Source organism: Eriocheir sinensis, chromosome 18, assembly GCF_024679095.1.
Source record: "Eriocheir sinensis breed Jianghai 21 chromosome 18, ASM2467909v1, whole genome shotgun sequence".
Classification (NCBI taxonomy): Eukaryota; Metazoa; Arthropoda; class Malacostraca; order Decapoda; family Varunidae; genus Eriocheir; species Eriocheir sinensis.
In genome coordinates, this window is record NC_066526.1 from 1 (window position 1) to 212500 (window position 212500).

General features: G+C 45.2%; 4 long non-coding RNA genes and 1 pseudogene across 12 annotated transcripts; 4 read left to right on the top strand and 1 right to left on the bottom strand.

Annotated features, from left to right (window-relative positions):
* Positions 1-1909: 1909 nt before the first annotated feature.
* LOC127000185 (uncharacterized) lies at positions 1910-11411 on the top strand. Of its 2 annotated transcripts, XR_007753807.1 has the most exons (4): positions 1910-4100; positions 4220-4919; positions 10894-10972; positions 11192-11411. It is a non-coding gene; the product is annotated as an uncharacterized LOC127000185 (long non-coding RNA). The 2 variants fall into 2 exon arrangements; XR_007753806.1 differs by lacking the exon at positions 1910-4100 and having other exon boundaries at positions 4109-4919.
* Positions 11412-12863: 1452 nt separating this feature from the next.
* Positions 12864-18519, top strand: LOC127000447 (uncharacterized). 2 transcript variants are annotated; one of them, XR_007754041.1, is made up of 5 exons: positions 12864-13979; positions 14190-14364; positions 16189-16374; positions 17002-17102; positions 18165-18519. It is a non-coding gene; the product is annotated as an uncharacterized LOC127000447 (long non-coding RNA). The 2 variants fall into 2 exon arrangements; XR_007754040.1 differs by having other exon boundaries at positions 16189-17102.
* On the top strand, positions 14475-16117 carry LOC127000448 (uncharacterized). Of its 5 annotated transcripts, none has more exons than XR_007754046.1 (3): positions 14475-14544; positions 14949-15544; positions 15964-16117. It is a non-coding gene; the product is annotated as an uncharacterized LOC127000448 (long non-coding RNA). The 5 variants fall into 5 exon arrangements; XR_007754043.1 differs by having other exon boundaries at positions 14949-15048; positions 15816-16117; XR_007754045.1 differs by lacking the exon at positions 14475-14544 and adding an exon at positions 14552-14723 and having other exon boundaries at positions 14949-15048; positions 15816-16117.
* Positions 18520-25744: 7225 nt separating the features above from the next.
* Positions 25745-52321, top strand: LOC127000188 (uncharacterized). 3 transcript variants are annotated; one of them, XR_007753809.1, is made up of 7 exons: positions 25745-25977; positions 26185-26462; positions 32558-32694; positions 40548-40637; positions 47365-47546; positions 51262-51506; positions 51689-52321. It is a non-coding gene; the product is annotated as an uncharacterized LOC127000188 (long non-coding RNA). The 3 variants fall into 3 exon arrangements; XR_007753808.1 differs by having other exon boundaries at positions 25747-26462; XR_007753810.1 differs by lacking the exon at positions 47365-47546 and having other exon boundaries at positions 25745-26462.
* Positions 47553-203886, bottom strand: LOC127000187 (MAM and LDL-receptor class A domain-containing protein 2-like; annotated as a pseudogene).
* Between the last annotated feature and the right edge of the window lie 8614 nt (positions 203887-212500).

The window sequence follows — 212500 nt, forward strand, 5'->3', positions numbered from 1 at the left end:
TGTTGGCTTAATGGTGATGGATGTGTTGGCTTAATGGTGATGGATGTGTTGGCTTAATGGTGATGGATGTGTTGGCTTAATGGTGATGGATGTGTTGGCTTAATGGTGATGGATGTGTTGGCTTAATGGTGATGGGTGTATTGACTTAATGGTGATGGATGTGTTGGCTTAATGGTGATGGCGGTGTTGTCTTAATGGTGATGGATGTGTTGGCTTAATGGTGATGGGGTGATGGTTGGCTTAATGGTGATGGATGTTGGTTGACTTAATGGTGATGGATGTGTTGGCTTAATGGTGATGGATGTGTTGGCTTAATGATGGGGGTATTGACTTAATGGTGATGGATGTGTTGGCTTAATGGTGATGGATGTGTTGACTTAATGGTGATGGATGTGTTGACTTAATGGTGATGGATGTGTGTTATGGGTGATGGATGTTGGCTTAATGGTGATGGATGTGTTGGCTTAATGGTGATGGATGTGTTGGCTTAATGTTGATTGAAGTGTTGGCAATGGTGGATGATGTTATTTAATGGTTATGGATGTGTTGGCTTAATGGTGATGGATGTGTTGGCTTAATGGTGATGGATGTGTTGGCTTAATGGTGATGGATGTGTTGGCTTAATGGTTAAGGATGTGATCTCTTAATCGTGATGGATGTGTTGGCTTAATGGTGATGTGTTGGCTTAATGGTGATGGATGTGTTGACAATGGTGATGGGTGATGGTGTTGGCTTAATGGTGATGGATATTGACTTAATGGTGATGGATGTGTTGGCTTAATGGTGATGGATGTGTTGGCTTAATGGTGATGGATGTGTTGGCTTAATGGTGATGGATGTGTTGGCTTAATGGTGATGGATGTGTTGGCTTAATGGTGATGGATGTGTTGGCTTAATGGTGATGGATGTGTTGGCTTAATGGTGATGGATGTGTTGGCAATGGTGATGGATGTGTTGGCTTAATGGTGATGGGGTGTTGACTTAATGGTGATGGATGTGTTGACTTAATGGTAATGGATGTGTTGGCTTAATGGTGATGGATGTGTTGGCTTAATGGTGATGGGGTATTGACTTAATGGTGATGGATGTGTTGGCTTAATGGTGATGGATGTGTTGGCTTAATGGTGATGGATGTGTTGGCTTAATGGTGATGGGGGTGTTGACTTAATGGTGATGGATGTGTTGACTTAATGGTGATGGATGTGTTGGCTTAATGGTGATGGATGTGTTGGCTTAATGGTGATGTATGTTGGCTTAATGGTGATGTATGTGTTGGCTTAATGGTGATGGATGTGTTGGCTTAATGGTGCTGGGGTATTGACTTAATTGTGATGGATGTGTTGGCTTAATGGTGATGGATGTGTTGGCTTAATGGTGATGGATGTGTTGGCTTAATGGTGATGGGGGTATTGACTTAATGGTGATGGATGTGTTGACTTAATGGTGATGGATGTGTTGGCTTAATGGTGATGGATGTGTTGGCTTAATGGTGATGGGGGTATTGACTTAATGGTGATGGATGTGTTGGCTTAATGGTGATGGGTGTGTTGGCTTAATGGTGATGGATGTGTTGGCTTAATGGTGATGGGGGTATTGACTTAATGGTGATGGGGGTATTGACTTAATGGTGATGGATGTGTTGGCTTAATGGTGATGGATGTGTTGGCTTAATGGTGATGGATGTAGGTAACAGGAGATGGAGACACGTTGGCTTAATGGTGATGGAGAGAAAAGAGATGATAGAGAGAGTCACTGGTGAGAATGTCGTGATGGATGTATGTAATGCAGTATGGTGGACCAGCCTTATGTCATGCAGTATGTATATGCATCGTGTGTCAAGTACAGTATGTATATGGACCAGCCTCGTGTGTCATGTATGTATATGGCATGTATATGGACCAGCCTCGTATGTCATGCAGTATGTATATGAACCAGCCTCGTGTGTCATGCAGTATGTATATGGACCAGCCTCGTGTGTCATGCAGTATGTATATGGACCAGCCTCGTGTGTCATGCAGTATGTATATGGACCAGCCTCGTGTGTCATGCAGTATGTATATGGACCAGCCTCGTGTGTCATGCAGTATGTATATGGACCAGCCTCGTGTGTCATGCAGTATGTATATGGACCAGCCTCGTGTGTCATGCAGTATGTATATGGACCAGCCTCGTGTGTCATGCAGTATGTTTTCTGTCAGATATGTTTTGTCTTCCCAGAGCTGCCGTGACGGAGGCCGGACTCGTGTGGGACCGCGGAGATGCCGGGTCAAGCAGGGGAGACATCACGGAGAGTCACACCAAGATAGATAGGTCAATTTAGGTCAACATATGTCCTCAGTGTGTTAGTGAGGATAGGCTATCACTGGTTAGCTGTCTAATCATTGGGAGTGACTAGTGTGCAGAGCTCGGCAACATTATGGAATACTAAATGATATCAAGTGATTGTTTTTAGTCTTAAGTTTACTCTCTCCTCCTCCTCCTCCTCCTCCTCCTCCTCTCTGTCTATCTTCATCCCTTCCTTCCTTTTAATAAGTCCAAGTTATCTTTTGCTTAATTAACGTTTATAATTCTTTATGGTGGTCAAATCTTGCATCTCATTTCCCTGTCATCCATTCTCTCTCCTCCTCCTCCTCCTCCTCCTCCTCCTCTCTCTCTTTCTTCAACCCTTCCTTCCTTTTAATGAATAAGTTATCTTTTGCTTAATTAACATTTATAATTCTTTATGGTGGTCAAATCTTGCATCTCATTTCCCTATCGCCCATTCTCTCTCCTCCTCCTCCTCCTCCTCCTCCTCCTGCTCATAATCCAATTCCTTCTATTCTCCTTTATTCCTTTTTCACTTTCCCTCCTTCCCTTTTCCATTCCCCCTCCCCGACTTTCCTCCATTCTTTCCTCCTCTATTCTTCCTTCATCTCCTTCTCCTTTTTCTCCTTTCACTCCTCCTCCTCCTCTGTCTATCTTCATCCCTTCCTTCCTTTTAATTAATGTCTAAGTTATCCTTTGAGTGACGTTCTTTCTGGCGGTCAAATCTTGCATCCAATTTCCTATCGTCCATTCTCTCTCTTCCTCCTTCTCCTCTGTCTATCTTCATCCCTTCCTTCCTTTTAATTAATGTCTAAGTTATCTTTTGCTCAAGGTTCCTTCCAGTGTGTTTGTGGTGCCCGGCTCTGCTTGCTAGTTTGTTTTGTCACTGTATAATTGTCAATCCTAGCTAGTTTTGTCACTGTATAATTGTCAATCCTAGCTAGTTTTGTCACTGTATAATTGTCAATCCTAGCTAGTTTTGTCACTGTATAATTGTCAATCCTAGTTTGTTTTGTCACTGTATAATGGTTGGTCCCAGCCAGGCGCCTCTTCCATGTAAAGATATCGGCAGCTTCAAGCCTTGCCGATATCTCAATCCGTACGTGAATGTAAATTAACCGAAATCCTTGTTACTAAGCCCTGCACGGTGCTCTCTCTCATAATGCTTCTTTAAATTTTCAGTCTCACTTAATTTCCGGGGTTAGTAATATATCTTGCCATAAGTTAACTCCCCGTGATGGCCAGTTTCATGTACTATATATAAGTAATTTGCCTTTTGCATGGCTATAATTCTGCATCCGTGTCTAAGGCCCAGTTTCACAGTTCCTCATGGCGGGTTAGTAAGCTCCGAAACCAATACCAGAGCCTTCGAAATTTCCTTGTACAGTGTCTGGAGTTTATATTCAAGTTCACAAATTTGACGAGACTATACAGGAAAGGTCTTGTGTGTTTATGCTACGAAGGAAAGGGAGGAGAAGGGAGATGAGATTAGGAGACGAGTGAGCCGAGATTCTGTTTATATTCAAGTCCACAAATTTGACGAGACTATACAGGAAAGGTCTTGTGTGTTTATGCTACGAAGGAAAGGGAGGAGAAGGGAGATGAGATTGGGAGACGAGTGAGCCGAGATCCTGTTTATATTCAAGTTCACAAATTTGACTAGACTATACAGGAAAGGTCTTGTTTTTTTATGATACGAAGGAAAGGGAGGAGAAGGGAGATGAGATTGGGAGACGAGTGAGCCGAGATCCTGTTTATATTCAAGTTCACAAATTTGACGAGACTATACAGGAAAGGTCTTATAGTGTCATGCTACGAAGGAAAGGGAGGAGAAGGGAGATGAGATTGGGAGACGAGTGAGCCGAGATCCTGTTTATATTCAAGTTCACAAATTTGACAAGACTATACAGGAAAGGTCTTATATTGTCATGATACGAAGGAAAGGGAGGAGAAGGGAGATGAGATTGGGAGACGAGTGAGCCGAGATCCTGTTTATATTCAAGTTCACAAATTTGACAAGACTATACAGGAAAAGCTCTCTGTTTATGATATGAAGGAAAGGGAAGAGAAGGGAGATGAGTAAGCTGAGATCCTGTTTATATTCAAGTCCACAAATTTGACGACACAATACAGGAAAAGCTCTGTGTATTTAGTGTGTCATCGAAGACCGCGCCATTTTGAACAGTATGGGATTCTATAGCTTGGTTCGGGAGTGTTACAAAGACCATGATGGACTGTGGAAGCGGCCCTTAATGTTCCCTTTTCTAATATGCTTCTCTGTTTTTCCAGGATGCCGCGGACGGACCATGCAGAGGACTCATCGCGCCGACACCAACGGTTTGGTTAAGTGGGTTCTTTTGTGTGTGCGTCTGTGTGTGAATGGCAGGCCTGTCGTATGATTGTGTGTGTGTGTGCGCTGGCGGTATGCCTTCGCACTATTATTTTGTTAGGATGTATTTTTTTGTGTGTGAACTTTTTGCACGTAATCTTTTTTTATACCCATAGCTAGCGTTTGTTTGTGTGGCAGTGTTCCGGGAGATGGACGCCGGGGGACATGGGCTTGGGGAGGCGCACATGACCTCCTCTGTCCGTGACCTCTTCAGCTGGGGAGACCGGTAAGCATTTTGATATAGTTGTGTGGATAATGGATATTGTTTTTTACAGCTAAAGAAACCACTCTAGGGCAATGAGAAAATAGGTTTAGAAAAAGCCCGTTAACCCCTTCCCGGCAGCAGGGCTGACATGATTTTCCACCAAGTTTAGTAGAAAACACTCACTTGTCAATCCTGTGTTGTGAGAATTAGTGTTGGAACACTCTCATACACGGGAGATTTTAGTGCGGCTGGTGGTCGCAGTGAGCGTTTAGCAACACCAGCGTTTAGCAGCACCAGACTGGTTATATGTATATTGATACATTCAAATGAAGGTTTAGAGTGTAACCACTGATGGTACATGAGTCAGGATCATCAAAATCATCCAAAAAAATCAGCATCTATATCCTCAGCTGCCAAAGGAGTCATTTCCTCCGGCTCAAGAGGTCTCTTACTCCTTGACATGATAGACTATAATAATAAAAGAAACTAGGAAAAATGCAAAAATTCCCAGTGTCAGCTGATGTGCGTTGCATATGTAGTGCGGCGACGGCCTGATGAACGAGCCTCCCATAACCCACTTAGCCAGGGGGGCACCTCTTTGGCCGACTCGGTAAGGAGTGGCTCTCCCGTCACGCTGGTCGCGGGTTCAATCCCAGGCAGCCGGCGAATACCCTGATCTTGATTAATTTCTCGTGTTATTTCGATACACGCAGAGGACGTGTTGAGAAATAGGAAGGATTTAGAAAAGAAGCTCGTCGGGGCATTACACATATCCAACAAGGCACAAGGGTGACTGTCCTTGAGAGGCAATGTTGGCAAGTGTCCATGGGTTTGAGATGCCTAATAATAATTTATTTTGTTCATTTTGTCAGTAGTAAGGAATCTTCTATTTTTTGGGGGGGTCGGCCCAGCCCGTTCTGGCGCAGGCGAGTGTTTATAGTGGCGCCATGATACTATCTAATGAGGGCAAATGAGAGCAAACGTCTATACACAGACGCGCTGACAAAAAGTCCCAATTTCCAAACGTCTCTATATAGATCCTCCGCCGGGAAGGGCTTAACCCGTGGGCGTCGGCAATGGGAAAGCCGGGAAATGGCCGGGAAATGGCAAAATTACACTGCATTTTGAGACTAAGAAAAGAGCATGGAACGTACATCAGAGCACCTGGTCCTCTCATAACTATAAAGCCATTAAGAATATTTCTTTTACTCAAACTCCATTCTGTTTGTGTGGTGTTTGTCACAAAATAAACAGTCTTGTGACGCGTGGCATCTAGCCAAGAGTCGCTTGTTGTCTACTTTAAAGAATTTGACGAGTGATTACTGTATGGATAGCTAATTCAGTCTGCCATGACCTTACAGCACCACCCATGACAAAAAAGCCCACCTCAAGATCACTCACCCACCACAATGACCCAGGGCATGCATGGTGGGTTCCTCTATGCCACAACCGCCTACAATTAGCTTGAATCAGGGGTTTTATGGCGAGCCCTTTTTAGGGTCCACCATACCACAGCCATGACTCGTGAAAGCCCAGAAAAGGGTCTGCCGATGTTCTCAGGTTAATCGCTACTCCTTCAGAGACAAAAATTATGAGCGGCCGAAAGGGAGGTCAGTTTCGGGAGGAGAGGTGTCTCGATACGTCATTCCTCGTGAGAGAATTCAAGTCGAAGGCAGGAGGAGATATAGACACAGGAAGGCTGGTCCAGAGTTTACCAGTGTAAGGGATGAAAGAATGAAGATGTTGGTTAACTCTTGCATAATGGGTTTGGACAGTATAGGGATGAAAGAGTGGAGATGCTGGTTGACTCTTGCATAATGGGTTTGGACAGTACAGGGATGAAAGAATGAAGATGTTGGTTAACTCTTGCATAATGGGTTTGGACAGTATAGGGATGAAAGAGTGAAGATGCTGGTTGACTCTTGCATAATGGGTTTGGACAGTATAGGGATGAAAGAGTGGAGATGCTGGTTGACTCTTGCATAATGGGTTTGGACAGCACAGGGATGAAAGAATGAAGATGCTGGTTAACTCTTGCATAATGGGTTTGGACAGTATAGGGATGAAAGAGTGGAGATGCTGGTTGACTCTTGCATAATGGGTTTGGACAGCACAGGGATGAAAGAATGAAGATGCTGGTTAACTCTTGCATAATGGGTTTGGACAGTATAGGGATGAAAGAGTGGAGATGCTGGTTAACTCTTGCATAATGGGTTTGGACAGTATAGGGATGAAAGAGTGGAGATGCTGGTTGACTCTTGCATAATGGGTTTGGACAGTACAGGGATGAAAGAATGAAGATGTTGGTTAACTCTTGCATAATGGGTTTGGACAGTATAGGGATGAAAGAGTGGAGATGCTGGTTGACTCTTGCATAATGGGTTTGGACAGTACAGGGATGAAAGAATGAAGATGTTGGTTAACTCTTGCATAATGGGTTTGGACAGTATAGGGATGAAAGAGTGAAGATGCTGGTTGACTCTTGCATAATGGGTTTGGACAGTATTGGGATGAAAGAGTGGAGATGCTGGTTGACTCTTGCATAATGGGTTTGGACAGCACAGGGATGAAAGAATGAAGATGCTGGTTAACTCTTGCATAATGGGTTTGGACAGTATAGGGATGAAAGAGTGGAGATGCTGGTTAACTCTTGCATAATGGGTTTGGACAGTATAGGGATGAAAGAGTGGAGATGCTGGTTGACTCTTGCATAATGGGTTTGGACAGCACAGGGATGAAAGAATGAAGATGCTGGTTAACTCTTGCATAATGGGTTTGGACAGTATAGGGATGAAAGAGTGGAGATGCTGGTTGACTCTTGCATAATGGGTTTGGACAGTACAGGGATGAAAGAATGAAGATGTTGGTTAACTCTTGCATAATGGGTTTGGACAGTATAGGGATGAAAGAGTGAAGATGCTGGTTGACTCTTGCATAATGGGTTTGGACAGTATAGGGATGAAAGAGTGGAGATGCTGGTTGACTCTTGCATAATGGGTTTGGACAGCACAGGGATGAAAGAATGAAGATGCTGGTTAACTCTTGCATAATGGGTTTGGACAGTATAGGGATGAAAGAGTGGAGATGCTGGTTGACTCTTGCATAATGGGTTTGGACAGCACAGGGATGAAAGAATGAAGATGCTGGTTAACTCTTGCATAATGGGTTTGGACAGTATAGGGATGAAAGAGTGGAGATGCTGGTTAACTCTTGCATAATGGGTTTGGACAGTATAGGGATGAAAGAGTGAAGATACTGGTTGACTCTTGCATAATGGGTTTGGACAGTATAGGGATGAAAGAGTGGAGATGCTGGTTGACTCTTGCATAATGGGTTTGGACAGCATAAGGATGAAAGAATGAAGATGCTGGTTAACTCTTGCATAATGGGTTTGGACAGTATAGGGATGAAAGAGTGGAGATGCTGGTTGACTCTTGCATAATGGGTTTTGATAGCACAGGGATGAAAGAATGAAGATGCTGGTTAACTCTTGCATAATGGGTTTGGACAGTATAGGGATGAAAGAGTGGAGATGCTGGTTAACTCTTGCATAATGGGTTTGGACAGTATAGGGATGAAAGAGTGGAGATGCTGGTTGACTCTTGCATAATGGGTTTGGACAGCACAGGGATGAAAGAATGAAGATGCTGGTTAACCCTTGCATAATGGGTTTGGACAGTATAGGGATGAAAGAGTGGAGATGCTGGTTGACTCTTGCATAATGGGTTTGGACAGCACAGGGATGAAAGAATGAAGATGCTGGTTAACTCTTGCATAATGGGTTTGGACAGCATAGGGATGAAAGAGTGGAGATGCTGGTTAACTATTGCATAATGGGTTTGGACAGTATTGGGATGAAAGAGTGGAGATGCTGGTTAACTCTTGCATAAGGGGTTGGACAGTATAGGAATGAAAGAATGAAGATGCTGGTTAACTCTTGCATAAGGGGTTGGACAGTATTGGGTATATGTAAGAGTAGTATTTGTATATGTGTGAAAAATTGTTTAAATGGATATATAATGTTAGGAATTGCAAAAATGATTATATATGCATAATAGAGGAGATCGGTGATGATTTGACCATTTTTAGTTTAAGAAAAATTCAATTAAGTACGGAAGAGATAGAGATGGAATTTATACATTCTTAAACATACTTAAAACTACTTATCCTCCCTAATTTCTATCTTTCCCGTACTTAATTAAATTTTGGCATTACAATTTTGTTGACCTTAACCCAGTGGTGGTGGTAGCAGCATGGGTCATGTTTCTTAATGGTCCCTCCAAGCGAGAAAAATGAGAAAAAATCACCCTCACACAAACCATTTCATAATATATATATCAAAGCATTTGTGATCAGTTTATATATCATCTATTTTGGGGAGTTTAAATCATGGCACAAATTTGGCCTGTCGCTGCTACACGGTAAAGCCACAAATTTGGCCCGTCGCTGCTACACGGTAAAGCCACAAATTTGGCCCGTCGTTGCTACACGGTAAAGCCACAAATTATAGCCGGGAGCATTCTGGACCATCTAGAAAAGCATAATTTAATTCATGATTCACAGCATAGGTTCACAAAGGATAGGTCTTGCCTTACTAACCTGTTGTAATTCTACACTAAAGTAATCGAGGCAGTTGACCGAGATGATGTATCTAGATTTCAGTAAAGCGTTCGACAAAGTCCCTCATCACCGGCTATTACTAAAATTACAGGCTCACGGCGTAGCTGGTAAAGTTTTTAACTGGATCAGGGCGTGGCTCAGTGGTAGGAAGCAGAGAGTGCAATGGTAAAAAATCTGAATGGGGCAGTGTTACGAGTGGAGTCCCACAAGGGTCGGTGCTGGGTCCTCTGCTTTTTATTATTTACATCAATGACTTGGACACAGGAATTAGTAGTGATGTCAGCAAGTTCACAGATGATACCAAGATCAGTAGTGTAATCCAATCAGACAGGGACGCTACTGTTCTCCAGGATGAGTTTGACAGACTATATGATTGGGCGGGGAAGTGGCAGATGGAATTCAATGTTGGGAAGTGTAGCATTCTGAGTGTAGGTAGGAATCATCCCTCACACAATTACTCCTTAAATGGCACTCCTCTAAGCAGGTCTGGGCTTGAGAGAGACTTAGGAGTCCTAGTGAGCGCTGACCTCCGTCCTAGGGCTCAATGCATTCAGGCCAAAAATTGGGCCAACAGAGTACTTGGTTTCATCTCAAGAAGCGTAAGCAATAGGAGCGCTGAAGTCATCCTCAAACTTTACTTAGCACTAGTTAGACCTCATCTCGATTATACGGTTCAGTTCTGGTCCCCCTACTATAGAATGGATATCAAGGTGTTAGAATCTGTACAGAGGAGGATGACAAAGATGATTCAGGGGGTGAGAAACTTGCCTTATGAAGACAGGCTGAAGCAGTTAAATCTACACTCGCTAGAAAGGCGAAGGTTGCGAGGAGACTTGATCGAAGTCTATAAATGGATGAAGGGCTTTAATAAAGGGGATGTCAATAAGATTTTGATAGTAAAAGAGCCAGGTAGGACGCGTGGCAATGGTTTTAAGTTAGACAAATTCAGATTCAACAAAGACATAGGCAAGAATTGGTTTACTAACAGAGTGGTGGATGAGTGGAACAGGCTTGGGGGCCATGTTGTGGGTGCCAATACCATAGATACATTCAAGAAGAGGTTAGATAAAGCCATGGCCTTGTATAGCCTAACCAGCCTCTTGCAGACTCCTTATGTTCTTAACTCTTGCATAAGGAGTTTGGACAAACCATTTCATAATAGATATCAAAGCATTTGTGATCAGATTATGCATCATCTATTTTGGGGGGTTTAAATATCATGGCACAAACTTGGCCCATCGCTGCTACACGGTAAAGCCACAAACTTGGCCCGTCACTGCTGCTGGGTTAATGGAGCAGCCACCTGTGTCTGAGCCAAGATGTCTGGATGTCTCTGCCTGCCTCTCCGCATGTCTGAGTCTCCCTGTACTTCCAGTGTGTTGCCCCGCCTGGAGAGACACGTTGATGGAGGTGGCCGTGTGTGTCACCCTTTGCCTGTATCCTCTGGCGTCCAGGTAAACAATGATAATGATTATGATAATACCAATAATAGTAATGAATATAATAATACCAATAATAGTAATGAATATAACAATACCAATAATAGTAATGAAATGATAGTCGGTCAAATAACGAGATCATTAAATACTGTTGCTCTTGTATAAATTTCATAGTGTGTCTAATTCTCCGTCACTGTCTCCTGGGTTGTGTCTAAGTCGGTCTTGTTCTTTCAGAGGCGCGTAAGTGGAGAGCATCGGCGCAGCGCGGGAGCAGCACGTCAGGGTGTAGGGTGTTTGTTTAGCTGGTGTAGGGTGTTAGGGTGTTAGGTGTAACAACGGTTGGCTCTTTCACAGAACGGGTGTGATTCCGTTCTGCGTTTGAGTCTTCCACCTTCAGACGGTCTCCCTCCGAGATGTCTGAAGTTTTTTTGTCGGTTTTCTCCGTAGGAGGAAGCCGACTCTAATACTCTCTCTGGCCTCTCTTCCGGGGGTCAGAGCGGTCGGGCTCTGCTTGGCCAGGCGTTGCCTTTCGCGTTGTCTCCGCCGACGTTTTGCCAGACTCTTCCGTACGGTTGAGCCTGGCTTTTTTATTAGGTGGATCAGGCTGCCTTCTTCCAAGGAGTCTGATGGGAGTGGAGTCTTTTTTTTGGTGTATGTCTGTGGGTACTTAGTGGGTAAGGGAGGGTGGGGTAGAATGGTTGGTGGGCTGGAAGTGGGTTGGGGGATGAGCCTCCTGGGATTTGGGTTGTGTCGAGCCTTACCGCCTGGTGTGTTGGGTAACCTTCACGCCAGAGGGGGTAAGACCATATCCATTTCCTGGTGCAGGGCGATTCCCCTTTCCCATGCTAACTGGCCCTCCTCCGTCTGCCTCCCCAAACCCCCGCTAAGTGCTTGTGTGTGTTATTTTATTTAGGATGTCTTTTTTTTTCTATGCCTTTTTCCCGTGTGTTTATACCCAATAGCTAGCGTGTGTGTGTGTGGCAGTCCGGAGGCGCGTGCAGCGAGGACATCACATCACGTCACTACGGTATATCCACGGTATTTGGTTTAGTGTGTGCTGTGTGTGTTTGTGTGTGTGATGGCAGGCCTGCCGTGTGTTTGACCTTTTGCTGTGTGTTGCTGTGTGACTGCTAGGATTTCATTTCTATGCATGTTTTTTTCCCCATAACCCCCTTCCTCCCTAGCTCTTTAGCTGTTGTTCCTGGCGAGGCGCTGGGTGGATGCTGCCGGGCGACCAACGGCGGTGGTGGTGTGCAACGCGGGAGCTGCTGAGGTTTGGGGTAGCACTACGGTGCAGGTTATGTAGGGTGTGTGAGTTTTTTTTTTGTGTGAGTGTCTTTTTTTTGTGTGGGGTGTTGGCGGGGGACTTAGCTAATCACTGTGTCAGGAAGGCATGGGCGTGGCCGTCTGTCCATCAGGCCGACGGGCGGGTGTGCCACCTGGCAGTCAGGCTAGCAGGTGACAGGCAAGCTATCTGGTGGTCAGGCTGTCAGTCGGGCCATCAGATAGGTAGGCAGGCCACCTTGCGGTCAGGTTGTCGGGCGGGCACCCCACCCTCGGTCAGGTAGGCAGGCAGCAGCGTCTACGCTGAACCGTACGGCCACACGTACGAACGCACGGAACCCGTACGCTACGTTCCGCCGCACTGACGCTCGTCGTACCTCTGCTCGCACGCTTGCGGGCGGGTAGGGGGCGGGGGGCGGATGGGCGGACGGGCGGGCGTACGTGGGAACGGGCGGGCGGACGGGTGGTCGGCGGTAGGGAGTCGGAGCAACGCTTGAAAGACGCGCAGATAGATGTCAGATTCTCCGTAGGGAGGTCTGGCAAGGTGATAGTTTAGGCGGCGGAGTTGTACGCGGGCCAGTCTGTGTTACAGCTTTGCCGTCAGGGTAGCTCCTTGAGCTGCCCAAACTGAGGACCAGTTTTCCTCACAGGAGGAGGCTGGTGGGGCCTAGGGTGTTAGGGGTACAACGGTTGGCTCTTTCACAGAACGGGTGTTTTCCGTTCTGCGTTTGAGTCTGCCGTCTTTGGGCGTCTCCCTCTGAGATGTCGGTTAGGATTTCTTTTTTTTATATGTCCGTGTGTGTAACTGTTGCCTTTTAGCCTGTTGTGTTCCTGAGCAGCAAGAAGAGGCGGCTGTGGTGACCCGCCCGATGCGGAAGGCTTCTGGGCCCTGTCGGCGGGGGCGCACCTCTCTGGCTGACTGGTTGACCAGGCTTTGACCAGGTGGCCGGGGAGGCGCATCCTCGCTGGGCGGTGTCTGGGGGCCCTCCGTCTTGGGGAGGTCGCTGCAGCAGGAGGAGGTAACTACTGCTGGTTTTGTAAGGCATTGTGGTTGAGAGCACCTTGCAGCTGTAACGCGAATTTCGTTCCGTAATAAACAATGTACCGCCATGCTGCCTGTCCTTCCTCCCTCCCAGCACTGTGTACGTCTGTGTGTGTGTGTGGCTTAATTCTCCCTCACTGCACTGTGCGTACGTCTGTGTGTGTGTGTTGCTTAATTCTCCCTCACTGCACTGTGCGTACGTCTGTGTGTGTGTGTGTGTGTTGCTTAATTCTCCCTCCCAGCACTGTGTACGTCTGTGTGTGTGTGTGTGTGTGTGTTGCTTAATTCTCCCTCACTGCACTGTGCGTACGTCTGTGTGTGTGTGTTGCTCTGTCTCTCTCTCTCAATCTCTCTCTCTGTCTCTGTCTCTCTCTGTCTGTCTCTCTATCTCTCAATCTCTCTCTGTGTCTTTCTCTCTCTCTCTCTAGTTAGTAAAGAACAGGCAACGTTTGCCATGGAAGACTCTACAGTATAAGACTCTACAGTATACATAAGACTACAGTGTACATCCCAACCCTCTACGGCCGTTGCTGCTCCACCCGGGCATTACCACATCCACCCGGGTCTACAAGAAACCTCCACGGCCGAGCCTCAACCACAGAACACACCGCTACGGTTGATGAGGTTCCACGCCCCGGACTACCGCCATGTTAGCCTCCATAATAGTCCTCGGCGCACTTGTTCTGAGACGTCCTGGTGAGTGAGTGTCCTAATTGCCTTTACTGATAATGTCACAGGTATCCAATGGTTCAGGTGTGATGTCAGATATTTTTGTTATTGTGTCGTAAATATCCAGTGATTATTTCCAAGTCGCTGAATGTTCATCGCACACAGTTTGTCTTTGAGTAAAAACACTAATTAATTAATATCCATGATCGGTTAGGTTACAAACTCCCTCGATTTCAGACTGAAGAGCTACACAACACCGGTCATCCGCTGAGTGGTTGATTTCCTGGTCTACCGGCCCCAGGAGGAGTGGTCGATTGCCTGGTCTACCGTGGATGTGAGTGGTTGATTCCCTGGTCTACCCCTGGATGACGTGGCTGTTCTTATGCAGGGGAGGACTCACACAAGCGATAAGGTAAGATTTTAATGGCTGGATTTACAAGAAGTTTTAATGGCTGGGCTTACAAGATGTTTTAATAGCTGGGTTTACAAGAAGTTTTAATAGCTGGGCTTACAAGAGGTTTTAATAGCTGGGTTTACAAGAGGTTTTAATAGCTGGGTTTACAAGAGGTTTTAATGGCTGGGTTTACAAGAGGTTTTAATAGCTGGGTTCAAGAGAGGTTTTAATGTCTGGGTTCAAGAGAGGTTTTAATAGCTGCATGGGTTTACAAGAGGTTTTAATGTCTGGGTTTACAAGAGGTTTTAATAGCTGGGTTTACAAGAGGTTTTAATGGCTGGGTTTACAAGAGGTTTTAATAGCTGGGTTTACAAGAGGTTTTAATGGGTGGATTTACAAGAGGTTTTAATAGCTGGGTTTACAAGAGGTTTTAATAACTGGGTTTACAAGAGGTTTTAATAGCTGGGTTCAAGAGAGGTTTTAATGGCTGGGTTCAAGAGAGGTTTTAATGGCTGGGTTCAAGAGAGGTTTTAATGGCTGGGTTCAAGAGAGGTTTTAATGGCTGGGTTTACAAGAGGTTTTAATGGCTGGGTTCAAGAGAGGTTTTAATGGCTGGGTTTACAAGAGGTTTTAATGGCTGGGTTTACAAGAGGTTTTAATGGCTGGGTTTACAAGAGGTTTTAATGGCTGGGTTTACAAGAGGTTTTAATGGCTGGGTTCAAGAGAGGTTTTAATGGCTGGGTTTACAAGAGGTTTTAATGGCTGGGTTCAAGAGAGGTTTTAATGGCTGGGTTTACAAGAGGTTTTAATGGCTGGGTTCAAGAGGTTTTAATGGCTGGGTTCAAGAGAGGTTTTAATGGCTGGGTTCAAGAGAGGTTTTAATGGCTGGGTTCAAGAGAGGTTTTAATGGCTGGGTTCAAGAGAGGTTTTAATGGCTGGGTTCAAGAGAGGTTTTAATGGCTGGGTTCAAGAGAGGTTTTAATGGCTGGGTTCAAGAGAGGTTTTAATGGCTGGGTTCAAGAGAGGTTTTAATGGCTGGGTTCAAGAGAGGTTTTAATGGCTGGGTTTACAAGAGGTTTTAATGGCTGGGTTCAAGAGAGGTTTTAATGGCTGGGTTTACAAGAGGTTTTAATGGCTGGGTTCAAGAGAGGTTTTAATGGCTGGGTTCAAGAGAGGTTTTAATGGCTGGGTTCAAGAGGTTTTTATGGCTGGGTTCAAGAGGTTTTAATGGCTGGGTTCAAGAGGTTTTAATGGCTGGGTTCAAGAGAGGTGTTAATGGCTGGGTTTAAAATTTGGTTTAATGGCTGGGTTCAAGAGAGGTTTTAATAGCTGGGTTCAAGAGAGGTTTTAATGGCTGGGTTCAAGAGAGGTTTTGATGGCTGGGTTCAAGAGAGGTTTTAATGGCTGGGTTTACAAGAGGTTTTAATGGCTGGGTTCAAGAGAGGTTTTAATGGCTGGGTTCAAGAGAGGTTTTAATGGCTGGGTTTACAAGAGGTTTTAATGGCTGGGTTTACAAGAGGTTTTAATGGCTGGGTTTACAAGAGGTTTTAATGTCTGGGTTTACAAGAGGTTTTAATGTCTGGGTTTACAAGAGGTTTTAATGTCTGGGTTTACAAGAGGTTTTAATAGCTGGGTTCAAGAGAGGTTTTAATAGCTGGGTTCAAGAGAGGTTTTAATAGCTGGGTTTACAAGAGGTTTTAATAGCTGGGTTTACAAGAGGTTTTAATAGCTGGGTTTACAAGAGGTTTTAATGGCTGGGTTTACAAGAGGTTTTAATGGCTGGGTTTACAGGAATTTTTAATGGTACATATCTACTGAATGTTACTTCCCCCCCTCCCCCAGCACCTGTCAGACCTGGAGACTCCCCCCTGAGCCTGACGGTGGAGCTGTGGGCCCTGCACCAGACCCCCACACCCCCCCCCAAACCACCCACAGCAGGGGCAGGGCGTTGAGACTACCCCCACAGGCTAAGACAGGGAGGGACTTGAAGATCCAGGTTTTTGTCATCTGCACAGAAATTGACACATGGTATTTGGGAGCAGCGAGTAGCAGGCTTTTTTAATATAGTTTCCTTTTTTGTGTGTGCCCTTGAGCTGTCTCCTTTGTTGTAGAAAAAAATACTTGACAAGGCTTTCATAGGTGTTTGGGGCATTTCCAGGGGTAGTTTAATGACCCTGGTGGTAGTCTGACCCTTCCTCTGTGCAATGAACTTGAAAAAACGCTCATAAAAATGCAGATATTAACCCAGTAGCAGCGGGGATCATGTTTCTTAATGGTCCCTCCAAGTGAGAAAAATGAGAAAAAAATCACCCCTCACACAAACCATTTCATATATATCAAAGCATTTGCGATCAGATTATGTATCATCTATTTTTGGGGTTTATATCATGGCACAAATTAATTTAGCCTTTCGCTGCTACACGGCAAAGCCACAAATTTGGCCCGTCGCTGCTACACGGTAAAGCCACAAATTTGGCCCGTCGCTGCTACACGGTAAAGCCACAAATTTAGCCTGTCGCTGCTACACGGTAAAGCCACAAATTTGGCCCGTCGCTGCTACTGGGTTAACCTCATTATCGTGTTAAAATCCCTGTATCTCTCTGTTATCTTCCTCTCCCTCTATATTATTTGTCAATCTCTCTGTCTCTCTCACAGATGTCTAAGGTTCCGCCCATGCAGCTGAAGGGTGCCAGTGCCTACACATGCGTCGACCACAGGTGTGCGCTGGACATTGCCTACAATTCATGGTGCAAATGGTATGTTGGAGGAATTCTTTGATGTATTTGAGGGACTGGGATGCCTGCTGGATGGTACAGGTAAATTACTTGGATCACAACTGAGAGAGCCCAGGTTCGATTCCCGGGCAGAGTGGAAAAATTTGGGCGGCTTTTCCGATACCCTACACCCCTGTCCACCCAGCAGTGAATGGGTACCAGGTATTAATTGGGGGTTGTGTCCCATCTCCTGGGGTCTGTTCCCTTCTCCTATAATCCTTTCCTCCTCTGTCTCTCTCTGGCATATGACCACAGATGTTGCACCCACTAAACAAAATTTTCCTTCCTTCCCCTTCTGTCTCTCTCCGGCATATGACCACAGATGTTGCACCCACTAAACAAAACTTTCCTTCCTTCCCTCCCCTTCTGTCTCTCTCCGGCATATGACCACAGATGTTGCACCCACTAAACAAAACTTTCCTTCCTTCCCCTTCTGTCTCTCTCCGGCATATGACCACAGATGTTGCACCCACTAAACACAACTTTCCAACTTTCCAACAGTTGAATTACAGTTTGGTCCAAGTGCTGTCCCTGTGGCTCACCCTCCTAGAGAAATACCTGTTGCTCTGAGGGATAAACTTAAGAAGGAATTAGACCATATGGAAAGACTAGGTGTCATTGTTGAAGTAAATAAGCCCACAGATTGGCTCAATAGTATGGTTATTACATGTGGCATCCTTGTGTGTTACAGCTAATATATATACTGTGTCATCTGCATATAGAAGTAGTGGATAGGAAACACTAATTGACATACCATTTACATAACATAAGTATAAAATAGCTCCCAGGATTTATATATATTTATTTACTTTCTTTTAATCAAGGTTTTAGTAAGAAGAGGAACCCTGTACCCTGCCTTCCACTACACACACACACACACACACACACACACACACAAACACACACACACAAAAAAAATATATATAAAAAAATAGCCCAGTGATTTTTCCATTTCTTTACTTGCCTCCTAAAACATAACCCACCCTCGTTTGACCCCACCATGACCTCCCGCGACCTAACCTAACCTGACCTGACCTTTCCCAGGGAGCGTCAGCGGAGATCGAGCTGGCGGAAGGTTGGCGGTCGGGTCAAGCTCGCAACGGACAAGGAGTTCTATGAGATGTGCTCGGCGGATGTTGTTGACCTCAGCCACATCAATGTCACTAAGGTGGTGGAGGTGGGGAACGGCATCTACATTGACGACGGACTCAAGGAGATCGCTGAGACTACTACTACTACTATTACTATTACTATCCTCTATACTGATATGTGTACTATTAAATCCTCTATACTGCTACTATGTGTACTATTGAATCCCTTATATAGTACTTCCATGACAGCTGATACTACTACTACTACTACTACTACTATGACCACTCAATCCCTGGTAAGTACAATGTCATTATCATCATCATTATTTAGGTTAAGGTCCATTTAATTCAATCTTCCTGAGCGGTTGGACGCTTTATGGCTCTCCTCCATTCTACTCTGTCTTCCGCCCAATGCTCATCCAATCCCATCACTTCCAAGTCTTCCTGTACACACCTTCTCCATGTTTTCCTAGGTCTACTAACTGGTCTCCTTCCTTCTACCTCCATTCTACTCTGTCTTCTGCCCAATGCTCATCCAATCCCATCACTTCCAAGTCTTCCTGTAAACACCTTCTCCATGTTTTCCTAGGTCTACTAACTGGTCTCCTTCCTTCTGCCTCCATTCTGCTATGTCTTCTGCCCAATGCTCATCCAATCCCATCACTTCCAAGTCTTCCTGTAAACACCTTCTCCATGTTTTCCTAGGTCTACTAACTGGTCTCCTTCCTTCTGCCTCCATTCTGCTATGTCTTCTGCCCAATGCTCATCCAATCCCATCACTTCCAAGTCTTCCTGTACACACCTTCTCCATGTTTTCCTAGGTCTACCAACTGGTCTCCTTCCTTCTGCCTCCATTCTACTCTGTCTTCTGCCCAATGCTCATCCAATCCCATCACTTCCAAGTCTTCCTGTACATACCTTCTCCACGTTTTCCTAGGTCTACCAACTGGTCTCCTTCCTTCTACCTCCAATCTCTCCAACACTCCCAGCACTGTGTCCTCCCCTGCTCTCTTTACATGTCCAAACCATCAGAGTCTTTCCCTTCTGAGCACTGTTTCCAGGTCCTCTACTAAAACTCCCAGCACTGTGTCCTCCCCTGCTCTCTTTACATGTCCAAACCATCAGAGTCTTTCCCTTCTGAGCACTGTTTCCAGGTCCTCTACTAAAACTCCCAGCACTGTGTCCTCCCCTGCTCTCTTTACATGTCCAAACCATCGGAGTCTTTCCCTTCTGAGCACTGTTTCCAGGTCCTCTACTAAAACTCCCAGCACTGTGTCCTCCCCTGCTCTCTTTACATGTCCAAACCATCGGAGTCTTTCCCTTCTGAGCACTGTTTCCAGGTCCTCTACTAAAACTCCCAGCACTGTGTCCTCCCCTGCTCTCTTTACATGTCTCTGCCAAATATTTCCCTCTCCCTGCCTCTGTCCCTGCCAAATCACTCTCTCCATGCCTGTGTCCCTGCCATATCTCTCCCTCCCTGCCAAATCTAGCCTCTCCTCCTTACCTAACCTACCTTACCCTATCCTAAGCTACCCTAACCTACCCCTCTCTCCACCAGGTTGACAAGCCCGTCCATGGTGAAGAACCCTTGTCCTACCTGCGCTGAGATGACCCGTGTGGGCAACGCTAACATGGATGGAGCAGTGGGGGAGGCGGTGGCTGAGTGGATAGCATGATGGTGCCACATTCGGGACAACGCGAGTTCAATCCCCGCCCGGTGCCACCAAGCTGGGATTTTTCAGCCGCCGCCGAGTGGCTTAAAACTACCCACATGCTGTCCAGAAGACCACCTATCAACCCGGACTCTAGATTCTAGGATTAAAGATGAGCTCCGGGAGGGCAGCATGAGCCAATGCAAGATGGTGTATGTATATACTTATGAATGTATACACTTAGAATATCTCTTTGATAAGGCTTTCGTCGGAGTTGTGGATATTTCCAGGGGTAGTTCTATGACCCTGGTGGTAGTGTGACCCCTCCTCTGTACCATGAACCTGAAGAAACACCTATTTGACAAGGCTTTCATAGGAGTTGAGGGCATTTCCAGTAGTTCTATGACCCTGGTGGTAGTGTGACCCCTCCTCTGTACCATGAACCTGTAGAAACTCCTATTTGACAAGGCTTTCATAGGAGTTGAGGGCATTTCCAGGAGTAGTTCTATGACCCTGGTGGTAGTGTGACCCCTCCTCTGTACCATGAACCTGAAGGAACACCTATTTGACAAGGCTTTCATAGGAGTTGAGGGCCTTTCCAGTAGTAGTTCTATGACCCTGGTGGTAGTGTGACCCCTCCTCTGTACCATGAACCTGAAGAAACACCTATTTGACAAGGCTTTCATAGGAGTTGAGGGCATTTCCAGGAGTAGTTCTATGACCCTGGTGATAGTGTGACCCCTCCTCTGTACCATGAACCTGAAGGAACACCTATTTGACAAGGCTTTCATAGGAGTTGAGGGCATTTCCAGGAGTAGTTCTATGACCCTGGTGGTAGTGTGACCCCTCCTCTGTACCATGAACCTGAAGGAACACCTATTTGACAAGGCTTTCATAGGAGTTTAGGGCATTTCCAGGAGTAGTTCTATGACCCTGGTGGTAGTGTGACCCCTCCTCTGTACCATGAACCTGAAGAAACACCTATTTGACAAGGCTTTCATAGGAGTTTAGGGCATTTCCAGTAGTAGTTCTATGACCCTGGTGGTAGTGTGACCCCTCCTCTGTACCATGAACCTGAAGAAACCCCTATTTGACAAGGCTTTCATAGGAGTTGAGGGCATTTCCAGGAGTAGTTCTATGACCCTGGTGGTAGTGTGACCCCTCCTCTGTACCATGAACCTGAAGGAACACCTAGTTGACAAAACTTTCATTGGAGTTTAGGGCATTTCCAGGAGTAGTTCTATGACCCTGGTGGTAGTGTGACCCCTCCTCTGTACCATGAACCTGAAGGAACACCTATTTGACAAGGCTTTCATAGGAGTTATGGGCATTTCCAGGAGTAGTTCTATGACCCTGGTGGTAGTGTGACCCCTCCTCTGTACCATGAACCTGAAGAAACACCTATTTGACAAGGCTTTCATAGGAGTTTAGGGCATTTCCAGGAGTAGTTCTATGACCCTGGTGGTAGTGTGACCCCTCCTCTGTACCATGAACCTGAAGGAACACTTATTTGACAAGGCTTTCATAGGAGTTATGGGCATTTCCAGGAGTAGTTCTATGACCCTGGTGGTAGTGTGACCCCTCCTCTGTACCATGAACCTGAAGGAACACCTATTTGACAAGGCTTTCATTGGAGTTTAGGGCATTTCCAGGAGTAGTTCTATGACCCTGGTGGTAGTGTGACCCCTCCTCTGTACCATGAACCTGTAGAAACACCTATTTGACAAGGCTTTCATAGGAGTTTAGGGCATTTCCAGGAGTAGTTCTATGACCCTGGTGGTAGTGTGACCCCTCCTCTGTACCATGAACCTGAAGGAACACCTATTTGACAAGGCTTTCATAGGAGTTAGGGCATTTCCAGGAGTAGTTCTATGACCCTGGTGGTAGTGTGACCCCTCCTCTGTACCATGAACCTATAGAAACACCTATTTGACAAGGCTTTCATAGGAGTTGAGGGCATTTCCAGGAGTAGTTCTATGACCCTGGTGGTAGTGTGACCCCTCCTCTGTACCATGAACCTGAAGGAACACCTATTTGACAAGGCTTTCATAGGAGTTTAGGGCATTTCCAGTAGTAGTTCTATGACCCTGGTGGTAGTGTGACCCCTCCTCTGTACCATGAACCTGAAGGAACACCTATTTGACAAGGCTTTCATAGGAGTTTAGGGCATTTCCAGGAGTAGTTCTATGACCCTGGTGGTAGTGACCCCTCCTCTGTACCATGAACCTGAAGAAACACCTATTTGACAAGGCTTTCATAGGAGTTGAGGGCATTTCCAGGAGTAGTTCTATGACCCTGGTGGTAGTGTGACCCCTCCTCTGTACCATGAACCTGTAGAAACACCTATTTGACAAGGCTTTCATAGGAGTTTAGGGCATTTCCAGGAGTAGTTCTATGACCCTGGTGGTAGTGTGACCCCTCCTCTGTACCATGAACCTGAAGGAACACTCATTTGACAAGGCTTTCATAGGAGTTGAGGGCATTTCCAGGAGTAGTTCTATGACCCTGGTGGTAGAGTGACCCCTCCTCTGTACCATGAACCTGAAGGAACACCTATTTGACAAGGCTTTCATAGGAGTTGAGGGCATTTCCAGGAGTAGTTCTATGACCCTGGTGGTAGAGTGACCCTTCCTCTGTACCATGAACCTGTAGAAACACTCATTAGAACCCGATTGACCCCGTCTTTGACCTTTATAAATAGGTTATGTGAGCAGCGAAAATGTCTTGCAATACCACCCTAAGAGAACACTCATTCGAACCCGATTTATAACTTTTTTGGCCGGTACATAAAATCCCTGCTCAGCGTCGCCATACAGCAGGAGGCGTAACATACGTGTGGGTTTTCAAGCAAAATCTGGTAACCTATCTACATTATTGGGGCTATTTCCTTGCAAATGGGGACTTTCCTGAGAGAGTACATCACGGCAAAGCCATTTCTGGTCTCGAAATTGCGATACAGCACCTACCGGTCGAGATAGCCTTGTCTCGTTCTGTCTCTCTCTTATCTCTGTGTGTTATGTAAAGGCTGGCCTCTAACAATACATGCAAAAACATATGTAACTGTACCTAATGGGCTATTAAGAAATGTTTCAAATGTTTTAAATGTTTCAAATGTTCTGTCTTTACCTCACAGTTAATTCATTCTTCCTCATATATATATCTTGATTGGCCTCTCATCTTTTTAATTAATCCTCGATCGCTCTCTCTAAATCATCCCAGCCAGCTGTTCCTCATAGGGCACTCACACAATTGTATACAATTTTCCTTACATACCAAGATACACTTTTAATCGTCAGCCAACTCTAATATAAATTCTTTCTCCCACTCCTCTTTATAATAGTTCTGTCTCTCTTATCTCTCTGTGTTCTGTCTTTACCTCACAGATCATCATTTCTCTCTATCTCATAATTGTTGCCTTAATTATGTCTAGTTCTGTCTCTTATCTCTGTGTGTTCTGTCTTTACCTCACAGATCATCATTTCTCTCTATCTCATAATTGTTGCCTTAATTATGTCTGGTTCTGTCTCTCTTATCTCTGTGTGTTCTGTCTTTACCTCACAGTTCATCATTTCTCTCTATCTCATAACTCTTGCCTTATGTCTAGTTCTGTCTTTCTTTGTGTGTTCTGTCTTTACCTCACAGTTCATCATTTCTCTCTATCTCATAACTCTTGCCTTATGTCTAGTTCTGTCTCTCTCTTATCTCTGTGTTCTGTCTTTACCTCACAGATCATCATTTCTCTCTATCTCATAACTCTTGCCTTAATTATGTCTAGTTCTGTCTCTCTCTTATCTCTGTGTGTTCTGTCTTTACCTCACAGTTCATCATTTCTCTGTATCTCATAATTCTTGCCTTAATTATGTCTAGTTCTGTCTCTCTCTTATCTCTGTGTGTTCTGTCTTTACCTCACAGTTCATCATTTCTCTCTATCTCATAATTCTTTCCTTAATTATGTCTAGTTCTGTCTCATCTCTGTGTGTTCTGTCTTTACCTCACAGTTCATCATTTCTCTCTATCTCATAATTCTTTCCTTAATTATGTCTAGTTCTGTCTCTCTGTTATCTCTGTGTGTTCTGTCTTTACCTCCAGTTCATCATTTCTCTATATCTCATAATTGTTGCCTTAATTATGTATGTTTAAATAGTATCAGGAAGTATTTGGTTACCTAACAAAAGCAACGGTTCAGTGAGAAGAATTTACCTCAGCACTGCACCACATTAACCTGTCCACTGTGGTTGGCATGTAATTGGCCTTCACTGGTAGCCTGGTAACGTAACACTCCCATGCCTTTCTCTGCCTCTGTGATAAATAGTGGGGTGTTTATCGTGTGGTATTTGTAAGGGAGTGTTGGGGATGGAAAGGGAATGGGAGCCAGTAAGAGAGAAAGGGAGATTGGAAAGGGGAAAAAATGCAAAGAGAAACGAATAGAGAATCTTGAAGCTCTGCACCTCATTAAATGTCAGGTAATGGACTGATGCAGGTCTTGAAAGGTAAGGTTTGTATTACTACTGAAGTCCTGCACCACATTTAATAGCCAGGTAATGGACTGATGCAGGTCTTGAAAGGTAAGGTTTGTATTACTACTGAAGTCCTGCACCACATTTAATAGCCAGGTAATGGACTGATGCAGGTCTTGAAAGGTAAGGTTTGTATTACTACTTAAGTCCTGCACCACATTTAATAGCCAGGTAATGGACTGATGCAGGTCTTGAAAGGTAAGGTTTGTATTACTACTGAAGTCCTGCACCACATTTAATAGCCAGGTAATGGACTGATGCAGGTCTTGAAAGGTAAGGTTTGTATTACTACTGAAATGCTGCACCACATTTAATAGCCAGGTAATGGACTGTTGCAGGTCTTAATTTAGCTGGTTTGTGAATCTTCAAACATTATCTGGTGTATTAACTTTACCATGAGCAAGTGTTAACTCTTCATCTAAATAAGCGTGATTCTGAAGGCCATTGACGCGCGGCCTAAATTGGTTAATCATTTCCTTGATTTTGAGAAACTTTAAAACATTAGCCACACAAGACTGCATACAAAGAGATGAAGGAAACTTTGAATACTTCAAAAGTAACTTAAAACAAACTGCGTTTGAGTCCTTCTATGGAAGAACACGACCGTCCACAACCTTACTAAGGACGAAAATTGCTCTGAAAACCCTCAGCAATAAGTCTTCCCTCATCGTGACAACGCCAGATAAAGGTTATGGCGTAGCTTTACTCTACAGAGATTATTATATTACTAAAATGGGTAACATCGGATCGCAATAAATTCACGCATGTTGCTAATGATCTATTTCATGAACTTAAAATTGGAAGACAAATCACAGTCTTGCGAAATCTACTAAAAGAAGATATTATCAATAAAGATACTCTAGACTACGGCCCAACGGTTCCAAACCAGCATAATGTATGGGATACCAAAAGTCCACGAGGATGGTTGCCCTCAGACCAGTTTTATCTGCCATAGGAACATTTAATTATAATATTGCGAAGTATCTTGTTCCAATCCTATACCTCCGATTACAACTAAAACTACTCCTGCAAAGACACTTTTTCATTTGTTAAAGAGCTGACATCGTTAAAGGGTACCCAAAGTTTGCTGCCAGGTGGTAATGTAGGTAATTGCATGTGTACCTACTCAGGAATATTATCAATATTTACATTCTAATTCCTTTTTCTGTTAACTAACCTCCACATGTGTTTTTATTTTTGTACAATGGAGATTTTTATTTTTTGTAATGCCTAGTCAGGGGTTTGTTTGCAAGACAGCCATTCCCCTTTGTTATATTTTACAACAATAAATATTTCATTTCAATTCAAACAGTGTCAGGAGGCGCCGTTGCAAGGAAAGCCATCATCATCATCAGTACCCAAACGTAAACACACCCTAACCTAACCTAACCTAAGAAGCGATACAAAGCGGCACAGGTCAAAAGAAGAAGAAGAAGAAGAAGAAGACCCAGCCAGCCTGGCGGACACGTGCTGGACCCATCAGCGTGGACAACCTGGCACACCCCCGGCCAATACGCAGACCACACTGACCCACCTCCGACAGTCCTCCAACAGACACTGGACCACCAGACTAACGGCTGACCTCAGAAAGCTCACGGTACAGATACTCCCCCGCCCAGCACCACTCCCCCAGCCGTCCCCTGGACACACCCGCCTGAGGACTGGCCACACCCGCCTCACCTGCACAGATTGAACATAGTCCATACTACCCATGGTGCCCCCCACACACCAGAACATCTCCTCCACTGCCCAAGATTCCACTCACCAACCTCAAGGCATCCCTAACCAGCCTCCGCATTTACAGGCCAACCCTAGAGGACCTGCTGGGCAGCGACACCCTCAGCCCCAACACAGCCTTCCAAGTGTACGCAAACCTTCCTGCAGAAGTCGGGGCAGCAACTCGACAGGATCTAACCCCACTCTGGTGACAGAACGACAAACCAACTACCACTGAAGGGGCTGTGGAGGCTGTGGCCCCACAGCCCCATAAAACACCCAAGAAGAAGAAGAAGGTGATGCCCCAGAGGATATGGACCCCGCCAGCCACCCAGTGCCCCCTCCCTCCCTCCTCCTACTGGTGATGTAAGTACCCTGCTGCACACCACAGGCCCCCCCACACCCCATCCCTGAAGTAGATCCTGCCCTCACCTTCAGCCCAAACCCCGGTCACGGTGTGTGTCGTGCCTTGCATGGGCAATTATGTGTGTTCAATATACCACAAAGTAAAATTATTTGTTGATCATTTAAACGAGAGAGTAAGATTAGTAGTTTATTCAGCAAGTCTTGTAAGGCAGCGGCACACAGGACTATCATCTGCCAAATAATATAGGTAGCATGACTGTAAGAATGTTACTTGAGGTAAATATATTTGTTAAGAGAACTAAGGGTCAAGGGACAGGGTCCAGCCGTATGAGACTAAATTGTGTCACTCGTAACACTTAGAGCTTATTTAGTCTGATTAAAAACACCACAAACACACTATCACTTTAAACCAACAGTAATTGTCAAGATTGACTCTGCGTCTCCAAAATGCGATATTACACCCCCATATTATAGTTAAGGGACGAAATACATGTCCCTCAACCATAACATGAAGTACTTAGAAGTAAGGAAAGAGGCCCAGTCCCCTTCCCCTAACCATCTTGAGGGACCCGTGGGCGTTTTTTGGTGGGGGAGCAGATTTAAGCTCCTCCAACCGAACTTTATATAACCTAACCTCTAACCTCCTAACCAGGGGGGGGTTGCAGCACCCCCCGGATCCCCCTCCACATGTATGATGTGCCGGTAAAACTAGAGAAGTACAACAGTACCTTGGAAAGGTTATTATTCTCGGGGGGGGGGGGGGAGGCGCTTAGTGAATCTCCATATTTACCAAACTAACATGCAAACACAAGAATAAGTAGCACCAACACACCAAGAAAAACTGTCAAGTATTTCCACTAACACGGGGTAACACGTAACCTGCTCACTCGGTTTTAATTAACACCACTCATCAACTTAATTAAGCCTTGAACGCAATTAGTGAGTGTCTGCGCTCCACCGTGGTCACCCCTGAGAATGACATACACACGCACCACTCTTTTCTCCTCCTGCACACTTTTTTTACGTTGTGGCCTATTGCGCCGGTAGGCTTCTTTTCTGGTGGATCCTGATGGTCGGTCCAAGGCTTCTTTCCGGTGGGTCCTGATGGTCAGCCCAGCCCGTTCTGGCGCAGGCGAGTGGTGGGGCGAGTGGCGCCATCCCCGAGCTCATCTTTGATCTAGAATCTAGAGTCTGGGTTGATAGGTGGTCTTCTGGACAGCATGTGGGTAGTTTTAAGCCACTCGGCGGCAGCTGAAAAATCCCAACTTGTTGACACCGGTTGGGGATTGAACTTGCGTCCTCCTGAACACAGGGCCGTCTCGCTATCCGTTCAGCCACCGCCTCCCATTGGGGAGCTTGGGACCTGCCACCACTCAGACTTGCTTCAACACCACTGTATGGGGTGATACCTCATATAATAAGAATATAATATATTGTGTAATATATAATAATAATAATATATATACCTCCCAGGCATTGAATGTCATTCAAATAACTGATTCAAGATTCACTAATGGAGGCAATATTGTCATGAACTTTGAAAATGAGAACACAAGGGCTGAGGCTGCTAAAACACTGGAGTCTGTTGAGTAAATTAATACCAAGAGTGTTGGAAAGATGAAACCAAAGATCATGATATGCATAAAGAGGAGACCAAGGAATAGATAAAGGAGACCATCTTGGACCACAATGAGTTCTTACACACAACTGAGGGTGTTGAGGATAAGATTGAGCTGATCTTTAGTAAGTCTGCGGCTGGCGGCACGATGCACTACATATTGAGGTGTGACCCAACCGTGAGAGAGCTGATTCAAAAGTATTACGACAAGATGAAATTACAATGGGGAATATACACAGTGAGAGACAGATACCATGCAATTATATGCTATCATTGTCGGAGATACAGCCATCTTGAGGCCAACAGTACTGCCGAGACCAATGGGGATGCCCCAAATTGTTTCAGATGCGCTGGCAATCATAAATCGCAGGATTGCACCATGGCTGAGAAGAAATGCATAAGCTGTGTGAGGTACAAGAAGCCAACCACCCAGCGAATGACCAGTGTTGTGTAGTTCTCCAGACTGAAACCGAGAGAATTCCTAACATGACCGATCCTGGCTATTAATTACGGTTTACGGTCATTTCGCCCACATGTCAGTTCGCCCACAAGTCAGTTTGCCCACAAGTTGAGTCAGTTCGCCCACAAGTCAGTTTGCCCACAAGTTGAGTCAGTTCGCCCACAAGTCAGTTCGCCCACAAGTTGAGTCAGTTCGCCCACACCGAGGAGTCAGTTCGCCCACACTCAGGAGTCAGTTCGCCCACACTCAGGAGTCAGTTCGCCCACACTCAGGAGTCAGTTCATACAAAATACTATCTTATATTTAAAGGTATCTGAATTCTAAAAGTAAAATAAATGCTGCGAGTAGACATTCATATAAAATTTATGTAGAAATGACATCATCTAAAAACAAATCATGTATTAAAAACACGTTGTATTCTAAAAGTAAAATAAAATATATTTAGTACTCATAGTAAGGTAGGAAACATTACGCTTTTGGCCCATTCAAATAAGAGCATGACTTCAGAAGCTTAAACGCTGATCTTTCGCCCATCACGTATTCGTCCCAAAGAGTGAATAATTTTTTCTGAAGGTCCTTATAATGTTTTCGTTGAATCCTGCTGAGCTTTCTTTCGGACACCAATCTTATATGTATAGATGTTAATAGCGCTTCTTTATGCAGCAGGTTTACCAATACATAAAACTGTAAACTACTTCTACCTGCTGCACGTTTATTTAGCCTATTATGCCACCCTTCAATGTCATTATTGGTACGCACAGATTTCTGGAATACACTCCAAGTGGAAGGTGGCCACAGAGAGCCGTCGATCCAGGTTCTTTCAATGTAGTTTAATACTTGGCGTACTTGAGTACCCGTTGCTTTGGATGAAAGTCGTTGAAACATCGCAGGAATTTCGGTCTCCGGCAGAAATGGAAGAGCCATCAGCTTTCGTAAGAACTTGTAAGTTGCTTCATCGTGAGTATAGTCACTTGAAGCCCAACCTCTTATATCTTGTGGAGAAAATACAGAAGAAATACTTAAAACAACGCCACTTGACATTTGGCTGCTTTCTCTCTCTCTCTCTCTCTCTCTCTCTCTCTCTCTCTCTCTCTCTCTCTCTCTCTCTCTCTCTCTCTCTCTCTCTGTGTGTGTGTGTGTTGGAACAATCCACAAGTTTACTCACCTTTCTCCATATAGCTTGTGTCCAGTGGAAGACGCATCCCTTGATAGTTACAAACGGTAGCACCTCAGGCAGCACTTTCCAAAGTGCTTTTTCGAAGTGAATAGTTATATGCTTGACTGAAATTTCCTCTTGAATACAGTTTAAAAGTGCATTACAAACTTCACGATAATCGCTTTTTTTTCTTCCTGACATTAAAACAAACAACAGGGGAACTTGTTTCGCACATTGATCTGTTCTTACGAATGCATTTACTGCAAGTAATTGAGAAAAGGGGTGTCTACAGAGCTTGAATGTCCCATCAATATACCATGATTTGGCTTTGCTTAGAAGTTCCATTTGCTGATCTGTTGCAAACATCAAGTGGCGCCGTCCACGGATCCTCACATCCGCTCTCAAGAATTTGCTTGGGATATGGTTCTCGTCAAGTTCGAATGCTAGGTCCTTGGGTTCAGCAGGTCTTAATTTTTCCCTCTGCCTGTTCGCTGTCCTAGCCAAGTTTTCAGGCTTTGGAAGACTCGGGCAAGGTTTATTTCGTAGTTCTTGCAAGAGAACCTGAATGGAATGAAATGTTGGCTTTAATCGCAATTCCTAATAGTATAAAATTTTGGCATGTTCAACATTTTCCTACTTATTCTTAACTCCTCTCGATCACCCTCAAACAAACATAGACACACAGACTGACATACAGAGTCCAGTGGCTGCCCGTGCATAGGCTCTGTGGAAATGCAGCACCCGCTACTAACTAACGTAATGTCAGTAGCCATCCCTTATTTTAGTTGTGCACACAGGAGGCTGGCTGCGCGGCTGCCGTTTCCTCAGTGGCGCAGTCACGCAGTGCTGACCTTGGCGCGCTGGTGGAAGGAAATTTCTGGGAGCAGCACCTCCACTAATTTTAAGTACGAGCAGCCACTGATACAGACAAACACACACACACACACACACACCTCATCAACTATGGCAGATGCTAATTTGAAGATATCTTGTACTGCCATTTTCTTCACCTGAGATGTGATGTTTGTTGTTGAAGATGAATCGGCAGACGGAGGATGATTGTGTGTATTTCTTTTCACAAAGGTCTTATTTCTTTGTGTGACCGTTGCTTTGCAGGGATTGTCCTTGGGCCGGACGGTACATTGCCAATATGTTACATTTGGCCTTCCTAGTTTGATGTTATAAGTGTATCCAAGATCATCAATAAGCTTGTTTTGACCTCTTTTGGTGCCACCCTCAAATAGCTGAAACGAGGGCAACACAGGAGGGTTAACTTGTGCCTCACTTTGCAGGGGTGGGTCATCAAGTGATGTTTCAAGTTCCAGTGAAGAAATACCTTGTTCTTCATTCAAATTGTCTTGCAGATGTACACCAAATTAAGATTCTACTTCAGTTGAAATGTCTTGAGATGTAGCTTCTTCCTTAGTGCACAAAGTACAAGTCCAGTCAATTGTATTGTCAGACCTCACGGCTGCCCAATAATCTCCTCTTGATACACCGGTATCACATTTTCTGTGTTGCCACCTGCAGCAGAACTCGCACTGTAGCCCTTCCTGTCTTGGCCGTACAGGAAAACCACACGAAATACAGAGTTCTGGACAGACTGCCATCATGTCAGGAACTGAGTGCATACGATGGCTTTCTGTAATGACGAGACCTACTTTCACGGTTCATTTTTATAATTCGATTAAACTATTTAACTGGTTAACCATTTAACTATAAGAAGCACTCATTCAATCCGTTCTCTCTCTCTCTCTCTCTCTCTCTCTCTCTCTCTCTCTCTCTCTCTCTCTCTCTCTCTCTCTCTCTCTCTCTCTCTCTCTCTCTCTCTCATCTATTGTGGGAAAACTGACTCTAGCGAGTGTAGGCGAACTGACTCCTCAGTGTGGGCGAACTGACTCCTCAGTGTGGGCGAACTGACTCCTCAGTGTGGGCGAACTGACTCCTCAGTGTGGGCGAACTGACTCCTCAGTGTGGGCGAACTGACTTTGGGCGAAATGACTTTTTGATGTGGGCGAACTGGTCGTGTGGGCGAAATGACCGGATACCTTAATTACTAGTGTTTATACTCAAAGATAAATTGTGTGTGATGGATGTTCATTGTGTAGGAAATAATCATTGGATATTTAATTGTGATACTATTTGAAAATATTAGACATAAACACTGAACTAATGGTTATATGTGATATTATTTGTGAAAGCAATTAAGACACTCACTCACTCACTACAATGTTTGAGAATAAGTGCATCGAAGACTATTATTGAGGCTAATGTTGTAATTGTTGACGGCCCTCGTGGAGCGCTGCACCAATGGCGGAGCAGCAGGGCCTCAAACCTCATCAACGGCAAGTGGTAAATGATGTAAGAGTGAGTTTGCTCCCTCGGTCTAGGGCAAGGGAGGACAGGCTATTTTGGCTCCAAAAGTACTCACAGGTTAGGCTTGCTTGAGACCTGAGATTTTCTTGGTAAGCCTCTAAGATCAAAATAAAGTTGCAGGTATTTTAATTCCATTATAAACATTTGCCGTTCTCCCACAATAATTAAAAGGAAGCAGATTAACAACTTTCGGCAACGCTACACTGTTTTGACCCCTGACACCTGAAATTTTGTTGACGCTGCCAGATTGTAGGGTAGACAGGGGAGCACAACGGCCCTCTTTGTTTCAACACCCATCTCCTTCCCCCCCACACACACACACACACACACACACTCTCTCTCTCTCTCTCTCTCTCTCTCTTCTTTCCTTCCTTCCTTCCTTCCTTCCCTTTCATACTAAACCTCATTCTTCTTCTTTTTCTTCTTCTTGTTATTACTATTTCTATTAATTACTATTCTTATTATTACCATTATTATTATTTCAGGGGAGAAGACAGGAGGATGAGGAGGAGAGAAGAAGAAGAAGGAGGAGGAGGAGGAGGAGGAGTGCCTGATCCAGCAAGGTGATTCACTGTCCCCTGTCACTGTCCGTCCACCCTCAGGGAAGCCCTTTGAGATCCAGGTAGGCCTGTTTGTGTGTGTGTGTGTGTGTGTGTGTGTGTGAGAGAGAGAGAGAGAGAGATAATGCTAATGATTTAGTGGCTACAATTCTCAATATGTCCACACATAACTATATAGATGAGTGAATGCTCTGTTACAGCCTTAATTTATAAACATGTCGTGCCTTTTTTTTCTACAGTGATGATGGCCTTATTATTATTATTATTATTATTATTAGATTTATATATAATGCTCCTAAATAAATGAATTCATTAAGCATAAATGATAATATTAAGATATCTTAGACAATAACATTTCAGTACATAAGTTATGCAAGATATACAATACATAACAAACAATTTCACAAACAAGTATACATTCAATACATTACAATTATGTAAGTTTTTTTTTTCAACCCATCTTGAACTAGCCATGTAACAAAACCTAAAAATGGACATGTAGAATTGTTGGTATGTACGCCTTAATGCTCACTACACTGCAAAATATATATATATATATATATATATATATATATATATATATATATATATATATATATATATATATATATATTTATATATATATATATATATATATATATATATATATATACACCATTTAACGTTTAGGTAACATTTCACGCTTGATCCTTGACTTGAACATTGTAGTGGCAGTCAGGTGTTGTCCGATGACTCTGGTGGGCGAGGGAAGTCCTGCACCGGGGAAGTCTTAGCCCTGTATCCTTGTTCCTATGTTGTGTGTGAGTTACGTGTGTGGTTACGGGGCAATTAGTGCATTGTAGACAAAAGTACCTGTACTGTGATATCAAGTAATTTTAACAAATGGTTATTCTGAAAAGAAGGACGTGTGTGTGCTCCTCATAACGGTTACAATAAAACATTGCTCTTGCTATTTTTTTCTGGGTGACAAAAAGTTGATGTAGGTGTGTGGGGCTCCACCCCCCAAACAGCCGCACAATACCTTAATGACGCTGTTGCCGCTGACGTCATATAATTTTTTTTTGACATAGGCAACGAGCCATGGCCCGGAGGGCTAGAAGTTCTGTGGAAATTGAACGGTACGCGTAACTGTGTATATGTCGATGCTAAGTGACTAACTGGCACCTGTTTTGTCCCTTAGACGACTCCGTGCTAAGAATAGCCTACAGTTCCTGCATCATGACGTCTGCAGAGTGATCATGTTCCCTCAGCCGATCTGTTTCATCGGTCTTCCTTTAGTCGTGGTGTGCGTGTAGTCTTGACGTCTCCACTGATGTGCCTGGTGGTCTGGATCAGTGTTTCTCAAGCTGTGTGGACCCTTACATCCACTTATATTTTCAGGGGTACAGGATTGGGCAGGATACAGTCACTATATATACACTTGCCTGTAAGAAAGGTTAATAAAAGGTTTTCTCTTCACAGGAAGAGGTGTTAATCATCAGATTGTTTTCACTGTACAAACGTGATACAAAAAAAAATCTGTGTATATTTACTAACTTGAAATTAAAGTAAACTTCACTTCTAAGAAAACAGAGAAGTTAGGCTTTCAAAATGATAAACTCTTATTTAGCAACTGAAAAATTAAGTTACACATAACATGGTCATATAAAACATTATAATATATTACACAGATCATCGCCACACTCTGAGAGACGCAACTAGCCAGGGAAAAACGAGAAAAAAAACTGGACCAAGACACAGTGTGTAGTCATGAACTATAAAAAAAAGAGCCATGACAGGACTAGGCTATCTGTAATGTGTTGAATTCCCCGTTGTTCTGCGGACCCTTGATAGGTTTCTGCGGCCCCCTGCTAGGTGAACCAATATCTTGTTCACAGGAGTGGGAAGCGGAAGTTGGAATTTTTGGGGAATCATGGAATTCCAGCCAAACGGTCAGTCCAAATCATAATCTGGTTTCACCGTTGAGTTACATGGATGATGTTCTACAACTTTTATTCAATGAGATTCTTTCCAGAATGAAAACTACAAAAATTATTTATTGAGTTTCAGCACAACTTTGTCTCTCTGTAGGCAGCAAATTTCCAGGTCAAAGATTATAAACTATATTTTTCAGACTCCATCGTGATAAAATGAGCAACTTTTCTTCAATATTTTTTTTATATATGTTGCACCAGTAAAAACTTGGAATATTTTGGGAATCCTGGAATTCCAGCCAAATGCAACATCTAGAAAGAAACAGATTTGACAGCAGCACAGCCAGAAAGTTTTCTATAAAACATCTTTAACCCCTTCAATACGATGACGCCTACGTAGGCGTAATGAGGCCCCAGTAGCATATACGATGACGCCTATGTAGGCGTCATATTTTTATTCTGTTTCTTCTTCTATTGAGTTGTTCCGTACTTTGTGTTGGTTACTAAGTAAAGACGCCGTATGCTGTCCTTGAAATCCTATTGCTCCTCCCACCATCCTTGTTCCCACCAATCACAAAAAATGAGCTACAGTATGCACCGCCTTCTTCCCGCCTTGTGTCTAAAATTAGGAAGTCTCATTGTCTCTCTCTCTCTCTCTCTCTCTCTCTCTCTCTCTCTCTCTCTCTCTCTCTCTCTCTCTCTCTCTCTCTCTCTCTCTCTCTCTCTCTCTCTCTCTCTCTCTCTCTCTCTCAGACACCGAGGCGCCGACCAACGTTGCCAGATTGTCGTACTCGGCCTCATGTCTGCCAATTTCCGACCCAAAAATCTGCCTCCTCGACCCCAATAATTACCTTCACATACACTTATCATTAGAATGGTTAATTATTGGTGTGTTTTGGCAATAGTTATGGCTCAGAAACCGGTAAATACGAGGCTACAAGTATGATAATCTGGCAACGGTGGCGCCGACATCATCACGTCTCTCTCTCTCTCTCTCTCTCTCTCTCTCTCTGATAATTTCTCGACATTCTTCCTCCTCTACACAATCATCTGCTTTCTCTATTTCTTTCCCCCATGCCCCTTTCTCCCCTTTCTTTATTTCGCTTTTTTTATTTTTTATTTCGCGTTGACGCAATTTATATTATGCATAGCAGGTATATGTTGACTCGTCGTGTATGCTGCTTTGCAAATACAGGATACATGTAATGAGGGCTTTCAGCAGCATAATATACGGAGGCGACAAGCAGATACATGCCGGCTCAGGTTTCCCGCGCACGGCCGAGCACGCCGTATATCAGCCAGGCGGGGTTTTTGAACATCCGGCGCGAAGGGGTTAATGACTATTTCTCAGTTAGTGTCACACCCTCCACCTTGACACGGTTAACTCTCACACACGGGTAACTGTACTATTATTCACGGCTCCACAAACTATCCATCCTAGCCTTGTTTTCGTGGCAGCTGGCTTTTCATCCTCACTGGTATTTAGTTTGTCACTGATTACAGTCTCAAAGGTTCTCATGAAGGCTTTGTACTTGGTGGAATGAACTTGTCGCCTCTGCTTTAGGAATTGTGCTTTTAAGATTAAAGGCTGTCATAGTAACTTGGGATCTACTACTTCACATGTGTGTGTGGCGAGGAATTACTACGACCTGCCTGACTAACTGGCTCCAAGTGACAGTGACCTGGGGTGTTGTCAACCTCAGCGGGTCGTGTCTCCCGAGTAGTAATTAGTGGTGCCAGACCTGGACGGAAAACATCAGCATTCACATTGAGCTCCCGCGACTTAACCTCCTATTGTCCTTAAAAACTGTGCCTCCGTGCTGTCACCCTGCCTGGTCAAACTCTTTCGCCTCTGCCTGTCAACATCTACCTTTCCTTCTTGCTGGAAGTATGCCTTCATACACCCTGTGCCTAAGAAGGGTGACCGCTCCAATCCCTCAAACTACCGTCCTATTGCTTTACTTTCTTGTCTATCTAAATCTTTTGAATCAATCCTTAACCGTAAGATTCAAAAGCACCTCTCCACTTCTGACCTTCTATCTGATCGCCAGTATGGGTTCCGCAAGGGGCGTTCTACTGGTGATCTCCTAGCCTTCTTAACTGACTCTTGGTCATCCTCTCTTAGCCGTTTCGGTGAAACTTTTGCTATTGCGCTGGATATATCAAAAGCTTTTGATAGGGTCTGGCACAAATCTTTGCTTTCCAAACTACCCTCCTACGGTTTCTATCCTTCTCTCTGTACCTTTATCTCCAGTTTCCTTTCTGACCGTTCTATTTCTGCCGTGGTAGACGGTCACTGTTCTTCCCCTAAATCTATTAACAGTGGTGTCCCACAGGGTTCTGTCCTATCTCCCACTCTTTTTCTGTTGTTCATTGATGATCTTCTTTCCAAAACGAACTGTCCTATCCATTCCTACGCCGATGATTTCACTCTGCATTACTCAACTTCTTTTAACGACTCAAGGCTGGAGGCTGCAGAACGCTTAGCCTCAGACCTTACTATTATTTCCGACTGGGGCAAGAAGAACCTGGTGTCCTTCAACGCCTCAAAAACACAGTTTCTCCACCTATCCACTCGACACAATCTTCCAAACAACTATCCCCTATTCTTTGACAACACCCAGCTTTCACCTTCCTCAACACTAAACATCCTCGGTCTATCCTTAACTCAAAATCTCAACTGGAAACTTCATATCTCATCTCTTACTAAATCAGCTTCCTCGAGGCTGGGCGTTCTGTACCGCCTCCGCCAGTTCTTCTCCCCTGCACAGTTGCTGTCCATATACAGGGGCCTTGTCTGCCCTCGTATGGAGTATGCATCTCATGTGTGGGGGGGCTCCTCTCACACAGCTCTTCTGGACAGAGTGGAGGCTAAGGCTCTTCGTCTCATCAGCTCTCCTCCTCATACTGATAGTCTTCTACCTCTTAAATTCCGCCGCAATGTTGCCTCTCTTTCTATCTTCTATCGATATTTCCACGCTGACTGCTCTTCTGAACTTGCTAACTGCATGCCTCCCCCTCCCGCCCCGCTGCACTCGACTTTCTACTCATGCTCATCCCTATACTGTCCAAACCCCTTATGCAAGAGTTAACCAGCATCTTCACTCTTTCATCCCTCACGCTGGTAAACTCTGGAACAATCTTCCTTCATCTGTATTTCCTCCTGCCTACGACTTGAACTCTTTCAAGAGGAGGGTATCAGGACACCTCTCCTCCCGAAACTGACCTATCTTTCGGCCACCTCTTTGGATTCTTTTAGGAGCAGCGAGTAGCGGGCTTTTTTATTAATGTTTACTTTTTTGTGCCCTTGAACTGTCTCCTTTGCTGTAAAAAAAAAAAAAAAAAAAAACCGCCTCGGGTCAGCGTAGTTAGGCAGAGGGGATGCCGAAGTGAGCACATGTTTCTCTCCTTCCTCTTGGCACTGCCGTTGTCACTGTTCTCTCCTTCCTTCCCCCCTTCCTTCGTAAAGAGCTCAATGCTACCAGCAGGTCGGACTTACAACTATTCTCCCCATTACAATTAGATGACAGTATGGTTGTAACAATTAAATGACACAAACAATTATTACGTGACAAATGTTCGTCCGTGCATGACCCAGCTGCTGATGCCGCCGCCAACACAACCAGGTCGCTGCTGTCCACTCTGTCCACTTCACTATACAGTACCCTCTCGAGTTTTGCGATCCTTGAGTTTAGCACTTAGTCCTAAAGTCTCACCATCATGACTTTCGCGCATTACCGCCATGAGTTTCACGCTCCTTTGGTACGTATGGGTCACGTCTACCTACCGTCGGCGTCATGCGTGCTGCCTTAAAAGGCGGTGTCCAACCATTGGGGCTATGGGCGACCGCGGTTGCCTGTATGCCCAACCGGGAGAGAGTTGTTGGTTGTCCGTACGAATGGAAAACGGTTGTGAGTACGAGCGTGGGTACCTCACGGCTGCATGTAAACAAACAGACGACGGCAGTGGCTGAGGAGCAGTGGAAGATGGCCCACCAAGAGACTTGTAAAATGGACTGGCAGAGCTGCTTTGCTTACTACTTGATTAACAAGATAAGAGAACACCCCGTGCTGGGGAACCACACCCCAAAAAACTTTTTATCAAGTCTATGAAAATTGTAGATCTCTCAGTGATGTTTTCCTCTTCTTCTTTTGACCTGTAATGCATGGCAGCGACGGTGAAAAGTAACAGTGGAAAATAGCAAAAGGGCATAGAAAAGCAAAATCAGGGAAAGAAAAGAACAGAAAAACACCTAAGTTCAGGGTGAAGCGTATAAGTGCGCACTGTGAAGTAACTAAGGGCCGCTTTCACAGTCACTGTTTGTTTTGATCGTTACCAATGGCGGCGATCGACGCTATAGTTTTCCACGTGACATTGGCCTATGGGGTAGTGGTGGCTGCAGAGAAAGCGACAGGTGTTGAGAGTGTGTGGTAAGGTGCGGGGCTAGGCTAACCCCGCACCCGCCACGAGGTGCCGTTGTAGAGGCAATACCTCCGACACCATCACATCACACCACTACCCATCGGCCAGTTTCACGTGGAAATACTATAGCGGCCATTGGTAACGATCAATACAAACAAAATGACTGTGAAAGTGGCCCTAAGTGCATGTTGTGACGTATGAAAGTGTGGAGAAGGAGAACCTAAGAAACGACACAAAGCATTACAGGTCAAAAGAAGAAGAAGAAGGTCCACTACACTGGCCAAGAAATATCTTCCCACTGAAATTGGTCATTCTGCTGTCCACCACGCATGCGCACTGTGGGAATACACAGCATTAAAAGTGTTAATTTGCCTGGTTTTGTTCTAGTTTGTCCGCTTGTGGTCTTTGTGAGCGGTGAGGGAAATATGGAAGCAGTAAGCAAGTTGAACCTCTCTGCGAGCTATTTTGTGGCGGCAGTTTACGTTCACTAGGCTCTGACAAGTCAATCATGATGTTAGTGATTTGATGATATATAACAGAAAGAGTTAGCAGATTATACCATAACACACAGAAAACTACCAGAAGCTATAGGTTTGTCCAACTGTACCACGGGTGACTGCGAGCAACCATCCTTACATTAGCAGACGACACCACGTGGATCCCAAGCGTGTATTCAGAACTGCCAGCCAATTGTAAGGCAGCCGCCTTCAACTGCGGCTTAAAAACGACCTGTTCTCACTTCCCATTTTCTGCCTATTACCAAGGTATGTATTTTGAGATAACAAGTGAGTAAAGTCGAAAAAATTGTGATAACAAGGGAGTCAAGTTGAAAAAAAAAGTAAATTTTTTTCCACGGGTCGGAACCAATAAGCGCTTTTTCATGTATTTCAATACCTCAAGTTTCGTGATCCTCGAGTTTAGTGCCATACCTTTGGAATGAAGCAAGCGCGAAACTCAAGAGGGTACTGTACTCGCGTCCTCCTGAACGCGGCGCCGTCACGCTGTCGACTCAGCCACCGCCTCCCCGACCCAGAGCTAGGGTTGTGTGACTTTTGGAAGTAGCACAACATTCTCAAAGGCTTCAAGAATCTGGGCAGCTGTGAGGGAGGAGTGTGTGGATCTGGAGTAAGTGTGTTGAGACTTGGGGCAGGAAATTCCCCGCCTGTTGGTGATTTTTTAGTGAACCGTGTAAGACATATTATCTATCTGCTGACCTGCCTTAAAGCAAAACATTCACTTTGGAGCAAACAATGATAAATTATGCCACTATTAGATAAGGGTTAGAAAAATGAAGTGTTGATGAATCTGGTTTTGCAGCCTGGAATAGTGTGTCCATCCTTTGGCAGGGTAATGAAAAGAACTGGATCTCCTTCATAAAGGAGCTGTCCTGTTTTACATCTGCTTGTAGCACACAGCAGGCAATACTCAGCTGAATACTGCCACAGACTGTCTGGCTCCACACTACACTTACATGCAGGCAGGGAGAGAGAGAGAGAGAGAGAGAGAGAGAGAGAGAGAGAGAGAGAGAGAGCAACATTTTAATTGTATATCAGAGCACTAACTGTTCCTTTGATCTGCAGGATGTGTGAAGGAGAAGAGGATGATGACAGCTCTGAGTCAGCCATGACAGAGGAAGCCCCAGGACTGCTCTGGAGACTAAGGCAAGAAAGGTTATTTTTCTTTGACTTTTCTTTCTTTGTATCTTTATTGATGTGTTCATTTCATAGTGTAGTAGTTATGAAAGGCATGATGAAGTGTAATGCTAATGCTCACTCACCGTTTTGGGCCGCCTGAGAAAGCGTCACTTTTTTGGCAGGAATTTCCAACAGTTTTGCTTCCAATGCTCACAGCAAAGTTGCCCTCCACCACAAATTTAGCTGTCACTATCAAGCTTACTAATTGTGCTGGTTTTTGCATTATCCAATAATGTTAAATTCACAAAGTATAATGCCATAAATGCCAGGTCAGTTGAATTGATGGGAATCGTTCACGTGAATTTCCATTGTGGCTGAAAATGTCTGATGTCTGTACACAGCACTTGGCCTCTCCCAGGGTTCCTCACACTTAGCTTAATTATCCTTTTGTTTTGTTCTATGAATTTTTTTGTTGTTTGCTGTGGTGATTTTTTACCCCATCCTATTTCACCTCTTAAAGTACTTGAAGGAGTGCCTTTTGTCCCCCACAGAATAGTTCGCCAGACTTTATTTTCATGGTTTGGAGTTTTTGAATCTCATTTTTTGAAAAAGTTACTAAGTCGGTACCATACGGGACAGCTGGGATTGCCACATTTTTCCAAAAGGTTTTCCCAATGATCAATTTGTTGCTGCTTCTTGCAATCACGGATGCTGTTTGATTACTTAGGCGCTGTGCTTTTTGTATTAAATCTTTTTAGTATGTTTTAAAGCAGTTCCTTTTATTATCTATAGTAACTCCTAAGTATTTTATCTTACTTGCTACATTTATCCCTCCTATTTCCTCTGGTTCGTCTTTCACGTTAAATATCATTATGTTACTCTTCTCTATATTTACTTCTAAGCCAGTGTCTGCCACAATTGTTTTTAGTCTGTCAATGTTCTCCCTTGCATCTGCTAATGACTGTGCCAGACTAAGACCATCATCAGCATAGAAGAGTGTGTTAATGAATAGATTGTCATGTTTAAACCCTATATAGGTATCATTTAATTTTAGTATGATCATATATGTTACTACTTTAAACAGTGTAGTGGATCCCGTACATCCCTGTCTAATGCCACTTGTTATGTTTACTTCCCCATAGTCTTCATTGTTTAGTATTAGTTTTGTTTTAGCTTCTGAATAGATTTTTGCCACAGTCAATAATTTTTGGTGGATTTAAAAAAAACATCATTGCCTCAATCAGCTTTTCTCTTTTTATTGAATCAAAGGCTTTACTGAAATCGATGGCAGTGACTATAAGCGGTAGTTTGTTTTTGTAACTTTGTGCGATGCAGTATTTCAATATCAATATGTTGTCTTCTATTCTGTTTCCTCTGGTAAATCCTGCTTGAGTGTCTTGTGTCAAGTTATTTATCTCTAGATGATCTTCAATTTTATGTCTTATTATGCCCATTAATAATTTGTATGAGACACTTGTTAAGGCTATTGGTCTTAATTTGTCTACTGTTGGTCTTGTTATTTTAGGGATTAGTTTAGTCATGGATATCTTCCAACTCTCCGGGATGTCTATTGTGCCTTCTATTAATTTATTGTAACATGTTGTTAGAATTGCTGTCAGGTCCTTATCCTTTGAGATAAGTTTATATACATCTGGCTTGATTTCATCGGGCCTGCAGCTTTCTTGGCTTTCATCTTTTTTAATGAATTTTCCACTTCTTCATACATTATTATTGGGGCTTTCATTTTAGTTATTGCTTCATGTATTCTATATTCCATATCCAAATGTTCTCTCAAAACTCTGTGTGTTGTGTATGTGTGTGTATCCGTACTAATATTTAGTTCAGGAGTGAGTGTATTAAACTGATCTTCATATATTTGTGAGTTTTCTGTGTTCCATACTACATTTATATTATTTGGGTGTTTACTGTATATATTTGGCCAGTAGTTTAATAGTTCTCTTTTTATCTCACATTTATCTAGTTTTGCGTTATGTTCATTGTACAGACTTGTGTCTTTTGTCATTTCCTCCTTTCCCTTCAGCTTGTCAATTTTGTGCCACAGTTTCTTATTACTTGTCATTTTTTATTTCATTAGTTTCTTTTATTTTGTTTTCTTGTTTGGCTTCCCTTACCAACATTTGAACTATTTTTCTTTGTTCATCATACTTTTTCTCTAGTTCAACTTTTTTTGTTGGCTCATTCCTTCTGTCTCTATTTATTTGTTTTCTTTTCTTTATCTCCTGTCTGATGTTTTCATTTATCCATACTGGTTCTATTATTTTCACACTGTTATCCCTCTTCAATTTAAGTGTTCTTTTCATTGTTGTATCTGAGGTTACTTTTATTTTCTTATCAAAGTCTGTTATGTCGTCCATGTTTAGGGAGCCGCTGTTTTTCAACTCTTGTATAAAGTTTCTTGTGGTTTCCTCATTAATTTTCAGATAAGTTGTTATATCCCAAAACCCTTTATTATGGGATATGTTGGTATTTCTTTTAAAGTTAAAAAAAGTTTTTAGTAGGTTGTGATCAGAAAGGTCAAATTCTTCTCTGTTTTCATCAATTTCCATGCCTACATAATGCTGTATCATTGTTTGGTTTACCATTGCAAAATCTATCACACTTCTTTGGTTTCTACTCTGCCATGTGTACAGTCCTCTACACTCTGGTGTGTCATTTAATAGTGTTCCATTCAGTAAGTCAAGAGTTTGTAATATCTTTTCTCCATTCCAGTCAATCTTCTGTTCCCCCAGAAAACCAACGTGTCCATTCCAGTCCCCTAAAATTATTATGCCCTCTTCCCTGTGTTTGTTTACTAAATTTTCCACTTCAGTTAGGATGTCAATATTTCTTGGTTTGTCATTTACTGATAAATACAATAATATTATATAAAAATGTGTACTATATATCTTGAGATTGATGCAGAGTAAATCTGTGTGTTTAGTGGCTATGACCTCAATATGTTGTTTATTCTCCTCCCTGCTTAGTATCATTAATCCTCCCCCCTTTCTGTCCTCCAAGTTTCTAAATTTTTCAACTTTAAAAAGTCCCGTTGTAGTATCAAACCTATTGAATTTGCACTGTGTTTCGGTAATACATATAAAATCTTCTGCGCTATCCACAAGTTTCTCTATTTCTATCAGTTTACTCGTAGTTAGTCCTTGAGTGTTAATTAGTTTTATATTTAGATTTATATCTAGTTTATCCTTATCCTATTCCCTGTTTCTAGTGTCGATGAATCTCAATAGTTTGCCATCTCTTACATACCATCCTTGTTCTCCATTACTTCTTTTAACTTTAAGTTGTTTTACTGCTTTTCTTGTGTCTGCTCTTTCCTGTTCTGTCATGTCTTTTGCAATTATCACTCTTTTAGCCCACATTTTTCTGGTATTCTTCAGATTTTTTACATTTTTGAGTATTTCCTGTCTGCTTTGTTCTTTGTCTAGTTTCAATAGAAGTGGCCTTACTCTACCATCTGCTTTTTTTCCCAAGTCTTATTGTCTCATTAATTTTTATATCTTTACAGTTAATTTCCTCAAGCAGATTTTTTGACATTTCTTCATCAAACTCCTTTCTCTCAGTTGTATTTTCAGTGCCAGTACATTCCTCTACATTGTATAGGATAATGTTATTTTTCTTCTTTGCTTTTTCCTCTCTCCTTAATCTCTATCTCCACTCTATTCTTAACCTCATCTATCAGCCTCTCATTTACTGCTTCCACAACTTTTGTGCTTACTTCTTCTATTATCTCCCCCTTCATTGCTTGAAACTTTTCCTTCCATTCCTGCAACTCATTTAATAATATTTGATTTTCCTGTTTGTATTGTATGTTTTCTTGCTCTAGTCTATTGATTTCCCTTAATTTCCCTTTAAGGTTGGTTTTACATGCTTTACAGAACCAGTCCTGATCATCTTTTGCTAGAAGTTTGTACATCTGCAGTGACACTCCCTCACAGCCTGCATGGTACCAACTATCACATGTCACAAAAAAGTCCATTATCACTTTCCCTTACTCGATAATTGCACTCCTTACAAGTACTACTTATCTCATCTTGATTTTTTTCCTCCTTTCTGCTGCGGCGGCCAGTGGTGTCCTGACAAGGTGGATTCCTTCTTTCCTCTGTATCTCCTCCATTGGATGCTCCTCTCGCTCCCAAGTTTTCTCCTCCTCTCCCCGCCATGATCACTATCTCCTCGATGTTTTAGGACGGTTATTTTATCGATGTTTGTAGGAAAATATTGGGCTTATTCACAGAGGCACATCGGTACGTGTTTCTTCCTCTTCCTCCTGCTCTTGCTGTACCACTCACCACTCACTGTTATTCTTTGGGTTTGGGTCACTGAGGGCCATGGGGGATATGTATTCACTGTTATTCTTTGGGTTTGGGTCACTGAGAGCCATGGGGGATATGTATTCACTGTTATTCTTTGGGTTTGGGTCACTGAGGACCATGGGGGATATGTATTCACTGTTATTCTTTGGGTTTGGGTCACTGAGGGCCATGGGGGATATGTATTCACTGTTATTCTTTGGGTTTGGGTCACTGAGGGCCATGGGGGATATGTATTCACTGTTATTCTTTGGGTTTGGGTCACTGAGGGCCATGGGGGATATGTATTCATTGTTATTCTTTGGGTTTGGGTCACTGAGAGCCATGGGGGATATGTATTCATTGTTATTCTTTGGGTTTGGGTTTCACATTAAACACCTTTTATTCACTATGATGGCTTCTTATCATAAGCATAGGCACTGAAATATATAGTAACATTGCTCAGTAGCGATGATGAATGAAGAATGCCTTCATAGGCAGGGTTGCCATAATTATCTGAACTATCAAAATTCCGGACGCCTCTACGAACACTCGACCACAGCCTAATATTTGGCAACGCTGCGATTAGCCTACCCGCCCGACCACCACCTCCATTTCAAAGCCATATATTCTTATTTCCCCACCTTCGTCAATTATTCTATGGCACTTATAAGCTGTGGACATGCTCCACTGATCACTTCCAAGCATTAGAAGTCTACATGAAGCTTTTGTCATCGTTATATTGACCAAGAAAGGCAATGATGTTTGCGATCGGCGGCAAAGAGTGAGGAGCTTGGAGTTACAAAACACGACTATTCTGAAGCTATTTATTCTTGTTTTTCCATCTCCCACTATCCCTCGGTAGTTATAGGCTGTGGGCATCTTCCCTTGATCACTATCATTCATTAAAAGTCCACAGAAAGCTTTTGTTATCGTTATGTTGACCACGAAAGGCAAAGAGTGAGTCAGGGCTGAATAATAGGTATGGTGCGCGGGCGATGACGTCATCATCATATGAGAGTATAAATTAAATCAATTACGCCATCCTAGTTTAGGATATCGACTAATTATGCATGTCCTATATATTGTGCATATGTTAGATTTATTGTTGTCAACAATGATCATGAAAAGATAATTTTACTTTCTGTTTGAGTAATATGTTGATATTTGAACTTCATTTGACTCTTTCCTTGCTGAACGAAAACACTTTGTGTCAAAATATTTCGACAACTCTTCGTAAGACATCACTGAATATTTATTTTCTATTTTTTTTCTAGCTTCTAAAATATATTTAGTTAAGTTATGATGAAGATACAGGAAAATAATGGTACTCTTGAAAATATATAACGATATTTGCGTGATCGAAAATAAACGTACACGGCGACATCACTTCATATCGCGACTGTACATGAGCGTATTCACCGCGAGAAGGGCCGTGTGTGCCGCGTCCATGCCCCAGACCAAGCCCGGTATTTTGAGCCCGATGGGACATAGGGCGCCCCAACGCAAGAAAATCGCCAGTATAATGCCCCTTGCGGAACCCATACTGGCAATCAGATAGAAGGTCAGAAGTGGAAAGGTGCTTTTGAATCTTCCAGTTAAGGATTGATTCAGAAGCTTTAGATAGACAGGAAAGTAAAGCTATAGGGCGGTAGCAGTAGTGTAGTAGGGGGGGGCGACAGTCCGCCCCGGGTGACAGCTTGAGGGGGGTGTCATGATACAGGCTCAAGTCTAATGGATAAATTCAGTGACGTAGCTAAGGGAAGGGGTGTTGGGGTCATATAAGAAGACGCCCCCCCTAGGCCCCCAACGAAGGGACCCGCCACCCCCCAAATGGTCCATTTGGGAGCCCCCATTTGTTGCCATACCTTATGGTATAAATCAACAAAGAATGACCTCACTTTGTTGTATAGAATGTCTCATTAGGAAAGAAGCAAATATGAATTTTCTGAGTGTGTGTGGTGTGGTGTGGTGTAGTGTAGTGTAGTTTGGTGTGGTTTGGTAGGGGGGGGGCGACAGTCCGCCCCGGGTGACAGCTTGAGGTGGGTGCCATGATACAGGCTCAAGTCTAATGGATAAATTCAGTGACATAGCTAAGGGAAGGGGTGTTGGGGTCATATAAGAAGACGCCCCCCCTAGGCCCCCAACGAAGGGACCCGCCACCCCCCAAATGGTCCATTTGGGAGCCCCCATTTGTTGCCATACCTTATGGTATAAATCAACAAAGAATGACCTCACTTTGTTGTATAGAATGTCTCATTAGGAAAGAAGCAAATATGAATTTTCTGAGTGTGTGTGGTGTGGTGTGGTGTAGTGTAGTGTAGTTTGGTGTGGTTTGGTAGTGTGTGTGTGCTACTATTACTACTGCTATTACCACAGACTAAAGCTTTAGCGTAACTCTTCCTTTCACAAATTTAAACCCAATATTCCCTTATTTCATGATTTCATTGAGACAGAAGGAAGCCACCCAGATTAACCTCTCCCTCTTGGCTCTGGTGGACCTCAAGGGCAGCCACGTCCCCTACAGTGACTCCAAGCTCACCAGGGCAAGACAGAGACAGAAGTTGATATTCTCAGACACTTCCGCCTCTCACGTCAGCTATTTCCAAAGGCCGAAAAGGATATCAATCACATTCTAGTGAGTGTTCTTGTAGGTTCATGGCACAAAAGAATCATCAGACTACCAGATGGGTTCTAAAACTACCCCTGCAAATGCCCAGAATTCCTATGAAAGCCTTAATTGTCAAGCGTGTGTTCTTGGGTGCCGAAATGTTTCAGAAAATAGCCCTGAGACGTCAGTGTTTTCAGCTGCCTGCACCTCTCACATCAACTATTTCCAGAGACCATGAAGGAAATTAATAATGTTCTCATGAGTTCTTTTTATATTTTTTTCACATTCATGGTACAGAAACTTTGTAAAATAAGCTACCACCAGGGTCAGGAAAATCTTGGGCCAGTGAGGGAGTGGGCTAGCTATTACTGTATGGTTATTACTTTATGACTTAGCATGTAAAGAAGAGTCAGCTAGGTCAGGTTGCATTTTTTTCGTAATTTTTATTTGCCTAAAAAAAAACTCAAGATTGGGTGCCCTTCCTGACCCCACACAGCAGCACGGTCCTAACTATCACATACATCACATGGAAGAATAACACTAATACTAAACCAAACTTAACTACTGGTGAACTAAGAGTAAGCCCTGAATATCTGTTGGAACATAATTGGCCTGTGGGGACTACAGGTCAAAGGCAGGATTAGAGATTGCCTCCGGGACAGAAGTGTCATCAAGGTGTGAGGTGCCATTGAGGGTGTCCAGTGGGATGTCATCGCTGCTTGGAATGATTGGCAGGTCTGGCCCCATGTAGTGCTGGTGATCAGTAGCATCCCAAGAGCTGCTCACTGGCGGCTCCACAACCACTCTGAGATAAAAGAATAGTCAGGATGAAACACCTGTCATAGCTTTATAAACTTAGATAGACAGATATGGTTTCCACTTAAATACAGTGGACCTTGGTTTTCGTGATCAATCCGTTCGAAAAAAGTCTGACGAAAACCGAATGTACAAAAACTGAAGCAATATTTCCTATAAGAAATAATGTAAATCCAATTAATCCGTTCCAGACGCCCCCCCTAAAATTAACAAAATAAATTTTATAGAGAATAAGTATAGTTTTACATACAGAAAACAATGAGAAAAAAATATAAATGACTAACGAAATGAATAAATGAACATTTAACATCACTTCTACCTTTATTTAAGACTCTTGTTGGCGTATGGAAGACGGCGATGAGGGGATTGAATTCTATTGTGTTTCTCGACTTTTTATCAAAGGGCTGGCACTCGGAACTTTCCTTGGCCCAATGGTTGCTTATTTAGCAGTCAGACTCAATAAACAAGCACAAAAAGCAATGAATGACACTCACTCAACGAGAAACAAAGACAGACTGACGGCCGCTGCCGTACCGTGAAACGCTCCTATATGGTAACACTGCGATCTAGAGCTTTCGGTTAACGTTATTAATTTAAGTACAAGCCACGTATTTTCGTCAGACTGTGTTATTTTCAGCGAAACAGCCTGATCATTCCATAATCTTTAACCCTTTGAGTACGGGTGGCGATATATTTCTCTAGATGCTGTGCACGGGGAAAATTTAGACATTTTAAAGAGGTGGAAATGGTGTCTTTCTTCTTTGCATTAATTGTATATTCATCTAGTATATATGGTGGTGTAATAAAACTTCTCTCCTAATAATAATAAAGTTGTGACAGCCGAAAATATTGCGCATGCTCGCCACGCTGTGCAAAGTTTCTGTTTGTTTCCTTGACAATTAGATCCAGTAAATCCATATATGCAAGAAAAGAGTCACATTCTTGTTGCACTTCTGGGAAATTATCTGTGATTCCCACCTGAACACCGTCAAACTGAGGCACACTTGGTATAAAAAAATCAACGCTGGTCCACAAAGTTTCCATCACTAGCAGCAGCACTAGCTCTTGCACGCCCTCTTGTTGCAGTAATCCTAGATTGTGAAGAAACACGGCCACGCCTTCATCTTGAAGTACTTGGGGCTGGGGTGGGGAGAGACTGCGAGACAGGCGGTGTATATACTACATCACTATCACTGCTTCGTTGACTAATGTCTCCAAAATCGGATAGCCAGTCACTGTCACTAGTATCACTGTCAACGTCACTACCATAGCAGTCATCAGAGTCACTGTCACTTTGATTCACCCGCTCTCTACTTCTGCCTGGAGCAGAGGAACTGCTTGATGCGTCATGAGACATGCCAGATGTATTTCGAACAAAAGTGAAAAATGATCTGTGGCCTTCGGTAGGCCGCGCGCTGGAGACGAATGAGTGTGTATGGATGCCATATGCCTCCACCATTCTTCTGAGTCTAGATCTAGCAGTATATTTGAAATGTAGGGAGCGTAGAGTGTGATGATTATATATATGATCCCCGTATGGGTGGGGTGTGTGGAGAGTCATGTCATGTCATGACACACACACACTAAAAGAGTGTAACCAGCAAATAGCTGAAAAGTTGAGCAACTTAATCAATATCTCACTAGCACAAGGGAAGGTACCGAGAGACTGGAAGAGGGCTAACATCGTCCCAATACATAAAGGAGGAAGTAAGGAAGACCCGTTGAACTATAGGCCAGTGTCGTCAACAAGTGTAGTAGCAAAGATGTGTGAGAAAATTACAAAAATCAGATGGGTGGAGTATTTAGAAGAAAACAGTATATTAACAAATAGCCAATTCGGATTCAGAGGAGGACAGTCTTGTGTAACTAATCTGATCAGCTTCTATTCAAGAGTAATTGATATAATACAGGAAAGAGACGGTTGGGCAGATTGTGTGTATCTGGACTTAAAGAAGGCGTTTGATAAAGTACTACACAAGCGATTAATATGGAAACTTAATCATGTTGTAGGTCTGGGTGGTTCAATATTGGATTGGATTGTGGACTTTTTGACGAAGAGAGAAATGAGAACAGTAATCAGGAATAATAAATCAAGCTGGATGGAAGTGACGAGTGGAGTCCCCCAAGGATCAGTGCTGGCTCCGATTATGTTTGTAATTTATATTAATGACATGACAGAAGGGGTGACAAGCTATATGAATATGTTTGCTGATGATGTCCAGTGTGTTACTACCTTTTAAGGTAGCGTGTGTGACACCGATGGTAAGTAGACGTGACCTGTACATGTCAAAGCAGCGCGAAACTTGGGGTGATAATGCGTGCGCGAAAGTCGGGATGGTAAGAATTTAGGACTAACCGCGAAACTCGAGGATCGCTAAACTCAGATAGCGCGAAACTCGAGAGGGTACTGTAGTACTTACCTCATGTATGAAATATGGATGAGAAAACAGTCGAGTCCATGGTTCAGCTGACGACACTGTTAGAACACGGTGTTGCCGCTTCCTCTATGTAAAAAGCGTATAGATTGAGTAATTTAATATTTCGCAGTTCTTCTACTTCCACTTATGAATAAACAAACTGAAATTCACGCAATTTACTCCAATGGGAGACGAGCATACGGCTGTAGATCACGAACACATGGGATGCTTTGTGTGGGCCCTCAATTCCAGGAATTGAGTGGCCGAGTCACGCGAGCAGGCGGACGAGCTTGGTACGGACCATTTTCAACTGTACGAAAACCGGGACAAAATTTCGACAAAAAAGTCGTCGAAAACCGAATTGTACGAAAATTAGGGCACACGAAAACCGAGGTTTGACCGTATATGAATTAAAGATAACTACCCAAAATGTGTACTGCCCATTGCTTTCCTGTAAACTTTAAACCATAATGCAAACTTTCACCAACCTTCTCTTGTTCTTGATATAGAAGAAGCCCACAATGCCAACGATGATGGCGAACAGGACCCCAAATACTATGCCGGTAATAGCTCCTGCAGAGAGTCCCTCAGGAGAGGTGGTGGTGGTGGGGGTGACACTGGTGGTGGAGGCTGTGGCAAGTCTCTCACAGCGATTGCCAGTGTATTCGCTTGGACAACTGGAAGAAAGGCATTACTTCACAGGATCTTAAAGATGCTGGACCATATCCACTTTGACAATAATGAAAAACTCCAAGTAAGTTTTGTGGACATGCGCAGCCGTAAGTTTTTATAGCATTCGTAATTGGCCACACTAAAGTCCTAGGACCATTAGCTTCTCAAATTTATGTTCTAATGAGGTGAGAGTATGTAACATGAAACTCAATATGGATTTATCATTTGTAAAAAGCACACATTTCATGAATAACTTACTTGCAGGTTGGACGCTCTCCTTTCCCATCCGTTGCACAAAGTCCACCGTTCTGGCAGTAGCTGTCAGGGCAGCTTCCACACAGAGATTCATCAGCACTGTATGTGGAACACTCAGTAATCCCGTCACACTCATAGTCCACTCTCATGCATGGGTGGCCAGACATGAATGGGTCTCCACAGTAAAAGAAGCCAACATCACACTGGGCATTGTCTGTGGGTGAAAATGAGGTACAGTCAAGTGTGGAAGCAACTTGATACAACTTGGTATGTGTAGACATGGAATTTGCCTTTTATTTGACTTTTGGCAAGTCAAATAAAAGGCAAGGTGGTGCAGGACATGGCAAATGAATAGCCTGCAGCTCTGTTTGGAGGCAACTTAATCCCCCCCATCACCGGCAGGCCACTTGCTGCTCATTTGCCTGGCTCAACATGGCTCAACATGTGGTTGGTGGTGGCAACCTCTCTAGCTCACTTGCAGGGCAGCCATTGTGTAGATCACTTGCATTTTACATATTGCTATTTGTTGTGTTCAATGTTTTCAAAAATTCGTGCAAGGGGGTTTGAGAAATGTAGTTGTATGCGCCATTTGTTTTGGAAAACTTTTGTTGGCCTACAAAACAGTAAAATTTGATACACTTGGATATGTTTTTGTCTACAAGTCTATAGAGTTTTTTTTTTTTATGTATTTGTGCATCCACTGATAATTTGATGTACAAAGTGTCACATGATTAACTTGGTGGATATAAACAAATCCTGCAGCAGTGAGTCAGTGTGGCAGGAACACAAGCCCTGACATGGAGGAGAACACTGTACCTGGGCACTGGGATTCATCAGCGTCATTGGGACAGTCAGGAACAGTGTCACAGAGGAGGAGGCCCGGGATGCAGGTGTGCTCGCTGTCCCCACAAGGGAACTCTGTCTTGCTGCAGGTATCAGGGTTCTGTGTGGTGGTGGTGGTGATGGTGGAGGTGGTGCTGGTGGAGGTTCGGGTGGCCAGTGTGGTGCATGTACTGCCTGATGACAAACATTTCACAGGTGGTTATAATATCGCTAAGGACCCCTCAACAGATAAACAAAATAACAGACAGTCCTGAGACCTTTTCTGAGTGGCCAGCCACATTCATTGCAAAGCATTATTTTACATTAAAGTAGTCAGCTCAAGGGCACAACAAAAGCCAGCTAAGAGATGCTTCTGCAGAGTAAAAAGCCAGAGTAAGTAAAGTGTATTAGAAAGAAGAGGATGCACCTAGTGAGCATGCTGAACTACTCTCCTGTGTTCATAAAGACAAAGAGGAGGCAAAGTGAGGGCACTGCAGGGTCTTTAACAAGCTTGCAGCACCCATCACCCATATGTACCTCACTGGGAGTGGCTTACACCTGTTGTGGTAGGTGTCTGATTCCCTACTATTTAGTTTATGCTAAATCAAATACAGGTAACTTGATTTACGTGAGTATTGTGTCCTTGAAGAGGTCGCGTAAATCAAAAACAACGTAAATCAAACAAGAGGTAGGTTTCTATCGAAAAATAAATATTCACTTCATTCAGTGGAGAGAGAGAGAGAGAGAGGGAGAGAATATCAATATCACCGAGATATCCACTGAGGGACACCATGAGCGACTGGCTAGTATTCGTACCGATACCAAGCAGCCTGGTACCGGTACCTGCCCACCCCTATTGTTGAGTAGAGTGGCAACGTGGGTACTATATTGTTGTTGAAGTGGCGCGCGGGAAGAATTGAGCTCAGCTGTGTGGCTGCGGCGCCGTGTGAGTCCAGTTGCGTGAGACATCTGGTGGCCACTCCATAAAATATCGCGTATAAGTGAAAAAACGTGTAAATTAAACATTTATGTGGATTTTGGACCCCGCGTTATTTAAAAAACGCGTAAACCAAACTCGCGTAAATCGAGAGTTACCTGTAATACTATTCTTGTTACTTATTATATCATAGCAGTAAATACCAACTGTTAGATATTTCATTTAGTAAAAGAGACCCTCACCGCAGTCCCATTCATCTGATCCGTCTATGCAGTCCGTAAAGCAGTCACAGAAGAAGGCCTCTCCCACACACTCCCCGGACTCACAGGCTCGCTGGTCGGTGTCACAGGTGCTGTTTGCAGGGGGAGGTCCAACTCCAGTCTCACATTCCTGCAAGAAAAGATCAAAGAATTTATATTTCACAAGTGAAAGTTTTGCCTAAAAGAAGCTATAAGATAGAATGAAAACTTTAGGCATGTAGGAGTAAATGGAGAAGAAGCCATACAATAAAACCTGAAGCTGAGGCTATAAAAGGGTAGGGAGACCTGACTAACCAAACCCTTAAACGGCGGTGGGGTTGTGGTGAGAATAATATCTCGTGGTCGGCTATGTGGAAAATATATCAAGGCTTTAAGGATTACAAAAAGACCAGTTATGCAGAGACTGACAAAATGTCTTGTCCTCATTTTTCCTTGAAAATGCTACCTGGTAGCTCAGCCAGGGTTCCAGGTCTCAGCCATGGCCCCATAAACACATCAAGGTACACACTGAATTAATTTCCTCCAGAGCAGTTTCCAAATATTTCTCTGTTTCCCTTCAACTTGTAGAGATCTCACTTACCTCAGTGAGAGACACATCATCAACGGCTATGTAGGTGTATTTTGAAGTTCCTGTTTCAGCCTCCAGCAGGACAAAATAGTCAAGTTCCATGTTGACCAGGATGACCAGCTCCTCCCACTCTTCGCCATTATTGCCGCTGACGGAGGCAACAAGGTACCTCCTGTTGAACTTGTCTGAAAGGACATCATCACACCATAAACAGAGTGGGATCATCAACCTCTGATGATTCTTGAAAGCTTGACTTGTGCACATAATGACAACATATTAACTCACAAACCCTACCTGCCAAGTACACCCTCAGAGCTCCTATGTCCACATTCTCCGCGCTGAGGTCAGTGTGCATGTAGTGCCACAGCCGCAGGTAGCAGATGCCCTGTGAGGGCGGGTACTCGTCCAATGTCTGCAGTGTTGCCAGGAGTCCAGGCTGGCCCTCGGAGCTGGACACATACACATAGTGTCCTGGGAAAACAGCCAGGTTAGATAACACAAAACTACTGCTACACACCAACCCTGTACAAGTTGTGGAAAAAATTGCCTTAGACAAAATGACCAATAAACTCCATACTTCAATGGTTTTCACATAAACAAAGGCTATTGGAATGCTTTAGACAATGAAGGAGAGAACTGTCCTTGTGGCTCTTTTGTCACTTGAACCCTGGCCCTGGTAGTGCCAAGCCACTCAGGAATGACTGAATATTGTCAGTTTGAGGTTGGGGGCAGGACTAGAGGAAGCCAGGTCCTCCAGGACACCACTCGCACATGCTGACCACTCAGCTGCTGCCTCCCCATATTTTGGCTGTGATGGTGTAGCTGACTTTGTCATACTGCCTAAAGGTGAAACAGTTACCTAAGAAGCATACTACTTGAGCCTTAAGGATCATTTAGAGAATGCTTTTGCAAAGCCTGGATTGAGACTTTTCAACAAGGGGCACACACCACCATGGCCTGCAAATCCTGTTGGCAGGATTATGGAACAGAGTGGATTCCTGGTTGGCCCGGGAATTCCCCAGACTTGTCAACCGTAGAGAACCTCTGGGTCTTCCTCTTTGGCGCACTGCCACCCTAGGCTGTCCAGAGTGTGGTGGCCTTATCCTTACCATTGGAGCCTTGGGTGTGGTCATGCTGAGGGCCTGTGGCTGGCTGTCCAGAGTGTGGTGGCCTTATCCTTACCATTGGAGCCCAGGGTGTGGTCATGCTGAGGGCCTGTGGCTGGCTGTCCAGAGTGTGGTGGCCTTATCCTTACCATTGGAGCCCAGGGTGTGGTCATGCTGAGGGCCTGTGGCTGGCTGTCCAGAGTGTGGTGGCCTTATCCTTACCATTGGAGCCCAGGGTGTGGTCATGCTGAGGGCCGGTGGCTGGCTGTCCAGAGTGTGGTGGCCTTATCCTTACCATTGGAGCCCAGGGTGTGGTCATGCTGAGGGCCGGTGGCTGGCTGTCCAGAGTGTGGTGGCCTTATCCTTACCATTGGAGCCCAGGGTGTGGTCATGCTGAGGGCCGGTGGCTGGCTGTCCAGAGTGTGGTGGCCTTATCCTTACCATTGGAGCCCAGGGTGTGGTCATGCTGAGGGCCGGTGGCTGGCTGTCCTGAGGAGCTGGCCCACTGCCACTCCAGGTCATCGTCTGATCGCTGTTTGTAGCTGCATTCTTCTGTCCAAGTCGCTGAATCAAAGTTGCAGTTCCCCTGAACAGAAAATATTAATGATAATGTTTGGAGGGTTTGGTTGGGGGTTGAATTTGATTCACTCGGCACCTTGAATATACGATAAAATATCATCCTGAAGTTCAGTGCAGCCATTTGGAATCAACCACACATAAGTAATCTTTATAGTTTTGTATTTAATCCAAGTATGTGTATTGAAGCTTCCCCCAAAGTGTTGTATCTGGGATGGGAGGAAGTTCAAGGCCAGTGTTTAAGAGATGACACTAAGAGAAAATGGCAGCTACACAAGTGGAAGGCTTGGAGGGTGAATTTTCTTTTCCAAGGGGAACGAAATCCCTTGGCAAATTAAGCCCAGCTGACACAGCTTTTTATATAGGGCATACTTAACACGGTAGCAGCGGGGATCATGTTTCTTAATGGTCCCTACAAGCAAGAAAAATGAGAAAAAAATCACCCCTCACACAAACCATTTCATAATATATATCAAAGCATTTGTGATCAACTTATGTATCATCTATTTTGGGGGGTTTAAATCATGGCACAAATTTGGCCTGTCGCTACATGGTAAAGACAAATTTGGCCCGTCGCTGCTACATGGTAAAGACAAATTTGGCCCGTCGCTGCTACATGGTAAAGACACAAATTTGGCCCGTCGCTGCTACATGGTAAAGACACAAATTTGGCCCGTCGCTGCTACATGGTAAAGACACAAATTTGGCCCGTCGCTGCTACCAGGTTAATAGATTCATCTCTCTACTCATCTCTCTCTCTCTCTCTCTCTCTCTCTCTCTCTCTCTCTCTCTCTCTCTCTCTCTCTCTCTCTCTCTCTCTCTCTCTCTCTCTCTCTCTCTCTCTCTCTCTCCCCCCCCAGTGCAGGGATCTTGACATGGGTTTCCTTTGACTCCTGGGATAATTTCTACGAGCATGGAAGTCTGTTTCGAATAGCTGGCCTGCACCTGTGTGTGATTCTCCATCAACAGCTGCTCCTAAGTGCATCTCCACATATATAGATATACCAGAGCTGGGACTACCGATTGACATTTGGGATCGGTACTACCGGCGGTAGATTACTGCTACCGATACCGATCATTCGGTATTTTGAAGAAACTACCGAATACCGCTACCGATCGCATGATTGGCAGTCAATCGGTATCGGTAGATTGAAAAAGCGGCGGGACTTTTTGTTAAGACTTAAGAAGACGACCGGCAAAATGAAACGGACAAGTTTCAACACGTTCGAGCGCATCTATGGGAAGCAGTTAGCAGGAAATTCCAGGTATTACTTTGACGTCATCACGCTTAGCCAATCACCGGCCGTTCTGGGCGTTCTCAGCCAATCAGAGGCAGCCACGACCTAGCAGATTCTCGCTCCCGCCAAAGTTTTGGCGGAGCCCTCTTGTTTGGCCTGCCGACGCGAGTAGCCTACACCTACGCTCTAGCTCTACGCTCTCGACAACGTGCTCAGCCTCATCGCCTAGTGTTTTTAAGTGGCAGTGTTTTTAAGTCCACCCACCCGGCAGCAGCACTTAATCGTTTTGTGCTTTTAACTTTTCAAGTGATTTTCCTTTTTTAAACTTTATTTTACATTAAAAAAGTTTTGATCAAGTCAGTGAACTATTTAATCATATTGTTACGAACCAGAGGTTAGGATATGCTGTGTGTTGAGTGAGTGTTTTGTATGTGGCGCGGCGGGGCCCGTGTGTAGGAGTGTGTGTTTGATGTTTATTTTTTGAGGGAGAAATTCATTTATTAAATAAGTTATGTATTTTTGAACTTAAAAAAGGTATTAAAAGACTCTAATTTACTTCTATTCTTAAGTTAACCGAAATAAGAGAGAAATAACTTAAAATGTGTGTTATGGGCCTTTAAAAGCATTTTTTTATTATATAATTATAGAGTTTTTTAATCTACCGATACCGAATCTATACCGATCGGTAGATTTCTGAAAAATCTACCGATCTACCGATACCGATTGGACGCGGCTCGCTACCGACTACCGATACCGGTGGTAGATTTTTTCTACAGAATCCCAGCTCTGAGATATACCATATCCAGACTCAGACTGACCTTTATAGCTGGGCACTGGTACTCATCACTTTTGTCCACACAGTCATATTTGGCATCACAATAATACTGGCGTGGGATGCAGTGTCCGTCGGCACACTGGAAGTCTGTGCTGGCCTGGCACTCGTCACCAGGCTCACAAAGGCGGAACTGAAGGTCATCTACTGCAACATATGTCTGTGGCAAAGGAAACACATAAATGAGATGACACACAACACTTCTTAGGATCAAAAATTTGCTAGGAATACAAATACGTAAGACACAAGGATATAAACACACAGCAGTCCTCAAGTCTACATGGGAAGTAAGGATTCAAACACCACATTCCACAGTCCCTGTCAGTAAATCCACAGGTGTGTGCTCACCCTGGCCAATCTTATAATGCCTTGGGGCCTAGAGCACTCAGAGCAAGTGGGCCAATAAGATGGAATGGTGTGACTCATTCATGGAGCACAGATGTGTTATGAATGTGAGAGTAAGGCCATAGTGTGTGGAGCGGTGAAATGGCTGAAAAATAATCTGTTGAGGTAGTTTGGAAGTGTGAAAATGTAGAATGGTGATTTTGTGAAGAGGGCACGGGATGTGGCTGGGAGCCCTTGGTCAGGGTGCATGACAGGACCAAGTAACAAATGAGAGAGAGGTGAGGCCATCAACTCTATGCAGGCACTTGTTGGCAAAGGCACCACTGCGCCCCTTCATGCCACTATCTAGTGTCCTTGTCTCACAGCTGTAGAGCAAAACAGAAGCACAAGTGACCTCAAGATCCAAATCTTTGTCCTGCACAGGCACTGACAACGCCATATACTCGTGCTGAGCGAGTCCATAACACTGTGATATATGAACAGATAGATAGACAGATAATTAGCTAGATATACACAGCCAGTTTCTCTTATAAGTAATAAAAGTCTTGGCTCACCTTCCCTCTGCTGTGTGTGGCCATGAAGTGAAGAGTAAAGTCCCTCTTGCCAGAGATTTTTATGTTTTCTTTTATCCAAGAACCACTGCTTGTTGCTGACCAAAGGGTCTCTGCTGGTTTCCCACTGGCCTGGGGGAAAACAATACATTGTCTTTCTTTGCACCATGGCTCAAAACTTAATAGTACGAAATACAAACTTCATTCATTGACAGATTGCCATTCTGTGCATCAGTTCACTAAAACTGCCTAGCCTCACCCAAGCCTCCTCCTCCTGTCTTCTTGGTGAGGACCAGAGTACCCTCACCCAAGCCTCCTCCTCCTGTCTTCCTGGTGAGGACCAGAGTACCCTCACCCAAGCCTCCTCCTCCTCTGTCTTCCTGGTGAGGACCAGAGTACCCTCACCCAAGCCTCCTCCTCCTCTGTCTTCCTGGTGAGGACCAGAGTACCCTCACCCAAGCCTCCTCCTCCTCTGTCTTCCTGGTGAGGACCAGAGTACCCTCACCCAAGCCTCCTCCTCCTCTGTCTTCCTGGTGAGGACCAGAGTACCCTCACCCAAGCCTCCTCCTCCTCTGTCTTCCTGGTGAGGACCAGAGTACCCTCACCCAAGCCTCCTCCTCCTGTCTTCCTGGTGAGGACCAGAGTACCCTCACCCAAGCCTCCTCCTCCTGTCTTCCTGGTGAGGACCAGAGTACCCTCACCCAAGCCTCCTCCTCCTCTGTCTTCCTGGTGAGGACCAGAGTACCCTAGCCCAAGCCTCCTCCTCCTCTGTCTTCCTGGTGAGGACCAGAGTACCCTCACCCAAGCCTCCTCCTCCTCTGTCTTCCTGGTGAGGACCAGAGTACCCTCACCCAAGCCTCCTCCTCCTGTCTTCCTGGTGAGGACCAGAGTACCCTAGCCCAAGCCTCCTCCTCCTGTCTTCCTGGTGAGGACCAGAGTACCCTAGCCCAAGCCTCCTCCTCCTCTGTCTTCCTGGTGAGGACCAGAGTACCCTAGCCCAAGCCTCCTCCTCCTCTGTCTTCCTGGTGAGGACCAGAGTACCCTCACCCAAGCCTCCTCCTCCTCTGTCTTCCTGGTGAGGACCAGAGTACCCTAGCCCAAGCCTCCTCCTCCTGTCTTCCTGGTGAGGACCAGAGTACCCTAGCCCAAGCCTCCTCCTCCTCTGTCTTCCTGGTGAGGACCAGAGTACCCTAGCCCAAGCCTCCTCCTCCTCTGTCTTCCTGGTGAGGACCAGAGTACCCTCACCCAAGCCTCCTCCTCCTCTGTCTTCCTGGTAAGGACCAGAGTACCCTAACCCAAGCCTCCTCCTCCTCTGTCTTCCTGGTGAGGACCAGAGTACCCTAGCCCAAGCCTCCTCCTCCTCTGTCTTCCTGGTGAGGACCAGAGTACCCTCACCCAAGCCTCCTCCTCCTCTGTCTTCCTGGTGAGGACCAGAGTACCCTAGCCCAAGCCTCCTCCTCCTCTGTCTTCCTGGTGAGGACCAGAGTACCCCTAGCCCAAGCCTCCTCCTCCTCTGCCTTCCTGGTGAGGACCAGAGTACCCTCACCCAAGCCTCCTCCTCCTCTGTCTTCCTGGTGAGGACCAGAGTACCCTAGCCCAAGCCTCCTCCTCCTCTGTCTTCCTGGTGAGGACCAGAGTACCCTAGCCCAAGCCTCCTCCTCCTCTGTCTTCCTGGTGAGGACCAGAGTACCCTCACCCAAGCCTCCTCCTCCTCTGTCTTCCTGGTGAGGACCAGAGTACCCTAGCCCAAGCCTCCTCCTCCTCTGTCTTCCTGGTGAGGACCAGAGTACCCTAGCCCAAGCCTCCTCCTCCTCTGTCTTCCTGGTGAGGACCAGAGTACCCTAGCCCAAGCCTCCTCCTCCTCTGTCTTCCTGGTAAGGACCAGAGTACCCTAGCCCAAGCCTTTACTCACTGCATCCTCCTCTGTCTTCCTGGTGAGGACCAGCGTTGGTGGGTCCTCTTCATAGCCCACATAGGTCCAGAAGGACAAGGTGCAGTGGGCGCCCACCGTGGAGAAGGTGTAAGTCTCTAAGATTGCCACTTGTCCTCCAGCACCCTGGAAAGTGATTGGAGGTTATGTAGGTGAGCATGGCATGAAGGTCTCAGTGGCCTCAGTTTTCAGGTTAGAATCTGTATTGTGCAGCAAAGAGAAGAGTTCTTAAATCACTGGAAAGAATATGAAAGATATTAAAACAGCAAACACTTTCTTCCTTTAGTAAAGATAATTAATGAGACATTAATAATACAATCTTTCATGACAACCAAACTGTAAGGTATTTATCAATGTTGACCTGGTCCTTTGCCGTGCTGAGGTCATGAGTGTTGGTGCTGTAGGAGTGGTCACTCTCTGGTCCTGGATCAGTGGCCGGGAAGCCTGAGATGGCCCAGTGGCTGGAGCTGCTGCTGCTCTCGTACCACCCACACAAGTCGCCTTCCTCAAAGTCACAACTCTTGCCTGCAATATCATCATTGCCATGACTGTATGACTGTTACCTCTACATCAGGTTCGTAGTGCTAACAATACTCAAGGCAGCACAGCAGAAATGTTTGGGATATATCCAAGGCTGTGGAGTCAGAGATACAAGGCTGTGGAGTCAGAGATACAAGGCTGTGGAGTCAGAGTTAAGTGTCAGAGTAGTGGGTGCAGTGTGGGCAGCACAGCACTTACAGCTCGAGTTCCACAGGTAACTGAGGGAGCACCTTCCTTTCAGACTCTCACATGCCAGTTAGTACAGAGGCAGATCAAAGGGATTCAGTCCAGTGGTGTCAGTCTATAAATTTAGTAAAAATACAAATAAAAGCAAGAGCAACAGTTACTCACTGCAGAGTTTTTCATCCGTCCCATCTCCACAGTCATTCATAAAGTTGCAAGACTCGATGGGGTTGTAGCAATTGCCGTTGTCGCACTGAAGCTGGCCCGAGGGACACAGTGGTGAGGGTGTGGTGAGCTGGTCCTCTCCAGGAAGCTTCTGGTTTGCCGATGTCTCACAGGTTGGAGTCATGGAGAAGTCATCCAGGACCACGTGGCCGGAGTTTTCCTGGACAATTGTGCCTTCCACAACAATCTGAGCAGTAAAAAAACATTCAAGATGCAGGCAAGCATTTCTAAGTATTGGGGAAGTATACAGGATTGCCATGCTGTAAACATATTAACCATTAAATAACTTTTTCCATGAACATGGGAAAAGTGTTTCAGCCTCACAAGGTAATGAAACAAACAAATAAAAAGCATTAACCCCTTCACTGCAGGTTTCCTACAGTCAGACCTCACCAAGCTACAGGAGTGGAACAAAAAGTGGCTGCTACAGTTCAATGAAGAAAAATGTAAAGTCCTGCACCTTGGGAGGGGATATCCAGCACACCAATACCACATGGGAAACACTCCACTATCCACCACAGAGGCAGAGAAAGACCTGGGACTATACGTTACCAGGCTACCAGTGAAGGCCAAATCCATGCCAATCACAACGGACAGGTTAAAAGTCAGACGTAATTATTCTTGGTAATGCACCACATGTACCACATATGACATTTAGGCAAAACTGCAAAATACAGTTCAGTTGCAAGCAGCTGAGATGTGAATCTAAATCACACAGGCATGCTTACCATCACAATCCTTTCCTTACACTGCAAACAGTAGCTGATGTCTCCACATCAAAGTCCTCAGCAGGACTGCTGACACACCTCTCCTTGTGTCTCCTGAAGACATCCAGTCCTGAGTCACAGAGTCCTACATTGGTCCTGATTCCCAGCAAGGCAAAGTGAATGCTTCTTGGTATTCTGAAGTGTTTCCTGTGAGTCAAAACCATTCACTGACTTGGGGCATTCTTCAATGCAGCTTGGAGAGGCTCACACTTGAGGGTATCCCAAAGTTCTATATGATCTTCAAGGGTGCTGAGCTCATTGAACCTATTTGAGGCTGTCAATCCATACTCCTGAGCACATGCCAAGTCTTTCAGTCTCTTGAGATGGTCATCGTTTGGTTACATCTTCAGATTTTTCTTGGCCTGACATGAAGCTTGAGTGTTGCAAAAACAAGCCTATCATCAGTTACAGAGAACTTCATACTCTGGAAATCCTTGCAGTTCTGGAGTGTCCTCCGAGTGCTTCCAAGGATGCACTCAATCTCCTTAGCTATCCCTTCAGCATTGCTATACCTGGCCCAGTGGTGTGGTGCAGCTCTGGTCTCTGGTACCAGGAACCTGCAAGTCTCAATCCCCTGGACCTTGCTAAATTCAGGAGGAGAGAGCTGTTGGTGTTCCTGGCACCAGAGCCATGGGGACCAACACATGATTCATAGCCATCCCTGTCAGCACCAGTTGAAGCACTGAAGTCACCCAAGACAATTAGTCCTGAGGGGGGCACTGGTCTAACACAGAGTTGAATTTGGCATAAAAAAACAGTTTCTCTGTGAGGGCAGGTTGTACATCTGCACCAAGCTGGCCATCCCCAAAATAAAAAGAGTGGCTAGTGGACCTTCTCCCCTCTGGATGAAGGGGTCCACAAGGCTTGCGCAATGATGATGCATCAGTGGCCTGGCCAGCTCCACCCCCACGGGCTGGGGTGACTGCTGGCCATGGGCAAGAACACAGAAGCCCTGATAGGACAAACTGCCTGCTCTCTGCTGTTTTATATATAAATATATATAAATGTATATAAATGTATGTAGTCACAATATTTGGGATGCAGTACATTAGGAGCTGTAAATGTAAACAGCTAAAGAACATATTTAGTAGAAATTTTTACAATGCCAAATATCAGAAACTCAAAAAACAAAGTAAATGAGGTAAATCAGCCAACCTGGTGACGCTCCATGGCAGTTGTGTTTGAGACTGGAATGTTGACCTTCAGCCAGACTCCCCGCACAGAGCTCTCTATCTGGGCCAGCAGCTGACGCCCTCCCTCGTAGTAGGAGTAGCGTCTGTCACCCAAGAAGATTGTTAGGAGCCATTGTAAGTCATGTATATGCATGTGAGTCGGGTTACTAAGTTGGCTAAAATATGAGTCCCTATTTTGTTAAGATTTATCACCCAATAGTAACTGTCTGAAATTGATTCTATAACTGACGGTGGCTGAGTGGTCAGCATGCAGGAGCAGTGTCCTGGAGGACACTGATTGCAGGCCCGCCCGCCCCACACCTCAAGCTGACAATTTTCAGTCATCACTGAGTGGCCAAAGACTACCTACCCACATGCTGTCCTGCTGACCACCTGCCAACCACTTGATTCAGAGGATCAAGTGGAGCTCTGGGGGGGCAGCATGAGCCAAACAAGATGCCGTCACTATGAAATACTTGCCTGTGCCCCCAATGGGCTGGGGCTGACCAACAGACCCCATCATGAAAGCCCACAAGTGCTATGAGCTGGCAAGCTCATCTTGCCTTTGACAGGTCTTATATTGGTCCTGCTGGGTGTGTCCCCCCCACCACACACACACTGGGCAGCCCAGTGGGACAGCCGGCTTAATGGCCAGCAGCCCCCCAGTGCACCAGACTACTGGATGGCGGGATTACAAAAAAAATGGCCGTACAAAAACAAGTCACAATTCAAACACAACATTTAAATGAAAGCAAAAGGAATTGCAGGTCTAATCCTGGAACTTTAGCAACACACTGTAAAACTAAAGGACACTGACTTGTAAATCCTAACGATGTCCGGCACGTCACCAAGAACCTGATACCACATCCTGAAGAAACAGTCCTTGCTGCTGCCCTTCAGGACTGGGGAGTGCAGGCCAGACACAGACCCATTGCTGCCATCAAGCTTCAGGAAGTGTCCTGGAAGAGACAAGCAAGACTCAGACACTGGTGCACCCATAACAAAAGGGTCATTGTTAGCCTTATGTAACCCTTAACATGGTGGAACTCTTCTGTGCGAGGAGGAAAAAAATATTTGAATACCCTTGCACTTGACAAAGTACACCCTAACAGAGGCACACATTTCAGATATCCAAGAACTTTTACATTATCTTATATGATTTTTTACTGATCTGAAATGAATGGAAGCAGCAGAATAACTAATGTGACTTTTGATGTATTGGTTTTATAATTTGAAATGAGTTGAAAAGCAGCCAGCAGTACCCTCTCGAGTTTCGCGCTCGCTTCGTTCCAAAGGTATAGCGCTAAACTCAAGGATCGCAAAACTCAAGGTATTGAAAACACTGAAAAAGTGCTTATCTGTTCCAACCCATGGATATTTTTTATTTATTTATTTATTTATTTATTTTACATGTGGGCTATGGCGCTGGTAGACTATTCATCTGGGCCTGATGGTCGGCCCCGAGCTCATCATGGTGCAGGCAACTGTTTATAGTGGCGCCATTATAATTGGCTCATGCTGCCCCCCGGAGCTCACTTTTTTTCCTCCTTTACTCCTTTGTTATCTCAAAATATGTACCTTGGATAAAGGAAGAAAACAGGAAGAGAGAACGGATCGTTTTAAAGCCACAGATGAAGCCTTACGATTGGCTGAGCTCTAAAAACACGCTTGTGATTCGCCGGGAGTCTGACGACGTCATCGCCGGCGCTCACTCGGTCAGTGGCCTCGCTGCCTTAAGGCAGTGTCACACTTTCCTCTGACCGTTGTGGCCACTGGCAACGCCCGTGTGCCCATCTGGGGGCGAGTTGTCGGTTGTCCGTAACCTGGTGCCTTTTGTTTCCCACTGCGTTGGCGCCACCTTGGGCAACCGGCAAATCCAACTTTTCCGGGTGTGCGTCACACATGGCCAAGGTCGGTTACCCGTCTCCACATCCACAACATAAACAAAGATCTTGCCGTGTATCGACATGGCGTCGTCTGCTAAAGTAAGGGCTGCCACGGCTTGTGCTGCCATTACCCAAGTTATGGACTTGTTGCTGCAGTTAAATGGAAGGAAGAAGCTGTTGTGGGTGTGGCGTGCCTGAGGTTCCTCCGTGCCAGTTCTCACTGTAACCATTGCGCGTGAGCGGCCTATCTAGATTCCGACTACATAAACACGTGGATTGAGTAACAATAAAGACACACACACACACGCATGCACACACCAGACTCATCATGAACCATGGCAGATGTTTCTCACAAACAAAAATGGCTTCCCCATTTCCTAGAGTGTGTGAGAACTTATTTGGTGAGTGGTTCATACAAACCAAACATACCCAATGGCAAGAAGAGAGCAGTGTTAAAGAGGACTGCTCTCTTCTTGCCAAGAGCTAGGTTTGGTTCATGTGAGCCACTCACCAAATATGTTCTAACACACTCAAGAAATGTTGGTCATTTCTGTTTGTCAGAAACATCTGCCATGGTTCCTAATGAGTCTGGCGTGTACGTGCGTGTGTGTGTGTGTGTGTGTGTGTTTATGTGTGTTTGTTGTTACTCGATCCACAGTTGGGCTTACGGGCGTTGCCCGTAGCCCCAACGGTTGGACGAAAACGGCCAGTGTGATACTGCCTTAAGGCAGTGAAGCCGCTGATATGGTGAGTGTCGGTGATGACGTCATCGGACTCCCAACGAATCACAAGCGTGTTTCCAGAACTGTCAATCAATTGTAAGGCAACCTCCTTCAACTGCGGCTTCAAAACGGCCCGTTCTCTTCCTGTTCTCTCTCTCTCTCTCTCTCCATAGCCACAATGTTTGGAGGAAAACGTCGTGTGATACTACCTTTAAAGGTAGCGTGCGTGACACCAATGGTAAATAGACGTGACCTGTACGTGTCAAAGCAGCGCAAAACTTGGGGTGATAATGCGCGAAAGTCGGGATGGTAAGAATTTAGGACTAACCGCGAAACTCATGGATCGCAAAACTCAGATAGTGTGAAACTCGAGAGGGTACTGTAGCTTGAAGGCCCTCTTCTCCCTTGTAAAGTGTACCAATGCATTGCACAAACCTTCAACTGTAGTAGTGGTGTGGTCAAGGGCAGGCAGTGACCCAACAGTATCCGGGGAGGCTTTGTGCACCACCCAGCTGGCAGTGCTGTCAATGTCCTGCGTCCAGTCTGCACAGGAGCCGTATTCAAAGGTGCAGCGGTGCTTGTAGAGGACGCACACAGAGGTGCTTTCATCAGACAGGTCAAAACAGTCATTGGAGTTGTCACAGACCTTGTCCTTCTCAATGCATGCCCCAGATGCGCACATGTCCTTGCCCAGCTCATCACATGACATGCCTTAGAAGGAGAAGATTTCTTAGGTCGGTATTATAAGACACTTTGGATTCTCACATAAACTATTCATAAAGGTCAAAGAGGGGACCAATCGGGTTCTAATGAGAGTTTCTTTAGGTTCACGGTAAAGGAAAAGGGTCAAACTATTACCAGGGTCATAAAACTACCCCTGGAAATGCCCAAAGCTCCAACAAAAGCCTTGTCAAATGTGTGCACTTGGCCAAGGAAATGTTTAAAAATATGGCCCTTCGTCTCATCTTTACACAATTAAACATGTTATGTGAAAAATTACAAATGGTGTTTTGTCTGTGTGTGCATTTATCTGTAGTCCCACACGAGTATGAAGTCAGTGCGGGTGTGGCCCAAACCTCTGCACAGCGCTGCCACATCACCCCAACACATCACTCTCTCCCTCATGTGTCATCTACGAATCATGTGAAATTGTGTATCAGATATTCGGTATAGATTAAACAGGATTTGGCAGCACTATGGCCAGGAAACCCTTCCATTTTGTAGGTGTATGTAGGTCTCATTTTACTTCTCCCCATTTCTTGGCTTTTAGAGTTTCTGCACACAACATGCTAGCAAGTCACCAACCCTCAGGAGGCAGTGTGGGAGGAGCACAGCCCACAAACTCCACGTCATCCACTGCTGCCGCCCCGACGTAGGATGTGCCTCGCTGAGCATGTAGAGAGACCCTCTGGTTGTGCAGGTGAGACAGGGGCACCACAGCCTGAAAAGAGTTTTATTCTAGTTTTATTCATAGCTGAGAGTATTTTTCTGAGTTGGCAATACTGTGCCTACTGCTGTCTTGTGGGCACTGGTGGCTGGCCTGGGGACACAATGCATGACCTGAGGCCCTAGTCATGCTGAGCACCAGCCATAACAGGACCTCAGACCTGGGGGGGGCTGCTAGAAGTCAGTGGGAGAAATTAAGTTGATTTGAGGAGGAGGAGGAGGAGGAGGAGGAGGAGGAGGAGGAGGAGGAGGAGGAGGAGGAGGTGGAGGAGGAGGAGGAGGAGGAGGAGGAGGAGTATAGTATAGTATAAATGCCAATTAATGATAAAAGCTAAGCAATTAAGCTGTGACTGATGAGGCTGAGGTCTTGGGTGAGTGGCACTTTACTTACCAGGTTCCACATATTGTTATGGTTGCCATCAACCATCCCAGCTTCAGTGACCTCATCTGACCCTGAGATGACCTGCACGTGGAGGGAGCCTGGCTCAGGGCCTGACAGCCAATACCACACTTGCAGGCAACAAGTCTCGCTGGTCTGACCTGCATCATAGAACAAAGGGACTTCATAACACTGCTGGGAGAGGAACATTTTTTTTTTTTTACAGCAAATAAAGTAGCTCAAGGGCAAAACAAATAAAAGAAAACAATGAAAAAAAGCCCGCTAATCATTGCTCGTGTAAAAAAAAGTAAAGAGGAGTGGTCGAAAGAGAGGTCAATTTTGGGAGGAGAGGTGTCCTGATACTCTCCTCTTGAAAGAGTTCAAGTCGTAGGCAGGAGGAAAGACAGATGAAAGAAGATTGTTCCGGAGTTTACCAGCGTGAGGGATGAAAGAGTGAAGATGCTGGTTAACTCTTGCATATCTATCCATCTATATAGGTAGGTACACACACACAGGGACATGATGCTGTCATAAGAGTCATACTTTTCATACATAACCTCAAAAACATGACTCCTGAGTTACTTGTTTGAGGTGTGCTCTGGGGAAGACTGACTCACCAATAGCCAGTGTGGAGATGAGGTCTGTTGAGTGTTTATATTCTCCTGTTGAGGCTGCAGTATAGGCGTAGTAGCTTGACACATCCCCGGTGGTGTGGTCCAACGTGGGTTTAAAGGACTGCTGTTCCACATTGGCCGCCGGCTGGTCTCCACGCGACAGGACCCACCTGTCGGGGCGGGGCTGCGTTACAGAGGGTCTCCACCTCGTCAACCAAACTCTTTCCTCACAGATGCCAGTTGAAAGAGAAACTTAACTCTGGGGAATCTGATTTTAACTTAATAAATCCACTTTGGTTTATAGATGAGCTACATGATGACTGTTAGACCTCACCAAGCTACAGGAGTAGAACAAAAAGTGGCTGCTACAATTCAATGAAGAAAAATATAAAGCCCTGCACCTTGGGAGGGGATATCCAGCACACGAATACCACATGGGAAACATTCCACTATCAACCACAGAGGCAGAGAAAGACCTGGGACTATATGTTACCAGGCTGCTATAAGTGAAAGCCGAATCTGTGCCAATCGCAGTGGACGGGTTAAACATACTCCTCCATAGTATTCTTTCCCCTGGCTTGGTGGTGTCTCAGGTGCTCTCACATGTTCTTCCAGCCTCTTGTTATGCCGCCTGTATTTCTTGCCTCATTAACCATGTAAACGGGTAGGCGGTGGCTGAGTGGTAGCGTGCTGGGCCCACATTCACCGTGTGATGGACGACGCGAGTTCGAATCCCCACGCTACCACCTCCGATTATTCAGTCACCGCCGAGTGGCTTAAAACTACCCACATAATGTCCTGAAGACCACCCATCAACCCGGACTCTAGAGGAAACCGTCTAAGTTAATCAAGAACGACTTCCGGGGGGCAGCATGAGCCAAGAGAAGATGGCGCCACTATAAACACTTGTCTGCGCCATGACGGGCTGGGGCCGACTACCATCCAGGCCCCTCAAGCAAGCCTACCGGCACTATAGGTTAAGACGTAATAAAAAAATAAAAAAAAAAAAACTGTCATCAAAATCATGTGCAAGTCCCAACCCAGAAAAAATGTTGAGGGCATTGGTATTTCCCATATTTCCCCTACAAACATGTCATCCCTGTCCATCATTTCCATTTCCTTCATCGCCCTTTACGCTGCAATCATAAATTATCTCCTCCTTCTCTCCTCTCCCCAAGGTAGGCAAACCCATTCCTTGCTCATATGCCAAGTCTATCAAGCTTGATGACAGATTGGGTCACAAGAGGCATCCAGAGCTGAGGTCAGGATTGAGGCCTTTTAGTGGTCTCATGTGTTAGGAGAAACAGATGAGATGATGGTGATGGAGGAGGAGACAGCTGAGGTGGACAGTGGAGTGGCAGGAGAGGTGCAGCAGTTTTGTTACTTGTAAAGCTGCAATGACAGTGAGGCTGGAGCAGAAAAATCAGTCTGGGGAAAAGTATAAGCATGGAGAGAGTGGAGAGATTTATCTGATGGAGTTGTAGGTGCCTTTGAAGAACAGAGGCAAGGTACATGATACTTGTATTAGACATGTGTGGCTGAAGAAGCTGAAACATGCAACAGTTGGATGGTGTAGCAAGAGCAGGAAGATGCAGGGTCTATAAAGTGAAGCTGTGGCTGCTGGTTTGGGCAGGTGAGGAAGAGAGATGTGAGGAGGTATGGCAGAGCACCAGGCATTGGGTGCCGTGCCACAGGCTATACGCCAGACCAAAGACAACTTGAAGGAAATGTGACAAGGAAGACTTCAGAACAAGAATCACAAAAATAGACAAAAAACATGATATTTCTTTGCTTGACCTATATTTTTACAGCATCCAAATTTTCCTCTAACTTTGTTCCTTGATTAGTTTATGAGGCTGCCCTCACAAGGCAAGACATTCCCCTCTAACACTTACCTGAAGCTGTCCTCTCTCTCTTCTGCAGCGTCCTGGACTTCCCAGTTGCAGAGATCCTCGCCCTCGAAGGTACACTTCTCGGGAACTGGAAATATTCAACATTGCATTGCCATCAACAAAGAAAATCACTGGAGGAAGCCTGATGGATTTTGTCTGCAATTCTGCTAAACAAACAACTATTATTTTATGGTCAGAACTATTCCCAATAATTTAAAACAAACATGCAAACAACATCCACATCAGCCAATGCTACAGCCATACAATCATTCTTGGTTTCATTCATCAAGGGTCACAGCCATAGCTCACCACAGTCCCGCTCATCTGAGTCATCGCCATTTGGACATTCTACCACAAAGTTGCAGCGACTGGTGAAGGGCAGACACGTCCCGTCGCTGCACTGGTGCTCCAGGGAGGTGCAGTTTCTGTCAGGGTTCTCTGCGTGTCTGAAGGGCAAGAGGTTTTCTTTACTGACTCCACAACATAATAAGATGAACATAAAACTTTTGGTGCTAATTTAAAAAAATCTTTAATCAACTGAGCACCAAAAATGCCGAGACTTTGCTCACTTGCAGCCGGGTGAGAACACAAAGTCATCCACGGCAATGTCTGCGAGTGTGCCGTCGCCAAGCTGCCCCTCAATGGTCAGCTGGAAGGCCTTGCTCTGGGCCAAAAGTTTGGAGTCCACTGTCTGCTTCACCCAATAGTTTCCAGACTCTCCATTCAGGCTAAGGACTTCCACCAGTCCTGAGGTGTTGGTGCTGTGAGGATAAGGTATTATCAGTGGGCACAACAACAATACACTTTTATTTGTCTGCCAAGTTCTGCCAAGAGACTAGAGCTGAGTGGAGCCAGCATGTTACTGGACCAGGGCCAGAATGCCTCACTCAGACTGATCAAAGACAATTAGTGAGAAGAGAGAGGCAACAACTATATAGTTCATCAGTAACATAATGGCAGGAGCTGAATTTACAGACAAGCATTTCTTCACATATGATTTTTCCATGCTGTGATAAACAAGACAATCAACATTAGTTTCCACATTCCTCGCCAATCTTTTCAATTCCAAACTGACCTGAGCAGCACGCGCAGGCTGCCAATGTTCCTGCCGTACATGTGGGAATAAAAGGTGAAGCTGCAGTCTGAGCCGGGTGCGATGGAGTAGCTGATGAGGCGCGCCACACTGCCGGGCCCAGCAACCGCATTCCCGTCCAGATAGAAGTAGTGCCCGTAGACCACAAATGTTGTGTGGTCAAAACTAGGTCCAGTTCCTGTGAGGGAGGAGGTCAAAATCATTCATTATTGTTCTCTAGGTTGCATCAAAATATACTGAAACAATGCTACTACTTGACTAAACGAAACACACACCTCGGGCTTGCGTTTTGCCAGTGCCTATCAGCCAGTCAAAGTCATCATTCACAGTGTCTTGATAAAACCAGGAGCGCCAAGCCTCGTCCTCCAGGGTGAGGCGGTGATGTGTGCTGCACCTCCACGGCTCCTCATCCTCGCCCTGGCCACAGTCGTCACTCAGGTCACACAGGTTCTCCTTCAGGATGCACACCTGGAAACAACACCGTCAGGCTCACCACAGGGACCACAAGCCTTCATCAAGCAGCCATATTATTTTGTTGAAATTTTAAAGTTTAAACATGAGTTAGCACTGCCAAAATGCACTAAATGTTGATGTGAACATTTAATTTTGAAACATACAAGATGTATAACAAGTGGCGACCAACAGGCCACAATTAGACTAAATGGTGAAATGTTGAAGAGAGTGAAAACATTTAAGTACTTGGGATCAATGGTAGACGAGACAGTGGAGATGGAAAAAGAAGTGAATTTCCGGATCTAATGTGGCTGGAATAACTGGCGGAAAGTTTCTGGTGTGATATGTGATAGGAGGGTACCAGTAAGAGTGAAGGGTAAAGTTCACAAAGCAGTGGTCAGACCTGCAATGGCGTATGGGCTTGAAGCAGCACCTCTGAAGAAGAACGAAGAAAAGAAGATGGATGTGGCGGAAATGAAGATGTTGAGATGGATGGTAGGAGTCACCAGAAGAGATCGAATTAGGAATGAATATATAAGAGGAACAGTGAAAGTAATTGAAATCTCCAAGAAGATCCAGGAGTCAAGATTGAGGTGGTATGGACACTTGAGAAGAAGAGTTGGGGAAGATCATGTAGGAAGGGAAGTCATGGAAATGGAAGTGCAGGGAAATAGAAGAAGAGGAAGGCCCAAACGAAGGTGGATTGATAGCATAAACGGAGATCTAAGGGAGAAGAATTTAAACCCAGAGATGGCCAACAACAGAAATACGTGGAGAAGGCTCATTCACAACGGCGACCCCAAATAGGGAAAAGCTGGGAAGAAGAAGAAGACAAGATGTATAACAATTAATTAATATTGCAAGAAAATATAATCACTGAATGGATGGAAGAAATGCCAAATGAAGGAATATATCATCAACTCCTTGTAAGAAATGCAATATGATCTAGTAAAACTATGACTTGAAATTTCTGTCATCATACCTTTGTTTTAGGGCAATGGTATTCATCTGAGGCACACCCTGTTTGTGAGGGCTGGCCAAAGTGGCAGCTCTGAGTGAAGTCCAAATCATCCACAGCAAAGTGTCCGGTGTACTCAGGATACGGCTCCCTGTAGAGAGAGAGCTGGAAGGCGGCCTGACGTCGCCCTATTCCCACATCCTCCAAGTACCAAATGCCATCTCCAGTTGCTGTGTCCCATTCAAGGAAGGTTAGGTTCAGCTTTTCTGTTTCTGTTGTGTTGAGCTGCAGGATCACAGCAGCCTGTTGTTCTCCAGTGATGTAGTACCAGTAGGTGAAGTGGCAGTATGGAGCAGCATTTTGGTACCAGTGGGAGAGGGCGTACCCTTCTTCACCGGCCAGGTCTGGTGTTGTGGCATGGAGGAGCAAAAAGTGTCCTTGTCTCAAGCCTGAGCCATCCACATATGGGCCTCCTTGGTCTGTTCCAACACTGCTGTCATTGGCCTGGGCCCAAATCCAGTTGAGGCTGTCATCGACAGCTTCCTGCCATCCACAAGTGTCCACCTCAAAGTTACAGTATGATGGACATGGCATCTCATCAGACGAGTCCGCACAGTCATAGCGGAAATCACAAACGCTAGTGTTTGGGATGCACTCAGAAGACTGGCACTCAAACTCATCGTCCTGGCAGTGCCCAGGGGGAAGCGAGGTGGAGGTGGTAGGCAACACATGTAAAGGGAAACAGTTGGGGGTGAAGGATATATCGTCTATAGACACATCCCCCTCTAGTTTCTCTCCAACAGTGCCCTCCATGACAATCTTGAAGTATCTGGCAAAAATGACCGGGGCATCTGCTTTCAGCCAGCCATACTCTGCTGAACCTTCTGTTTGGAATATAACGCTGCGTCCTTGCCTCGGAGCTCCAGAGGCCTCTTCAACATACACAGCTAACCTGGCACTCTGGTTTGCCTTTATCATATACCAAAACCTGAAATGACAGTCAAGGAGAGCTGGATAGAAAGTGGTGCTAGAAATTCTGGCAGTTTTCCTTGTCTCCTCCGCACTCATGAGGTACAGATAATAGCCAGTTTCATTGCCGAAGGTGTGGTCATAGTCTGGTCCACGTCTTCAGCCAGCATCTCCCTGTTCTGCGGATCCACTTAATCGTCTCATTCTCTTGCGTCCACCTGCAGAAGTCATCCTCAAAATTACATCTCTCGTGGTAGGTTCGACACAGGCCCGGCAGCTCATCTGTTCCGTCACCACAGTCATCGTTGAAGTCACAGAGAGTAGGTTCCTCAACACATACACCATTCACACACTTAGTCTGATCAGGTTTGCAAACTGTTGCTGATGGTAGGGAGCAGTTTTCAAAGTGAACATCATCAAAAAGTATAAGTCCCTCCTCGTCAAAGTGGGTGCCCTCAAAACGCAAGCTCCAGCCTGCCTCATGTTCACCTATTCTAACAGTCTGCTCCTGCCAGGCATCACCCATGTCATCCAGCACATACCAGGCTCTGTACTCACTGCCACCTGCACTCTTGACATACAGGTGGAGGCCTGTGCTTCCATAATCACCGTAATGTTTGTAGTAATAGAATTTCATGGTGCAGCTTGAGGACGATCCCTGGAGCTGTACACTCTCAAGCTCTGCAGCTTTGAAGAGGTAGCCAGACCTCTCCTCCACCTTCATGGCTTGGCCATTCCTGCCGACGTCTCCCGACTCCTCCCGAAGCCAGATGTAATTGCCAGAACTGACATCGGACCATCCACAAGTGTTGCGCTCAAAGTCACACTCGGCGCACGTGGCCTCGTCCGTCCCATCATTGCAGTTCTTTACGAAATTGCAGACATAGTCCAGTGGCACACACTGGCCATTCTCACACTGGAACCTGCCCTCACACGGACCTTCGGTGGTGGGGATGGTTGGTGACGTTGGCGGAAGTGTACCACTTGACAAATAACAGGTTTCTGAGAATGACACATCGTCAATGGCAATTACTGACCTCTCTTCACCTGTGCCATTGAGAGTTTTCCCTGTGATAACAAACTGCAGTGGATTATGCATTATCAAGTGTGGCGCCACAAACAATTCCTCTTTCTCCCAGACTGGCCCAACAGCTCCCGTCATCCTCCACTGCTCATTCAGAGTGGCTCCTGATGCTTCCCTCACCGCAACAACCAGCTCATCCACGCTGGGTCCATCCATGTAGTAGAAGAAGCGGAGCAAACAAGGATCAATCAGTTCATAGTTCCAGCCCATCACCGGGCTGACAAGTGAGGCTGAAGACGCTGTCAGGCTGTCCTGGCTGCTGCCAATATAGATGTAAGATCCAGTTGGAGTGTTTGTGGTGTGGTCACGTTTAGGAATCAGCTCGTCAGAACTTGGTGAGCCCATGAGCCAGTCATCAGGACCCTCTTGGGCCCAGTCACAAAGGTTGCCTTCCTCAAATGAACAGCGAGCGGCAAACTTTGCACACTTGGCGTAGTCGTCGTCTTCGTCTGAGTAGTCTCCGCAGTCATCAACAAAGTCACACGTCTCAAATGTTGACACACACGCCTTGTTTGCACACAGGAATAGAGTGCACTCCTCAGGGCCAGAGTTTGGCGTTGGGAGGAAGCAGCTGTCTAGTTTGATGTCATCAACAGCAATGTATCCACTCATATCAAGATTTCTGTCACCTTTGAACTGCAGAGTGAATTTCTCAATTATTCTCCCAACATAAGCCACTGCATACCTCCACTCGTCCCCTTGGCTGCCTTCCAGTGTCAGCAGCTCAACAGAGAGATCACTAAACTGAGACATTACTGACAAAGACCCAATGTCTGTTGAAGAAACGTTGTCTGGTCTGCCGAACATCACGTACCAGAAAGTCATGAGGCAGTAAGATGCAGAGTTATACATGTATGGACTCTGCATGATTGCTGTGGCCTCCCCTTCTACCTGGCCTCCCACGCCAGGCACCAGGGCCATGTAGTGGCCCGAGGGTGTCAGTAATGTGTGGTCCAGAGGAGGTGCGTTGGTGTTGTTGCGTTCCCCTGAGAGCAGCTCCCACAGCTGCACCTCATTGTTGGCCCCGACACTGCTCCACATGCAGTGCTCTTCACCCGTCTCCTCAAAGGTGCAATTGTATCCACACAAGCGCTCATCCTCGCCGTCGCCACACTCCTGAATGAAGTTGCACATGTGTGACTCATGGATGCAGGTGTTCCCATTGTCACAGGTAATGACACAGTCAGGCACAGTTTGGTTTGTGCACTGGCCAGGATCTATTATCACCTGATCTATGGCGATGATCCCACTGTGTCCCTTGTCTGAAATGGCCACAAACTGGATGGTGTGGTGCCTTGGTTCCCGGACGGACATTTGCTGGTACTTCCACTCGGCGTATACGATTGAAGAGCTTTCCCACACCTTGGAAGTTTCTTCCCCTGGAACATTTTTGGTTCTGATGGCTAGAGCGGCCTTACCGATTCCTTGCATGTGGTACCAGAATTTGACACACTGCCACTCACTCTCAAGAACAACCGACTCCAGAATTGCCTCTGGTGTGTCAAGTGCGCTGGGCTCCCTTGTGGTGTCAACGTAGGCAAATTTTCCGAGAGGTGACCCCAGGGTAACATCTACCCTTGGGGCATAATAGTGATTCAGATCCTCTCCCGATGTTAAGGACCAATCAAATTGATCACCGTCCACCAAGTTCTTCCACATGCACAGGTCTGTTTCAAAGTTGCATTCCTTCATGGGCTCACAGACGATGAGAGGCTTGACATCATCCAGGCCGACAACAAACCCACTGCCTCTCACGTGGCTCTGGAAGGCCAAGGAGTACGGCTCTGAACTGAGTACTTGCAGAATGTAACGACTCCAAGAATCACCAATTGTGTTGGTGACGGTAATCTCTGGTTCTGGGTCCAGGGTGCCGCTCCTGCGAATGTAAACACTCACGTCTGGTATCTCATATCCATAAAAGCCGTCCAAGTAGAGAGAAAATTCAACACATGAAAACTGGGGATCAATTTCACTGGTGTAGAGAACAGCGAGGCCCTCGCCCGACAGCTTGAGGTAGTGGCCAAGCGGGGACTGCAGGCTGTGGTCCCCCTCGGGGTGTTTCTCAAGGTTGACATCAGCGTCTGAAGCCATAACAAGTTCCCAGTTCAAGTCGTCTTCAAGGGATTGCTCAAAATTGCAAATATTATCTAATTCAAAGTCACACACACTTCCACTGTGGCAGTTTCCATAATCAAAGGTGATGTCATCAATGGCTATGTCTCCAGCCCCAGCAGCCTTGAGTGTGGACTGTATCACCATGGACTGTAATCCCTCTGCTGTAAAGTGGACCTTGGTCTGCAGCCAGCCATCTCCCTGCTCGCCGAGGCGCTGCCAGACCAGGTCCTTCATGGTGCTGCCCACCTTCTGAGACATCACCTGCAGCAGACCCACGTCAAAGCCATGCATGTGGTACCAGAATGTTAAGCATCCCCCTTTGGAGCCAATATCTACAGTTGGACTCTTTAATGCAGCTGTTGTCTCATTGTGCACCATGCCGGTACCACTGTAGATGTAGTGCCCATCACTGGTGAGCAGGGTGTGGTCAGCCTGGGGCCCCGTCTCAAGGGTTGGTGTTGAGCCCTGCCAGCGCTCCCAGTCTGTGCCATCCTCGGTATCTTGGATCCAGCCACAAGTTTCACTCTCATCTTGCTCAAAGTCACAGTCAAAACTGGAGGGCAGATGTGTGGGAAGTGGAGTAGTGTAAGGTGGCAGTGTGTGGACACTGCAGTCTTCTGTGAAAGCAGTATCATCAATTGCTATGGTATAATACTCTGAGAATGTAATGTCTTCATTTACAAGCAGTTCAATCATGATTTCATAGTTGTCAACCAGCACGTCGGGGCTCACGGACACTTCCTCCCACTGGTAAAGGAGGGAGGAGTTGTGAAGCTCCACTAACGGAATGGCCTCGTCCTCCAGCACCTTAACTATGAGAGTGGCATTAACAATATGCTGCATTGAATACCAGAAAGTCATGCATTTATACCTGGACGATACCACAGGTCCAAACAGCTGGGCACGGTCACCTTTCTTTTTGTTTTCCAGCTGTGTCACCAGGTAGTGGCCCGTCTCGTAGTCAATGGTGTGATCCGCAAGAATGCCTCCTCCTTCTGCGCCAGAGGACCGCACCCAGTCAAACTCATCTTCATCTGAGTTGAGCCATTCACACATGTCATACTCAAAGTCACACACGTAGAGTCGAGGACACTTGTCGGGCACAAACGTCACATCATCGAGGGCAACCACACTCAAGTTGTTTGATCCTGATGAGCCCAAGAATCTTACACTGTATTCCGGGCGGTCTTGTAGTGTCACCATGCCCTGGACCCACATCTCAAAGGTGTTCTCAGAGTGGCTCCAAATTGTAATGAACCCGTAATCTTCGATATCCATTTCCACCTGGAGGAGGCCAACATGGTCCCCCAGCATGTGGTACCAGAATCTGAGGCACTGTGCGCCAACTGACTTGTAAACAGGTGAAGTGAGATAGCCCATGTGGCCCTCTCCCCCAGCCTTGAGGTAGGCGTAATAACCAGCCCCGGTGTTTTGAGTGTGGTCTACAGGAGGTGTGGCAGTGAGGTTTTGGTCTCCTTGTCCTCTGGTCCAGACTCCTTCACTCCCATTGCTTGGTGTCCACTGGCAGAAGTCAAACTCAAAATCACAGACCGATTCGTGCAGCTTGGCCGTCATCTGTACATCATCCACGGCCAGTAATCCAAGCCCCACTTCCCCCCATTCACCTTCCAGGACCACCGTGAAGTCATCATCCACCGACAAAGGCTCGTGGAACTGCAGCCACCTGTCTTCCTGGCTCGTGCTCACTTCAAAAAGAGTTAAAGTTTCCTTACTGGTTTCCTTTATAATAAATATTCTGAAAGTTCCAACATTTTCCCCAAAGAAGTAGTACCAGAGAGTCAGAACATTTGTGTAGGTGACTGGCTCAGACTGCACTGTGCTTATGAGTCTCGCTTTATCGTTTGGCTTGGCTAGTGACAGAGTGAAGTCAATGGACACATAGTAGCCTTCCCCTGATGTGTGGTCAGCCAGAGAGCTGTTCAGTGCTCCCTTCTTCCCCCAGTCCTGCTGATCACTTTCATCTTGCCGCCAGGTGCATAAACCCTCGTCATCAAAATCGCAGCCGAGACTTAACAGCCCTTCGTTACAGTTAAAGAAACTGATGTCATCCATGGCAAGGACCGAGTGTGACTTCTCCCAGTCTGGGGCTGTACTAAAGGCTGGTGTGGCCCTGAACGAAAAGTAGAAGGTTGATGGGACTAGTCTGGCAGGGGCTATTACTTTAAACCATTCCTTTTCTTGCACGCCAGAGTCGCCCAAGGTATACAACAGCTCCTCTTCATATCCTTCATGATAAGTGTACAGTTCTAATTGAGAGTCTGAGGCATTTCCCAAATAAAGCCAAAAGTGGAGTTCACAGTAATACCCAGAGCCATGAACAAGCTGTGGACTGTTGAAGACAGCTGTTGTGCCCTCAATGCCAACTCCTCCCTCCACATACATGTAGTGGCCATCGGGGGAGTGGTAGGTGTGGTCCACGTTTGGGTGGGTGTAGCGGCTGGAGTCACTGGCACTGATCCGCCCCCAGTTGTACATCCCGGCACTTGCGTCGTACCAGTCACACATGTTGTACTCAAAGTTGCACTCGCCGCAGTAGTCCTCGTCGGCATTGTTTGGACAGTCCTTCTTCCAGTCACACCTTTGTGACTCTGGAATGCAGTCAAACATAACACCACAGTAAAATTCATCATCTGCACACGGGCTGGGCCGAGGAGTGTAAGTGTTGCCGTCCGGAAGGGAGGCGTTGACCATTAGGCAGCTCTCGGTGAAGGATATGTCATCAATGGCAATGTCTGCAAGGTCAGAATTGCTGGTGACTCCCTCTATGATGAACTGGAAGTACACCTCCTTGGAGTTGGTCACAACAGAGCGGTCCCAGAACTGGCCTTGGTTTCCTGTCCTGCTGAAGGAAAGTGTTTTTTCCCCGTAAATCTCTGTCCTGACGTAAACGTTGAGTTCCTCGACATTCTTCCCGTACATGTAGTAGTGGAAACGAAGTTGACATGGGAAGTAAGAGTCAGGGTCATGCAGCAATGTTGGGCTGACAAACCAGGCCTTGTATGTCTCCTTGCTCTGCTTTTCTTCCTGGGCTCTCTGTGTGGGGTTGGTGACGTAGAGGTAGTGGCCTGTGGTGAGGCGCGTGCTGTGGTCTGTTGGCGGCCCCGTCAGATGGCTGGTGCCCCCACTGGCTGTGCTGCTTTGCCCAAACTGCCAGTCTGTTCCAGAAAATTATTGAAGCACTGGTAAAAGAGGCAGCCAGCAATGGTATCTCATTATCTCAGGTGTGTGTATAGTATGAGGCAGACAATGGCTTATAAGTCAAGGCACTGAGCTACATACAGATATTATTCATGTACATTCAGAAGTTATAATCAAGTGACCAGTGACATACCAATATCATCTTCCACACTATCCTGCGTCCAGTCGCACTCCATACCCTCCTCAAAGGTGCATATGGGCAGGTAGCCTCCACAGCTGCTTTCATCATACAGGTTGCCACAGTCGTTGGTGTTGTCACAAATAAAATCAGGAGGAATGCAGATCTCTGCAAACAGTTACATAAGTATAAGTACTTTCTAGGCTAATGACAACCTGAGAAAGAAAGTGCAGAATTGAGTTCATTACTGCAATGTAAAAATGAATTAACTCCTTGACTTCGGATTTCCTACAAGAAGACCTCACCGAGATACAGGAATGGAATAAAAAGTGGCTATTATAATTCAATGAAGAAAAATGTAAAGTCCTGCACCTTGGGAGGGGATAGCCAGCATACCAATACCACATGGGAAACACTCCACTATCCACCACAGAGGCAGAGAAAGACCTGGGACCAGTGAAGGCCAAATCCATGCCAACTGCAGTGAACAGGTCAAAACAAGCACAAATTTGAAAGCCCTCCATTACTCACTGGTGTCCGGGCAAATGATGTGGTAGAGCGGACACTCCCCCGATACAGAGGGCGGGCCACAGTCTAGGAAGGTGATGTCATCCAGGGTCAGGTCGGAAGGCACGCCAGTGTTCTCACCCTCAACCTGCACGCTGAACTCTTCCCTCCAGTCTGGCGGACAAACAATACATGGACACTTAGGATGTGATGAAGGCCTTTACTCTGGTCCAGCACCACATAAAGTACCACAATCTCCTCCACCACACACATTAAGACTGATGATCCATAACAACATTTCCCTTTATTTTCATCCCCGTCCCTCAAGCAACCCACACAGACCCATTATTCTGGCGCTGGCCTTCTGCCAATCGTAATGTCCGGCATCAATCAGGTAGTAGACGGGAGACACCTGGCCGTCCTGCACCACACTGACCGTCAGCCTCGCGTGTGTGTCAATGAAACTCCTGCTGTGCTCACGGTACCTGAAACAGCCAACACTCTTAGAGAAAATACAAACAGGGCTGCACTTATAGCAAGCCAAGGGTGATAGGAAAATCTTTCAATTACTAGAACTCATTGCAAAAAGTAGTATGACAACATATGTATTTACAGTAGCTACAGGTGTCAGGTCAAAGGGATAAAAGTCCTAAAAAAATTCCCCCGTATGGTGACCAAGATGCTGGTGTAAGTGTTCTATAAAGTCGGTCACATTTGGTCAGAGAGGTGTCTTGATGTTCCCCTCCTAAAGGTGTTCAAGTTGTAGGCAGGAGGAAGTACTGATGAGGGAGGCTGTTCCAGAGTTTATAGGAAAAGGGTTTGAAGAATGATGATGCTGGTTACCTCTTACATAATGGATTTGGAAAGCACTGGGAAGAGCTAGAGCAGGGCTACACAACTGGCGGCCTGCAGTCACCATGCAGACCTTCCGAGTGTTGTAGCTGGACTCCAGGCTCCAGGGGGACAAAAATATATTCAAGTAACATGAAGGTCCTCGCAATTGATTCTTGCAGATGTGTTTCCTTGATGACTGTAGGGCGTAAAGCCAGTCCAGGAAATACACTTGTAAGAATCCATCACCTGGACCTTCATGTTCATTAACCCCTTCATTGTGGATTTCCTACAGTCAGACCTCACCAAGCTACAGGAATGGAACAAAAAGTGGCTGCTACAGTTCACTGAAGAAAAATGTAAAGTCCTGCACCTTGGGAGGGGAAATCCAGCACACCAATACCACATGGGAAACACTCCACTATCCACCACAGAGGCAGAGAAAGACCTGGGACTATATGTTAACAGGCTACCAGTGAAGGCCAAATCCATGCCGATCGCAGTGGACGGGTTAATTATATTTTCTACTCCTGGAGCCTGGGGTTCAGCTACAATGTCTACCCAGACCTCTGCATACATTTGAACTTGTCTAACAGAACCTTAATTTGCTCCTAATAGTTGAGTAGCCCTGAAGATCATACAATGCAGTGTGGTGAGGCTGCAGGAGGGGTGGAGGCATGCAGTTAGCAATCTCAGAGAATCAGTCAGCATGAAAATATCAGGAGAAGATAGATAGAGGCAACACTGTGGTGGACTTAAGAGTTAGAAGAATGTCAGTAAGAGGGAGGTGATGAGGTGAAAAGTCTTTGACTCATCTGTATCCAACAGGGCTGAGTGAGGGAGGCAGCACAGGGCCTGCAGAACACCACAGCTGATAGATTTAGGGGAAGAACAGTGACCATCTGCCACACTACAGACAGATCACTTTGAAAGGAACCTGGAGATGAAAGTACAAATGGAGGGACAAAATCCATAGGAGGGTATTTTAGAAAGTAGAGATAATTATATATAAACAATAAATACCAGAATTCCATGGTGCATTCTAGGAAGGAATTGTGAAGAGTCTTGGTGATCATGACAGCCGGGCCTGATGATTCACTGGGTTCCTGGGCTGTGTAGAGGAAGTCCCCCGCTGCAGTGCCATAGGTGTGGTCCACGACGAAGCCACCCGAGCCATCACTCATGTTATGCCCCTGCCTCCACACTAAATCATTGCCCTCTTGTAATGTCCAGCCACATGTACCTGGAGGGGACAGGGTCATTGCAGAGAAGGCTTATGTAGCGGGAAAATGTCAATGGGAATGTCAGTTAGGGCAGCATGCACCCAGGGCAAACCTCTGATATATTTTCAGCAGCTCTGCACTGATCCTACAAACACCAGCTGCCTCTACTACACCCTCAGCCTTGTTGAAGCCTTTCTGATCTTGTCCAGAGAGGGTGCGGTCACCCATGGGTGGAGCTGCCTACTCGGAGGGTCCAATACGTATAGCTGCTAGAAGCACCTGGCGAAACAAGCCACCCCTCCCTCCTGCCTGCCCATCCATGTCTGGCACCAGGCAACCAGCTGATGCTGGAGTAGTGCTTGCCTGAGAGCCAGGCTTGACGCAGGGCTTCTTCAGGGCTCAGTGAGCAAGTCAGGAAGATGACCCTCAACATCCTCAGCAAGACTCATGACATACCTCTCCTTCTCTCTCCTCAAGACAGCATGTGCAATGCAAATGCAATGCATGTGGATGCAAAGCCACTCTGTGTGTATATGTATTTACCTTGTTGTATTTACCTAGTTGTAGTTTTACAGGCCTGCCTGGGCTTTACGCTCGTGTGGTCCCGTATCCGTATCTTCATTTATCCAACTTTTCCTTAAAGCTTTGCACACTCCTTGCCAATACTACATCCTCATTTCGTCTGTTCCAAGCCTCTATATTTCTTTGCGGGAAGCTATATTTCTTTGTCTCTCAAGCATCTTCCCTTCCTCAGTTTTTCACTATGTCCTCTTGTGTTCCTGGAGGTAATTTCCTCTTTTAGTAGTAACTTCTCGTTGTCTACTTCTTCCATTTTGCTCAATAATTGTAGATTTGTATTAGGTCTCCCCTTTCTCTTCTTTGTTCCAGTGTTGGTGATTCCATTTCCTGTAGTCTTTCCTCGTATGTCAATCCCTCCAGCTCTGGAACCATTTTCGTTGCCTTCCTTTGTATTCTTTCTAGTTTCTTTAAGTGTTTCTTCTTATGAGGAGACTGCACTGCCTCTGCATATTCCAACTTTGGTCTGATCATAGTGGTAATTAATTTTTTCATCATATCCTTATCCATGTAGTGGAATGCTATTCCTATATTTCTCACCATGTTATACGTATCACCGAATATCCGATTAACATGACTCTCTGGCTGTTTGCTACCTTGCATTAATACTCCCAGGTCTCTCTCTTTGTGTGCTCTCTTTAATGTTTCACCATCTCCCATTCTATATGTCCATTTTGGTCTTCCTTCACTTTTTCCCATTTCCATAACATGACATTTCTTCACATTGAATTTCATCTCCCATTCCATATTCCACTTCCAAATCTTGTTAAGGTCTTCTTGCAGAATTTCACAGTCTTTACTGTTTCTTATTTGTCTTAGCAGCTTTGCATTGTCTGTGAACAGCCTCATATAACTATTTACTCCCTCTGGCATGTCATTAATATATACTAGGAAAGTATTGGTGCCAATACCGATCCCTGAGGCACTCCGATTTTATGTCCTTAACCACTGTTCTCATCTCTCTTCCCCTTAGGTAGCTTTCCATCCAGTTCTTCATTTTCCCTTTCAATCCTCCTTTATTTTCTAGTTTCCTTAGCAGTCTTGTATGTGGAACTTTGTTGAACGCCTTCTTCAGGTCTAGGTAGACGCATCAACCCATCCGTCCCTTTCCTGTATTTTGTCTGTCACTCTTGAGTAAAAGCTCAGTAAGTTTGTCACACATGAGCGCCCTTTTCTAAATCCACACTCTTTACTTGTGATTAAATTTTGCTCCTCTAGAAATTTTATTTTATTTATTTACTTATTTTTTTTTTTTTTTTTTTTGCTGGTAGGGGGTTTTTGGGCCGTGACCGCCCATATGTATTTTTCCCCATAGGTTATTAACCCGGGAAAGCCAAATGTCACCTACAGGTGACACTTTTTTAAATGCATTGATCATTCATTTATAATGTTGTTTAACACTTCTGTTTTGTATGTTTCAGTTCTGATGAACAATATTTTGTTTACATTAGCTCTGGGATCTGATGAAAGAACATGTAGTGCTCCCGTTTTTTATCCCTCTTCACCTGTGACAAAACAAATGTATTCCTGCAATATAAAAACAACTTTAAATAATTTCTCCTCTGTGTTTCTCAACAGTTAAATGCCTAATGAAAAACCTAGTGAGTGCAACAGCACAATTATTATTTGTTAATTAATATGAGGTAATCTCAATGAAACTCATAACTGTCACGTGGAGGTGACATTGGGCATACACTCAACAATTCAGTCTTTTTCCATTGAGTGCGGATCAATGTTTTCTGGTTTCAGTTTGACTCTTCTTGAGATTGCAACAATACTCAAGGTTGTAATGAAGAATTTGATACACCTGTTAAGTGTTCTGAATGTCTATAATTTAGTTATGATAAATTTCCTTGTGGCTGAGTGGTTAGCGCGCGGGCCCTGCATTCACCGCGTTCTGAACGATGCTATTTCGAATCTGCCGCTACCACCTGGGATTTTTCAGTCACCACCGCGTGGCCTAAGACCAGCCACATGCTGTCCTGAAGACCACCCATCAAACCGCACTACAGAAGAACAGTCCAAGTCATTCAAGAATGAGCTCTTGGGGGGAGCATGAGCCAAGAAAAGATGGGCTGGGGCCGACCACCAGGCCCCTCAAGATAGCCTACCGGTGCTACAGGCTCCGACGTAAAAAAAAATAAATAAATAAATAAATAAATAATAATAATAATAAAAAATCTCCCACAAACATTTTTTGAATAAAAATTCACATACTAAACATAACTCACAAAGAAATGAGGGTGTTCATTTCTGTTCTGTTGTTGAGAGTACTTGACACCTAAGTACACTCGCATTTTTAGCGAATCAAAACCTGATGTGAACAATGAACATTTTCCAGCAGTATTAGAAGGAACATATTCCCTGAAATTCACCACTATCTCCACACTTGTGACAATCTAGATCTGCTGGGAGTCGGCAAATTGGGGATGTCGAAGAGATGTCCAGGTGGTGGGGGTGTAAAGAGGAAAGTACACTAGATGGTAAGGAAGACCATGATGGTGTATGCACAAAAGTACCCTGCAAGCAAACCAGAGTTGCTGAGTTTCATGACCTAACCAGTCAGGTGTCGGAAATGTCAAGCTGTTCTCCGTGTTCACGGCTGGTATGCTCTCATACATAACAAGAGTCTATGGTACTTAGTAAAAGGAAGCTCTTCATTGCAATTTGTCAACTCATCATGGAATAATGATATTTTTTTATATAAAATGCTTCTGTATGTGAGTTATGTATTTATTTCTGTTCTAATAGAATTATGCAAAAAAATTTTTTTCCATGGATATCATCTTTAAACTTAACCCCTTCCCGGCAGCAGGGCAGATGTTTGTACTACCAAGAAAACAAATCGTCTCTGTATAGACGCTGCCGACTTTCATCCATACATGTATATATAGATTCCCCGCAAGTGGGCATTCCAGATTGACGTCTATATATAGACTCTGCCACAAAACTGAACAAACATTTGAATTTATATATAGATGTTATTTAAGTTTGATTGGTTATATGTATATTGATATATTTATATGAAGGTTTAGATTTTGTATCAGTGTAATCACTGACAGTAGATGAGTCAGAATCATCAAAATCATCCCAAAAATCAGCAACTCTATCCTCAGCTACCAAAGAAGTCATTTCTTCCGGCTTAAGAGGTCTCTTTCTCCTTGACATGATAGACTAATAGTAAAATAAAATAGGAAAAAAAATGCATAAATTCCCAGTGTCAGCTGATGTGCGTTGCATATCCGCCGCCGACAAAGCACAAGCGGTGACTGTCCTTGAGAGGCAATGTCGGTATGTGTCAGGGGGTTTGAGATGCCAAATAACGATTTATTTTGTTAATTTTGTTAGTAGTAAGGAATCGTCTATATATAGACCATGCTACAATCTAGTGTGGGCAACCGTCTATATATAGATGAGCCGACAAAAAGTCCCAATTTCGAAACGTCTATATATAGATCCTCCGCTGGGAAGGGCTTAATACTGAAAGGAGAAATGTTGACATGAATAAAGAAAAAATATCTGGAATATAAAGAAAAGTTTTTTTGACAACTTCGTTGTGTCATTGCCCAACGTCACCTCAAGGTGACACCCTTTTTGTGCAAAAAGTAAAATATATAGGAAAAAAATGTTCTCAGTAAAAGTTGCTTAAAATTATATTATCAAACACATATTGAAATTGGAAAAAGAAAACTTCATAAAAAATGCAATGGGATTTCTTGGGTTAAGTTTGACATTTGCGCCTTCGCCATTTGCACACCTTCAGACCGCCCATATGTTCACAAATGGTGAGGTTTTACTGTACTAGGAAAAGTATTGGTGCCAGTACCAATCCTAGAGGCACCTCACTATCTACATTTCTCCATTCTGATTTCATGTCCTTTACCACTGTTCTCATTTCTCTTCCCTTTAAGTAACTTTTCATCCAGTTTTTCATTTTGCCTTTCAGTCCTCCTCTATTTTCCAGCTCCCATAACAGTCTTGTATGTGCAACTTTGTGGAAAGCCTTCTTCAAGTCCAAATACATGCAGTTTACCCATCCATCCCTCTCCTGTGTTATGTCCGTCACTCTCGAGTAAAAGCTTTATAAGTTTGTTACACATGAACGCCCTTGTCTAAAGCCATACTGTTTTGCTGTAACTATATTGTGTTCTTATAGGAATTTTGTCCATTGTTTCTTTATCACGTTTTCACATATTTTACAAACTATACTGGTCAATGATACTGTAGTTCAGAGGTTCTTCCTACACCTATGTCTATCTAACTATCTATCTTTATATAAATACATACCCTATAATTTGAATGGCTGTCTAATCCAATCCTATTATTACTCACTAAACTGGAAATTGCAGTCTCCGCAGCTCCTCTCATCCTCACTGTCCGGGCAGTCTCCCACAAAGTCACACTCTTTTTCTGCAGGAATCTCAGTGCCATTGTAGCAATAAAACTGAAAGTGAAAAACATACTTATTAAAAAGCTGTCACCTATGTGTGAAGTGTATTTACCTAGTTATAATGACCTAGCTGTGACAAACAGGAAATTGATATATGTGTGTCTGTGTGTGTGTGTGTGTGTGTGTGTGTTTACCTAGTTGTGAAATACAGGAAAAGAGCTGTACAAGGCTCGTGCTGTCCCGTCTCCATAGCGCTTATTATCCAGTTTGGCTTTAAATTCATGAATCGTTCTTGCACACACAGTCTCCTCGTCAAGTCCGTTCCATGTTGTTATGCTTCTGTATGGAAAACTGTATTTCTTGATGTCTCTCCTACAGTCGCTCTTCTTCAATATCTTACCATTGCCTCTTGTCACACTTCTGTCACGTACCACTAGGTCTTCCCTGTCCAATTTCTCCAATCCCTCTTGTATCCTGTACAATGCTATTATGTCCCTTCTCTATCTTCTGCTCTCCAGTGTTGTTAGTCCCAATTTCTGCAGTCTTTCTTCATAAGTATGTTCTCTCAGAGTTTCCGGTAATTTAGTCGCTGTTCTTTGTATTCTTTCCAACTTTCTAATTTCTTTCTTCAATCTGGGTGACCACACTAATGCTGCATATTCCAGTCTTGGACGCATCATCGATGTTATTAGTTTCTTCATCATTTCTTCATCTAAATATGTAAATGCTGCTTTTATGTTTCTAAGAAGATTGTATGTTTCCCCAGTTATCCGGTCAGTATGTTTTCCAAAGGATAACCTGTCTGTTATGATCACTCCCAGATCTTTTTCTTCAGTTTTTTTCATGATTCTTTCATTAATCAGAGAGTAGTGTGTGTGTGTGTGTGTGTGTATTTACCTAGTTGTGACATACGGGAAAAGAGCTACGCTCGCGCTGTCCTGTCTCCATATCCTCTCTTATCCAACTTTTCCTTAAAATCATGAATGTTTCTTGCACAAACCACCTCCTCCTCCAGTCCATTCCACAGCTCAATGCTTCTGTTTGGGAAGCTAAACTTTTTTACATCTCGCCTACACGTGGTTGCCCTCAACTTCTTTCCATGTCCTCTCGTTTCTCTCTCGCTCCACACACACAGGTCCTCTCTGTCCACCCCGGTCGCCACCCTGTACACCGCTATCAGGTCTCCTCTTTCTCTTCTTCTCTCCAGGGTTGTGAGCCCCATGCTATTGCGTCTCTCCCCGTAAGTCCGATCCCTAAGTTCCGGTACCATCTTAGTTGCCACTCTCTGTACTCTTTCCAGCTTTCTTATGTTCTTTTTTTTGTGAGGAGACCAGACCACTGCTGCATACTCCAACCTTGGCCTTATCATTGTAACTATTATTTTCTTCATCATCTCTTCGTCCAAATACACAAATGCCGTCCTTATGTTCCTCAGCAAATTCATAGTTTGTCCCGTTATCCTATTGATGTGTTTGTCCGGTGACATGTTCTCTGAGACAGTCACTCCCAAATCTTTTTCTTCCATTCCTCTGTGTGTGTGTGTGTGTGTGTGTGTGTGTGTGTGTGTGTGTGTGTGTGTGTGTGTGCATTTACCTACTTGTTTTACCAACTTATAATTAGCTATTTGTGGTTTCCAGGGCCTGAGCTAAGCTGGGATAGCCCTGTCTCCTTGCCTATATTTGTCCAGCCTTTCCCTTCATTTTCTGGACACTCCCCGCCCCACAATCTCCTCCTTTAGACCGCTGTGGTGTCTGTGAGTAGGCACGGGCCAGCGAGCCGCTGTGGGTCAAGGTGATCAGCGTGGGGAAACATGGAAACATGGAAACGCAGGCAACAGAAAGCCTATTGGCTCATTACGAGGTTGCCCGCTTTGGTGATTTAATCTGCTCGACAGCCTGGGGCCTGGGGAGCAGATGAAAGCACCTCGACATTGAGGAGCAGATGAAAGCGCCTCGATATTGAGGAGCAGATGAAAGCAACTCAATATTCAGTTTACTCCCGACGCAGCGAAGTGACGGTCGATTCTATATTTGAAGGAGTTGATAGTATTCGCATTTACTACTTCTGAAGGAAGATTGTTCCAGTGACGGATGACTCGGTTTGAAAAGAAACTCCTTCCGATGTCTGTGTTACATCGACTAGACTGAATGGGTAAACCGTTATTTCTAGTTCTTAGGTTGGTTTGCAATTCAAAGAAATTGGAGTAATCGACGTTATTGAATTTTTTTAGATACTTGAAGACTTGAATCATATCTCCTCGTAGGCGTCTTTTCTCCAATGTAAAGAGATTGAGTCGCTTGAGTCGTTCCTCGTACGGTTGAGCCCTTAAGGTTGGTATCATTTTCGTGGCGCGTCGTTGAATCCTTTCCAGTAAATCAATGTCCTTTCTGTAATTAGGAGACCAGAACTGTACTGCATACTCGAGGTGCGGTCTTACCATGGAATTATACAAGGATAGCATCACGTCTGGCGTTTTACACTCGAAGTTCCTCGCTATGAACCCGAGGAAAGTGGCAGTCTACTGCTGCAGGTCACACACAAGGGACAGCATGGCCCCGCGACAACAAGACAGTTTCAGCCTGTCCTTTTTAAATACGACAACCAGATCTCAAAAAGGACGGACCTGGCAACTCTCACCGAGTGGGGTGAGGAGTGCAGGGTTGCCAAACAGTATTTGCCAGCAGATACATTTTGGCATTTTTTCCTGGGATTTCACCAGATGAATTGCAATGTTAATGCCTAGCAGGGTGGCGAGCTGGACACTAGGCCGTCTTGGGGCAGAGCTTGCCCACCCCTGATCTACAGAATGGCCACCAAAGTAAGGTTGCACAATAATGGGGCTCAGCCATCCTCATAAAACAAGGGGTTGGAGTTCAGTGCTGCTGATGTCACTGTCTTTATCACTAACACCACCTTCGAAGCTTGAAAAAGTCACTTTCAGCTCTCTCCCAACTGTGCTCTCATTGAGAGGAAGAGGAGGTTTATAAGGAGTGGAGGTCACTGGCTGTGGACGCTCAGGTGCGGAATCAGACGAGGAAGATCCTAAAAACTCTCCTGCCACCATTGTTACGGTCACAGAAAACTGAGAGTGTCACAGAGGATTTGTGTGGCAGCTGAGGAGTCATGCTGACCCATAAATACCTACGCAAATTTCAAAATTACGTCAGAAAAAGGCAAACTGGAAACTCCCCACCCACCCTTAACCTGGCAGCCGGAAAAACTGGTCACCCGACGTTTAGGGGTTAACCAGCAGCATGCATGTGATAACAGATAAAAATAGAATGTACGCTTTTCCAGGTGAGCACTTCCTACCTTATTTGGGTTGGAGCTACAGGTGTTTGCATCCATCCAAACATCATCCACGGCAATGTCTCCCTTGGGGCCTGTCCCGCGCTGAGCCTTGAGCAGGAGTGTGAACGCGTCACTCTCGTAAATGGAAAGTTTAATCTGAAAGGTGGAAGTTAAGTGTTTCACTCTGATATAAAACTAAATATTGCAGAGATGGTTCACTTTTAGCCTTTGTGAGGAATGAAGTTGTGCCTGATTCCTTACAAGTCAGACACATGTATTTTGGGTTGGCATTCATTTACTCTTTGGTAAAGTGTAACAATTTTGAGACATGTTTACAAAGAACACTATTCAACCATAATGGAAAATATACAAGAATGAAGTAAACTAAATAACTTGGGACCTATTGCAAGGAAAACATTTATAAATTGTAATACAAGTGAGCTGGCACAATACAAACCAGTATCCACTCTTCTCGGCTGTCGTGCTTCTGATACAGGGTCGTCACGGAACCATTCTTCTTCATCTGAACCGCAAAACCTGCCAAACGTTTTATGCTGAGGCTGGGAACACGTGAGAGACTCAGGCTGAACACTATGGCCACCAGGTGCACCACAGCCACTGGCCAAAACTGAATGTTCTAACTCACCAGTTACTGATAGGGATAGAAGTGGTGCTATATCATCTAGATGCATTTGTATGGAAAAAAACCTTTTTCTATGCATATTGCTAACTATTGTAAGGTACTTGGTATGAGTCTAGTCTATGAAGATGCCAACTTTATGTTATCAGTGATTTAATGAACAGATTATAATATTTCACCCATATTAACATGGCTGGTACCAGCGTAGTGGACAATATGCCGCTGCCTACCAGTGGCTTAAATATAATGTTATAAAATTCAAGAAAAATGAAGAAATCTATAGAAACTATATCACTGAACTCACCCCCAACATCATCACCGTACATGTAGCAGTACAGCTCAAAGCAGTACGCGGCTGCTGGTATAACTGGGGACTCCAGCACGGCGCTGGACGTCTCTGAAGGCGCTGCTGCTGCGTCCATGTAGATGTAATGCCCTGGGGAGACAAAGGAAAGAGAATTTCAGTGCTTGTGTGATGTGTGTGAAACAATTGATTGTGCACGAGACAATACTTCAAAGTGCTTCAGTAATCTCTGGAGAGAAGAGTTTTAAATCAAAGACTTTATATCTAATGCCAGGCTAGGATGAAGGATGTGTGGCAAGGAGTTACAGAGATGGAAAGTGTGGCTGAAAAATTGTAGAAATAAATGAAAATCTAACTTGTGAAGACTAGAGATTATTTTTACAGGAGAGCAAGCAGCTCAAGGGCACAAAAAAGTATATATGAAAAAGTCCAATTTCCCTGAGCCAGAAGTAATTAAAGAATAAGAGTTGTAAGAAGAGTGGTGAGCTGAGGGTGTTCCCAGTTGTGAAGGCAAACACTTAAAGCAAGATTTTTTTTCTACCAGCAGCAACACGCACCTAAAGCCGTGCCCAGGGTGTGGTCGTATTTAGGGCCGGTTCCTTCGGTGGGCGTGGAGCCTTGGTTCATGACCCACTCTGTGCTGTCCCCATCCTTGGTGTTGGTCCAGTCACAGAAGCCGTCCTCAAAGGAACACGTGGCAATCTTGGGGCAAGTTCTGTTGAGCATCACCACGTCGTCCAGCGCTATGATGCTGTTGCCGCCTTCCTCGCCCTCCAGCGCCCCAAAGGCCAGCTGGGAGGAAGAGAAAGTTCATACTGAAAACACTGATCATTTTGACCATAATCACAAGGAACAAAAGAATTACCTTTGACAATCCCATCTTCCACACTAAACACCTGAAACTTACCTCATAGTCCCCAAGAACGTATCTTGGTTTCTGGCCCAGGTTCCAGTAGTCTCCCTTAGGCCCTTGCATTTGCCACAAGAGGATGAGGCCATCCAAGCCTGCTGATGGGGTCGTATGGTACAAGGAAAGCTGGCCAGTCCAGTTTGTCTGCCCTTGCATGTAATAATAGAACTGGAAACATCTGGAAAGGAACAACAACAACAAAAAAATCAAAGATAATTATTAGTGATAATTTCCTTTTATTTATTTTTTCTCATTCTACTTTTCCTCCATGTTCAGTTTGTGATTTGAAAAAGTGAATAAACATATTCCATTCCCTTTACATCTACTGGATGGAAAAAGCAACTCCTTGTAAAGAGAAAGGGTAACCTTGATACTGAGTTGAGAACAAAAACATTGCCTACATGGCAGGCATCTGATGCATCAAAAGACTTACGTGTCTCCAGTCCCGTGGTGGGCAGGACTCAGAAGGTAGGTCTCCACCTCCTTGTTGCTGGAAGAGTGCTGGAAGCTGGTGTAGTGCCCATAGGAAGTGCCTGAAAGCAAGGTAACACTCCAGGACTTGTCATAATCATGTTCATCACCAACACTGACCCACCCACTGTTCCTCACACGTGCAAAGTCAGCTTACTGAAGAACAATAGAGCATAATCTCAGAATAGTAAGATGGCCCTTGCAAACAGTTCATTAACTCCTTGACTGTGTATTTCCTACAGTCAGACCTCACCAAGCTACAGGAATGGAGCAAAAAGTGTCTGCTACAATTCAATGAAGAAAAATGTAAAGTCCTGCACCTTGGGAAGGGATATCCAGCATACCAATACCACCTGGGAAACACTCCACTATCCACCACAGAAGCAGAGAAAGACCTGGGACTATATGTTACCAGGCTGCTACCCGTGAAAGCCAAATCTATGCCAATCGCAGCGGATGGGTTAACATGAACATTTTGAACAAAGAAATATTACTAAAAGTTCTCCTTCAGTTCAGACACACTGAGATAATAAAACTGTCTCCAGCTAACAGTCAGCCTTCTTACCATAGGTGTGATCAGTGACCGGAGCGTTGAGCAGCTCAGGGTTCTGGCCGGTGTTCCAGATCCATTTGGCTCCACTCTCAGAGACACTCACCCATTCACAGAGATCAGAGGTCTCAAAATCACACCAAATCTCTGCCAAAACAACACAGCAGGATTAATGGTGTTATGCAGCCTACCTTTTAAATTTTTCAACATTTGCAGTCCTACAGAAATGCAATATCATGAGAAAAGCAGTCAGTGATACTAATTACTCAGTGGAAGAGATTTAGATAACTGAAAACAAGTGTAACGATCCGAATGTGAGTGAACGAGAATGTGAGTAAGTCAGTGAGTAACAGAGTGAGTGTGAGCGAGTGGGAGCGTGGATGAGTGAAAGATTGAATGAGTGAAAGAGTGAATGGGTGGCTAAGGAATGTAAGTGCGTAAAAGGTTATGAGATGAGGGATTCCAGTAAATCTCGTTCACGATATTTACTCATTCGCTCGCCGTGTTATCTTCTCATAACCTTTTACACACTTACATTCCTTAGCCACCCATTCACTCTTTCACTCATCCATGCTCCCACTTGCTCACACTTACTCTGTTACTCACTGACTTACTCACATTCTTGTTCACTCACATTCGGATCGTTACACAAGGAAAATATTTTAGTTATCCAAATTTGTGGCTTTACTGTGTAGCAGTGACGGGCCAAATTTGTGCCATGATATAAACCCCCAAAAATAGATGACAGATAATCTGATCACAAATGCTTTGATATACATTATGAAATGGTTTGTGTGAGGGATGATTTTTACTTATTTTTCTCGCTTAGAGGGACCATTAACCCTTCCCATCCATGACGCAGACATCTGCATCACTGTATGGAAAGGGTCAAGAGGAAATGGAAGAGGATTAATCCTTTTCTAAACCTCACAATCCTCCTCTAAATTCCTCTTAATCCTCTTCCATTTCTTCTTAAGAGGTTTAGAAGAGGAGTAAGAGGAAGTGGAAGAGGTTTAGAAGAGGACTAACCCTTCCCATACGGTGACGCCGTTGGACGCCGACGTTGGCGTCGCCAGAGGGAAGGGGTTAAGAAACATGATCCCTGCTGCTACCGGGTTAAGTGAAGATATTGATAATTTAAAAGACATTATCTTGTGGCATTGTGCTGCACCAATACAAACTGATGAAGCTTTCAGTACCTTCAGGATTTTGACAAGAGCCTTCAGTCAAACGGAAGTCATCAATGGCAGTGTGGCCCAAGTCATCGGTGCTGTCCTGCGCCTCCCCGCGCACCACCACCCGCTGGCTAAAGTTTTGCCACGGCACAAACAGACGAACTTGCTGCCACGTCTCCCCCACCTCCTCAAAGCGCTGCCAGTTGGCCAGGGTGGAGGGCCCTGGCCGCTCAGATGCTAGAGGAAGAGACATGCTTGTTATAATGCCTTGGCCACTTGCAAAAAAGCACTAGTAGTTTCTAGCTCTTATAATACCAAAAAACAAATACTGAGACATTGGTTATCAGTAAGTGATGAAAACTTTAAAGATAATTCTACAAGTTTCCTAAATAGTACATTTACTGTACAATTTTAAAATTATTAAAAATAGATAAATAAGTATATATATATATATATATATATATATATATATATATATATATATATATATATATATATATATATATATATATATATATATATATATATATATATATATAAAATTTAATCCAATGAAATTATCTGATTGTTAACAATGAAGTAAATCCCAAGTTAATAATGCTAGGACTCAAGTGGCTGTTACCTTTAGTGATGTAAATCTTGAGGAATGGCGGGGCCGAGCCGTGCATGTAGTAGGCAAAGGAGAAGCAGTGGCCGGCTGCACTGTCTATCAGTGTCTCGGACAACAAGTCGGCGAGTCCTGCAGACCCTAATGACTGCAGGTAGATGAAGTGGCCTGGAACACCAAAAATCAGCAAAATTGTACTTCTTGGCAAGTTGGGTTTGAGTCTTTTAACATTAGGTTCAATAAGTCAAGAACAAGACAAGTTGAGTGTTAGCCAGCACCGGAATCACACCAATGCCTGGCGCTGTCATCAGCCTCGCCACCCCAGGGTCCTGAAGGAAGGAGGCAACAACTCACCCTGTTGACCTCCCTCCCCAACCCAGCTTGATGGGGCAGCTGTGGCTTTAATCTATCTGATGTGGGCAGGTGACATGTAGGTCAAGAACAAGCCTGGCTAACATTCAGCTTGTCTTGTTCTTGGCTAATATGTCACCTGCTGCATGGCACAGAGCCTCCCACTGAGCTGGGTCAGGGAGGGAGGGCAGCAGGGGGAGGTGACTCCTTCCTTTAGGACCCTTGGGTGGCATGGCGGACAATGGGGCCAGTGCACTGGCTTGGTTCCAGTGCTGGCTAACATTAAGTTCAAAGTATCTTTTATTGTTTCTAACTTTAAATTATGAAAGAAACATTTTTCTCCACCTTTTTATATATTTTGGTGCCTTTTTCTTATTTTTTTTTATACTCTCTGGGCACATTTTTGTCTCCGTACTCTCATCTTTTCTTTCCCTATATTCCTAAAAGGCATCCTCCAGCTTCATATAGGATCCTTCACATACGATTCCATGGCCCGGCCCTGCACCTGGCTGCTCTCTCTGCCACCTTACACTCTCCTTCCGGGTGACTCAACCACCAGTGTCCTAAACCTGCCTGTCTACCACTTCACAACTTACTGCTTCACCCTTTAACCCCTTGACTGTGTATTTCCTACCAGAAGACCTCACCAAGCTACAGGAATGGAACAAAAAGTGACTCCTACAATTCAATGAAGAAAAATGTAAAGTCCTGCACCTTGGGAGGGGAAATCCAGCATACCAATACCCGATGGGAAACATTCCACTATGCACCACAGAGGCAGAGAAAGACCTGGGACTGTATGTTACCAGGCTACCAGTGAAGGCGAAATCCGGGCCAATCGCAACGGAGGGGTTAAAAACCGTTCCCAGCTGTAGGCGTGGAAGGACTTGGATAGCACAATCAATGTCTGCAGTAACCCCACAGGTGGTGCCAGACTCTAAAAATGCAGAGCTTTGCCTTGTGTGAAGCTGCAGTCCTCAAACAACAGTTTAGCCTCACAGGTTAAAATACTGCCACTTTGGAGCAGTGAACACACAGCAAAAACTACCTTCAGAGAGATGTGTGGTGTGGTCCACTAATGGTCCATAGTTGGGGTCCACCCCCATGCCATTGGCCAGCACCCAGTCCCTGGGGTCTCCCAGAGCCTGGGCCCAGCCACACAGCGTGCTGTCTTCAAAGGTGCACGTCAGCTGTGTCTCGGGCGGTGGGGTGCCGGTGGGGGGCTGCTCGGTGGTCCCGGAATGATAGCACTTGCCGGGTGTCAACTTCAAGTCGTCCAAAGCAGTGAAAGCTGAAATAGAGAGTCTATGGCATTGACAGTCAACACTTATACACTTATTGCCATAACCTTCCCTGCAATTGGCTTTGTAATCCAATTATCAAGCTTAGTATTTATGTTGTTGCTTTTATCACTGGTATCAGTGAAAAATCAACATATAAACACATCTGAGTCTCCTTTTCTAAGTAGAACACAGCAGACCCTCATCACCTTCAGTTTAATCATCTGTCTAGAATTTGTTGAGTTACAGTATTTTTTTAAATAACAATCTTAAATTAGTGCAATGTAACTGAGCTTTCATTTTCTTTAAGTCCCAAGCAGGAGGGTGAGCCAGCCAGCCAGCCAGCCAGCCAGCCAGCCAGCCAGCCAGCCAGCCAGTCACCCAGCCAGCCAGCCAGCCAGCCAGCCAGTCACCCAGCCAGCCAGCCAGCCAGCCAGCCAGCCAGCCTTTCACCCAGCCAGCCAGTCAGCCATCCAGCCAGCCTTTCACCCAGCCAGCCAGTCAGCCATCCAGCCAGTCACCCAGCCAGCCCAGCAGCCATCCCAGCAAGTGGCTGCTGGCCAGCACTTATTGGTACATTCTTTCCCTTCATCTGCTGCTCCCATTTTTAAAGTGTCCAGCAAACTTAATAAGCCTGAACACTTTGTGCCAACTCTCAAGCTGAAAACAGACATATACAGACATCCAGAGAAAGGCAAAAGCCATGGTGCTACAAGGCAGGAACACATCACTGGCTCATCAAGTCTGCATGCCACCAAGGCCTCAGGTATCAGAGTTAAGGATTCATCAAGGCAGTGTGATGGCAGCACATCTGGTGTCCAGTGTGCCACATACATACACAGCCACTTCTACACCAGCCAACTGGAACATGAAAAGCCCTGCTCTGGGAGACAAGCAGAAAGCCCTTGCATGTGCTGATTACCTGGCTCACTGACCCACACTTTGGCCAGCATGCACATGCCATGCACATGCCACATGTATAGAGTGAGGCCACCCTCCAAGCTGCACCAGCATGGAAAGCAGGATACTTTCCTGAGTACTTGTGCTGTGCTCCTTGGGCCTGCCAGCCACCCTGGACTCAGTGCCAGCCATGCTCAGCTTGCTGCATCAAGAGGCCAGGAGTAGTACTTGCACCACTTGTATTTCAGGGCTTCATTTTTCTTCTGCTCATTGTATTTGTATATATATGGTATGCTACATACACAGGGCTTGGTTAAAATCAGGAGTAAAATGTAAAGCATAACCAAGTAGATAAATCAATACAGCAAGAAAAGCAGTTTCCTGTGATTGTTGAATAGCAAGGACTCTAAGGTAACTTCTACTACTCAGAGAACTACAAACACTTATTCAGGCAGGGAAGAAAATTTTCCTCCTCCACTTTGGGATTAATATGTGGTACAAATAATGCTATGAGAGGCATTTCCTTGAGTCTCCACACAGCGCACACACTGACCTTGATAGGAAGCATTGAGGGCCGATATCTTGGCCTCCAGCTGAAGATGGAACAAATAGGTCATCCTTGTAAATCCAAGTTCATGTTTGCTCCATGTGAAGTCATAGTTAGTGATGTACTTCATACTATGTGTCAATGTGTTTTCTTCAACATTTATAACTTTCACGGTCAGTTCATTGACATTATCTGAGGAAGAAAAAATACACTGTATTACTACCAAAACACCTATGTTATGTATTGCACCTTACTTGTCCATTCAGAGGTAGTGGTGGTGCTGCCTTCAACACCATAAGGCTTCTATGTCTGCCTGGAATGGCCTCAAATGCACTACTCAGGATGTCAAAAGCTCTGCTGTTCACTGTATATCAACATCAAGATATTAACAAATTAATGACACCACAAATCCAGGGATAACGAACCTTTGCTTCCATAAGTGTTAAGGTAAAATACAAAGCAGTAATAAGATTCGTCTGGGGTGATGTCGGTGCTCCTCAGTGACGCGATACACGTCTCCGCGCCGGTGCAGTAAGATTTCTCAAAGGTGATGTAATGGCCTGGGAGGGGCAAGGCAATTAGTTTATTCAGCAGCACAGAGAATTATGCAGTCATTCAACGTCAAAAGTTTTACAATACAAAACAATTAGTTACTAATTACACTACAAGAAACTATTATGACATTTCATATCTTTGGGAATAGGATTAATTTGTGAGAAACGGGTTCATCTTAAGGAGAAGATCACAAGATTTCTACAGTGATTATTGAAGCTGCAAGGAAACATGAAAATATGTCTTCCTCACCCAAGCCAGTTTCAGTGGTGTGGTCAACCTCCACTCCATTGTTTGCCTCCTCAGCCGCCAGCCACAGCCACCCACTGTCTCCCGCCTCACTGGTGCTGGTCCAGCCACACAGGCCTCCCTCAAAGTCACAGGTGCCGGGGTCCGCACACACTCCGCGCCTTACTGTCAGATCATCCCAGGCCATGTAGCCCTCAGACCCGCCCAGCCTCAGGCCCTCCAGCACCACCTGCAGCCACGGGGAAAAACAGGAATGAAAACCTGAATCACCATCACAGTGTCAACCAGTGAATGCTTCAGGCACAGCCACAGTAACAGTGTTATGAACAGTGTTATGTGCAGAACAGTGATGATACAAACACTGAAGTTGGTCTCATGCTTGATAGTTGTCTCTCCAAACTGCCATCCGTCCTGGCCGTTGTAGGTGTGCTGCCACAGCCGCTCACTCAGCACTTCCTCAAGGCTCAACACATGGACTCCAAGCTCACCAACTTTTTGTCCCTCCCTAGTAATGAGAAAAAATCTTTGCATATTTTTACATACAGAATGCCTCTTTACTTGTTAATCTGTTTCTTGCTACAAAATGGCAACACAGTTTTAGAAGCCATCTATTGTCCTCCCCTGACTTTTTTGGGACACTGGGAGTAAAATTGAACAAGCTCGACTGCTGAGTTGGGAGATGCAAGTTCACTCCTGCATTGCTGCAATCCCATGCCTGTTGTCTGGGCTCTGCAGGGCTGTACTTGTGGCGTGTGTAAGCAGTAGTTTTACATTTTTCTGTGTGTGTATTATGTATTCATAATGGCACCCAAATGGCTGTCTGTGACATCAGCCTCAAGATGAAGCAGCACAGCCTTCAGAGGCTCAGACCTGAAAGACAGCCACAAAACACCCTTGAGTTTGCTGGTTTGAGGACACTTTGCTCTCCGTGGTTGTCACGATGCTGTGTTCCCTAAAACACTTCTGTCACAGAGGAAGTGTATTTGGAACTGTTGATGGATTGTCTTGTGTCATCATTTCAAATGACTCAAGCCAGTATTTTTCATCACCAGCTTATATGGCTAAAATGCTAAAATAATGGCTAAGTAATGGTGAAGTGGACATCATGAATGACTGGCATGGTATTTTACAAGATATTCCTCCCATAAAGAACTGATGGGCACTCCACACTCCATGCTGGGAGCAGAGCTAAGCAATGGCAGGGCAATGGCCATGTCTCAGACACTTCAACATTTGGCTCACAGTGAGCCAAAACATCTCAAAGAGCTACTGAAGACATAAAGAAATGCAAGTAAGTCCTAAGTTCAACACAGGGATTGTTTGTGAATCTTGGGACTTTGTGGATGAGGGATGTTTGTGCCCTCACGCCAACACACACAGTGAGGGACAGCTGTAATTCATGCTGTCTACTCTACACAGGATCTCTGTCTATTGAAAAATGAAGTTATCTATTGTCTACTTCAGGCCTTAATTTATTGGCAGCACCATCTGGGAAACACTGACACTCGTGAGTAGAGGTAGAACCAGAACTGGAAGCAGTCTCCATCAGCGGTGGTGGTGGAGACCTCTGGGCTCTTCATCAAGGCCATGTCCCCATCTTGGTTTCCAGCAAGGTCCAGGTACTTGTAGTGGCCATAAGCTGTGCCCCATGAGTGGTCCACCCTGACACAGAGAAGGTGGATGTATGTTACCAGTAACCCTAATTACTGCACTGGAACAGAAGGAAGCTTTGAAGCTCCTCAGAAAAAAAAGGGTTGTGCTTCATTCTGTTGATTCAGTTTTTTGTAGTATTATGCCATTGGCAGTAATGAAACTGTAAGATATTCCTCATCCCAAACAGTGTCAATGCATACCCTGGAGCAGAGGAGATGTTCTCTGAGCCAGAGCCGAAACTCCAGGGCAGCATGGCACCCTCAGGGAAGTAGTCCTCCCACCTGCAGCTTTGTGACTCATCATCAAAGCTGCAGGTGAGGTCGGGGGGACACACTCCCTCCACCAGCTCCAGGTCATCAAGATTCACTCTACTGAGAACTTCGTTTGTGACACCCACAAACAAAACCTGCAAATCAGAGATAAGTCTGAGTTACAAAAATAATGCTTTCCCACAACTCTGCCAAATACCCAGTCCATGCAAAAGTTGCATTGTGATGGGGCAAGGGCACAGCCTGGCTTGCTTCACTCCTACAGTCACAGAAAAGAAGCAAGCTGGACCACCCCCACACTTCACAGCACTCTCAGCCCCGGAGTACAGGCCACCCAATAAACCAATGGTCCTTGCAGGAATCCCATGGAATTGCAGGAGATCCCAGAGTGCCTCATGATGCACTGAATCAACTGTCATCTCATGATTGACACAGGTAGCAGGCATCCCCTGTTGAAACTCATGTCACCACTCCACCAGTATTACACAAACCTCGAGGATAGGATCACTTGCTGACTTGACCAGAAACAATCAGCACAGACTTTCCCTACCTGGTAAATCTCAAAGGAGTCAAGGTTGAGGTGGTAGGTCTGCCACTCCAGGAAGCCACTCTGGCGCTCAAACACTGTCTCGTTCTTGTCCACCTTGCTCAGGATAACCTCCAGACTGGACCAGCCTTGGAGCTTATACCTGCATGGAAAAGTGAGTATTTAACAGAAGTATATTTACCCCCCCAACACACACACACACACACACACACACACACCACACGAGCGTAAGCCCAGGCCCTGTAAAATTACAACTAGGTAAATACAACTAGGTAAATACACACAGATGAAGTTAGAAAATTATTGGAAGAATTGGATGTGAGGAAATCAGCAGGACCGGATGGTATATCAAATTGGGTGCTAAAAGAGTGTAACCAGCAAATAGCTGAAAAGTTGAGCAACTTGATTAATGTCACACTAGCACAAGGGAAGGTACTGAGAGACTGGAAAAGGGCTAACATCGTCCCAATACATAAAGGAGGAAGTAAGGAAGACCCGTTGAACTATAGGCCAGTGTCATTAACAAGTGTAGTAGCAAAGATGTGTGAGAAAATTATAAAAAACAGATGGGTGGAGTATTTAGAAGAAAACAGTATATTAACAAATAGCCAATTCGGATTCAGAGGAGGACGGTCTTGTGTAACTAATCTGATCAGCTTCTATTCAAGAGTAATTGATATGATACAGGAAAGAGACGGTTGGTTAGATTGTGTGTATCTGGACTTAAAGAAGGCGTTTGATAAAGTACCACACAAGTGATTAATATGAAAACTTAATCATGTTGGAGGTCTGGGTGGTTCAATATTGGATTGGATTGTGGACTTTTTGACGAAGAGAGAAATGAGAACAGTAATCAGGAATAATAAATCAAGCTGGATGGAAGTGACCAGTGGAGTCCCCCAAGGATCAGTGCTGGCTCTGATTATGTTTGTAATTTATATTAATGACATGACAGAAGGGGTGACAAGCTATATGAATATGTTTGCTGATGATGCCAAAATAATGAGGAGGGTGGCTAATGAAGATGACTGTGTAGCCCTGAGCCAAGATCTCGATAGAATAAGCGAATGGTCACACAAATGGGAAATGACATTCAATACAGAGAAGTGTAGCGTGATGGAGTTTGGTAAGAGCAGTAGACGAATATCGGGGAACTACTCTCTGAGTAATGAAAGAATCATGAAAAAAACTGAAGAAAAAGATCTGGGAGTGATCATAACAGACAGGTTATCCTTTGGAAAACATACAGACCGGATAACTGGGGAAACATACAATCTTCTTACAAACATAAAGGCAGCATTTACATATTTAGATGAAGAAATGATGAAGAAACTAATAACATCGATGATACGTCCAAGACTGGAATATGCAGCATTAGTGTGGTCACCCAGATTGAAGAAAGAAATTAGAAAGTTGGAAAGAATACAAAGAACAGCGACTAAATTACCGGAAACTCTGAGAGAACATACTTATGAAGAAAGACTGCAGAAATTGGGACTAACAACACTGGAGAGCAGAAGAGAGAGAGGGGACCTAATAGCATTGTGCAGGATACAAGAGGGATTGGAGAAATTGGACAGGGAAGACCTAGTGGTACGTGACAGAAGTGTGACAAGAGGCAATGGTAAGAAATTGAAGAAGAGCGACTGTAGGAGAGACATCAAGAAATACAGTTTTCCATACAGAAGCATAACAACATGGAACGGACTTGACGAGGAGACTGTGTGTGCAAAAACGATTCATGAATTTAAAGCCAAACTGGATAATAAGCGTTATGGAGACGGGACAGCACGAGCCTAGTACAGCTCTTTTCCTGTATTTCACAACTAGGTAAATACACACACACACTCTCTCTCTCTCTCTCTCTCTTAATAAAAAGTTCATCATAAAAGAATTACATGAACAAAACTGAAGTCATACAAGCAAAATTTCTACTTCCAGTCCACGTCCTGGTTGCAATATATGAGCAGAGGTTACAGAAGTGGAAAGTCTCACAAAATCTCCCGGGCATACAGACCGGAAGGAGAGGCAGAAGCCGATGGACGGGGCTCGTGGCAGCGTCTCCAGGATGGCCACATGTTTGTTCTCCTCCCCATAGAGTGCCATGTAACCATCTGCAGCAAGGAGAAACAGGAAGGTAATTGACCTCTCCTTTGGCTACTCTTTACTTTTGTCTGTTATGGGAGCAGCGAGTAGCGGGCTTTTTTTTTCACTCTTTTTTTTGCCCTTAAGCCATCTCCTTTGATGTAAAAAAAAAAAAGAAAAAAAATGCAGTGCATGTTATTATATCTGTATTAACTGCATTAAAGGTGAAGAGCTTGTGCCAAATTACATATCCGTTGAGCTCACCCTCGTTGTATGATATCCGTATGAAGTCGGCACTGTCCCTGTGACTCTGGTAGAAGTGGCACTGCTCAGAGAACGTGCATTTGATATCTCCCTGTTGAGGTAATACAGTAATTCATAAAACTATCTGTACTAGAATTGTTTGTAGGCCATAAAATGACTTATTTCTCCAGTAATGAATTCATGATACCCAGACTTATACAAGCATGGCACCTGTCTGCCAGCTGAGTAATCCAGTGTGCATATTTTAACTTACACTAGTTGCTTCTTCATTTGGAGAACAAAGGCTGAAGCTGGTGTCATCAATGGTGACATCATTCTGTGTTGAGGTCCAGGTTAAGAAATACTTGGTGCTCTGGAACTCAACCTGTTGGTAGGCAAGAGATTCACTTCAAAGATTTGTTCATATAATTCTATTAGACATTATATCATCTTTATGTATAACATTCTTCTCATCATCTTTGATCCCAGTTCATGTAAAGGCACATTAGGAAGTGAGACAGGTCACGTGACCTCTCAAACTCTAAGCAAAAAATCTCACTGATCAGTGTTTTCAACGACCTGGCAACTCTCCTTCTTTCTGCAGCCCTTTCCTCCCCTCAACAAAGACACCCCCCTCTCTCTCCCTCACCAGTCCTGCCTCCCAGATCTCTAAACTTTTCCCACACCATTATTTTGGCTAACACAATACTCACAGTAATGCGCGTGCCCCACTCTCCAATGAACAAATTGCCTTGCCGCCACTCCTGGTTGCTACTGCAATCATAATGGTCACCTATGAGCTCCTCTATCACCTCGCCAGCAGTCCGGGCCGTGACCGCCAGCGTGGGGTAGTGATCCTTGCAGTAGTACCAGAAGCTGAACATGCAGGCCAGGCCAGGCGGGCCAAGGGCCGGGGACACCAAGGCAGCGGTGGATATTGGTGGCTCTGGACATTGTAAAGGAAGAATATTATAACAGGAAAGAACAAAAACATGCAGAGAGGATTAATTGGTGAAGAGAGAAAAGCCCAAGGTGCTTGGAGACCTTGCTTCAACAGGTGCAGCCTTGCTTTGGAAGAGGAAGCACACTCAAGCTGCACACACAAAAGAAAATGACAGTGATTGTTAGAGCTTCAGTATTTAATTGTCTCAGAGAATAATAAGAGGAGTATCTATCCAAATTATGATAAAATATACATTCTTAGAGGAACACAGTCAGGGGATACAAAGTGTGCACCTTTTCCCTGCAACGTCCCCTTACTATTGCTCCTGTTATGGCAAGTGTTGCTGTAGCCAACACTGATACTGATGATGATGATGATGATTACAATAATGATGGTGACCTGGGCACAGTATGTACCTCTTAATGACCCTCTCAGTGCCTACAAAGCCTTGGTATTGCTACTCCACCTGACAGCTTTGCTGGAGCCCACACATAGTAGCCTTCTGGCAGGCCGTGTGTGTGGTCGCTGGCTGGAGCGGTGCCATTGGGGTACTGTGCCAGCGCTGCTGTGGTGCGAGACCAGACGTAGGTTGTGTCACTGGCATCCTGCCAGCCACCCATGTCTGCCTCAAAGTCAGTAGTTCCACACTGGCTCTCATCTTCTCCACCAGGGCAGGTCTTGTCAAAGTCACACACCTGAAATTTGAACTCCATTAGCATGAGTTATTGACCTATTACTCTGCTGGCATAAAGGTAAAGTTGAGCGCAGGTGTCCTTGTGAGCACTGAGTTGATGACCTGCCTCACCTCACCTCTTGGCCCCGTGGACACAGGGCAAGGGTGACGTCCAGGGTACGATTGCATCTTCCCCGGGCTTCCCCAGGTCATCAACCAGCCCAAAAGGGAGGATGAACAGCTGGGTGAGCTGCACCAATGGCCCAGGCTGGGACTGGACTCAGGCCCATGCATTTAGAGATGGGCCTGTAAAGCAGTGCACCACAGAGGTGCTGCTGGCCATTGCTGTGACAGTAAAGTTGGGGCATCCGCTACGGCTGTGTGGCTGCAGCGCTCAATTCCAGTGAACTGGCCCTTAGAGCCTGGGCTGGATAACAACCCATTTTCTCCACGACACACGGACAGTGTAACATCTGCTTTCTTTTCTATCTTTTTTTTACATCAAAGGAAGCAGTTCAAGGGCAAATAAAAGAAATCAAATTGGAAGAATAAAGCCTGCTAATCACTGTCTCGATAATCTCCTCTTGAAAGAGTTCAAGTCGTAGGCAGGAGAAAATACAGATGAAGGAAGACTGTTCCAGAGTTTATCAGTGTAAGGGATGAAAGAGTGGAGATGCTGGTTAACTCTTCCATAAGGGTTCCTAGTTCCCTTCACCAGGTTTCCCCAGGCACCCATTTATTGGCCAGTCTGCAAGGGAGGATGAACAGCTGGGTGAGCTGCACACTGGTTGCCTGGACCGGGATTTGAACCCGGCGTGGATTCAGAGTCAGTCACACTAACTGCTGCACCGCGGAGGGAAAAGTTCAATTAATATTCCAATTCATCAATAGTTTAGATTTGTGTGCACCAGATACAACTGGTAACTTATTTGTTCCAAACCAGCTCTCTCAATGAGGCGCACACTGTTCTGGAGGGAGCTTTGTCTACAACTGCAGCCGTCACTGCCGCCTCGCCCTCGCCACTTCACGCACAAGACAATACTCTGGAGGTGTACAAATTTATATTTCTACGGCCTTGTGGTGCCCCAGCTCTCTTGTGGTGCCCCAGCTTCCTTGTGGTGCCCCAGCTCCCTTGTGGTGCCCCAGCTCTCTTGTGGTGCCCCAGCTCCCTTGTGGTGCCCCAGCTCCCTTGTGGTGCCCCAGCTCCCTTGTGGTGCCCCAGCTCCCTTGTGGTGCCCCAGCTCTCTTGTGGTGCCCCAGCTCCCTTGTGGTGCCCCAGCTCCCTTGTGGTGCCCCAGCTCCCTTGTGGTGCCCCAGCTCCCTTGTGGTGCCTTAACCCCTTCACTCCGGTGACGCCGACATCCGACGGGCGTAAGACGCCGTCACTGTTAGTCCTCTTCTAAATCTCTTAATCCTCTTCCATTTCCTCTTAATCCTCTTCTAAACCTCTTAAGAGGAAATGGAAGAGGATTAAGAGGAATTTAGAGGAGGATTGAGAGGTTTAGAAGAGGATTAATCCTCTTCCATTTCCTCTTGACCCTTTCCATACTGTGTCATGCAAGGATGAAGCAGAGTTGCTGCTCAACTCTGAAACAACCTTGCTAAGCTAAGCACAAGTTTTTTTTTTATATATATTTGGATATTTTGTATTTTTGGCTATTTTAGACAAGGTCTCCACCCAATGAGTCTAATTTATGGAGGGGTTCCTGTTTATGCACAGAGAGATGTTTGATGTGTCTATGCCAAGGAAGCAAGGCAAGTATAGAGATAGGGTACCAGGAATATGCTTGAACTCACTTGTTCATAGGGAATGCATTCAACTATTTCATTTCCTTCAGCACAGGCAAACTGTCCACTCTGGCAAGGGCTTTCCGTGGTGGTCACTGGCGGTGGTGAGGGAGTGACGGGTATCGGGTTACACGAGGGTGTCATGGAGAAGTCATCCAGCGCCGCTGAGCCTTGGGCTGGTACTGTGACCACCATGTAGATCTGACAAGAGTAGAAAAAGTCATGTCAAACTAGTATTGAAAAAAAAGTTTCACTATAATTTGGTAGTGATCACAGCTTGAGTAGCATTAAACAAGAGAAGCAATCACCATGAAGGAAAGGCACCAGCAAACAGTGGTAGTAACCAGAGTGAGAACATGCGAGATCTCTTGAAGAGGAGGAGAGATATCAAAGTGTGAACAATAAGATCAGTAGATGGGGACTTCTCTGTGGACACAACCTTCCACGGCAGTCCTGTATAGCTAGCATGCTTCAAAACTTTACAGATGTATGAGTTACTCAAGTTATTCTAATGAGGTGGTGATGCTATATCTTCACTTACATAAAATGGTGTTTGATGAGACACAGATGCTGAGAAATAAGTCCAATGAAATACTGGATCTTCTCCCCCAGCTCTGCTGGTGCGGGCGAAGGCATCACCGGTCTGCAGGTCCCTGGCATAGATCTCGATGTTCACTCCTGGCCCAGACAGTGCCAGGTAGAGGCGGAGCTGCCCACAAACAAAGCAGGATAGAAAACTTTTACTTCCTGACAATTATGAAAGCAAATACATTCCATGCATCACATATTTCTCACACACACACACACACACACACACACATGCCATGCATTTCATACAAAAATCAAACAAAAACACAAAGCATAATGCGAGGGTGTCCTTTTTACTTTTATTTATTTTTCTATGTATGGAAACAATGAGTTTTAAACATACATGCAGTACTTTGCTTATTGATATCATCGGATAAATTCAAACTGGAAACACCAGCTGAAGCAAAATGTAGAAACAAAGTAACGTAGTGACCTAATACGTGACAAGTGTACGATGCGTTACCTGGCAGTCAGTGGAGGCATCAAAAGCAGGACTGGTAATGAAGGACGTGCTGTTCTGAGAGGCAACCAGCATGTGCCCATCGCCTGTGTTGACGGTGTGGTCCCTGCAGAGTCAGTGTCTAGAGTTTAGTGACTTTACACAGCATTGCCAGACTCTGATGTGTTTCTAGAGGTAAACAAGACATGGCTTTCTCATCAGTTACAAAATATCATCTCCAATAAGGACAGCATTGAAGGAAAGACAAGAGTATCACACTGCTCCTTGGGCCCATAAAAAGAAGTTCAAGACCCACTATTATCTGCATCATAATTCTTTAAAAATAGTATCAATAATTACAATAAAAAATAAATAAAACTACTACATCTACTACTACTACTACTACTACTACTACTACTACTAAGGATATGAATACTTATACAGTACTGCTCTATCAGCACTAACAACCACCACCACCACCACTACTACTACTACTACTACTACTACTACTACTACTACTATTATTACTAAGGATATGACTACTAATACCAGTACCACTCAATCACCACTAACTGCCATCACTACCACTCCATCAAGCCCCCAGCCACACTTCCAGCTCCTAGTACTGCTGCTGCTAGTATTACATTGGCAACACAAGACCTGTAAGGGGGCGAGGGGCTGGACCGCGCCTCAGTCCACTGGAGGCCACCGGAGACTCCCCAGCCACAGTAGTTTCCGTCCTCAAAGCTGCAGCGTAAGTTGTAGTCCTCTGAAGGGATGATGGAAACAGTGAAACATTAATGCCTTGACTGCGGATTTCCTACCAGAAGACCTCACCAAGTTACAGGAATGGAGCAAAATGTGGCTGCTACAATTCAGTGAAGTAAAATGTAAAGTCCTGCACCTTGGGAGGGGAAATCCAGCACACCAATACCACATGGGAAACACTCCACTCTCTCCCAGTCCCACAGAGGCAGAGAAAGTCCTGGGACTATATGAGGCATCTAGAGCTTGAGGGGTGAACACGCCAACATGGTGTATTTTGAGTTTTCGCCTGTTTCCGCTAGATGGAAGCACTGTGCAACCCTCTGTGAATATGAAAATGGGAAATTGGTCTCTATGGCCCAGTAGAAGGGTGGTGAGAGTAGCGTGTTCTGCCTGTCTGCAGAGTGTATGCAGTGCTGTATCAGGGCTCAAGGGCAAAGAGCACTAGTAAAACACTCATAAAACACCTAAATATGGAAATTTTGTTTTGAAATTTAACTGGCTGTTAGTTACATCATGTTCTTTTAATTTTCCGAGTTTGGATTAAATCAGACAATAAACAAGCATTAATAAAAAAACACTTTTTTTTTTTATAATTAACACAATTCCACACAAGCACTGATTCCACTGAATTTGTCTAACTGAAAACTTTTTATTGATGTATGATGATATGGTGATGTGCGTTTTTCATTATTTTTACTACGCATGACTTTGAAGGCCTGTAGCTCAAAACTAGGTATGTGGCTTGTTCGCCCCTTGAGCACTAGATGCCTCATATGTTACCGGGGTACCAGCAAAAGCCAAATCCGTGCCAAACGCAGCGGACGGGTTAAACTACTGAGCCTCAAGTTCTCCTTTTGACTGTATGATTGAGTGTCATCTTTTTCAGCAGCTCCTTGATGGCAGGAGTCTATTGTGACCCTTCAAGAGAGGGCAAAGTGGGTTCCTGGATTCCAACTTTTGCTTTTCTAAGGAGTTGGGGTGAAAACTCCTTTATGACACGGAGGCAAAACTCTTTGAACGCAAGACTCTCGTTGCTACCTACCACACAGAGCTTCATCTGAGTAGTCTCCACAGTCGTCTGTGAAGTCACACTTGGCTGCCTCCGGGTAACACGCTCCATTCTCACACTGAAGGTAGGAGTCTGGCAGCTCTGTGCAGTTCTGTGGCGGGCCACACTCACTGAGCCTCACTTCATCCACATGTATTGTCTCATTCTCCGCACCAGAGGTTGTTGCCTCAATGATAAAACTGAACGGTGAAGAGATTCGTCCAAGGGGCAGCGTGAGGCTTTGCCATTTTGCTGAGGAGGTCTGGCTGGTGAAGAGCAGCGTGAGGTCAGACCCCCCGTGGTCATAGTACACGTCAAGTCTAGGATCTGGAAAACAAAACATTTTAACCTCTTGATTGAGGATTTCCTACAGTCAGACCTCACCAAGCTACAGGAAGGGAACAAAAAGTGGCTCCTACAATTCAATGAAGATAAATGTAAAGTCCTGCACCTTGGGAGGGGATATCCAGCACACCAAAACCACATGGGAAACACTCCACCATCCACCACAGAGGCAGAGAAAGACCTGGGAGTATATGTTACCAGGCTACCAGTGAAGGCCAAATCTGTGCCAATTGCAGTGGACGACGGGTTAATGGGAACAGGTTCATTTGAGGACACATGACAAGCTGCGCATGGGCTCTGTGGTCTCCTTGACTCTGTGCTGGGTAAGGACCCATTATCCTGGACACAGGGCAGGTGCATCCAGGTTACCACAGCCCACCCTTCCCTGGTTTCCCCAGGTACCTATTTATCATCCACCCTGAAGGGGAGGATGAACAGTTGGGTGTGTCAGGCACCAACTCCTCTGGGGCAGGATCAAGGACAGGTCCGTGGATGTGCAGCTGGGCATGCTAACCACCACACCATGGACAGCTTCAGCATAATTCCCAGCTGTTTCCCAGTACAATCAGCTGTATTGCACAGAATGTTTACCAGCTCCAGAGGCCTGCAGGAGGTAGCCCATGAACAGCATGCAGGAGTGGGAGGTTGGCTGTTGCTGATGGCGCGTGATGATGCGCGGCTTGTTGACGACCAGCCCATCTTTGGTCTCCACCCTCAGGTAAGTCTCATGTGGCATGGCCTCTGGATCAGGGTCTGGAAAAAGGATGAAAAAAATATCAAACATGGTTTCCTAAAGATTTTGTTACAGGTGTAGTGCTGATCATCCTGAGCAGCAGCCACACCACAGGGCAGCACACACAGTCCAACACCGGAGAAAAGGGGAAGAAAAATAATTCCAGGATGAAGATAATAAACTTTAAATAAATGTGAACAATTATATTTGGGTTAAAAGCTAACACATCAGAAATATGTGAGCAGGACACTGAAAATTGACAAACCATAATGTCTCCTCCACCAGTAACGGCTGTTGTCCTCCGCTGTCTCCACCTGCTGCCAACCACACATGTCTGCATAGAAGAAGCAGGTGGCACACACATCCTCATCCTCGCCTCCATAGCACTGGGGGATGTAGTCACACACCTGCCACAGAGAGAGTTGCAGGGCTGGTAACAAGGAAAGTGGGGCTTGCCAAATCTATCTCCATATCTCCGACGCCTTGCCCCCTCGCAGGAACTTCCCTCCAGGGGGTGGCCACGGCAGAAGTGTCTCCATCTCTCCCTGTTTTGGCACTCCTTCTCAGCACATTCAATCCTGCTACTTCCAACTCTCTCTCCCCAATACTCACTCACCCTACTGATCCATTTCACAGGTGGTCTTCCCCTCCCTCAATCCTTCCCTCATACTCTCTTCACGAATTCGTTCTCCCCCATTCTCATCACGCGTCCAAACCAGCCAAATCTTTAATATCAATTTTTATAGACCTTTTTATGGCACCTTTGATTCATATGCAACACAACTAAGCAAAAATCAAACATGAATTGAGTTTCCTCCTGACCATATCATGCATAGAAATGATGAGATGAACAGCCAGTGTGACAGAGTGCCAACACAGAAATGATACAAGACAGGGCAGACAGAGGAGCCGGGTACAAAGAGAAATTATAGCGTCTGCCAGTGCCTGATGGAGCACACCGGCCAACACCGGGCAGAGAGTGTTGGGCAAGGCCTCTGCTCTGAGGTGAACCAGCCATGAGTGAAGGTGATGATGATGACCACTATCACCTTCCATTCATTGTTTTTCTATCAGGCATGATATAAGGGGCCTTTTCATGGTACGTGGGTGAATAGCACCTCCTTGAGCAGGCCGGGGGACAGAGAGTGGGTTAAGGTCACCTTCTGCTGGGGTATCTTTTGGCCGGAGTTACAGAGGAAGTAGGTGTTGCTGCTGTTGGCGGTGCAGGGCCACGCAGAGAGGTCAAGGTCATCCACGGCCACCACGTTGCTGCTGCCCTCCACGCCCTGCACGTCCAGGCTCAGCCAGTGTTGTGGGGACACTCTGAGGTTAATCTGCACAGGAAAAAGAATCTTTATTACACTTTTCTGAGTGCATTCTTTTCTGCTTCTGGTGCAGATGTTCTTGAAGGAAAAAAGGGAAGTTTCACATCATGTATATAAACTTCTGTGTGTGTGTAAAGGCATACAGAAAGGAAATTTTTTCATTGTCAAGTTTCTATCACTAAAAGGAAATTCACAAATAAATATTTTCTAAACAGAAACAGTGTTGAACTGACTTGTTCTTGGTACCACTGAAGACCAAGGGAGCCGTCCAGCTCCTTGAGGACCATGGTGGCCTCTGGCTCATGGGACTTCACCTGCAGGCTCCCCACCTGGCAAAGGCCAAAGGAGCTTCAGTATGCACCTCACAGTGACGCCATCCCTCAGGATCACAGAGGAAGTTTCTCATCAAACACCCAGCCCGGCACGGGCCTGACAACCTAGCTTACCTTTTCTCCGTACATGTGGACCCAGAAGGAGAAGCAGGAGTCTTCCTCGGTGGCAAACACTTCAGAGAGCATTGTTGCCGATGCTGCGTCGCTGCTTTGGTCATAGAAGTACAGGTAGTGGCCGTAAGGAGTGCCTGTTGTGTGGTCGTATGGCGGGGCATGGCCATAGACGGGGGCCAGGGCTGGGTCATCAGTCACACGGCCTGCAGGACCAAAGGGATTCTTAAGACTTTCTGGATATTCCCTTTCACAGTTGTCTCAAGTGAATTAATTTTCTTCTGTGGTTTGTCTTCCCTTGAGATGTGACCTGTTAGCTGAGCACCTCTGTTGGCAGCATTACCTCACCTGACCAGGGCATCACACAGCTCAGGGGGTGGGAGGAGGAGGAGGAGGAGGAGGAGGAGGAGGAGGCTGCAGCTTTGGGAGAGGAAAGCTGAGGAGGGCAATGTGGAAGAAATCATTCATGGCTATTGTATGAAGAATTTCTCTTGCTTGACCTGTTTCAGCCTCGTGACCCCTTCCCAAACACGACCGAGGCGAGGTTAGTGTATGTGTGTTTTTCCAAACCACTTGACATCATTCAACATAACCTGCTTAGGGAGGTTAAATAATGACATTGCTTCCACTGTTTGGTTTCTGGTTCACGTTTGGCCTTGTGGCGTCACGCGAGGGGCGGCCCGCGGGAAGGCACCTATTGGCTACCCTGGCATTAGCAGAGTATTACAAGGCTTAGTGCCGGGGCCCATTCTCTCATAATATGTATAACTAATAAGAAATCAGACATACATTTCTCTCTCTTTCTCTCTCTCTCTCCTAGTCCCTGCACCAACCGTTTGTCCACTTGGCTGTCTTCATGTTCTCCCAGAGGCAAGAGTTGGCCTCAAAATCACAGGTCACCGGGGAGGGACAGGCGCTGGGGCTCACCATCACATCATCTATGGCCACAATCCCGCTGGTGGGCCGCACAGTTGTCCGGAACTCCACCTGCCACACACCCACAGCAAGCACTGACAACCTGTGTGAAGGGAAAGGCAAAGTTGGGGATTTTTTTTCTGGCGGGAATTTTTTGGGGCAGGCTTTTTTTCCTACATTTTTTGTTTAGTGGTCTTTTTTTCCTACATTTTTTGTTTAGTGGTCTTTTTTTCCTACATTTTTTGTTTAAGTGGTCTTTTTTTCCTACATTTTTTGTTTAAGTGGTCTTTTTTTCCTACATTTTTTGTTTAGTGGGCTTTTTTTCCTACATTTTTTGTTTAGTGGGCTTTTTTTCCTACATTTTTTGTTTAGCGGTCTTTTTTTCCTACATTTTTTGTTTAGTGGGCTTTTTTTCCTACATTTTTTGTTTAGTGGGCTTTTTTTCCTACATTTTTTGTTTAGCGGTCTTTTTTTCCTACATTTTTTGTTTAAGTGGTCTTTTTTTCCTACATTTTTTGTTTAGTGGTCTTTTTTTCCTACATTTTTTGTTTAAGTGGTCTTTTTTCCTACATTTTTGTTTAGCGGTCTTTTTTTCCTACATTTTTGTTTAAGTGGTCTTTTTTCCTACATTTTTGTTTATGGTCTTTTTCCTACATTTTTGTTTAGTGGTCTTTTTTCCTACATTTTTGTTTAAGTGGTCTTTTTTCCTACATTTTTGTTTAAGTGGTCTTTTTCCTACATTTTTTGTTTAAGTGGGCTTTTTTTCCTACATTTTTTGTTTAGCGGTCTTTTTTTACTACATTTTTTGTTTAAGTGGTCTTTTTCCTACATTTTTGTTTAGTGGTCTTTTTTCCTACATTTTTGTTTAGCGTCTTTTTTCCTACATTTTTTGTTTATGGTCTTTTTTCCTACATTTTTGTTTAAGTGGTCTTTTTTCCTACATTTTTGTTTAGTGGTCTTTTTCCTACATTTTTGTTTAAGTGGTCTTTTTTCCTACATTTTTGTTTAAGTGGTCTTTTTCCTACATTTTTGTTTAAGTGGTCTTTTTTTCCTACATTTTTTGTTTAAGTGGTCTTTTTTTCCTACATTTTTTGTTTAAGTGGTCTTTTTTTCCTACATTTTTTGTTTAGTGGTCTTTTTTTCCTACATTTTTTGTTTAAGTGGTCTTTTTTTCCTACATTTTTTGTTTAAGTGGTCTTTTTTTCCTACATTTTTTGTTTAGTGGTCTTTTTTTCCTACATTTTTTGTTTAGCGGTCTTTTTTTCCTACATTTTTTGTTTAAGTGGGCATTTTTTCCTACATTTTTTGTTTAAGTGGGCATTTTTTCCTACATTTTTTGTTTAAGTGGGCATTTTTTCCTACATTTTTTGTTTAAGTGGTCTTTTTTTCCTACATTTTTTGTTTAAGTGGGCATTTTTTCCTACATTTTTTGTTTAGTGGTCTTTTTTTCCTACATTTTTTGTTTAAGTGGGCATTTTTTCCTACATTTTTTGTTTAAGTGGGCATTTTTTCCTACATTTTTTTTAAGTGGGCATTTTTTCCAACATTTTTTGTTTAAGTGGGCATTTTTTCCTACATTTTTTGTTTAAGTGGGCATTTTTTCCTACATTTTTTGTTTAAGTGGGCATTTTTTCCTACATTTTTTGTTTAAGTGGGCATTTTTTCTAACATTTTTTGTTTAGTGGTCTTTTTTTCCTACATTTTTTGTTTAGTGGTCTTTTTTTCCTACATTTTTTGTTTAAGTGGGCATTTTTTCCTACATTTTTTGTTTAAGTGGGCATTTTTTCCTACATTTTTTGTTTAAGTGGGCATTTTTTCCTACATTTTTTGTTTAAGTGGGCATTTTTTCCTACATTTTTTGTTTAAGTGGGCATTTTTTCCAACATTTTTTGTTTAAGTGGGCATTTTTTCCAACATTTTTTGTTTAAGTGGGCATTTTTTCCAACATTTTTTGTTTAAGTGGGCTTTTTTTCCTACATTTTTTGTTTAGTGGTCTTTTTTTCCTAATTTTTTGTTTAGCGGTCTTTTTTTCCTACATTTTTTGTTTAGCGGTCTTTTTTTCCTACATTTTTTGTTTAAGTGGGCTTTTTTTTTGGCAGGCTTTTTTCCTATATTTTGTTTTGTTTTGTTGCCCTTGAGCTGCTTCTACAAAACCCGCTACAGCTGTGCGTGGCCTCTCACCCCCGTCACCTCGGCCCTGAAGTCTGTGGGGCTGGTAACCATCACCTGGGACACAGACTACAGACTCTGTAGGAGTAGAGGGCCTCTGCACTGTTCATTTGTATAAGCATAAGGAAGACTTGCTTGCATGTAAGGTATGACTTGAGGTTCAAAGTTATGGTATGATGTGTACCAGTACAGTAAAGATACGTTGTAAATGAACAGTGCTACAGTAGCATATATATATATATCCTCAGGCACAAGGTATAGTGAACCATCAACCCTTTAACGCACCAAAAGTTTAATAAGTTTCTCTTTCCACTGCGACATCTGTCTGGGGCTCCCAAGGGGGCCTTGTGGAATGGCCTCACCATACGGCGAAAAATTTGATCATGTTATCGATTTCATTCACCCACGAGTTTTCTTTTTCCTGGCATTATTATATATCGTTGGTTTTGGAAGAGATTATTCTGCCTTATGAAAGAAAAAACATCAACAAATGCAAATAAATAGTGAAGTTTACCGACCATGAAAAAAAATAAAATTTAAAGGGACGACAGCCACGCTCTCAGGCTGCCTGCTGAGAGGCAACTAAACCACGGACAATTATCACTTCAAATCCAACGTCACGAGAGAGTTGACAATTAGTTTATTTCATAGGTCTAGCTTGGATCTTTGACGCAAAAAATTTGACGTGATTCTGAAAGATACTTTATTTTTGCAGAGAACTTGCAGAGAACACGTTCCAGCAGGGGAGGATATCTGCAGTGGGTACAGGTTAGCACCAGCAAGGTGGAGTGATGGGCCTGAGGAGGGCATGAGGGGGAGAGGGGGGAAGGGGTGTGGAGGCTGCAAAAAGGGAGTGTGTGGGCAGGAAGGGCTGATGCTCCCTGCCACTGCCACGCCCTGATGGGGAGCTCCAAAGCAGTTGATAAAAATATGGACAAAAAATTACCTTGCACCAATCCATGACTGGAATGGAGCTGAGTAAGTGTCCAGCAAGGTTGGCTCTGGACTTTCCTTGTCCAGGAGCCAGACCTCAATCTCCCCAGCAGGGAGTGAGGTGAAGTAGCTGAAGGCAACACACGCTTCCTGCACTCCAACCATGTCAGGGGAGACCAGCCCGGCCACTGCCCAGTTGACATGCGGTACAGGATCCATGTACATGTAGTGGCCTGGAAACAATGAAGCCCATTAAGTTTTGCTGTGTGGGGAAGCAGGCAGATGTTTGACAAGATGCATTTTCACACTATTATTTACAGGTCTTCCTAAATATATACAAATGTACTGCAACCAATTTTCTCTTCTGCTGGACAGAGGAACATGTGATCATTCTGGACCTTGCCCAGAGCAAGAAGACAGGCTGCAGAGAGCATCATGTGCAGGGCATGAGGCAGTCACACCAGCTGGCCCTCGCTGCCCCCCCCACTCCATGCCTTGTAGTCATGGGGTGCGGCATATCTAGTGACAGCCCCTTCATTGCCTGGCCCTCACCACATGGTACAAAAGAAAACAAACCTTGACATGACCATTCTCTCACCAAAAATATCCCCGGTAGTGTGATCGTTGAGGAGGCCAGAGCCGTCCCTGGCCGAGCCGTGTGTCCAGTCCAGCGTGTCGTCCTCGCGCTGGCTGAACCCACACAGGTCTGGCGCTTCAAAGTCACACATTTCTGAAAATGTATTACAGCCGACACTCATTACGCACGCACACACACACACACACACAGAAGTGGCAGGTGGCAGTAGTGATGAGCAACAGTTTCCGTAGAGTTTTCACAAAAGAAGACAAATTTGTACAACCACCGGGCCAGGAAAGAGGAAGGATTATGCAGGAGATACAGTTAATGGTGCAGGAGGTCAAGGTAAGCTTGAACGAGCTGGATGTAAGAAGGGCGACAGGGCCAGATGGAGTATCAGGGTGGATTTTGAAAGAATGTAGTGAGCAGCTTGCAGAGAAACTGCACTCCATAATGAGCGTCTCCCTGAGTGAAGGAAAGGTACCACAAGATTGGAAGAGAGCATACATAGTACCAATTTTTAAGAGAGGAAAGAAAGAGGACCCATTAAATTACAGACTGGTATCACTCACTAGTGTGGTTGCAAAGATATGCGAGAGGCTGGTTAAAAACGGGTGGTCGGATTTCTTAGAAAGTGAGAAAATTATTTTGGATTGCCAGTTTTGATTCAGGAGAGGGAGATCTTGTGTCACCAACTTGTTATGTTATTGCTCAAGGGTGACAGATTTAATACAAGAGAGAGAAGGCTGGGGGGATGGACTGTACCTGGATTTGAAAAAGGCATTCGACAAAGTACCGCACAGAAGACTAATTTGGAAAATTAAAAATTGGGGTGGAGTGGGTGATGGACTGATTAAATGGCTGGAGGACTTCCTAACTAACAGGGAAATGAGGACGATAATCAGGAACAAGGTTTCCAATTGGTGCCCTGTGATGAATGGGGTCCCACAAGGTTTGGGGTTGGCGCCACTAATGTTTGCTGTTTATATAAATGATATGGTGGACGGAGTGACCAGCTATGTGAGTATGTTTGCAGATGATGCAAAGCTATTGAGATGAGTCAATGATGTGTAGGACTGTGGGGCATTGCAGAGGGACCTGGATAATATATGGGAGTGGAGAGGTACATGGCAGATGGAGTTCAACCTTGGGAAATGTAAAAAAATAGAGTTTGGTAGGAGTGGAAGATGTGAATATGAATATAAGATGGTAAGTGAGATAATGTGCAAAGGAGTGGAAGAAAAAGATTTGGGAGTGACTGTCTCAGAGAACATGTCACCGGGCAAACACATCAATAGGATAACGGGACAAACTATGAATTTGCTGAGGAACATAAGGACGGCATTTGTGTATTTGGACGAGGAGATGATGAAGAAAATAATAGTTACAATGATAAGGCCAAGGTTGGAGTATGCAGCAGTGGTCTGGTCTCCTCACGAAAAGAAGAACATAAGAAAGCTGGAAAGAGTGCAGAGAGTGGCAACTAATATGGTACTGGAACTTAGAGATTGGACTGATGAGGAGAGACTCAATAGCATGGGGCTCACAACCCTGGAGAGAAGAAGAGAAAGAGGAGACCTGATAGCGGTGTACAGGGTGGCGAACGGAGTGGAGCATTTGGACAGAGAGGACCTGTATGTGTGGAACGAGAGAGAAACGAGAGGACATGGAAAGAAGTCGAGGGCAACCACGTGTAGGCGAGATGTGAAAAAGTTTAGCTTCCCAAACAGAAGCATTGAGCTATGGAATAGGCTGGAGGAGGAGGTGGTTTGTGCAAGAAACATTCATGATTTTAAGGAAAAGTTGGACAAGAGAGGATATGGAGACGGGACAGCACGAGCGTAGCTCTTTTCCCGTATGTCACAACTAGGTAAATACAACAAGGTAAATACATACACACACACACACACACACACACACACCTAAAGACACCTAAAGACCTAAAGAACCTAAAGACATGGCAGAGTTATTAAACAAAAAGTTCCAGCAAGTTTTTACTAATGAATCAATATTTAATGAGCCACAAGAAAACAAGATAAATGTTCATATAGAAGAAGTTACAGTAAATAAAGAGGAGATATATGAGTTGTTGGGGGAGCTGGAAGAGAGGAAGGCTGTAGGACTGGATGGAGTCTCTGGGTGTATATTGAAAGAATGCAGAAATGAGCTGGTTAGACCACCGATGCCAGATTGTCGTACGCAGCCCATCGTATTTACCGGTTTCTGATGCCTAGCTATTGCCAAGAAACATCAGGAATTATCTATTTTAACGATGATTATAAGTGAATGTCTTTATTGGGGTCCACGAGACAGTTTTGGGGTCGGAAGTCGGTAAATATTGGAGGCTAAGTACGACAATCTGGCAACGTTGGGTTAGACCGATATATGACATCATTAAATGCTCAATAACAACTGGTACAGTGCCTAAGGAGTGGCGGAGGGCCGGAGTGGTACCCATATACAAAAGTGGAAGGGAGGAAGAACCCCTGAACTACAGACCTGTATCATTGACCAGTGTAGCATGTAAAATATGTGACAAAGTGATAAAGAAACAATGGACACAATTTCTAGAGGAGCAAAATTTAATCACAAGTAAACAGTGTGGATTTAGAAAAGGGCGCTCATGTGTGACAAACTTACTGAGCTTTTACTCAAGAGTGACAGACAAAATACAGGAAAGGGACGGATGGGTTGATGCGTCTACCTAGACCTGAAGAAGGCGTTCAACAAAGTTCCACATACAAGACTGCTAAGGAAACTAGAAAATAAAGGAGGATTGAAAGGGAAAACGAAGAACTGGATGGAAAGCTACCTAAGGGGAAGAGAGATGAGAACAGTGGTTAAGGACATAAAATCGGAATGGAGAACTGTAGAGAGTGGAGTGCCTCAGGGATCGGTATTGGCACCAATACTTTCCTGGTATATATTAATGACATGCCAGAGGGAGTAAATAGTTGTATGAGCCTGTTCACAGACAATGCAAAGCTGCTAAGACAAATAAGAAACAGTAAAGACTGCAAAATTCTGCAAGAAGACCTTAACAAGATTTGGAAGTGGAATATGGAATGGGAGATGAAATTCAATGTGAAGAAATGTCATGTTATGGAAATGGGAAAAAGTGAAGGAAGACCAAAATGGACATATAGAATGGGAGATGGAGAAACATTAAAGAAAGCACACAAAGAGAGAGACCTGGGAGTATTAATGCAAGGTAGCAAACAGCCAGAGAGTCATGTTAAGCGGATATTCGGTGATACGTATAACATGGTGAGAAATATAGGAATAGCATTCCACTACATGGATAAGGATATGATGAAAAAATTAATTACCACTATGATCAGACCAAAGTTGGAATATGCAGAGGCAGTGCAGTCTCCTCATAAGAAGAAACACTTAAAGAAACTAGAAAGAATACAAAGGAAGGCAACGAAAATGGTTCCAGAGCTGGAGGGATTGACATACGAGGAAAGACTACAGGAAATGGAATTACCAACACTGGAACAAAGAAGAGAAAGGGGAGACCTAATACAAATCTACAATTATTGAGCAAAATGGAAGAAGTAGACAACGAGAAGTTACTACTAAAAGAGGAAATTACCTCCAGGAACACAAGAGGACATAGTGAAAAACTGAGGAAGGGAAGATGCTTGAGAGACATAAAGAAATATAGCTTCCAGCAAAGAAATATAGAGGCTTGGAACAGACGAAGTGAGGATGTAGTATCGGCAAGGAGTGTGCAAAGCTTTAAGGAAAAGTTGGATAAATGAAGATACGGATACGGGACCACACGAGCGTAAAGCCCAGGCAGGCCTGTAAAACTACAACTAGGTAAATACAACAAGGTAAATACACACTAAAAGAAAAAGAAAAAGAGTAGTTGTAGAACAGTTCCCTCAGGTCATTACTTTAGTCATAACGTCCTTTTCAAACCATATCTGCAATTTCCTTATTAGCTTTGTATGTTCATTACCTGCCTGTCGAGAACTGTCATGTGCGTCCTCACCGCCATGTCTTTTATATCTGTCTTATCAAAAATACCTTGATGTTAGCTTATTTCAGCTTATCTTTAGCTTTTATATCACTGAACTCTTTCTGTATACTTTTAGCATCTGTCTTATGGAAGGGAGTGAGCACCTGTTTTTATAAAAGGCAATTTCCTTCCCAGCACTTTCTGATGTCTGATTTCTCAACTCTTTCTTCCAGGATAATTTCCATGACGTACCTTTTTCAGGCATTCATAGTTACCCTTCCTGTACTCAGAATGCTATCATCAAAGTCATGTGCGTTTGCTCTTTGGAAGTTTTCTTCTCTTTTTTTCTAATAGTTTGTTCTCTATAAAATAAAGCACAAAACCCACCCAAGGAGGAAGGAGGCTGAGGGGTTGACGGCAGCTCTGAGCAGTCTCCAGGGAAGGAGGTGATGTCATCAATGCCAATGAACTGGTCCCGTGCCACAGACTCAACAGTGAACCAGATGTTGTAGGGCTTCTCCTGGCTGCCAACACTGATCTAAGGACAGGGTAGTCAGCTACACCTCAGGCATTTAAGGGACAGAACTGTGGGCTGACACAAGGGGAAGCTGATATAACAATGCATTATATCACACACAGAAAAAGAAAATGGATGGATTTCTACTAATCTAATCAACAAATTAATACTCAAGTCAATCAGTAATATTTTGAATAACAAATCTGTACTGATGAAAAATATTTTTCCTGCACACTTACTACGAAGCGAGACCACTTCCGCACGTTGACGTTGTTGTCAAGGGTCAGCAGCGTGACGAATGGCTCACCCTCCGTGTTCTGCAAGGCAGCGCTGGTCACTAGTATGCCTCGGGAAGTTTTCTACTTTTTGAGGCACGTGAAAAATTGGTCTACTTGGCAGTCTATTATACAACTTTGGAGCCATATATGAAAATTAACTCAGATAATTGTAAAGCTATTAAAACCATAACACAGCAGAGCTTCCATGCATACACTATGACTTACCAGAATTACTGTGAATTTTCCTGAGCGTCCGCTGTTGCCATACTTGATGAGCCAGAAGCTGAGACAAGTCTGCTCCTTGGAGGTGACTATTTCACTCCTGAGTGTGGCTGTGTGGCCTGCGGGGCACAAACACACGCGTCATGCAGGGGGAACAATGCCAGCTTGGGACACTAATAGAATACAATTAGAAGTACCAGGCCAATATTGTTTTCACTTGCTGGTCCATGTGATTATTCAGTAGTTAGAATTAAATCAATTGTGTAGTAAAATCTCCTTGTTTTTTGAGGGTGTGGCAATTAAATTTTAGTGTGCCTCCAATGAAGTGGAAACCCTGGCTGAAGTGACACCAGTGGCCCTAAACTTCTCAAAGATGAAAGGCTCGCTGCAAACCTTGAGGAAATTCTCTCTCTCTCTCTCTCTCTCTCTCTCTCTCTCTCTCTCTCTCTCTCTCTCTCTCTCTCTCTCTCTCTCTCTCTCTCTTACAGCTTTCAAAATATGAATAACTTAATCCACACCAGAGCATTACCAGCATAGCTATTTGTGAAGTCAATGTAGGCGTAGAGGCCATTCTGTGATGTGTGGTCCGAGAAGGGGCCAGAGACATAGCTGGAGTTGGCGGTGAACCCTCGGCCCACCAGCCAAGGCATGGTCAGAGGCGTGTCACTGGACCAGCCACACAACCCTTCCTCAAAGTCACAGGCCAGTGTGCTGAATGGGCAAGGCTCAGGGTTGAGTTTTATGTCATCCAGGACGACTTCATTTCCATCTATTTCAGGATATGTTGCCTCAAAGGCGAGCTGCAAGGATGACAAGATAGAGGTAAAGTTGGGGGAACACAATGACCCACACGCTGCACCGCTGTTCACCATTATCTCTTCCCCTTTGAGGCCGTGGCGGGTAAGAGCCCATCACACAGGCTAATGCTCAGGATATCTGGCTGCAGCACACATAGCATATAGGGGACAGAAAGTGATGCATAATCTTTTTCAGTTGAGTGGTGATAAGAGCAGCATTTCAGATGAATAAAGTGACACCTCTCAACTCAAAATTTCTCAGAGGTGAAAAACATGGTGCAAAGTTTAAGAAAACTGAATAAAGCTTTCAATGTAAAAATGATTTTACTTGCTGAAAAAAACCCTTGAATATTGTCTTATGATGCAAACAACTTGCTCTACTATGAAGAGTGAGAGGTCAAGCTGGATTATATAACTATCCATCCTCTTTAGGTTTTTCAGCCTATGCTAATTTCAAAAGTCTGAACTTGTGTTGCGGGTGGTGGCGGGAGCACTCTGACGCACCGTGATGTTGGTGCTGATGTTGAGGCTCGCCTGCCCCAGGACCCAGCCAGAGAAGTATTTACTCTCATACTTCCAAAGCTCCTCTTGGGCACCTCCCTCAGTGTTCAGTAACCTTAAAACAGTTGATCCTGTAGAAAAGAATGATATGTTTAAAAGAAATCAAGAAATTAAGAAAATGATAGCCTTTCATGACTGAAAAATTCTCTTCCTCAGAAACAAGTGAGTATTAGCCAGCAGGTCAGGGTGAGAGCATTACCTTCCATGCTGTACCAGAAGGTCAGGCACTGGTCGCCCCCACCTGCAGCGAGCCGGGGCCCCCGCAGCAAGCCTGACAAGTTGGTCCCATTCTCACTGCCTTCCCTCAGGCGTGGGTAGACGTAGTGGCCTACAAGGTAAGCACACAACATTGCAGCCTCCACTGGACGGCCAATCTTTACACTAAGAGAGAGGGTCTGACAACACTTTACTGTCATGCAAAAGTGAAACAGCTTGACATTTAAAAAAATATATTTTCAGATGACCATTTGAAGGTCCTGTATATATATGGAAACATGGAAAAAAAAAAAAATATATATATATATATATATATATATATATATATATATATATATATATATATATATATATATATATATATATATATATATATATATATATATATATTATAAAATTTTCAATATTATAAACCAAGCTCTATCATGGAGTAATCATAGCCAAGCTGGAGGTCATTTGATCCTTAACCCCTTCACTATGGCCGGCCCAAAACAGTGCCCCGCACCGTATCCGGGATCGCCGCGCGCGCCAAATTTCAAATGTTACTATTGAATATAACAAGTTTTCAGCCATAAACTCAACATAATCATCATGTATTATATATGAAAACATGCAGAATTAAATGGTGCACATAAAGAAACAAATTAATTGATAATTTTGAGATGTAAGCATAAATAAAGAGATAAAATAACTCGTATATTGGCTAAAGCAAGCCAGGACGCAGTATGCGCGTCCTCGGATATGGTACGGGCACGCAAGGACGCAGCATACGCGTCCTCGTGTTGAAGGGGTTAATGTTTCTTCAATGAAAAAATGCACATGAAAAATACTTATTTTGGAGTCATTATCTCTTGCCTCTGAGGAAAGCAACTGCATTTTTTTTTTTACTGTCTGTTTGTCACAAAGACATGTGGACCAAAACAAACTGATTACTCAACAATTAAAGCATGAGCTACTTGCCGTGCGGGGAGTACGTGGTGTGGTCGTAGCCCATTGACTCAGCCCCTTCCCTGGCCGCCACCACCGTCCATTTCAGCGGGTAAGACTGATCTTCGAACCATCCACAGGAATTTGATTCAAAATCACAATCCAGAACTGACATGGAGCAAGAGCCAACCCACAAGTCAAATTCGTCCATGGCGACCACCCCAAAGCTGTACTCGTTCCTCGTCACCTGTATCACCAGCTGCCAGGAAGCAAGGATTGTGAGCCACCCTCCCTGTGTAAGATGTAACTCTAAATCTTATGCTGCACTGCCCCCTCAACCCCAGCTGACAGCTGGCCACTATAAGAAACATCATGACAGTGGTTCATCCATATTTGTGATAAAGTGTGATTTGCTGGACCTCATGGAGATAATGGCCAGTGAGGTTTTCATGATAAGAGTGATTACAAAAACAGTGATCTCTCTCTCTCTCTCTCTCTCTCTCTCTCTCTCTCTGATACTGAAATAAAAAAATCTGAAAAAAATAGTCTCCTGACCTTGTGAGACCGGTATTGAGGAGCCGAGGGTCAGAGGTTACACACACAGTTTGCTTCATTGTTCCAAGTTAAGTATATTCTGGTGTGGAGTTTTGAAAATGGGGCAAAAATCACTGTGTTACAGCCTGGGGAGTGGCGGCCATAACACTTGTCTGGGTGAAGGGGGTCAATCAAACAAACATGGTCCTATAATGTTTGTGCCATCATGAGTCAAACAAACATGGTCCTATAATGTTTGTGCCATCATGAGTCAAACAAACATGGTGCTATAATGTTTGTGCCATCATGAGTCAAACAAACATGGTCCTATAATGTTTGTGCCATCATGAGTCAAACAAACATGGTCCTATAATGTTTGTGCCATCATGAGTCTAACAAACATGGTCCTATAATGTTTGTGCCATCATGAGTCAAACAAACATGGTCCTATAATGTTTGTGCCATCATGAGTCTAACAAACATGGTCCTATAATGTTTGTGCCGTCATGAGTCTAACAAACATGGTCCTATAATGTTTGTGCCATCATGAGTCTAACAAACATGGTCCTATAATGTTTGTGCCATCATGAGTCTAACAAACATGGTCCTATAATGTTTGTGCCATCATGAGTCTAACAAACATGGTCCTATAATGTTTGTGCCGTCATGAGTCTAACAAACATGGTCCTATAATGTTTGTGCCATCATGAGTCAAACAAACATGGTGCTATAATGTTTGTGCCATCATGAGTCAAACAAACATGGTCCTATAATGTTTGTGCCATCATGAGTCAAACAAACATGGTCCTATAATGTTTGTGCCATCATGAGTCAAACAAACATGGTCCTATAATGTTTGTGCCATCATGAGTCAAACAAACATGGTCCTATAATGTTTGTGCCATCATGAGTCTAACAAACATGGTCCTATAATGTTTGTGCCATCATGAGTCAAACAAACATGGTCCTATAATGTTTGTGCCATCATGAGTCAAACAAACATGGTGCTATAATGTTTGTGCCATCATGAGTCTAACAAACATGGTGCTATAATGTTTGTGCCATCATGAGTCAAACAAACATGGTGCTATAATGTTTGTGCCATCATGAGTCAAACAAACATGGTGCTATAATGTTTGTGCCATCATGAGTCAAACAAACATGGTGCTATAATGTTTGTGCCATCATGAGTCTAACAAACATGGTGCTATAATGTTTGTGCCATCATGAGTCAAACAAACATGGTGCTATAATGTTTGTGCCATCATGAGTCAAACAAACATGGTGCTATAATGTTTGTGCCATCATGAGTCTAACAAACATGGTCCTATAATGTTTGTGCCATCATGAGTCAAACAAACATGGTCCTATAATGTTTGTGCCATCATGAGTCAAACAAACATGGTCCTATAATGTTTGTGCCATCATGAGTCAAACAAACATGGTCCTATAATGTTTGTGCCATCATGAGTCTAACAAACATGGTCCTATAATGTTTGTGCCATCATGAGTCAAACAAACATGGTCCTATAATGTTTGTGCCATCATGAGTCAAACAAACATGGTCCTATAATGTTTGTGCCATCATGAGTCTAACAAACATGGTCCTATAATGTTTGTGCCATCATGAGTCAAACAAACATGGTCCTATAATGTTTGTGCCATCATGAGTCAAACAAACATGGTCCTATAATGTTTGTGCCATCATGAGTCTAACAAACATGGTCCTATAATGTTTGTGCCATCATGAGTCTAACAAACATGGTCCTATAATGTTTGTGCCATCATGAGTCTAACAAACATGGTCCTATAATGTTTGTGCCATCATGAGTCAAACAAACATGGTGCTATAATGTTTGTGCCATCATGAGTCAAACAAACATGGTGCTATAATGTTTGTGCCATCATGAGTCTAACAAACATGGTCCTATAATGTTTGTGCCGTCATGAGTCAAACAAACATGGTCCTATAATGTTTGTGCCATCATGAGTCTAACAAACATGGTCCTATAATGTTTGTGCCATCATGAGTCAAACAAACATGGTCCTATAATGTTTGTGCCATCATGAGTCAAACAAACATGGTCCTATAATGTTTGTGCCATCATGAGTCAAACAAACATGGTCCTATAATGTTTGTGCCATCATGAGTCTAACAAACATGGTCCTATAATGTTTGTGCCATCATGAGTCAAACAAACATGGTGCTATAATGTTTGTGCCATCATGAGTCTAACAAACATGGTCCTATAATGTTTGTGCCATCATGAGTCTAACAAACATGGTGCTATAATGTTTGTGCCGTCATGAGTATTACCTGCCAGTCACCATCTGCAGAGGATAATTCAACATTTCCTTCCTGCCACATGTCAATGACTCCACTGCTTCTCTGCCATGCCATGTAGCTCTGTGCCATGGTTCCCAGCTGGTTCTTGAGGATCCTGGGGCTCACTGACATCCAAGGGGTTGTTGGGCCAAACATGTAATACCTGCATGGGAAATTATACAAGATACATAAATGAATCCTAAGCTAAAATACATGAACATACAGACATGACCATAATCATCACTGTCTCCTTGCTTCCCACATATTCTCAGAGGCACCATCACTGTCTCCTTGCTTCCCACATATTCTCAGAGGCACCATCACTGTCTCCTTGCTTCCCACATATTCTCAGAGGCACCATCACTGTCTCCTTGCTTCCCACATATTCTCAGAGGCACCATCACTGTCTCCATGCTTCCCACATATTCTCAGAGGCACCATCACTGTCTCCATGCTTCCCACATATTCTCAGAGGGAATGTCATTGTCTCCTTGCTTCCCACATATTCTCAGAGGCACCATCACTGTCTCCTTGCTTCCCACATATTTTCAGAGGGGAGATCAAACCCCAAAAAAATGAAAACACAAAAATTAAATAATTGCAGCATAGCAAAAACTTACCAGAAGTGGAAGCAGTACTTGTGGGGGCTCAAAGGATACTCTGCCAAACGTCTTGACTCAAGGAGATCTTCTGTAAACTCCTGTGAGCCATTGGCAAACACAAAGGCGTACCCTCCATTGACAGTGTCTGCGTGCACGGCACTCGACTCCCCCACCTCATAGAGGCTGCCAGGGGTCCAGCTGCACCATGTGGAGTCAAAGCTGCACGCAACATCTTGCTCAGCTAAGAAGAAAAGGAAAAAATAATTTATATATATATATATATATATATATATATATATATATATATATATATATATATATATATATATATATATATATATATACAGTCAAACCTTTTACAGTGTTTTGGTGTAGCAAAATTCGAACGAGTTAAACTTCAAACCGAGGTTTGACTGTATATATATATATATATATATATATATATATATATATATATATAGATATATAGATATATAGATAGATAGATAGATAGATAGATAGATAGATAGATAGATAGATAGATAGATAGATAGATATATATATATAGATAGATATATATATATATAGATAGAGATATATATAGAGATATATATATATAGATATAGATATAGATATAGATATAGATATAGATATAGATATAGATATATATAGATATATATATATATAGATATATATATATATATAGATAGATAGATAGATAGATAGATCACTTTGACAATTGAAAAGCAATTTTTTTTAATCCTACAGCAGAATGATGGAGTGACTCTTCTATAATATCTAAGTCAATATCTGGAGGATAAACATGGAAAATGAAGTGGTCATTTGTTCTTTATAAAAGTATTCCAAACTCCCTCCTGCAGCGGCCTGGTGCCCTGAGGCCCCAGCTGCTGGCTTCACCACTCATGGCCCTTCAGGTCAGCAGTGTACAATAGTCACCTTGAAGAACAACATTTGCAGCCTCGGGAAGCACGTCTTCATTTAAACATCTTTCGTAGGGTGTGTGGAAAAGGTCGTCCAAGGCAATGTAGGAGTAGGGATGGGGTGCCAGGCTTCCCGTCACTACAATCTGCATTGAGGCAATACATATGTGTGTGCGGTCATTAAGGAAAATTAACTTTAGGAGCATATAGGTAATTTGTCACCCTTGATGCCTTGTCAATTCACAGATTCTACTTACTTAAATACATGACACCTCCATTTTACAAATGTTCATACAACAAAAATCTCTGCAAAGGTTGTACGTACTTTACTTCCCTTACCTCAATTTAAAACACATTTTTTTCCATTGGCAATTTTAAACCCAGACACTCTCAGTCAGCTGGTGCCTGCAAAGCAGCCTTCACCTCCCCTGCCAGCCCCCACCCCTCCCAGCAGCCTTCACCTCCCCTGCGCCCTGCCTGCCCCCACCCCTCCCATCAGCCTTCACCTCCCCTGCCAGCCCCCACCCCTCCCAGCACCCTTCCACCTCCCCTGCCAGCCCCCACCCCTCCCAGCAGCCTTCCACCTCCCCTGCCAGCCCCGACCCCTCCCAGCAGCCTTCACCTCCCCTGCCAGCCCCCCACCCTCCCAGCAGCCTTCACCTCCCCTGCCAGCCCCCACCCCTCCCAGCCTTCACCTCCCCTGCCAGCCCCTCCCCTCCCCTGCCAGCCCCCACCCCTCCCAGCAGCCTCACCTCCCCTGCCAGCCCCACCTCCCAGCAGCCTTCCACCTCCACTGCCAGACCCCACCCCTGCCAACAGCCTTCCACCTCCCCTGCCAGCCCCCACCCCTCCCAGCAGCCTTCCACCTCCCCTGCCAGCCCCCACCCCTCCCAGCAGCCTTCCACCTCCCCTGCCAGCCCCCACCCCTCCCAGCAGCCTTCCACCTCCCCTGCCAGCCCCCACCCCTCCCAGCAGCCTTCCACCTCCCCTGCCAGCCCCTACCCTCCCAGCAGCCTTCACCTCCCCTGCCAGCCCCACCCCTCCCAGCAGCCTTCACCTCCCCTGCCAGCCCCCACCCCTCCCAGCAGCCTTCCACCTCCCCTGCCAGCCCCCACCCCTCCCAGCAGCCTTCCACCTCCCCTGCCAGCTCCTACCCCTCCCAGCAGCCTTCACCTCCCCTGCCAGCCCCCACCCTCCCAGCAGCCTTCCACCTCCCCTGCCAGCCCCCACCTCCCAGCAGCCTTCCACCTCCCCTGCCAGCCCCACCCCTCCCAGCAGCCTTCCACCTCCCCTGCCAGCCCCCACCCCTCCCAGCAGCCATCCACCTCCCCTGCCAGCCCCACCCCTCCCAGCAGCCTTACAACTACCCTGCCAGCCCCACACCCTCCCAGCAGCCTTCCACCCCTGCCCTCCCCCCCACCCTCCCAGCCTTCCACCTCCTTAGCTCCCCCCCCTCCCAGCAACTCCCGCACAAAGTCAGAGTTTCCAGCCAGAAGAGGGTGTTAAATCTGATTGGAGAGGTGTTTTGATACTCCCCTCTTGACAGTGTTCAAGTCATAGGCAGAAGGAAATACAGATGAAGGAAGGCTGTTCCAGAAAGAGGGATGAAAGAATGAAACTGCTATCTGACTCTTGCATAAAGAACATGAGCAACACAAGGATGAGATAGAGTAGAAAATTGTGTTCAATGAGGCCACAGGAGGCATGGAGGCATACAGTTAGCAAGTTGAGAGGAGTAGTCAACATGAAAACAGCTGTAGAAGAGTCCAAAAGGAAGCAACATTGCAGGAAAATTTGGAAGGTAGGAGACAGTCACTAAGAGGAGGGGAGCTGATGTGGCAGAAAGCCTTTGCCTCTACTCTGTCTGTCTTAAGAAGAGAAGAGTGGTGGTGGTGGTGGTGGTGGTGGTAGACATGGAAACTTATTCAGGTGTGAGAGATAAAGGACATTCTTACCCGATATATTTGGTCCTGGAACAGGGAGACAGTTGCATGGTGCCAGAGGGTGTTTGGACCAGAGGTAAGTCTCCACACGGTTTGCCAGGCATCCTTCCTCTGAGCAGAGACCTAAAAGAGAAAACAATTTTGTAAGTCTTAGCAAAGTATTCTAATTCTTGTTGCACTAAAGGTTTGCTTCAAACCAACAGCAATGTAAGCCTGCAAAACATCAGGAAGCCAAAACAGAGTGGATGAACCTCTGGATGTCTAGCATAACAGTAAGGCAAAATGGACAGATTCTATGCACACAACTCCGCACGGATAAAACACATCAGAAAATAAATTAATATACCTTTCCATAAGACTAAAAACCAGGCAATAGCAATACAGGTTGTGTGAGGGAGAAGTACAGTACCGTGAGTGAGCCATTGGTGAAGGCAGCGTTGTACCAGAAGGAGAGGCAGCTGTCCTGTTGGGAATCTGTTCCCTGCATCCACTCCGAGAGAAGGTTGGCGTAGCCGCCCTCCTCACCCACGTAGGAGCCAAACATGCCCAGGTAATGGCCTGTACCAGAATATATACCCAGTCAAGGGACTCTCTTTGGAATTAACCATAAAAAATATTGTAAAAGTGAATCGAAGTTTGTCGAGTGAGCTAGGAGTTGTAAAACATGATCTTTATTAAGGCAAATTATACCATTGCATGAGTGTGGAGGTCACCTCTACTGTGATCCTGGTAATGGAAATATCTTGAACCTTACTGATACTGACACATCCAAGCAAAAGAAAAAGAGCTGCCACGTGAAGAAAAGCCTGAAGTGTAACACTGGCACAGGGTAATGGGGCGAGTGAGGTGACAAGGGAGGCACAGAGAACCAGGGAAGGTCTGGGAGGACCAACTGGATGGCCACCATTTCACTGAGGAAAATGTATTAAATATCATCTTGAGGAAAAGAGGACTGAGAGTTCAAGACTTTGAGTCTAGAGACAGGCTCTTTGGACAGAAAGAAGCAACTACTCATGTCTTGAGGAAAGCCATCACAAGCAGCAGATGGAGAATAGACTGGTCACACCCTCCAGGGAGGAGGGAAGCAGTGCCCACCTAAGGCTGACTCTGTGGAGTGGTCCTGGGGCGGGCCGGGCACAAGGTCTGAGGGACTTGCCAGGATCCAGTCCAGCGAGTCATCCCGGGAGTTGGTGTAGGAGCACATGTCGCCGTACTCAAAGTCACATTTAGAGTGCAGGAAGCAGTGGTCGGTGGAGAAGTACACGTCATCTATTCCAATGACTGCTCTGGAGTTGTTTTTCAGCACTTCTGCTTCAAAGACAACCTGTTGGGAAAGTTTTAGCTGTAGAAATGCCACGCTGGATGTCAAACAATGTGTCTAACAAATAATTCTTTAAGCTTTCATGCAATGTTCTATATGCAGCCTCAGATACTCTACTTCACTATATTTTCAAGTGGATGCATAAAGGAAAACTTTCACATTTTAGCGAACAGATCTAAGTCTTTAAATCAGAGAGACTTTTTTTTTTTTACAGCAGAGGAGTCAGTTCAAGGGCATAAAACAAAGGAAACAAATGTGAAAAAAAAGCCCGCTACTCAGTGCTCCTAAATAGAGTTAGAGGAGTGGCCGAAAGATAGGTCAATTTTGGGAGGAGAGGTGTCCTGATACCCTCCTCTGGAAAGAGTTCAAGTCGTAGGCAGGAGGAAATACAGATGAAGGAAGATTGTTCCAGAGTTTACCAGCATGAGGGATGAAAGAGTGAAGATGCTGGTTAACTCTTGCATAAGGGGTTTGGACAGTATAGGGATGAGCTTGAGTAGAAAGTCGTGTGTGGCGAGGCCGCGGGAGGGGGGGAGGCATGCAGTTAGGAAGTTCAGAAGAGCATTCAGCATGAAAATATCGATAGAAGATAGAGAGGCAACATGGCGGCGAAATTTAAGAGGTAGAAGACTACTAGTAAGAGGAGGAGCTGATGAGATGAAGAGCCTTAGACTCCACTCTGTCCAAGAGAGCTGTGTGAGTGGAGCCCACCCACACGTGGGATGCATACTCCATACGAGGGCGGACAATGCCCCTGTAAATGGATAGCAGCTGTGCGGGGGAGAAGAACTGGCGGAGACGGTACAGAACGCCCAGCCTTGAGGAAGCTGATTTAGTAAGAGAAGAGATATGAAGTTTCCAGTTGAGATTTTGAGTTAAGGACAGACTGAGGATGTTTAGTGTTGAGGAAGGTGATAGCTGAGTGTTGTCAAAGAATAGGGGATAGTTGTCTGTAAGATTGTGTTGAGTGAATAGGTGGAGAAACTGTTTTTGAGGTGCTGAAGGACACCAGGTTCTTCTTGCCCAAATCGGAAATAATAGTAAGGTCTGAGGCTAAGTGTTCTGCTGCCTCCAGCCTGTGCAATATATAATAATTTACACAAAAATATTAAAGTCTACAACAGAATTTGTTAGTGTGTTAGTTTACCTGAAAATTCCCATACTCGTATATGAAGGCTTGGTAGGTGGCCCACAAACCTTCCTGGTCTTCAGTGTGAGTGAGGAGCGGCATCTTGGTCATGTTCAGGGAAACACCCGAGCCGTCCTGGGTTGACCGTATGTATGCTCGCAGAACGGCAGAGTGTGAGAGGTCGGAGAAGTAATAATAGAAATGCATGCACCTGGAAAAAAGAGAACAAACAGCCATGAAGATAAAATATCAAACGTATGTGCGTGTGCTTTAAATGTTTCTTCCTTCCTGTAACCTCAAAGATCCATCGCCACAGAAGCTAAACCTGGGATGGCAGGCAGTGATGAGCTGTTCTGTAGACAGTAAAGGCAAAAAATACTCACGAGTATGCCTTGCCAGGGTTGAGGTACAGTGGGGAGACAATCTGCCCCAGCTGGCCCTCGCTGTGATCATGATCACTTAGGTCCACTCGGGCAAAGTGACCTGGTGACAATTTAAATAATTTTACAATGTGAAATATTAATACTTGTATTGATATGAGAAAATGCTCCATAAAACATCATTTACCTATTGTCCTGCTAGATATTAGTGCAACACTACTGTCCCCCGGTCCACAGCCTTGGCTCACCTTTGTTGGTGCCCAGCGAGTGGTCCGGCTGCTCACCCACACTCATGACATCCCAGTCTAGGTGGCTTCCATCAATCAAGACAAAGTTAGAACCGTTTTCCTCAAAGTCATGGAGGGAGTCTGGGTCCTGTGGATAGTATTCACAGAGGCCTTCGTGAAGCCTCACGTCGTCCACGGCCACAATCCCCTGGCTGGACTCCTCCCAGGAAGCAATGATTGTTGCCTGCCAAGAAAGTGTTTGCTGAAACACACTCCTTACAATGACTTGACTCAGTCAGTGCAGGACACACACTCAACCAATACACAATACTAAAGGAGGTGTTAGAGTTTTCTTTTTAATTGCTACCTAGAATGAGCATAAGAATCACCTTTACCGGATCATAAAATGCACGACACTAAGAAAAATAGGATAAAGATAACAATATATCACAGCACACACATGAGGATCTGCTTCTTAAAATAACCATCTCAAAGCTCCAGGCTGCTGAGATTCTTTTCAACACTTACATTACAAGATTCTTCTTTTATAATAAGGTCTAGTTTAGCTGGGTGCCAGAGATCTCCCTGGGAGCCGTTTCTCAGAAAGACTGGCTCATTCACGGTTCCACCGCTCTGTGTGGTGGCCGTGAGGGAGGGCGTGAGCTCTCCGTACATGTAGTACCAGAACTGGAGGCAGGAGACTTCCCTGTCTGCGTGGTACAGGGTGGCTGTGGCGGGGACGTCCTTCCACTGGGCTTCCACATAAACATAGTGACCCGATTCTGACAGGAAAAGGAACATTCAGAGCAAAAGAAATAATGATGCCTATTGAGGATGGGAAAGCAAAATTCTATCCTTCATCATATTACAATAATAATGCAAGTGTGGAGGCAGCCATTTCTGGAGCCTCATCAAAGTTGATAAACTCTGCTCCAAGGCCTCAGCACCTGTCGCATAGGTGTGGTCAGTGGCCGGTCCCGGGGTGAAGGTGTCTGGGGGCGCGCTGCTCCAGATCCACGGCCTGGTGTTGTTCCCCTCCGCCACGCCCCAGGAACAGAGGGGCTCCAGCATGTTCTCAAAGTCACAGTCATTTTCACCAAGTGGCTCTGAAGATTGGCAAGATGTCTTGTTACACAATGTTCTGAGCTTCTAAACTCACATCAAAATGTTTTAAAATGCCTTGAAGATATTTGGTGGGAGCTTGAACCCATTCAAAGTAAATATTATACTGCCATTCATAATGCCATACATGAAGTTTGTGACATTCTAAAAGAGAAGAAAGTCTCTAGATACAACGAACAGCCATAAAAAGAGTGTGGTGGCAGTAACCTCGTGTGGTGGTGGAGTGGGGCGTGGTGGTGGTGGTGGTGGCAGTGTCGTTGGTGGGCTCTGCTTCCCTTGGCCACACACCACACTTGCCCACAAACTCTAGGATATCATCAATGTCTGTGGAGGGGAAGGAACAGCTGTTATCCTACTGATTCACAAGTTTGAACTTACATGATGAAAGAAAAGGTCAAATTGAAATGCCAGAAATTTCTCTTTTCTATACTTCCACACGTCCTCTGTGTGTAACGAAACACACGAGAAATTAATCCAGACAAGGAAAGGTTTGCCGGCGCCAGGGATCGAACCCGCGACCAGCGTAACGGGAGAGCCAGTACTCCTTTACCAGTCGGCCAAAGAGGTGCCCCACTGGCTAAGTGGGTTATGGGAGGCTCACCCATCAGGCTAGTCGTGTCACTACAAAATGATGCCGTCATCATTCTCAAACTGTCACCGTCACATCCTTTCCTGGATGGCAGGGTGCATGGCTTCACCTCAAGGGACACCAAAACAACTGTATGCACTTGGAGGAGAAAAAACTACCAGGTGAGAGAACTTGCACAGGTTTCCTTAAGCATCAAGCAGCACCATCCACACTACCACTGGCTGACGCTGCAGCAGCAAAACCAGCACCAAATGTTGCGCCCGGCCAGGTGAAGGGCCAAGGCACAAAGGGTTAGCTCTGGCCCATTCATTCTCCTTAGCAAGAATCTTCTAATCTACTCTTCTGGAGTTTTGGTGAATATCTTAAAAATTGCTATGTATTCAGATAAAAAATCCCTGCTATGGGTTTCAGAGGCCATGTGTTTTGGGAATGTCTTTCCAACAAAGCGTTGGCTAAGGATGATATCTGGCAAAACATGTTTCAGATTTTGTCCTATTTTTGCCACTGAATCATCAAGATGTGAATAGTGAAGGCAATTATAAGAGGCACGTAATGATAAACCCGGCAGATGAAGTGCTTCCTGCCGCCAGGCTGGCAACCACTGCCATGCAGACAGCCTGTGCCAGTGGCCAGCGGGATGCCAGCCACACCGTTCACTCCACTGAGGCAGCACTGAGCCCAGTGCCTGGACACATCTGTTGGTTAGTTATTTTCTTACTTCCATTACCATAATAGTTAAGATAACCATGATTTGGCTCTCCAGTCAGTGAGTCAGCCTGCCGGCCTTCTTCTTGATGGGGGATCCAACACTTGCCCTGCTTGTTTAGGGCCAGGGAGCTTTGGTACTTGTGCCGGATGCAGCACAATGTGTTGGCCTGCCAGCACAGCCACACAGCGCTACCTCCACAGCCTCCTTTATTCACAACTTGTCTCTGAACAGAGCAGAGCTGGTAACAGAGGGGCAGGTGGTGCCTCCTGACACCCCGCCTTCAAGTGAATATACCTAACAAGATGAGGTGCAGGCTAACAGCCATGCCATGAAGCCGCTAGAACTCTGTGTGAATGCTGCAGCATGCACCAAGATTGATGTCTGGTGATCATTTGCTTGTAGCTCTGACTCATGAGGGAGGAAATGATGGGAAGAGAAAAAAGACATTGTGGGCCTCTCAGTCTCAAAATCACAAAAATGCCAAACTGTTATGTTTTTATTTCTTTGTAATAAGTAATTGTGTGTTTCTATATAATGGGTTATGCATCACTTGAATGAGGATTAAAATTGTGATCTTTTTCTATCACACAGTATAGATTTTTCCAAAGAGCAAACATCAATGATGTATTCTAACTACCACACACAAAAAGATATTGTCCACTTAAGTAGAAGTGAATTCCATATTCTGAAGCACAGCTTCAGTGAGGGATTACAAAACCCACACGTGTGTTTGTGTTCATTAGTGTTGATCAAAAGATAACTCAAAAGAAATAAATCTTCTTTCAAAAATGAGTTTCCATTTTCATATTCATATTTCTTTTGTTCAAATTACCTGAGGCTTAGTGTTGCACATGTCAGTACAGGTATGCACAACATTTTCTGAGATCATGAAAACCTTTCAATCCTCTCTTAAGTGTCTGATTGTTACTTACGAATCCTCTCCAGCTGGTTGACTCCCACCACTCCCTCCAGCAGGATGGTGAAGTAGGTGTCCGTGATGCCGTGCAGCGGGACCCTGGCCGCACTCCAGCCCTCCTGCTGCCGGCCACTCAGGCTCCACACCAGCACCCGCTCTGCACCGACGGGCTGGAGGGAAGGGGCAGAAGGTGCTTGTAGGACATGGACTCAAGGAAAAATATTTATCATGGCTTATATAAAAATGGTTTTCCATGAAATCTGTCATTAATGAAACTTGATGCCAGTTGTGACCTTTGTCTTGAACAACACTTATCCTAAGTTGAATTTCTTGGTATTGGAAAACACACTACAACACCACACTGATAACTGTATCACAAAGCAAGCGAATCTCACCCTTACAAACAGCATAGGGTTTTCACAATCTGACTGAGGAACACATTACCTCAATGTAGACATTAATGGTGCCCTCCTCTACGTCCTTGATTTGGAACCAAAACTGCAGACAGCCAGACAGCGCCATGGCCGGCTCCATGAGGACGCTGCGCAGCACGGCCGTGTCCCCCGCCTCGTACCTGGTGGGCTCCAGCACCAGCATGCCGCCTCCTGCAGGGCATTACACAAAATACCATAATGACAAAATTTTGCAAGTTTTGACACTGCTGCAGTAATGTGAACTTAAGCTGGATAAACACAAAGTTCTACTGCATGTCTCTCCTAAACTCTTAACATAAATCTGCAACAAATAAGTGCTGCTACAGAACAAAACCACTTGGTGTCAAAATACCAGATACTTCCATGCCATACAAATCATGTTGTTTTTTCCACATTTCTAACAAAGAGGAGGAAGATATGAAGAAAGAAAAGTAATAGTAGTGGAGGATGAAGAGATACACGAAAGGTCAAACTTGTATCTCCCGGCGAGGTGGCGTGTCCTTACCTTCCTCCTCGTAGGTGTGATCCACTCCCTGAGCAACCTCCCAGTAGGCCTTCTCCACAAACTGGGTCCACCCACAGAAGTGAAAGCCATCAAAGTTACACTCGGCTGGAAGCAGATCAAATGGTGCCTTACATCATGGGAAGAGGAGGAGAAGCTGATTCTGTTAGAGACAATTCTAGAAAAATAATAGGAATGTCACAGATTCAGATTCCCAAGCATAAGGAAGCAGCGACTGACCTGAGCCACCACAGGTTCCAGCGTGGATGCTGAAGTCATCAAAGGCCACAAAGGAGGTGTTGTCCTGCACCCCAAAGACTGCCTCCACCTGCACCTTGAAGAGCGTCACTGAGAGACTCGCGTGGCCCTCCTTCCACTCCGCCACCTGCCCCACAGGCGACGACCACAGGATCACAGGAGCCTGGGGTTGTCAGGGGAAAATGATTGACCTGCTTAAGTAAATCTTCAGGCCACCTAAACCCTCTGGTCCACACTAAGTGGTCAAAGTGAAACAACATCTGAGAAGTGGAGGATGTGGAAGTGGAGTTCATATTCCTACGTATCATTTGTGTGGCTCTTAACAGCAGAAGGCGGGAACTCATTCCTCAGTCAACAAATAGACTTTGGGCTTGTGTTGGCTGCATGAAGGTCTTCCTGGCAGCCCTTGGGGAGCAGGTGACACGTGCCAGCTGGGCATTTGATCATCGGATATCTGGCAGCCGCCGCTGCTGCTGCTGGCTGACACAACAAAATAACAATGAATTCTCTAGTGGGGAATATTCAAGCCCTTCATTTACATGGGAGGGTTCAGGGAGAAGACCCTTTAGTTCCCGTCCAATCATGACTGGGGAAGCAGAGGAGCCAGTAAGTAACCCTGAAGAATCCCCATGAACCTGGGAGGGATTTCAGCCCCTTCCACCAGAATGGCAGGCAAGTGCTCTGTCCACTGAGGTCCTGTCAACCACTGTTTGGCAAAAAACTAGCCTTTCGTTGAATATGTATAATCTTTTGCCATGGAACCCTTCAAACCTCATCCCGGAACTCTGGGGTTCCCGGAACACACTTTGAGAACCACGAGTTACACCATAATATTTTACTTGTTTTTACAAGATCCGGCAAAGTTTATGAACAAGTTTTCGTTGCTCTTGATTGTGTTCCTGTTAATGAGAGTTCTTGAAATAGTTATTTTTTGCTGCTTGTATTTTTTATCCTAGACTCAGCCCATGCCCATGTCTTGCCTAGAGTTGTTAGCAATGGTACAACTTAACCATCAAACACTTCCTTTTCACCTTCTTTACTACACAGCCTTTCTGTACTGACTGTTGGGGTCCTGATGCTCCACTTTCCGTTGGCTGCTGAATGTCTTGGGTACTATTTTTTCCCTTTTGTTGGTGTACTTACCAGATCTATGAAGCCGTCAACATTCATCTCAACGTAGAAGACTCTGAGCTCAGCATCAATCCCTTGGTGAGCATAGTAGAAGAACCTGCCACATCAGCAACATATTAGACTCTTTTATAACTCTTAGTGTCACTAATGAAGACTTAAATTGTTCAGTAAAATACGTGTACAAAACAGTCACTCAGCACAAGACAGCACCCACCTGATGCAGGACGTGTCGTAGGACATCAGGAATGGTGAGTACGTGACGGCTCTGTTGTGGGTGCTACTGTTGAAGGTGTTGGTGGCACGAAGCATGTGCCCGGCCACTGTGTCCGTGGTGTGGTCAGCCACGGAGGACTGCCCATCACACCACTGCCAGGAGGGGCCGTTGTAGTGGGCAGGCTCCATCTGCCAGCCGCAGGTCTTCTTATTTTCAAAGTCACAGTCGCCCTCTGCAATGATGTTGATGTTGGACGTATCTTCACCAGTGGCTGGCACAGGCAGCTCAGAGATCACCTTCACTAACCGCTAATACACTAACTAAAGTCTTTTTGCTAACACTACACCACCAAACCTCTAAAAAAATTAACAGAAACAGTGCTAATTGCTACTTCACTAACTTTTATTATATGAATTTAACTTCAGTTTTTTTTCTTTTCTAATCTAACAGCATTAAGAACAGACCTAGTGAGGTAAAGCCTTGCAGCCTGGACAGCAGCTCCCCGGAGGGACTACATGCCAGGATGAGGCGCAGGCAAGCAAATTGGTGATATATAATTGAACATCAGTTTAAAATACTTTGAAAAATACACTTTATTTACTATTGAAAAAATATTAAGTAAATGCTAAAAGGTGCAATATAGCATAGGTACATGCAAGATCTGATGATGACCAAGGTGTAAATAATTTCACAAATAATTAAAATGATTGAAAAATAAAACTAAACCTAAGTTTACAAGTACACTCTTTGAACACACAATGACTTTATTTGTTGTTGAAAAAGTCTGGTGTTCCTGGCAGCTGAGTGAGGCAGAATCTCAGTCTGGAAAAACATGCAGTCCATTTTTTTTATTAAATGGCTGTGAATTTCTTCCTTACTCAACCCTGGAAAAGTTGGAAAGTTTGGTTTACTCGGCACAACATCTGTGGTCATATGCCGGAGAGAGACAGGAGGGGAAGGGATTATAGGAGAAGGGAACAGATCCCAGGAGACGGGACACAACCCCTGATTAATACCTGGTACCCATTCACTGCTGGGTGGACAGGGGCGTAGGGTATCGGAAAAGCCGCCGAAAATATTCCACTCCGCCTGGGAATCGAACACGGACTCTCTCAGTTGTGAGCCGAGTGTGCTAACCACTGCACCACAAAGCCCCCTACTCAACCCTGGCTAAACAGTTTGAGCTACCATGTTCCAGTCATTGAGACGTGGGAGCCTGAGAGCCACAAGACCTTGAGAGAGTTGCCTTCCCTCACCTGGTATCTTGCAGGGCTCCAGGGTGAGCACCACGCTGTCCAGGCCAATGCGCCCGTTGGGAGTGTTTCCCCTCACGCCCCCCACCAAGATGAAGAACACGACGTCCGAGGCCACGGTAACTTGTCCCTCCTGCCACGTGTCACTGACTGGTCCCAGGCGGGTCCACACCTCCGTCAGGGTGCCCCCACCCTGAGCACACATGAGAGTATCATCACTAGCATCACCAACACTAACAATTCCTTGATCATCTTGGTCAAACTAATATTACACATACACTTTGAAGATGTACCCTTTCTAGCCTTAGTGACAATTTGTAGGCTTAATGGATCCATTGTATTTAAAGTGGATATGGTTTCAGTACTCTACATATGTACTGTATGGAAAAGAATACTAACCTCCAGAATGATGGTGAGTTCATGAGGCCCAGAAAGCAGGTAGGAGAAGGACAAACAGGCAGCCTTGACCGCAGACACCTCCAGGGACCTGAGAACCCCACGCGAGCCCTGCACAACCTCCCCACTCACGTCAAGGAGGGCAAAGCCACCTGGAGGGAAAGAAAAAAGTGTGCAGTCTGGATAATTTCCTTTCATTTACACTTACTGTTTCCTGCCCATATATAGCAAACATAGGCATGCCACAACACGAAAGGTAATGAGGAAGCAATGTACACGTCATTGGCATCACCAGACATAGAAAAAACACACTATGAATGATGGTAAGGAAGCATTATACTTGTCCTTCTACAGTGTACCTCATCTCTTAATGCCTTCACTGCAAATATCCTACAGTCAGACCTCACCAAGCTACAGGAGTGGAACAAAAAGTGGCTGCTACAATTCAATGAAGAAAATGTAAAGCCCTGTACCTTGGGAGGGGATATCCAGCACAACAATACCACATGGGAAACACCCCACTATCCACCACAGAGGCAGAGAAAGATCTGGGAGTATATGTTACCAGGCTACCAGTGAAGGCCAAATCCGTGCCAATCACAGCGGACGGGTTAATAGTGAGCCAATCATTTTGCTTCCACAGAGCAAGGCCAGAACCAAGACTCAGTGGCCTTGGTGCATCATTCCTAACCTTCCTTCAACCCCTCAGTACAGCAGCACAGAATGGTGGCACAGCAGCAGCTTCCCCCTTCTAACACTATCCACTTCACTGGAACATTGCTTTCTCTTACGAGTAATAGCTTCCAAATTCAGGTGTATAATGCACTGTGTGAATCATCATTAACAAGACTAAATGGACTCACCCTCAGAGGTTTCATCTGCTTCGTGTTGTGTCCACTGCATTTGATTCCCTGTGCCCTGCAAAAAATGATTATCAATATCCACAGCTCAAAGTTTTCATGGAGCCACATCTCATCCTCACCACACAGGGAAGGGGCAGAGACAGGTGTTGAGGGAAGCATTCAAGGCTCAAAGAGAAAAGTTCATTCAGTGTTACGGGCCACACTGCATGGTCGTCACACACCCTGCAAGCACTGTGGCTCTGGCCCTCACACTGGTTGTCATCAAAACACTGTCCCTAATACCATACAATGGCTCCATTCATGGCCACACTGCATGGTCATCACACACCCTGCAAGCACTGTGGCTCTGGCCCTCACACTGGTTATGATCATAATACTGTCCCTAATACCATGCAAAGACTCACCTCACTGAAGGTATAAAGTCACAGAAGGGTTTTCAGTTCGTATTGGTGTAAGATAATCTTCAATGCATTTCTCCAACAAAGTATATTTAGCAAAGCCTCAGTTCACTATTGGCTATGCTAGAACAAGCATAAGTGGTTCTTGGATGTCACTTGTTCATTCTAGCCTGCATTAAAATACATGTATTTATGGGTATTCCCTTCCAGGTCCACAACCAAGCCCAAAGTTACCACCTAACAATGCAAAAGTTGATTTTATTAACATGACCATAACTCTTACTCCACTTGGAAGATCACCAACTGCCTCACCTAGAGAGTGAGCTCAGAAGGCAAGAGGTAGACACAGTGGGACTCTCTGAGACAAGGAATACCTAAATGTAAAGATCCTCCAGTACTTTGTGATCCGTGAGGCTGAGTGAGTGGGCGTATTCTTACCTCACCAACTGAGCTTGACCAAGAGCAGAGATCCACTTCAAAGAAGCAGTCGTAGGGGCCCAGGGCAGGGGTAGTGGGCGGTAGCTCTGTGTACGTGCGTGAGGCCGGGCTGACGTAGGTGGCGTTCCTTGCCGCCTCCTTGGGGTGGACGGCACATCCTCCCGAGGCCACAACGACGTCATCCACGGCAACATCTCCCATGAACCCAGACCCGAGGTAAGCCTCAAGTTTTAGCTGCAACATAATGGATCCACATGAGGCATTCCTCCACCATCCACAGGAACCTCCAGGAAACTCAACCCATGCAGTCACACTTCTAACAGAACTTTGCTATAGAGTGACATCAATGCTATCAAATATTTCAGTTCATCAAAGATCCCAAAGTTTGCATCCATTGAGAAGAAATTGTACTTTCACGTTCATACACACTGGAATCACTGGGAGAAAGAGGCAAGCATATTGAATCTTTTCTCTATCTATCTATCAACCAATCTGCTGATCTCTTTACCCATAGTTTTTACAACTTTTTCACTCTGGAAATTCCCTTTGAGGGAAGAAGAGGGCACCTAGTTGCCAGAACCTTGTCTTGCTGCAGGCACACAGTACTTACACTTAAGGGAAAGACTCACCCAAAACTTTTTCTGTAAGGAGAATGGAGTAGAGGCGAATTTCCATCCACTGTCCCAGGTGGAGTCATTTACAACAATCTCCCAAAGCTCAGTGTATATGGCATCATTAACCTGGAGCATACGTGCTCTCAGGCGAGTCCCAAAGGCTCCGTATCTGAGAACATTAAATACCATATTCTTAGGAGTCCCGTAGCACCATAACTAAAACTTTTGATACCGTGCTCTTTAAAATAGGGGTGTGTCAATGTGGTATGGAAAACTGAATTCTTTATAAATTTAATATTTTTGTATAATAATGTTTTAAATCTTCCTTTAAAACCCATCTGGTATGTGGTGAAATGGTGCACAACACAGTGGCTTACATGTGGTACCAGAATGTGAGGCAGTTCTCCACATTGAGGGCGGGAAGGATTTGGCTCCGCACGCTGGCTGTCCTGTATGATAAGTGTTCATTGGCCTCCACATACAGAAAGCCTCCCTGAAAAAATAATAATAATAATAAAGTTTCACTCCTGCAATTACTTCAAAATGATTGACATCAAAGTTAAAGAAACACATAACACAACAACACAATTATAAGGAACCACAATTTCTGTTTAACCACCAAGGAAAATGAAACTAAGATCTCAATAGATTAAGAGAACTAGAAGATGAGGGAAAGATTAATAAGACAGCCCACACTGAGCCTTCCACACCCTGGGCCCAAACCCTGACCACCCACAGTAACAAGAACACAGGGGTAAGACAGCCCACACTGAGCCTTCCACACCCCGGGCCCAAACCCTGACCACCCACAGTAACAAGAACACAGGGGTAAGACAGCCCACACTGAGCCTTCCACACCCTGGGCCCAAACCCTGACCACCCACAGTAACAAGGACACAGGGGTAAGACAGCCCACACTGAGCCTTCCACACCCTGGGCCCAAACCCTGACCACCCACAGTAACAAGGACACAGGGGTAAGACAGCCCACACTGAGCCTTCCACACCCTGGGCCCAAATTTGCCCTGACCCACAGTAACAAGGGCATGGAGGTCCGTTGATACTTCAGTGTCTAACTTTAAAATATAAATTACTGGGCTTTCATTGTTTCAGTCACTTTTTCACTTTGAATCAATATTTATCTCTCTAACTAATGCATCTACCTGTCTTTCTTTGGTCCTAAACAACACAGGAGCAGCACACAGGTGTTTAAAGTAATTATGAGTAAGATGCAGCATGAGTAGGGTTAACTTGCATCATTGTCTCTGAGGGTGCAGTCAGCATAGGGCCGGGTGGAGACAGACACCTCCCCAGGCCCGGCCAGCTCCCAGTCTATCTCGCCGTCCAAATTCCAGCCACACATGTCGAGGTCAAAGGAGCAGGATGCCGGGGCGTTGCAGGCTCCCGGTGTTAGTCTTACGTCATCAAGAGCAAAGGTTGAGTAGGAGTTGTCCATATTCTCCCCGATGACTCCTCGGAAGGCCAGGCGGAATGGCTTTTGTGATGGCTCCAGGGGTATCTTTGGAGGGAAAGAATTATGAGTAAAAATTAAAATTCTTATTGATGAATATGAGAAATGTCTTCAAATAAAAAATATATATATGTTGTAAATGGCATCTGGTTCAATAGAAGTTGATGTAATTTTGCCACAAGGCTCAGCCCCCTTGAAATACCTGCAGAAGGGCCCAGTCAATGCCCAGGTCATCATTCTCATGCAGCAGCAGCAAACCCTCCTCAATGGTTCCCTCGCCCACGTTATAGACTTGTAGCAAGGCCGTCTGTCGCAGCTGGGAGTGGAGATGCACCGCAAAGCTGGCACAGTGAGGCTCGGCCAGGCGGTACTCAGTGGTGTAGATCACAGCAGAGGAGCGCTGCAAACACCACTTAACTCATCAACACCACCACTGTCACCACCACCACCACCATCACAGTAACTGCCCATCTTTTGTCAATATTCTTTTTGTGCCTCAGGCGAGTGACTAACAAAGAGTCCACACTTTCTGTGCACTCTAGCCTTGCCGGCCTCACTCCCTCTCTCACTCACACTGCCTGGAAATACTCCAAGACTTTCTTTTAACACTTTACACTGAACACATCCCATTGCACCAACGACACCCACCTCAATACTAATAGTTCCCATTTTTATAATTTCCTGGCCATGGATTAGCAGTAGGTCATTGGCTTAGAAAGTTGGTCTTTCACTTCCTTTCATTACAAGCTCCGTGGCTCTGATACTTTTTATCAACTAACAGCCTTCAGTAACTTGGCCAGCATTCAGTGCCATGTATCTGCATTAATATCAAAGGAGTAGAACAATGCTGCAAAGAACATAAATTTTGCACCGAGCAAGTAACAGAAAATGTAAGAGTACCTCTGGGGCTGTGGTGTCCAGGTAAATGTAGTGAGTGTGTTGCTTTGTCTCTGCGGGCAGGTAGGGATCATCGATGCCAGACCCGTCGTGCCACAGCCAGTCCAGGTCATCTGCTTCCTCCTCCTGCAGGAACCCGCAGAGGCCCAGGTCGAAGGAGCAGGACAGGTCTTCTTCCCGAGGGCACCTGGAGTCCATCACCTGTTGAGGCCACACCCTTCATGTCAGTCATATAATATTTTTTAACCCCTTGACTGAGGACCTCCTACAGTCAGACCTCACCAAGCTACAGGAATAGAACAAAAAGTGGCTGCTACAAATTAATGAAGAAAAATGTAAAGTCTTGCACCTTGGGAGGGGATATCCAGCACACCAATACCACATGGGAAACACTCCACTATCCACCACAGAGGCAGAGAAAGCCCTGGGACTGTATGTTACCAGGCTACCAGTGAAGGCCAAATCCCTGACAATTGCAGCAGACAGGTTAATATGGCAAGAGGTCCACGGTGTTGCTGTCAGAGAAATGCTGAAGGCCATTACGTATTTCATATTTGTTATGAAAGTAAAGTAATATTACAACAACCACCTTGACTTTTGCTAGCTACCAAGTCCAAAGTATATGCCTCAACACTTTCCTTCAAGTCATCAATGGAAGCATCTCCGTCCTGTGTTTCCTCGACCACGGCGTCGATGGCAATGAAGAAGGGGCCGTCAATGGTTCCAGCTGCCACCTCCCTCTCCACCAGCACCCACATGTCTTTCATTGGGTTTTGTAAGTGCAGCAATGTCTCCTGGGACGGGCCATCCCACGCCTGAGGGGAAACAACTACTGCTCAAAACACTGACTTCTATTCACCATTCTCTTTCACTTGATTTAACTACTCCATTAGTCTACAACACACATCTATTTTACATTGGGCAAACATTCTCAGGCCCAGTCTTGTGTTGCATCTCCTGCCCACTGTAAAAGCCTGCACATAGAGAGTTTGAGAAGCAGGGAAGCCCTCCATCAGGTCCATCAGCCTTCTGAGGATGGAGGCCAGAGAGGGCATAGAAAACATCATCATTAACCCTTGGAGTAAGGGTGGCGATATATTTCTCTGGATGGTGTGCACGGGGAAAATTTAGACATTAAAAAGAGGTGGAAATGGTGTCTTTCTTCTTTGCAATAATTGTACATTCATCTAGTATATGTGGTGCTGTAATAAAACTTCTCTCCTAATAATAATAAAAAAGTTATGACAGCCGAAAATATTGCGCATTTTCTCGTGGCCGTGATGCATTGCAAGGAAGCACCCCACTCGCTCTCTCTCTCTCTCTCTCTCTCTCTCTCTCCTTGCCCCTCCCTTCTCTGTCAATGTCACTACCATAGCAGTCATCAGAGTCGCTGTCACTTTGATTCGCCCGCGCTCTACTTCCACCCGGAGCAGAGGACCTGCTTGACGCGTCACGAGACATGAATTGTATTCCGAGCAAAAGTGGAAAATGATCTATGGCCTTCGGTAGGGCACGCGCTGAGATGAATGAGAGTGTGTACGGATGCCAGATGCCTCCACCATTCTTCTGAGTCAAGAACTGGCGGTATATTTGAAACGTAGGGAGCGTAGAGTGTGATGATTATATATATGATCCCTGTACGGGTGGGGCGTGTGGTAGCTCACTTATACATACGATCGCCGTAATGTAAGGGTTAACCCGGTAGCAGCGACGGTCCAAATTTGTGGCTTTACCATGTAGCAGTGACGGGCCAAATTTGTGGCTTTACCATATAGCAGCGACGGGCCAAATTTGTGGCTTTACCATGTAGCAGTGACGGGCAAAATTTGTGGCTTTACCATGTAGCAGCGATGGGCCAAATTTGTGGCTTTACCATGTAGCAGCGATGGGCCAAATTTGTGGCTTTACCATGTAGCAGCGACGGGCCAAATTTGTGGCTTTACCATGTAGCAGCGACGGGCCAAATTTGTGGCTTTACCATGTAGCAGCGATGGGCCAAATTTGTGTCATGATTTAACCCCAAAAACAGATGATACATAAACTGATCACAAATGCTTTGATACATATTATGAAATGGTTTGTGTGAGTGATGATTTTTTCTCATTTTTCTCGCTTAGAGGGACCATTAAGAAACATGATCCCCGCTGCTACCAGGTTAAGAATTTTAATAATGGCCATTGTGGAGGCAGAGGGAGAATGAAGTAAGATCGTTAGAGATATTTTTGATTAGATCCCAAAAGTCTCTGGAAGAATTAGACTTGGCAAGAAAAGATTTGGCTCAATTCCTCCCAGAAATGTAAAGATGGAGTTGACATGAATGTGAAGGCTGAGGCACCCTTAGTGAGCTGGTTCTCTGTCCTGCATGGCACAGGAACAAGCGTGACTGAACCATGGCTTTTTAGCACAAGGAGGAGACAAAATGCATTGAAGGTGTGCCCCCAGTCCCGAGACAGTCACCTCCATGATGAGCCGGGTACACCTTAACCCCTTGACTGTGGATTTCCTACCAGAAGACCTCACCAAGCAACAGGAATGGAACAAAAAGTGGCTGTTACAATTTAATTAAGAAAAATGTAAAGTCCTGCACCTTGGGAGGGGATATCCAGCATACCAATACCACATGGGAAACACTCCACTATCCACCACAGAGGCAGAAAAAGACCTGGGACTATATGTTACCAGGCTACCAGTGAAGGGCAAATCCGTGCCAATCGCAGCGGACAGGTTAAAAGGCCTCTGAGGCAGTAATGGGAAAATGTCAAGAGTGAGAGGTAGAAGGTCAATGGATCTGATTCAGGACACCAAATGTTGGTAAAGTAAGTTATACATGAAGCAAACCGGCACTGCTTTGCTAAACTCCACTATGAGTCTACAACCATCTTGCTTTTGTCTTCAGTACATCGCTAACAGAAAAGAAAACAAATTTCATTGGTCTTAATTTCAATCTCTCTCTTTTGAGCACAACTTCCATGAGCTATGGCCACGCCACACCTGCCTCTGCTGGAGCCCGTTCCTCACTCACCTCGGCATACACAGTGACTGGCGGAGGGCTGTCCCCCACGTGGTGCAGGAAGAAGGTGACGCAGTAGTCCAGGTTGGAGTCCAGTTCGGGAGACCTGAGGCGGGCTGTTGCCTGGCCCCTTTGTAGTGCTGGGTATGCAGCTGTGATGTAGTGCCCAGAGCCTGACAGAGACACAGAGCAGGGCTCAACACATGAATAAGAATAAGGGAATAAGGAATGAATGAATGAAGAATGAATAAGGGTTTGCTGATGTTGACCAGGTGGTTGGCCAGCTGGACCAAACAGCTGGTGGCCAGGCAGGAGTCTGAAGAGTGAAGCGTTGAAGTGGCCAGGATTTCATGGTATAACAACAAAAAAAGGTAAAAAAAATGTTACTGTTGAAGGAACGGAATGTCAAATAACAAACCATCAAACAAGGGACCTTCCTGCACTGGTCCAGTGACAAGGAAAGTGTGACTTTTAAGTCATGTCTACTTGCCTAGCACTTTACAGCACAGGGTTCATTAAGATAATAAACAAAAAGTAAATCCCTTTCCACTCACTGTTTTTGAGGGTGTTGTCAGCTACAGGGGTGTAGGATGTTGGCGGGTTGGCTGCACTAACGTGCTGCCAGACTCCATTGTCATCCTGCACAAAGTCACAGGTGGGCCTGGCGGCATCCTCGAAGTCACAGGAAAAGGTGGAGGAGTCAGCCAGCTGTGAGGCAAGGCTGGCTGGAGGCTGGTGGGACGCTGGCTCCGGGGCGGCATCCTCTGGCCTCGCTGGAAAGGGATTGCGTGCTCATTCTCCTCCACTCAGCATTGTTCCAGCTGCTGCAGTCCACTGGTCCAGTGCGATATTATGGATTCATTGAAAAGCAAGCCTGATCGCCACTTCCTTCAACTCAATATTTGCTGAATTAGAAACACAAAGTCTTGGTGGCATTTTATTTGATGTAATTTCACTTAGGGTTTGAGGACAGACCCCCTAGTCTGGACCATAGGGTCTGTGTGGTCTGAATATCTATGAAAATCTATGTAAATTTTATCCAAGTCTTCTCATTCTCGTAGTCTCCTCAGTATCTGAGCCACCCTGGAGTGCTGTCTCCAGCAGGACAGAGTGTCTCCAAACTCGGAGCTAAGGAGCCAGGGATTTGGAGCAAGAGAATCACCCTGTGCTTTGTGCTACACTCATTGTCATCATTCCACCATCACTGTCAAATCTAATAACCCTATTTTGAAAAACAGCTTACTTATTCATTACAAGGTTTTAAATAGGTTCTACGTAATGAGTATAAACTTCTGAGCAACAGTTTGCTCTTCCAGCTGCCAACTTACTGGGGCAGCTCACAGTTTCATGCAGTTGTGTGTTCCAGAAGGCCAGGTAGCCCTCGCGGCCGTCCCACACCTCCCCCTGCACCACCAGGACGTAGTTGTCGGGCGTGTCCTGAAAGGCACACACTTCCCTAAGTTATCCTAAGAGAAAACAAGATCATCAACACTCCCCTATGGTGGAAGAGGTAGTCTATAAGGGAGCCAAATAAGCAATGCAGGGCAAAGCCTAATACACAATTAACCCCTTTGACTGCACATTTCTTACCAGAAGACATCATCAAGCAACAGGAATGGAACAATAAGTGGCTGCTACAATTCAGTGAAGAAAAATGTAAAGTCCTGCACCTTGGGAGGGGATATCCAGCACACCAACTATCCACCACAGAGACAGAGAAAGACCTGGGACTATATGTTACCAGGCTACCAGAGAAAGCCAAATCCATGCCAATCACAGCAGACGGGTTAAGATCAGAGACAGAACTTTTTACTAGCAATGTTAGATGACTAGAGAGCTGCCAAGAAATAAATAGGAGGAACGAAAACACTTGGCAAACTTGAAGCAAGGCAGCAGGATTCCATTTGGTGTTGCATCAGCTCACCTCAATCTGTGCCTGACCAACGTGCCATTTTGAGTCAGCGTGTTCACTAGTTATCGGCAGCCGCCACAGCAAGGTTTCGTTGTTGGTGGCGACATCCACCATGATGACGGACAGAATACCCCCATGGTCACAGCAGGCCTTGCGAAGAGAAAAATATACTGAGGATGTGATCATTATATATGACCTCAACTTTTCTCTAGTAGTATTAAAACTGAGGATTTGTGTTTAGCATCTGCACAGTGAAAGCTGCAAGCACATCCACACAGCACCAGACACTCACTGCGTATGTGAAGGAGAAGCAAAAGAATGTGCCGAGGGATGACTTTGTTATGGTGGGACTGCTGAGGCGCGCCGTGGAGCCTGGCTCGTGGTGCGGCACAATGTCAAATATGGCGTAGTGCTCTGAAAGCAAGCAAATAGACACTATTATTTGCATCTTCATATTCATCACAATTATTTTCACTTCATCAACATTTCGCTTCCTCTATGAGCAGTGTGCTCCTTATCCTGACTCAGAGGCAGAAGCCACAAGTCAGAGAAGACAGCAGTGAAGTGAAGTGAGGTGAAGTGAGGGCCACACCCCACCACTGCTCTCCCCACACGCTGCAGCAGAACACTTCCCACCATACCTTTTAGTTCAGAGCTTGCTGGGCCATTGAGAGTGTGGTCGGTGTAGGAGTCTGAGGAGAACCACTGGAGTCCCTGCGGGTCATTGGTCCACAGGCAGGTGGTGTTGACAAAGGAGCACTGCACGGACAGTTCTGGGGTGCAATCGTCGGACGTCATCAGCATGTCGTCCAGGGCTATCACCGTGTCCTGGTTTGGCCCAACACTTCCGGTAAACACAACCTGAAGGTTTGAGGGAAACACAAAGTTAAAATTGCTGGCAAACTGCTGTTGTGTGTGTGTGTGTGTGTTTCACCATACACACTGCCATATATTTACCAAACCACTAACTTAGTAAATAAACATATCGTTTAAAACGTTATCCTCACTGCAAGTAGCATCTTTGTCCACTCACTGAGGCAGTCTGTCCTGCATCTATGAGCTGTCACATGATGAAGCACTGCACTCGCACTGTGCAGGAAGGACCTTACACTCCGACTCTCTACAGCCAGGATCCAGTGAGCTTCATCACACCTATGAGCCTGCCACACACCACCCAGTGAGCTTCATCACACCTATGAGCCTGCCACACACCACCCAGTGAGCTTCATCACACCTATGAGCCTGCCACACACCACCCAGTGAGCTTCATCACACCTATGAGCCTGCCACACCACCCAGTGAGCTTCATCACACCTATGAGCCTGCCACACACCACCCAGTGAGCTTCATCACACCTATGAGCCTGCCACACACCACCCAGTGAGCTTCATCACACCTATGAGCCTGCCACACACCACCCAGTGAGCTTCATCACACCTATGAGCCTGCCACACACCACCCAGTGAGCTTCATCACACCTATGAGCCTGCCACACACCACCCAGTGAGCTTCATCACACCTATGAGCCTGCCATACACCACCCAGTGAGCTTCATCACACCTATGAGCCTGCCACACACCACCCAGTGAGCTTCATCACACCTGTGAGCCTGCCACACACCACCCAGTGAGCTTCATCACACCTATGAGCCTGCCATACACCCAGTGAGCTTCATCACACCTATGAGCCTGCCACACACCACCCAGTGAGCTTCATCACACCTATGAGCCTGCCACACACCACCCAGTGAGCTTCATCACACCTATGAGCCTGCCACACACCACCCAGTGAGCTTCATCACACCTATGAGCCTGCCACACACCACCCAGTGAGCTTCATCACACCTATGAGCCTGCCACACACCACCCAGTGAGCTTCATCACACCTATGAGCCTGCCACACACCACCCAGTGAGCTTCATCACACCTATGAGCCTGCCATACACCACCCAGTGAGCTGCATCACACCTATGAGCCTGCACACAACACCCAGTGAGCTTCATCACACCTATGAGCCTGCCACACACCACCCAGTGAGCTTCATCACACCTATGAGCCTGCCACACACCACCCAGTGAGCTTCATCACACCTATGAGCCTGCCACACACCACCCAGTGAGCTTCATCACACCTATGAGCCTGCCACACACCACCCAGTGAGCTTCATCACACCTATGAGCCTGCCACACACCACCCAGTGAGCTTCATCACACCTATGAGCCTGCCACACACCACCCAGTGAGCTTCATCACACCTATGAGCCTGCCATACACCACCCAGTGAGCTTCATCACACCTATGAGCCTGCCACACACCACCCAGTGAGCTTCATCACACCTATGAGCCTGCCACACACCACCCAGTGAGCTTCATCACACCTATGAGCCTGCCACACACCACCCAGTGAGCTTCATCACACCTATGAGCCTGCCATACACCACCCAGTGAGCTTCATCACACCTATGAGCCTGCCACACACCACCCAGTGAGCTTCATCACACCTATGAGCCTGCCACACACCACCCAGTGAGCTTCATCACACCTGTGAGCCTGCCACACATCCAGGTGTGCAGGTGCAGCACCAAGTCTAACCTTTATTTTTTCGTCAAAGATTCTATGAAGACCAATGACAGCCGGCCTCCAGCGTGGCTCTCCCATCCTGACCAGCGCCATGCCGTCACCCACTGGGATGCCGCCCTCCCTCTCCAAAGACACTGTGATAAACGTATACAGTCAAGATTCATTTGTTTAAATAAAGTATTGTAGAAATGGTTTAAATTTCAGCACAGCACTATTATAATTAGCACTAAATCTTACACTCTTTTTCTTACATATGCTCGAAGCTTCAGTGAATATTCAGCCAAAAATAAGCCTGTTACACAGCCCCAGGAATAAACACTGATTACTGCTGACTCCCACACTGGTGACACCTTGTACTGGGGCAGGCATGGTGGCAGCAGCCAAGGGTGCCCACAGACACACACTCCCACACTGGTGACACCTTGTACTGAGGCAGGCATGGTGGCAGCAGCCAAGGGTGCCCACAGACACACACTCCCACACTGGTGACACCTTGTACTGAGGCAGGCATGGTGGCAGCAGCCAAGGCTGCCCACAGACACACACTCCCACACTGGTGACACCTTGTACTGAGGCAGGCATGGTGGCAGCAGCCAAGGGTGCCCACAGACACACACTCCCACACTGGTGACACCTTGTACTGAGGCAGGCATGGTGGCAGCAGCCAAGTGGCAGCAGCCAAGGTGCCACAGACACACACTCCCACACTGGTGACACCTTGTACTGAGGCAGGCATGGTGGCAGCAGCCAAGGGTGCCCACAGACACACACTCCCACACTGGTGACACCTTGTACTGAGGCAGGCATGGTGGCAGCAGCCAAGGGTGCCCACAGACACACACTCCCACACTGGTGACACCTTGTACTGGGGCAGGCATGGTGGCAGCAGCCAAGGCTGCCCACAGACACACACTCCCACACTGGTGACACCTTGTACTGGGGCAGGCATGGTGGCAGCAGCCAAGGGTGCCCACAGACACACACTCCCACACTGGTGACACCTTGTACTGGGGCAGGCATGGTGGCAGCAGCCAAGGGTGCCCACAGACACACACTCCCACACTGGTGACACCTTGTACTGAGGCAGGCATGGTGGCTGCCAAGGCTGCCCACAGAAGCAATACATTATCTGAGCATGAGGGGCTGACCACTGTCATGATCATGTTCTTGATCACGTTCATCATTGATGATGTTATTTCCCATAAGCACATTCTTCATGTGGTTAACACAGCATAGCATTTTAACTCCTCCTCTACCTCCTCCTTTTCCTTCTCTTTGTTACTTTTCCTGTTCTCATCCTCCTGCAAACAATTATCTTCACCTCAGGCAGCTGCCTAAAATGTCCAGTGGGAGAAGTCAACAAGAGGTAAAAGAGCCAAGCCAACAGTCCTGCACACCACAGCTTGACCTCACCTGTCAAAGATGCTTCCTCTGTTCCTTCAATCCAGTAATAAAACCTGACGCACTTATAAACGCCCACGGTGATGAGCGGTGACTCCAGACGAGCCGTGCTGCTGCTGCTGCCGCCGCCCCGCAGCTCACAAACATGACCTGGACCAAAGGTAAGCCTCTTTAAGAAATAAAAGACTTTCTTTCATGAAAAAAAAAAAAAAATTAACACATTATAACAGTTTACGGAGACCTGCATATTAGAATGTCATTTTATAGATCCGTGGATCAAAAGAGAAAGTGAATGGCCAGGCCTCGCCTTGGTCCTTCATCACACCTACCCCGGACACCATTCCATAAGGCTGTATTTTCTTTGGCTGCATTTACTTGAGCTTTAAAGGCAGATTGCTGTCATACACAGAATCAATGTGGTATTAGTATGTGCATGAAGTACTAACTGTTTGCTTCACTCTCCTGTCCTTGAATGTAAGTGTGAGCAGTGGCCCATTACCTTGGTCAGTGCCTGTTGTGTGGTCCTGAGCAGAAGACTGAGCAACAGTCCACTTGTTGCCCGGGTCCTGCATGCCACAGCTGCTGCCCTGCTCAAAGGTGCACAGAACTCCCTCGCTGCTCAGGGTGTCGAGATTCTCTGAGGACAAGGCAGGAATAATGTGGACCAATGAACAGACTTAAAAGTGATCAATAAACACGGGGAGGCAAGATAAAGAAAAGGGCAGTGATGGTGGTGGGAGAAGGTTATGAAAGGAACAAGTGTGAGTTTGGGCTAAAAAAGGAATATAAAAATTAGTATTATCCTCACACCTCCCTCTTGTCACAGAGGTGGAAGTGGAACAGCATAATTACAAGTATGTGCAGGGGAGCTGAGCTGTGTGGGAGGTGCATGTGGTGAAGTGGAGGAGGCAATGGAAGCAGGTATGAGACATTTGATGCGGGTGGAACAGTAAGGGCTGTGTGTGGACTGTGAAATGGTTGGACGGGTGAAGCATGCTGCTCTGAGATGATGTGGACATGTGATAAGATTCAAAATAAGGATGACTTTGTGGAGAGAGAATATGACGGCAAGATTGAAGGAGGAGGTGTCATCGGGAGACCACCAGCAACTTTGATCAACAGAGTGGACGCACAGCAGGGAGTTGGCAGGCAAGGGACAGAGTGGGCTGGGAGGGAGTGCCAGAACAGAGAAAGTTGGAAACACCTCTGCCAGGCCACCCCTTGAGGGAAGTTCTCGAGAGGAAACAGGGCTTTGGAGATAAAGACATATAGATAGATGAATAAACTGAATACTTTTTACCTGGACAAAGGCCAGGACTTATTTTAATGTCATCCACAGCAAGGTTGGCCAGCACGTTGTCTCCCTGGGTGCCCCAGATCTCCAGCATAAAGGCTTCATTGCTCTCAATTCCAAAGAATGACTCAGTCCACCAGGCAGTCTGTGGAAGGAAAGTCATAAAATGAAGGTTACATAGAGTGTAGTAAACAGTGGGTGTAATATAGAGCAGTTTATACATGTGCAGTGCAGTGATCAAGGGTCCACACCTTGGTGCAATTACAAAAACGATTCTGAGGACCCATCGAGACCATCTGGGCTTGGTATTCTCTTCAATTCAATTTGCAGAGCACCAGAAATGGTAAAGATGAAAAATACTGAAAGATAAACAAAGCTCAAGATAAGTGACGTGTAGCAAGGCTGCATTGACTACCTGAAATCCTGTCCTGCTCCAGATGGCCGTGTTGTCCTGCATGGTGAGGAGGCGCAGGCTGAGGCTGCCAGCGTCTGAGCCGCTCATGTGGTACCACCAGCGGAAGCACAGGCGCTGCACACAGCCAACAATTGGTTCACGGAAAACAAAAGGAGACAAAAAAATCAAATGATGTAAGAATAGATGTCTTTACAGTGAAGCACAGTAAAATTATCCCCAAGCAAGCAGAGAGAAGACAAGTTGTGGCCCGCTGACTAACACTGTACAGCCCCAAAGATGTTTTGGAAAGATCTCACACCTGTGCATAGGATATTTCTGGGCTCCTTCTGATGGCAGAGCCTGGCCCACTGGTGTAGGATGGGGTCAGGCTCAGGAAAGGCTGGGAACCTGAAATGGATTCAGCATACATATTAAAGCATTAAATGAACACATATGGATGGCACTTTGAACACATATGGATGGCACATAGAACACATATGGATGGCGCATTTTACATGAACAAGACAAGTTTCTTTCATTACATGGCATTCTGTTTTTTATTATTGCTTAGTCATTTATAGTTTCCAGTGAGTATGGCAAGATCTTCAAGTTGCTAGGCACTGTGTCATCTTAATAAAGGCTGAGAGTACCATTGGTGTGGTCCCCGAGGGGGCCAACATGGTGGGTGTCCCCGGAGCTGCTGCTGATGATTACCCACTGAGTGTCCCCGGCCGCTGAGGCCCAGCCGCAGCTGTCGCCGCCGGAGAAGTCGCAGGAGACTTCATCCACAAACACTGCCAGCACATCAAACAGTGATACGTTGAATCAGAAACATACAGTAAACTTCCATAACACTCAAAATCCGAATCAACCTAATATTTTTGCACAAAGAAATATATAAGGGAATTGTTAACACTTGACCTGATCCCTGTAGCAGATTTTCAAAATTTTAAGTTTTTGTAGACTAAGTCTGTGGGTCGTATTTTAAAACATCTTGTCTCTGAAGTTCACATATTTGACAAGGCTTTTGTACGACCTTAGGGCATTTACAGTTTTATGACCCTGGTGGTAGTTTGACCCTTCTTCAGTAGCATGAACCTAGAAAAACACTTATTAGAACCCAACTCTTTGACCTTTAGAAATAGTTGATGTGACAAGCGGAAGTGTCTTGTGATACTAGCCTGTATCTCAATTCTGAGAAGCATGTGCCAAGGGGCATGCTGCCTGCCCACCCTCCAGTGCCACTCCTGGGGGTCCCTACAAGCAAGTCTCTATGCAAGTCACTGAGTTTTATTAACTGATATAGTAAAGGTCCGTCCATCTGGTCAGCGATGGTTCACATGGCCAATGGTTTGGATGTTTGGCCCGGCCCGGCGCCTCACAGGGATAAAAGTTTTGTCTGGAAGGTGTGCGGCGTGAGCTGAAGTGAAAGTTCAAACTGAGAGTCTTGCCCCTCAGCATGTGTGGGGCGGGGGGGATGGAGGAGTGGAGGAAGGGATGAAGAAGAGGGGGAGAAGGTGGGGAGGAGGACAGTGAAGGTGGAGAGCAAAGGTGGGAGACTGTACTTTATAGGATCAAAATATACCCGGACACCCTAATGAGCCACACACAGCTGCCTTAACCCCTTGACTGTGGCTTTCCTACCAGAAGACCTCACCAGGCTACAGGAAGGGAACAAAAAGTGGCTGCTACCATTCAATGAAAAAAATGTAAAGTCCTGCACCTTGGGAGGGGATATCCAGCACACCAATACCACATGGGAAACACTCCACTATCCACCACAGTGGCAGAGGAAGACCTGGGAGTATATGTTACCAGGCTACCAGTGAAGGCAAAACCCGTGCCAGTTGCAGTGGCCGGTTTAAATGGTCCATAGCCTGTGTGCCCACCAGGATTATTAACACATTTATGAGGCAGCTTTCTGGCCTCATACTTTCCCTGCAGCCTTACCGGGCACTGTGGTGAGGACGGGCGGCGGGGTGGTGGTCCCTGAGGCGTCGGGGGGCAGCAGGATGCACGGGGAAGTGTTCTCGACTTCTAAATCATCCAGATGGACCAGGCCATTGGTGTGGCCGCCCATCCAGCTGCCCTCAAGCCGCACGGCCTCTACGTAGAGCTGAAGGGGAGTGCACAACACAAGGGAATAAAAATACTTCACCAGGGCATGCCAAGAGTCAAGCTGGTACCTTTAACCCTTGACTGTGTATTTCCTACAAGAAGACCTCACCAAGCTACAGGAATGGAACAAAAATTGGCTGCTACAATGCAATGGAGAAAAATGTAAAGTCAAGCATCTTGGGAGGGGATATCCAGTATCCAATACCACATGGGAAACACTCCACTATCCACCACAGAGGCAGAGAAAGACCTGGGACTACATGTTACTAGGCTACCAGTGCAGGCCAAATCCATGCCAATCGTAGCGGACGGGTTAACACATCTTTCCTTCTCACCTGCAGGCTGTCCACCGAGTAGCTGGGTATTGGGAACTGTCCCTCCTGCCAGCCCGGCATGGCACTGTCTGGCATCACCCACAGTGTGTCCTCAAAGTGCTCTCCGGGGTAGTCTGGCCCGGGGGTCACCATTACTCTCAGTGATGCAGGAGCCTCTTCAACCTTCTTGAACCTGTTTAGTACATTGGTATGTCTTGACATCACTGTGTTAGCACTGAAAACATACACATTGGACAACACCAAAATATTTCCCTCATTGACAGAAGCCACTTCACAGCCAACTAGAGCTAACCGCTCTTAGTTGTGATATCCGCCTGCAGAGAGCAGGAACAGTAAGTTGTGAAAGGCATCCTCCTTTTGTAGTGTTGGTGGGGGAAGTTAATAGAGATGACCTACATAATAGCTATAAATGAAAAAGGACCAAGTGAAAGCAAAGAAGAGAAGCACAACAAACAAAACATGCAAGCACAAGATGCATAAGAAAAGAAATGGAAGACACTGTGAGAGGTGTGTCTGGCCTGCAGCAGAGTGTGGGCCGGAGCTAACAGTGGATGTGTCTCTTGGCCTGCCAACATACTTCACTTCTTTTAACTTTCAATTTTCTGTTTGTTTCTTTGATAAGCCTAAACTTGCTGATGCTATGAACTTGATGGCCGTATAAATGAATGAGCTTTACTTGAGAGCAAGTTTACCATGTGGTGTTCTCCTGGAGAGGTCAGGAGAGGGAAAGGTTTGGGCAGAGGGGGCCAGAGGTGTCTCCATGCACAGCTGGTCAGGTTAGAAACGTGTACATGACTTGTCAACTCATAATGTGATGATTTTATCCTTCAAACCACCATGATGGGGGATACATGTTCTTTGAAATACACGGTTTTATTATGAGGAATATTTCTACACTATATCTAAGATAACCTTAAACCCTGCAGATTTCCTACAGTCAGACCTCACCAAGCTACAGAAATGGAACAAAAAGTGGCTGCTACAATTCAATGAAGAAAAATGTAAAGTCCAGCACACCAATACCACATGGGAAACACTCCACCATCCACCACAGAGGCAGAGAAAGACCTGGGACTGTATGTTACCAGGCTACCAGTGACGGCCAAATCCATGCTAATCACAGCGGATGGGTTAAAAGTAATTGATAAATGATATATTGAGATAAAGATGCTGCTCGGCATTACCAAAATCTGACACAGTTGAGGTCTGGGAGGAGGACCGAGGATGTGAGCACGGCCCTCTTGCCGACCAGGTCTTCGGAGGGAGTGACAAACATGAGGTTGGTCTCCGTGGGGGGCCCCAGCTCGTCCCACTGCAGCTTGGAAAACACCCACTCAAGGTTCCCAGTGTTGCTCCAGCCACACGTGTCCTTCTCAAAGTCACACCTGCCTAGAAAATCATTTAAAATCACTGTCATTATTCACTACAGTATCTTGGTAAAGGGAGAGGATTTGTATTAAAAATAGACACTGCCACTCATTGATGGAAGTTGGAAAGTTTTGTTTAGTTGGCGCAACATCTGTGGTCATATACCGGAGAGAGACAGGAGGGGGAAGGAATTATAGGAGAAGGGAACAGACCCCAGGAGATGGGACACAACCCCCGATTAATACCTGGTACCCATTTACTGCTGGGTGGACAGGGGCGTAGGGTATCGGAAAAGCTGCCCGAATTTTTCCACTCTGCCCGGGAATCGAACCCGGGCTCTCTCAACTGTGAGCCGAGTGTGCTAACCACTACTCACTGATGGAGATGTACAGTTAACCTCATGACTGCTGGCACCACATGGAAGTAAGCTGCCACATTTGCATACAACTCAGCACTGTAATGAAGCAAAACACTAAGTGTAGAAGTAAAATATACCAATATCTTTAACCCTTTCAATACGTGACGTAGACGTCGGCGTCACAGTATGGAAAGGGTTAAGAGGAAATGGAAGAAGATTAATCCTCTTCTAAACTTCTTAATCCTCTTCCATTTCCTCTTAATTCTCTTCTGAACCTCTTAAGAGGAAATGGAAGAGGATTAAGAGGTTTAGAAGAGAATTAAGAGGTTCAGAAGAGTATTAATCCTCTTCCATTTCCTCTTAACCCTTTCCATACTGTAACACTGACGTCTGCATCACCGTATTGAAAGGGTTAACGCCTTGACTGTGGATTTCCTACAAGACCTCACCAAGCTACAGGAGAAAATAAAAAGTGTCTGATACAATTCAGTGAAGAAAAATGTAAAGTCCTGTACCTTGGGAGGAGATATCCAGCATACCAATACCACATGGGAAACGCTCCACTATCCACCAGAGGCAGAAAAAGACCTGGGACTATATGTTATCAGGCTACCGGTGAACGTGAAGTCCGTGCCAATTGCAGCAGGTGGGTTAAGCTATGCCCAGTAAAATTAAAAGAAGAGACACAATACTAAAGCCACACACTCTGACTTACCATGCATGGGGCAGTCTGAAGAGGTATCTATCCTTATGTCATCAATGGCCAGGTAGCCGATGCCGCTGGCTGTAGAGTACAGCTCAAACACTGTGTTGCCATTGTTGCCCAGGCCCTGAACCTCGTTGGCGCCAAGTGTCCATGTACCACCCGTGCCCACTGTAAAAAGTGTTATTGTTTCCTCCAGTGAAAATGATTACCACAGCGTTGGGCAAAACTGATAATGGAGCAGTTCAATACGTCTTACAGTCCCGTGTAAAGCTATGTTAAGAAGACAGTTTATTATTACATTTATATCCTGCAAGGCTGAATACTGACTCACACATCAAATCCTTAGAGGTACAACAAGAGCTATAACTTAATAATAATAAAAAGTAGCACACAAAGCAAAGTTCACCAACCTTCTGCTATGAATATTATATCGTTTGTGCCATTAATGGTGACCCTCAGAAGGGTGGTTTCTGGGGTGTCAAAAATGTACCAGAAGGAGAAGCACGTTGAGTCCGGCTGAACGCGTGGGCCATACATGACTGCAGACTCAGCACCAGAGAGGGCCTTGCTGAAGTCGGCCACAATGTAATAGCCTGTACAGGAGTAAATATTGTCTCTGAACTCAGGTCTGGAGTTCATCCTGCCTCACCACACTCAAGAAGCAGACTCTCACACTGGCAGAGTGGAGGGTGCAGCTCCTCTGACACAAAACAATTTAACCCCTTGACTGTGGATTTCCTAGAAGAAGACCTCACCAAGCTACAGGAAGGGAACAAAAAGTGGCTGCTACAATTCAATGAAGAAAAATGTAAAGTCCTGCACCTTAGGAGGGGATATCCAGCACACCAATACCACATGGGAAACACTCCACTATCCACCACAGAGGCAGAGAAAGACCTGGGACTATATGTTACCAGGCTACCAGTGAAGGCCAAATCCCTGACAACCGCAGTGAACGGGTTAAAGTCAGAGGAAGATTCACATACATCATCAGGGCAAAGGATTTGGACATGGCATTATTTCTCACAGGTTTCATCATATCATCATGCTTAAAATATTCACAATTACCAATGAGTCCAGGCTGCCCCAGACTTTCAGAGTGTCAGCCTTTCTCTAAAAAGGAGAAAGAAATGAACAATCACTTACCATACTTGGACCAGTAGGTGTGGTCCTCATGGGCATACTCTGGGGTCCTGGATGTGCTGGTTCGGAAGAATTCAAAACCACTCGGGCTGCTGCCATAACCTGGAGAGCAAAGGAGTTTTTAACCCCTTGACTGATGATTTCCTACAAGAAGACCTTACCAAGCTACAGGAATGGATAAAAAAGTGGCTGCTACAATTCTATGAAGAAAAATGTAAAGTCCTGCACCTTGGGAGGGGATATTTAGCACAGAGGCAGAGAAAGACCAAATGTTACCAGGCTACTAGTGAAGGCGAAATCCATGCCAATCACAGCGGACGGTTTAATCAAAGAGGCCAGGCCATGGGGATAACAAAACACAAACATGCCTGCAACACATTATTCCCACAAATCAAGTACAGGAACTCCTCAGATAATGTAATTTCATTCAATGTTTCTTCATTATTTTCTATTGATGAAATATGATTATAATTGACCTTGCTCCCAACTCTCCATCACTGTTGAGCAGAGTGGCCAGGGAAATGGATCATCATGCTAAAGTTTGAAATTGAAAATAAAACCTTTACCTCCACAGTACTTGTCGACCCCGGCCTCATACTCAAAGTCGCAGGTCAGGGCCTCAACTGGACACTTCCCTGAGGACACCATGATGTTGTCCAGCACGATGATGGAGTCCACGCCGGACACCTCCACCGCCCACTCCAGCTGTGAAAGAAGACACATTCTGATCAGCTCTTTGGTCAATGATAATTTTAACAGAACTGAGCTACTTTGTATGGTCTGTCTAGTGGATGGATCATATCAAGTGGTATCCTCAATGTTCACATATTCACTTGGTTGAGGAGGTGACTGTGAGGAGAGGGAGGCATTCACTCAAAGGGAAGACAAGCAACCTCTAAGTTTTACCGAGTCTTTCTACAAATCCTCTTATAAAAAAGTAACAGTAGTACCTTTTTGTAGAAATTTAAAATATTTTGTAAACATCAAATACTATATTAACCATTAACCCGGTAGCTTCAGGGATCATGTTTCTTAAAGGCTCTTTTAAGCAAATTAATGAGAAAAAAATCATCACTCACACAAATCATTATATTATATATATCAACACATTTGTGATCAGGTCATGCATCCTCTATATCGGGCGGTTTACGTCAAGTCAAAAATTTGGCCCATCACTGGTACGCGGTAAAGCCACAAGTAAGGCCCGTTGCTGCTACCAGGTTAATATATCCCCTTCAGCCCATTTGTCATTAACTCCCACAAAGAACACTATGGAAGTGGCACACTCCAGGTGCCAGGCAGGGCCAGCTCACCGCGTAGGAGGCCACCGTGACGTCCAGGTTTATGGTTGCTATGGTCCAGGCCGGCAGGGTGGTGCTGCTCCTCTGCCACACAACCTCCCGCCAGGAAGGGGAAGCCTTGTAGAGAAGCTGTAGCACGCCTGACTCAGAGCCTATGAATCGGTACCTGCCACGGAAGAGTAAGAGTTTAATCTATAATGGATGAAACCTTGACTTTCCAAACATGTTGCCCTATCACAGAAAACTACTTCAGCTGTCTTTTGCAAAAATTTGTTAGAAATTCTTCACCTAATGACCCTCACCTATAAAGTGCTAATACTGATTTTTTGTGAAATTTCATATCCTTCCACAGCTTTTCAACTAAAAACATCCTTAATACTGTAGTTTTTAGCTGGGTATGGACCAACTATTTTGCCAAGCCTAACAGTCCATTGTTGCCCCTTGCCCAGCTGGACTCCTCCCTGGAGGTGATGAGGCAGCAAGGAAAGGGAGAGTGAGGACAGGGAAGGGTCCTTCATTGCCTTGCAGCACACCCACACCTCACCAGGAGTGGTTTACACCTGTTTTGGCAGGTGTATGCCAGGCTACTTCAGTAAAGCAGACATCCACTCCATTACAAGTGTCTGACCTACCAGAAGCTTGCACACTGCAGGCCCTGGGTCGTGAAATAAGGTGTACTGATGATTGCCTTCTCCCCCGCACTGTGGCCAAAGGCATCAACGAGAATGTGTCCTCCGGGTGGCATCTCAAAGTCGTCCTCTGAGTGCTGGTGCTCCCAGTCAAAGTCGTCGTCAGCGTCCTGGACCATTGAGCACAGGTCAATCTCCAGGTCACAGAAAAAGATGTCACCGTCTGCCAGGGAAGGAGATGGTAAACATTATGGCCTAGAGTCTGAGTACCTGAGATGGCCTAAACATGCGTACGCCAGGGAGGGAAGCGTTTGTTTGCTGGGTGTGCTAAGGTACTTACTGCCCTGCACCTCTGGCCAGACATTTATATATTATTCTAAACTCTTTTGGTCCTCATCATCTTTCTCTTTCATCACTTTCATTTTCATTTTCTCTTTCTCGACGTCTCCAGTGTTTGGGGGATGACGAACAGCCAGCTCTCTCTCTACCTCATTCATCTCTCACAAGAATAATAGTAATAGTAATAATAATAATAATAATAATAATAATAATAATAATAATAATAATAATAATAATAATAATAATAATAATAATAATAATAATAATAATAATAATAATAATAATAATAATAATAATAACAATAATAATAATAATAATAATAATAATAATAATAATAACTATAAAAAGGTATCTGACAATATTGTGAAGTTTTTCATGCATTATGATGATGGGAAGAATATCAAGCAATTTGCTGCTGCCTGAAGGGAGGCTTGGGCCTGGAGCAGTGCAAGGCAGCCCCAAGACTTGCCTGGCGCAGAGGTGGTGGTGGCCAGCGGCTCGGGTGTGGCCTCTGGGGGCTTGGTGGCGCACTCCCCCGTGTACGTGTAGAGGTCATCCAGAGCAATCCACCCATTAGCATAGGAGCCGGTGACGCCCTCAATGACCAGCTCAAAGTCTGCGTCGGCAGAGTTGGGGACGCCCACCTGCAGGGATGGAGCACACGGCCTTGGAGGGCAGGTCTGTTTCCTTGTCATTTACTGAGAGTTAAATAATCACTACCAGAACTGCACCTTGTACTAAATCACATGAAGAGCAACAGATCACTTGCAATTGCTGAATCAACCAATAAGGACATACACCATGGAATGAGTCCCCTCACTCGCCCAACTACGTCAACCTCAGAAGAGATCCCTCTGAGCACGTTTCCATGCAAGGGAGAGCACTGCAGAGTGACTGAATTGGTGAAACACACTCTGAGGTTGTTTGTCCATGTGATGAGAATGAATCAGGATGATGATTTTGTGAAGAAACTTATGAAGGCTGTTTAGCCAAGAGGGTATCAGAAGGACACCAACACTGCATTGGATCAACAGAGTGGGCAAGCAGTGAAGAGGGGAGTCAGAGAGAGTTAGTAGGTGAGGGAGTGAGTGTGCTGAGCTGGGGTGCTGGAACAGGGAATGTTGGAGACCCTTCTGGCAGAAAAGGTTCATGGGAGGGGACAGGTGTCAGAGACTGAGATTGACAGATAAACAAGAAAATATTTTGTATTAGTAAGATGACAACAGAGATACCCTAGTTTCCTGATCACTTCCCAATGCATACCTGTCCATAGAGCCAGTCAGGCCCTTGATCTCCAGACAGAGACCAAACAACATGAATGCCACTCTCACTGCGAGTCTTGACCCTCAACTGAGCCTCTTCATCCCCACTGAGGGAGTAGAAGAAGGTGAAGCAGTAGCCATACACGTCATAGGGGATGAAGGAGCTCACCAGGGCGGTGGCCGTGCCGCTGTGCTCACCCTCGTCCTCCACCACCACGTACCCGCCTGAAAACAACACACTACATTCTCAATATGAAAAAAAATAAATAAATAAATAAAAATTAAAAAAAAAGATTCTCCTCCTTTTAAATGCCATCCCAATCTCTTGATTCCTATAGCTATATGTGGCTTCCTGTGCCCTAAAGTTTTCAGATGCCAGTTATGGTACAACCTGACAATCACAAAATATCCAAACATTTGTATTGAGAGTTAGTGTTCTGGGTGGTGCCTTGAGCCTCCTGACCTGTGGTGGAGTTGTTGGTGTGGTCCCACTGGGGTCCCCCGTGCTGCTGCAGGCCATTGGTCAGCTGCCAGGCGAGGTCTTCATTCATCTCTGTGTGCCACATGCAGGTGTGGGCATCCTCAAAGGCACAGGAGCCAGGCTACGGGGGAGTGCCATACAGGTAAAAATCATCATCATCATTTCATGGATGCCTGCTCCTAGGAGCTCCCACCAGGGGATGGCCACGGCAGAAGAGCTTCGAACTTTCTCTATCCAGACATTCCCTCCTTGCCTGTTCAAAGTTTCTCAAAGATCTTTCCCCCCTCTCCCCAATGTACTCTTGCACCCTATCCCTCCACTTCACTGGAGGTCGTCCTCTAGCATTCCCTCCCTCTGTCTCACTCACATACACCCTTCTGATCATCTTACTCTCCTCCAGTCGCTCCATGTGGCCAACCCACTTTAAGGTCTGTCACTTCACTTCTTCCACCACTCCACACTTCTTCCCTTCACCCCTGTGACACATTCCTAAATGCTCGTACACACTTTCATTACTCATTCCATCCATTCTACTCACACCACAAGCACTCCTCAAATAACTCATTTCCACTGCCTGCACTCTAGATCTCTGACTTTCATTCCAGGCCCACATTTCACTTGCATATGTGAGGGTTGGTACTATTATTGTATTTCTCAAATCCCTCTTTGCCTCCATGCTCACACTTCTGCCATTCATGATTCGTCCCAAAGACCCTACCACCCTTCTTCCTTGCAATGCCCTTTCTCTTGTCTCTCCCTCCATACCACCATGCTTACTCATAACTGATCCAAGGTACTTAAACTCATTGACCTCCTCCATTTCTTCACCATAAAAATAAATAACATATAAACTGAACCAACAATGTAACAAGCTAAATGTATTTTCTGCCTTCCACAATGCTACTGAATGATTGTGATCCAGAGCAACAAATACAGATGTAGGGAACTCAAGCTTTCCTTCCTATACTGCTGTGGCACAAGACAAGAAATTTTAGGGGAGTTCCAGCACATGTGACACCAGCATGAACCATTACAATGCCTACCCATGAAAAAAGTGCAGATGAGTCACATAAAAATTTAAGACTTATATCAGTGGTTACTTAAGGATCAAACATCAGTAGTCAGAGATAAGAAATAATACGTAATAATTGTAAATTATGTCCAAGAAATGTCAAGCGTCAAGGCTCAGAATTAAGCATAAAAAGTCTGCCGTTGAAGGCCACTGAGCTAAAGAAATGTCTGTTATCTGCCTCCCGAGATACAGCCAGAGTACAGAAAGAGTTGCCAGTGACATGGACCACAAAACACATTCATACCTCAGTTTACGAGTTTAATTCGGTCCAGAATTTTTCTCGCAAACCAAAAAAACTTGTAAACCAAATCTGTAAGTAAGTCTAGTGCTGAAAACACAAAGACTGCACACTAGAGCACTAATGTAAGCAAGTGTACAATGCGGACTGAGACCACATTCCCGTTGTTTTCCACTCTGAGTGCTCTCGTCTTGAGGCAAACAAAGGGAACCAACGCTCGTGTCTTCAACTTGTACAAACAGGATCCTTGTACACCAAATCATCGCTTGTAAACCAAGGCATTTTCTGTGATTTATTTTGCTCATAAATCCAAACACTCATAAACCAGGTATGACTGTACTTCTCCTTAACCCCTTGACTGTGGATTTCCTACAAGAGGACCTCACCAAGCTACAAACAGGAATGGAACAAAAAGTGGCTGCGACAATTCAGTGAAGAAAAATATTAAGTCCTGCACCTTGGGAGGGGATATCCAGCACACCAATACCACATGGAAAACACTCCACTATCCACCACAGAGGCAGAGAAAGACCTGAGATTATATGTTACCAGGCTAACAGTGAAAGCCAATTCTGTGCCAATCACAGTGGACAGGTTAAGGCTAGCCTACTCACCAGAGGACAGGCAGAGGAGGTGAAGGAGTAATCATCTATGGCCACTACTGCCAGGTCAGAGGTGGAGGCATACAGGTCGCCCCTCACCACAAAGCCAACGGTGGTGTTATCAAGCTCATTGTGGAAGGTTTTCTGCAGGAGGGTCCAGCTTGAGGCAGCTTCTTGGGTTATGACCTCCACGAAAAACATAAGCTCGCCATATTTCTCCGTCTGAAAAATGGAGAGAACACCGATCACTAACCTCAAAGAAATGTGTAACTACTGATTGGTTGCTGTGTCCCTTCTGTGACTCTGTGGCCTCTGAGGAGACTTACTGAACCCAAGGTGGAGGGACAATGTTCAGAAACTCTGCAGTTCTAAAGGAAGACACTGTGAAGCAGAACTGTTGGCAAAATGAAAATGCTACACCTTCCAGGCAGCATCCTCTTCATCACCATTACCAGGCAGGCTTTGATAAAGATCTGCAAGGATAAGTCTCTCTCTCTCTCTCTCTCTCTCTCTCTCTCTCTCTCTCTCTCTCTCTCTCTCTCTCTCTCTCTCTCTCTCTCTCTCTCTCTCTCTGCTCTTCATTATTTACATCAACGACGTGGATGTTGGACTCAATAACTGCATTAGTAAATTTGCAGACGACACAAAGATTGGTAACTCGGTTCTCACTGACGAAGACAGGCAAAGCCTCCAAGAGGATTTGCACAAAATTTCAGCTTGGTCGGATAGATGGGAGATGCCCTTTAACGTAGACAAGTGCCAGGTCCTTCAAGTTGGAACGAGGAATAAGAAGTTTGATTACGAAATTCGCGGCGTTAAACTCAAAAGCGTTCAATGCGTCAAGGACTTGGGGGTCAAAATCGCGTCAAACCTCAAATTCTCACAGCAATGCATCGATGCAGCAAATAAAGCGAACAGAATGTTGGGCTTCATTAAAAGAAACTTTATTTAAGAATAAAGATGTAATACTCCCGCTCTACAACAGTTTAGTCAGACCCACTTGGAATATGCGGTACAGTTTGGTCTCCCCACCATGCAAAGGATATTGCTAAATTAGAAGGTGTTCAGCGTCGGGCAACGAAAATTATCCCTTCCTTGCGCAACAAATCCTACGAAGAAAGGCTTTCTACCCTTAACATGTTCTCTCTTGAGAAACGTCGCCTCCGAGGAAAACTGATCGAATGTTTTAAAATACTTAATGGTTTCACGAATGTAGACAGATCAACATTGTTTATGATCGATGACACTTTGCGCACGAGGAACAATGGCGTAAAACTCAGATGTAGACAAGTAAATTCAGACTGCACCAAATTTTTCTTCACCAACGTTGTAGTGCGAGAATGGAATAAGCTCCCATCATCAGTGGTCCAGTGTAACACGATTGACTCCTTCAAAAATAAGCTCGACCGTCACTTCCTTCAACTTAATATCAACTAGAGCAGAAATGCAACGTTTTGGAGTCTTCTGATTAATGTAAAATCACTTAGGTTTAAGGACAGACCACCAAGTCTGGACCATGGGGTCTGTGGTCTGATTTTCTATCTCTCTCTCTCTCTCTCTCTCTCTCTCTCTCTCTCTCTCTCTCTCTCTCTCTCTCTCTCTCTCTCTCTCTCTCTCTCTCTCTCTCTCTCTCTCTCTCTCTCTCTCTCTCTCTCTCTCTCTCTCTCTCTCTCTCTCTCTCTCTCTCTCTCTCTCTCTCTCTCTCTCTCTCTCTCTCTCTCTCTCTCTCTCTCTCTATCTCTCTCTCTCTCTCTCTCTCTCTCTCTCTCTCTCTCTCTCTCTCTCTCTCTCTCTCTCTCTCTCTCTCTCTCTCTCTCTCTCTCTCTCTCTCTCTCTCTCTCTCTATCTCTCTCTCTCTCTCTCTCTCTCTCTCTCTCTCTCTCTCTCTCTCTCTCTCTCTCTCTCTCTCTCTCTCTCTCCTGCTCTGCCACATATTCTCATGTAGTCTGTCTGCCTGGATAATACTTTTGTGTGATCACTCTGTCACTTTAGCTGTCTACCTGTCATCAGGTGTACGCATCATGTGACCTGCCAGCCAGGATCATTTTTTACTCTTAACTGCCACTGATATATCTTTGCACTTTACTTGTTCAGTAAGCCATCCAGGCCTCCTGTCTCTCCACATCAGTCCCAGCATATTCATCTCCATTGCTCTTTGTGTGCATTCAAGTTTATTTTCTATTTAGTGAGGTGCAGGATGGAGTGAATACATGTGTTGTGTATTTGAATATGAATACCAATACTTCAGATTCCAATGAATACGAATACAAATTTGAATACCTACTCTGAAATGGCTTGAAGTCAAATACAAATATGAATACTTCTTGAAAGTATTCATGAATACATTCATGAATACTTTTCATTGAAAAATAACTTCTTGACATAACTGGGCACAGCACTGCTCTAAACAACAGAAAAATGAACTCATGAACCTGTACTGTACATGTCCGCTCAGGAGGCTGGAGTTGTAAGGAACAGCTGATGTTATTTCTGATAATAAATTTTAAAGTATCAGGCCTAAATGTAACATGTTAGCTGGGTGGGCGACTACCCACATACAAAAATAAATTGCCCACCCACTGAATTAATTTTGCCCAGAAGGTAAAAAAAGGAAAAAATGGGGGGAATGACTAACTCTTGGGGGGGGGGGTAGTTTGCGTCATTTTACTATACCTATACCTTGGCATTACGCTGCCATATGCACGAATCTCACTCACTACACACACACACACGCACACACACACACACACACACACACAAGCTATATGAATATGTTTGCTGATGATGCTAAAATAATGAGGAGGGTGGCTAATGAAGATGACTGTGTAGCCCTGAGCCAAGATCTCGATAGAATAAGCGAATGGTCACGCAAATGGGAAATGACATTCAATACAGAGAAGTGTAGCGTGATGGAGTTTGGTAAGAGCAGTAGACGAATATCAGGGAACTGCTCTCTGAGTAATGAAAGAATCATGAAAAAAACTGAAGAAAAAGATCTGGGAGTGATCATAACAGACAGGTTATCCTTTGGAAAACATACAGACCGGATAACTGGGGAAACATGCAATCTTCTTACAAACATAAAGGCAGCATTTACATATTTAGATGAAGAAATGATGAAGAAACTAATAACATCGATGATGCGTCCAAGACTGGAATATGCAGCATTAGTGTGGTCACCCAGATTGAAGAAAGAAATTAGAAAGTTGGAAAGAATACAAAGAGCAGCGACTAAATTACCGGAAACTCTGAGAGAACATACTTATGAAGAAAGACTGGAGAAATTGGGACTAACAACACTGGAGAGCAGAAGAGAGAGAGGGGACCTAATAGCATTGTGCAGGATACAAGAGGGATTGGAGAAATTGGACAGGGAAGACCTAGTGGTACGTGACAGAAGTGTGACAAGAGGCAATGGTAAAAAATTGAAGAAGAGCGACTGTAGGAGAGACATCAAGAAATACAGTTTTCCATACAGAAGCATAACAACATGGAACGGACTTGACGAGGAGACTGTGTGTGCAAAAACGATTCATGAATTTAAAGCCAAACTGGATAATAAGCATTATGGAGACGGGACAGCACGAGCCTAGTACGGCTCTTTTCCTGTATTTCACAACTAGGGAAACTAGGTAAATACACACACACACACACACACATACGTATGCATATATACATACATATATAGTATAATTATAATTTGTGTGCATGTTTTAATATGTGATGACTAACTCAGTAATAAAAAATAAAAATGTCCAGTGCCCACCCACTAAAAAATTCTTAGGTTTAGCCCTGTAAAGTATTCATCAGATTATTCACAGAATACAAATACTTTTCCCCTTGTATTGTAATACGGATGCAAATACTTTGATTTCTATCACTGGTCATTCGAATACGAACACGAATACGCCCAAACATGGAATTTGAATACGAATACCAAACACGAACACTCCATCGCTGGTGAGGTGCCAAGTTTCTCAACTGCTATGAATTCTCATTGCTCCAAACTTTCTATTTCTATCTCTTTTCCATACTCTAAACATATTTTTTCCCCACACCAAAGAAGTGTTTAGCTGATAGGACTCCAGCCATATTCGTGTGTCCTGTTGTCAACTCATTGCTTTTGCTGCCTCCTGCTCTGTTCATGAAGATCCTTCTTCCCAGGAACCTAACAGGTGAGTGTTTCTACTGCACATATTCTTGCACATTAGACGACCCTTCTGTACTATGGTAAATACAGACCCAGTGTAACACAACAGTAGGAATGGTAACCACATCTCTGACTTACATATATGGTGATGCTTCCAGTGGAGACTCCACCAAACCTGATGTAGTAGAGCTGGAAACAGTAATCACCAGCCGGCAGATATGTCATGATAGGCAGCTGCAGCTTGGCCATCTTGTGTGACCCGACGCCAGAGACACTGGCGGCCATCTGGAGGAAGTGGCCGGCCTCTGTCTGGTAGGAGTGGTCGTAGCCGCCAGTTGCTGCACAGTGGATGGACAGATACACATATACTTCAGAATTATTTTCCTATTTTCATGGAAGGGCAGTGGAGGAGGCTATGTGAACTGCTGTAGAGTGAACACCACGTGACAAAATTAATGCCAGGCTTGCCTTTACACTGCTCATTCCTTTATCTTAAAAAAATATGAGGCAGTAATTTATGAACTTCTGAATGGGTGAGAATATATGTGAAGATTTTGAAAAGGAAAATTATTGAATAAACATGATGAATGAAGTAAAAATTGCAAGTCTGGCAGCTCATTACTCTCCTCAGTGTCATGTTAACAGATCTTGGAGACATCTGCAAAGGTCACTAAACAAGGGGAACAGGTCACCAGCTCACCTCCCTCTGAGGCAACAACCCACTGCCAGTCAGCGTTGTCCGCACCGTTGCCTTGGTTCACCGCGCCACACAGGTCCTCCTCCTCAAAGTCACACTGGTGGCCCTGGCTGGCACCCACCTGGAAGGAGGGGAGTTCAGCATCAGTGAGTCAGCACAACCATCAGTGACACCATCATCTTCTATGGTTTGGGCATCAAATGAACAATTACAACCAGGGGGAGAAAGATGATTAGTAAACTGAGCCTTACTGTTTTGTTCATATAATTTAAGTAAAGCTGCCATAGACTATATAAGAATAACACATGATCGAGTGCTGCCTCATGCGACAACACGCTGTGGGTTCTCTCACTCCTGGCCACTGCGGGCCATGAGGCGGCTGTGACGCCTGAGGCCTTCACAAGTGCTGGGGAGCGGTGGAGGGCTTCAGGCCAACAAATAAGGAAGAAAATGTAACAGGTCTATATGAGCCAGAGAATCACACGACATTAATACCAAAACTACCATCCGTCAACCTGGTCAACTAATGATGATCTAACACTGAGGTCTACAGTCCTCAGGAGCACCCCTCTGCTTCTGCAGCCATGACACCAAACAAAATTACTCATGCTTTATGATCTTCACTCAAATCCTTCTTCATCCCCCACAGCAGAACATACAACAGCAGACTGTACTCACATCCACCGACTCACAGGACATGTCGTATGCATAGAGGTCATCAATAGTCACATAGGAGTTCTCGTGGTCAGCCTTCAACGTTCCCTCCAGGAAGATCCTCTGGCCAGAGTAGTCGCTGACCTCTACTTTTGCTGCCACCCAGCGGTTGCCTTGGCTTCCAGAGCGAGTCCAGATTTCCTCGGTGCCATTCGTCACCTGGGTGAGCAGCATCAGGCTTCAGGGCTTAAGTTGTTATATTCTGACCAAACATTTATTTCATAAGCAAAACTTTTGCAGAAATTTAATTCTAGCGAGCAGTCGTATACTTTGACTTCAAAATAAAGTCCTAAAAGTGATAATGTGGCAAGTTATGTGAGAAGAGCTAAATCATCCACTACTTTCTAATTTATACCATAAAACTTAAAATGATACACAATGCTGCTCGGAACAATTCTGGACTGAATAATTCCCTGCCTGCAGCAGCAGATGTGCCCCTCTGAGACACAGTCAAGTGTGTGGCTACTAACAGTTAGCTGTGCCAGGTCTCCCCAGATGAAGTGCCAGAACACAAAGCACTTGAGGCTGGTGTCCACCAGCTCTGGGCTCTGGATGGTGGAGACCACGTCTACGCTCTGCACCTGGTCTGTGGTGCGGGAGGTGGACAGGTAGAAGCCGGACCCTGTTGTGTGATCACTCACGGGACCAATCCCATTAGAAGTGAGGGAGCCCTGAAATATAAAAACACACCATTCCTAATGAGTCCCTGGAAAACACAGCCACAGTCCACTGGACAGAGAGAGAAGGACACACTGGCAAGCAAGTCCCTGTAATGCAAGCTGTCTGTACCTTCTATTTTCTGAACCTGTGATGGGCAGCAAAAATTGGCCCTTGGATAACAGTGAGCTGAGGAACTAGGCTCAGCACAGGTAACCATTGCTTGGTCCATGTGTGATGATTTAGCACAGATTTCAATGGTCCTGATTAGGCAAGAAACTCAGTGGACCACTGTACAGCAAAACAAAATAAAGATCAAATAAATCATTATAATTAACTTACAGCCATAGTGAGCAGGATACAATAAAAAACTATCTTCTTGAGGTTAGAAAGCATACCTTAACAATGGTCCAAGGATATCCATTCTGGGAAACATCTGTCCAGCCACAGAGGAAGTTTTCCCAGTTGTCAAAGGTGCAGGAGAATTCAAAGCCAGGCGTTGGTGTGGGGGCGGGGGTGGTGGTGGTCGGGGGAGGGTCAATCACCTCAGCCTCCGCTGGGAGGAAGGAACACTCCTCATCCACCATCAGCTCAATGAAGTCAACAGCAATTATTCCGTTCCCTGTTTCTTCGACAGAACTTGCCTTGGCAGTGATGGCAACCTGAGACAAGGGCGGAAATTTAAATGAAAATAAACATCACTAATAATTTCTTTCCTGCACCAACAGGATGGTGGATGACAAAACAAATCTGAGCCTAAAGAGTATTCATACATTTCAAAGCTCAAATATTTCTAACACGGACTAAAAGTTTGGTTTCACACCAAACTGAAGGCTACAGACCATGGCCTCCTTGTCTGTTGAAGGAATGGGCAGCCGGCCCTCCCTCCACTCTGAGCTGTTGGTCTGTGCGCCGGTCAGCTGCCACATCAGACCGTAGTGGTTGTAATAGTCAATGAGGCTCACGCCCAGCGAGCCAACATTGGCGCCAGACATGGAGTACCTGCGGGAGGGAACACAGCCATGACTGTTTCTGGTCATGGCTCACAGCAAGGCTTTGGGCTGTATTACAAGTTAAACATGAGAAGTTTTGGGTCTCTACAAAGGTCGGTTTAAGGGCTGTCCTACAAGTATAATCCGAGAAGTTTGGGGTCCCAACAGAGTTTGGGATGATTTACTCTGGAGGGAGCCAAAACTTCTCGGATTGGACTTGTAGTCTGCCCCTAAACCAATTTTTGAAGGGAGCCAAAACTTCTTGGATTGTACTTGTAGTCTGTCCCTAAACCAATTTTTGTAGGGAGCCAAAACTTCTTGGATTGTACTTGTAGTCTGTCCCTAAACCAATTTTTGAAGGGAGCCAAAACTTCTCAGATTGGACTTGTAGTCTGTCCCTAAACCAATTTTTGAAGGGAGCCAAAACTTCTTGGATTGGACTTGTAGTCTGCCCCTAAACCAATGTTTGAAGGGAGCCAAAACTTCTCAGATTGGACTTGTAGTCTGCCCCCAAACCAATTTTTGAAGGGAGCCAAAACTTCTCAGATTGGACTTGTAGTCTGCCCCCAAACCAATTTTTGAAGGGAGCCAAAACTTCTTGGATTGGACTTGTAGTCTGCCCCCAAACCAATTTTTGAAGGGAGCCAAAACTTCTTGGATTGGACTTGTAGTCTGGCCCCTAAACCAATTTTTGTAGGGAGCCAAAACTTCTTGGATTGGACTTGTAGTCTGGCCCCTAAACCAATTTTTGTAGGGAGCCAAAACTTCTCAGATTGGACTTGTAGTCCGGCCTCTAAACCAATTTTTGTAGGGAGCCAAAACTTGTCTGGTTTGACTTGTAATGCGGCCCCTTGTGCCAAGCTGTCAGGAAATATAAGTGGAGGTTTTCCTTTCATAGCCAAGCCCTGAAGAACTATTAAAATGGAAAAATGTCAGAGATAAATACAGATTAACATGAACTAGACAATAATGAGGTAATGACATTGTCTTCATCATCATCATTTCATGGACGCCTGCTCCTAGGAGCTCCCACCACGGGATGGCCATGGCAGAAGAGCTTCCAACTTTCTCTATCCAGACACTCCCTCCTTGCCTGCTCAAAGTTTCTCAAAGATCTTTCCCCCCTCTCCCCAATGTACTCTTGCACCCTATTCCTCCATTTCACTGGAGGTCGTCCTCTAGCATTCCCCCCCTCTATCTCACTCACATACACCCTCCTGGTCATCTTACTCTCCTCCATTCACTCCATGTGGCAAGTCTGTCACTTCACCTCTTCCACCACTCCACACTTCTTCCCTTCACCCCTGTGACACATTCCTAAATGCTCGTACACACTTTCATTACTCATTCCATCCATTCTACTCACACCACAAGCACTCCTCAAATAACTCATTTCCACTGCCTGCACTCTAGACCTCTGACTTTCATTCCAGGCCCACATTTCACTTGCCTATGTGAGGGTTGGTACTATTATTGTATTTTTCAAATCCCTCTTTGCCTCCATGCTCACACTTCTGCCATTCATGATTCGTCCCAAAGACCCTACCACCCTTCTTCCTTGCAATGCCCTTTCTCTTATCTCACCCTCCATACCACCATGCTTACACATAACTGATCCAAGGTACTTAAACTCATTGACCTCCTCCATTTCTTCACCATTCAGAATTATTTTGCATTCTTTTTCGCATTCAATTCCCACTCTATATGAGCATACAAAATCTACAACCTCACTTCTACTCCGCTCACAAACCATCACTTTACTTTTGTTGACATTTACTTTCAGCTTTCTCCTATTACAGACACTATCAAAAACACTGACCAAATTTTGTAGGTCACTTTCATTTTCTGCAATGAGCACCGTGTCATCAGCAAACAGTATCGAATTCAGTACCCACTTCCTTCCCTCATCAAACAGTCTTACTCCAACTTCTCCAACTTTGCCCTTCATTTCTCTAATAACACCATCCATACAAATATTGAATAACCATGGTGACACCCTTGTCTTAAGCCCACTTTTATCTCAAAATGTTCACTTGTTTCTCCAGTAATTTTGACACATGCAGATGCATCCTCATAGAAAGACTTTATTGCACTAAGCAGTTTTCCTCCCACACCATAAATCTTTAAAACATCCCACAGTGCATTCCAATCGACTCTGTCATAAGCTTTTTCTAAATCCATGAAGGCAGTGTATAGTTTTTTTCCTTTTGCTATTATTTTTTCTACTACCATCCTGAAGGCAAATATCTGACCCACACATCCCCTTCCCTTCCTGAAGCCTCCTTGCTCTTCACTTCTTCTGTAAGTCTTTGCACCCTCTCTATTATGACTTTTCCATATACCTTCCCAGGTATACTCAGGAGACTTACACCTCTATAGCTCCCACATTCCTCTCTCCTGCCCTTCCCCTTGTAAACTAGGACAATGATGGCTTTTGTCCAGTCTGCTGGCACCCCCTCCCCCTCCCATACTACTTCACATATCTTGACCATCCATTTCACAACTTCATCTCCTCCACACTTCAACATTTCTGCTGTGATTCCATCAATTCCTGTTGCCTTTCCATTTTTTAATCTTTTTATTGCCTAATTTACTTCTTCATATGTTATAGTTCTTTCTTTATATGCTCCTCCTCTACCTCTACTCAAAACTGCTGCTGTTACAGCTGCTGGACGTCCACCCTCAAAATTCATTAAGTTTTTGAAATATTCTCTCCATCTCTCTTTCACAGCTTCCCCGTCTTTCAACATCTTGCCATTCTCATCCATAACTCCATTTATTTTACTTGAAGAGATATTTTCTGCATTTCTTTCGTTTTTTACTTCTTTCCAATATGATTTCCTGTTCCCTTTATATTTTTCACTTTAGTCTTTTTCCAAAGTCTTCATCAACTCTCTTCTTACTTTCTTTTATTGCTTGTTTTAATTTCATTTTGCATTCTCTATATTTCTTTTTCCTTTCCCTTTTTACTTGCTCAGCCACATTTCTTTCTTGAGTTTTCTTAAAAAGTTCCCTTTTCTCTTTTACTATCCTCCTTATCTCTTCTGTCCACCAAGAATTTCCTTTTCTTTTTCCATCTCTCACCACTTCCATCCCGAACACTTTTTTGTTGTAGTTACCATTATTTCTTTAAATGTTCCAAAACCTTTTTCAATATTTGTATTATCTTTTACACTTTCCCATTTTTCATTTAAGGCCTCTGCCATTTCACGGTTATACTCATCTTTTATTTCTTTTTCCTGTAACTTTTCTATCTTCAGTATTTCCTTTTTTACTTCACCTTTCTTTTCAAACACCCACTTTTCTTTCAGCTTGAACTTTGCCAGCACTGCAAGATGGTCAGATCCATCGAACATTCCTCTTACTACCTTCGTGTCACAAATTTATTTTCTAAGCTTTTCATCTACTGCCACATAACCAATAAATCCTTTCTGCTCATTATCTTCTCCCCTCCTCCATGTGTATCGGTGGATATTCTTGTGCTGAAAGAAGGTGTTCGCTGGGAACATTCCCCTCTCAGCACAGACATCCACCAGGCACTCTCCATTATCCCCCATTTTCCCACCACATCCATCACACATTCATCACCCACTTTAGCATTCATATCTCCCATCATAATAAGTTTCCTTTCTTTCCCAAAACTCTTCAAACATGCATTCACTTCCTCCCAAAAAGTTTCCCTTTCTCTCAGTACTTTTTTACTCTTCACATTTACTGGTACATAAATACACACCCATGCATTCTTTTCTAAACCTACTTTTCCTTTCAGCCACACAATTCTTGATCCCTTCCAACCATAATCAGTCACACCATTCCACACTCTTTCAGACTCACAATAGCACATCCTTCCTTACTCCTGCCTCTATACTTCTCTTCTATCCTCGTCCATACAACCCCCCCAGGCGCAGCCTCCCATGTACCCTCTCTACCATCACTCACACCAGTTCCTCGAATATGTGTTTCACTCACTCCCAACACATCCACTCTACCATTTACAAAATTTTCAGTCATCACTCTCCTCTTTTCCTCACCACCTAAACCATTCACATTTATAGACACCAGTCTCACACATTCCTTTCTCTTCTGCCGCCCTCTGGCCATCGCTCCTGCCTCTAAAAATTCAATAAAAGTATTAGAGGCCACCAATGGGTGGCCAGTCCAATGTAGTGTTATAGAGACTTGCTCCTTAAGGCTAAAAGGATTAAAACAAAGCAGCTGATGGTCACTGCCCCCCTCCCCATTGGTGCTACCCCACAGGGTATACTAACGGTGCGCACCACATTAAGGTGAGGATGGGGTAGGCTACCTTCCCAGTCAGAGGGTAGCCGTATTGCTCCTTCCCCAGTACCCTAAACAGGGGAGCTCTACGCATAGGCAGCAAAAACGCACCTCAGATGAATCTCATTGGTTATGATACTGCCACTGCGCAAAGCGCAGTGGCAATATGAGATGCCCCATGCATAGAGTAAAAATGCTCTATATAATTATCATCATCATTAGTAGTTTATCCAGTATTAGTTTTCCCACATAAATTGGTCTGTGATAAAATGTGTGGACACTCCTGCACACAGAGTTTGACATTCTGATGTGCTCAATATTTTTTTATGTTTTAAGGCTGTACTAACAACAATCTGGCTGAGGTCTGCAGTTTATTATATTAAGAAATGAATTTGTATCTACTCCATGACACATCAGACTGAGTGACCTTTCCTCTCAAACTTACATGTATTGCTTTCTGGTTTTCAAAGTTTTCTCTTCCCCAAGTCAACACACCAAACATGACCACAAGAAAATATTAAACTAAAACAATGATTCTCACCAGAAAGAAAAGCATGACGTCTCCGATGTTTCAAACGGCTGTGAGACCATCCTCGCTGAGTCCTTGGGAGACAAAGGCGGGCCGGGCTGCAGCGCCACAAAGTAGCCTTCATCGCCTGGGGGTGAACAATGTCAGTGCTGCCACACACACACCTGGCTGACTGGTGTGTCCTCTGGACACTGCAAGAAAACCCTAATCTTAACTAACCAAACCCCATGACACAGCCTCTCTCCCTTACCCCATACTAATCTAACCTCCACTTAACTATCGTAGCCTAACCCAAGGAACCCCCATGCTAACTTAACCTACCCTGCCTGCCCTAACCACCCACCTACCTTAATATATAGAAAGACAGACAGAAACAACCAGAGAAAGAAAGATAACAATACAGATATATAGAAACACAGAGAAAAATAAAGTAAAAGAAAAAGACAAAGAAATAAAAAAGACATGCTTCTGCTGTGGACGAAGTTCCTGCAAGGGGAGAGAGAGGGACTCACGGGTAGACATAGAGAGGGAAAAAATTGGTCTGTCTGTCTTACCATTTGAAAAGTCTCCCAAGCCATCCAGTTCGTTGTACAGGAGCCAGTTTGCCCGGTCAGTGATGTCCTGGGTCCAGAGGCACAGGTCCTCCCCATCAAAGTTACAGGTCACTGGCAGAGGGCATGCCCCTGGCGCGACCTTGACGTCGTCCACAGCCATGTAGCCCCAGGTTTCATCACCCGTTAAGCCTTCAAAGAACACCTGTAAAGAGACACATCAGACTTTTTAAGTGAATATTTCTAAGAAAATTTCACTATGCTCAGTTTTTACTCTTTACTCTCATGGTCAGTTTCTCCTTAGTGTTTGTCTGAGTGGAGGCAGAGACACAGGAAGGGAAACAGAGGCTGGCGTACACACACTGCACAGTGCACATGACCAAGGGGAGTTCAGAGCCAGAGGGAGTGGCTGAGGTAGCACACACACTCTGCAGAGAGTGGATAAGGGGAGTTCAGAGCCAGAGGGAGTGGCTGAGGTAGCACACACACTCTGCAGAGAGTGGATAAGGGGAGTTCAGAGCCAGAGGGAGTGGCTGAGGTGTCAGACACAAGTCTATCCGTCACAGGAGTAACAGTGGCTCCAAGGAATGGGTCACATACCTAATGAGGCATTATTAAAAATATAAAATTGTATGAAGCTCACAACAGCATCTGCCAGTGTATTGTAGTTTTGAAACTATTCTATAAGTCTTTACTAGCAGTTTTCTTATCTTATTTTGGGGTGTTGTAGGCCCTTCTAATGAGTCAAGACACACAAAAAGTGTTGTGTCTATTGATTCTAACCCCTTGCTGCAGATTTCCTACAAGCACACCTCACCAAGCTACAGGAATGGAACAAAAAGTGGCTGCTACAATTCAATGAAGAAAAATGTAAAGTTATGCATCTTGGGAGGGGATATACAGCACACCAATACCACATGGGAAACACTCCACTATCCACCACAGAGGCAGAGAAAGACCTGGGACTATATGCCACCAGGCTACCAGTGAAAGCCAAATCCCTGACAATCGCAGCGGACGTGTTAAAGAATTCTTTGATATAATATCAACATACGTATATCATGAATGATTACACAGTTGGAGAAGATCAAATGTGGTCAGTACAATGAAGATTTTCCTCTTGTCTTTGTATAAATATCCTGATTTGTGTGTATTTACCTAGTTGTATTTACCTAGTTGTAGTTTTACAGGGCCTGGGCTTTACGCTCGTGTGGTCCCGTCTCCGTATCTGTATTTGTCCAACTTTTCCTTAAAGTTTTGCACACTCTTCGCTGATACCTCATCCTCACTTAGTCTGTTCCAAACCTCTATATTTCTTTGCGGGAAGCTATATTTCCTTATGTCTCTCAAGCATCTTCCCTTCCTCAATATTTTACTGTGTAGTAGTAACTCCTCATTATCTACTAAAATATAGGACAAGTGTCCATGTCCAGTCCCTCCACTTCAACGCTCATCACTTAGCGTTTGCAGTTTGTGAAACCCTTGTTCGACTCTCGAATCAAACACATCCCAGCCAGGTGATGGATAAAGGAACAGGAAATGGTAATTGTTTTAATTATTTATGATTATATTTAACTTTTTTTTTTTTTTTTTTTTTTCTATTTATTAACAATCCTATGGGGGAAATGGCTTCGATATACGAAAAATCGATAAACGAAAGGTTTTTTCAGTCCCTAACCCTTTCGTATATAGGGGATTTCCTGTACTTCCATTTTAATCAATAATTTATAAATTTGTATTAGGTCTCCCCTTTCTCTTCTTTGTTCCAGTGTTGGTAGGTCCATTTCCTTTAATCTCTCTTCATATGTCAATCCCTCCAGTTCTGGAACCATTTTTGTTGCCATTCTTTGTATTCTTTCTAGTTTTTTTATATGTTTCTTCTTATGGGGAGACCACACTGCCTCTGCATATTCCAGTTTTGGTCTGATCATAGTGGTTATTAGCTTTTTCATCATATCCTCATCCATGTAGTGGAATGCTAATCCTATATTTCTTACCATTTTACACGTATCACCGAATATCCTATTAACATGAATCTCAGGCTATTGATTATCTTGTATTGTCACTCCCAGATCTCTCTCTGCTTGAACTTTCTTAAATATTTCTCCATCTTCCATTCTATATGTCCATTTTGGTCTCCCTTCACTCTTTCCCATTTCCATAACATGACATTTCTTCACAATGAATTCCATCTCCCATTTTATACTCCATTCCCAAATCTTATTCAGGTCTTCTTGCAGAATTTCAGTCTTTACTGTTTCTTATATGTCTCAGCAGTTTCACATTGTCTGCAAACAGGCTCATATAACTGTTTACTCTCCGGCATATCATTTATATATACTACTAGGAAAATTATTGGTTCCAATATCGATCCTTGAAGCACTCCACTATCTACAATTCTCTATTCCAATTTCATGTCCTTTACCACTGTTCTCATCTCTCTTCCCCTTAAGTAACTTTCCATCCAGTTCTTCATTTTCCCTTTCAATCCTCCTTTCTTCCCCAGCTTCCATAGTAGTCTTGTATGTGGAACTTTGTCAAAAGCCTTCTTCAGATCCAAGTACACGCAATCAACCCATCCGTCCCTCTCCTGTATTGTGTCTGCATGCACTGTGAAAACTACCAATCTTACGGCAGAATTAAAATAACTTACATGAAAGACCACAGCTGATGAAGTTGACATAGAGAGAGAGGCTCCCCGCCAGTTACCAAGGAAAACATCATCCTCTGAGGTCCACATGGAAGACATTATTTCATTATTCCAAGTGCCAAAAACCTGTGGAGTGGAAAACACTGTATCATCCTCTGCTGCCACCATCACTGTCCCTGCCTGCCTGCCTGCCTGCCTGCCTGCCTGCCTGCCTGCCCCCCTCACACACAGTGTTGTAGTCATCCCTTGCTGCCACCATCACTGTCCCTGCCTGCCTGCCTGCCTGCCTGCCCCCCTCACACACAGTGTTGTAGTCATCCCTTGCTGCCACCATCACTGTCCCTGCCTGCCTGCCTGCCTGCCTGCCCCCCTCACACACAGTGTTGTAGTCATCCCTTGCTGCCACCATCACTGTCCCTGCCTGCCTGCCTGCCTGCCTGCCTGCCCCCCTCACACACAGTGTTGTAGTCATCCCTTGCTGCCACCATCACTGTCCCTGCCTGCCTGCCTGCCTGCCTGCCTGCCCCCCTCACACACAGTGTTGTAGTCATCCCTTGCTGCCACCATCACTGTCCCTGCCTGCCTGCCTGCCTGCCTGCCCCCCTCACACACAGTGTTGTAGTCATCCCTTGCTGCCACCATCACTGTCCCTGCCTGCCTGCCTGCCTGCCTGCCTGCCTGCCTGCCTGCCCCCCTCACACACAGTGTTGTAGTCATCCCTTGCTGCCACCATCACTGTCCCTGCCTGCCTGCCTGCCTGCCTGCCTGCCTGCCTGCCTGCCTGCCCCCCTCACACACAGTGTTGTAGTCATCCCTTGCTGCCACCATCACTGTCCCTGCCTGCCCCCCTCACACACAGTGTTGTAGTCATCCCTTGCTGCCACCATCACTGTCCCTGCCTGCCTGCCTGCCTGCCTGCCTGCCTGCCTGCCCTTCTCACACACAGTGTTGTAGTCATCCCTTGCTGCCACCATCACTGTCCCTGCCTGCCTGCCTGCCTGCCTGCCTGCCTGCCTGCCTGCCAGCCTCACACACAGTGTTGTAGTCATCCCTTGCTGCCACCATCACTGTCCCTGCCTGCCTGCCTGCCTGCCTGCCCTTCTCACACACAGTGTTGTAGTCATCCCTTGCTGCCACCATCACTGTGCCTGCCTGCCTGCCTGCCTGCCCACCTCACACACAGTGTTGTAGTCATCCCTTGCTGCCACCATCACTGTCCCTGCCTGCCTGCCTGCCTGCCTGCCTGCCTGCCCCCCTCACACACAGTGTTGTAGTCATCCCTTGCTGCCACCATCACTGTCCCTGCCTGCCTGCCTGCCTGCCTGCCTGCCCCCCTCACACACAGTGTTGTAGTCATCCCTTGCTGCCACCATCACTGTCCCTGCCTGCCTGCCTGCCTGCCTGCCACCCACACACACAGTGATGTAGTAATCCCTTGCTGCCACCATCACTGTCCCTGCCTGCCTGCCTGCCTGCCTGCCTCCTCACACACAGTGTTGTAGCCATCCCTTGCTGCCACCATCACTGTCCCTGCCTGCCTGCCTGCCTGCCTGCCTGCCTGCCCTTCTCACACACAGTGTTGTAGTCATCCCTTGCTGCCACCATCACTGTCCCTGCCTGCCTGCCTGCCTGCCTGCCTGCCCCCCTCACACACAGTGTTGTAGTCATCCCTTGCTGCCACCATCACTGTCCCTGCCTGCCTGCCTGCCTGCCTGCCCCCCTCACACACAGTGTTGTAGTCATCCCTTGCTGCCACCATCACTGTCCCTGCCTGCCTGCCTGCCTGCCTGCCTGCCTTCTCACACACAGTGTTGTAGTCATCCCTGCTGCCACGCTCACTGTCCCGGCCTGCCTGCCTGCCTGCCTGCCCCCCTCACACACAGTGTTGTAGTCATCCCTTGCTGCCACCATCACTGTCCCTGCCTGCCTGCCTGCCTGCCTGCCCTTCTCACACACAGTGTTGTAGTCATCCCTTGCTGCCACCATCACTGTCCCTGCCTGCCTGCCTGCCTGCCTGCCCCCCTCACACACAGTGTTGTAGTCATCCCTTGCTGCCACCATCACTGTCCCTGCCTGCCTGCCTGCCTGCCTGCCCTTCTCACACACAGTGTTGTAGTCATCCCTTGCTGCCACCATCACTGTCCCTGCCTGCCTGCCTGCCTGCCTGCCCTTCTCACACACAGTGTTGTAGTCATCCCTTGCTGCCACCATCACTGTCCCTGCCTGCCTGCCTGCCTGCCCTTCTCACACACAGTGTTGTAGTCATCCCTTGCTGCCACCATCACTGTCCCTGCCTGCCTGCCTGCCTGCCTGCCTGCCCTTCTCACACACAGTGTTGTAGTCATCCCTTGCTGCCACCATCACTGTCCCTGCCTGCCTGCCTGCCTGCCTGCCTGCCCTTCTCACACACAGTGTTGTAGTCATCCCTTGCTGCCACCATCACTATCCCTGCCTGCCTGCCTGCCTGCCTGCCTGCCCCCCTCACACACAGTGTTGTAGTCATCCCTTGCTGCCACCATCACTGTCCCTGCCTGCCTGCCTGCCTGCCTGCCTGCCTGCCTGCCCTTCTCACACACAGTGTTGTAGTCATCCCTTGCTGCCACCATCACTGTCCCTGCCTGCCTGCCTGCCTGCCTGCCTGCCTGCCCTTCTCACACACAGTGTTGTAGTCATCCCTTGCTGCCACCATCACTGTCCCTGCCTGCCTGCCTGCCTACCCTTCTCACACAAACTCACTTCTCACACTGCCCAGTGACTGCCCATTAATGACCTGCCTCAAGTCCCTGTTTCTCACTGTCAGGCCTTCCTCTCCCTATTTTCAGTCTTCATCTTTCTGAATCCTTTCCACAAGAATACTCTTCCCTGCACTGCTCTCCCCACGACTCTTTTTCACCCCTTCACATGACAATCAAGGTGGCATTGCATTCCTGTACAGCAAGACAGCCTGATCTAAGCCTCCCCAATATAATCATTGAGAAATCCTTGAGGCACATCCAAACATTTAACATTTCCAATAATCTGCAGGCACGCCTTACCGTAAGTCTGCCGGCATGGGGGTCGGATATGAAGAACCAAAAGGTGGCACAGTAGGTGTCAGACACCGGTGTGATTCCTGGTGTCATCATGTGGGCGATTTTGTCCTTCCCTACTGAGTCAAGGTCCAGGAACATTGAATGGCCTGAAAAAATTGCAACATATTTTGTCGGCATAAAAACTTGTGATGGCTTGAATGGAAAGCAAATCAAGTAATCAAACTCTTGTCAGGTGGTGGCTGAGTGGTTAGCGTGTGGGCCCTGCATTCACCACGTGCTGGACGATGCGAGTTCAAATCCCCACGCCACCACCTGGGATTTTTCAGTCACTGCTGAGTGCCCTAAGACTACCCACGTGCTATCCTGGAGACCACCCGTCAACTTGGACTCAAGAAAAAAAACATCCAAGTGAATCAAGAATGAGTTCCGGGGGCAGCATGAGCCAAGAATAAATGGCGCCACTATAAAAATTCCCTGTGCCATGACAGGCTTGGGCCGACCACCAGGCCCCTGAAGAAAGCCTACCGACGCTATAGGCGAACATGTAAAAAAAAAAAAAAATAATAATAATAATAATAATAAAAAAAAAAAGGAGTCTGTAGGCTACAAATATTTCCTGGCTTATGAAACCATGAGGAATCAATAAAAAAAATTGCATTTATGCAGAATAATATCTTCCAGTGGTGCATACTTACCATAGTGGCTGTTCAGAGTATGGTCAAGGTATGGGTAGCCGGTGCCCCACGTCCAGATGCCACTGTCCATGGGCAGGGACGTGAGCACACGACACTCCTCAGGGGTCTCAAAGTCACACCAGAATGATCCATTGGCATAACCCGCTGTGCAAGAAGGCAGATGTGAGGATCAAACAGGTGATGCAGAGCAAGCACCCACTTTATATCTTTCTGTTCTTGGTCTAACTCATCAGTCTGGAGGCCATAAGATGAACATTTGCTCCCCTGTGACACAGACTTATCAAACGAGGAAACAGTTTGGTCATGTTTGGCATGCTATTTGGGCCTCTGATGAGACCACTGCGCCGCCTCATTCTAATCACCCAGTCATGAGTAACACCTGTGTATCAATGCAAGTTCTGCAGTTCAGTTTGACAGATACTTTTCTAATACTGAGAATGATAATTATGAGCCTTTTATCATGAACCAATCAATTACCTTTTCTCCCAGTGACTGCCCACAATGACCTGCCTCAAGTCCCTGTTTCTCACTGCCATATATTCCTCTCCTTATTTTCACTCTTCCCCTTTCTGATCCCTTTCCACAAGAATACTCTTTCATCCACTGCTCTCCCCATGACTCTTTTTCTCCCCTTCACGCCTGACAAACCAGGCAGCACAATGCACCCTGTCTTGTCTCAACCACCTGATCCAAGGCTCACCTCACCTTCCCTCCCTGCTGCCTCAAAGCCTTACACTTCCCGTGAGTTCCCTCTGACTGTTAGCAAATGACGTGACGTGCAAGGAACAGCACCTTCAGGGCAGGCTCCCTCCTCCAGCACAACATTGGTGAAGGCCACGATGCCGTTCCAGTAGCTGGAGACGTGGGCCATGACGGACACGTGGTGGGTTCCCTCCACACCGATCTCCATGCGGGAGGTCTTCCACACTCCTCCGCTGTGTCCCTCGTCATTCAGCAGGTAGCCGAGCACAAAACCGTCACCCCTGTGTGTTGCCAGTTAGACAGACATCACTGGGTGCTGCTTTCTCAAAGGCAAGATGGTCAAGCAATAACAAAATAAAATAAAAAATATCAGTAACTTAAGCTTTGAAGTTCATGAAAAGTTCAAATAGCTGCATCACGATTACAGTGCAACCAGTGGCGCAGTTATAAGGGGGCCCCTTGGGGGAGCCAAGGCCCTCCCAGAGAAAAGTTTGTCCCCATATACCACTAATTGGAAACTCTGAGGAAGAAAATGATAAACAATTTGGCAAACCTGATAATTCTGTCTCTGCACTGGGCCTCCACCCAGACAACTGGGACTCCCCCATGGACACCTCACATGCCAGACCCAAAGGTGCCCCTGATATTTGATCCTTGGCAGAATCTAACTCTACCGTCTTTCTCTACTTGAGGGTTTAGTAAAGCTTTAGTGTTTTGTTCGTCATATGACTTTGTGCCCTCAGATCAACTCTTTAATTTCCATATTGGTTCCCTAAACAGGCAATCAATCTGTTGGGGTCAACTCACGAGTTCAAAGTGACATAAAACTGAGCCTCCACTTCAGTCTGCAAGATCCAGTCGAGGGAGAGGCAGGAGGAGGTGTTGGCGCTGATGCTGAAGGCTGGACTCTGCATCTCAGCTTCCTCCCCAACCGTGAAGTCTCCATTTATATCCAGCGTCATTTGGTGTTGCTCAGCTGTGACAAGAGAAAATTTCATCTTAAGTTTGTATACATCATGTAAGAAAAAAATATTTTATAGCATGAAAGTTCACTTTGATATGAATTTTTGAGGTCAGTCAATAATCATTTTAAGCTTAGTGCTAAGAAGAACATTAAGGACAGGCACAATGCTAACAAATGTATCCCAGGAACATCACACCTAGGACAAAGACGACCAACTAGAGCGATCAACCTTCACATTCCCTTCAGCTTGTTTTCTTTTACTCATAAATTATAGTGAGCAAGTCATTATGGCATGCACTGCAGACTGGGGTTCCTTTACGGAGAGCCTACTTTTACGCAGAAAACATGAGCCTGGTGATCCCAAGGAGCCGGGCAAAAGTTCCCCGGCAAGATGCTGACAATGTTCAACCACCACCACTTGTTACTCTGTCAAGCATTAAGAAAATCTGAGGCCACATTTCTCTACATTTTCTTCACAAGTAATTAAATTTGTAGATCAAGAGTCAAATCACTCTCCTTAACATTTGCAAAAGATTTAAATTCTTCTAGGGGTATTACATTTGTTTTGCTGAAAATACATAAATGTATAACTTAAAATTCAGTGAATGTATGATAAAATTAGCAGGAAATCTCCCCCTCTGCATTAGGAAAGGACTCATGCAAGGAATGGATTGAATATAATGAGTTGTATTGTAAAACATTTAGTTGCCAAAGTTCACATAATATTTGACAAGGCTTTCGTATGAGTTTAGGGGATTTCCAGGAGTAGTTTTATGACCCTGGTGGTAGTTTGACCCTTCTTCAGTAGCATGAACCTAAAAAAACACTCATTAGAACCTGACTGATCCTCTCTTTGTCCTTTAGAAACAGTTGATGTGACACGCTAAAGTGTCTTAAAATACTGCCCAATATGCAAAGATTATTGGATACAACTTGGTCTTGGTACACATACTATCCAGAGCCCAAAAGAGCGGTTGTTCGTGGACATTCTGCCAGCCACACTCATCCACACTGAAGTCACAGGTCACGCTCTGAGGAGGGGAAGAACACTGTCAGGAGACTTGAGGTGGAGGCTGCTACAGAAGACAGGAGGGATGGAAAGGCTGATGAACTTTATACAAATAATGAGCTTGACAAAATAATAATAATTGATTTTGTATATATTGGATAGTTGTTCCCATAAGCCTTATTTAGATAGTTATATAGTTGAGATGGATGGTCAGGTAATTAGTGTGATATGTTTTCCATGGAGTGCCAGGGTCAACATCGTGGCCTGGCGCTGCAGTTATATGAGTTGCTGTCTCACTGCCATCACTAAAAGACTCACCTGGCACAAGGCTGGCAGTACGGTACAGTACGGAATTTCTAACCGTACTCCGTACCTGAAAAAAATACCGTACCATAATTTCGTACCGTGCCCCAAGCTATTTTTCCGTACTGTACAGTACGATAAAAATACCGTACCATAATTCTGTACCATTATTGTACCATCAGGAATATATACACATCCATAAAAACAAAGAATATTTGTGAAAAAATAATTAAGGTACATCAATAAATTTGAAAAGGCACATTTACAAAGTGACTACAGTGTACATGCATCAGGCCTCTTAAATTAAATATACCCTACCCTACCAGCCACTAATGGGCAAGAAAGTAAAAAAAAATAAATAAATAAATAAATAAATAAATAAATAAAAAATAAATAAATAAATAAAAAATTCTTCAGATGATCACTTGTTTTAAGCCTGTGCTACGGTACGGCTTGGAATTTTACTAAATTTTCCGTACCTATGTCATACCGTACCGTACGTTCAGAAAAATATCATACCGTAATTTCGTACCATACTTTTTACCAAAATTTCAACTGTACCGTATTGTATTCCGTACCGTACCATACCGTAGTGCCAGCCTTGCCTGGCACCAGTATATTTCTCTGCCCTTGAAAACATCCAAGAGTATATAGACAATTTACTCATATAAAACTGTCCTATAATCATTCTGAAGCCATGAGTGCTAAGAAGCTGTCTGTGCCTGAATGCCAAAGCAAGCCTGGAGAAGTAACTGTGGCTGCTGTGCTACAGGAGGATGGGGCGGGGGAAGGTAAAGAGAGTCAAAGGTTTTCTTTTTAATTCCCAATCTACATTAACCCTTAGATGGCAGCAGTATTTGAAGAGTAGCTCCCCTCAAAAATGAATGGTCTATATACAGTTACTGCCAACCTTAGGACCGTAGCATAAATATAGTTACGTCACATAAGAGATGTTTGAACTATCGTCTATATATACATAGATTCTACCGCAATCTGGAAGTGTTGTTATATTTCTGACTGACTGAATTTTGGATCATCTATATGGAGTTCCACTGCCATCTAAGAGATAATATTAGATAGAGTCCCTGATGATAATGAGTCCACTTGTAAGTACATAGATACAATCATAAATAGGCTCCTGTGTTTTTACTTTTGATATCAATTATACTTTTTTTTTGTAAATAGCTAAAACATTTAAAATTTTGCAAATGAGAGATCTGGTAAATTACCTGCGTGCCTGAGGGAGTTGTTGTTATGGGAGGCTCCGGCAAGGCTGGACAGTTGTTGTGAGAAAAGGAGGTGAAGCTGAAGTCATCAACAGCAACAATGGCATAGCTTGTTCCCCGCACCCCAGTCAGGAACATCTGCAAAGCATCCACACTTGTACCATGTTGATGTTCTTGCCATAGAGAAGACATGCACATTTCTTCACACTCTGATGCCCTCATATGGCTAATATGATACTCACTGTGACCATCATAGTCTTTCCTCTGTAATTATCAGTGAAGGAACAGTAACCATTGCAACAAGTGCTTCAGAGAGAATGCAAGATGTTATAACCATTTGCCTTCCCTTCCTCCTCTGCAGAACACATGGCTGAGGCACTACAGCTTGGGCAGTAATTACCTGGTAGGACATGTTGATGAAGAAGAGCACGTCTGCCTTCACATGCACCTGCCCTTCCTCCCACATGCCCTTGGCATCACTCAGCTGCCACACCTTCTTGCGGGAGTTCTCCGCCTCCAGCTCCAGCACCAGGCTGCTGTTGTCACCCTGCACAGGGAGAGGATGGGACCTCAAAGCAAAATGGCTCTAACCTTGAATTTCATATTAATAATAGAAAAGATACAAACAAACCTTGTCTCTTGAAATATGAGTAATGATAATGCTGACTAGGTAACTACTAACATTATGCAAGAAAATAATGTTAGATTGAAGTCTTACTCTCCTGTACAGACCCCTGCAATAGTTCATGGCCAAGCCTCAGTACAGACCCCTTAACAAGATGAAGTGTTAGTAACTATATAAAGAAAATCTGGAATCTTCCTGCAAACTGTCAGCTGGGGGCTGGAGGCCAAGGGGCACCACCCTGGGGAGCCCTGCCATGGACACTAACACCTGAATGCTGCGTGACTCTGCAGTGTTGTCCACTCCACTGAGGGGCCTTGGCTCATAAACCTGGTGCTGTGAGGTGCCATCCACCACTTTGTTGTGTGGCAAAGGGGACTCTTACTCTGATGATTTTGATTGTCAAAATAAAAATGATGATGATATTGATACTGATGGTGACAGGATTATCATGATCCAAAGGGCAGTTTGAGTGAGGAAGGTATTGGTTTCTGTGGTCCTTTTAAATAGTTATCAGAGGCACAGCTTACTTTGATGAAGTACCAAAAGTGGAAGCAGAGGTTGTTGTCTTCCTGGGTGACAAAGATCTGGCTCTCCAGCACGGCCCGGCCTGCCTCGCCAAACATGGAGTCCACGTAGAGGAACATGGCTGAGGGAGCGAGGGCCAGGTGCTGTTAGGGCTCTTCAGACTAAAGTCACTGAGACAACTCATGTACATATATTTGGTGTTATTGTAATCTTTGAATAACTGAATAACTGTATATTTTAATATTCAATAATAAAGGTTTTATTGATTCAGTGATTAATATCAAAGAACATTTAAAGTAATCTTGACATTTCTAAATTTCTACAATGATCCTAAGAAAGCAGTGACAAGACCAATGTGTGCACAACACAGGAGACAGCTTCAGCACACACTGAGTGGCATGCTGTTGCACTCTTTAATTAAAGGGGAAGGCCACAGGGACAACTGAAGACCTGCTGCTGTGTGCTGCCTGACCCACCTTTACTATCCCCAGTGTGGTCAGCCTCAGGGGCGTCAAGGTCTGTGCCAGTCTTGCCTGAGCCCACCACCCAGTCTGTTCCATTGGCCTGCCCCTCATCGGAGAGGACATTTTGCCAACCACACGTTCCATAGGTAAAGGTACAAGTTCCTGGAAGCACAGAAGGAAAACAATGAAGTTAGTGCAGGAAATGGAAACAGTATATTTTGATAATTTACATGAACTAACCTACAGTTTTTTTCTTTATTTAAGTGCTACCTGTCTAGTTAGGTGTTTGTTCATGGAAATCACTGAACAAGATAGTTTTGTATTGTGGTGAATACGTCAAAGAAAACAGTGTGGACCATACAAATACCCACCCAGGGAGTGGCAAGAAAACAGTGTGGACCATACAAATACCCACCCAGGGAGTGGCAAGAAAACAGTGTGGACCATACAAATACCCACCCAGGGAGTTGCATGGCTGCATGGCAATGGTAACATCATCAATGGCCATAGAGGAGTGGTCCAGCCTCTTGTCCTGCAGGGCCTCCCACACCACCTGCACGGACTGCTGCTCCCCGCTGGGGATTGGCACAGACGCCGACAGCCAGGTGTCAATGTAGCTGACTGGAAGGAGGAGCAAATAATGAAATATAAAGGAGGACAAAATGCACCTCATAGAATCAGGTTTCAATGCAAGTTGAATGGAGTAATTTCAGTGTGTAGGAGGGCTGCTGCTGCATCCCTTACCCTTCTCCTGCCAGAGGTGGCCCCCAAGGGAGCCGGATATGTTGGCATACACAGAGAGGTGGTCCTTGTTGGTGTTTCCATTGTGCACATACCAAAAGGAAGCACACATTGAGGTGTTCTCGGGCTGGAGTATGAAGGGTGTGCCGAGGCGCCCCACCACCCCCTTGCCCTCACCAGGCACCAGCAGCGCCTCCATGTAGTGCCCTGGAGGTGGGGAAGCACACATTTCCAGACACATATTTTTACTATATTCAGGATGTGATTATAGATTTTGAAAATACTGTTTTGACTTCAAAGCTGCGGTGTGGCCATGATTAATGGAAGAAAATAAGGTGCTGAACTTGTATAAGTCAAGACAGTCACATTCAGTGCCCGCAGCCACCTTGAGGCAGACGGGGCAGCCGCCTCACCTGCCACCTCCTCTAAAAATCATGGGGTAGACTTACAGCCTCAGACCATTCACCACTTTAACAGATTCAGTAAAACCAGATTCACAATTAATCTGCATTAGCAAGTGTCAGCTGTACCAATCAAGCACTACAATTTGATTTCAGTCATTATTTTTTCACAGATTTCATTCAATTAAAATAACTTTAAATACATAATTTGCTTCAAGCTATGCCCAGCCTGGCCCAGCAGCCACATACTAACTCTGCTGCACTAACCATGAGCAGTCTGGTAGGTGTGGTCCACAGGGGTATGGGGAGCCAGAGGAGGAGTGCTGCTGTTGTCCTGCTCCTGGAGGGGAGACACCCACACCCAGTCCCCAAGGCCCGGCTCACTGCTGAACCCACACAACGCGGACTCCTCAAAGTCACACCCTGAGAAGGAGCATTGATCCACTGTAGTCAACTGGGTTATCTTGAGGGCAGGCTACAGTGTGTGGCAAATACTAAGGGATGAGGAGGATATTCAAACAAGTGAATCACTGGGATGTGAAGATTATTAAGAGAAGAGGAAGATCCCTGGGTGTATTAGAAGTGAGGTAGCACACGGGACACACTAGGATCATTCACAGCCATCGGGAACTTTGTATACATGCAAGGGGTAAAATAATACTATGAATATTGAGGCATGCAAGCACACATCATTGATGGCAACAGAGTTCTGAATGAAAACCTAACAAATACTTCATCCTTAATTCAATGTCTGCTAGAAGCTTCACCCCTTAGCTGTGGATTCCCTACAAGAAGACCTCACCAAGCTACGGGAATGGAGCAAAAAGTAGCTGCTATAATTCAATGAAGAAAAATGTAGTCATGCACCTTGGGAGGGGAAATCCAGCATACCAATACCACATGGGAAACACTCCACTATCCACCACAGAGGCAGAGAAAGACCTGGGACTATATGTTACCAGATTACAAGTGAAGGCAAAATCTGTGCCAGTCACAGCGGACAGGTTAAAGGATGTAATTCCAATGAGTAAACTCTACTTACACAGAGTAATGTTTTGGTAGACATGCTCACAGTCACCAGTGGCCAGGCGGATGTCATCAATGCCCAGAATACCCTCATTTTGGGCACCACCAACAGCCACGAACTCCACCTGCAACAACAGGAAAACTATACTGTGAAGTGATGAATACTTGAACCTCTTACACTCGCTAGCAAAGTTTCATTCCACTAACACTGGACATTACACAAATTAGCCCCTTGACTGTGGATTTCCTACAAGCTGACCTCACCAAGCTACAGGAATGGAGCAATAAGTGTCTACTACAATTCAATGAAGAAAAATGTAAAGTCCTGCACCTTGGGAGGAGATATCCAGCACACCAATACCACATGGGAAACACTCCACTATCCACCACAGAGACAGAGAAAGACCTGGGACTATATGTTACCAGGCTAACAGTGAAGGCCAAATCCATGCCAATAGCAGCAGACGGGTTAATGAAGGGCCTCCCTAGATGATGATTTTCCTTATTCATAAGTAATCACAGTATTTGCAAGCAGGACTCAGCCAGCTTTAGTAATGGCACCAGAAAATTACCTTTGTATAGCCGTTGAGGTAAACGTGCACGTCAGACTGGAGCCAAAGGTCGCCGTCAGCCTCAGACCGGGACCAAAGAGTTTCACTTTCACCGCTGTCTTCTGACCTGAGGACCACAAACAAGGAAGCAATGCAGACGAACCTCATACAGAAAGTGGGATATGCAATTTCTTTTTTTACAGTAAGGGAGGCAGATCAAGGGAAATAAGTTAAAAAAAAAAAGTATAAAAAGACCGCTTGGCACTGCTCCGACAAGAGAAAGCAGAACAAATAAAAAAATAAAATAAAATAAAATAAAATAAATAAACCTTTGATTAACAAGGGATAGAGGGTCACCCAGAATGATGATTAGATGACTGAACCTTTGATTAACAAAGGATAGAGGGTCACCCAGAATGATGATTAGATGACTGAACCTTTGATTAACAAGGGATAGAGGGTCACCCAGAATGATAATTAGATGACTGAACCTTTGATTAACAAGGGATAGAGGGTTACCCAGAATGATAATTAGATGACTGAACCTTTGATTAACAAGGCATAGAGGGTCACCCAGAATGATGATTAGGATGACTGAACCTTTGATTAACAAGGCATAGAGGGTCACCCAGAATGATGATTAGGATGACTGAACCTTTGATTAACAAGGCATAGAGGGTCACCCAGAATGATGATTAGGATGACTGAACCTTTGATTAACAAGGCATAGAGGGTCACCCAGAATGATGATTAGATGACTGAACCTTTGATTAACAAGGGATAGAGGGTCACCCAGAATGATGATTAGGATGACTGAACCTTTGATTAACAAGGGATAGAGGGTTACCCAGAATGATGATTAGATGACTGAACCTTTGATTAACAAGGGATAGAGGGTCACCCAGAATGATGATTAGGATGACTGAACCTTTGATTAACAAGGCATAGAGGGTCACCCAGAATGATGATTAGGATGACTGAACCTTTGATTAACAAGGGATAGAGGGTTACCCAGAATGATGATTAGATGACTGAACCTTTGATTAACAAGGGATAGAGGGTCACCCAGAATGATGATTAGGATGACTGAACCTTTGATTAACAAGGGATAGAGGGTTACCCAGAATGATGATTAGATGACTGAACCTTTGATTAACAAGGGATAGAGGGTTACCCAGAATGATAATTAGATGACTGAACCTTTGATTAACAAGGGATAGAGGGTTACCCAGAATGATGATTAGATGACTGAACCTTTGATTAACAAGGGATAGAGGGTTACCCAGAATGATGATTAGGATGACTGAACCTTTGATTAACAAGGGATAGAGGGTTACCCAGAATGATGATTAGATGACTGAACCTTTGATTAACAAGGCATAGAGGGTTACCCAGAATGATGATTAGATGACTGAACCTTTGATTAACAAGGGATAGAGGGTTACCCAGAATGATGATTAGGATGACTGAACCTTTGATTAACAAGGGATAGAGGGTTACCCAGAATGATGATTAGATGACTGAACCTTTGATTAACAAGGGATAGAGGGTCACCCAGAATGATGATTAGATGACTGAACCTTTGATTAACAAGGGATAGAGGGTCACCCAGAATGATGATTAGATGACTGAACCTTTGATTAACAAGGGATAGAGGGTTACCCAGAATGATAATTAGATGACTGAACCTTTGATTAACAAGGGATAGAGGGTTACCCAGAATGATAATTAGATGACTGAACCTTTGATTAACAAGGCATAGAGGGTTACCCAGAATGATGATTAGATGACTGAACCTTTGATTAACAAGGGATAGAGGGTTACCCAGAATGATGATTAGATGACTGAACCTTTGATTAACAAGGGATAGAGGGTTACCCAGAATGATGATTAGATGACTGAACCTTTCATTAACAAGGGATAGAGGGTTACCCAGAATGATGATTAGATGACTGAACCTTTGATTAACAAAGGATAGAGGGTCACCCAGAATGATAATTAGATGACTGAACCTTTGATTAACAAGGCATAGAGGGTTACCCAGAATGATGATTAGATGACTGAACCTTTCATTAACAAGGGATAGAGGGTCACCCAGAATGATGATGAAGATTACAGTGATGATTAGATGACTGAACCTTTGATTAACAAGGCATAGAGGGTTACCCAGAATGATGATGAAGATTACAGTGATGATTAGATGACTGAACTGTCCCACTCACAACCAAGGCCACAACTCACGTGAGTGCGACGGAGAGGTTGCCTCGGTCTGCACTGCCAATCATGTACCAGAAGGTGAGGCAGCAGGCGCCTACTTGGGCTGGAAAGTGGGGAAGGGCGGCGCGGCCCTCCTCACCCTCGGCAGAGAGGAAGCCCAGGCTGTAGGGATCTGTGGGAAAATATATTAATGCCAAGCCACGTAGAGAAGTGATGAAGTCCACATATTTATTCTCCACAACTGACAAAAAAACAACACAAACCATACAGTAAGTCCTCGTTGAAGATTTGTTTAACCCAGTAGCAGCGGTGGGACAAATTTGTGGCTTTACCGTGTAGCAGCGATGGGCCAAATTTGTGCCATGATATAAACCCCCAAAATTGATGATACACTGATCACAAATGCTTTGATATACATTATGAAATGGTTTGTGTGAGGGGTGATTTTTTCTCATTTTTCTCGCTTGAAGGGACTATTAAGAAACATGATCCCCGCTGCTACTGGATTAACACTGCCTTGTTATATCAATGATGAAAAAATGTTGTAAAATAATAAAGTGCACGCAGGACAATAAACACTGGTACAAAATCACTCAGCAAGCTTGTTTTACTTGCTGCTTCTTGTGTTTGAAGTGGACAGTGGAGGCTGCCGTGACCAGGTCCCAGACTCATCCCACCCATCCCTAGCAAGGGGGGTGAAGCCTTCCTCCCCAGCCACACCAGGTCAAAGACTCATTCCACCCATCCCTAGCAAGGGGGGTGGAGCCTTCCTCCCCAGCCACACCAGGTCCCAGACTCATTCCACCCATCCCTAGCAAGGGGGGTGAAGCCTTCCTCCTCAGCCACACCAGGTCCCAGACTCATTCCACCCATCCCTAGCAAGGAGGGTGAAGCCTTCCTCCCCAGCCACACCAGGTCCCAGACTCATCCCACCCATCCCTAGCAAGGAGGGTGAAGCCTTCCTCCCCAGCCACACCAGGTCCCAGACTCACCCCACCCATCCCTAGCAAGGAGGGTGAAGCCTTCCTCCCCAGCCACACCAGGTCCCAGACTCATCCCACCCATCCCTAGCAAGGAGGGTGAAGCCTTCCTCCTCAGCCACACCAGGTCCCAGACTCATCCCACCCATCCCTAGCAAGGGGGGTGAAGCCTTCCTCCCCAGCCACACCAGGTCCCAGACTCACCCCACCCATCCCTAGCAAGGAGGGTGAAGCCTTCCTCCCCAGCCACACCAGGTCCCAGACTCATCCCACCCATCCCTAGCAAGGGGGGTGAAGCCTTCCTCCCAGCCACACCAGGTCCCAGACTCATCCCACCCATCCCTAGCAAGGAGGGTGAAGCCTTCCTCCCCAGCCACACCAGGTCCCAGACTCATCCCACCCATCCCTAGCAAGGGGGGTGAAGCCTTCCTCCCCAGCCACACCAGGTCCCAGCCTCACCCCACCCATCCCTAGCAAGGGGGGTGAAGCCTTCCTCCCCAGCCACACCAGGTCCCAGACTCACCCCACCCATCCCTAGCAAGCGGGGTGAAGCCTTCCTCCCCAGCCACACCAGGTCCCAGACTCACCCCACCCATCCCTAGCAAGCGGGGTGAAGCCTTCCTCCCCAGCCACACCAGGTCCCAGACTCATCCCACCCATCCCTAGCAAGGAGGGTGAAGCCTTCCTCCTCAGCCACACCAGGTCCCAGACTCATCCCACCCATCCCTAGCAAGGAGGGTGAAGCCTTCCTCCCCAGCCACACCAGGTACCAGACTCACCCCACCCATCCCTAGCAAGGAGGGTGAAGCCTTCCTCCCCAGCCACACCAGGTCCCAGACTCATCCCACCCATCCCTAGCAAGGAGGGTGAAGCCTTCCTCCCCAGCCACACCAGGTACCAGCCTCACCCCACCCATCACCAGTGAGAAGGGTGAATCAAGACCCAGACTCACCCCACCCATCCCCAGTGAGAAGGGTGAATCAGGACCCAGACTCACCCCACCCATCCCCAGTGAGAAGGGTGAATCAGGACCCAGACTCACCCCACCCATCCCCAGTGAGAAGGGTGAATCAGGACCCAGACTCACCCCACCCATCCCCAGTGAAAAGGGTGAATCAGGACCCAGACTCACCCCACCCATCCCCAGTGAGAAGGGTGAATCAGGACCTATATATATATATATATATATATATATATATATATATATATATATATATATATATATATATATATATATATATATATATATATATATATATGTGTGTGTGTGTGTGTGTGTGTGTATATATATATATATATAGATATATATATATATATATATATTTATATATATATATATATATATATATATATATATATATATATATATATATATATATATATATATATATATATATATATATATATATATATATATATATATATATATATATATATATATATATATATATATATATATATATATATATATATATATATATATATATATATATATATATATATATATATATATATATATATATATATATATATATATATATATATATATATATATATATATATATATATATATATATATATATATATATATATATATATATATATATATATATATATATATATATATATATATATATATATATATATATATATATATATATATATATATATATATATATATATTATGGATATATAGATATTTTTTTAATTATAAATATATAATCTATGTCTACCTATCTATCTATCTATCTATCTATCTATCTCTATGGGTATCTACGTATTTCTGTATCCCTTGGTGACGGGTTCTGAACCAATGCAGCCGAGCCCAGCAGCCACGCGTATTGCGTAAGAACCCATTTCCCCGGGAAGCAGGTCGAGTGTGACTTCCGGGTCAGCCTGGCACAGTCCACCTTCCCCAGGTACTCTACCCTTAGCCTCCAGCCCCAAGGGGAGAATAAACAGCTGGGTGGGCTGCGCGCTGCCTGCTCAGACCGCTAATAGAACCCAGGTCCGCAGATTATTAATTTTGCTAGACGTGCTTGCCACTTCATCACTCCTGCTACAGGGATGAACTATGGGGGGGGGGGAGGTCTAAATCTAATCACTATATTGGCACGCCTCTGACCATGAACGTAATAAAACACGTCAAAATACCGTCGTTGTGTTGCGTCGTGTTGGTATATATGTACGTGTACCAGGTTCCGCTTCCCGATGTAATCATTCCGCAGGTTCCATCAAAGAAAGTGCAGCTCCAGATTTCCGTGGGTGCAAGAGTGGTGGTTCCCGGCGTCACGGCGCCGGCAGGTACTCGGGTGACGCCCTCGGCAGGGACTTCACACGCCGCGCCGCCTGCTGCAGGGAGAGGAGGCCGGGTTAGGCGCCCACAGCAATAGGACCAAATAAAAGATACATGAATAGAGAAAAAAACAAATCAAATAACTGTTAACTTTTCAGCAATTTTTCATGACGTTCACTTTACTAATTTTCTTTTTATCTTTCCACAGCGTTTAGCACTCACCGCAGAGGAGGGCCAGCGCGAAACTAAGGACTAAGGGACACATTCTCGCTCTCCCCGTGCCCATGGCGACGGAGGGGTGCTTCAAGGCTCTCCCCTTCACTAGTTGTCCTTTCGTTGCCTTTACACTGATACAGATCACCATCCACAGTCACAGTTAAGGTCCAAAGCACAGCAAGAGTTGTGCACAGCGCGTGGTGGCGACAGGTTCGGCACCGCGACGCTGTGAGGAATGGCTGGACGCGGCAGGAACCCCGGCGGCCTGGCTCTTATCTCTGTCCCCGGGGCGTGCGGTGACGGCCGCGGGAGGGTGGCGGCGGCTGGCGCAGACAAGATAGCGTAACAATGGTCTGGCCAGGAGGAGGACCATGTTATCGGCTGTTTATCTTTCAGCCTCGTGGTCAGCGCCCAACATGATGCTTTGTGGCAATGGCTTTCCCTCAACAGAATGCCAACGATGACGATGACAAGTGGAAAACGAATTTACTATTTATACCAGAAAAAAACTTAAAAAATGGAGTGATTCACATGTCTGGTGGAGGGTTGACGGAATAAGGAAATTAGTTTACCTTGATATATGGCACGCAAAGGCTTGCGGGTGGTGCCTTCATGGCAGACCAACACTGCCGTAACAATTACTGAAACACACACACACACACACACACACACACACATATATATATATATATATATATATATATATATATATATATATATATATATATATATATATATATATATATATATATATATATATATATATATATATATATATATATATATATATATATATATATATATATATATATATATATATATATATATATATATATATATATATATATATATATATATATATATATATATATATATATATATATATATATATATATATATATATATATATATATATATATATATATATATATATATATATATATATATATATATATATATATATATATATATATATATATATATATATATATATATATATATATATATATATATATATATATATATATATATATATATATATATATATATATATATATATATATATATATATATATATATATATATATATATATATATATATATATATATATATATATATATATATATATATATATATATATATATATATATATATATATATATATATATATATATATATATATATATATATATATATATATATATATATATATATATATGTGTGTGTGTGTTTGTGTGTGTGTGTGTGTGTGTACTTCCCTCATCTGTATTTCCTCCTCCCTACGACTTCAATGTACTCAAGAGGGGGAGTATCAAGACACTTCTCTGTCAGATTTAGAATTCTTTTACTTGGATGCTGCCGCCTCATAGCGGACTTTTCTTCTGTATCTTTTTTTCCCTGAATTGCCTCCGTTGTAAAAAAATAAATAAGTAAATGAACGATAGCAGTACATTGGTCACCAATATTTTAGTCCAAGTTCAGACGTACTGTAAAGCGAACTCCACGTGAAGCACCGGCGTCCTTGAATCCCTGTGAATCATTTTCCTTCCTCATTGTAGATAAAGACTCGCCGAGATGCGCATCCCATACAGCATCCAAAAGAATGAATCTGCTGTTCTCCGCCTGCCCCCACGATGCGTCAGCCATGATGACCCAACACTGGTCACGTGGTCACCTTTGCTAACAAGAGGGGCCGCCGCGTGCTTGCTGGCAGTGAGGTAAGGAGACTGTCCCTGGCTGGCCAAGGTGCCTGTGTCCAACGGGCCGTAATGGACAGGCGCCGGCACCTCGAGTCGTGTGGCTCCTCGTTTGTGTCCTGCCTCTCCTCCGTGGTCTGCCCGGCGCATATTTATCGCTGGGTTCCTGCGGCACTACCCAGCCTCTCATGCCCGGCGCAGGGTCCTGATTACCTCCTCGTCGGGGTCCAGGGGTCATCTTGGTCTGCGTGGTCTCCCCGGATCCTCGTGCCTCCCTCACCCAAGGGTCTGCAGGGTCTCCCCATGTTCCCCGGCATCAGCGTTCCCCCTCCTCAGTTTTCTTGGCGCGTTCCACAAGTCGCAACGGGTGTGTTTAGTGTGTCAATAATCTCTATGTTCTTTTTCTCGGGAGCTTTGAGCTTACCTGTCCGTTCAGCTGTCACTCGTCCGAGTTCCGCTGGTTGGCCACCGTCCGTTTGTTTGTTGGGTCCTTGCTGCCGCGTCCGTCTGTCACTCAGCCTCCATGATTCATTGGATATTTCACCAGGGGCTCAAATTCTTCCGTTTGTTTTCATTCCAGGATAAAAGCGCGGCTCAAGTAATTGAAAGTGATGAGTCTCCATGGGTCCTCCAGGTCAGGGTGGACAGTGGGCCGCGTCCGGCCTCGGGGGCGGCGCTAAGGGCGCTCCTTCTGTCTCAGCGGGCCAGAAAACCGACTCTGTGGACTAGGTGGTCTGTGGCGCACTGCTCTCTCGGGCTTCGAGTGCTACTTTGTCAATGGCTTCCCTCTCCTGTCTTGTATGTCTAGTTGGGTTGTTTCATGTCGTCGTGGAGTTGGCTCAACAGGTCCTCGTGAGGCCAGTGTTTGTCGTTGGCTGATTACTGATATATCGCGGCGTGGCGGACCTCAGTCGCGCCCGCCAGGCAACGCACGATTCGTGAGTCTTCGCTTTGTAAGCCCAAAGTCAAGTCAAGCCACGCCGCCCACCGCCCGCCGCCTGCAGCCCAACGCTTGCAACCTTTAGCTTGCAGCTCGCTGCCCGCCGCCTATGTAGCCCAACACCCGCCGCCCATCTCCTGCTGACTCGTGTGGGCCCAACGGGCGCCTTGAGTTACCATGCAGCGACCACCTTTGCTTTCAGAAGGAAAGTTCGAGTCCATAAGACACACATTAAGATGGTCAAATGAGAAAACAAAAGCAAACAAATAAACAAAAAAAAGACATTCATTCGCCTATACTTCATGTCCATAATTCTGATGAAGGGCCTGCAAGGGGGTGGCAGCATTGACAGAGGCCACATGCCCGCGGTGTGTACCTGCACGGCGGGCCAGGCAGTGTCGGACAGCATGCTCGCCTCACTACCTGGACTTGCCTGAGGAACGGCTCGGCCACCTGCTGCTTGTGGACGAACAGGTGGCGCCGCTGCCCAGCCTCTTCACGCCGGCACAGCTTCACCGAGTGGTGGTGGCGGTGTGGTTGTGATGTACGGCAATTCAGTAATTCAATTCTTTGTGACAGTTAAGCCGTCGGCAAGTCTTGCCATAACGCATAGCTTTCCTCAGTCGCTGTGACGAACCTACAGACACCCATATCAGCAATCCTGTGATAACTCCATCCGGTCAGAAACTTTGTCCAGCTTATGATCACCGTGTTAACTATTTATTTCTCCAACCATCCACTTCCTTCATGACGGTGACGAGCTATAACAAAAAACACATACATATAAGCAATAATACAATCACTTCACGCCGCCATCGTTTTCGTCTAGTTCTTTATCACTATTTACTTCTTCAGTCATCCACGTCCTCCATGATTGTTACAACTACAAACGTAGAGGCAATCATACAATCACAATTCACACAGCCGCATCGGTTTAGTCTTATTAGTGGTTCACTGCCACTCTTTATTCCTCCAAGCCTCCCCTTACCGGACATTTTCCGCCCCAAACCGCAGCTCAGCGTGGCCGTAGCAGCCTTTGCTTGCGCACGTCGGCGATCTCCTTCAGCGGGAACACAGGGCAGGAATGAGAGCTCGCAGTAAAAACAACTTTATATATTTTTTCTCTCTCCTCCTCCTCACATTCTTGGGAACGCGGCGAATAAGACCTGCGGGGCCATAACCTCCGGCTTTTGTTTTCTTTCCGACTATTTCTCACACCATCGAACTCCCGAGGAAATTGTGTAGGTATTTATTTTCAGTTCAGCTCGACATAATGTTTAGCCTCGCCTTCAAGGGTGCAGGGAGGGAGAGGCGAGTGATGGAGGGAGGAAAGGAAGGAGAGGCAGCAGAAGGGTGATTCTTTTTCCACGACACCTTTCTCTCACTTGAGTCTCGGTGCTGTTCCTTTATTCTTTTATTTTATGCCTCCTCCTTTTCCTCCTCCTCCTCCTCCAACTTCCATTATTCATCGGCTTTTTAATGATTAGCTTTACGTATGTGCTACTACTACTACTACTACTACTACTACTACTACTATCTCTCTCTCTCTCTCTCTCTCTCTCTCTCTCTCTCTCTTCCAAATACGCCGTCGAGGCAAATGGAAGGAAAAAAAAATAAAGGAGGCAATGATGCAACAGACGGAGGAACAGGAAGAAAAGAAAGAGGAAGAGAAGGAGGAGGAGGAGGAGGAGGAGGAGGAGGAGGAAGAGAAGGAGGAGGAGGAGGAACCTAGGGCCCTTGCTAACAAAACAAACTCGAACTTCCTTCTTTATTCCATTATAAATTCCGCGGCCTCTCGAAACTGCTTCTTTTTCTTCGTGTCTCGGCGACTCTGCTTGACGACTCTCCAAACAAGGCCCTCGATGGTACAGTTCACCGCACCCTCCTCCTCCTCCTCCATCTCCTCCGCCTCCGTCTCCTCCTCCTCTTCCTCCTCCTCCTCCTCCTTCTCCATCTCCTCCGTCTCCTCCTCTTCGTCCGCGTCCTCCTGCTCAATCTCGAACTCCCACTCCTCCTCCTTCTACTTCTCCTCCTCCTTCTCCTCCTCGTTATCCCATAGCATTACTACTACTACTACTACTACTACTACTACTACTACTACTACTACAACTACTACTACTACGATTACTACTACTACTATTACTACTACTACTACTACTACTACTACAACTACTACTACTTCTACTACTACTACTACTACTACTACTACTACTACTACTACTACTACCACTACTACTACTACTACTGATACAACTACAACTACTACTACTAATTCTAATAATAATAATAATAATAATAATAATAATAATAATAATAATAATAATAATAATAATAATAATAATAATTTTCTTTGATGAATTCTTATATATATTAACATTTAATTTACTTCGTGTTTATTTGTTGTTATTTTCGCCTCGTTTCTCCTTTTCCTCCTCCTCCTCCTCACCGTCCTCTGCTATTCGTGACCTCCTTTCATCATATACTCTCTCTCTCTCTCTCTCTCTCTCTCTCTCTCTCTCTCTCTCTCTCTCTCTCTCTCTCTCTCTCTCTCTCTCTCTCTCTCTCTCTCTCTCTCTCTCTCTCTCTCTCTCTCTCTCTATATCTATCACAAAAAAAAAATAAAAAAAAAAATAAAAATATATACTACCCTTTACGAATACGTCGAGGCAGCCCTGGACAGCAAACTCTGTATTTGCTGCACACAAAACGGGAAGGTCAACAGGAAGGTCCCAGATGTGACAAATACAATGCAGACATACCCACCCATAGACGAGGATGCTTACAGAGACAAACGCACGCCAAAGCAGATCGACAATAAGAGACACGTCCTAATAACCAGCGCATGGGAGGACACAAGAGGCACTGGAGAAGAAGCTGGGTGACGAAAACACTACAGACAGACCCATAGACGAGGCCGCTTATATGGACAAACACATTCCAAAGCAGCTCGACAATAAGATACTTCCTGATAACCAGCGCATAGGAGGACACGAGACCCTTATTGAGAAGAAGCGGGGTGAGGAAAACGCTGCAGACAGACCCATAGACGAGGCCGCTTATATGGACAAACACATTCCAAAGCAGTTCGACAATAAGAAACACTTCCTGATTACCAGCGTATACATAGGAGGACATGTATACAAGAGGCCCTGGAGAAGAAGCGGTGTGAGGAAAACACTGCAGACAGACCCATAGACGAGGCCGCTTATATGGACACACGCACGCCAACTTGGACCGACAGTAAGAGATATTTCTTGATAACCACCGTACTGGAGCAGGAAGAGCAAATAGGGGGGTGACAAAAGCAATGCAGACAGACCTATAGACGTGGACGCTTAGAGAGAGAAACACGCCAACTTAGATCGACAATAATTAATACACCCATCAATATAAAGTGATCTGTGCAACGTACATAACTCAGTCTTTGTTGACCTAATTGTCTTATACTTACTCAGTTATATACAAACCCCTACACACTGGCGTACCTACAGATTTCAGCTGCCCCTTTCTATCCCTGTTTCGTATACCTCATGTTACCTAACTTGTGCACATGGGGTAGCAACCAGGTGAGTTAACCATGCAGGTGAGTTAATAAGAGATGGGTCCATGTTCTTAAACGTATCGGGCTCCATTATGACTATTTTCTAAAGCCACAGAGATTAACCGAGTTTTTATGGGTCGTGTAAAACTATCACTACAGGATCACAAAACAGTCCATGGACGGTCCAACAGCTGTTACGAAGGGTTTGCGATGTGATGTGCCGATACGTTTAAGAATACGGGCTATGGTTCCTGATAATCGGCGTGGAGGAGCATAGAACGATGTAAGAAGCGTCTGGAGAAGGCGTATTTGATTTGCATTGATATGTCAGTTGAGGATTAAATAAAGATTATCAATGAATACGCCGAGATAGATGGGGAAGAATATACAACTCCGATATGACAGAACACTATAAAACCTAACCTAACCTTATCTCACCTTACATAACCTTCCCAAACCTGACCTTACCTAACCCTACCCTGACCTTACCTACCTTAACCTTACCTGACCTTAGCTAACCTAACCCCCTGACCTGACCTGACGTTACATAACCTGACCTACCCTAACCTTACCTAATCTAAAGTAACCTTACCTGACCTTACCTAACCTAACCCTACCCTGACCTGACATTACCTTACCTAACTTAACCTTACCTACCCTAACCTAACCTAACTTAACCTTACCTGACCTTACGTAACCTTAGAGGCTTTGAAAGGAGCGAGATAAAGAGAACGAATGTGAAAGCAAGACGGTAGAGGAAGAAAGGGAGGTGAATTACGGCTGCTACGAGGGAGAAGAGCTTGAGTAATGAAGGAGAGACGAAAGGCGTAATGGGAGCATGATGTTATGGCGGAGGAAGGGAAAGAAAGGACTGTTAGAGGCTTTTAAAGGAGCGAGATAAGGAGAACGAAGGTGTGAGCAAGATGGTAGAGGAAGAAAGAGAGGTGAATGTGGGATGCATTAACGGAGGATAGCTTGAGTACAGATGAAAGGCGTAATGAGAGCATGATGTTATGGCGGAGGGAGGGAAAGAAAGGACTGTTAGAGGATTTTAAAGGAGCGAGATAAGGAGAAAGAAGGTGTGAGCAAGACGGTAGAGGAAGAAAGAGAGGTGAATTAGGGATGCTACGAGGGAGGAGAGCTTGAGTAATGAAGGAGAGACGAAAGGCGTAATGGGAGCATGATGTTATGGCGGAAGGAGGGAAAGAAAGGACTGTTAGAGGCTTCTGAAGGGCCGATTATAAGGAGAAAGGTGTGAACAATAGGCAGAAGATTTATAAAGAAGGAGAGCTTGAGTAGTGAAGGAGAGTCGAAAGGGTTAATAAGGGCATGTTGTTATGGCGGAGGAAGGGAAGGACAAGACTGTTTGAGGCGTGAGAAGGGGCAAGCTAAGGAGAAAGGTGTGAGCAAGACGGTACAAGACTGCTATAAGGAAGGAGAGTCGAAAGGCGTAATAGGAGCGTGATGTATTGGCGGAGGGAGGGAAGGACAAGACTGTTAGAAGCTTGCGAAGGGAAAGGAAGGTAGGCAGAAGGGAGGCTCGGGGGAAGGGAAGAGGCTGCTAGCGGTGGAGAGGGGTGCGGAGGAGAGAAAGAGGAGAGGTGATGTGGCCTCCATAATCTGGCCAATTAAGCAGCGAGGCAGAACAAGCTGAGCCGCGCAGCCCGCCACTTGCGTCCCCGAGGCCGTGTGTGTGTGTGTGTCTGTGTGTGTGTGTGTGTGTGTGTGTGTGTGTGTGTGTGTGTGCGGGGCTTGTCAGCGGCGACTTGGAGGGCCCTCGGTGTCAGCGCGGGGCTCCTGACGGGCTCTCCAGCGCGGCCGCCTGACGCCAGGTACACACATTGACAGCCGCTAACTGGCCGCCCGACCCCAGCCGCCACGCCGGTCCCACGTCGCCGCTGCAGGAGGCTGGGCGGCGCGGCGGCTACCTCTCCCTCACGCCGCGGCCCCGACCATCCTCAGGAGACCCACCCCGGAGGGCCCAGGAGGCAGGGCAGCTCGGGGGGTTAGGAGGAGCGAGCAGCGCCCCGCCAGTGCCCCCCGCGGCCCGTCTGCCCAAACACGGCAACAAAGAAATAACGAAGGAACCAAAATAAGGGTCGGAGGGTGTGTCCACAACCACGCACGCACAGCGGAGCGGGGCACAGGCGGGGCACGGGCATGGGGCGCGGGGGTGCGGGGCAAAGGGAGGAGGTTCAGGTGACACAGGTGAGGGCACAGGTTCACTACGTAAGGAACGATTATAGGAAGGAAGGGAGGGGGGCGAGGGCATGAGCCAGTGGACCGTGACAGCTGCAGCCTCTTATAAACCCAAGCTAAAAAACCGCCTTACAAGTGTTTGCATCTTGCTTCAAAAAGGAATGTTTGACGCTCATCAAAGCCCCTATCGGTTATGTCTTGCCTAAAAATGCCCTCAAGGACCCTGGAAACTACTCTACGCCTTAAGGAAAAGTATTCGCCCGCTATCACCTACGAGGTCGACCCCGTTTGCAACCATACGAGGAAATGACTCTCGTCCGCTTTACTATTAACTTAGAAGCTCGTTTATATAAGCAATAAAAGAAATACATACATGACTTAATACAAGACTCGTGTGCGTATATTCAAAAGGAAAAAAAAAGAGTGGGCGCTCATTTCCATGACACAAAGGCACGCTCTTCCTCATTTACATCACACAAAGGAGAGTTCATCCACATTTACACCTTATAAAGGAAACCTCATCCAATCCTCCTCAGCCGGAGCGCAGGAAAAACGGAGGAGGATCCTTTCCCTGAGGAGCGCCTGCATGGGAAGCCCCCGCGAGCCTCTCAGCAGGACGGGAACACACACACTCGCGAGGTTAAGCCGATTTGCAATACAAGCAGCCAAGAACAACCGAGGCTCGTCCCGCGCAGCAAGTGGCGGTATTTATCAAATCACCGACTGACTAATACAAAGATCCTCGCTTTCTGGATAAATTTGGGGCCTTCAAGTGAATAAACAAGAAGCGCGACTCCAA